The 242,643-nt window shown below is 40.1% G+C and overlaps 4 protein-coding genes and 1 pseudogene across 8 annotated transcripts; 2 read left to right on the top strand and 3 right to left on the bottom strand.

The window, feature by feature from the left end:
• Positions 1-17,409: 17,409 nt before the first annotated feature.
• On the bottom strand, positions 17,410-30,081 carry FBXO43 (F-box protein 43). Its single transcript, XM_061438359.1, has 5 exons — positions 29,958-30,081; positions 25,718-27,200; positions 23,245-23,347; positions 18,164-18,367; positions 17,410-18,058 (listed from the first exon to the last, which is right to left on the bottom strand). The coding sequence occupies exons 2-5, from the start codon at positions 27,181-27,183 to the stop codon at positions 17,810-17,812; spliced, it is 2,022 nt and encodes a 673-aa protein (XP_061294343.1). The 5' UTR covers positions 27,184-27,200; positions 29,958-30,081; the 3' UTR covers positions 17,410-17,809.
• Positions 30,079-43,264, top strand: POLR2K (RNA polymerase II, I and III subunit K). Of its 3 annotated transcripts, none has more exons than XM_061438362.1 (4): positions 40,227-40,332; positions 41,407-41,475; positions 41,824-41,916; positions 42,595-43,264. In XM_061438362.1, exons 2-4 carry the CDS (start codon positions 41,415-41,417, stop codon positions 42,615-42,617), a joined length of 177 nt encoding a protein of 58 aa, XP_061294346.1. In that variant the 5' UTR covers positions 40,227-40,332; positions 41,407-41,414; the 3' UTR covers positions 42,618-43,264. The 3 variants fall into 3 exon arrangements, with proteins under 3 accessions (XP_061294344.1, XP_061294346.1, XP_061294345.1); XM_061438361.1 differs by having other exon boundaries at positions 40,260-40,365; XM_061438360.1 differs by lacking the exons at positions 41,407-41,475; positions 41,824-41,916; positions 42,595-43,264 and adding exons at positions 30,079-30,507; positions 41,278-41,400 and having other exon boundaries at positions 40,203-40,332.
• Positions 43,265-49,343: 6,079 nt separating this feature from the next.
• SPAG1 (sperm associated antigen 1) lies at positions 49,344-140,239 on the top strand. Of its 2 annotated transcripts, XM_061438355.1 has the most exons (19): positions 49,344-49,458; positions 52,764-52,905; positions 59,494-59,653; positions 71,540-71,665; positions 77,774-77,838; positions 78,342-78,448; positions 79,336-79,441; positions 83,535-83,665; positions 87,200-87,306; positions 89,302-89,461; positions 113,194-113,565; positions 113,878-113,977; positions 120,084-120,236; positions 124,691-124,857; positions 128,377-128,509; positions 131,226-131,352; positions 137,469-137,633; positions 138,710-139,081; positions 139,186-140,239. In XM_061438355.1, the coding sequence occupies exons 2-19, from the start codon at positions 52,766-52,768 to the stop codon at positions 139,315-139,317; spliced, it is 2,823 nt and encodes a 940-aa protein (XP_061294339.1). In that variant the 5' UTR covers positions 49,344-49,458; positions 52,764-52,765; the 3' UTR covers positions 139,318-140,239. The 2 variants fall into 2 exon arrangements, with proteins under 2 accessions (XP_061294339.1, XP_061294340.1); XM_061438356.1 differs by lacking the exons at positions 49,344-49,458; positions 52,764-52,905; positions 78,342-78,448 and having other exon boundaries at positions 59,564-59,653.
• LOC133260805 (protein lifeguard 4-like) lies at positions 58,064-59,365 on the bottom strand (annotated as a pseudogene).
• A 20,617-nt stretch (positions 140,240-160,856) lies between the features above and the next one.
• On the bottom strand, positions 160,857-216,208 carry RNF19A (ring finger protein 19A, RBR E3 ubiquitin protein ligase). 2 transcript variants are annotated; one of them, XM_061438357.1, is made up of 10 exons: positions 216,116-216,208; positions 188,101-188,866; positions 176,981-177,189; positions 175,376-175,520; positions 174,408-174,570; positions 171,233-171,347; positions 170,595-170,756; positions 165,193-165,406; positions 163,721-163,864; positions 160,857-163,055 (listed from the first exon to the last, which is right to left on the bottom strand). In XM_061438357.1, exons 2-10 carry the CDS (start codon positions 188,772-188,774, stop codon positions 162,365-162,367), a joined length of 2,517 nt encoding a protein of 838 aa, XP_061294341.1. In that variant the 5' UTR covers positions 188,775-188,866; positions 216,116-216,208; the 3' UTR covers positions 160,857-162,364. The 2 variants fall into 2 exon arrangements, with proteins under 2 accessions (XP_061294341.1, XP_061294342.1); XM_061438358.1 differs by lacking the exon at positions 216,116-216,208 and adding an exon at positions 215,349-215,777.
• Positions 216,209-242,643: the final 26,435 nt, after the last annotated feature.

Below are 242,643 nucleotides of genomic sequence, written 5' to 3'. Positions count from 1 at the left end.
GACATGTGAGGGACAAATCACCAAGGGCTTTCTTAGCCCTCGTAAGAACTCTAGCGTTCATTCTGAGTGAAATTCCAACTATAGGAGTTTTGAATAAAGAAGTACACAATTTTACTTTTATTTGAAAATGATCATTCTGAGTGCCGTGAAGAGAATGCAGATGGGCCAAGCAGTAGCAGGCAAGAGCAGGTGGCTCAGAGCAGGACCACAGCAATAACAGGTTTGAGATGGACTCAGATTCGGCATATATTTTAACAGTAGGGCTAAGAGGATTCCCTGACAAAGTGGATGTGGGAATGAAAGTAGCTGAGAATAACTTGAAGGTTTTTGCCATGAGCAGCCGAGAGGATGGAGCTGCTGTGCGTGGACGACAGGTGGTAGAGAGATTAAGAAGCCTATTAACCATCCAAGAAAGATTTTGAGTTTGCAGTTGATATAGAAGCCTGGAATTTGGGAGATATAAGTTGAAAAGTTGACATACAAACAGGCTTGTCAGGCATTTGCTTGCACTGATTGTTTTGTCACCAGGGAAGTCCTTCTCCTTTATCAGGCTCAATTTTCTCATTCTTTAATACCTTCTTGTGAGTTCCTTTCATTGGCCTCTCCTCTCCTGTATATGTAGTACAGAGTCATGTCTTAAACTCTGAGAAGGCAATGGCAACCCACTCCGGTACTCTTACCTGGAAAATCCCATGGAGGGAGGAGTCTGGTATGCTGTAGTCCATGAGGTCGCTAAGAGTCAGACACGACTGAGCGACTTCACTTTCACTTTTCACTTTCATGCATTGGAGAAGGAAATGGCATCCCACTCCAGTGTTCATGCCTGGAGAATCCCAGGGACAGAGGAGCCTGGTGGGCTGCCATCTATGGGGTCGCACAGCGACTTAGCAGCAGCAGCAGCATGCCTTAAAGGGACACAGGCTACTCTCAGTGCCACTCACCAGACAGTGAACTCCTGGGGATGAAGGCGATTCGTGTCCTTTTAACAACCTCCCCACCCAGCACCCACTACTGAGTGCCGCTGTGCTCGGTACATATTTGTTGAAATAGCTTCTCTTTATTGCAGTTATTCTTCACTGTGCCCTACTCATAGACAAGATTTGTTAATTCCTGTTTTAGACAGCTATACTGATGAGAAGCCAATAATTTGTTTTAATATTAAGTGTGACTAACACAGTGCACACACTGTGAGCCTTTAACAATAACCATAAGAGATTGATATTATCCTCAACAATTTAAGAAACTGGGACTTAGAGAGACATAAAATTTGCTCAAAGACAGAGCTTCAAAGTGTTGAATCCACCAGCTGATCCACGTCTGTCTAATTCAAAGCCTCTACCAGATTTTGCAGCCTCTCTAAAAATAATCGTCAGAGATTTTAAAAACAGCATAAGAATCATAAAAATAGTAACTTGAACCCAAATGCTTAGGTTATAAGCTATTTTAACATTCTGATGATTTTTTTCTGATAACAATTTTGAGATGTAATTCACAAATAATATTCACCTATTAAACTGTATGATTCAGTGGGTTTTAGGACATTTAGTTGTGCAACTGAAGAGGGAATTCATAGGGCCTGGACTCCATCTTAGGCCTGTCCATGCTGAACATGCTTGGCCACCTCTCCAATGGACTCTGAACTCTGTGTTTAGTGCCTATGGAAACAACAACAGAAGGATAAGACCCCCTCTAGACAGGCCATAAATTTTTCTGTACCTATTGGAGTATAACCTCAGGCTTATTGATTATTGGCCAATTGTTTAACTGTTTGAGCATATAACACGTGAATGATGGGGTTATCGGGATTGTATTTACCCTTCCTTGGTTTATGTAAGTCTCAAGGAATTTGGGGTGGTGGGTTCAGACACGTACACATGGGGTATAAAAGATTCTCACAAATGCTGGTCGGGGTCCTTGGCTAAGAGGAGACTCTGCCTTGGGCCCGCCAGTGTAATAAACTGCACTTCACTATCTGCGTTGTCCTTCTGAGTGAGTTTCCCGGAAAGCGTGGCTACAACACAACCATCACCACAATCAATTTTAGAACATTTTCATCACCTCATATCCTTTACCTCATACCCCTATTATCCCATCCCCACCCAAACCCTATGTACCCACTACCTTCTGTCTCTATGTATTAATAATTGTATCTTCTGGACATTTCATATAAATGGAATCACAGAACACACCACATGCTGGTCTTTTATGACTGGTTTCTTTCACTTAGCATAATCATGTTTCTAAGATACATCGATGTTGTGGCATGAACCAGTTCATTCCTTTGTGTTGCTGAATAATATTCAGTTGTATGGATATACTGCAATTTGTCCATTCCATCAGTTGATAGACATTTGGACTGTTTGCTTTTTAGCTATTATAAATAATGCTGCTATGCGCATTTGTGTACAAGTTTTTGTGTGGACATATGTCTTCATTTTTCTTGGATATATACCTAGGAGTGGAATTGCTGGTAATGTGGTAATTCTGTTTATTTGGCAACTCTAATTTTTAAGGAACTACAAGTCTTCCAAACTTACTGTACCATCTTATATTACCACCAGCAGTGGAGACTTCTGATTTACCACATCTTAGCACTAACATTGTTATCATCTGTCTTTTTGAGTCTAGCCATCCTACTGGGTGGGCTTCCCTGGTGGCTCAGTAGTAAAGAATCTGCCTGCCAATGCAGGAGACATAGGCTCGATCCCTGGATCAGGAAGATCTCCTGGAGAAGGAAATGCCATTCTTAGGCTACAATCCATGGGGTCCCGAGAGAATCAGACACAGTTTGGCAACTAAATAACAATCCTACTGGGTTTGAAGTGGTATCTCATTGTGGTTTTGATTTGTATTTCTCTGATTATTATATTTTACCTACTCTTAACACATTTTATTATGTTTCTGCCCTCCCCCCTCAACTAGCTAGATTTTCCAAAAAGGGCTTTTTCAATGACTGCTGCTGCTGCTAAGTCGATTCAGTCGTGTCCGACTCTGTGCGACCCCAAAGACGGCAGCCCACCAGGCTCCTCTGTCCCTGGGATTCTCCAGGCAAGAACACTGGAGTGGGTTGCCATTTCATTCTCCAATGCATGAAAGTGAAAAGTGAAAGTGAAGTCGCTCAGTTGTGTCCAACTCTTAGCGACCTCACGGACTGCAGCCTACCAGGCTCCTCCATCCACGGGATTTTCCAGGCAAGAGTACTGGAGTGGGGTGCCATTGCCGTCTATATGATTGTTGAAATCCAAGGCAGTTCAAAATCACAAGTTTATAATAAGAACTGTATCTACATAAATGGATTGTTTTTATTCTCTTCTGATTCTGAACATATACTAAGAGAATTAGAAGGGTGCGTTTGAGATAAATTTACTAAAACAGACTCTGTAGTACACCTAAAGGCAGTTTGGGGAAACCTCGGAGAGCATCTCAGATAGTCTCCCTGCAAAACAGCTAAAACTGTGATTCAACTGTGGAACAGGACAGAAGTGATATCATGTTAAAGTGCTGTAGACCAAAAAAAGTAAAAATGATGAGCTTTCCAAATATGAAGCCCAAACCAAATGTCATGAGGGCTGATCTGAACTGCAAGGATTCATTTGCTCAGAGTGAGAAATGACAGGGATTTACCCAGTGATTCTCACATGTACTGCTGGAGATCCTGAGTATATGTGTGTGTGTACACATCTCCTTGACAACCAACAGCAGATTTTTCAGGTATCCTACCTGTTTGGTGCCTGTTTACATGTATTGATCCTACCTTGGGTTTGGTGTGGTAGAGTCAAACTTAAGCCTAGTTCCAGATCTTTCTAAATGTGAACAGGAATAGCATCAAAGAATGAAATTCATATTATTATTGTGATTTTAATTTTTGATAGTAATGGAATATTTCATAGAGAGTCTGAATGTACAAATGGACCACGGCCAGATCATATATGACAACAGAACTCTTAAAACCTCTGAAGTAACCAGCCTGGGAAGCAAAGCTGCAACTTCTGCAGTAGTAGGTCCCACATGGTCAGGACTTCATGGGTAATGGCCAATTTCTCTTATTTTTACCCCCCACTTCCAACTCAGAACCAACCAGGGAAAACCAAATATGCTTCCCTAACTAGTAACATCGTGTGCCTGCTGGATCCTAGATAGCCCGATTCCAGCTCCCCCTGCCAACAAGCTCCAATCAGAGCGTACCTGAAGTCTCCCCTTCTCTCACTCTGCTGCTTTCCTGCTCCCTTGCCTGCCTTTGAGCCACTGCCATGTGCAAGTGATGGTGGCTGACTCCTTGGCTGCAACAAGCTCTGAATGAACAGCCTTTGTTTGTTCTCATTTGGGTTGTTTTCATGTATTTCCACATAGTGAAACTATATCCTTAATTTTTACATGAATCATTTTTATTCCTAAATAAATGAATCAGAATGACAGGATAATGCAAGTAGAATTGTTTTTCCTAGGAGCTGGATGGCAACTCAACACCCAATGATATGTGACACCAGCTCCAATCCCGGAAGTAACTGCGGTTGTGGCAAAGAGATCAGAAACACAGGTTATAAAATTTACACAGTCTCTTTCCATTCTCTTTTTGATAATCACTGATTCTTTCCCTTTTGTGAAATTACATATCTTGTCTGTATTGGATAACAACCCACTCCATATCACATTTAACTAGAAAACAGCACTCTTTTTTTCTATTTCTTCACATAACAGGTCATAATTTTTTGAAGAAGGAACATATTTAGTTTAATACAGTCATTAGGCAATTTCTTAACTTATCCAAGATAACTACCATCTGGACCTGCTGGTTTAGATTTATTCTAATTGTCAATATATTCCATTACATGACTTTGTTTCTTTCACAAACTGATGAGATAATTCAATTTTTTAACCCTCTCCTAAAGTTTGAAAACTCTAATATTGCTCTAGGATTTTGTAATTTTTACAGATAAAGAATACATTACTTTTACTTTTTCTCCTCCTTTTTTTCTCCCCTACTCTACTTTTCTTTAAAAATGAATTTGTTTAAGCTCCAAGGGATTTTTCGACCTCTGTGAGCCTCTCCTGTAGGCCCAGAACCTAGAACAAAGCCTGCCATGATACAGTAAATGCTCAATAAATATGTGTTAGATTAGCAAATTACATTTAATGAAGAAGTAAGGATTACATTATTGGAAGTTATAAAAAATGAGATACCACCACATCTCATCAAAAGGTCAAAATCCAAACACAGACAACACCAAATGCTGGAGAGGATGTGGAGCAACAGGAACTAACCACAAAATTGCTGGTGAGGTAGCAAAATGTTATAGCCACTTTGGGAGACTGTTTGGTGGTTTCTTATAACACTAAACATACTCTTACCATATGACCCAACAACTGTGCTCCCTGGTATTACCCAAAGGAGGTGAAAACTTGTATCCACACAAAAACCTTCACATGGATGTTTATAGCAGCATTATTCATAACTGGAAAAACTTGGAACCAACTAAGATGCCCTTCAGTAGCTAAACAGATGAATTCTGGTGCATCCAGACAGTGGATTATTATTGAGTGTTAAAAAGAAATGCAAATTGCAAAAAACTGCAAAGAATCAGACACAACTGAGCGACTAACACTACTACTAAAAAGAAATGAGCTATCAATAAAGCCACAAAGACATGTTACTAAGTAAAAAGCCAATCTGAAAAAGGTTACAGACTGTATGATTGCAATCATAGGATGTTCTAGAAAAGTCAAAACTATGTAGACAGTAAAAAGATCAGTGGCTGCTAGAGATCAGTGGCAAGAGAGATGAATAGGCAGAGCACAGAGGACCTTTAGGGCAGTGACAATACTCTGCATGATATAATGGTGGATACAAGTCATTATGGAGAAGGCAATGGCACCCCACTCCAGCACTCTTGCCTGGAAAATCCCATGGACGGAGGAGCCTGTTGGGCTGCAGTCCATGGGGTCGCTAAGAGTCAGACACGACTGAGCAACTTCACTTTCACTTTTCACTTTCATGCATTGGAGAAGGAAATGGCAACCCACTCCAGTATTCTTGCCTGGAGAATCCCAGGGACAGAAAAGCCTAGTGGGCTGCCATCTATGGGGTCGCACAGAGTCGGACACAACTTAAACGACTTAGCAGCAGCAGCACAAGTCATTATACATTTGTCCAAATGCACAGAATATACAATACCAACAGAGAACCCTAAGATACACTATCAACTTTGGGTGATCATAAAGTGTATGTAGGTTCATCAGTTACAACAAATGAACCACGCTGGTGGGGATATGGATAAATGGGGTGGCTATGAAGGTGTAGGGACAGGGAGTCTATGGGAAATCTCTGTACTTCCTCTTAATTTTGCTGTAAACCTAAAACTGCTCTTAAAAAAAGTTTGTTAAAAACAGTTGTAAAGAACTTTGGTCAAAATAAAAGATCTCTTCATTTTTCTTTAATTGAAGTATACTTAATTGACAATATCAATACTATACTTGGCTTCCTGGGTGGCTCAGATGGTAAAGAATCCTCCTGCAATGTGGGAGACCTGGGTTCTATGCCTGGGTCGAGAAAATCCCCTGGAGGGCATGGCAACCCACTCCAGTATTCTTGCCTGGAGAATCCCCATGGACAGAGGAGCCTGGCAGGCTACAGTCCATGCGGTCACAAAGAGTTGGACACGACTGAGCAACTAAGCACAAGCACAGTTAATTTACAATATCATATAAGTTTCAGGTACACAGCAAAGTGATTCAGTCATACATATATACGTGTATGTGCACAGCTGCTGCAAATGGCATTATTGCCTTCTTTTTTATGGCTGCGTAATATTCCATTTGGAGAAGGCAATGGCAACCCACTCCAGTATTCTTGCCAAGAGAATCCCATGGACAGAGGAGTCTGGCAGACTACAGTCCATAAGGTTGCAGGAGTTGGACATGACTTAGTGATTAAACCACCAATATTTCATTATACAGTGTGTGTGTGTGTGTGTGTGTGTGTGTGTGTACATATATTACTTCATACTGCCGACAAAGGTCCATCTAGTCAAATGGATGGTTTTTCCAGTAGTCGTGTATGGATGTGAGAGTTGGACCATAAAAAAAACTGAGCACTGAAGAATTGATGCTTTTGAACTGTGGTGTTAGAGAAGACTCTTGAGAGTCCCTTAGACTTCAAGGAGATCCAACCAGTCCATCCTAAAGGAAATCAACCCGAATATGCATTGGAAGGACTGATGCTGAAGCTGAACTTCCAATACTTCGGCCACTTGATGAGAAGAGCCGACTCATTAGAAAAGACCCTGATGCTGGGAAAGATTGAAGACAGGAGGAGAAGGGGACAACAGAGGACAAGATGGTTGGCTGGCATCACTGACTCAATGACATGAGTCTGACCAAACTCTGGGAGATAGTGAAGGACAGGGAAGCCTGGGGTGCTGCAGTCCATGGGGTCGCAGAGTGGAGACAACTGAGCGACAACAACTATAAACGCGCGCACATGCCACACCTTTCCACATTCTTCTCTCGATGATGCCTTGGCTTCCATAATGATGTTTGCTTCCATGCCTTGGCTATTGTAAATAGTGCCACTATGAACACCGGGGTGCCTTATTTTTCAAGTTAGAGCTTCCATCTTTTTAGGATATGTGCTCAGGAGTGGGATTACTGGCAGATCTTAATTTTTAATCTGCCAATCAGGTATTGGGCTTCCCTGGTGGCTCAGTGGTAAAGAATCGCCTTCCAATGCAGGAGACCCGTTTTCAATCCCTGGGTCAGGAAGACCCCTGGGGAAGGAAATGGCAAACCACTCCAGTATTCTTGCCTGGGAAATTCCATGAACAGAGGAGCCTGGTGGGCTGCAGTCCATGGGGTCGTGAAAGAGTTGACACACTTGGTGACTAAATAACAAAACAATCAGTGATCAGGGAAAATAAAAAGTCCATTAGCTTGAATTTCATATCTCCTTACCTTAAGCAAAAACCAACAGCAAGAGATTCTCTAATAATCAGGGAGCAGGAGAACCAAAGTTTTGCTGCCATGGGAGAGAGCTACTATTCAGGTTAGTATGAGCAGGCAGAAAGCCTGCAGTCAAACAGCCACCATTTTAGCTTCAGCCCTAAATTCACTAGTGGGGATGAACACAATTTTAAACTCCTCTAAGCCTTAGCTGAAAGAGGGGGGAAAAGAGAAAGTGTAATCGTACCACTCTCATAGCTTTGCTCTTAATATAATGAGATAATGTCCGTAAGATACATGGTTCACTTCCTGGCCAAATTAAAAATTAGCCACCAACAATAAAGATCTATAAATATTTTAAATTGAGGTCACTGTCTCAGGAGTCCAGAGCCCATTTAGTCAACATTTACTGTGTCTCTGATTATACTAGAAGACACTAGAGCACTAGAGAGCACTAAGAAAGAACAGCCCCTGCCCTTGGGATATTTACCCTCCTCAGGAAACAATTCAAAAGCACTTACAAAGTAACTTGAAAATGAGTGCAGATTATCCTCTGTATCAGCACAGAAAGAGAGAGGCAGCAGTGAACATTTTCCTGGCAGCTGAGAATAAGGGAAAGGAGGCCTCTCATGAGGGCAGCCTTGACAGCGCCTTATTTTCAACAGTGACATGGAATGCCCTCTCTCTGCGCCCCAGGGCAGCCCGTGTATATACCTAACACAGGGTGGGCACGGGAGAGGTGGAGGGAAGCCTTCTGGCAAACAGTGATCTTCTATTCAGTGCTTCGGTACTAGACTGAGTACTGGGGTCTCAGACACGGGTCAGAGGACTTCACTGTCTAACAAGGAAAGCATAGACCTTCTGATAAATGCTGTGAGAACACAAATGGTCTCTGGAGACTGACATAACCAGCCTGGGGGTCGGGGAAGGTGATCAGCTCTGGTGTCCACTGACCAGAGGTTTAAAAAGCAAATAGGAGTAAGGTGGAGGGGAAGGGAGAGAACAACAATTGGAAGGAGAAAGCAATGCAGGCAAACTCTCAGTGATGGGAGGGTCGGAGCAAAGGGAGCATTCATCCTCCATTCGGGCAGTGACTCGATTTTAGCTCTTTCAAAAGCAAACAACTATATTTGAAGTTCCCTAGGATATCAGCTGAAAAATAAAGAAAACTGAGTTGGACAACATTTATCTCATATTATGAATTGCTCAATTATTAATTCAGCAATTAAGATTTTAAACAAATGAAAGACTGAGATTTCTACTTCAATAAGATCAGATTTCTACTCAAACCAGATTATAACTGTTTTGTTCTTAACCCATGACTGTATTATTATGAGTTATTTTAAATATTTAAGGTTATTCAGCTTTTTTCAGGTGACACCCAAACTTATTCAAGTCATTAATATTTACCAAAATGCATGAAAACATCCAAGAGATAAAATAACATTCAGTTATCAGCTTAACCAGTTCTGGGGTTTTAATGTACAGCATGGTGATTGTAGCTAATCATACTGTATTATGTACTTGAAGATGCTAAGAGAGTAAATCAAATGTTCCCACCATACACACAAGAAGAAACAGTAATTAGGTGATGGGATGGAAATTGTAGCTAATACGAGAATGGAAATCATGTTGCAATAATATATGTGCATCAAGTCAACATGTACACAGTAAACTTACACAGTCTTTTATCAGTTCTACCTCAGTAAAGCTAGGGGAAAAATGAAATACTTTTCCTTTAATACAAGTACTAAGTTTTGAACACGTATTTCCCTCTTTTGAATACCAACACACAAAAAAATTAAGTACCTTTGCCACCCTAGCACATAAAAATTTGAATGTTGTTTACTTTCTGCATGTAGTTCTATGCCACTTAAAGTGATGCATATTTCACCTCTAAAGGCCAAAATCCTCTGCCCTGAAACTCCTAACATATATGTATGTATATACACATGCTGCTACTGCTGCTAAGTCACTTCAGTCGTGTCCGACTCTGTGTGACCCCACGGATGGCAGCCCACCAGGCTCCCCTGTCCCTGGGATTCTCCAGGCAAGAACACTGGAGTATGCATATCTTAATTTTCATTCAAAACAGTATGTTTTATATCATATTATTATATCATATGATAATCATTATTTATTCAGCAATTAATACTTGCTGCACCATCTATCATGCACAAGACGTCCTGCTCTAAGAGAGAGGTGGATAAAACAATTCTGCTCTTAAGGAACTTGCTAACAGCAGAAGAATTTGTATTGATACAAATAAGACATGCCAGAATTACCACAAGAAAGGTATAAATGAACAGCAGATTCAAAGAGGTGAGAATTTCATCTCGTTGGAGAGATCTGAAAATGATTCATAGAAGGAAACTAAGGGTTAGCTGGATTTGATGGGATTTAGTGTGGCAAGGGAGAGAGGAAGTGGGAGAAAGCACTGGGGAAGTTTAGAAAACAGTGAGGAGTCTGGTTTGGCTGGAACAAAGTGTGCAGAGTGGAATGGTGGGAGAGATTGCTAGAAAGTTAGGACCATTAGGAGATCCTAAATTCTGCTACATCTTTAATAGGAAGCAACAAATTGGAGCCACATTTTAGTACAAATAACCTGGCAATGGACACTGAGGACGGAGTCAGATGGGGAGAAAGTAGAAGCAGAGAGACCCGTGAGGAGGCACTGAGTAGAATCTAGGCAGGATGGGATTAGGGCCTGAACCAGCACCTCCTTTCTGCAGAAATGAGAATTCCAAAAGGAAAAAATCGGCAGCACGCCACCACCATTCATAATTAGCACTCACCTCCGTGTTTCTACTGCTCCTTCCATTCTCCTGGCCCCACAGTCTGTGATGAGGGAGCCAGGATGGCAAGCCACTGGGCAAGGGGGAGAAAGATGGCCCAGCTACAGACCCAACTGCCAACAAGGTATTCTGTTGAAAGTCATTCCGGAAAAGAGTACACTCTTGCAAGCCAGCTAAAATATTTTAATTATCAACTCTTAGTAATAACCACTACCAACATTTATTCTATATACATTTTAAAAGTTAAGTCAAGGAATATTTCCCATATCTGGCAATGTCACATCACATCGATTTCAAGTATATAAAAGCTAAATTTACTTTCTTGAAGCAACACCAAAATCACTATAAGTGAGTCTTTGGCGCCCTCTTTTGGAATGTTTAGTGTGAACTTTGAAGTATTTACTCTCCCCCACAGCACAGGGCTTCCCTTATGGTTCAGCTGGTAAAGAATCCACCCGCAATGCCGGGGAAACCTGAGTTTGATCCCTGGGTTGGGAAGATCCCCTGAAGGCGGCAACGGCTACTCACTCCAGTATTCTGGCCTGGAGAATTCCATGGATTGTATAGTCCATGGGGTCACAAAGAGTAGGACATGACTGAGTGACTTTGACTTCCACAGCACAACATACATAGAAACAATAATGGGTATTTCCATCTTTAATATATTACATTATTTTTAAGAGATGCAATTTAAAATAAATCCACATGAATAACTTAATGCAAACCAGGAACATAAGAGATCAGATGTAAAAAATGTTCAGTAAATTTTTGCGTCGTAAGTTTATGATGGTTTTGCTTTGTGTCATAAATTAAGCAAAGATAAGAAGTCAAAAAACTTAGCTTTGTATGGTGCTACGTACATATAAAAAAATGTTCTCAATAATACTTCTACCCTTAAATTATTACTAAGAATTCTTTAAGACTTTATTCAGTCTTTAAATAGCTGGAATAAATTTTAACATATATTATTTTGCTCATAGAAATGCCAGAATAAAATGATCAGATAGCTCTTAATTGTCACTTTCCTTTATATGACTTATGGCAAGTTTATCACCATTTTTTCCAAATTAGAGTGTCAGGAAATCTCTATCCTTCCTGGAATCAAGTTGAGGTCAAATAGAATATTACTGCCCATTAGCGAGCAATGCTCGCTAGGAGGGGCACACCTTAGGGGGAAGAGAGAGATTGCTATCCTAAATCAGTAGAAGGTAAAATATTTACTGGTTGTTCCCAGAATTAATACTAATTTTTTTCCTAATGTCTTCATTAAGAAGTGAAACAAAATAGAAGAATATACAGTGCCAAATTTAATCACCCCTCAATAAATGATTGGTGAGCTTTTTTCTTTCTCCCACCTAGTAGTCAGGACCTGTAAGAATGTAGTCATTACTAGAATGTGGTAATACTTATTTTTGTCTTCATGCAAAGAAGATGCAAAGACCTTGGGTTGGAAGCAGTGGCCTTTCTTTGGAACTGAACTCTCAAGATCATTGTATTCATGCAATTCATTTAGCTTGTCAAATGAGATAATTGTTTAAGCCACTGATGCACTAAGGAGCTACTCTATTCAGGCAAAATTATTCTAAATTAGAAATTTTTTTCCTGGTATACCAATAGGTTTTTCTTAAATGGCAAAACAATCTTCCATTTAAGACATGGTAATCATATGCATCTTGAATTTATCAGCAAGAGTTGTGCAAACAGTTTTGTCATATACAAGCGGCTGACTACCTCTGCTAGACCCCACACTTGCTATCTGTGCAATCTTAGATTATTTAACCTGATTCCTGGTTTCCTGATATAAAACAGGAATGATAATAACTGCATTAAAGAGTCACTTAGAGTCCCTCTGAGTCATGTAAAGGACTAAGGACAGTGCCTGTACATAGCAAATGCTCAATTAACGCTTTGCTGAAAAATTTTTTCAGCCAGACATTTTTCACAAGCAGGCTAGAGGTTGACTTCACAGTTTAATTCAGCATAGTGCTAATAATATCAAGATCATATGCTGTATAGCCATAACTGTTGTTTCATTTTATTGTATTCATATATACCCAAATGTGTAGTTACACTGATTGGTATCATAAATTAAGAGTAATTTCACAATACATCATTTCATTTAATTTCCCTTATTTAAAGAAACATACTTGGAATCAGTAAGTGACTTGTGCAAGGGCACAGTTAGTAAAGTTCAGGATACCAACCCTGGCTTTTTGATTTGTGGCCTAGTGTTCCTTCCAGAAAACCAAGATCATGGCATCTGGTCCCATCACTTCATGGCAAATAGTGGAAACAGTGACAGACTATTTTTTTGGGCTCCAAAATCACTGCAGATGGTGACTGCAGCCATGAAATTAAAACATGCTTATTCCTAGGAAGAAAAGTTATGACCAACCTAGACAGCATATTAAAAAGCAGACACATTGCTTTGCCAACAAAGGTCCATCTACTGAAAGCTTTGGTTTATGTATGGCTGTGAGAGTTGGACTATAAAGAAAGCTGAGTGCTGAAGAATTGATACTTTTGAACTGTGGTGTTGGAGAATTGAGAGTCCCTTGGACTGCAAGGAGATGAAACCAATCCATCCTAAAGAAAGTCAGTCCTGAATATTCATTGGAAGGACTGATGCTGAAGCTGAAACTCTAATACTTTGGCCACCTGTTGCAATGAACTGACTCATTTGAAAAGACTCTGATGCTGGGAAAGATTGAAGGCAGGAGGAGAAGGGGATGATGGAGGATGAGATGGTTGGATGGCATCACCAACTCAATGGACACGAATTTAAGTAAACTCTGGGAGTTGGTGATGGACAGGGAGGCCTGGAATGCTTCAGTCCATGAGGTCACAAAGAGTCATACACGACTGAGCAACTCAACTGAACTGAACTGTTTCTTCCATTACACCCTAACTAGTTATAAGAAAATCAGCTAAGAGAATGAGTAGGCCAAAAAGTTTATTGATTACATATTTTAAGGCAGTTTAAGAAATCGTTTATTATTAAGAAATTATTCTTATTATTACTATTTATTAAGAGACTATTTTAAAGCAATTTAAGAAATTTAAGAAATCTGACTGCAGCTCAGATCATGAACTCCTTATTGCAAAATTCAGACTTAAATTGAAGAAAGTAGGGGAAACCACTAGACCATTCAGGTATGACCTAAATCAAATCCTTTATGATTATAGAGTGGAAATCACAAATAGATTCAAGGGATTAGATCTGACAGATAGAGTGCCTAAAGAACTTTGGCGGAGGTTCGTAACATTGTACAGGAGGCGGTGATCAAAACCATCCATAAGAAGAAGTGCCAAAAGGCAAAATGGTTGACTGAGGAGGCCTTACAAATAGCTAAGAAAAGAAGAGAAGCAAATGGCAAAGGAGAAAAGGAAAGATATACCCCCTTTGAATTCAGAATTCCAAAGAATAGCAAGGAGAGATTATTAATAAAGTCTTCCTAAGTGAACAATGCAAAGAAATAGAGGAAAACAATAGAATGGGAAAGACTAGAGATCTCTTTAAGAAAATTAGAAATTCCAAGGGAACATTTCAGGCAAAAATGGGCACAAAAAAGGACAGAAATGGTATGGATCTAGCAGAAGCAGAGGATATTAAGAAGAGGTGGCAAGAATACACTGAAGAACTATACAAAAAAAATCTTAATGACCCAGATAACCATGATAGTGTGATCACTCACCTAGAGCCAGACATGATGGAGTGCAAAATCAAGCAGGCCTTTGGAAGCATCACTACGAACAAAGCTAGTGGAGGTGATGGAATTCCAGCTGAGCTATTTCAAATTCTAAAACATGATGCTGTGAAAGTGCTGCACTCAGTATGTCAGCAAATTTGAAAAACTCAACAGTGACCACAGGACTGGGAAACGTCAGTTTTCATTCCAATCCCAAAGAAAGGCAACGCCAAAGAATGCTCAAACTACTGCACAATTGCACTCATCTCACACGCTAGCAAAGTAATGCTCAAAATTCTCTAAGCTAGGCTTCAACAATATGTGAACCGTGAACTTCCAGATGTTCAAGCTGGATTTAGAAAAGGCAGAGGAACCAGAGATCAAATTGCCAACATCTGCTGGATCAAAGAAAAAGCAAGGGAATTCCAGAAAAACATCTACTTCTGCTTCACTGACTACACTCAAGCCTTTTGACTGTGTGGATAACAACAAACTGTGGAAAATTCTTAATGAGATGGGAATACCAGACTACCTTACCTGCCTCCTGAGAAATCTGTATGCAGGTCAAGAAGCAACAGTTAGAACTGGACATGGAACAACAGACTGGTCCCAATAATGGGAAAGGAGTGCGTCAAGGCTGTATATTGTCACCCTGCTTATTTAACTTCTATGCAGAGTACATCATGCAAAACGCTGGGCTGGAAGAAGCACAAGCTGGAATCAAGATTTCTGGGAGAAATATCAATAACCTCAGACATGCAGATGACACCACCCTTATGGCAGAAAGTGAAGAAGAACTAAAGAGCCTCTTGATGAAAGTGAAAGAGGAGAGTGAAAAAGCCAGCTGAAAACTCAACATTCAAAAAATGAAGATCATGGCATCTGGTCCCATCACCTTATGGCAAATAGGTGGAGAAACAATGGAAACAGTGACAAACTTTATCTTCTTGGGCTCCAAAATCACTGCAGATGATGACTGCAGCCATGAAATTAAAAGACACTTACTCCTTGGAAGAAAAGCTATGACCAACCTAGAGAGCATATTAAAAAGCAGAGATGTTACTTTACCGACAAAGGTCCATCTAGTCAAAGCTATGCTTTTTCCAGTAGTCATGTATGGTTGTGAGAGTTGGACTATAAAGAAAGCTGAGCACTGATGAATTGATGCTTTTGAACTGTGGTGTTGGAGAAGATTCTTGAGAATCCCTTGGACTGCAAGGAGATCTAATCAGTCCATCCTAAAGGAAATCAGTCCTGAATATTCATTGGAAGGACTGATGCTGAAGCTGAATCTCCAATACTTTGGTCACCTGATGCAAAGAACTAACTCACTGAAAAAGACCATGATGCTGGGCAAGATAGAAGGCAAGAGGAGAAAGGGGATGACAGAGGATGAGATGGTTGGATGGCATCACCGACTCAATGAACGTGAGTTTGAGTAAGCTCCGGGAATTAGTGATGGACAGGGAAGCCTGGTGTGCTGCAGTCCAAGCGGGTCACAGAGTCGGACACAACTGAACAACTGAACTGAACTGAAGAAATCATTTAGATTCTACATTTTTGTATAATCAAGCATTAAAAATTAACAAATTATTAGGACGGCATTATAATGGTTTACCTGGATATAAAGTAACACTGGTAGCACTAAAAACAAATCTACTCATCCAATGAGTATTTACTGAGCCTCTGCTACTTGCCTGGCACCAGGCTAGGTACTCAGATACAATGGTATTTAAATCAAATATGACAGAGTCCAGGCCTTCACAGAACTTAGTCTCACGGTGAGAGAAAATTAAAGACATAAATAAAAGCACAGGATGCTGCTGGAGCTGTTGCCAGCCAGTTGCAATAATACATCAATAATTTATAATAATTAGGATAATGATTATTTTCTGGATATCTGGAGACTTTGTTTAATAAAGTTATTCATGAGTACCACGTGATCCTCTTCCAGTTAACCTACCAACGCCTTGACCTCACTGTAACTGTAAAACCTACCAATAATAAGCTTGGAATTAGCTTCATTCATTAACTTTTGAATTCCTACTCTGATCTTTTGTCTTCACAAAGTTTTATTTTTATTATAAATTCATTTAAATGCATAGCATTAAGCCCTTACACTCTTTCACTCATATCAACTTAAATACTCATCCCAATTTAAAGCCAGAAATTTTTTTTTTAATTAAACTTCCATTGTTTAACAGTTCCTTAAGTAGAGAATAACACATGGAGATTATTTATCTCTAAAACTAAACGTGGTAAAATCTATTTTTTCACCACCAGAGTGAAATAAAATATTATATTCTAGTGAACTGAGTAACCACAAAATGCCAAATGTGACATACTGAGAGGGCAGTGTGATTGCGGAACATGGAACAATAAGAAAGTGCCTCTGCATGGATTAGAGGGAGGATTCCAGGTTCCTACGCTGCAGTGCTGACCATTTCATATGTAACTAGGTAAAAGACGGAGGAGGCGATGGCACCCACTCCCGCACTCTCGCCTGGAAAAGCCCACGGCAGAGGAGCCTGGTGGGCTGCAGTCCACGGGGTCGCAAAGAGTCGGACATGACTGAGTGACTTCCCTTTCACTTTTCACTTTCCTGCATTGGAGAAGGAAATGGCAACCCACTCCAGTGTTCTTGCCTGGAGAATCCCAGGGACAGGGGAGCCTGGTGGGCTGCCGTCTCTTGGGCCGCACAGTCGGACACGACCGAAGTGACTTAGCAACTTAGCAAAGGTAAAAGAAACTTGTGTGTGACTTATGGGGATTTATTAACTCACTAAGACTCTCACTGGAATAACCACATATATCTAATAATTTACTTTTTACATCTTCTTAGTTATCAATATTAAGTAAATTTTATTTAACCAGAAGTCTGCCCAAATATGACACTTGCTAAATTAAGAGAAAGATTGAGATTATAGAGTAAACTCAACAGAATTTCTGAAAACATTTTATTTCATTTTCAGTCAAATATTCAAAGATTTTGAAATCTATAAGGCCATCTGTCTCAAGTTCAAAAATTTTAATATTATCTGGAAAACTATTTTTGAAAAGTGATTAGTGAAGAACATTTCAACACATAGTGATGAAATGCAGTTTTTAAATTTTACATGAAACAGTTAAATACATATAACACTGAAAATTCTTTATTTAAAAACACTAAGTTATTAAAATGAGTAAAAACGACATAGTAAAATTAGATTTTTCCAAAACTCACTACTTCAAAGAAAACATACAATGACATGGATCATAATATATACAAAACAGGAAATAAATCATCATCTGTCATTGATGGGGAGATGTGCATGCTTTCAAAATACTCATAATTTTAAGTCACACAAAATGTTGCTCAGAGGGAATGCTTCTTTTATATTTAAAGTCTCTTTAGAGGCGTTTTAAATTCCGCTTACTCTGGGCACTTCCTGGAAGAACATCTTTTCTATTTCTTGGCTTTGCTGCTCCTCTACTACATTCTTCAGACCCATGATAAGCACACAAACACAGCACACAAAAGTCAAAGCCACAGGCTGTGCGGCTGCACAGCCCCCTTTTCTTATAAGGCTGGTACTTAGCAGGGGACTGGCACCTTGGGCAAGGTTTTAACGCTTCATCAATAAAAAGTGTTTTGGCAACCTGCAGTAAAAGCACACACACTAAATCTTCCATTTTCGCATAGAGGACAGCTTTATTTCAAACTCTGTAAATATTTACTCCTAATAACTTATGATAAATACTCACCTTGACATATTCTTCCTGTTTACTACTTAAGTGAGTAACAGAAGAGCTTGCTATAGGTGTCAAAACTTCTCCCCAAGGAGAAAATGTTGAAGCTTGTTCTTTCTGAAAACCTGGTGTCCTAGCCTGTGCTTGCACAGACCTTAAAGCTGATCGGTTTAACAGATGGAGCCGAGTGGCAGCATCCTCAACATTTAATATAGCCCCCTGCGGTAAAAGACAAGAGGGGTCAACACTGTCATATCAAAAGTTCCAGGACAGCTTTCAGATGCACATGTAACATGTTTGGAAGTGGTTTCTGCACCATTGGAATTTTCTCCCTAAACCATTCCTTTTTAGAGAAAAAAAAAAATTCTCTTATCTAGCATTTAAAAGTCAAAGAAAAATACAAAAGTTGAAACAATAAATGCTAGCTTTAAGTCTGCATCATTGGTTATTTTTCTGTTTAAGGCATCAGTTTGCAAATTTTTCCTGGAAAGGACCAGATAGTTGCAAGCTAGTCAACTGTCATTTTAGCAAACACAGCTACAGAGATATGTAAATGATGGGGCAGGGCTGTTCCAATAAAACTTATTATAAAAACACAGGTGATAGACAGGATTTGCCCACAAATCAGAGTTTATCAAGTCCCCTTTTAAGCCAAGGTGAAAGAGGAGGTAAATTTTTTCAAAATTTGCTATGGGATATCATGGAATTCTGTGAAGATTTCTTACTTCAGCCACATGTCAGAAAATTAATGGGCCTGGTTAGACCATGAAACCCAATTTGTTTGGCTGGCTTTTACAAATACCAAATACTCGTAAAACTTGATTCATTTTTACACTTGAGTTTAAACAGCTTTGATATTTTTAAAGGAGAAAAAAATATCTCTTATTTGAACTGGATTTCCACATCACTCAAATAGTTGCTGCTAAGTTGCGTCAGTCACGTCCAACTCTGTGCGACCCCATAGACGGCAGCCACCAGGCTCCCCCGTCCCTGGGATTCTCCAGGCAAGAACACTGGAGTGGATTGCCATTTCCTTCTCCAACTCAAATAGTTAGCCAAGAAATATTTTCAGTGAATAATCCTTATAGCCTTCTATTTTGTTAAGGTCGGAAATGAGAAAAAACATTGTAGGTTTTTTTTTAAACAAACTGGCATCCTTAACTAATTATTAAAATGAAATGTACTATAGGTGAATTTCCTGAGTGTCCAACTATTATTGTGTTTTCTCTCCCTTGACAGCCTCTCTTTGCAGAATTGTTTCCTAAAGGGGGAAGAGGTAGAACACGAGAAATGGTAGAAGGATAAGGATAGGAATGAAGCTAGCTGGCCATGAAAAATTATGCAGTTGACAGCTTAACAACATAGGCATATGTGTAATCGATGACTACTGGTTTTTAGAAATTAGGATGAATACAGTTGAACTTACTCAAGGATTCAATATGTTACATTCTATAAATGATTTGCCGCCTAGGCTAGAAGCATATGACACAAGAGTACTCTAAAAGAAAACACCCATTGGATTTCCATGCAGTTGGCAAACACAGTGATGATGCATGCACCAAAAAATGAATAGAGATATATTGTTAAAGCGAATTTAAGCCATAGAAGAACATTCACTCATTTAACAAAGATTTCACCTAATAGGTGCCAAGTGAATAAAACAGTCTAACCCCTATCCTCCCAGAGCTTAAAATGTGGGCTACTATCTCTGAACAGTGTAAGGTCTAGTAGTCAACGAAGGCAAATATTCGTTGAGTATCAACATTTTTCAAAATACAGGCACTATCACCATACCAGAATTTATTTAAATGTGAGAGGGGAGGCTCTTATTGTTGTTCATTTCCATGATTATAAGTAAAGACTACAGTAAATTAAGACATTTGATGGAAATAGTGTAATATTCCAATTTTATGGTCATTCTCACTGCTGCAAGGCAAACAGATAAAATGAGATCCTATTACACGTAACTGGTGCGTGTGCCTTTTATTTTTCACACGTAAGGATCTTTCAGTGACACTATACACATGTGAAGAAAACCATCAAACAACTTTGTTTATAATTTTTCTGTTTTGGTTAATGATATACATTAGGATAGTGCAGGTAGAAAGCAGCCAGTTCATTCAGGAACAAGAGGGCAAAGGGCATCTGGAATGATGTCTCTGAAGAAAAGAAGGAACAGGTAGAATACCTGGTTTATTCAGACTTACACAGAGGAGAATTCCAGTTCTGGTGGATGGTGAGTCAGGCATCTGTATAGAGAAACACTAAAAAGAAAGAAGAGTAAGAGAGAGAAAAGGAGAAGGAGAGAGAAAGGGAAAGAGAGGAAAAAGAAAGAAACTGGGCAATTATTAACTTATTAACTGTGAGGGGAAAAGTTATATAAGAAAAAAGGTGTACTAGGTATAATCATACTGTACTATACATTACGGCTGTCAAAAAGCCATAATAATCTCAACGCAGTCTTAATAATGTCAGCACCTAATCCTGATTCACTAATGATGATGTAATTACATTCATAAACTAGGAGAAAAGACTTCAGAGGAAGAGCTGGGTAGACAGGTAGTAGTGAGAGGTTAGAGAACTAACCTAGTTCCTCTACAGAAAAAACTAAACAAGCAATAGCAGTGAAGACACGCCACTCAGAAATATGCAGGTGAATATCAAAAGGAAAGGAACAACTAGAGAGCTGAAACTGATTGCCTTGATGAGGCAAGAATCAAGAGCAGGAAGGGCAGGAAAACACGTGTTTTGTTATAAGCTTCAAAGTCCAATTTGATGTTTTAAACCACGTACTTGTTTTTAGTTTTTAAAAAATTTAAAGTAAATCAAAATAAGGGGGAAAACTCAAGTAAGGAAAAAAATAGAGTTCTTTAGGAAACCAAGTCTTTTTAAAAAGTAGGATATAAGGTAGAATACTTTATCTAGAATTACCCAAAGGCTTGCCAATGTTTCTTTTACATAGGATGTAAGGAATGCATGGAGCTAAAAGCTTAATATGAACAGGTACTTGCTTAAAAATTTGTTTTTTGGTCTGTCCTTAGCAGTAGGGTGCCACTCTAAAAAGATATGTTAAGAAGGCAATTAATATCTTCAATATTATAAGCTCCCAGAGCCAGCAGCTGCAGCAGTAAGCAGCTTGTGAAGGATTATCATAGGTGAGAAGATAAAACTCGTTTTCAAGTAAAATAAAAGTCAATACTTTAGTTAACAGCAGTCCCTAATATTTCCTTGGAATGAGAAAACCCTCAATCTGTATCTGGGTGTTCATATTTGTTTATACTATGATTCATTTCCCTGGAGGCTCAGGTGGTAAAGAATCCGCCTGCACTGTGGGAGACCTGGGTTCCCTCCCTGGGTTCAGAAGATCCCCTGGAGGAGGGCATGGCAACCCACTCCAGTATTCTTGCCTGAAGAATCCCCATGGACAGAGGAGCCTGGCAGGCTACAGTCTGTGGGGTCGCAAAGAGTCAGACACGACTGAGCGACTAAGCACAACACAACATGCTTCATTTCAATTATATTTAGCCAAATTATAAGTTTACTTGTGTTATTATATACTTTTTACTAGAATAAGAATAAGGAAGTTGATTCTGAGTTTCTCTTGGCATTTATGCCTAAGTAAGGTCTAAAAGTTGAATACATAGTAAATATGGGTACTAGAGTCATCAGATATCTATTACACAAAATAGTGTCCCCATGAAGAATTAATCGGCTTCTATAAAAATTTGCTTATAACTTCAGGGCTGGACCTCAAATCTTTAAGAAAGTGCAGGTTCATGATGCTTTACAAGTACTAAGCTGCCATGCTCACTCACCTCCAGGCCTTCATGTATGCTATTCCCTCTGCTGAAACAACTTTCCTGTCTAACTCATTATTCAAGTCTCAGCTGAGATGCATTTTTTCCTTCTCTTGATCCCCAAGTATCAAACACTTCTTTTAAATGTCCTAATAGAGATAACTCTGAGCTTCCTCTAACACACCTGTATTGTAATCACTTGTTTATATTAGGTGTACGAGCTCCAAGAGAGCAGGGATCATGTCAAAAATGTTCACCACTGTAATGTGAGCAACTGGCATATACTATCTACTCAAGATTCTCCTTGAGTAGAGTATACTACATCAAGACTGGATGATTTAGTCACTAAGTCATGTCCAACTCTTGCAACCCCATAGACTGGAGCCCTCCAGGCTCCTCTGTCCCTGGGATTTCCCAGGCAAGGATACTCAAGTGGGTTGCCATTTCCATCTCCAGGGGAGCTTCCCAATCCTGGGGTCAAACAGGCGTCTCCTGCGTTGGCAAGCGGTCTTCTGCATTGCAAGCAGATTCTTTACGGCTGAGCCACTAGGGAAGCACATAAAAGACTGAATAGACAATGCTATGCTGCTGCTGCTGCTGCTAAGTCACTTCAGTTGTGTCCGACTCTGTGCGACCCAATGGACAGCAGCCCACCAGGCTCCCCCGTCCCTGGGATTCTCCAGGCAAGAACACTGGAGTGGGGTGCCATTTCCTTCTCCAATGCATGAAAGTGAAAACTGAAAGTGAAGTCACTCAGTCGTATCCGACTCTTCTCGACCCCATGGACTGCAGCCTACCAGGCTCCTCTGTCCATGGGATTTTCCAGGCAAGAGTACTGGAGTGGGGTGCCATTGCCTTCTCCAGATAATGCTATAACAATATCTAATTATGATCAGGATTTGGCATATCCTATTAAAATGGTATCAAATACTGATAACAGCATATATACTTAAACAACAAAACCCAGCAAGATGTTCTTCATTTCAGTTAGTCCACTCCATTTACGGGCTTGGTAGAGATGGAGTTTGGGGGCAGGCGGGAATGAGTTTATGAATGTGGGAGTTCCCTGGCGGCCTAGTAGTTAGGATTTTGGGCTTTCACTGCCATTCAATCCCTGGTGGGGGAACTGAGATTCTGCAAGAGTGTGGTGTGGCCAAAGGATTAAAAAAGGACTTACGAGTGAATGTTGATAAAGAGAAAGATTAAAGAATAGCAGGAAAACCAAATTAGGTTGTCCAGACATATGTGATTATCAGATACTCATACAAATATGTTTTAGAATAGCATTATATACATTACCTCAGAATTTGTTTTCAGTTGTGTGATATGTAATTTCCTCCTTCGATTTGCTTTTTTATCTTGAACAATAATTTCGCGCCAATTTCTGCTCACTTTCCAAACACTGTAACAAAAAGATCAGTCCTTATATTGCATATATGCCACAGAATTAGCTTTTTTTACATATGGCAATAAGAGAAACCTGTTTTTAAAGATTTTGGATAGCTAATTTAAAGCTAAAATTTCACATTAAAAATATGACTTGATTTGCATAGCTGTGAAAGAAGACCTATTAAAATACGTCAGCATCATATTGATAGGTTACTATCTTATAAATGGTTAAGGAAATAAAACAAAGTTTCATATAAACCCAAGTGAGTCCACTGGGAGACTGATTAAGAGGATTTAACTTACATGTAACACTAATATTAAAACTTGGAACATGACATGCCACAAATGATCATCAGCTACAGTGCAACAGATTATATAAATTTCTCCTATTATTGTATTTAACAAATATCTGTCATTAAAACAATCAATCCTGTATTGGAACTACTAAATGCCAGATACAGCTGAGCCCTGAACAACATCAGTATTCTTGCATGGAAAATCCCATGGACAGAGGAGTGTGTGGGCTACAGTTCATTGCGTTGCAAAGAGTCAGACATGACTGAGTGACTAAGCACATACCTGAACAACATGGCTTTGAACTCTGTGGGTCCACTTACATGTGGATTTTTTCCCACGGTAAATACTACACAGCCCCTGGTCAGTTGAATCCAGGGATGCCGAACCATGGATGTGGAGAGCTGACTATAAGTTATACAAAGATTTTAGGCTGCACACCAGAGGGTCAGCACCCCTATTTTCTGGTTGTCTAAGGGTCAGCTATAATAAATATTATTATGAGCAGCACTACAAAGTTTTTATTTTGTAAACCAAAGTTTATGAGAACAAAGCAGCTAAAGAAAAAAACATAATTTATGTCCAGTGAGTGCTTATTTATCAATAAAAGTGAATGAGGCTAGGAGAAGGTTATGGAGGGCCCCAGGTTACACCTGACTTGTCAACACTACTCTCCTTCCAGCTACCTCAGTTGCCATTGCCTCTCGCAAAGAGTTGGACACGACTGAGCAACTGAACTGAACTGAACCAAAGCTGACACAGGTGCCTTGAATCAGATGGAGAGGAACTGGCAGAAAGTCACTCATTAATGGAGAAGAAATGAGCCATCAATACATAGTTGGGTGTTTGCCTCAGCTATTTCAACTGAGTCCAGTCTCTCACATTTCCAAGAATAAGCACTGACAAGTTACACATGCACTCTGCAGTGCAAATACTAGAAATTTTGAGGGATGAGCAGGGAAGGCAATTATTGCAATGTGAACTTTCACTTACATTGCAATATGACTGAATACCATTTGTCCCACAAGCAAGCACCTAAAAGGGTCAGCCAAGTTTTAACTAGTCTGTATCCAAATATTCCATCGTGTAAAAACAAAACCCCTATATCATAGCCATATCCCTGATTTTTAAAAAAAAATAATTTATCTCATTTGAACATTTTTTAAGGCATAGACATATAGGTCATTAATCTTTCTTATTATCCTATTTGAGTTACACCAAAGACACTCCTGATCAAATTCTATTTCACTATTCTGAAAGGACCGAAACCTTAACAAGAGTTTGTGGGGAAATACGCGCTTAGAAATCAGAGGGCTCAGTTATAGATCTGCATCCATTCCTATCTCCTTGAGTGACTGTTGGCAGGTCGCTTAACTTCTCTAGAGCTCAGTTTTCTCATCTGCAAATACGTGATAGGACTAGACATTTCAGAAGACTTCTAGCAATGAAATTCTACAATTCTGTACAATAACCGACACTTAGTTTATGATGGCGGAGCCTGGTGGGCTGCCGTGTATGGGGTCGCACAGAGTCGGACACGACTGAAGCAACTTAGCAGCAGCAGCAGTTTATGGGGGAAAGGTGAAGAAGGGTTTCAATAGAAGTAGGAGTCAGAAAAGAATAAGGATTCGATGAAACAAACTCTTGACATATACCTATGGAAAAAGAGACTGACTAACTCTCTCACTTGTCCTGCCTCAACCATGACCTTGCAGAAATCCTGTTCCACATGGCTTCTCTCCTTCCTGGTCCTGGTATACCAATGGGGCTTGTCTTCTGATAGTCCTGCACTTTGCAAAACTGCCAGTATAAACAAAGTCTCAATTTAGTCTTGTAACTAGTTCCTATCCTCAATACTTCTATATATGTGACTCAGTTTCTGTTTCCTTATGAAGCAGCATTCAAGATACTGAAATTTCTGACACTGAAGAATTTCACTTAACCATTTTGATAAAATATAAAGTAACCAAGGCAGAGATAATAAAACAAAATTTTAAAAAGCTATTCAACTAACAGAAAAGTTTTCCACCTTAAAAAAAAGAAAGTGATAAAAAGGCAGTTTTATTTCAGGGGGAAAAAAAAATCTTACCTACACAGGCTTTCCGCAGTCAAGGAATCTAAAACGATAGCAAGAACATGCTTTAGATTTCTGTACTTTAATTCTGTTAAGATGTCCAGTTTTTCTATACCCATTTTCTTGCCAATCAGTCCTGCAAGTACACGCTGTAGTACAGCTATTTTCCCCCCATCCCTTTCTTCTAACAATTCATGTGCACCGTTTTGCTGGAATCTTTTCCTTTTGCTTTTCATAAAAAGCTCATGAACTAATTGCAAGGCTGGGGTCTTTGATAAATTCTTAAAGCTTAAATCCTCACTCTTATTGTCACTGCTCGGCTGGCTCTCCGAAACGTCTGAAGTGGTCGCTGGTGTTGATTCAGAGCTAGAGAGGTAGGTCTGGTTTTCTTCTTCTGTCTCAGATTGTGAGCCTTGCTCCCGAAGGGTGGACAGTCTTCTCAATCTTCCAAGACGCCTTGACTTTTTTATGGTGTCCCTGACTTTGAGAGTTCCCTTATGTTTCTGAAGTAGTTCTTGGAAAGAGCCCTCTTGCTCAGATAGGGAATCTTCTGATTTATCCAAGCAAAGTGAGTTGAAACCGCTGTCTTCAGGGGTCGAAATATTGCGTCTCACTCCAGCTGAAGGAGAGAATCTTCGACTTGCGTTAAATTTAACACTTGGTACGAGATTACTGATTGGAGTCACAAATATGTCCTCATCTGTTCTACAGCTTGTTCCACCAACAGAAGAGCCCAGAAGTTCAGGATATGTATTCTCATTATTAATACATAGACTGCTGTCACTAAAGTCATGTGTGATAGAGTCTTTAAAATTACTGCCCTGAATCGGAGATATACATTCAACTTCAAATAGGCCACAGTCATCTTTGGAATCATCCACTGTGGAAGTCTTCTGTTGAGAAAAATCAAGTCTCAATTTTTGACTGCTGGAAGTTACTTCTCCTGTTCTCAAAGTGCTAGTAACTGAAGAACTAAAATTACCTTGCCTTGGAAAACCTGAAGCACTGCTTGGAATATTTTTTTCTAAATTGGGAACTTGGCTTGTACAACTTTCTAGGGAACTGCTGTGTGATTCAACGTCCCTGTCTAGAAGAGAGAAAGATATGTCCAATCTTCTGCGCAGCAAATGTTTTTTTCTACTGACTTTAGGAGTTTCGCAAAGTTCTGGGGTTTTATCATTTTCCTTCCTGAGGAAGACAAATCTCTTTCTTTGAATGGGAGACTCTAAACTATAGGTTAAGGCCAAACTTGAAGTTTCAGGATATTCGTGGATCAATGTTGAGCCTCTTTCTTTCTTTCCAAATAATTCTTTATCTGTATTATCAAAGCTGCACGATTTTAACAGCTCACTATAGCCACTATCTTGAAAAGAAGATGTGGAACAAAGGTCTCCAAAGCTGGAGGACTTGACTCTGACAATAGGAGAGTCCACCTCATTTCCTGCTCCAGTGCCGGCTTCACCTGAATGCCTTTCTGACATCTTCAAAATCTCTGTTTCTACAAAGTGAAAACAAATTTTATTCTTCCTTTGAAATTAATAGCCTGGCAGCTAATACCAAAATACTTGTTATGAGCACAGATGATTATGGAAAATTGTACGGCAATAAAAAAAGTTACTTTAAAAAAACAAATCTCCTCTGCAATATACTCATGTATATCTTACCTACGACAGTGTTTCAACATCATAAAGACCAAAATTTCCGGGATATAAATATTCACAGATTACCTGACTAAGCATAGTCTAGGCACTGTGCACAGATATTTTCATTAACTACACTTGAGGAAAAAAACCTCAGGGCATAATTTTTAGATGATTGTATTACCTTATAATTTTTACAGCGCTAAAGTACATTATTGTAGTTCTAACATTCTAGCTTATTTGTGCTGGCCTATATTTAGTCAAGTGGATATTTCCTTCCAGATTTCTGCAATGTAAATAAAGATGCTTAAAAAAAACGATATGCTGATTTTGACCACTGGTCAAGTGAGTCAGCCACTAGGATAAACAGCAATTCAGTAAAGCAACTCTAGGATAATGTTACTCATACTTGTAACATGGGCTTGTCTCAGAAACCTGGTCTTTCTGACCATTCACAAGGTCTGAATTCCAAGGCTTTCACCTTTGCAAAGGCTCTTTGGCTCACTGATAAATTAGTAACATATTCTTGAGCTAACCAAAATGAACCAAAGCCCCACAGGCCATCTCAAACCTGGAAGGTTATACTCATTCGTGTTTCATCTGGTAAATATTTTCTACACGGGAACCCACTCTTTATAATATTCTTAAATTGAACATAAAGAATTTAAGTACATTACTTAGAGAAGAAATGTGATTCAGTATTATATTTGCAAGGAAGGACACTAGGAAACATTTCACTTTTTTTAAGGAAATACTTGACTCTTTAACCTTTTCAACCATATCACTGCGTTCCTTTTTAGGAACTTGAATTAAATCTTAAACTTTTTAGAAACTTGAATTAAATCTTAAAGTATAAGAAAGTTATTTCTCCAGATTATTCAAAGGACACTAAGAAAACTGTCATTCTTTTAAAGTTTTCTCCAGACCGAAAACATGATTCTTCTCTAAAAGATCCTGGGAAGATATATTGTTAGTTGAGTATACTGGGAAAGTTATTTATGCCTAAGTTCTATCAGTTAAACATGTAAGTGAATATGTTTTTTTAAAAATTGCTATTCTAACCAAAAAACCAAATTGTTTATTTGTGGTGCAATGATCGTTATTACTGGGCAAAGTAAGTGTTTTTCAACTTTTAAAACCTATATTCTATTTTGGTAAATCTCACACATGTTCTCTTCTGATTTAGATTCCCTCAGATTGTGACAATCACTGATCTCTTCTGTACCTGCTTACCAGCCAAGATGATCAAATTTTGCTTTCTGTATTTCATATTTTAAAACAATTTTTGTTTTCAATTTACACCTCCACACACGAATGTTTCCTACTCTCCGAAAATCACTGTATTAAGTAATAGTTTTCTCTCATGTCATTTGGTAAAGTTAGGTCCGAGCCTTTTTAAAACGTTTCAAAATTAAAACAAATGTAACTATTCTTCTACTTCACCACTAGGTGTCTCACCATGCTCGAATTTGGGAACCTGAGAGGCAAATTGATGGAAACAAAAGCAGGGATGCAAATCAAATCCTCTCCCCGCTACAAACCACAGACCACTTGCTTTAAACATACAAAAAACTTCCGATTTTCCTTTTGTTCATCTACCCATTTGAAATTGCTTCCACCGTGCTTTCTCTGGTGTCATCATTTTTTTTTTCATCTTTCATCATTTTCAACCCAAGACACTGGTCTCAAAATGTGGTTTTTCAAACTTCAAAAGTATTTATGCAAAATCGTGGAATGCCGGTTGACTTGCTCAGTTTCACTGATCCAACAGTTCACTGACGAAACAAACAAGCCTCTTCAATATTCATTTTTTTAAAATCAAGCTCCTGATAAGGATTAAGAACACACATCTCTATAGTGCTCTTTGAAAAAGAAAAACAAAACAAACACTGGTTAACTCAATGAAGTACTTAGTTATTAAAACCGAATTTCCTTCATTTGTTAAAGTACAACATCTTACCATCAGTAAATCTCGAGTTCTTAGACGCCAACGTTACGTAGGCTTCCGATAAAGGAAATTTCTCACTTTGCCTTTAAAATTCACGCCAAAGTAATACCACTTAAAGAGACAACTAAATAATTTTAAACAATTAATGGAAACGTGCAGTAGCAGCACGATGCCGGCTAAGATTTGAAGGATACCTCAAGTACGTGCTATCGGGATTATTTTCTAACGCTTTAAAAGACCTAAATCACTTTGAATTCCCCCCAGCTTTCCAGACAACAAAAATTGTCATATCTCTGTGTGCTCCAGCTAGTCTCGGGACGGAGGAAAACGGCCCCAATTCGGCTCTCTGACCACGCAGGGTCAGCTGCTGCGCGGTCGTCTCCTGCACGAGGTGCCGTCGGCGGGTGGCTGGTTAACGGTCTCCCCGGGGGCGTCAACCAGGCCGCTCGTCGGTCCGCGGACCCTCCCCAGGCCGGGCTGGCTGAGGGAGGCCGGGCCGGCCCCAGGACACCAGGAAGCCGCCGACGGGCCGAGGACGGGCGGGCGTCGCCTGGAACCAGAGCGAGAGGAAGGCGAACCGTGTCGGGGCGCCTCTCTCGTCGCGGGCCCTGGGAAGCTGAGCGGGCGCCGGGCTGGGGACGCCCAGAGGCCGGCCGCCCTCACGCACCTGGCGTCCCCGCTCCCGCCCACCTGGGGGCCCCGGGGCGGCCGCGCCCACCGCGCCGACGTGCCGGGCGGGGATGTGTGGGCGGCAGCCGCCGAGGAGCCGCGGCCTCGTCCCCAGGGATGCTCGGCTATGGCAACCTCCACGCCGGGTCCGCGTGGGGCCGCCGCCTTTTCCCTCCTTCGGTTTGAACTGCCCGCCCTGAGTAACCGCCCCGCCCCGCGCCGCGCCGCGCCGCCCCTTCCTCCCGCCTGCCGCGGCCCCGCGACCCCGCAGACCCCCGGCCCCGCCTGCGCCCGGGAGCTCCGTCTCTGCTTTCCCGGCGCCCTCACCGCACCGAGGCACCCGCGTGCGTGCTCAACCGCTTCAGTTGTGTCAGACTCACTGTGACCCCGCGGACTGTAGCCCGCCAGGCTCCTCCGTACATGGGATTCTCCAGACGAGAACACTGGAGTGGTTTCCCATTTCCTCCTCCAGGGGATCTTCCCGACCCAGGGATCGAACCTGCGTCTCCTAAGTCTCCTACATTGGCAGGCGGGTTCTTTACCACTGAGTGAGTGAGTCCGACTCTTTGCAACCCCATGGACTTTACATACCATGGAATTCTCCAGGCCAGAATACTGGAATGGGTAGCCTTTCCCTCTCCAGGGGATCTTCCCAAGCCAGGGATCGAAGCCAGGGATCGAACCCAGGTCTCCCGCATTGCAGGCGGATTCTTTACCACCTGAGCCACAAGGGAAGCCCTCTTTTCCACTAGCTCCACCTGGAAAGCCCCTCTGAGGCACCTAAGGGCTTTCCAATTTGATAGGCTCTTTCTCACGCCCCCCAACTTCCCGCCCCTCATCCCATCCACCCCATCTCCGCCCCCCACCCCGCACCACCCCCACCACCCCCATCTCCGTTTTAACTTCGGGCAACACTGTATAGAAAGGTCCTATACAGGTCCTAGGCGCCATGCGTGCTAGGTTGCTTTAGTTGTGCCCGACTCTTTGCGACCCTACGGACTGACTAGCCCGCCGGGCTCCTCTGTCCATGGGGATTCCCCACCCAGGGATCGAACTGGCATCTCATGTCTCCTGCACTGGCAGGCGGATTCTTTACCGCTAGCGCCGTCTGGGAAATCCAATAGGTCCTACTGTGGGATGCTATTAAAAATAATGTAGGAGAACGTTCACTTAAAGATGTTTCCGGAGATGAAGCGTGAAAAGCAGGTTACAAACCGAATGCCATCCTTTAGAAGTACAGCTATACACAGGATAAGATCTGAAAGATATGACTAACTTGGTTACAGCATCTGTAAACTAGATTATGCTTGTTTTTTTTTTTTTTTTCAAGACATCTAAAAAGGGATATTTTATGTGCCAGGCTCCATCCTCTGCTCTTGGCAGTTTCTTCCTAATCTCTCTCTCTCTTTTCTGTCTTCTTTTCCTCTGTTTATTCCCTAAATGGGGCGTCCTACACAACATTTTTCTTACTTTACCATTCTGTGCTTACGTAATTCGGATTAGGAGTTAAAACCATTACTTTAAAGTCAGTTACAGCCACTGCTACCACTCTCCAGATGGACAGAACTTCTCCACCTGGATGCCCCTTAGATATTCTAAATGCCATATATCAAAAAATCAGACTCACTAACAATTATTAAGCTTTGACTATGTGCCAAATGAGGAGAAGGCAATGGCACCCCACTCCAGTACTCTTGCCTGAAAAATCCCATGGACGGAGGAGCCTGGTAGGCTACAGTCCATGGGTCGCTGAGTCAGACATGACTGAGCGACTTCACTTTCACTTTTCACTTTCATGCATTGGAGAAGGAAATGGCAACCGACTCCAGTGTTCTTGCCTGGAGAATCCCAGGGACAGAGGAGCCTATTGGGCTGCCGTCTATGGGGTCGCACAGAGTCAGACACAACTAAAGCGACTTAGCAGCAGCAGCAGCAGCATGTGCCAAATGAGGGCTTCCCTCACAGCTCAGTTGGTAAAGAATCCGTCTGCAATGCAGGAGACCCCAGTTCAATTCCTGGGTTGGGAAGATCCGCTGGAGAAGGGATAGGCTACCCACTCCAGTATTCTTGAGCTTCCCTCCTGGCTCAGCTGGTAAATAATCCGCCTGCAATGTGGGAGATCAATGTGGGAGATCTGGGTTCAATCCCTGGGCTGGGAAGATCCCCTGGAGAAGGGAAAGGCTACCTACTCCAGTATTCTGGCCTGGAGAATTCTATGGACTGTTTAGTCCACGGGTTCATAAAGAGTCAGACACGACTGAGTGACTTTGACTTTCACTTTCTTTCAATGTGCCAATTACTGGGCTGCTGCTGCTGCTGCTAAGTCGCTTCAGTCATGTCCGACTCTCTGCAACCCCATAGGTGGCAGCCCACCAGGCTCCTCTGTCCCTGGGATTCTCCAGGCAAGAATACTGGAGTGGGTTGCCATTTCCTTCTCCAAATTACTGACCTAGGTACTGGGAAAACAAAGATGGAAAGACACAGTTACTGCTAGCTGGTATAAGTGCTATAGTAGAGGAATGGCACTAACACAAAAAGAGATCAACTAATGCTATAGAAGAAGAGCGGGCAGAGCTAACTATACAAAGACTGTGATATGCTTTTATGTATTTATCTTTTGGCTTCACCCGCTCAGCATGGGGGATCTTATTTCTGAAACCAGAGATCAAACCCGTGCCCTTTGAAATGGAAGCACAGAGTCTTAAACACTCTGATAGATGAGGTGGAATTTGAAGGACGAGTGACATCTTTAAAGACAGCAGATGATTCTAAACTCAAAACAAAATGTGCAAGAGCAGGAGAATTGAAACAGTAGGGCACATTACAGAAACTGTAAATAACTTGTTATAGCTGAAAACTGACTCGTTCCAGGAAAGGGCAAAGAAAATTCTTGACAAGGGGAAGAAGCCAAGCCATGGAGAGTTTTGGATGCATGTTGAGTCTGAAGTTTATCCTCTCAGCAATGCAGAGCATTTTAGAAGGACCACTCTGGTGGCAGAGTGGAGGACAGAAAGAAGAGAGGCGAGAGTGGCATAGGAAGCGACTGTATTACTCTGGAACATAGTAGGGGTGGAGAAGAACCTAGACCCGATTCAGTCAGCAGAACCAGCTTCCTGGAGCAGGGGAATGAGGAGCAGAGTACAAGTTTGGGAGAAAATAAGATGAATTTAGTTCAAGGTTGTTAAGTTTGAGGTACCAGTAGGACTTACGGTAAGGAACTGGTAAATTACAGTGGCTTAAATCTGGGCTATATGAGTAAAGCTAGAAGGTGCCATTTTCAAGATGGCACCTTCCTGAAGCATCAGTCACACATTCAGGTAGAGGGAGTAGTGTCCTTTCTAGGTCCTCAAACAAGTCTCTTACAATCCAGTCTCTATTTTGCCACTCCCCGCCCAGCACTTGCTATCCTTCTCTGCTGAATTTTCTCCATATCATGTGTCACCTCCTATAATACCATATTATTGGAACTTCCCTGGGATGGTCCCATGGTTAAGAATCTACCTGTCAATGCAGGGGACCCAGGTTTGATCCCTGGTCCAAGAAGATCCCAAATGCCACAGGGCAACTAAGCTCAGGCACCACAACTACTGAGCATGCATGCAGCAACTACTGAAGGCTGTGTACCCTAGAGCCTGTGCTCCACAAGAGAAACCACCGCACGAGAAACCCACATGCCCCAAAAGAGTAGCCCCACTTGCTACAACTAGGAAAAGCCCTCGCAAAGCAATGAAGACCCAGAGCAGTCAAAAAGAAAGAAATACCTTATTCGTTACCTATTTTAAGGTCTGCGTCCCCCTCCACTGTAATGTAAACAGGGAAGGGAATTTGTTCTATGGTTAAAATCCACACACCCCCAAACACCATTTAAACATTGCCCTTTTCTCTTTCTGTAGTTAATTTTTCTTTTGTTCCAACTGAAGAATAAAAGAGTACACCATAACTCCTTTAGATACTCAAGGACTATTTTTTATACCACTTCTCACCCAAAAAGGGGGGGGCAAAAGACACCTGGTTACATGTTAGCTTGCCCTGCTAATGCTATGCTAAGTCACTTCAGTCGTGTCCGACTCTGTGCAACCCCATAGACGGCAGCCCGCCAGGCTCCCCGTCCCTGGGATTCTCCAGGCAAGAACACTGGAGTGGGCTGCCATTTCCTTCTCCAATGCATGAAAGTGAAAAGCCCTAGCTTTACTCATATAGCCCAAATTTAAGCCACTGAGCTATATTTTCCTATTATTTACCCATCACGGTCTTTGGTCTCTTCCCTTCCCTTTCTGGATTGGGTGTAATCTCATTACTAACCTCAGAACTCTAAAACCCAAATGTTTTCCACTGATCTAATGCTTCTTTTGGGAACTATCCAGGAATACATAATGAAAGGTTTTCCATCACCATGATATTCAAGCTATGCAGTATACTTAAATGAATATGATCAAGGAAAAGGAAAACAGATATTCAGGGGAGAAAAATAGCAACAAGCATCTCCATAACCGCACTATAAAGATTTAAAAGCACTAGTATTCAAGATCACAAGACAAATATGTTCATTCAGTTCAGTTCAGTTGCTCAGTCGTGTCCGACTCTTTGCAACATCATGAACTGCAGCACGCCAGGTCTCCCTGTCCATCACCAACTCCCGGAGTTTCCCCAAACTCACGTCCATTGAGTCGGTGATGCTGTCTAACTGGCTCATCCTCTGTTGTCCCCTTCTCCTCCTGCCTTCAATCTTTCCCAACATCAGGGTTTTTTCAAATGAGTCAGCTCTTCGCATCAGGTGGCCAAAATACTGGAGTTTCAGCTTTAACATCAGTCCTTCCAATGAACACCCAGGACCGATTTCCCTTTTGATGGACTGTCTGGATCTTCTTGCAGTCCAAGGGACTCTCAAGAGTCTTCTCCAACACCATAGTTCAAAAGCATCAATTCTGTGCTCAGCCCTCTTTATAGTCCAACTCTCACATCATACATGACCACTGGAAAAACCATAGCCTTGACTAGACAGACCTTTGTTAACAAAGTAACGTCTCTGCTTTTTAATATGTTGTCTAGGTTGGTCATAACTTTCCTTCCAAGGAGTAAGGATCTTTTACTTTCATGGCTGCATTCACCATCTGCAGTGATTTCGGAGCCCAGAAAAATAAAGTCAGCCACTGTTTGCACTGTTTCCCCATCTATTTGCCATGAAGTGATGGGACCGGATGCCATGATCTTAGTTTTCTGAATGTCGAGCTTTAAGCCAACTTTTTCACTCTCCTCTTTCCCTTTCATCAAGAGGCTCTTTAGTTCTTCTTCACTTTCTGCCATAAGGGTGGTATCATCTGCATATCTGAGGTTATTGATATTTCTCCCAGCAATCTGATTCCAGCTTGTGCTTCTTCCAGTCCAGCGTTTCTCATGATGTACTCTGCACATAAGTTAAATAAGCAGGGTGACAATATACAGCCTTGACATACTCCTTTTCCTATTTGGAACCAGTTTGTTGTTCCATGTCCAGCTCTAACTGTTGCTTCCTGACCTGCATACAGGTTTCTCAAGAGGCAGGTCAGGTGGTCTGGTATTCCCATCTCTTTCATAATTTTCTACAGTTTATTGTGATCCACACAGTCAAAGGCTTTGGCATAGTCAATAAAGCAGAAATAGATGTTTTCCTGGAACTCTCTTGCTTTTTTTGACTATCCAGTGGATGTTGGAAATTTGATCTCTGATTCCTCTGTCCTTTCTAAAACCAGCTTGAACATCTGGAAGTTCATGATTCACATACTGCTGAAGCCTGGCTTGGAGAATTTTGAGCATTACTTTACTAGCATGTGAGATGAGTGCAATTGTGCGGTAGTTTGAGCATTCTTTGGCATTGCCTTTCTCTGGGATTGAAATGAAAACTGACCTTTTCCAGTCCTGTGGCCACTGCTGAGTTTTCCAAATTTGCTGACATATTGAGTGCAGCACTTTCACTAATATGTTCATTAGGATAGGGCAATGCAGTGATGTCTGGCACACAGTAAAGGCTCAAGGAAAGTTAGCTGTAACAGCATCTACTGACCATGGTTCAGAATGATCCTAAAATTACTGATTCTTGCAGATAGGAAAGATAATGTTGGTCTGGAAACTAGCCTTGACACGAATTATTTATCCTACCCCTCTGTAGGGTCCCAGGAATCATTTCTATTCTGCATGTGTTGATCCATTTTTGAGGCTCCATTATCTTAATACCTCAAGCTGCAGAATCAGAATCCAAGTCAGTTTGCAATGATTAAAATTACACTTTTCCAGGCAGTCCAGTTATTAAGAATTGGTGCTTCTAATGCAGCAGACACATTTTGGATCCCTGGTTAGGGAACTAAGATCCTACATGCTGTGTGATGTGGGCCATGCCTCTCAAAAAACAAACAAAAAAAAAAGGCACAAAGATACACTTTCTGGATCACTCCATAACCTTTCTCTTACGATGACAATAGTTTTACCTAATATTTCTTCAGTCAGTTCAGTCGATGAGTCATGTCTGACTCTTTGCTACCCCATAGACTCCAGCATGCCAGGCTTCCCTGTCCATCACCAACTCCCGGAGCTTGCTCAAACTCGTGTCCATAGCATTGGTGACACCATACAACCATCTCATCCTCTGTCATCCTCTTCTCCTCCCACCTACAATCTTTCCCAGCATCAGGGTCTTTTCAAACGAGTCAATTCTTTGCATCAGGTGGTGAAAGTATTGGAGCTTCAACTTCAGCATCAGTCCTTCCAATGAACATTCAGGACTGATTTCCTTTAGGATGGACTGGTTGGATCTCCTTGCTGTCCAAGGGACTCTCAAGAGTCCTCTCCAACCCCACAGTTCAAAAGCATCAATTCTTCAGCACTCTATTGAGTCACCTCTTCCCTTTGGCTAAGAGGGGAGGTACTTTGTGAGACAGCTGCTGATAAAAAATATTTATGTTCTATCTTAGCCTGTCTGTGGAGGAAGAAACTGTATAGTTTCATCTTGCCTATTTACCTTATATGTAGAGTACATCAGGTGAAATGCTGATGCACAAGCTGGAATCAAGACTGCAGGGAGAAGTATCAATAACCCCAGCTATGCAAATGATTCCACCTTTATGGCAGAAAGCAAAGAGGAACTGAAGAGTCTCTTGATGAAAGTGAAAAAGGAGAGTGAAAAAACTGGCTTAAAACTCAACATTCAAGAAACTAAGATTATGGCATCTGGTCCTGTCACTTCATGGCAAATAGATGGGGAAACAATGGAAACAGTGACAAACTTTTATTTCTTGGGCTCCAAAATCACTGCAGATGGTGAATGCAGCCATGAAATTAAGACACTTGCCCCTTGGAAGAAAAGCTGTGACTAACCTGGACAGTGTATTAAAAAGCAGAGACATTACTTTGCCAACAAAGGTTTGTCTAGTCAAGGCTATGGCTTTTCCAGTGGTCATGTATGGATGTGAGAGTTGGACTATAAAGAAAGCTGAGCACCGAAGAATTGATGCTTTTGAACTGTGGTGTCGGAGACGCCTCTTGAGAATCCTTTGGACTGAAAGGAGATCAAACCAGTCCATCCTAAAGGAAATCAGTCTGAATATTCATTGGAGGACTGATACCCTGATGCTGGGAAACACTGAAGGCAGGAGGAGAAGGGGATGACAGAGGATGAGATGGTTGGATGGTATTACCAACTCAATAACATGACTTTGAGCAAGCTCTAGGAGTTGGTGAAGGCCAGGGAAGCCTGGTGTACTGCAGTTCATGGGGTCGCCAAGAGTTGAACATGACTGAGCGACTGAACTGAACAATGAAGAAGCAGGATACTCCACTGTGTTTCCTGGATATTTAAAAATTGGCTTCTAGGAAAATCCAGAAAGTCAAGTCCCAAGTTGGTCTGTGGAGGTGCAACCAATTAACTCCTTCTGGAAATGAAAGGTCAGGCTCAATGTTCCCAGGTTGCTGGATGGGAGAGAAAAAAGCAATAGAGCCTGCTTAATAAGAAACCAATAAAGGCTTCCCCTCATAGCTCAGTTGGTAAAGAATCCGCCTGCAATGCAGGAGACCCTGGTTCATTTCCTGGGTCGGGAAGATCCGCTGGAGAAGGGATAGGGTACCCACTCCAGTATTCTTGGGCTTCCCCTGTGGCTCAGCTGGTAATATGGGAGACTTGGGTTCGATCCTTGGGTTGGGAAGATCCTCTGGAGAAGGGAAACACTACCCACTACAGTATTCTGGCCTGGAGAATTCCATGGACTGTATAGTACAGTCCTTCGCGTTGTAGAGTCAGACACGACTGAGTGACTTTCACTTTCAGTAAGAAACCAAAGTAGTAGATGTTGGGGAGAAAGAAATCTGCTTTTCAGATTAATTACAATAGTTATTAACAACTGTTTATTTTCTAAATTTTAATAACTTCATTTTCTTCTTCCCCTTTCTGATATACTTGCTGTTGAGAGCGCTAATTCTTAGGTAGGTTGATTCAGGAGGAGGAGGAGGGGGAGGAGGAGAGGGGGAAGGAGGAGAGGGAAGAAAAAGGGGTCTGGGGCTGTCAAGGAAGAGAAAAGGACAAACGTTTCTTTCCTACATTCCTTCAACATAGTCACATAAAATGTTTTTTTCTTTAAGCCCAGAGCTAATAATTACACAACTAATGACTCATCTTGCTCAAGGTATGTTTTTCCTTAAACTCTTTACCATGATTATAAAACAACAATGTATCCTGTTGGAGGACATGTTCCTCCTTAAGAACCTTCTGACTATCCTGTCATCTTAAAATGTATGTTGTTGGAGTGGGTCTGGTAAGATCTTTCTAGTGAAAGTGAAAGTTGCTCAGTCCTGTCAGGACTCTTTGCTACCCCATGGCCTGAATTCTCCAGGCCAGAATACTGGAATGTGTAGCTTTCCCTTCTCCAGGGGATCTTTCCAACACAGGGATCAAACTCAGGTCTCCCACATTGCAGGAGGATTCTTTACTGTCTGAGCCACAAAGGAAGCCCATTATTTTAAAAATGTTATTTTTAAATGTTATCCCATTTTAAAATTTAAGTTGTGGGAATGGATCTGGTAAGACCTTTACAGCCTTGAGACATTCTTTTGATTCACTGTAACAACCAACTGAAAAAGTATATAGCTCCCTTGCTAAGACTAGCGAGGGGGGCACTCTCCATCCCCTCTTCTGATATCTACGTTAGAAGCTTTCTGTCCTTTTTCACTGTAATGAAACTTCTGCCACACAAAGTTCTGAATGTCCGAAGCCTGGTTCCTGATGCCCATGCTAAATCTTCTTCGGAGACCACAAATCCGACATGGTTCACCGTAAGCTATTACTGTGAAAGAAGCTATTACTGTGAACCCAACTGTTCAATTTCATTAAATTTTTGACCTTTGAAAGAACACGGCCTCACTGGTCAAGTCTTCTTGTTCTTCTAAGGAGGAATGAATACAGGGGACAAAAGGAGGGTCAGTGGACAGCTGCTGCTGCTGCTGCTAAGTCGCTTCAGTCGTGTCCGACTCTGTGCGACCCCATAGACGGAAGCCCACTAGGCTCCCCCGTCCCTGGGATTCTCCAGGCAAGAACACTAGAGTGGGTTGCCATTTCCTTCTCCAATGCGCGAAAGTGAAAAGTGAAAGTGAAGTCGCTCAGTCGTGTCCGACTCTTAGCGACCCCATGGACTGCAGCCTACCGGGCTCCTCCGTCCATGGGATTTTCCAGGCAAGAGTACTGGAGTGGGGTGCCATTGCCTTCTCCGACTGGAGTGACTACCACTACCTAAATCCCTTAGCTTTAAGTGGGAGTAACTGACGTAGCTGCCCACAAGTAAAATGTGTGAGTCAGAGAGAGAACGAGCGCCTAGGAGAGAATGGGTCGAAAAGCAAAAACGAAATTATATGAAAGATAGCGACCGAGGGGGTGCTCCACTGCCCCGGCACAAATAGCAAACTATTCGAAACACGTAGTCTGTAAAGGGCTTTTGCACGTGGATATCCGCGGTGGAGCCGATTCTTCTACGTTCTTCGGAGTAACGGTCAGCCTAGTATTCCACGAGCACTTCACTGGGGTTTCTCTTCTAACCCTCTGCCCGCCTAGAAAAATGTTCCTTTCTGCAGACTTCATTTGCCAGAAAAACAAACCTCCTAGGACATGAAAGGCTGCTAAAGTGCTTTGCTTCCCTGACAAGCGAAAACAGCTAGGAGCGAAACAAGCACTTTCGACTAGACTCGAAAACACCAAAAGACCCGTTTCCTCCGCCTCTACTCAATCCAGGTTCCTCAGCCACACCCGGAACGGAAGGGGCGGAGACTCCGACACGTCAGAAGCGAGCGCCGGAAGTTGCCCGCGGCTCAGAGGCGAGTCGAAATCTGTTTGGAGAGGCCTAGAGATTACTCCGTGTTGCGTGAGTAGGGAATTGGAGGTTTGGGATTTGAAGGTAGGAATTTGGGCCCAAACTGAAAACACAATAAGGTCTAAAGAGGTCTAGTTTAAGGGTTCGAGTCAGGAGAGGCTGGGGATAGAGTCGATACTTTTAGTCCTTTGCCGGTTTAGCTTTTGGGTTGTTTCCCTGTTTAACTGTTGACTAGCTTTGGGGAGTTATTCTTCTCTTATCTTCGGTTCTCGTGTTCTACTGTTGAGAGAAGTTTTGTGTGTGTGTGTGTTTTTTTTTTTTTTCTTTTACCATCTCCTGCTAAAGTTTGGAAAAATATAACGTGTTAAATGAAGACGCGGGCTTTGCAATCAGATCTAAATCTCTCTGACTCTGCAGCTGAGTGTGTTAGTCGCTCAGTCGTGTCCCACTCTTCGCGACCCCATGGACTGTAGCCTGCCAGACTCCTCTGTCCATGGAATTCTCCAGGCAAGAATACTGGAGTGGGTTGCCATTCTCTACTCCAGGGGATCTTCCCTACCCAGTGATCGAACCTGGGCCTCCTGCATTGCTGCTGAGTAATCCTGCCCAAATGAACTTCCCTAAACCTGGGTTGGAGAAGGCAGTGGCACTCCACTCCAGTACTCTTGCCTGGAAAATCCCATGGATGGAGGAGCCTGGTAGGCTGCAGTCCATGGGGTCGCTAAGAGTCGGACACGACTGAGCGACTTCACTTTCACTTTTCACTTTCATGCATTGGAGAGGGAAATGGCAACCCACTCCAGTGTTCTTGCCTGGAGAATCCCAGGGACAGGGGAGCCTGGTGGGCTGCTGTCCATTGGGTCGCACAGAGTCGGACACGACTGAAGCGACTTAGCAGCAGCAGCAGCAAACCTGAGTTCCTTCATCTGTAAAATAAGAGTCCAATTTGGGGGTAAATGCGCAACACGTTTTTTGTTTGTTTGTTTCGTCCTTTAGACCCAGCCATGAAACAAAGTACTGACTAGGAATTGAGACCTTTTTAGTTTTCCCTCGGAAAAATGATTCCTGATTGGATTTGTGAGGGCCCCGCTTTGAGATATTAAATATTTGAGTCTCCGATTTCAGGGACAACAATGGACACCCAGAAGGACGTTCAACCCCCAAAGCAGCAGCCAATGATATATATCTGTGGAGGTAAGAGTAACACAAAGTAAGAGTATTTAAACTCGGTTAAAAAAAAAGAATTGTGCATTTGTCTTTGACTTGTGAGTCGTTCATCTTTAAAGTTAGAAAGCGGAACAGCTTTAGCAGTCTTTAAAAAAAAATCCTCTCATTAACTTTTCATTTCCTATTCTAGGAAGAGTGCCTTGCCCACCACTCTTTTTTTCTCTCTCCTTTAGCTTACTGGTAATAGCAACACATCCTTGAGATTGAGTATTTGTATTTTAGTGTGTTGGATGAAAAATATGGTCAAGATAATTTGCTTGTCTGTAATAATTTCTCTTTTAGGCATTGAATAAATGAATGTGTTTTCATTTCTAGAATGTCACACAGAAAATGAAATAAAATCAAGGGATCCCATCCGATGCAGAGAATGTGGATACAGAATAATGTACAAGAAAAGGACTAAAAGATGTATCCTTTTAACTGTGCTTCTTAGGTATGAGATGGGAGCAAGTGAAGAATAACACCTGGTTTGATAGTCAAAGACTAATTACTTGTGAAAATGGTAATAACTTGGATTACTTACCAAAAAAAAAAAAATGTTTATCATTTTCTTTTTTAATCACAGTACTTTGGTGTGTAGACGTATACCAAGTAATCTAAATACTAGCTGATTTTGGCTTTCATAAGTGTATTTTTCAGCAATTCTATATAAGTACTCATTCCTGAGCTTCAGTTTATGAACAAACTAAATTATACAAGGGGAACTACAAATAGTGAGTTTTTATGCTACCTTATGGAAAAAGTGAGACTTAGGAATTAGCTGAAAGTCAGAGTAAATTGTTATGTAATAACTGACAGTATTTTTTAGAACAGTAAATTATCGCTTTTAACACTGCTTTAGTTTCTTGGTGCATTGGTCTCTATCATGGAAAGAGGGCTAATAATTAGTTTATTTTTTAGTTCACTTCTCCTCATAGTAAATAGTGAATTTTATTCTTTTGTGCATTTTAGATTAACTTAAATAAATCTAAAATAACTAACATTTTAGATTAAATAAATAGATTATTGCAAAGAGAAAGTGACTTGAAAGTACTAAAATTTTAATTTTAATGTACCTTTTTATGTCCTTAACTTGGTATATTACAGTGGTGGTTTTTGATGCTCGGTGAAACATGAAATTCAGAGGAATATCTTCATTTTTATTTGGATTTGTTGTTAATGTTGTATAGATTTTGAATAGTGTACTTTATGAATACAGTTATATACACATTTCATTTTAAAAAACCATATTGTATTTAGATATCTATTAATAGCTTATATAAAGATACTATTTTTCATTTAGTACATGGTTTGTATTTTAATTTTATTGTATATGTAATCTGACACTCAGTGGAGGTTAAAAATGTTTCCCAAACTACACTTTAAGCAAAACCTGGAATCATCTGGGACCCTTGTTAAAAATGAAGTTTTCTAGGGCTTTTTAAAGGTCTACTTAAGTAAGTTCTTAGGAAACCTCTGTTTTACATCACCAGTTGTTTGTAAACTCTCCAGCTTTTGTATGGAGTATACCAATGCACTTACTGTCAATGTGCATACCTCATTTTGAGTTACAGTTTTCATTTGTTAACTTGGCATAGGCCTTCCTGTATTTATATGTAATGGTTGACTTTTTAAAATCTTGGGCAAGGGAAAAGAAACTTTGATGGTTGCTTTCTGTAAGACAAAATCAATCCCAAGTAAAGTGGATGAAGCAGACTGTTAAGGCAGGTGTGGTTTCCCAGTTGTAATTATTCATTAAAGTAAACAAAAAATTCTGCTTTCAGCATATTTAAAAAAAAAGTTGGTTTACACTTAATTATTGGATGAATGTTTAAAGCTTTTGCTTTGATAACTAGGAATATGGATACTCAGATACTCCATCTGTTCCAGGATTCGATTGCATAAACTTCATTGATAGCTTTGTGTGTCTCTGACATTCAGAGAATTATCTGTGCCATTTAAAAGAAGCACCTGTTATTTCTACTGCCATCCTTAAATACTAAGTTCTATAAATTCATTATGTGCTATATAGCACTACCATACTCAAGATTTTTAAAGGGTGCTTCCTTGGTCCAGTTTTTCCTAGACCGTGGCTTTCATAATTCTGTGATTCTGCCATATTCCTTCTTGAGCTTGTCCTTTCTGTATGGAAGAGTCCCGATAAATGACAGCTGCCTAAACCCCAACTACTGATAATGTTGCTCTTAACTATTCTAATTTCATCATAGGTCATTTGTGCATTAGTAGTTTGAGTATTGTTATTTAGTTAACTAGACTGTGGTTTAATGGGTAAAGTATTACTCCTGGAATTCATTTCAATTACCTCCTTGTGTCCCTTTCATCTATAAAATGGAAGTAATTTTACTTCTTGCCTACCTGGACAGTTATAGAAAAGGTAAAATAGATATAAAATAGCTTAATGGGGAACACATGTATACCTGTGGCGGATTCATTTTGATATTTGGCAAAACTAATACAATTATGTAAAGTTTAAAAATAAAATAAAATTAAAAAAAAAAATCCTTTTGAATAGTGCCTATAAATATAAAAATCAGTAAATCTGAGCTTGAAGCTAACACATAACTTGTTCCCTACTTAAACTGCTTACCAGACACAAAGGTTCATCAAAAATACATGGAAATTGGTTCAAATCCAGCACTTCTCATTTACTGGCCAGTTTATTTAACTTCAGCTTAATTGTTGAAGTCAAGAAATTAATACACCTACACCTACATACACCTGCAGAGTCCCTTGTTAGATGGCAGTGACTTCACCAGGATTCAGTTTCCTTATTTGTAAGATGAGCATGAAAAACTACACTGTAGCACATTCCCCAAACATTTGCTGCAAGATAAAATGAAATACTCCATAAAAACTCTTAAAGTAATAAATGTTAGCTATTCACACCATTACAGTTTCTGCACAGATGATTGTATTCAGTTCAGTTCAGTACAGTCGCTATGTTGTGTCTGACTCTGCAACCCCATGAACTGCAGCACGCCAGGCCTCCCTCTCCATCACCAACTCCTAGAGTTTACTCAAACTCATGTCCATTGAGTCAGTGATGGCATCCAACCATCTCATCCTGTCATCCCCTTCTCCTGCTCTCAATCTTTCCCAGCATCAGGGTCTTTTCAAATGAGTCAGCTCTTCGCATCAGGTGGCCAAAGTATTGGAGTTTCAGCATCAGTCCTTCCAATGAATAGTCAGGACTGATTTCCTTTAGGATAGACTGGTTGGATCTCCTCGCAGTTCAAGGGACTCTCAAGAGTCTTCTCCAACACCACAGTTCAAAAGCATCAATTTTTCTACGCTCAGCTTTCTTTATAGCCCCACTCTCACATCCATACATGACTACTGGAAAAACCATAGCCTTGACTAGATGGACCTTTGTTGACAAAGTAATGTCTCTGCTTTCTAATATGCTGTCTAAGATGGTCATAACTTTCCTGCCAAGGAGTAAGCATCTTTTACTTTCATGGCTGCAGTCACCATCTGCAGTGATTTTGGAGCCCAAAAAAAGTCAGGCACCATTTCCACTGTTTCCCCATCTATTTGCCATGAAGTGATGGGACCGGATGCCATGATCTTAGTTTTCTGAATGTTGAGCTTTAAGCCAACTTTTTCACTCTCTTTCACTTTCATCAAGAGGCTCTTTAGTTCTTCTTCACTTTCTGCCATAAGCGTGGTGTCATCTGCATATCTGAGGTTACTGATATTTCATCTGGCAATCTTGATTCCAGCTTGTGCTGCTTCCAGCTCATGTTTCTCATGATGTACTCTGCATGTAAGTTGAATAAGCAGGATGACAATATACAGCCTTGACGTACTCCTTTTCCTATTTGGAACCAGTCTGTAGTTCCATGTCCAGTTCTAACTGTTGCTTCCTGACCTGAATACAAGTTTTTCCTATATAGCAAGTCAGGTGGTCTGGTATTCCCATCTCTTTCAGAATTTTCCACAGTTTATTGTGATGCACACAAAGGCTTTGGCATAGTCAATAAAGCAGAAATAGATGTTCTTCTGGAACTCTCTTGCTTTTTCCATGATCCAGCAGATGTTGGCAATTTGATCTCTGGTTCCAATGCCTTTTCTAAAAGCAGCTTGAACATCTCAAAGTTCATGGTTCACGTATTGCTGAAGCCTGGCTTGGAGAATTTTGAACATTACTTTACTAATGTAAAGTGTGTGAGATGAGTGCAATTGTGCAGTAGTTTGAGCATTCTTTGGCATTGCCTTTGTTTGGGATTGGAATGAAAACTGACCTTTTCCAGTCCTGTGGCCACTGCTGAGTTTTCCAAATTTGCTGACATATTGAGTGCAGCACTTTCACAGGATCATCTTTTTGGATTTGAAATAGCTCCACTTGAATTCCATCACCTCCACTAGCTTTGTTCATGGTGATGCTTTCTAAGGCCCAGTTGACTTCACATTCCAGGATGTCTGGCTCTAGGTGAGTGATCACACCATCGTGATTATCTTGGTTGTGAAGATCTTCTTTGTACCATTCTTCTGTCTTGTATCAGCCTTGGGATTAGTCTCAGCTACTGGTCTCGCTGTTTTCCATACTCTTTAGCTTGCTCATTGTAGAGTCCCAACCCCTGGACCACAGTGGAATTCCCATCCCAACTTGGATCATTGTAAAATAGAAATTTCACGGCTCTGTCTTGCTGAAAATCTTCAGTAGCCTCCCATTTTGATAAAGTAAAAAACTGTTGGGAATAGTAGAAGCAGAGTCCTCTCCCTCCTCTGTAACCACTTCAACCCACCTCTTAATCTTTGGTTCTGAGGAGATGTTTGTAGTTCTTCAAGCTGATAATGGACCTCCTTGCCTGTGCCTTTTCTCATGTTTCTCTCTGCCTAAAATGACCTTTCTTGTGTTATTGCAAACATCAGAATTTTGAAATGTTTTGTTGTGTTCTAGTTATCTGTATTATTGTGGGAAAGTACAAAACCGTTCTTCCTTATCCTTTGTGACCTACTTTCTCTCTAGAAATTTGAATGTTCTTTGCTGTGTCCTGAAATTTTGCAGTATGTGCCTTGGTATGAATCTGTTTTCTTTGCTTGTTTTGGTTGTTGGGTGTATACTCTCAGTGTGGAAATTCAAGCTCTTCAGTTCCGGGAAATTTTCTTGAATTAATCACTTCCTATCCTCAGTCAACAAAAACAAGACCAGGAGCTGACTGTGGCTCAGACCATGAACTCCTTATTGCCAAATTCAGACTTAAATTGAAGAAAATGGGGAAAACCACTAGACCATTCAGGTATAACCTAAATCAAATCCCTTATGATTATACAGTGGAAGTGAGAAATAGATTTAAGGGACTAGATCTGATAGAGTCCCTGATGAACTATGGACAGAGGTTTGTGACATTGTACAGGAGACAGGGATCAAGACCATCCCCAAGAAAAAGAAATGCAAAAAAGCAAAATGGCTGTCTGAGGAGGCCTTACAAATAGCTGTGAAAAGAAGAGAAGTGAAAAGCAAAGGAGAAAAGGAAAGATATACCCATTTGAATGCCAAGTTCCAGAGAATAGCAAGGAGAGAGAAAAAAGCCTTCCTCAGTGATCAGTGCAAAGAAATAGAGGAAAACAATGGACAGGAAAGACTAGAGATCTCTTCAAGAAAATCAGAGATACCAAGGGAACATTTCATGCAAAGGGGCTCAATAAAGGACAGAAATGGTATGGACCCAACAGAAGCAGAAAATATTAAGAAAAGGTGGCAAGAATACACAGAAGAACTATATAAAAAAGATCTTCACGACCAAGATAATCAATGATGCTGTGATCATTCACCTAGAGCCAGACATCCTGGAATGTGAAGTCAAGTGGGCCCTAGGAAGCATCACTATGAACAAAGCTAGTGGAAGTGATGGAATTCCAGTTGAGCTATTTCAAATCCAAAAAGATGATGCTGTGAAAGTGCTGCACTCAATATGTCAGCAAATTTGGAAAACTCAGCAGTGGCTACAGGCCTGGAAAAGGTCAGTTTTCATTCCAATCCCAAAGAAAGGCAATGCCAAAGAATGCTCAAACTACCACACAATTGCACTTATCTCACACACTAGTAAAGTGATGCTCAAAATTCTCCAAGCCAGGCTTTAGCAATACGTGAACTGTGAACTTTGAGATGTTCAAGCTGGTTTTAGAAAAGGCAGAGGAACCAGAGATCAAATTGCCAACATTCGCTGGATCATCGGAAAAGCAAGAGAGTTCCAGAAAAACATCTATTTCTGCTTTATTGACTATGCCAAACCCTTTGACTGTGTGGATCACAACAAACTGTGGAAAATTCTGAAAGATAGGAATACCAGACCACCTGACCTGCCTCTTGAGAAACCTGTATTCAGGTCAGGAAGCAATAGTTAGAACTGGACATGGAACAACAGACTGGTTCCAAATAGGAAAAGGAGTACCTCAAGGCTGTATATCATCACCCTGCTTATTTAACATATGCAGAGTACATCATGAGAAACCCTGGGCTGAGTGAAGCACAAGCTGAAATCAAGATTGCTGGGAGAAATATCAGTAACCTCAGATATGCAGATGACACCACGCTTATGGCAGAAAGTGAAGAAGAACTAAAGAGCCTCTTGATGAAAGTGAAAGAGGAGAGTGGAAAAAGTTGGCTTAAAGCTCAACATTCAGAAAGCTAAGATCATGGCATTCGGTCCCATCACTTCATGGCAAATAGATGGGGAAACAGTGGAAATGGTAGCTGAATTTTTTTTGGGCTCCAAAATCACTGCAGATGGTGACTGCAGCCATGAAAGTAAAAGACGCTTACTCCTTGGAAGGAAAGTTATGACCATCCTAGACAGCATATTAGAAAGCAGAGACATTACTTTGTCAACAAAGGTCTGTCTAGTCAAGGCTATGGTTTTTCCAGTAGTCATGTATGGATGTGAGAGTTGGAGTATAAAGAAAGATGAGCACGGAAGAATAGATGTTTTTGAACTGTGGTGTTGGAGAAGACTCTTGAGAGTCCCTTGGACTGCAAGGAGATTCAACCAGTCCATCCTATGGGAAATCAGTCCAGGGTGTTCATTGGAAGGACTGATGTTAAAGCTGAAACTCCAGTATTTTGGCCACCTGATGCAAAGAGCTGACTCATTTGAAAAGACCCTGATGGGATTCATTTTGATATTTGGCAAAACTAATACAATTATGTAAAGTTTAAAAATAAAATAAAATTAAAAAGAAAAGACCCTGATGTTGGGAAAGATTGAGGGCAGGATGAGAAGGGGACGACGGAGGATGAGATGGTTGGATTTCATCACCGACTCAATGGACAACGGGAGTTGGTGATTGACAGGGAGGCCTTGAGTGCTGCAGTGCATGGGGTCGCAAAGAGTCGGACGCAACTGAGCGGCTGAACTGAAATGATCTCTGTATTCTCTCTCTAGATCTTTTAAATCTAGTTTAAACTCATTGTCCTAACTTTTTCATCCTTTTTTTCTCTCTCTTTTTCTTTATCTGTTCTGTGAAAGATTTCACATTTACTTCTAATCCATCTATATATTCTTGGATGGAATGTCTTTATGAAGATGATAATGATGTTTTTAATTTGCCAACAGTCTATTTACTTTCGAGTTAGTGTTTATCCTGCTTGTTTATTCAGCTTGATTGTTTCTGTACACAATTATGACCAGAAAAGAACCATAAAGTGTGCGTGAAAAGAAAATTCCAGAGCACGTGAAATTGCAACTCACTTCTCTTTAATAATTCTGTGTCTGAGTGAAGCTGGGACTGCAAGACCAATCAGCGGATGCAAACCGGAGACTAGCCAGTCGTCACGCAGAGGCCCTAAACCCCGCCCGCGGCGATCCGCCTCAAGCTCTCGGTCTGGGGAGGGGCAGTGTGGGCAGGGGCGGGGCGGGGCGGAGCGGCGCGCCCCTCCCCGGGTGCCTTAGCGAGGCTGGTACGGTGTGTGGCTGGGTCCTCTGCACGGCTTGGGGTCTGAACCAGGTGAGTATGTGCCGGCCAGGAGTAAACTACATCTCCCCATCGCAATCCCTCCCTCCGGAGGGCGGGGTGAAAGATAGACTCGGAGGTGGGGAGGGAGTGCGGGATGAACCGCCTTCTTAGTTGGGAAAAGAAACTGGGGCCCTTTGTTTCTCGGGGCTGAAGGTGGCGGGTGTTGGGGCAAGGTCTCTGGTAGCAGCCACTAGTTCTTGTGAACAACGCCGGGGACTAGAGAGAAATTGTTCATAAGAGTCCTGAAGTGCCCCCTGACCGTTGGGGTTGGCTGTAGAAGCTCCGGGATCGCGGTCAGGCCCTGAGCCCGCTGTCCTCTCCGGTCGCGCTGTACATAGAAACCGTTGCTACGGGCTGGAGGATGCCGTTTCCTTTCCGTCTCCGGCTGCAGGTGGCGCCCAGCCTTGTGGATGCTGGGAAGAACGTGCGAAGGTGGAAGTCAAAACAGTTTTTCCCGTTACTAGCGCATTGCAGTTTGCGCTGGAGATATTACTGACAAACTGATGAGTAAATGTGGGAAATGGATGTGAGTTAGGATGGTGGAGAAGTTAACCCCAACTAGGACCACAATTTTCCTAATCAGAGACAAGTTGCAAGCAGATGTGGAAGAATTCTAACGAGCAAATAAAGTATAACTTGTGTTTTGGAGTTTGAGAGTTAACATTTATTGATCTTGAGAATGTGTATCCTCCCCACCGCAGTCCTCCAAAAAAGTTCTCAAAAAAGATTCTCAGAAACTTTAAAACAGGGTTTACGTTGAAATTCTCTTAATTAGGTAAGAGATGTCTTTATCATTTCTAACGTTTTTCACTATGTTTTATTCAAATCATAAAACCTCAGGGGTTTCAAGATTCCTTTAATTGAAGGTAATCTATTTTAATCCCGTTAGATGCTTAAATCCTCCCATCAAATATCCTCCAGCTCTTGGGAAAAAATTCTCCTACAGACAACTCATTCTATTCTGGGCAGCATCAATAATTTTAAAGTTCTTCACTTGGTTTCATGTAACTTCCACCATTAAGGCTACCCTTGTGATAGGAGGCCATCCTACTGGGCCCTGCTAGTATGGTAGGCCATATTCTCACTTCTTCGCTGGACCTCATTCAAAAGCTGACAAACTGTCATCTATATTCTGTACCCAAGTCAAAGCCAGCAGGAATATGGAGACGCTGACAGTGCATCCTTTTTCTGCAGACGTATGATGTATGACCAGACTCAGAGGGCAGGCATGCTGAAGGGAATATTCCTTATGGATTAGACTTATTGCTACTTGTTTTAAAATTTATCACCCAGTGTGTTTTAGTGCAGTGTTTAAAAAAAAAAAAAACTTTGACAATATAACTCATAATGTATACATTTTACTTTGCAACATTTATATACACATTTGTGTGTGCATTTATATATACCTGTATTTATCATTTGTTTATATAGGCATGAAATAAAAGTTTCTGTAAAACAGTATGTAATGGTTTGTGTCAGGTAGTCTGATTTTACTCCTGTTCTACCTCATAAAAGAATGCTGATTGCAGCTGACTAAGTTGATTTCATGAGTTGTATGACAGTTAAGTATGTGGGCTCTGTAGTGGCCTGAGGTTCAACTCTTCAGTTCACTACTTATTAGTTATATGACCATATGCAATTTATATACTTGAAATATCACCTTCCTCATCTGTAAAAAGGAAGTAATATGTTTCATGAAAGTGGTCTTGAGGACTGAGATAATTCATGACATATAGAAATTTAGCTTCATAAATGTTAACTTATTACTGCTCTCTGTTTAAGACATACTTGATACAGTAGTTGAAGGATTAAACAAAATAATAATATATGCAAAGCTCATTAAGAATTATGTATTTGTTGCTGTTATTGACACTATCATTAGCAGTATATCAGTAGAGTGAAACTGTCCAAGGCCATCATATTCCTAATTCAGTTGTGTTTAGCAGGTATTTCTTAAGGGATATAAGACACTACTTACTATGTTAGTTCTGAAGCTCTGAGATGAATTAGGTAAGATCTCTCACGATCTAGAAGAGAGACAAAGAAATAGAATTTGGATATTTGGATATGTGCTATACATACGAGAGAGGTATGTACAGAGTGCCTTTAGAACATATTAGGCCTGGCAGCTGTTCATTGATGGGAGTGGGCAACTGAGAATGTAAGGAGTCAGGGAATGTGGAAGAAGACGATGCAGATTTACAGAAAGGATATTATTTATGTTTGTACTGAATCAAGGATGATTAGGATGTTAACACAACAGCTAAAGTAGGAGATACCAAAATCAATGTTAAAAGATACCTTAAAAAAGCAGCTTGAGCACTAAAGAGGATCAGAATATGCACACTACACCCAAGTTGGCCACTTTGGCATAAAGATTATTTTGAGCAGAAGGCAAATAAGAGCAGACACAGAAAAAACTCTTTCTGCCTTTCCCTTTTCTGCCTAAAAGCAGGACATAAATTTCCCTTTATGAAGGTGTTCCCTCCTCTCCTCTCATACCAAGGTGAGGAGTACAATCCTTATCACAGCAGATAGACAGTCAGCACTGAGGTGAGTCTGCAGAAACAAACCTCATTAAAATAACTCTTATCTTCCATTAGTTTTTCCATATATTTACTTTCTAGAAGCCAAAACCCTTTTTCCTTTGTCTAATCATTTCTACACAATTTATCACACTTTGTTAAAATGATACATTAATTCCCAAAACTAGCTGTTTGAGTTTTCACTTTTCTGTGAAGCCCCCAGAATAAACCTTTTCTCCTGTTAATATCTTTTGTCAGTGTGATTTATAGGCCTCAGGTACTGAACCCAAATTGGTAGAGGGAAAAGATTTTTCCTCTACATCCCAAATCCTGCTTTGTCATTACATTTCAATTTTGCTTAAGTGAAGATTAAGGAAGCTAATCCATGTGTGGTAGAGAGTAATTTAGCCCCATGAATGCTAACTGTTCTTATCAGACAGAGTTTACAATGAGCATCCTCCTTAGAAGAAATACTCCAGGGACTTCCTGGTGATCCAATAGTTAAGACTTTGCAAGGGGTGCCAGTTTGATTCCTGATCAGGGAGCTAGGATCCCAGATGTCTTAAAACCAAAGAACCAAAACAGAAGCAATGTTGTAACAAATTAAATGAAAAGCTTTTAAAATGGTTCACATTAAGAAAAGGAAATACTCCATCTCCTTTTCTGTAGAAATGAAAAATAAACATTGCATAAGTACCTAGGTGGTTACTACTATCCAAATTGAGTTTTACTATATAAGATGTGTAACTGTTTTCCTACACTACATTTCAGCTATGGCCACCAAAGATTATCCATCATTATGGGGCTTCGGGACAACAAAAACATTTAAAATTCCTGTCGAACATTTGGATTTCAAGTATATTGAAAAATGTTCAGATGTTAAACACTTGGAAAAAATTCTTTGTGTGCTCAGGTAAGCGATAAAAAATCTTGTTTCAGTCTGCCAATTTTAATTATATCGTTGACTTCTGAAAGTCAAAGCCTCATTAGAAATTTTGGAGCAAATTTTCAAATACTGAGATTGTTGTTTTTGTCCATGTTAGGTTCCAAAACAGTGGTTTTAATTCTGTGGTTAGTTTGGAGGGTTCTAGCCCAATTTAATTCCAGCAAGAAAATGCAGGAGACACAGGTTCAGTCGCTGGGTTGGGAAGATCCCCTGGAGAAGGAAATGGCAATCCACTCCAGTATTCTTGCCTGGAGAATCCTATAGACAGAGAAGCCTGGCAGGCTACAGTTCATGGGATCACAGAGTCAAACATGATTTAGTGACTGAACCACATTTTCCAGCACCAGACTTAGGTTAATCGGTATCCCAGAAGGAGAGCATTTTTCTTGCTTCCTCCCATTTTCTAGGAAAAGGTAAAGCAGCTGTTAGGAGGCATCTGCTTCTGCTGATAAAGCGCTTTGGCACTGTCTCACTTCACACTGCTGCTGCTGCTGCTGCTAAGTCGCTTCAGTCATGTCTGACTCTGTACGACCACATAGACGGCAGCCCACCAGGCTCCCCCGTCCCTGGGATTCTCCAGGCAAGAACACTGGAGTGGGTTGCCATTTCCTTCTCCAATGCATGAAAGTGAAAAGTGAAAGTGAAGTCGCTCAGTTGTGTCCGACTCTTCTCGACCCCATGGACTGCAGCCCACCAGGCTCCTCCGTCCATGGGATTTTCCAGGCAAGAGTACTGGAGTGGGGTGCCATCGCCTTCTCTGCACTTCACACTACCTGCCAACAAAGGTGGGTGACTCACTGGGAGCTGTCACATGGACCGTGGGGTGGGAGCAGGAAGTAGGAACAAAAGTCAGGGAATTAAGGCCTTTTCTGGGTAAGAGCCCTGTGGCCGTGATTGTCAAACTTTCATATTCACCAAATATGGTGGTTAAAAAATTGCTAATTTGAGAGTCCCATTCCTAGAGATTCTGCTTCAGGGAATTGGGATCGGGGCCCAGGAACATGTGTTTTTAACAACACCCTGGAAGATGGACAGGCAGGTGGTCAAGGGAACTCTGCAACAAACACTGACCTGGGACTTCCCAGTGGTCCAGTGGTGTGCCTTTCAATACAGGGGACGCAAGTTTGATCCCTGATCAGGGAACTGGGATCTCACAGCCCTTGGAGCAACTAAGCCCTGGTGCTGCAACTAGAGAGAGTCTGTATATGACAATGAACGATCCCACATGCAACAAAGATCCCAAGATGCCGTAACTGAGACCTGATGCAGCCAAATAAACAAATGTGCTCAGTCGCTCAGTCGTGTTCGACCCTTTGAGATGCCATGAACTCTAGCCCACCAGGCTCCTCTGTCCGTGGAATTTTCGACGCAGGTTGCCTGAAGCAGGTTGCCATTTCCTTCTCCAGGGGATCTTCCCAACCCAAGGATCAAACCCGAGTCTCTTGCATTGACAGGCAGATTCTTTACCTGTCAATGAGGTAACCTGTCACTGAGTCACCTGGGAAGCCCAAGTAAGTAAACAAATATTTTTTTAAAAAGGGAAACACTGACCTGCTGCATACCAACCTGTGCCACCTGTGTGGTGTTTCTTGAGGGATTTTCGTTTGGAGGGTAGCCTCATATTGCAGAAGCACTTGTGAGCATGAACTTGCCCTTTCCAGGACATCAATAGTATTCCTTTTACTCAGCAGTGATTCTTTTCTTTCCTCTGATGCCCTTCTTTATCTCTATATCCTTTCCTTTTTCTTTCACCTTTAGCCTCCTGCCCATCCTAAGCAGTCCTGCTTGTCCCCAGCCAGAGTTGAGGTAATAGCCTCATCATATCATTGTTTTCTCTCTTGTTTTTCTCAACATATGAGAACATTTTCAATTGTATTTGATCAATGACTAGTAAAGAAAATGAGAGTTTATGGGATGAAAGGATTTGAAAGATTTCTTTTTATGAATAGCCTTTTTAAGTGGTATGGACTTGGAATTATATTTTATTTTATTTTATTTTATTTTATTTATTTATTTATTTTTTTAACGCCTTTTATTGCCATACCTCATTTTACTGTGCTTTGCTTTAGTGAACTTTATAGATACATGTTTTTTTTTTTTCCTTGTTAATTTTCTGTTTAGTTGATCTATCCATAAATGTGAGTGGGGTATTAAAGTCTCCCACTATTATTGTGTTATTGTTAATTTCTCCTTTCATACTTGTTAGGATTTGTCTTACATACTGCGGTGCTCCCATGTTGGGTGGATATATATTTATAATTGTTATATCTTCTTCTTGGATTGATCCTTTGATCATTATGTAGTGACCTTCTTTGTCTCTTTTCACAGCCTTTGTTTTAAAGTCTAATTTATCTGATACGAGTATTGTGACTCCTACTTTCTTTTGGTCCCAATTTGCATGGAAAATCTTTTTCCAGCCCTTCACTTTCAGTCTGTATGTGTCCCCTGTTTTGAGGTGGGTCTCTTGTAGACAACATATGTAGGGGTCTTGTTTTTGTATCCATTCAGCCAGTCTTTGTCTTTTGGTTGGGGCATTCAACCCATTTACGTTTAAGGTAATTACTAATAAGTATGATCCCGTTGCCATTTACTTTATTGTTTTGGGTTCGAGTTTATACACCATTTTTGTGTTTCCTGTCTAGAGAATATCCTTTAGTATTTGTTGGAGAGCTGGTTTGGTGGTGCAGAATTCTCTCAGCTTTTGCTTGTCTGAAAAGCTTTTGATTTCTCCTTCATACTTGAATGAGATCCTTGCTGGGTACAATAATCTGGGCTGTAGGTTATTTTCTTTCATCATTTTAAGTATGTCTTGCCATTCCCTCCTGGCTTGAAGAGTTTCTATTGAAAGATCAGCTGTTATCCTTATGGGAATTCCCTTATGTGTTATTTGTTGTTTTTCCCTTGCTGCTTTTAATATTTGTTCTTTGTGTTTGATCTTTGTTAATTTGATTAATATGTGTCTTGGGGTGTTTCTCCTTGGGTTTATCCTGTTTGGGACTCTCTGGGTTTCTTGGACTTGGGTGATTATTTCCTTCCCCATTTTAGGGAAGTTTTCAACTATTATCTCCTCAAGTATTTTCTCATGGTCTTTCTTTTTGTCTTCTTCTTCTGGAACCCCTATGATTCGAATGTTGTAGCGTTTAATATTGTCCTGGAGGTCTCTGAGATTGTCCTCATTTCTTTTAATTCGTTTTTCTTTTATCTTCTCTGATTCATTTATTTCTACCATTCTATCTTCTAATTCACTAATCCTATCTTCTGCCTCTGTTATTCTACTATTTGTTGGCTCCAGAGTGTTTTTAATTTCATTTATTGCATTATTCATTATATATTGACTCTTTTTTATTTCTTCTAGGTCCTTGTTAAACCTTTCTTGCATCTTCTCAATCCTTGTCTCCAGGCTATTTATCTGTGATTCCATTTTAATTTCAAGATTTTGGATCAATTTCACTATCATTATTTGGAATTCTTTATCAGGTAGATTCCCTATCTCTTCCTCTTTTGTTTGGTTTGGTGGGCATTTATCCTGTTCCTTTATCTGCTGGGTATTCCTCTGTCTCTTCATCTTGTTTAAATTGCTGAGTTTGGGAGTCCTTTCTGTATTCTGGCAGTTTGTGGAGTTCTCTTTATTGTGGCGTTTCCTCGCTGTGTGTGGGTATGTAGAGGTGGCTTGTCAAGGTTTCCTGGTTAGGGAAGCTTGTGTCGGTGTTCTGGTGGGTGGAGCTGTATTTCTTCTCTTTGTTCAGTCGCACTATGGGGAGGGAGGGAGGGATGCTGCAAACAAATGACACTGGCGTGCGCTCGCAGTGCCTCAGCCACACTGGGTCTGCCCCCGCTCACGGCGCGTGTAGCCTCCCTGCCCACACTGCTCAGGCTCTAGGTTGTTCCGCCGGGAACAATCCGAGGCTGGCCCTGGGTTGCATGCACCTCCCAGGTCCAAGCCGCTCTGGTTCAGGCACTCAGGTAGTCCTCAGAGGCGCAGACTCAGTTGGGGCTGCGTTTTGGGCTCTTCCCAGGTCCGAGCAGCTCAGGTGATGAGGTGTTTGGCGAGCGCCAATGCTGCGATTTATCGCCTCCCCGCCACTTGGTTATCTGGGTGTAAAACCGGCGCACCTTCTCAGGCAGATGTTGACCGTCCAGACCCCCAAGAAGTTTTAGTTAGCAAAGAAGCCAGTTTTATAGATAATGTCTCTCTGGGGCTGCGATTGCCCCCTTCCGGCTCTGGCTGCCTGTCACCGGAGGGGGAAGGTTTGCAGCCGGCTACCTCTGTTTAGTCCTTTGTCCCGTGTGCGGGCTGGCGGTGTCTTAGGTTAGGGCTGGCTTTTCGCATGGTAGATATCCCACAGTCTGGTTTGCTAGCCCAAATTATTTCGCTCAGATAGTGCTCAGGGTATTCAGGCCAGATTCTTACTCTCAGCGATGCAGCCCGCGCCGCGCCTCCCTGCCCAGCCCCCGCTTGCTAATGGCGGATGCAGGCGTCTGCGCTGCTTCTCCGCTGGAGGAGTTACCGTAGGGCTCGCAATCTGCGAGTTTTAATTGTTTATTTATTTTTTCTCCCTGTTATGTTGTCCTCTGTGCTTCCAAAGCCCGGCACGGATTCGGCAGTGAGAAGGTTTCCTGGTGTTTGGAAACTTCTCTCTTTTTAAGACTCCCTTCCCGGGACGGAACTCCGTCCCTCCCTCTTTTGTCTCTTTTATTGTCTTTAATATTTTTTCCTACCTCCTTTCGAGGAGTTGGGTTGCTTTTCTGGGTGCCTGATGTCCTCTGCCGGCATTCAGAAGTTGTTTTGTGGAATTTACTCGACGTTTAAATGCTCTTTTGATGAATTTGTGGGGGAGAAAGTGTTTTCCCCGTCCTACTCCTCCGCCATCTTGGCGCCTTCCCTCACACTTTTAATTTTTAATGCATCATACTGTAATGAAATGTCATTAACATTTTAATATAATTTTATTGTAATACTGAATAATTCCCTGTAATTTATCTTTCATACTTTTTCCTTTCTAAATAAGATTAAAATCTAGTCAAAGGAGATTTATACTTTATAATACACAGCATACAAATAAGATCTTAAAAGTATTTAACAATTATATCTCAAACTTTATTACTTAAGGAATCGGTTTCTATATACTGCTTTCAATCACTTTTTATTAGCTGCTTCCAAAACCCGTAACAGGTGCAAGAAGAGATTGATGATATCCAAGTAGAGGTTGATGGCAGCTAATACATACTCTTCAGGTGACAGCCTGTGCATCAGTGAGTGTGTGTCATAGATGATGAATCCGCAGAAAAGAAGGGCTCCCCCAGCAGCCAAGACCAACTCCACTGTCTCACTGTAAAAAAACAACCTCAAGATTCCTGACAAACACAAAATCCACAAACCAGCAAACAGTCCTGCTCCAAATTTGCTGAAATCTCTCTTAGACTGTAAAGTATATACAGTCAAACCAAGAAATACTGCACAAGTCAGTTAAGGTTAAGGGGATGCTTATGTCTGTTTACAGTCAAGGCTAAAATCAAACCCAAGGATCCAAGGGCCAACACCAAAATTAAGGCAGGACTTTCATGTACAAATGTCCGTATAGAATCAAAGTATAAAAAAAATGCCAATGTCACTGTAGTTAAGAGAACTTGGAGAGAAAGGATGCTGTAGACTTTTCTTAGAAAGGTTTCACGGAAAAAAATAACCCAAGTTTCTCTTAACTGAAAGATGCCAAATTCAAGCTAGTGAGGTTTTCAACCCCTTTTCCACCGAAGATGATAGGATGGACTCAGTTTCAGGTCTCTGGGCGTACAGCTGGGGAGCCACCTCACCTCTCCCTCTCAGCCCCTGCGGAGGGAGAAAGCCCTTCTTCCCAGCCAGGGGACCGGAAGGAGGAGGGAAGCGAATTATATTTTAAAATTTAATTTGAAAATGGGATTTATTTTTATTTCTCTAAAATTTTAAAAGTAAGCAGATTCACAAGAAACAGGGAAAAGATTGATTTTCCTTAAAAAAATAAACAAGCAAAAAGGAACAGATGTCTCCGTCTGACTCTGTGAGGAAGGAATTCTGTTCCTTGAGTGGCTGAATTTAGAGGTGTGTTGTTCTAAACTCTTCTCTGCCATTATCTTCCTATCCCCTTGCAGGAAAAAATTGAGCTAGGATAGAAATTCCTCATTGGAAAGTAATTCCGAAGTCTTACTCTCTGCCTGTCTCTAATAATGAATTTCCATTTATAAGTTTAAAATTACCTTATGTACAAAATGAACATGTGAGTGTTGAAGAGGAGAGAAAATGTTATGCATTCAACTTTTAAAGTGTGTGATGGAAATTGGTGTCTTTGGAGCTCCTGTTTCTCCCGTTCATTGTGACACTCCATAGACCAGATGAAAGTAGAGGCTGCTGAAATTGAGGAAGTTTCGGGGAAAGCAGCAGCCCAGCCTTCATCCTTGTAGAGAGGCGGGTCATGACATGTCCTTGGAACCCCTGGGCTCCGTGGAACCCAGCTTACAAACCACAGGTTTACGTGCTCTCTAAATAAAGTGGTAACTCTAAAATTCTGAATTTTTTAAAAGGTCTGGTGAGGAAGGATACTATCCTGAACTTACTGAATTTTGTGAAAAGCACCTTTCAGGCTTGGCTCCTGGAAGTAGAGCTTTGAGGAAAGATAAACCTGCGGCAACAGCATCCAGTTTTACAGCAGAAGAATGGGAAAAAATTGACGGTGACATAAAGGTATAGAGTAACATCACTTTTTTGGTGACATGGTCATGGGATATATATCTACTTGTCTGAAATCAGAAAAGGGAATTTTGTGGTAATTACTTACATGGTATTGGTTGCTTCTTACATCCAGGAGACTATTGTGACTGTGTTTTGTAGATTTGTATATTTATGGAGGTGGGAAGCATGCTCACGTACGTGTATGTATTTTAAATGACTAAGTAATATCCCATCCTACAAAAGAACCATAATTCAGTCAGCATGTATAAATAGTGCTATCCAAACGTGTTTGTTCATAATTTTTTGTACATCTTGGTTATTTCCTAGGAATAAGTTATTAGAATTCAAGTGCCTTGATCTGAAAGGATCTGAATGTATTTCTGTTAAAACACGTTTCTTTGTGTCTCAGAAAGTTGTACCTTTGTACTCTCCCAACAGTAGAATGTAGGAATGGCTACTTCAGGTTACTCTTCCTTGGACACTCTAATCATTTTTTACACTTTAAAATCAAGTAAATGCTTTGAAAATGACAGTACATAATGTATTATTTGTTTACCATAACGTTAAAGTTTTAGAAGTCTGTCACTTGAATTTTTTATTTCATTAATGACCTGCTTGTGTCTTTACTGATTTCTTTTAATCAGCATTATTGTTACAGTTTACATTCAATAAAACTTAGCCATTTTATAAAACAAATGAATGTATACAACAAAACAGAAACAGGCTCACAGATATAGAGAACAAACTAGTGGTTACCAGTGGGGAGAGAAGAGGAAAGAGAGGCAGGATAGGAGTAAGGGATTAAGAGATACAAACTACTATGTATAAAATAAATAAACAGCAAGGATGAAATAGAGAAATAGAGCCATTACTTTATAACTTTAAATGGAATATAATCTACAAAAATATTTAACCACTATGTTATACACCTAAAACTAACATTATATTGTAAATCAACTGTATTTCTATTTTTAAAAAATTAGCTGTAGTATGGTTATTTCACTGAGCTTTAACAAATCATATGTACTATAGAATATTTCCATTACTCCTACAAGTTTCATTATGCCCCTTTGCAGTCAGTGCTGACCATATACCCTGGTTCCTGGCAGCCACTGAACTGCTTTCTATCGTTACAGATTTGCCTTTTCTAGCCTTTCATATAAATATAATTATATAGCATATCTTCTTTCATATCTGTCTTCTTCCGCTTAGCATGATGCTTCTGAGATTCATCTGTGTTGTTGCATGTGTCTGTAGTTCATTCCTTTTAATTGCTGAATAGTAGTACTCTTGTCTGGAAAATCCCATAGACGGAGGAGCCTGGTAGGCTGCAGTCCATGGGGTCGCAAAGAGTCGGACACGACTGAGCGACCTCACTTTCACTTTCCACTTTCATGCATTGGAGAAGGAAATGGCAACCCACTCCAGTGTTCTTGCCTGGAGAATCCCAGGGATGGGGGAGCCTGGTGGGCTGCTGTCTATGGGGTTGCACAGAGTCGGACATGACTGAAGCGACTTAGAAGCAGCAGCAGCAGCAGCAGTGATTTGTATGGCTATCTTACAGTTTGTTTAACCATTTACTACTTGATGAACAAATGCCAAAATTTTTTTTCCTTTCTTTTTATTTGGCTGTGTCGCATCTTCAGTCTTCATTGTGGTGTGTGGAATCTAGTTCCATGACCAGGGATCGAATCTGGGCTCCCTGCATTGGGAACTACAAGTCTTAGCCACTGAACCACCAGGGAAGTCCCCCAGAATATTTTCTAAAGTGGCAATCAATCCTGCCAATAATGGATAAAAGTTCCAGTTGCTCTACATCATGGTCCATAATTAGGATTGTCAGTTTGGTTAATTTTAGCTCTTCTGTTGGGTATATAATGGTATCTCATTGTGCTTTTTATTTGCATTTCTCTAATTACTAATGATGTTGAATGTCTTTTCATTTGCTTGTCATCCATATATCTTCTTTTGTCTTTAAATCCTTTGCCCATTAAAAAAATTAGATTGTTTATGTTCTTATTGAACTGTAAAATACATATCTTCTGTGTATTTTACACATGAAGATGTATCTTTGCAAATATTTGCTGATGTTGTATGGCTTGCCTTTTCATTTTTTTTTTTAAATAGCATCTTTGGAAGAGCAAAAATTTTTACTTTTGATAAAACCAATTTTTCTTTCCTTTTTTTTAATTTATTTTTTTACTTTACAATATTGTATTGGTTTTGCCATACATCAACATGCATCCGCCACGGGTGTACATGTGTTCCCCATCCTGAACCCCCCTCCCACCTCCCTCCTCATACCATCCCTCTGGGTCATCCCAGTGCACCAGCCCCGAGCTTCCTATATCCTGCATCGAACCTGGACTGGCGATTCATTTATTATATGATATTATATATGTTTTAATGCCATTCTCCCAAATCATCCCCCACCCTCTCCCACAGAGTCCAAAAGACTGTTCTATACATCTGTGTCTCTTTTGCTGTCTCGCATACAGGGTTGTCATTACCATCTTTCTAAATTCCGTATATATGCGTTAGTATACTGTATTGGTGTTTTTCTTTCTGGCTTACTTCACTCTGTATAATAGGCTCCAGTGTCATCCACCTCATTGGAACTGATTCAAATGTATTCTTTTTAATGGCTGAGTCAATTTTTCTTATAGTTTGTGCTTTTGTGTCTTATTTAAGAAACCTTTCTCTAATTTAAGATCCCTAAATTTTCTCCTATGATTTGTCTAGGAAGTTTATCGTTTTAACTCTCAAATGTAGGTGTAGATCAGTTTTATTTTTTGGACACACACACAAATTTATACACATACAGTGCATATATTTGTATATACCAATATGGATATCCAAATATTCAAGCATCTAATGAATTATTATCTTTTCTTCATTGAACTTCTTGGTGCGAATGTCAAAAATAGGTTGACTTTGTATGTGTAGCTCTGTTTCTGTATTCTGTTCATTAATCTAAATATCTATCTTTACACGAGTATTCCATTGTCTTGATAACAATAAGTCTTTTTAAACATTTTTAATTTTATATTGGAGTATACTCACATGCTAGCAAGATTATGCTCAAAATCCTTCAAGCTAGGCTTCAGCAGTACATGAACCAGGAACTTCTAGATGTATAAGCTGGGTTTCGAAGAGGCAGAGGAACCAGAGGCCAAATTGCCAACATTTGTTGGATCATGGAGAAAACAAGGGAATTCCAGAAAAACATCTACTTCTGCTTCATTGACTATGCTAACACCTTTGACTGTGTGGATCATAACAAACTGTGGAAAATTCTTAAAGAGATGGGAGTACCAGACCACCTTACCTGTCTCCTGAAAAACCTGTATTTGGGTCAAGAAGCAACAGTTAGAACCGGACATGGAATTGACTGATTCAAAATTGAGAGAGGAGTACGACAAGACTGTATATTGTTACCCTGCTTCACATCATGTGAAATGCTGGGCTGGGTGAATCACAAACTCGAATCAAGATTTCCAGGAGAAATATCAACAGCCTCAGATATGCAGATGACACCACTCTAATGGCAGAAAGTGAAGAGGAACTAAAAAGCTTCTTGATGAAGATGAAAGAGGAGAGTGAAAAACCTGACTTGAAACACAACATTAAAAAAACTAAGATCATGGCATCCAGTCCCATCACTTCATGGCATATAGAAGGGGAAAAAGTGGAAGAAGCAATGACAGATTTTATATTCTTAGACTCCAAAATCCCTGTTAATGGTGACTACAGCCATGAAATTAAAAGATGCTTGCTCCTTGGAAGAAAAGCTATGACAAACCTAGACACATATTAAAAAGCAGAGACATCATGTTGCTGACAAAGGTCTGTAAAGTCAAAGCTATGTTTTTTCCAGTAGTCATGTAGGGATGTGAGTCAGATAAAGAAGGTTGAGCGCCAAAGAATTAATGCTTCCGAATTGTTGTGCTAGAGAAGACTCTTGTGAGTCCCTTGGAGTGCAAGGAGATCGAATTAGTCAATCCTAAAGGAAATCAACCCTGAATATTCATTGGAAGGACTGGTGCTGAAGCTCCAATAGCTTGGTCATCTGATGCAAAGAACCAACTCAGTGGAAAAGGCTCTGATGCTAGAAAAGATTAAAGGCAAAAGGAGAAGAGAGAGGCAGAGGATGGTTAGATAGCATCACCAACTCAATGGACATGAATTTGAGCAAACTCTGGGAGATAGCAGAGGACAGAGGAGCCTGACATGCTACAGTCCATGGGGTCACAAACAGTCAGATATGACTTAGTGACTGAACAGCAACAAAGCAGTTGATTTACAATAGTTGTGTTGTGTTGTGTTCATTTCACATGCACAGCAAGGTGATTCAGTTATGCGTTTACACATATCTATTCTTTTTCAGATTCCTTTCTCATATCAGGTAGTTCAAGTCCTCCAACTTCGTTCTTTGTTTTCAAAGTTGTTTTGGCTGTTCCAGGTCCTTTGCTTGCCAAGTTCTATAAAATAGAAATTGTATTTGTGTTGGGATTGTTTTGAATTTGTTGATCAGTTTTGGAAGAATTGATATCTTGATAATACTGAGATTTCTGATCGATGAACATGTATTCTTCTGTTCATATAAGCTTTATTTAATTTTTTGAAACAGTGTTTGTAGTTTTCAGTGTATATATTCTTCTTATACATTTTTAATGAAATTTATTCCTAAGTATTTATTTTATACTATTATAAAAGTTGATGTTTTTAATTTAATTTGCTCATTCCAAGTCACTTCAATTATGAAATTTTATTTCTTTATTTTTATTGTGATAAAACACACATCATATAGTTTATCACCTTTATCATTTTCAAGTATACAATTCATTAGTGTTAAGTATATTCATATTATTATGCAAGAAATCTCAAGGACTTTTTCATCTTCCAAAACTGAAACTCCATACCATTTAACAATAACTCTCCAATCCTACCCCCACCACCAGCCCCTGGCAACCATCATTCTATCTTTTTTTTATTTTTCTGATCTGTTTACATTTTTTATTTATTTTTATTGCAGATGATTTACAGTGTTGTGTTACTTTCAGGTGTACAGCATAGTGATTCAGTTATGCATACATATATGTTAGTGTCTTATTTTTTTCATATTCTTTTCCCATATAGGTTATTGTGAACTACTGAGTATAGTTTATTCACTTTGATTTATCTCTAGGTCCATCCATGTTACTACAAATGGCATTATTCCATTCTTTTTTATGACTGAGTAACATTTCATTGAATAAATATACCACATCCTCTTTATCCATTCATCTGTTGATAAACATTTAGGTTTCTTCCATGTCTTGCCTATTGTAAGTAGTGTTGCAGTGAATATTGGGGTGCATGTATATTTTCTTTTCTCTGAATATATGCCCAGCAGTGGGATTGCAGGATCATATGTTAACTCTATTTTTAGTTTGTTAAGGAACCTCCATACCATTCTCCATAGTGGCTGCTCCAGTTTGCATTTCCACTAATAGTATAGAAGAGTTCATTTTTCTACACACACTCTCCAGCATTTATTGTTTGTAGACTTTTTGATGATGGCCATTCTAACAGTATGAGGTGATACCTCATTGGGGTATTGATTTGCATTTCTCTAGTAATGAGTGACGTTGAGCATCTTTTCATGTGCCTGTGGATCACAATAAACTGTGGAAAATTCTGAAAGAGATGGGAATACCAGACCACCTGATCTGCCTCTTGAGAAATTTGTATGCAGGTCAGGAAGCAACAGTTAGAACTGGACATGGAACAACAGACTGGTTCCAAATAGGAAAAGGAGTACATCAAGGCTGTATATTGTCACCGTGTTTATTTAAATTATATGCAGAGTACATCATGAGAAATGCTGGACTGGAAGAAACACAAGCTGGAATCAAGATTGCTGGGAGAAATATCAATAACCTCAGATGTGCAGATGACACCACCCTTATGGCAGAAAGTGAAGAGGAACTCAAAAGCCTCTTGATGAAAGTGAAAGTGGAGAGTGAAAAAGTTGGCTTAAAGCTCAACATTCAGAAAACTAAGATCATGGCATCTGGTCCCATCACTTCATGGGAAATAGATGGGGAAACAGTGGAAACAGTGTCAGACTTTATTTTTTGGGCTCCAAAATCACTACAGATGGTGACTGCAGCCATGAAATTAAAAGACGCTTACTCCTTGGAAGGAAAGTTAGGACCAACCTAGATAGCATATTCAAAAGCAGAGACATTACTTTGCCAACAAAGGTCTGTCTAGTCAAGGCTATGGTTTTTCCTGTGGTCATGTATGGATGTGAGAGTTGGACTGTGAAGAAGGCTGAGCACCGAAGAATTGATGCTTTTGAACTGTGGTGTTGGAGAAGACTCTTGAGAGTCCCTTGGACTGCAAGGAGATCCAACCAGTCCATTCTGAAGGAGATTAGCCCTGGGATTTCTTTGGAAGGAATGATGCTGAAGCTGAAACTCCAGTACTTTGGCCACCTCACGCGAAGAGTTGACTCATTGGAAAAGACTCTGATGCTGGGAGGGATTGGGGGCAAGAGGAGAAGGGGACGACAGAGGATGAGATGGCTGGATAGCATCACTGGCTCGATGGACGTGAGTCTGACTGAACTCTGGTGATGGACAGGGAGGCCTCGCGTGCTGCGATTCATGGGGTCGCAAAGAGTCGGACACGACTGAGTGACTGAACTGAACTGAACTGATATCTTCTTTGGAGAAATGTCTATTTAGATCTTCTGCCTGTTTTTTTGATTGGGTTCTTTGGAGTTTTTTAATACTGAGTTATATGAACTGTTTGTATATTTTGGAGTTTAATCCCTTGTCAGCTGCACCATTTGCAAATATTTTCTCCCATTCTGTAGACTGTTTTTTCATTTTCTTTGTGGTTTCCTTTGCTATAGAAAAGCTTTTATGTTTAATTAGGTCCCATTTATTTTCGCTTTTATTTCCATGACTCTAAGAGATGGGTCAGGAAAGGTATTGCTGCAATTTATGTCAAAGAATGTTCTGCCGGTGTTTTCCTCTAGCAGTGTTTTGGTATCCAGTCTTACATGTAAGTCTTTAATCCATTTTGAGTTTATTTTTGTGCATGGTGTTAGAGAATATTCTAATTTTCTTTTTTACATGTAGCTGTCCAGTTTTCCAGCACTATTTATTGGAGAAACTGTCTTTTTGCCCTTGTATGTTCTTGCCTCCTTTGTTGTAGATTAATTGACCACAGGCCTGTGGATAATTTTGAGGCTCTTTATCCAGTTCCATTGATCTGTATTTATGGGTTTTGTGCCAGTACCATACTATTTTGATTATTGTAGCTTTGTAGTATAGTCTGATGGAGAAGGAAATGGCAACCCACTCCAGTGTTCTTGCCTGGAGAATCCCAGGGATGGGGGAGCCTGGTGGCTGCCGTCTATGGGGTCGCACAGAGTCGGACACGACTGAAGCGACTTAGCAGCAGCAGCAGTATAGTCTGAAGTCAGGAAGCCTGAATCCTTAGCTTTATTTTTCTTTCTCAAGCTTGCTTTAGCACTTCAGGGTCCTTTGTGTTTCCAAAAATTTTTAAATTTTTGTTCTAGTTTTGTGAAAAATGCTATTGGTAATTTGATAGAGATTGCATTGTGTCTGTAAATTGCCTTGGGCAGGGAATTTGTTTATTTTATCTAAATTGCAAAGTTATTGGTATAAATTTGTCTAAAATATCTTTTTTTTAAAATATCTGTAGGATTGTTAGAGATGTGCTTCTTTTATGCCTGCTAATTTGTATTTTTTCCTTTCACTTTTTTTTTCCTTTCACTTTCTTTTGCCTAGTCTTGTTATGTTTGTCAATTGTTTATTTCCAAAAAAAACAATATTTGGATGTTGATTTTATTTTTCTATTTTGTGTTTTATGGATTTCTACTCTTATTTTTTAATTATTTTTATTTCCTCCTCCTCACTTTGGCTTTAATGTGTTTTCTATTAGTTTTTTAAGGTAGAAGCTTAACTATTAATAATTGATCTTGAACCTTTCTTCTTGTTTAAAGTTGTAAAATTTCCTCTAATACTTTATCTGCATGGTATAAATTATTATATGTCATGTTTTCATTATCTCTTATTTCAAATTATTTTCCATCTGATTTCCTTTTTAACTCATGAACTCCTTATAAGTGAATTCAAATTCCAATTTCTTGGGGATGGTCTAAATACTTATTGTTACTGAATTCTAGTTTAGGTCTGTTGTGGTCAGATTCCATACTTTGTATAATTTCAACCCTATGAGATTTATTGAGACTTTTTTGGCCTATGCTCCATGTGCTCTTGAAAATAACATAGAAATCTATATTGATTAGGCCAAGTTTGTTCAGATCAGATCAGATCAGTCGCTCAGTGGTGTCAGACTCTTTGCAACCCCATGAATCGCAGCACGCCAGGCCTCCCTGTCCATCACCAACTCCCGGAGTGCACTGAGACTCACGTCCATCGAGTCAGTGATGCCATCCAGCCATCTCATCCTCTGTCGTCCCCTCCCCTCCTGCCCCCAATCCCTTCCAGCATCAGAGTCTTTTCCAATGAGTCAACTCTTCGCATGAGGTGGCCAAAGTACTGGAGTTTCAGCTTTAGCATCATTCCTTCCAAAGAAATCCCAGGGCTGATCTCCTTCAGAATGGACTGGTTGGATCTCCTTGCAGTCCAAGGGACTCTCAAGAGTCTTCTCCAACACCACGGTTCAAAAGCATCAATTCTTCGGTGCTCAGCCTTCTTCACAGTCCAACTCTCACATCCATACATGACCACAGGAAAAACCATAGCCTTGACTAGACGGACCTTTGTTGGCAAAGTAATGTCTCTGCTTTTGAATATGCTATCTAGGTTGGTCCTAACTTTCCTTCCAAGGAGTAAGCGTCTTTTAATTTCATGGCTGCAGTCACCATCTGTAGTGATTTTGGAGCCCAAAAAATAAAGTCTGACACTGTTTCCACTGTTTCCCCATCTATTTCCCATGAAGTGGTGGGACTGGATGCCATGATCTTCGTTAATGTTGCTCAAATCTACTCTAATGTTACTGATTTTTTGTCCACTATTTTCCTGTGTCCATACTCTTAATCAAATAGATTCATTTTGGATACTGAGTATTTTATTTTTGGAATTTCCATTAATTCTTTTTTAAAGTTTTCATTCTTCTCCTGAATTTCTCAATTGTTCCTGCATGTTGTTCACTCTTCCTATATATTTATTGCAGCTGTTTTTAAGTCTCTGTTTGTTGTTTCCAACATTCATTCACTCTCTGTGTCTGCTTCTGTTGGCTATGGGTAGCATTTTGCTGATTCTTTGTCTTTATTGTCATTTTTTATATTTTATGCTGTCCATTGTATATAAAGGACTTCCTTGGTGGCTCAGATAGTAAAGAATCTGCCTGCAATGCAGGATACCCGGGTTTGATCCCTAGGTCACAAAGATTCCCTGGAGAAGGGAATGACTACCCTCTCCAGTGTTCTTGCCTGGAGAATCCCATGGAGAGAGGAGCCTGTCGGGCTACAGTTGCAATCCATGGGGTTGCAAAGAGTCGGACACAACTGAGCAACTAAACACAGCACAACACATTGTGTATAAGAAAATCAGAAGTAATTAATATTTACCGATAGAAAGGAGCATGTCCTTTCTGTCAAACTGCTAAAGTTGGAAAATGTGGTCAATCTAATCTGTATGTTAATTTGCACCTGATTTGCTTGGGTGTTTGAGATAGGTCGGAGAAGGCAATGGCACCTCACTCCAGTGCTCTAGCCTGGAAAATCCCATGGACGGAGGAGCCTGGTGGGTTGCAGTCCATGGGGTCGCAAAGAGTCGGACATGACTGAGCAACTTCACTTTCACTTTTCACTTTCATGCATTGGAGAAGGAAATGGCACCCCACTCCAGTACTCCTGCCTGGAAAATCCCATGGATGGAGGAGCATGGTGGGCTGCAGTACATGGGATCGCAAAGAGTCTGACACGACTGAGCGACTTCACTTTCACTTTGAGATAGGTTCTACTGTCAAGGAACTTACAGTGTGGTAAGAGAGACAAACAATAAATAGAGGATTTTAAATATTCATGCTAAATGCTTTTGTCCCAACCAGGAAGTTCAGAGAAGGCTCACTGGAAGGGAGATGAATATGATCTTGCAAGATAAAGTAGAAAGGGCAGAAATGAATATACTGACCAATACTGAACTGTACACTTAAGAATAGTTAAGACGATACATTTTATGTTATTGTGTCAGATCAGATCAGATCAGATCAGTCGCTCAGTTGTGTCTGACTCTTTGCGACCCCATGAATCCCAGCACCCCAGGCCTCCCTGTCCATCACCAGAGTTCACTCAGACTCACGTCCATCGAGTCAGTGATGCCATCCAGCCATCTCATCCTCTGTCGTCCCCTTCTCCTCTTGCCCCCAATCCCTCCCAGCATCAGAGTCTTTTCCAATGAGTCAACTCTTCGCATGAGGTGGCCAAAGTACTGGAGTTTCAGCTTTAGCATCATTCCTTCCAAAGAAATCCCAGGGCTGATCTCCTTCAGAATGGACTGGTTGGATCTCCTTGCAGTCCAAGGGACTCTCAAGAGTCTTCTCCAACACCGCAGTTCAAAAGCATCAATTCTTCGGTGCTCAGCCTTCTTCACAGTCCAACTCTCACATCCATACATGACCACAGGAAAAACCATAGCCTTGACTAGACGAACCTTTGTTGGCAAAGTAATGTCTCTGCTTTTGAATATGCTATCTAGGTTGGTCCTAACTTTCCTTCCAAGGAGTAAGTGTCTTTTAATTTCATGGCTGCAATCACCATCTGCAGTGATTTTGGAGCCCAAAAAATAAAGTCTGACACTGTTTCCACTGTTTCCCCATCTATTTCCCATGAAGTGATGGGACCAGATGCCATGATCTTAGTTTTCTGAATGTTGAGCTTTAAGCCAACTTTTCACTCTCCACTTTCACGTTCATCAAGAGGCTTTTGAGTTCTTCTTCACTTTTTGCCATAAGGGTGGTGTCATCTGCACATCTGAGGTTATTGATATTTCTCCCAGCAATCTTGATTCCAGCTTGTGTTTCTTCCAGTCCAGCGTTTCTCATGATGTACTCTGCATATAAGTTAAATAAACAGGGTGATAATATACAGCCTTGACGTACTCCTTTTCCTATTTGGAACCAGTCTGTTGTTCCATGTCCAGTTCTAACTGTTGCTTCCTGACCTGCATACAAATTTCTCAAGAGGCAGATCAGGTGGTCTGGTATTCCCATCTCTTTCAGAATTTTCCACAGTTTATTGTGATCCACACAGTCAAAGGCTTTGGCATAGTCAATAAAGCAGAAATAGATGCTTTTCTGGAACTCTCTTGCTTTTTCCATGATCCAGCAGATGTTGGCAATTTGATCTCTGGTTCCTCTGCCTTTTCTAAAACCAGCTTGAACATCAGGAAGTTCACGGTTCACATATTGCTGAAGCCTGGCTTGGAGAATTTTGAGAATTACTTTACTAGCGTGTGAGATGAGTGCAATCGTGCGGTCGTTTGAGAATTCTTTGGCATTGCCTTTGTTTGGGATTGGAATGAAAACTGACCTTTTCCAGTCCTGTGGCCACTGCTGAGTTTTCCAAATTTGCTGGCATATTGAGTGCAGCACTTTCACAGCATCATCTTTCAGGATTTGGAATAGCTCAACTGGAATTCCATCACCTCCACTAGCTTTGTTATGGTGTATTTCCCTACAATTGCAAAACACAGAGTAAGAAGGGCATTTCAGGTAGAGAGAATGTCATGATCAAATTGTCACCTAAAAATTGACCCATAGTATGATGATATATATATATAGTCTTTTCTAATGTCTGATTAATTATTTAAAATTGTATATTTACCTTCTTTTTTTCTCTCTTCTTCTCAGAGTTGGGTATCAGAAATTAAAAAAGAAGATGATAAAATACACTTCCATGAAACTGAAACATTTCCAGCAGTGGAAGATAATTTGCCTCCAGTTCGTGGTTCAAACAGCCATCTTCATGTTGCCAAGGTATACCTTTTTGGTGTGGGGGGTAGGTGGTAAGGGAGAAAATTGTTGTTTATTAAGAACATTAGCTTGGTTTAATCATTGTAGCCAAAGTGTGGTGTCCTCTGGGCAGCTGGAGATTTTTTTCATTATGATCCTGTGTTTTCACCTTGTTGAGTAAGCCTCCCCTGGAGATCAAAATGAAACAGTATTTTCCTTTGAAGAACTTGCATCTTGGGTTTACTGCTTCCCTTATTTTTATTTTTTGACTGTTCTGTCTCTTCTACTCTGACAAGTTTTGATGAGTACTTAAGATCCAGTTGAGTATGTAAATGTTTCAGGGGATAATTTTATGTATCCAGTAGAGGTACAGTGGGAATTGTTTGTATAATTAAATATGGATTTAAAGCATTAAACAGATGGATTAATCTGTTTAATTAATCCATTAAATCCATGGATTTCAAGCAGTTATATATGGCATTTCTCTGTTTAGCGCATCCCCCTCCCCCATCCCCAGCCCCTCATGGTTATTTCTGTGAGACTGGTCCCTATTTTGCCATGCAGGGCTCTCCTTTCTAATGCATGGTTTCCATAGAGAAGGGGCCTGTTGGGGTTCCAGGTTCACTTAACTTCCAGTTAAAACTGAGCTTCTTGGTGTCTACCTGACCCTGATATTACAGATCCCAGCCCTTATCTCCAGGGGATTTTGGCTTGAATCATACATTCCATTGCCTCTGCCCTCCTTTTTTCCCTGCTTTTTTTCCCTTTTATTCTTATCATCTCTAAGAGGATGGTTACCTAATTGTCTTCATTTTGGGTTGAGTCATTTTTGTTTTTCTCATTTCTTCTTTGACCTCTCAGTTTTATTTGAAAAATATCCATAGCCCTTCATCACTCTGCTCTTTGGTAATTTACCTTCCTGGATCTTTCTACTCCTCATTAGGAATTACTCAGGTAACTGAGGTACACAGTAAATAAGTATAGTAAGGATAACACTATCTGTAATCAATGAATTCGTATTTATTGAACCCTCATTGTGTGCCTAGACTGTATCCTGAAACTATAACAATGAATAATATTTCCTCCGTGTCCTTACTGTAGTCCAGTAGGAGTAGACAGACTAATGTGGTTCTCAAAGTATGGTCCAAGGATGCTGGTTATCCCTGAGATCCTTCTAGGGGATCCATAAAGTCAATGTTATTTTTAAAACTCTTTTATAAAATAATGCTTTGTCTCTTTCACTTCATTGACTTTTGCCCTAAGGGTAAAAGTTTAGTCATTAAGTCATGTCCAGCTCTTTGTGACGTCATGGACTGTAGCCACCAGGCTCCCGTGTCCACGGGATTTCCCAGACAAAAATAATGGAGTGGGTTTCCATTTCCTTCTCCAGGGGATCTTCCTGACCCAGGGATCAAACCCACTTCTCCTGCTTTGGCAGGCAGATTCTTTACCCCTGAACCACGAGGGATGCCCAAAACGTGAATTAAGGCGGTGGCACTGATTAAACTAGTGGTCATTGTTCGCTCCACTGCTACTATGCACTCATAGTAAGAAATTCCTATTTAACTTAAAAATGTCTTTGATGAAACAACAAAAAATGTATTCTTTTTGTTATATATGATACCTTGAAGACATATCTTTTTAATATTCTGTGTGACAAAATGCAGACTTCACAGAAAGCACTTCACTGTGAAATGAAATATGATGATCATCATAAGAAAACCCTCTTGTGTGACTGACTGTCAGCCGAATTAGCAACTTTTTCCTGGAACAACTTTTACTTGAAGAGATGACTGACAGACCAGCTATGGTTATTCAGAGTTCAGTTTTTGGCAGACATTTTCTTATAAATGAATGAAATGGTCTGTCACTTCAAGGAAAACAATGAATGGTATTAGTTGCCAGTGGTAAAATCTGAGCTTTCAGGTGAAATTCACAGTACTTCATATTCTTAGGGGGCTCTCAGATAGATGCTTATGACAAAAAAAAATTTCCCCTTAGGGTAGACACTTAATGACTTTTATGATGAGCTCTGTGAGTAGTTTTAATTTTTTTTTAATTGAGATATAGTTGGTGTATGGTATTATACAAGTTATAGGTCTTATAGTAATTCACAATTTTTAAAGGTTTACTCCATTTATAGTTAATATAATATATTGGCTGTATTCCCTGTATTTTACAGTATATCCTTGTACCTTATTTATTTTGTACATAATAGTTTGTACCCCCTAATCCCCACTTTCACCTTCTCTCTCCCTACTGGTAACCACCAGTTTTCTATATCTGTGAGTCTGTTTCCTGTTTGTTATGTTTATTAGTTTGTTTTATATTTTGTATTCCACATACAAGTGGTATCATATAATATTTGTCTTTCTCTGCCTGACTTATTTCACTTAGCATAGTAGCCTTCAAGTTCACGAATGTTGTTCCATGTGGCAAAATTTCATTCTTTTTTATGGCTTAGTAGTATTCCATTGTATGTATATGCTACTTCTTGATTCATTCATCTGTTGACAGACACTTAGGTTGCTTCCAGATCTTGGTAATTGTAAATAATGCTGCTGTGAACACTGGGGTGCATTTATCTTTTCAAATTAGTGTTTTCATTTTATTAGGTTGGTGCAAAGGTAATTGCAGTTTTGCATTGTTGAACTTTGCTGTTTGATATTGGAATACAGTCTTAAATGTGGTTATATTATACACCATTTTAATTTGAATTTCTTGCTTTATGTTTTTTTGCTAGTGACTTATTTTTGTTGTTTGAGACCCCATGGACTGCAACATGCCAGGCTCCTTGTCCTTCACCATCTCCCAGAATTTGCCCAAGTTCATGTCTGTTGAGTCAGTGATCCTATCCAACCATCTCATCCTCTGTCACCCTCTTCTTCTGCCTTCAGTCTTTCCCAGCATCAGAGTATTTCCAGTGAGTCTGCCCTTTGCATCAGGTGGCTAACATATTGGAACTTCAGCTTCAGTATCAGTCCTTCCAATGAGTATTCAGGGTTGATTTCCTTTAAGATTGACTGGTTTGATCTCCTTGCTGTCCAAGAGACTCTGAAGAGTCTTCTCTAGCACCACAGTTCAAAAGCATCAGTTCTTCAGTGTTCTGCCTTCTTCATGATCCATCTCTCATATCCATACATGACTAATGGAAAGACCATAGCCTTGACTATATGGACCTTTGTTGGCAAAGTGATGTCTTTGCTTTTTAATACAATATCTAGGTTTGTCATAGCTTTCCTGCCAAGAAGCAATCATTTTCTAATTTCATGGTTGCAGTTATTTGCTGTTTATTTTACTTAGTTGGTAAAGAATCCACCTGCAATGCAGGAGACCCTGGTTCAAATCGGGTATCCACTCCAATATTCTTGGGCTTCCTTGTGGCTCAACTGGTAAAGAATAAGCCTGCAATGTGGGAGACCTGGGTTCTAGCCCTTTGTTGGGAAGATCCTCTGGAGAAGGAAACGGCTACCCATTCCAGTATTCTGGCCTGGAGAATTCCATGGACTGTGTAGTCCATAGGGTTGCAAAGAGTCGGACACAACTGAGCAACTTTCACTTTTTCATAGAAATGATGTTAGACAAAGAGCAAATTCAAGTGACTTTTTCATTCAAGTTCAAAATGGTTGTTAAGCAGTGGAGACATCTGGCAACATCAGCAATGCACCTGGCCCAGGAACTGCTAATGACTGTACAATGCAATGGTAGTTCAAGAATTTTTGCAAAGGAAAGGAGAGCCTTAAAGATGAGGAGCATAGTGGCCAGCCATTGGAAGTTGATGATGACCAATCGAGAGAAATCTTTGAAACCGATCCTCTTAAAAACTACATGAAGAACTCAATGTCAACCATTCTACCGTCATTTGGCATTTGAAGCAAATTGGAAAGGTGAAAAAGCTCAATAAAGTAGGTGCCTCATGAGCTGACCATAAATCAAAAAAATTGTTCTTTTGAAGTGTTGTCTTTGCTTATTCTACACAAACCACAACGAGCCATTTCTTGATCAAATTGAGGTGTGCAATGAAAACTGGATTTTATATGACAACTGGAGATGACCAGCTCAATGGCTGGACTGAGAAGAAGCTCCAAAGCACTACCCAAAGTCAAACTTCCACCAAAAATAGGTCATGGTCATGGTGGTCTGCTGCCTATCTGATCCACTACAGCTTTCTGAATCCCAGCAAAATCATTACATGTGAGAAGTATATGTTCAGCCTATCTATGAGATGCACCAAAAACTACAATACTTGCAGCTGGCATTGGTTAACAGCAAGGGCCCAATTCTTCTCCATGACAACCGATGCTTCAGAAGTTGAATGAAGTGTCCGCAATATTCACCTGACCTCTTGCCAACTGACTACCACTCCTTCAAGCATCTAGACAACTTTTTGCAGGGAAACACTTCCACTACCAGCAGGGTGCAGAAAGTGCTTTCCAAGAGTTTATCAAACCCTGAAGCACAGATTTTTATGCTGCAAGAATAAACAAACTTATTTCTCATTGGCAAAAAAAATGTGTTGATTGTAACACTTCCTATTTTGATTAATAAAGATGTGTTTGAACCTAGTTATAATGATTTAAAATTCACAATTCAAAACCACAATTACTTTTGTACCAACCTAATATTTGGTAGGAGAAGGCAATGGCACCCCACTCCAGTACTCTTGCCTGGAAAATCCCACGGATGGAGGAGCCGTCGAAGACTCGGACATGACTGAACAACTTCGCTTTCACTTTTCACTTTCATGCGTTGGAGAAGGAAATGGCAACCCACTCCAGTGTTCTTGCCTGGAGAATCCCAGGGAGGGGGAGCCTGGTGGGCTGCCGTCTATGGGGTCGCACAGAGTCGGACACGACTGAAGCGACTTAGCAGCAGCAGCAATATTTGGTATATACCCTGGAGTGGAACTGCTGGATCATATGGTAGTTCTATTTTTAGTTTTTTGAGAAACCGTCATACCGTTTCCCACAGTGGGTGCACCAATTTATGTTCTTATCAACAGTGTACAAGAGTTGTCTTCTCTCCACATCTTTTCCAATGTTTGTTGTTTCTGGTCTTTTTGATGATAGCCATTCTGACAGGTGTGAGGTGATACCTCATGGTTTTAATTTGCATTTCCCTGATGATTAGTGACATTGAATATCTTTTCATGTGCCTGTTGGTGATCACCATGAAAATTTTAACAGATATGATTTTTAATTGTATAATGAAATATAGGAATATTTGGAAGACCTGTGTTAACCCCTAATGACCAGTGTATAATATTACAGAATTGTGCTTGTGTATCCATTCAGATGATTTCAAATGATGATTTTTAAGAAACTATTTTTAGCTGTTGTTTGCTTTCCTCTCATTCCCTTCTGGTGCTTGCAGTGGGCATGTGCCCTGGGTTGAGCCACTTAATGACACAAAGCTAGGGATTGGTCAGTGATGACCCATAATGCAAACTAGCTAATCAGAGTCCTTCCCTGGGATTTCTCTAACTAAAGATGGGGAGAAGAGTCAGTCTCCTTTTCCCTTCTGATTGGGAAGCCGGTGAGGTTATAATCCCAGACTGAGTGTAGCCACATTTCCTACTGCATAGAGAAAGCAAGCAATCAGGCAGAGAGAAGCAGAGAATTCTAGGGAAGAGAAGACAGGTGGAGAGAGGAAGAGCTATAGAGAGAGGGTATATGAATCCTTTATCCAGCAATATCCCAACCCTTTCATCCATTTGGTTACATAAGCCAGTAAATTATTCTTTTTAAACAAAATTAGTCCAACTTGGGTATCTGTCATTGTAAGCAAAACAGCTCTAATACAGCAAACTAGCTATTTCTTCAATGCCTAGGTTTTAAAAGAATGAATGATAATTTCATATTTTTTCATTATAAGAAAATCAATAATAATCACATTTCATACATGTAAGTTTTAAAGTTTTACATATGTACCTAAAGTCCTATTCATCACTTTCATAATTAATCTGCTGTGTATTATTATGTTAATAATTATAATACTGAAACTGTCCTATTTTCAAGGGTAACTTATTCTTATCCATTCAATTCATGTATCTTAAGCCAATACTTCACCTTTATATGAAAATATGCTAATCTTATATTAAATATCTCATAAAACATAATTTTATTCTTTTAGGAAAAGAATTCTAAAAGTAGACCAGCTAAAAAGAAAATTCCGAGAGATTATGCGGAGTGGGATAAGTATGTTTTATATTTCTTTATATAAAATTGTCCGTAAAAATTCACTGTCATAAAATACTGTAATAACTCCTTAATTATTTTAAACCTGAACATATCAAATGTAAGTTATGTCAGTAGAGTACTAAGAGTATTTGGATTAAGCACTCTTGATTTTGTTTCTTCATTAAATAAAAAACTATGGCATCCTTTTATTTATGAGTAACCAAAAATAACTAATGCAATATTTACCCATCCAAAATAACAAATTTTTAAATTAAGATAAATTAGTCACTACTGTAATAACAAAGTTCTGCACAATTTAGGGCTGATTAAAATTTAAGTCCTCGCTAAATTCTGTGTTTTTTAGGAAAAAATACAGGTGACATCTAATACAAACCTACCATATATTTTTGGAATATTATTTCTAAAGGCACAGTGATACAGATACAAGAGTATCAATAATAAGTTTTATTCTCTTGTTTGTATTGAGCTTTTTCCTAGTTTTTTATTATTTTTCATTTAAGATTTGACGTGGAAAAAGAATGTGCAAAACTTGATGAAGATAAAGAAAGAACTGTAATAAACAACAAATCACATTTGTCTAAAATTGAGACAAGACTAGATACAGCAGGTAATGGGGGGGAAATAGGAATGATTTAGTAGTCTTTACTGGAGAAGGCAATGGAACCCCACTCCAGTACTCTTGCCTGGAAAATCCCATGGATGGGGGAGCCTGGTAGGCTGCAGACCATGGGGTCGCTAAGGGTCGGACATGACTGAGTGACTTCACTTTCACTTTTCACTTTCATGCATTGGAGGAGGAAATGGCAACCCACTCCAGTGTTCTTGCCATGAGAGTCCCAGGGACGGGGGAGCCTGGTGGGCTGCCATCTACGGAGTCACACAGAGTCGGACACGACTGAAGCGACTTAGCAGCAGCAGCAGCAGCAGTAATCTTTACCTTTTTTGAATGATAATAAAAGCTGTTGACCCAAAGACATTCTCTTTAAGAGCTGTATATTTCCATAAAAAGTTTATGAATTTTCTCCTAGGGCTGATCACCTCTAACAAATTCCATTCTATCCTTAAACTTCTTAATTTTATGAATAATAATAGTTATGATACTTAAGTGTAATAAGACTTAAAAACATATGAATATGTAAACCTATTTTGTTTTTACCATGATTCAGTTTTCATTCCCTTTTTCAAATCTTTTTTGTCCAAATCCTTCAAATTTCTTTTCCTCAAAACAAAAAGATGGAGCACTTTCTGTTCACTTGAAGTCCACAGGTACATAGTACCTTTAAAGTAAAGCAAAACAATTATTGAGAAATCTAAACCTTCAAAAATTCTGAATGATTAAAAAGAATAGAAATATCATAAACTTAGGAAACCTTTTATTTGCTTTATTTGTTTTTATAGTTTTCTGCTTCTGTTAAAATAAGCATTTTTGGATTTAAATTTGGAAAATTCTATCAAGTTATATTCTTACTTACAGCAGATAACATTTATTTATAGGTCTAACTGAAAAGGAAAAGGTTTTTCTGGCTACGCGTGAAAAGGAAAAAGGAAATGAAGCTTTTAAGTCAGGAGATTATGAAGAAGCTGTAAAGTACTATACTCGGTGAGCAGATTTTTGATGTGGTTTAATCTTGTCATTTAAAAAATGATAGTGTTTGATTGTTGAAATGATATAAATAAGCTAAATAATGTGTCATAATCACTCAATATATGGTACTTGCAATTTATCATATATTCACTTGTGTTTAGCTCAGACAGTAAAGAGTCTGCCTGCGGTGCAGGAGACCAGGGTTCGATCCCTGGGTCAGGAAGATCCCCTGGAGAAGGAAATGGCAATCCACTCCAGTATTCTTGCCTGGAAAATCCCACGGGTGGAGGAGTTTGCAGGCCACAGTCCATGGGGTCACAAAGAGTCAGACACGACTGAGTGACTTCACTTTCATTTTCACTTGTGTTTGCCTTGTTTTCTCGATACTTTTCTTAAAACTCCAAGCTCCCACTCCACTCCCATGTTTGACAGAGTTTCTAACTTTACTATTTTACAGAGGAAATAGAAGCTGTCTGGATGGAACTCAACAGAAAGTTCATTCAGGATAGAGGTTAAAAACTCAGGTTCTGTAGTAGACTGCCCGGCTCTAGTATTTTATGGTACTACCTCCCACCACAGGGCCTTTGCATATATTGAGCCTCTGTCTAGAATACTCTTTCCTCTACTTGTTATTTAGTTAATTCTAACTTATTATCCAGATCTCAGCCCATGCCTTACTTCTTTTGTGAAATTTTCCTTTACTTCTCAGACCAGGTTAAACCTCCACCCAACTCAATTACCGCTCCAATGCCCCCCACCCCCGCCACTGCCAAATTTGCAAACCCATATAGTAATTTTACCTCTTTGTAATATCTGTTGGAGGTATGATTCAAATTTGTGTGATCTGGCACTAACTGGACTATAAAGTCTGTAAGATTGAGCCCACTTGTCATTTTTAAAAATACCACTGGACCCCTAATGCCCAGCCAACACCTGGTTCACAGTACATGTTCATTGTATGCTTGTACGAACGTATGAAGCTCTTATAGTCTGTGAAAAATAAACTAATTTCTTAAAATACTGTTATAGACAAACTGTGCTTATAGAACCACGAATGCTATCTTATTAATAGAACTAAATGCTGTAAAATTGTGCTTCCACCTTTGGAAGAAGTTTTTGGTTTTTTTTTTTTAACATTTGTGTCTCTAAACTGTTGAAGTGAACATACAAAGTAAAGAGAATATTGAGGTATCATTCATTCAGTTCAACCTCCGCTGTTTGGGCAGGTGGATGTCAGCTCTGGTATTATTTTCTCTCTTCTTATAGATTTCCACCAGTGGAGAATCTCCTGCCTATTACAGGGAACAAACTTTTTCTTGTCTTCCTCTTTGAAGAAATCATAGAGGTGAAGAATTAAAGCAGCATATTGCAATGGTTAAGGGAACTCACACTGCCACTTTTCAGACCTTGGGTAGATTCTTCACCTCTTTTGTCTCAGACATCTCAGTGTGATGAGACTATAATAGTGCCAACCTCAGAGCAGCTGTGAGGATTAAATAAAACAAGTTGCTGAAAGGCAGGGTAACATGCTGGTAAAGAGAACAGGTGCTAGAGTAAACCACTGAGGTCTGAACCTTAACTCTACCATTTTCAAGCCTGTGGCCTTGGGCATGTTACTTAACCTTCCTGCCCCATCTGTTTTCTCATCTGTAAGATTGGGAAAGCAGTAATTCCTCCTCTGTGCGTTATAATGAGGACTGAGTGAGTTTAATGTTTAGTGTCTGGCAGGTGGGAGGTACTCAGTGTCAGGCTCTTGTGTTATTTATTCTTACATGTATTTTCTGTTTGATTGCTACCCAACCATGTGATTTATTTATATTCATCTTAAATGATCTTGTGGGGCTTCCCAGGTGACTCAGCAATAGAGTATTTGCTTGCCAATGCAGGAGATGTGGGTTCGATCCCTGGGTTGGGAAGATCCCTTGGAGAAGGAAATGACAACCCACTCCAGTATTTTTGCCTGGGAAATCTCCACTAATGATCTTAACAAATAGACACTCTGTGAGTTTTCTGTTTTTATCTTATATTGTAATTCTGGATTTAGAAGATTCAGTGTACCAATACCCTTATCATTCCTATATTTAGGAATACATTATTTTAAAACTATATAGAGAGTATTTATTTATTTGACTGCACTAGGTCTGGAAAATCCCATGGACGGAGGAGCCTGGTGGGCTGCAGTCCATAGCGTTGCTGAAGGTCGGACACGACTGAGCGACTTCACTTTCTCTTTTCACTTTCACGCATTGGAGAAGGAGGTGGCAGCCCACTCCAGTGTTCTTGCCTGGAGAATCCCAGGGACAGGGGAGCCTGGTGGGCTGCCGTCTATGGGGTCGCACAGAGTCGGACATGACTGAAGCGACTTAGCAGCAGCAGCACTAGGTCTTGGTCGCAGCAGGCAGCGTCTTAGGTCTCCACTGTGCCGTGTGGAATCTTTGAGTTGCAGTATGTAGGCTCTTATTTGCAGCATGCAGGATCTAGTTCCCCGACCAGGGATTGAACTCCCTGGCCCACTGGATTGGGAGCATAGAGTTTTAGCCACTGGACCACCTGGGAAGTCCCTAGCAAATTATTCTACAACATTTCAAATCAATTTTATAAGCAATAGCCAGGTAGGTTTAAAATTATTCGTTTCGTTAATTATATTGCATTCATACCCTTAGTGTAGCAAAACTTACTCTCTTAAGGTCTGTATTCCTCAATTACTACTGCTCTTTTCTGTTTCCTTCAATTAAAATCCTTTGGTAAAATTATGATTATTTCCTAAGAGTTAAATCTACTTTTAGATAACAGACTGTGTCTGTTAACACGATAATAATTTAACAAAGGGTATTAGTTGTGGTTGATCACTATTTGCTTGTGTTTTTTTTTTTTTTTTAACTAGGAAATTGTCCCCAAAGAGTAAAAAAAAGAAAAAAAAAATTGATGTTAACTAAACTGGCTTGTTTTGAGGAGATCTGTGTGGGTATTTAAGGGTGGCTCAGATGGTAAAGAATCCACCTGCAATGAGGAAGATTTGGGTTTGATCCCTGGGTTGGGAAGATCCCCTGGAGAAGGGAATGGCTACCCATTCCAGTATTCTTACCTGGAGAATCCCATGGACAGAAGAGCCTGGTGGGCTACGGTCCATGGGGTTGCAAACAGTTGGACACAACTAAAGCGACTTAGCAGCAACAATACGGGTATTTAAATGATCATATCACTTCTAAAGCCAGAATAAATTTTAAACCTTTTCACTAGAAACTTAAGCATCTGTCTAAACACTGATTTAGTAGTTTGTAGAATTTTATGGTATTACTTTTGACAGCCCATGCTGCGTTAATTTGCTGGGGCTGCCCTGCAAACTCGGAGAAGGCAATGGCACCCCACTCTAGTACTCTTGCCTGGCAAATCCCATGGATGGAAGAGCCTGGTAGTGGGGTCGCTCAGAGTCTGACACGACTGAGTGACTTCACTTTCACTTTTCACTTTCACGCATTGGAGAAGGAGGTGGCAGCCCACTCCAGTGTTCTTGCCTGGAGAATCCCAGGGACGGGGGAGCCTGGTGGGCTGCCGTCTATGGGGTCGCACAGAGTCGGACACAACTGAAGCGACTTAGCAGCAGCAGCAGCAGCAGCCCTGCAAACTGCCACAAACTGATTGACTTAAACAACAGAAATGTATTCTCACAGCTCTGGAGGCTAGAAGTCTGACATCAAGGAGTCTGCAGGGTTGGTTTCTTCTAAGGCCTCTCTCCTTGGCTTGTCTGTAGCCATCTTCCCTCTGTGTCCTCAAGTGATCTTTCCTCTGGGTGTGTCTTCTTATAAGGATACTAGTCATATTGGATTAGGAAACACCCTCATGACCTCACTTTAACTTAATCATCTCTTTCAAGACTATCTCCAAGTGTAGTGATATCCTGAGGTGCTGGGGGGTGGGACTTCAACCTACCAATTTGAGGGGACGCAATTCTACCCACAACATGAGCTGTGATTGTTTTAGCTTCTAACTTTAGCTGAGTTTCTCCATTTTATGTTTTCCTGTCATTCGCTTGTTGACATTAATGTCTCTTTCATACATTTTACCACAATAAAATATTAAAAACTTTTTAAAAGTGTCTCTTTTACAGGAGCTTATCCGTGCTTCCCACCGTAGCAGCTTACAACAATCGTGCTCAAGCAGAACTCAAACTGCAGAACTGGAACAGTGCTTTTCAGGACTGTGAAAAGGTCTTGGAGTTAGAACCTGGGAACTTAAAGGGTAAAAAGTATTCATAGAATACCTTTAAATTTGCTGCACCATCTGTTGAAGGTCATCTGTAGATACTCATTGTGTTTACACTGCTGCTAAGTCACTTCAGTCGTGTCCAACTCTGTGTGACCCCACAGACAGCAGCCCACCAGGCTCCCCGTCCCTGGGACTCTCAAGGCAAGAACACTGGAGTGGGTTGCCACTTCCTTCTCCAATGCATGAAAGTGGAAAGTGAAAGTGAAGTCGCTCAGTTGTGTCCAACCCTCAGCGACCCCATGGACTGCAGCCTACCAGGCTCCTCCATCCATGGGATTTTCCAGGCAAGAGTACTGGAGTGGGGTGCCATTGCCTTCTCCAATGTTTACACTAAAAAAAATTCAAATAAACTCAAATTTCTATATGTGAATCATTACCTTCCTCAAGTTACTTTGCATTTCAAGTTTAACTTCGGATTTAACTTTTTAATTACTTGCACTGATGTAGCTAGTAATCCCAGATGATTGAGCAAAGTGTACATGTTTTTGTTTTTACTTCTTTTTGGCTGCACTGGGTCTTCATGGCTGCCCGCAGGCTTTCTCTAGCCGTGGCGAGTGGGGGCCACTCTTCATTGTGATGCGCAGTCTTCTCACTGCGGCGGCTTCTCTTGTTGTGGAGCAGGGGCTCTAGAGCACGTGGGCTTCAGTACTTGTGGTGCATGGGTTTAGTTCCCCTCAGCCTGTTGGATCTTATTTCCCCAACCTGGGATCAAACCCACGTTCCCTGCATTGGCAGCTGGATTCTTAACCACTAGACTACCAGGGAAGTCCTACATGCATTTTTAGAGAAATATCTCACGCTTGCATTTGAGCTGTAGTTTGTGGGGTTTTTGTTCCCTTTCAATTTTTAAAAAATTGTGGTAAAATTGACACAGCACAAACTTTTACCATCTTAGTCATTTTTAAGTACAGAGTTCGGTGGTCTTAAGTACATTCATATTGTTGTGCAGTCAGCTCTACTGTCCACCTGCAGAACTTTTTAAATCTTGAAAATGTACCCATGAAACAGCAACTCTTTATCCTCTCTACCCACCCCAGCCTCTGGCAACTACCAGTCTACTCTCTGTCTCTGTGATTTTATTATCCTGGGTACCTCATACAAATTAAATCATACAGTATTTATCTTTTTCTGACTGGCTTATTGAACTGTATCTTTTTATCTAAAAAATAAATTTAAATATGATTTTTAAATATTTATTAATAAGCTCACACCAGAACTCTAGAACGTTCCACCAGCTGCTTTTTGGGTTTTCCACCTAGATGTCCATAGGCCATTTTAAATTAAGTGTGTCCAAAGCTGACTGCACCTCCCCACCAACACCCGCCCTCCATTCTGCTTTCCTACTGTACCTTCTTATGGTCCAAGCCTGAAGTATGCAAGTCAGACTCTGCTCTCCTTTTCTGTTACCAAGGAGTCATTCCGAAAGGGAGAGGCATAAATTATAATAGATTCATTCTATTTCTAAATACTATGGGTTCAGATAAATACAACCACTTACTTTTTTTCCCACATGCCTACAAACACGGGTGGGCAGAAACCATGGTGTGCTGAGGACGGATCCTGGTGCATCAGCCCGACTGTCATCGGCATGCATGCCCTCCCTTCCCCAGTAAAGTTCTTCTTTGCTTGTATGTTGTCTCTATCACAGCATATGGGTGGGGTCCTAGCTTTAGGCAGGTGCCCGGTCTCCACACGACCACTGTGCCAGGCCCTGTGCCATGCAGTACATATATTAACTCCATTACTTTTCACAACAGCTCAGTAACGGTGCAGGGACTGTTTTTAGTGGACTTGCCAGGTGGCTTAGTGATAAAGAACCCACATGCCAATGCAGGAGATACGAGTTTGATCCCTGGGTTGGGAAGATCCCCAGGAGAAGGAAATGGCAACCCACTCCAGTATTCTTGCCTGGGAAATCCCAAGGACAGAGGAGACTGGCGGACTGCACAGCCCATGGGTTCGAAAAAGAGTTAGACATGATTTAGCAACTAAACAACAACAGCTGTTACTAGCACACTCATTTTACAAAAGGACATGGACATACTGAGGGACTGAACAACTCACCTAAGATCACCCAGCTGGTAAGTGACAGAGCCAGGACTTGACACTGGATGACACTCCAGAGTCCACATTCAACCACTGTGCTACTCTTCTGCACTAGAATGGTCTTCTGTTTTCATTTTTCCCCATTTGAATAATTTCTTAAGCACCAGAATCTTCACTATATAAAAAAACAAGTTTGACAGAGCCAAATCTAGTAATCAGTATGGCCATAAAACATTAAGAATTCTTAGATTTTCTTAAGTGGATAAATATCATCCTCTTTGAAACTTTATTTTTAACTCAAAAATTAATTGTTCTAAATGCAGCATAGTATATGGTTATAACCTGAAGCAGAAAATGGACATTAGTGGAAAAATTGGTGAAATCCACATAAAGTCTAATGTTTAGTTAACAACATTTCTTAGTTTTGGCAAATATATCATAGTTATGTAAGATGTTAGCCTTAAAGCTGGGTTGGTGTATATGAGAACTGTCTGTATTAGCTTTGCAACTTTCTGTAAATCTGAAATTATTTCCAAAAATAAAGAGTTTTTTTAAAATGGTAATTGTTATATCATGAATATTTCTTTATGGACAGTTCCTTCTGAAATCTGAATAGGAACAGTAATAGCTCAATTTGTACTTATGCTATAATTTTGTTTATATTAATGATGAAATGATTTATCCTCTAGATTTTCCTGGCTCATTCTAAGACTAAAATCAAACTAGCCAAATTTATGTTTTAAAATAGTGTTATTAAAATAAATCAGATATAAATTACAGAATCAGATATAAATTCCAGAATTACAAAGCCTGATTCTTTTCAAAATCATGGCTTACTACACAAAGTTCTCTTATGACATAATTAATCATGATTCATTTTAGTATTAAAAATTATCAAATTAGATGCTGTAACCTTCAAAAATTCTCTGATACAATTTACCAAAGTGTGCAATTTCTGAACTTAGCTGGACTTAAACACCAAGATTCTCTGTGTTCCTATTCATTTTAGATTGCTATAAAGACTTCACTAAGGACCCATATTCTGAGTTAGGTGCTTGGTTATTAATATAAATACCACATTTAAATGAAAGGCTTTTTAAGTTTTCAGAAAGTAGAAATAATAGTCATGATGATTATAAGGAGGAACATATTATTATTTAGTGAAGAGCTTCCCAATATTGTAGCACAGCATGGTGCCTTCAAAGGGTTAAGATGTGGAGTCTCTCAGCCTTGGGGGAACTGGCAGAGCCTGGAGCTGTCAGAGGGCCAGGCTGTTGGAAGGGACAGTTTTTTATTGCAGCCTCTTCTGTTTGACCTCAGGATCATTTTCTATATTTGTAAGAATCTTAAAATGGGTCTAGTTTGCACAATTGCATTCTAAATTCTTCCCCTTGAAGAATGTGTCATAATCAGAATGCCACATGTTAAAAAAATATAACTTTTATTTTGGTAAATTTTCAGCTCTTCTGCGCCGTGCCACCACATATAAGCATCAAAACAAGCTCCAGGAAGCTATAGAAGACTTGAATAAAGTACTGGCTGTCGAACCTGATAATGAGTTGGCCAAAGTAAGTACAGAAAGCAATCCCTCACCTAATTCTATAGTTTGCTTTTTCTGGGTTTATGTTAAGATACCAGCCTTGCTGGATAAATGATATTGAGGAATGAATAGGACACAACTTTAAATAGTAGATACATCTCAGACACCCCCCGGTGTTAACATGTATTTGAAGTGAAAGAAAGCAGACTCTTAAATTGTCCAAAATCATTAACCTACTCCTAAAGGATAAATAATTTTCTCTTTCCTACAGCATTGTAGGCAATCCTTTTCTCTGAGCCAATTTCAGTTTATTATGCAGGGTGGTGTAGAAGTTCCTAGTAGGATTAGGCATGAGCTTAATGGCCATAAAAGAGTGTTTCTTCCTTTAACTTGTATGGTAAGCATAGCATCATTGACAGTAAACTGACTCAGATATGTACTTAGGGGATCTGTGTTCAGACCTAGAGAGTGGAGGTAAGTGTCAAAAACTATGAAGGGTCTGAGACTTTACCCTATTTAAAACTTACAGGACTCCTGGGTCAGGCACAGAAGACTGTTACTCATGGCACGGCAAGCCAATGAGCCAAGGCTTCCCTGTTCATCACCAACTCCCGGAGCTTGCTCAAACTCATGTCCCAACATCCATATTTTATAATGTTGTTGTTGTTCAGTCGCCCAGTCATGTCCAACTCTTTGCGACAGTTTGGCTCCTGGAGTTTGCTCAAACTCATGTCCATTGAGTTGATGCCATCCAGCCATCTCAGCCTTTGTTTCCCCCTTCACCTCCTGCCCTCAGTCTTTCCCAGCATCTGGGTCTTTTCCAGTGAGCTGGCTTTTCATATGTGAAGGCTGAGATAGTTGGATGGCATCAGCTCAATGGACATGAGTTTGAGCAAACTCCAGGAGATAGTGAAGGACAGGGAAGCCTGGAGTGCTGTAGTCCATGGGGTCACAAAGAGTTGGACATGACTGGGCGACTGAACAACAACAACATTATAAAATATGGGTGTTGAGTTTTCTAAATGTGAGACCCCTCAGCTGTGACACAAACCCACTGAGTGTGTAGTACCTATCTGGGCCTTCTGCTGCCCCCATGGAACTTGGTGGTCAGGGTACCTGACATAAGCTTGAAGCTCATGTCTATCGAGTCAGTGATGCCATCCAACCATCTCATCCTCTATCATACCCTTCTCCTCCCACCTTCAGTCTTTCCCAGCATCAGGATCTTTTCAAATGAGTCAGTTCTTTGCATCAGGTGGACAAAGTATTAGAGCTTCAGCTTCAGCATCAGTCCTCCCAGTGAATATTCAGGGTTGATTTCCTTTACGATGGGATACAAGTAAATCTGCCAAACCTTTAAATATTACTCTTTAAAAGCATGTGTAGTATGGTTTCGGAGAAGGCAATGGCACCCCACTCCAGTACTCTTGCCTGGAAAATCCCATGGACGGAAGAGCCTGGTAGGCTACAGTCCATGGGGTCGCTAAGAGTCGGACATGACTGAACGACTTCACTTTCACTTTTCACTTTCATGCATTAGAAAAGGAAATGGCAACCCACTCCAGTGTTCTTGCCTGGAGAATCCCAGGGATGGGGGAGGCTGGTGGGCTGCCGTCTATGGGGTCACAGAGCAGACACGACTGAAGCGACTTAGCAGCAGCAGCAGCAGTATGGTTTGATTTTTATAAAACTTTTTGGACATGTCTGCAAGTTTATATGCATACAAACATATATAGGAAGATGATCATCAGAATATCAGTAGTTTATCTGAGAGGCGAGATTGCAGATAGTTTTTTTTCCTTTTTTATGCTTGTTATACTTTAATTTTTTTATAATAGAAATATATAATTATAATCAGAGAAATCAATGAAGTTGTTTGAAAAGAAAAATAAAGACCACCATAAAAAGCTTCATCTTAGTTATCTTTATTCACTTTTCAATATCTTCATATTATTACCTGCAAGAATAGTTGTATTTTTTACTAAAGAAAAAATTTTTCTTTAACATGGTGATTATGTTGTAGAAAACCTTGTCAGAGGTTGAAAGAGATCTGAAAAATTCTGAACCTGCATCTAAGACTCAAACCAAGGGGAAAAGGATGGTTATTCAGGAAGTAGAAAACTCAGAAGATGAAGATGAAAAGGACAGTGGAATAAAACATGAAGATGGCAGTGGAGATAAGAGTAAGACATCTTTTCTCTTTCATTTATGCAAAAGAGCTATCTTGTTATATGATTAGCTGGTTCAAATTTTCTATTCGTACAGAAATTCTTAGTCTACCAAACTTTTTATAGCCTTTACCTTGTAAATCCACAAGCAAGTTTTTTCTCCTTTTTCTCAATACAGCTCATCTTTTTTTCTTTTATTATTGAAGTATAATTGACTTATAATATTATGTTGGTTTTGGGTGTACAACATGTTTCAATAATTTTATATATCATGAAATGATCAGCATGTAAGTCTAGTTAAAATCTTTTCCTTAATACAATCTCTCAAACCTATTTTTCTTCATAGTCTGAGATCTTTTCTAATACTCAGTTTAATTCCTGATTATCACCTTTACATACAAATGGCTGCTTGTTTGTCACCAACCATTTGTAAGTTAACCTTCAATCAATCTCTGAGATGATTGTTTTATGGGTAGCTGCTTAGTTTCAAACAAATATGTTGACTTCAGAGGGGTTATATACCTAAAAATGAATGCACTATTGCTGTACATGCCTCTCTCCAAAGAAATTTTTTAAAAATACGCAATTTCACTTTTGATGTAATTTTTTTTTTAAAAAAGAATCTAGACTATATAAATTTTCATCTTCATAATGTAAGACAATGAAAGTTATATCAACTTTAAGTGAAAAAATCTGCCTTTTCACCTGACCAGAGCAAGAGGAAGTTTTTGTTTCTTCTTGAGAACTCCTGAGCAACTAAGGGGGAAATGTCAGTGTTGAAAATCATTCACAGGTAAAAATCAACTTTAAGTAATTTGACAGAATATTTTAATTTTGAGGGAGAAATATAAAATGTTCAAGTCATTCAACTAAAAACAAACAAAAAAAAACACAAGGAGTATAAGTTTTTGGTTGTTTTTTTTTTAAGTGGCAAAAAATATAATGTAAAATACATACCTCAGGTTAATATATGACCGGTTAAGCTAGGATGAAGACAAAAGCACAGAAAAGGAGGAGGTGAGAGAAGCGGAGACAGAGCAGAGCAACTGAGAGAGGATAGGAAAGAAAGTGAGGGCACCAAAGGGAAGAAAGGAGACTTTAAAGTAGGCAGCTCTTCAAGGACTGAGGTGCACCTTTTTAAGTAAGTTCTGGCAACAAATGTTTTTCTTAGGGTTTATATGTAACAAGATAATTAGCCAGCATTTTGCATTAAAAAGAGTTAAAGTCTTATCTGAAACAATATCAGGTCAGATCAGTCGCTCAGTCGTGTCCAACTCTTTGCGACCCCATGAATCGCAGAACGCCAGGCCTCCCTGTCCATCACCAACTCCCGGAGTTCACTCAGACTCACATCCATCGAGTCAGTGATGCCATCCAGCCATCTCATCCTCTGTCGTCCCCTTCTCCTCTTGCCCCCAATCCCTCCCAGCATCAGAGTCTTTTCCAATGAGTCAACTCTTCGCGTGAGGTGGCCAAAGTACTGGAGTTTCAGCTTTAGCATCATTCCTTCCAAAGAAATCCCAGGGCTGATCTCCTTCAGAATGGACTGGTTGGATCTCCTTACAGTCCAAGGGACTCTCAAGAGTCTTCTCCAACACCACAGTTCAAAAGCATCAATTCTTCGGTGCTCAGCCTTCTTCACAGTCCAACTCTCACATCCATACATGACCACAGGAAAAACCATAGCCTTGACTAGATGAACCTTTGTTGGCAAAGTAATGTCTCTGCTTTTGAATATGTTATCTAGGTTGGTCATAACTTTCCTTCCAAGGAGTAAGCGTCTTTTGCTATTATTTTACAATTATTTTTAAAATTTACATATAGTAAAAGTGGGCTTCCCTGGTGGCTCAGTGGCAAAGAATCCGCTTGCCAATCAGGAGAACAAGTTCAATCTCTGGGTCGGGAAGATCACCCAGAGAAGGGAATGGCTACCCACTCCAGTATTCTCGTCTGGAGAATTGCATGGACAGAGGAGCTACAGTCCATGAGGTCACAAAAGAGTTGGACACTACTTAGCAACTAAACAACAAAAACTACAATAGTAAAAATGGACTTTTTTGGTGTGCAGTTCTAACATGTGTATAATTTCGTATAACCATCACTGCAGTCAGGATACAGAACAATTTCATCACAAATTGTTGACCAAAAGAAAGTATTCTTTCTTTTTTGCTTCCCTTTTAGCCAAACCCTCCCCTCACCCCAAGCCTTGGGTAGCCATTGATCTATTATCTGTTCTTACAGTTTAACTTTTCCCGGAAAGTGACATCAATGGAAACAGAGAATATGTAACCTTCTGCAACTAGCTTCCTTCACTCAGCATAATGTCACTGAGATTCATTCATGTAGCTGCATGTATCTTTGATTCATTCTTTTTTTATTACTGAGTAGTACACCTTTACATGGGTATATCGCTGCTTGTTTATCCCTTCATTTGTTCAAGGGCATTTGGGTTTTTTTTTCCCAGTATTTGGTATTTATGAATAGATAAATACTAAGATTTAAGATTTATCTATTCATAAAATATGCTACTAAGATTCATGCACAGATTTTTGGGTGAACATATGTTTTCATTTCTCTAGGGTAAATACCAGGAGTGAACTGTGAGTCACAGGGCAAGTGTATGTTTAACTTTACTAAAATCTTCCAACTGCTTTTCCAGAATGGCAGTACCATTTTTCATTCCCATGAGCAGCATTTTCATTTTATTCCCATAAGCAGCATTTTTCATTCCCATGAGAAGCATTCCCATGAGAAGTATATGGCTTCAACAGTACATGAACTGTGAACTTCCAGATGTTCAAGCTGGATTTAGAAAAGGCAGAGGAACAGAGATCAAATTGCCAACATTCTCTGGATCATGAAAAAAACAAGAGAGTTCCAGAAAAACATCTACTTCTGCTTTATTGACTATGCTAAAGCCTTTGACTGTGTGAATCACAATAAACTGTGGAAAATTCTGAAAGAGATGGGAATACCAGACCACTTGACCTGCCTCTTGAGAAATCTGTATGAACAACAGATTCATAACAGCAACAGTTAGAACTGGACATGGAACAACAGACTGGTTCCAAATAGGAAAAGGAGTATGTCAATGCTGTATATTGTCACCCTGCTTATTTAACTTACATGCAGAGTGCATCATGAGAAACGCTGGGTTGGATGAAGCACAAGCTGGAATCAAGATTGCTGGGAGAAATATCAATAACCTCAGATATGCAGATGATACCACCCTTATGGCAGAAAGCTAAGAACTAAAGAGCCTCTTGATGAAAGTGAAAAAAGTTGGCTTAAAGCTCAACATTCAGAAAACTAAGATCATGGCATCTGGTCCCATCACTTCATGGCAAATAGATGGGGAAACAATGAAAACAGTGACAGACTTTGCTTTTGGGGCTCCAAAATCACTGCAGATGGTGACTGCAGCCATGAAATTAAAAGATGCTTGCTCCTTGGAAGAAAAGTTATGACCAACCTAGACAGCATATTAAAAAGCAGAGGCATTACTTTGCCAACAAAGGTCTGTCTAGTCAAAGCTATGGTTTTCCCAGTAGTCATGTATGGATGTGAGAGTTGGACTATAAAGAAAGCTGAGTGCCAAAGATCTGATGCTTTTGATCTGTGGTGTTGGAGAAGACTCTTGAGAGTCCCTTGGACTGCAAGGAGATTCAACCAGTCCATCCTACAGGAAATAAGTCCTGAATATTCATTGGAAGGACTGATGCTGAAGCTGAAACTCCAATACTTTGGCCACCTGATTTGAAGAAGTGACTCATTGGAAAAGACCCTGATGCTGGGAAAGATTGAAGGTGAGAGGAGAAGGGGATGACAGAGGATGAGATGGTTCAATGGCATCACTGACTTGATGGACATGAGTTTGAGTAAGCTCCAGGAGTTGGTGATGGACAGGGAAGCCTGGTGTGCTGCAGTCCATGGGGTCGCAAAGAGTCGGACGTGAATGAGTGACTGAACTGAACTGAACTAAGAAGCATATGAGAGTTCTAGCTGCTTCACATTCTTGCCAGCATTTGGCATTTTATGTTTAAAAATATTTTTAGCCATTTGCTTAGGTGTATGGTGGTTTCTCATTGTGGTTCTAATTTGCATTTTGTTGTGGTTGTTGTTTAGTTACTAAGTCGTGTCTGACTCTTTTGCAACTCCATGGGCTCCTCTGTCCGTGGGACTTCCCAGGCAAGAATACTGGAGTGGGTTGCCATTTCCTTCTCCAGGGGATCTTCCCTACCCAGGGACTGAATCCACGTCTCCTGCATTGGCAGGTGGCTTCTTTGCCACGGAGCCACCAGGGAAGCCCTACCCAGGGTTTGGTATTACTTAATTGCCTTTTCCCTTGCTAAATGTTAATATTTTCTTTCTTCCTCACTTGTAAGGAATTTTGTACTGTATATTAGCAATTCTTAATATTATTATATGTGATTTTCAGTTTTGTTCAACTCTGATGTGGAACTTTTAAAATCTGGTTAGTTTTGGGTAACAGTTTTCCTACCTAATTCTGTGAACTATGGTTCTATTGTCAATTTATTTTCAAAACTTTTGCAGTGTTATCTGAATCTGTCCCACTTGTGTACCACCCCATGACCACCTGGGGTCTGGGCAATGGTTTCCCCTGTAAAATCACTTCTCAAAAATTTTGGTAGAATGTTTGAAGTTAGATTTATGCATATGGATCCCCTGGCAGGCAAGCTCATTTCAGATACAATTATAAAATTGTTTTTTTAAGTTCCCTCCTCTCTGTGATTCTTCCCTACTCTTTGTGGCTCTCAGAGGTTTTTCTTCCTCTTCCTCTGGCTAGAAAACAACAATTTAATTCTACTGTACACATCCCATGACTATGCGCCTCTAGGACTGAGCAGCAAGAGGAAAGAAAAAGAATGGGGATATCCTAGGGACCAGTTTCTCTGACCAGCATAAGAGTTCCTCTCCCCCAAGGTTTTAAGTATCTACTTGACTGCCGCTGCCTCTGCACTTGCTAATGCACTGTTTGGGCACTGGGACTGGAGAGAAAGGAAAAACAAAACAAATGGAATAGGGAATTTCCCCATAGGGGCTAAATATCTTTTTTGTTGTTGTTGTTTTAAAAGATAAATAATAGAGGGCATCTCCTAAAGCTATTTCCTTCCATACCCAGCAGACTGTTCTGGGTTTTAAACTGCCATTGAGCCAGGATAGGAAATATCAAAGAAAAGAAAATGGAGAAACTGACTGCTGTTTGGGGGGTATTTCCAATTCTAGTTCCACCCCTCATCAGCCTGCTACCGTTTTATTTTCAGTGTCCTCATATAACTGCTCCATGAATTCTGTCCAAGGTTGTTAGTTGTATTCAGTGTGAGACACAGGGTGGAGTTTATTTACTCCATATTGACAGGAATCACACTTCTCATTACTTTTTTTGACCAATTAGCACCCATGAAGAACTATGAAAGTGCTTTACATATAGTTTTTCACTTAATCCTCAAGGAAGCGATTAATTATCCATACTTAAAGTATTTGCCTGTAATGCAGGAGACACGGGTTTGATCCCTGGGTCGGGAAGATCCCCTGGAGAAGGAAGTGGCAACCCACCCCAGTGTTCCTGCCTGGAGAATCCCATGGACAGAGGAGCCTGGTGGGCTACAGTCCATGGGGTTGCAAAGAGTTGGACATGACTGAGCGACTAACACACACATAGAGATTAGGAAATGGAAGCTTAGAAAGGTTGTTTGCCACATTTGCACAGATTGTAAGTCACGTGGATAGAATATGGCTTCAAATGTGTGAGATTCCAAAGTCTGTCTCTTCAAGATGGTTGTTAGATGCCAACTAAGGCCCAGGGACTCCAGCAGTGCCTTTGGGCGGTGTGCTGACTGACGCCTAGTGCCTGGTGAAGGTTTGTGTGCTCCGTGAGAACCAATGGTGGGAGAACTAGGGCACCCGGCATGTCACCTGGCCACGTGGAGCAGCTGAAGGGCATGTCCCTGCTACTTAGGGCCTGACAAAACGTGGTTCACTGGAGAAGGGAATGGCAAACCACTTCAGTATTCTTGCCTCGAGAACCCCATGAACACAATGAAAAGGCAAAAAGATATGACACTGGAAGATGAGCCCTCCAGGTGGTTAGGTGTCCAATACACTACTGGGGAGAAACAGCTCCAGAAAGAATGGAGAGGCTGGGATTAAGCGAAAATATCACTCAGTTGTGGATGTGTCTGGTGGTGAAAGTAAAGTCCAGTACTGTAAAGAATGTTGTGTAGGAACCTGGAACGTGAGATCCATGAATCAAGGTAAATTGGATGTCGTCAAGCAGGAGATAGCAAGAGTGAACATTGACATTTTAGGTATCAGTGAACTAAAATGGATGGGAATGGGCAAATTTAATTCAGATGACCACTGTATCTACTACCATGGGCAAGAATCCCTTAGAAGAAATGGCGTAGCCCTCAAAGTCAACTAAAGAGTCTGAAATACAGTACTAGGATGCAGTCTCAGAAATGACAGAATGATCTCTGTTCACCTCTAAGGCAAACCATTCAACATTACAATAATCCAAATCTATGTCCCAATCACTGATGCCAAAGAAGCTGAAGTTGACTGGTTATATGAAGACCTATAAGACCTTCCAGAACACCAAAAAAAAAAAAAAAAGATGTCCTTTTCATCATAGGGGGCTGGAATGCAAAAGTAGAAAGTCAGGTGATACCTGGAGTAACAGGCAAGTTTAGCCTTGGAGTACAAAATGAGGCAGGGCAAAGGCTAACAGAGTTTTGCCAACAGAATGCACTGGTCATAGCAGACACCCTCTTCCAGCCACAAAAGAGACAACTCTACACATGGACATCACCAAATGGTCAATACTGAAATCAGATTGATTATATTCTTTGTACCTGAAGATGGGAAAGCTCTATACAGTCAGCAAAAACAAGACCTGGAACTGACTGTGGCTCAGATCATGAACTCTTTGCCAAATTCAGACTTAAAGAAAGTAGGGAAAACCACTGGACCATTCAGGTATGCCCTTAATCAAATCCCTTTTGATTATGTGGTGGAAGTGATGGATAGACTCAAGGGATTAGTGCCTGAAGAACTATCAATGGAGGTTTGTAACACTGTACAGGAGGTAGTGACCAAAACCATCCCCAAGAAAAAGAAATGCAGGAAGGCTAAGTGGTTGTCTGAGGAGGCCTTCCAAGTAATTGAGAAAAGAAGAGAAGTGCAAGGCAAAGGAGAAAGGGAAAGATATACCCAACTGAATGCTGAGGTCCAGAAAATAGCAAGGAAAGATAAGAAAGCTTTCTTAAGCGAACAATGCAAAGAAATAGAGGGAAACAATAGAATAGGAAAAACTAAAGATCTCTTCAAGAAGATTGGAGATACCAAGGGAACATTTCATGTAAAGATGGGCACAATAAAGGACAGAAACAGCAAGGCCCTAAGAGAAGGAGACGAGATTAAGAAGAGGTGGCAAGAATACACAGAACTAGACAAAAAAGGTCTTAATGACCCAGATAACCATGATGGTGTGGTCACCCACCTAGAGCCAGACATCCTAGAGTGTAAAGTCAAGTGGGCCTTAGGAAGCATTACTACGAACAAAGCTAGTGCAGGTGATGGAATTCCAGCTGAGCTATTTCAAATCCTAAAAGATGATTCTGTGAAAGTGCTGCACTCAATATGCCAGCAAATTTGGAAAACTCAACAATGTTCTAGGACTGGAAAAGGTCAGTTTTCATTCCAATCCCAAATAAAGGCAATGCCAAAGAATATTCAAATTACCAATAATTGCACTCATTTCACATGCTAGCAAGATTATGCTTAAAATCCTTCCAGCTAGGCTTCAGCAGTACGTGAACTGAGAACTTTCAGATGTTCAAGCTGGATTTAGAAAAGGCAGAGGAACCAGAGATCAAATTGCCAACATATATTGGATTATAGAAAAAGCAAGGGAATTCCAGAAAAACATCTGCTTCGTTGACTACACAAAAGCCTTTGACTGTGTGGATCACAGCAAACTGGAAAATTCTGAAAGAGATGGGAATACCAGACCACTTTACCTGTCTCCTGAGAAACCTGTATGCAGGACAAGAAGCAACAGTTAGTAGCCGACATGGAACAACGGACTGGTTCAAAATTGGGAAAGGAGTACGTCAAGGCTATATATTGTCATCCTGCTTATTTAACTTATATGCAGAGTACAACAGCAAAATGCCAGGCTGGATGACTCAAAGCTGGAACCAAGATTGCTGGGAGAAATATCAACAACCTCAGATATTCAAATGATACCACTCTAATGGCAGAAAACTTAGAGGAACTAAAAAGCCTCTTGATGAAGGTGAAAGAAGAGAGTGAAAAAGCTGGGTTAAAACTCAACATTCAGAAAACAAAGATCATGGCATCCATTCCTATCACTTGGCAAATAGATGGGGAAAAAGTAGAAACAGTGACAGATTTTGGTGTTTTTTTTGGCTCCAAAATCACTGCAGAGGGTAACTGTAGCCACAAAATTAAAAGATGCTTGCTCCTTGGAAGAAAAGCTTGTCACAAACCCAGAGAGCATATTAAAAACCAGAGACATTACTTTGCTGATGAAAGTCCATATAGTCAAAGGTATAGTTTTTCCAATAGTCATGTACAGATGTGAGAATTGGACCATAAGAAGGCTGAATGCCAAAGAGTTGATGCTTTCAAATTGTGGTGCTGGAGAAGACTCTTGAGCGTTCCTTGGACAGCATGGAGATCAAACCAGTCAGTCCTAAAGGAAATCAGTCCTGTATGTTCATTGGAAGGACTGATGCTGAAGCTGAAGCTGCAATACTTTGGCTACCTGATCCAAGGAGCCGACTCATTAGAAAAAGACCTTGATGCTGGGAAAGATTGAGGGCCGATGAAGAAGGGGGAGAAAGAAGATGAGATGATTGGAGGGCATCACCAACTCAATGGACATGAGTTTGAGCAAACTCTGGGAGACAGTGAAGTACAGGGAAGCCTGGCCTGCTGCAGTTCACGGGGTTGCAAAGAGTCAGACATGACTTAGCGAATGAACAACAACAGCAAGAAAGTATAGGTTCCATAAAACCCAGGCTGAACATCACCGGGCTGTCCTGTGAAAGAAACAGGTAGGATTTGGTGTTTATCCACTCTTGTGCTGATGCTGTACCAAGAACTCTTATCAGAGTTTGAACATATGTTGAGAAACAAGTGAGTTAAGGACTAATATTGATTTTGATTTAAAAAATGGGCAGAGGAACTGAATAGACATTTTCCCAAAGAAGACTTTCATTTGGCCAACAAGTACATGAAAAGGTGCTCAGTATCATTAATCATCAGGGAAATGGAAAGCCAAACCACAATGAAAACCTCACTCTGTGTGAATGGCCATCATCAAGAAGACAAGAGATCACAAGTGTCAGCAAGGATATGGAGAAAAGGGAACTCGTGTACACTGTTGGAATATAACCACTATGGAAAAGAGTATGGTGGTTCCTCAAAATATTAAAAATAGAACTATTTTCAAATTTTTAAGTAAAAAAATTAAAAATTACATTTTAACTAAAAAAATTTAAATATGATTCAGCCATCTCACTTCTGGGTATATGTCCAAAAGAAATGAAATCACTGTCTTGAAGAGATATCCATTGTTTATTGCAGTATTATTCCCAATAGCCAAGACATGGAAACAATCTTAGTATCTACCAACAGATGAATAAGTACAGAAAGTGTGTGAAACAGACACAGACACAGATACACACACACACTCAAAAGGAATATTATCCTGCCATAATATAAAGGAAAATCCTGCCATTTTTAACAACGTGGGTGGAACTTGAGGATACTATGCTAAGTGAGGCAAGTCAGAGAAAGATAAATATTGTATGATCTCACTTATGTGTGGAATCTTAAAAAAGCCAAATTCATAATAATAGAGACTAGAATGGTGGTTGCCAGGTGCTGAGGGTTGGAGGTATTGGGAGAAGTTAGTCAAAGGGTATAAACTTCCAGTTATAAGATGAGTAAGTTCTGGGGATTCAGTATACAGCATGATGTCTATAGTTAACAATACCTTATTATATACTTGAAAGTTGCTAAGAAAGTAGATCGTAAATATTCTTACTACAAAAAATATAGTAGTTTTGCAAGGTGAAGGATGTGTTAAGTAACCCTATTGTGGTAATCATTTTGCAATATATATATGTGTATCATGGAGAAGGCAATGGCACCCCACTCCAGTACTCTTGCCTGGAAAATCCATGGACAGAGGAGCCTGGTAGGCTGCGGTCCATGGAGTCGCTAAAAGTCGGACACAACTGAGCAACTTCACTTTCACTTTTTACTTTCATGCATTGGAGAAGGAAATGGCAACCCATTCCAGTGTTCTTGCCTGGAGAATCCCAGGGATGGGGAAGCCTGGTGGGCTGCCATCTATGGGGTCACACAGAGTCAGACACACTGAAGCGACTTAGCAGCAGCAGCAGCAGCATATATGTATCAAATCACACTGTACAACTTAAACTTATACAATGTTTTGTGTCAATTGCATCTCAAAATACTAAAATGCCTTCTTCACAATTAGAGATAAACAAGAGAGGGCTAATCAAAAAATCTGTAATACACATGGTGGTGGTTTAGTTGCTGAGTCATGTCTGACTCTCGCTACTCCATGGACAGTAGCCAGCCAGGCTCCTCTGTCCATGGGATTCGCCAGGCAAGAGTACTGGAGTGGGTAGCCGTTCCCTTCTCCAGGGGATCTTCCCCACCCAGGAAACGAAACTGGGTCTCCTGTATTGCCGGCAGATTCTTTACCAACTGAAGTACACGGGAAGCCCGTAACACACATGGTTCCATGATTAAAAATCTGAGTCAGGATCGTTGTAGTGTAATATCGCTTATCAGATTGATATGTTTCTGTCTGAGTTAGGTGGTTATCCCTAAGGCAAGTCCCATAGAGTAGCAGTATTCAGATCTCCAAGCAATCAGAGCTTTAAGAGGACCATTTCTGATCCTGGCATTCCTGGCCCTCCATAATCATTTGTAGATTAGGGAATGCATACAAATACACAAGATTCAGAGAACAAAAATGTCTTATAGGAAGGATAGAAAATTTTAAATTCCCCTTTCTCAGGAAAGCAAATCAGGATTAGGTAGATTAACCTTAATTCACAGCTCAAAGAAACGACTGCAGTTTTTTGCTGGATTCCTCCCCCACTACCCCCATTCTCCTTATGCATGTGTCTATATGAATTTTTTTTACTGTTAAGATTTAAGTGTGTATAAAATTTTAATGTATGTTTTCCTGTCAAGTCCTATATTTTTGGGTTTTTCTATATTCATAAAAAATCCCAAGATATATTAAAAAAAAAAAGATTAAGTAGATTAAATGGCTGGAAGCCCAGTAGCGTTGCTTTGAAGATGAAATAAGAACAATGGAACTATCTTATATTCATTTTTACCAAGTTCCATTGTTAGATAACATGGACAGAGAGGTCCTGAAGGCTTGGACAAGACAGGAGAAATCCAAGTTACTTTTAGGAAAATAATGTGAAAGCCCAGAGAGAGGTTATCAAGTTGGAATCTTTGCTGGTGGTTCCCCTCCCACCACATTCCAAGAAAGAACCCTCAGTCATTATGGGGTATGATGCAAGGAGCCCTAAATACCATGGGAAAATGCAGCAATTAGTGTGTTCTAACCTCAGGTGATAATGCTGCTCCCCTGCGGGCTCCACCTGGGTTGGCCAGGCCCAATTCATCCAGACTGAGGTACAACGTAACCAATGGGTTTAATTTAACAGCGGACAGCTACTGAGCACCTACTCTGTGTCAGGTACTGAGATAAGACAATTGATAGGCTTTCTTCACCTGTCCTTCTAAGGACTCCCAAAGCTGATTGGTTCTGGGATTTGAATTCCTGGGCTTTCTCGGAAGCTTCCCTATTTTCATTTTCTTTCTCTAGTAGAGGGGGTGTCCCAGTGGTAAAGAATCTGCCTGCCAATGCAGGAGACGCATGTTTGATCCTTGAGGTGGGAAGATCCCTGGGAGAAGAAAATGGTGACCCACTCCAGCATTTTTGCCTGGAGAATCCCATGGACAGAGGAGCCTGGAGAGCTACAATCCATGGGGCCGCAGAATCAGACATGACTGAGCACGCACACAAGTCCCTAGGAGAGAGCATTTAGAAGTGGCCATCAGAGGAAAGTAGCATCTAGACTCCCTGGTAGTGTTGTCGCTTGTTCCCTGCTTAAAAATGAAATATAAGAAAATTAAAGTCATTAACAAACAGAAGAATAAAATATAAATAGTTTTCTTGTCCTAGACTTGTTGGAATCAGGAGGGTGTCAAGGTGGAGATTTCAAAGAGTTAAAAGGCACAAAATCATAAAGAAAAAGAATGATTTTGATTATGTAAAAATTAAAAATTATATGATAGATACCATAAAAATATTAAAAGGCAAATGACAAAATAAGAGAAGCGCAAGGGGTTAATGACATTAAATATGAAGAACTTTTACAAAGCAATAAAACCAAGTTAAAGAGCCTAGAACCAAAATGAACAAAGCATGTGTGTGTGTGTGTGTGTGTGTGTGTGTGTGTGTGTGCGCGCGCGCGCGCTCAGTCGCTCAGTCATGTCCAACTGTTTGTGACCCCATGGACTGCAGCCCGCCAGGCTCCTCTGTCCACAAAGCATATAAGTAGATAAATCACTATTCAAGAAATTAAATGATCAATACATTTTGTATTGCTAATAAAAAGATGAAAATTAGATTCTTTTTTCCTCTCCCATCCAATTAACCAGGATAGAAAAAAAAGTATTCTTTGTTGTCAAGGGTAAGATAAAATTATTTTATCTTACCCTTAAAACAAGGGTAAGATAAAATTTATATCTCAATTTTTTTAAAAAAATTGAGATGTAATTCCTGTATCATAAAATTCACCCTTTACAAATTCACTGGATTTTAGTGTACTCACAAGGTTGTACACAGAGAAGGCAATGGCACCCCACTCCAGTACTCTTGCCTGGAAAATCCTATGGACGGGGGAGCCTGGTAGGCTGCAGTCCACGGGGTCGCTAAGAGTCAGACATGACTGAGTGACTTCACTTTCACTTTTCACTTTCATGCATTGGAGAAGGAAATGGCAACCCATTCCAGTGTTCTTGCCTGGAGAATCCCAGGGACAGGGGAGCCTGGTGGGCTGCCGTCTATGGGGTCGCACAGAGTCGGACACAACTGAAGCTACTTAGCAGCAGCAGCAGCAGCAAGGTTGTACAACCATCCCGATTGTCTAATTTTAAAACATTTTATCATCACAAAAAGAAATCCCATACCCATTAGCAATGAGTCCTGTCTCCCTTTCCCCCTGGCAACTACTAATCAACTTTCTGTCTCTATGGATTTGTCTGTCCTGAATATCTCACGTAATGGGATCATGCAATATGTGGCCTTTTGTGTCTGGCTTCTCTCACGATAGCATGATGTTTTCAGGGTTCATCCATGTTGCAATATGTATCAGTACTTCATGCTTTGTTTTTCCCCTTTCAGTTTTATTGAGATATAATTGACATCAGCACTGTATCAAGTTTAAGGTGTACAGCATAATGATTTGACACATAAACCATGAAATGATTAGTACAATAAGCTTAGAAAGCATCCATCATCATATGGTAATGAAATTTTTTAAATAGAAAATCTTATTCCTTATGATGAGAACTCTTAGAACTGTTGTTCTCTTAACAGCTTTCATATAAAACTGTTAATTATGTTTATCATGTTGCACATTACATCCCTAGTACTTATCTCATAACTGGACGTCTGACTGCCTTCATCCAGGTCCCCCTCCCCACGTTCCCCACCTCTGGTAACCACAGATCTGATCTTTTTTCTATTTAATGTGCATTTGTTTGTTTGGTTTTGAAGTATAGTTGACCAACAACATGTTATACAACTTAGTGAGTTCATCAGTCAGTTCAGTTCAGTTGCTCAGTCGTGTCCCACTCTTTGCGAGTTCATATCTCTATACATTTCAAAATGATCCCCACAGTAAGTCTAGCTATGATCTGTCACCATGTAAAGGTATTACATAATTGTTGACTATATTCCCCGTACTATACATTTCATAACTGTGACTCATTTATTTTTGCAACTGGAGTCTGCGTCTCTTAATCTTCCTCAGAAAACCTCCTCCCTTCAGCCCTTTTGCCTCCAGCAACCACCTGTATCTTGACTGTTTTGTTATGTTTGTTCATTTGCTTTGTTTTTATATTCCACATGTAAGTGAAATCATACATTATTTGTTTTTCTCTGACTCATTTCACCTAGCATAATACCCTGTACATTTATCTATGTTGTTACAAATGGCAAAATTTCATTTTTTATGACCAATATAATATTTCATTATAAATATAAATATATATATATATACACACACACATGCTAAGTGTGTGCCAAGTTGCTTCAGTTTGTCCGACTCTTTGTGACCCTATGGACCATAGCCTGCCGGGCTCCTCTGTCCATGGGATTCTCCTGGCAAGAATACTGGAGTGTGTGTTTATATACAAATAAATTACATCTTCTTTATCCGTTCATCTATTACTGGGCACTTAGGTTGCTTCCATATCTTGGCTGTTGTAAATAACGCTGAGAGGTGTATTTATCTTTTCTGATTAGTGCTTTTGTTTTCTTCAGACAAATACCCAGGAGTGGAATTGTTAGTATGATAGTTCTATTTTTAATTTTTTGAGGAACTTCCATACTGTTCTCCATACTTGCTATACCAATTCACATTTCTACCAAGAGTGCACAAGGATTACACTTTCTCCACATCTTTGCTAACACTTAATTGTTGTCGTTTTGATAATAGCCATTCTGACAGGTGTGAGCTGATAGATCATTGTTGTTTTAATCTCTGATGATCAGTAGTGTTGAGCATCTTTTCATGTACCTATTGGCCATCTGTATGTTTTTTTTAGGAAAAATGTTTATTCATATCCTATGTCCATTTTTAAACCAAGCTGTTTGTTTTTTTGCTATTGAGTTATATGAGTTGTTTATATATTTTGGATACTAACTCCTTATCAGATATATTGTTTACAAATATCTTCTTCCATTCAATAGGTGGCCTTTTCAGTTCTTCATAGTTTGCTGTGCAAAAGTTCTTTAGCTTGATGTAGTCCCATTTGTTTGTTTTTACTTTTATTTCCCTTGTCTGAGTAGACATATCCAAAAAAATATTACTAAGACCAATGTTTTAGTACTTCACTCCTTTTTATGGACAAATATTCCATTGCATGGATAATATCACATTTTCTTTTTTCATTAATCAGTTGATGGACATTTGGGTTTTTCTACTTTGTGGCTATTATAAATAATGCTTCTATAAACATTCATGTACAGGAATTTTTGGTTTGTGTCTGTGCATGTACATATGTTTATAATTTGGGGAGGTATAAACTTAAGAGTCAGAGAAGGCAATGGCACCCCACTCCAGTAGACTTGTCTGGAGAATCCCATGGATGGAGGAGCCTGGTGGGCTACAGTCCATGGGGTCTCGAAGAGTCGGACACGACTGAGCGACTTCACTTTCAGTTTTCACTTTCATGCATTGGAGAAGGAAATGGCAACCCAGTCCAGTGTTCTTGCCTGGAGAATCCCAGGGATGGGGGAGCCTGGTGGGCTGCCATCTATGGGGTCGCACAGAGTCGGACACAACTGAAGTGACTTAGCAGCAGCAGCAGCAGCAGCAAACTTAAGAGTAGAATACTGGTTTATATGGAAACTGTATGTTTACCTTCTAAAGGAACTGCAAGACTGTTTTCCAAAGCGGCTACACCATTTTATATTCTCACTAGCAATATATAAAGATTCCAATTCCTCCACATTCTTTCAAACACCTGTTATAGTTCACCACTTTCAGTATAACCATCCCAAGGGGTGTAAAGTGTTAATTCCTTATGGTTTTGATTTGGATTTCCCTCAAAAAAGCTAAGATCATGACATTATCCCATCACTTCATGGCAAATAGATGGGGAAAAAGTGGAAACAGTGACAGGTACTATTTTGGGGGGGCTCCAGAATCACTGTGGACAGTGACTGCAGCCATGAAATTAAAAGACACCTGCTCCTTGGAAGAAAAGCTATGACAAACCTAGACAGGGTATTAAAAAGCAGAGATATCACTTTGCCGTCCATGGTCTGTATACTTAAAGCCACAGTTTTTCCAGTAGTCATGTACAGATGTGAGAGTTGGACCTTTATGCTTTCCAACTGTGGTGCTGGAGAAAACTTTTGACATGGACATGCTCTTGGACAGCGTGGAGATCAAACCAGTCAATTCGAAAGAAAATCAACCCTGAATATTCATTGGAAAGACTGATGCTGAAGCTGAAGCTCCAAAACTTTGGCCACCTGATGGGAAGAGCCAACTCATTGGAAAAGACCTTGATGCTGGAAAAGATTGAGGGCAGGAGGAGAAGGGGACGACAGAGGACGAGATGGTCGGATGGCATCATCGACTTAGTGGACATGAGTTTGAGCAAACTCTAGGAGATAGTGAAAGACAGGGAAGCCTGGCACGCTGTGGTCCAAGGAGCCAAAAAGAGTCGGACATGACTTAGCGACTGAACAACAACAATGACTTATTATGTTGATCATTTTCCATGTGTTTATTAGCCATTTGTGTGTCTTCTTTGGAGAAATGTTTATTCAAGTCATTTGCCCATTTTGAAGGTTGTCTTTTTATTGTTTCACTTTAAGTGTTATTTATATATTCTGAATACTAGACCCTTATCAGATACTTGATTAGCATATTTCTTCCATTCCACAGGTTTTAAAACTTTCTTGATAATACCAGTTGAGGCACAAAAGTTTGGTGTCATATACAAAAATCGACTGTTAAATCCAAGGTCATGTAGATTTACTCCTATGTTTTCTTCTAAGAGTTCTAGGGTTTTAGCTCTTATTTTTAGGTCATTGATTTATTTTGATTAATTCATATAAGAAGGAGTCCAACTTAGCTTTGGTTTTGGGGGGTTTTTGTTATTGTTTGACATGTAGAAATCTAGTTATCATAACATCATTTGTTAAAAAAAAAAAAAAAAAAAAAACTATTCTTTCCTTATTGAATGGACTTGGCATCTTTGTCAGAAGTTAGTTGGCCATACCCACACACTTATGGTCAATTAAGCTACAATAAAGAAAGCAAGAATATATAATGGAGAAAAAACAGTCTCTCCAATAAGTGGTACTGGGAAGACTAAACAGTTCCAAGTAAAAGAATGAAATTAGAACATTTTCTACCACCGTATACAAAAGTAAACTCAAAATGGATTAAAGACCTAAATCTAGGACCAGAAACCATTAAACTCCTAAAGAAAACTTAGGAAAAACATTCTTTGACATAAGTTGTATTTTGGGGGGGGGGGTGGAATCTGTCTCCTAAGTCAAAGAAAACAAAAGCAAAAATAAAGAAATGGGACCTAATCGAACTAAAAAGTATAGCAAAGGAAATCACCAACAAAACAAAAAGACAATCTACTGAATGAGAGAATATATTTGCAAATGATATGATCAATAGAGATTAATATCCCACATATATAAACAGTGCTAACTTGCTCTGTCAAAACAAACCACTCAATTAGAAAATGGGCAGAACATCTGAATAGACATCTTTCCAAAGAAGATATATAAATAGCCAACAGGCACAGGAAAAGATGCTCAACATCATTAATCATCAGAGAAATACAAATCAAAACCACAGTGAGATATCACCTCACATCTGTCAGAGTGGCTAGCATCAAAAAGACCACAAATAACAAATGTTGGCAAGGATGTGGAGAAATTGTAACCCTTGTGCACTGTTGGTGGGAACACAGATTGGTGCAGGCAGCCTGGAAAACAGCATGGCAGTTTCTCAATAAACTAAAGTATAACTACCATATGATCCAGCAGCTCTACTCCAGGGTATATATTCAAATAAAACAAAAGCGCTAATTCGAAAAGATGCATGCACCCCAATGTTCATAGCAGCGTTATTTACAATAGCCAAGATATGCAAGCAGCCTGTGTCCATCGGCAGATGAATGGCTAAAGAAAATATGATATTCACACACACACTGGAATACTACTCCATCTTAAAAAAGAGTGAAATTTTGTCATTTGCAGCATCATGTGGATGAAGGGGATTACGCTTAGTGAAATAAGCCAGAGAAAGACAAATACTGTATGATAAAACTTATATGTGGAATCTAAAAAATAAAATAAGCTAGTGGATACAACAAAAAAGAAACAGACTCACAAAGAACAAACTAGTGGTTACCAGAAGGGAAAGGGAGGGGGAGGGGCATGCTAGGGGGTGCAAATTAAGTGGTACAACTATTCTGTATAAAACAAATAAGCTACAAGGATTTATTATACAGCACAGGGAATATAGTCAATGTTTTATAATAACTATAAATAGAGTCTAACCTTTAAAAACTGCAAATCACTATTTTGTATACCTAAAACTTATATAATACTGTAAATCAAATATGCCACACAAAAAAAACAAAAAAAAAACCCAAAAAAACCCCACCTGATTGATGGACTGACTGATGTGGTCAAAGCCGTGGTTTTCAGAGGTTTCACTGTACTATCACATTGATTTCCATTTGATAAAAATTAAAACATATGTTGGAGAAGGCAATGGCACCCCACTCCAGTACTCTTGCCTGGAAAATCCCATGGACGGAAGAGCCTGGTAGGCTGCAGACCATGGGGTCTCGAAGAGTTGGACACGACTGAGCGACTTCACTTTCACTTTTCCCTTTGATGCATTGGAGAAGGAAATGGCAACCCACTCCAGTGTTCTTGCCTGGAGAATCCCAGGGACATGGGACCCTGGTGGGCCACTGTCTATGGGGTTGCACAGAGTCAGACACGACTGAAGCGACTTAGCAGCAGCAAAACATATGTTACCCTAAAAAAAATCACTTGGCCATAGATATGTGAGCTTATTTCTGAGCTCTCTATTTCATTGATCTACATGTATATCGTTATATCAGTATCATACTGTTTTGATTACTGTAGCTTTCCATAAGTTTTTAAATCTGAAGTGTAAGTCGTTTGATTCTGTTCTTTTTCAAGATTGTTTTGGCTATTCTAGGCCTCTTGAAATTCCATACAAAGTGAAGGATCAGCTTTTCCATTTCTGCCAAAAAAGTTATGGATTTTTGATAGGGATTATGTTGAATCTGTAGACTGCTTTGTATAGTATGGATATTTTAACAAAAGAAAGTATTCCTATCCATGATGAAGAGATATTTTTCCATTTAATGTCTTTCAGCAATATTTATCCCACAAGTCCCATTGCCTTGGTTAAAATTGCCTTAATATTTTAGTTCTTTGAATACTATTGTAAATGGAATTGTTTTTGTAATTTCTTTTCAGAAGTTTTCATTGCTAGTTTATAAAAATAACAGATTTTTATACGTTGATCCAAGGAGAGATAAGAAAGCCTTCTTAAGTGAACAAGGCAAAGAAATAGAGGAAAACAGTAGAATGGGAAAGACTAGAGACCTCTTCAAGAAAATCAGAGATACCAAGGGAACATTTCTTGCAAAGATGGGCACCAAAAAGGACAGAAACAGTATGGACCTAACAGAAGCAGAGAATATTAAGAAGAGGTGGCAAGAATACACAGAAGAACTGTACAAGAAAAGATTCTAATGACCTGGACAACCACGATGGTGTGATCACACACCCAGAGCCAGACGTCCTGGAGTGTGAAGTCAAGTGGGCCTTAGGAAGCATTGTTATGAATAAAGCTAGTGGAGGTGACAGAATTACAGTTGAGCTTTTCCAAATCCTAAAAGATGATGCTGTGAATGTGCGGCACTCAAGTGCCAGCAAGTTTGGAAAACTCAGCAGTGGCAACAGGATTGGAAAAGGTCAGTTTTCATTCCAATCCCAAAGAAAGGCAATGCCAAAGAATGTTGAAATTACTGTACAGTTGCATTCATTTCACATACTAGCAAGATTATGCTCAAAATCCTTCAAGCTTGGCATTAGTAGTATGCAAACCAAGAATTTCCAGATGTTCAAGCTGGATTTAGAAAAGGCAGAGGAACCAGAGATCAAATTGCCAAGATCCGTTGGATCATGGAAAAAGTAAGGGAACTCCAAAATATCTACTTCTGCTTCATTGACTATGCTAAAGCCTTTGACTATGTGGATCACAACAAAATGTGGAAAATTCTAAAACAGATGGGAATACCTGTCTCCTGAGAAACCTGTATACAGGTCAAGAAGCAATAGTTCGAACCGGACATGGAACAATGGATTTGTTTCAGAATTGGGAAAGGAGTACTATAAGGCTGTATATTGTCACCCTACTTATTTAATTTATATGCCGAGTACATCATGCAAAATGCTGGGCTGGATGAAGCTCAAGGTGGAATCAAGACTGCCTGGAGAAATAATAGTAACTTCAGATATGCAGATGACACCACCCTTATGGCAGAAAGTGAAGAGGAACTAAAGAGCCTCTTGATGAAGGTGAAAGAGGAGAGTGAAAAAGCTGGCTTGAAACTCAGCATTCAAAAAACGATTCTGGTTCATTTCAGAAAACTATCAGAAAACTCAACATTCAGAAAACTCCAGGGGATAGAGGACAGGGAAGCCTGGTGTGTTGTAGTCCATGGGGTGAAAAAGAGTCAAACACTACTGAGTGACTGAACAACAACTTGTACCCTGAAATTGCTGAATTTTCTTATTAACTCTGGTGGTTTGTGTGTGTGCGTGTATTATGTAAATATAATCCTAAAGAATCTATCTGAAGATAATCATGTTATCTTTGAATAGAGATAGTTTTACTTTTTCCTTTCCAGTATGGACGTCTTTTCTTTCTTCTTTCTTGTCTCAACTGACCAGGTTACAACTTCCAGTATAATGTTGAGTAGCTACAGTGAAAACTATCTTCAGGGGAAAGCTTTTAGGGTTTCACTATTGAGTATGATCTTAGCTGTGAGTTTTTCATAAATGTACTTAATATACTTAATCATGTTGGAAGTTTTACTTCTTCATTTTTTGTTTTTTTTTTTTTAAATCATGAAAGAGTATTGGATTTTGTCAAGTTCCTTTTCAGTGTCAGCTATGGTTATATGGTTTTTCCCCCATGTTCTATTAATGGCAGGTATTGAATAGATTGATTTTTCTACTGTTGAAATACTCTTCCATTCCTGAGATAAATCCCATTGGTCAAGATGTATAATGCTTTTAATATGCTATTGGATTCAGTTTGCTAGTATTTCATTGAGAATTTTTGTATCTACCAGCTACCCTAAACCACCACACCACCCAAGGCTACTGAAGTCTTTGTGGTTTTTAGATCTGATGGTTTCCTTCAGTCTTTATGCGGTGAGAACTGTTGGTCATTCCTTCCTTTGACAGTTGTTAATCATTGACTCCCTTGTCCCTGAAATGCTCTTTCCTCTTGGTTTCTGAAGCAGTACACCTTCCCGTTTTTTTCCCTCTCATTTCTAGGTGATACTCCACTTCCACTGGCAATTCTGATCATCTTTTTAAGTGTTTTATTTCTCAGGAATCCTTTGGAAGATCTCAGTGACTCCCTCCACATCCACCAAACTTCAATGATTGTTTTTATGCTCGAAATTCCCAAGTCAGTGTCTTCCAGATAAGGCCTCCTCTGATCTATGTTTGGAGCCATCTTCTGAACGACTCCTCTGGAATGTGTTCCAGGGAGCTAAATAGCCCCCAGGACTCACAGGTCTTTCGTGTTTGGGCCTCTGCTTACCTGTGCAGGAAAATTTCAGGGGCATTTCAATCTTAAGGAAAGAGGTACAGCGATCATTTCATTTCCTCTGAATCCTGAGTCCCAGTTACGTTGTTTCCAGATCTTCATGCTTGATCGAATTCCTTAGTCTTTTCCTTGTGTCTCTCTTTCTTCATTTGTAATGTGGGGATGATACTTGGTATGAAGACTAATGATAATGAAGAATGATTATGTAAGTAAAGGTCCTGACTCATAGTAAGTTTTAAATAAATAGCAGCAATTTAGTAACAGTATTGGTCAGACATGATGACACACAAGGGAACCGAAAACAACACTAGCTGCTCATCATTTCTGCTGACACTGATTTATGCTTCCGTCCATTTTTATTCTGGGTGGAACCTGAGCAGCAAATACCAGATGAAGAGTACTAGAGCTTTGCTGTAATAATTCTACTGGGTTCAATCTAGGGGTTTATCACTATTACAAGATCATCTTTTGTTTTAATAATTAAGCCTCTTTTGGTCAGTGATCCAAAATTGAATGTCATTCTGCTGTACAGAAAACTCTATTAACTAGTGTGCTTTTTATACACTCATTTTGCCTTTTCATACTGTTCATGGGGTTCTCAAGGCAAGAATACTGAAGTGGTTTGCCATTCCCTTCTCCAATGGACCACATTCTGTCAGCCCTCTCCACCATGACCCGTCTGTCCTGGGTGGCCCCACACGGCATGGCTTAGTTTCATTGAATTAGACAGGCTGTGGTCCATGTGATCAGATAGGCTAGCTTTCTGTGATTATGGTTTCAGTGTGTCTGCCCTCTGATGCCCTCTCACAAGGCAAAATGATAGGCTACTGAAAGAGGAACTCCCCAGGTCGGTAGGTGCCCAATATGCTATGAGATGGCTGGATGGCATCACCAACTCGATGGACATGAGTTTGAGTAGACTCCGGGAGTTGGTGATGGACAGGGAGGCCTGGTGTGCTGCGATTCGTGGGGTGGCAAAGAGTCGGACGCGCGACTGAACTGAACTGATAAACTCACTGCTTGCCTTAAGGTGACCATCACCTACCCACTGATTTTCATTTATGTACTTGTGGCTTTCTATTTCATCTGTGTTTCAGATTCTGGCTTTAACATTCATGAAACAGAATGGGAAATACATTCATTAAAAATTACATGAGAATTTATTACAAGAGAAAGTTGGGAAGTCTCTGCAGTTAGTGCTTTGAAATGATGAATTGCTTTGTTTTAAATATTTAGACACCCATCAATGAAATATTTGTTATTTTCATAGTTAAAAATCAGTTCAATAATCAATTATTAAAGCTCTGATAAATACTTGAAATCGTTCAATCAAGATCAGAGGAATTTTTAACTTGGAGTAAGGTATTGTAATGGAAATTTTACTGACTTTTTAAGGTTCCTTTTAAAAACTAGGTGTCTGTTTTATGTGAGTTCTTTGCTAAAATCATTTTTAAATGCCTTAAAAATCACTTGGACTTGATAATTTGAAAAAAAATTGATAATTTTTTGATTATTTGAAATAGATAATTTGAAAAAATTATCTTCTCCCAGTTCTTTAACAGAAGGAAAGGGTACCCTAACTTGGGAGTGCAGTTGTATTCAAGTCTTAGTAACTTCATTCATTCATTTGTAAATTGTTAGGCGGAAAAAAAGTACAAATTTTGTAAGGTCTACCTCGACACGTACGCTGTGATGAAGGGAATGATGTTTGAAATGCCGGTTTTCACATCCCAAGCTCTTCGGCGTTCGAAGAGTTAAATCCGGGCTTGACTTGAGTCCTCAGCCCGGGAAACCCCCGGGGTCCACAGGAGCGCTGCCTCTCCCAGGGGCGCCGGAACTGCCTGGCTCCCGGCGAGGGGCGGGCCGGCTCCTCCCGGCTTCGCCCGGGACCCCGCCCCCGCGCCGGCACTGCCGCGGCCTCGGCGGTAGCTGCTCCGGATGATGCAAACAGTCACTTCCCGCATCCACTCCCCACAGAGGCCGCGGAGTCGGCGGGAGCCGGGAGCGCCGCCGAGCCGCGCGCCATGGGCAACATCCAGAAGAAGCTGACGCGCAGGAGCGAGGGCGGCAAGCGGCCGGAGAGGGGCGCGCCGCGTTGGGGCCGGACGCCAGGGGCCGGCGCGGACAAGCGCGACCGACCGCGGGCCCCGGCCCCGGCGGGCGGCGGGCGGGGCGCCGGGGAGCCCGCGGCCGGCGCGTCCCCGGGACCCGCCGCGCCCCCGCCGGGGTCCGCCGCCCCGATGGGTCCCGCCGCCCTGAAGAGCCAGGGCAACGAGCTCTTTCAAAATGGGCAGTTCTCCGAGGCGGCGCTCAAGTACTCGGCGGCGATTGCGCAGCTGGAGTCCGCAGGTGAGTGGGCTGCGCCCGGCGGTCTCCCCGGCCCCTTGCGAATGACAGGCGCCCACTGCGTCCGTTCCCTTCCCGCGAACCGCGGGCAGGGCGGATGCGGCCGAACCTCCGGGCGCGCCGCGTGTGCCCGGGGCGGGGCGCGTGGGCAGCTGCCGGTCACGGGCTTGGCCTCCGGCCAGCGCGTACACCGGCAGCTGCTCGCAGCCGCGTTAGCCGCGGGTGTAGGACCGCGGTGCCGCCGGAGACCTCAATCTTCTGCTGAACTGTGATTAGCCAATGGATTGTAACCATTTAATTAAATGTGATTTTTAGGAAGTGGAAGTGCAGCCGATCTAAGTATCTTATATTCAAATAGAGCAGCATGTTACCTCAAAGACGGAAACTGCAGTGGCTGTATTCAGGATTGTAACAGGTAAACTGCCCGTTTTTCAGCTTTGTCAACAGATTATCATTTCAGTGGGATGAATGCAGTATTTAATACCCTTCTAACGTTTCTGCGTAAATCTGATTTTTTATGACATTGAAGGTGCGTTAATTGGTTAAAACATAAAGCTCATACATCCTTTTACATATATGAAGACAATTATAGAAGATGTTTGTGCAAACTTCTTTCATTTCTTAGCTACCACCTTAATCATACTCTTTCCACATGGATCCCAGAGTTTTGGAGAAGCCTTCTGACCGGTGTCTCTGCCTCCTCCAATCCACCGTGGCATCAGGATAACTTTTCCTGAAGCATTATTTTGTGCAGACTGTTTCAGCCTGTGTTCAGTTGCCCAGTATGCTGTTGCAGATCATTATAATCTCTGCTTCCCTGGTGGCTCAGGTGGTGAAGAATCTGCCGGCAATGCAGGAGGCCTGGGTTGGATCCCTGAGTCGGGAAGATCCCCTGGAGAAGGGAAAGCCACCCACTCCAGTATTCTTGCCTGAAGAATTCCAGGGACAGAGGATCCTGGCGGGCTCCAGTCCATGGGTTCGCAAAGAGTCGGACACTACTGAGTGACTAACACTTTGTCACCACACTGCACCCCGCGCCCCTTCCCCTCCCCCCAACAAGCTTTCTGCTCTCCTTTGGTCTGTATGTGTAATGCCCTCTGCAAACTTTGCTTCAGGAATCTTTCCTCAGCTTGCCCCTCCTCTCCACTTTCCTTGTCACCTCAGACTTCATGGTCTTCTGCATGGCTGGAACACTTACTGCCACTCTCACACCTGTAGGCCCTTACGTCACCCTCTGCAGAGGAATTTCAACTCTCTGAGGTCAGGGATTGCGTGTGCATCCCTCAAGCACAGTAGTCACCCATCGTACTCAACAAGTTACATACTGAGGTGGATGAATATATTTACATAAATAAAAAGTAGCTTTTTACATTTTTTTTAACCATTAAATATTAAGCCTGCTTGAGGAGCCCTTTGGGAAGAAGTTACTGTTTATTGTTGTTCGGTCACTAAGTCATATCCAACTCTTTGAGACCCCATGAACTGCAGCACACCAGGCTTTCCTGTCCTTCACTATCTCCCAGAGTCTGCTCAAACTCATGTCCATTGAGTCGATGATGTCATCCAATCATTTCATCTTCTGTTGCCCCCTTCTCCTCTTGCCCTCAGTCTTTTCCCAGCATCAGGATCTTTTCCAGGAGTTGGCTCTTTGCATCAGGTGGCTAAAGTATTAGAGCTTCAGCACCAGTCCTTCCAGTGAATATCCAGGGTTGATTTCCTTTAGGATTGACTGGTTTGATGTCTGTACTGTCCAAGGGCCTCTCAAGAGTCTTCTCTAGCACCACAGTTTGAAAGCATCAATTCTTCAGCACTCAGCCTTCTTTATGGTCCAGCTGTCACATCCGTACATGACTACTGGAAAAACCATAGCTTTGACTATATGGACCTTTGTGGGAAAAGTGATGTCCATGCTTTTTAATACGTTGTCTAGGTTTGTCGTAGTGTTTCTTCCAAGGAGCAAGCATCTTTTAATTTCATGGCAACAGTCACTATCCGCAGTGATTTTGGAGCCCAAGAAAATGAGATCTGTCACTGTTCCCATTTTTTCTCCATCTGTTTGCCATGAAGTGATGGAGCCAGATGCCATGATCTTACTTTTTTTGAATGTTGAGTTTTAAGCCAGCTTTTTCACTCTCTTCTTCCACCTTCATCAAAAAGCTCTTTAGTTCCTCTTCGCTTTCTGCCATTAATGTGTTACTGTTAGTGCATCTAAAAAATAAGAAGCTGCAGGTACTGGTGTAACCTTCACAGTCTCGATTTACCACCGTTGTGTGGTATAATTATTAGAATTACTCCCTTTCACTCTTAGAAGCCCTAGTTTGCACAGGGACATACATGGACACCTTGATTATAAGGTGAACAATATTTTTTTCATCGACAGTATCAGTTTACATATGTGGGTAAAAACTTGCTGGTATCTATGCCTGCAGTTTAAAAAGAAAGCTGCGAGCTGCTTGTATTTTTTGCCAATTTTACATATTCAAATTTAAAATAAATAATATTTATGTTCACTTTGGTCTGTCTCGACATCATCAACAGTTGTGCTAGCTCACAACGTGTTCAGGATTTGGGGAGTTGGTTGAAGTCAAGTTGGTAGTTGAAATCTGACATGACTGGAGTACTACTAATACTATGAAAATTGGCAAATGCCACAAATCTGGGTCTTTTTCTCAGGAGAGCCAGCTGTTAAACGTTTGCCACTGCCCATAACTAACAACAAGACCAAGTAGATTTGCATAGTATCAGGCACCTTGCGATTTGCAGCTGAGAGCCTTTCAGTTCAAGTGTCTATTGCCTAATACATTACCCTTCAGATGCGTCTCAGGTCTTCCTTCAGTGAGTTCAGTACTCCGGTTAAAAAACAGTGGACTTAAGTGAGATGGTGTAAGTGAGATATGGTGTAAGACATTTTCTTGCTAAAATGTGTTGTGTTTCAGTGGAGACCCAGGAGGAAGTCACAGAGGACACTGTTGAGTCTGGAGTGGAGTTTTGTCTTGAAGGAGGACAGGAGGATTGCCTGCCGGGGAGGGAGGAGGCAGAGGGGAAGGTTTAGGTGAGGGGTCCTTAGTGAAAGGCTGTGTTTTCGGCCAAGGAATCTGGCTCTGCTGGTCAGTACCGACCTTTCTAGAAACCAACCTACTTAGATGTTTTCTTTGATACCTGACATATGAGTCTCAGCATAAGGTGACTGGGTGATTGGGGTGATTTTACTCAAAAGCAATGATTCTCAAACTCATTTTAATGCCAGGGAAACCATGATTTGCCTTTGGGGACATGTTGAAGTATGGCCGTATTGAAAACCAGTTATTAGCAGGAATATATCTCTTTTCTCTTCACCTCAAAAGGTTACATACCTTTTAGAGAAAGCCTGTGTTTTAGTTTTTCAGTTAATTATCTTTGCTCCTTGGAGAGTTGTTTGCACAGACTTTTATTACAAGTGGTAGCAGGTTTCAAACAGTGAAAAAGAAAAATTCCCTGGGAGCAAAATTTAAAATAAGGGGGAACCTATGAAATAACTTTCATAGATTTACTTGTGAAATAACTTTTTATGCATTTTGGGGGGGAAAAAGAGAGAGAGAACACTAGCACATCTTGACTGAACTTAGGCAAACATTAAGCAGATATTGCAAAAGAAGCATTCAGCATAGTTACTAGACATACAGTAATTGTTCCAGAAATGTTAAAGCTTTGAGGATGACAGTGGTGACATGCCAGCCCCTGTCTGCACCAAGTACATGCACAGGAAAGCAAACAGAACTTCATCCTTTCAGGTTACAGAGGTTAACATGAATATTTTCCCCTACGATTACTATGTTGTGCCCTATTTTTTCCCTAAATGACAAGATTAACTTGTTTTTCAGGAATTAAGCAAATTAAATATCAGTTAATTTGGCTTATTTTTAAAATAATAATTGAAGGAGCACTACAAGTATTTAGTTTGCTCAAATTCACATCCTCTGCTATCCCCTTCTCCTCCTACCTTCAGTGTTCCCCAACATCAGGGTCTTTTCCAATGAGTCACCTCTTCACATCTGGTAGCCAAAGTATTGCAGCTTCAGCATCAGTCCTTGCAGTGAATATTCGGGGTTGGTTTCCTTTAGGATGGACTGATTTGATCTCCTTGCGGTCCAAAGGACTCTCAAGAGTCTCTCAGCACCACAATTCAAAAGCATCACTTCTTCAAAACTCAGCCTTCTTTATGGTCCAACTTTCGTGTTGGTACATGACTTCTGGAAAACCATAAAACAGTTCTCGTAATTGTTTATCAGAAGATGTTAAAAAACATCTTCACTGCTCCCAATCTGTCAGAGAACCTTTTTGAGTTATCTAAATACATCAAAACTCTTTCCCGGACTTTTCATGGAGAGTATTTCGACAGACTCAAATGAATGCTGTCTAGTAATTCTGTTTCTGCTCATCTTTGCTTCTCTCTGATGGACTTGAAATTAGAAGGCTCTTTTAGATTCTTAACTGTGTTAACTTGAATAGTTAAGCTCTTGTAAACTCTGATTTAAAAGTTCTCTGTGTGTTTATGAATAGATGTGCTTTTCTTTTTTTCCTTTAGTGGAATTCCCATTCATAAGCTCACATTCATTTTCAGGATTGTGGTTAAAAAGAAAAATTTGCATTTACTCAGCTGGGAAGTGCTATAAATTAAATGCATCATCTCATTCAGCTTTAGATTCCACGCCTACCTCAGGTCCATCTTGTGGATAAATAGCTCCTTGGGCATTGGAAGTCTTTGGTGAAACGGGGGTAGTCTTGTGTCTGTGACCTATATGTATAATGAGTGTTCATGTAGTTACTATCTCCTAAGCATTAAACTAAGGTGGATTTAAGACAGGGGTACAGGTGATAGATCCTGATACCCAAAAACCTGTTTTCTAGTGTTTGAGTGTTTTTAATAGACTTTTAAAAAAACTTTTACTGGTTACAAGAGTAACACATACCTATTACGGAAAAAAAAGAATTTTAAATCCAGTACAATGCAAAAGAGATTGTTAAAATCATCCCCAATCCTAGTACCTAGGCAGAGCAAAAATGATTCTTTTTCAAAGAAATGATGCTAATTAGGTTTAATGACATTTCTGGAACAGAGTGAGTGGTATACAGCCCGGGAGCACACCCACACGTGCAGTCAAGTATCCGTACAATGTGAAGAATTACCAAGGGCTCTGGGTGGCAGGTGACTGAGCCTTTCTTAATCTGCGGTGCTTTCATCTGTGCTTGTGGTGGCAAGAGTGTGGGTCCTGAAGGTTCACTTGGGAGGGCTTTGCTGAGCCCCTCCAGTGGCCCTCTGTGATCTAGGTGCTGGGATATAGTAATGATCGAGACCAGCAATGCCCTTGGTCTCCCGTGGCTTAAGTTCAGAAGATCAGGCATGTGGGCAGATTGCTCCCTCATCTGTCCTGAACATATGAATATTTACCTTCCAGGCCTGTTGTGACATTAGATGTCATCTGCAGTGACTCACACCTGCAGGTGTTGTCAGGACTTCCTCCTTCCAGATCACTGTAGACAGGGATAAACAGATCTACTGGGGAAGAAATCATGCTTTTCCTGAAGCAGGTCAAGTGTCTGATATATGGAAACTGCTTGTGCGTAAAGAATCACCAGCAAACCTTTATCCCCACTGTGGACAGTCTGGCGCAGATTCTTGTTAGTGGATCAGAGAGGAAGTAGGCTCTTCATGGGATCTCTGCGTGGAATATTAATAAATGTTGGTATCGACCCATAATACTCTTTTACAGTTTCAACTGATTTTGTTAAAACTAAGAGTACAATAGTTTTCACTCAAATACCATCTTTTGATTGTATTCTTTATTTCAGAGTATAGTGAAGTGCATTAAGTTAGTGACCTAGCCTTAAGCAGTTATTTCAAACAAAACCAAGGAACATAACCTTGAAATACATCTCTAGTGATCCTGGAAGTACTTCACAGAATAAAAAGTATGCTAGAAAATTCATGACTTACAGAAATCATTGTATACTAACTTCCTCGATTTCCTCCGGTCTATTTTTGACCAGCAGCAACTAAATCATAATCAACTGTGTTAAGCTTTAAAGGTCTGATATTCAAAAGGTATTGTAGGTTTTTGTGGTCCTGTGCTAAGGGCCTTAGTAAGTAGATAGGTGCAAATAAAATTTTCCCTTGGATCTGTCAGTAACAAGAACCTGGTGCAAAGCCTACTCTGAGCCGGTGCCATGCGGGCTCTGTTAGCCCATGGGGGTGAGGGGGCGACCCTGGGAGGGGGGCTTGAAGGGGTAGGCAGTGCCTGTTGCCTGGGAGCTCAGTCTCACTTGGGGAAGAGCAAGTGCCAAAGGGGACTGGTTTAAAAGAAAGGAAGTAACCACAGATTGATTGCTCTGGGTTTGCCTTTCTGGTATGTTGCCAGATCCCCAAGGTGAAATATCAGATATGCATGTATGTGAGAGTTCAGTCCTAACAGATATGCCAGGTTAGTGTAAGTTAGGGAGTGATCTTCATAACAAATGACATGTAATATTTCTGTCTCCTTTAGGGCCCTGGAGCTTCATCCATTCTCTATCAAGCCTCTTCTTCGACGAGCAATGGCCTATGAAACTGTAGAGCAGTATCAGAAAGCTTACGTGGATTATAAAACAGTGTTGCAAATAGACTGTGGAATCCAGTTAGCAAATGACAGTATTAACAGGTAACCTAATCGAGGCCGCTGCCCGAGGGCGAGTTGTTTTCTAATGGAATGAGGTTTCGTTTCTTTCCCTCTTTCAGAACCAGGTCAAGGTGTGGACATGTCCTTCCTTATTGGCATTACATGGATGCGTGCCTTTTTTCACCCCTTCCAAACCAAATGGTTCTCACTCTCTAACTTTCTAACTGTCCCGTGATATGTTTTGAGTTGTCCTCTGACGCCCAATGTTATATATGATATACACTTAATTTTAAAAACAGCACAGGGTATGGCTCTTCTGTGCAACTCAAGATGTACAGAATTTGATTTTAGTATTTGTTAACATCTGTGGGGTTAGAAGGGTGTTTTCAGTGATGTCATACGTCAGTACTGATTATAGGACGAGATCCAAAAATGCAGCGAAGCCTGCCTGCCATGTTGAGTCGTCTTCTGCAGGATCTGCAGGTATTCATTGGCACCACATCTGTCAGTGGAAACATATTTTATTTTCTCCTCAGGAGAGTGGATGTTTCATGAGCCTACTAGATGTTTGTGTTCTATGCCCTTTAGATAGACACTCATCTAGGATGGTGATGGCTTCCCTTGTGGCTCAATCAGTGAAGAACCCGCCTGCAAAGTGGGAGACCTGGGTTCGATCCCTGGGTGGGGAAGATCCCTGGAAGAGGGCATGGCCATCCACTCCAGTATTCTTGCCTGGAGAATCCCTATGGACAGAGGAGCCTGGCCAGCTACAGTTCATGGGGTCACAAAGAGTCAGACATGACTGAGCGACTAAGCACAGCACAGGATGGTTAAATAGCACAGAATTTGGATTTAATTTATATTATGACCTATTTACTCCCTAGGTGAGAACGGGAAAGTAAGAGCTTCCAGATTTCATAAACTGCTTTCACGTGAACTTTGAAAAGTTACTACTTGGCTAACATTTCCAGTTATATATGATATTTTCTGATTCCATTTGTCCAAAGTATAATCTCTTTCAAGGATTTTTGTGTGTCACACTGTGCCTTGTGTTGATGTAGTGTACCATGTCCCACACACCCCACAGAAAGAGAGGAAGGGGGAAAATGACACAGTCTCTGTCTTTAAGCAAAGTAGAATGTAGCTAGGGGGGAACAACTTAACATAAGATACGTTATCCCCAAGCAGGAACGTTAGTTGATGAGTGAGGGGATCACAGAGGGGTCAGGCTGCCCTGGTCTGTGGGCTGCAGCTTTGGAGAATGAGCACTGGAGGTGGTCAGTGAAGGGCATTGACTGACCACGGAGGGGACCCTGAACAAAGCTGAAGAAGATGAGAACTCGTGACTTATAGTCCTGCCTTACCTCCCCACCTGGTCCTACTGCACTTTGGAGAAAACTGTTGGAAAGATCTGTGTTGAGTGGGCAGCTTTTCTCTGGTGCTTCTTCTCCGTGGTCGCTAGGGACCCACCTGTTGGGAAGAAAAGAAAAGATACTGGTTATTGGATCTAGAGTGGAACCCGATGGAACCGTGGGCATTCAGGGCATGGTCTCCATCCTGTAAAATCAGGTGTGTCCCTGGGAGCCCTCCAAGCCTTTTCTCCTGCTGCACAGCCGCCTGGTTGCACATCACTTGCTGCCTCCACATGGGCTCCTGAAGGCTCTTCTTCCCTGCTTTTGTCCGGCTAAGTCCCTTCTTACCTTTAGGAGAGAACGTCCCATGATCCACCCATCTCCCCCAGCACACGTGCCCCTCAGGCTCCTCTCCCTCCAAGCTGTGCCTTCTTTCCATATTATCTCTTTTCATAAAGTTCTTTTAGATTCATTCCACTAAGAGTTCTGGGAAGTCAGGGTTGTGTTTTATCCAGCTGTGCTGTTGCGGTACCTTGTACAGCAGGCATCCTCAGTAAAATTGTGTGGAGTGAATGCATTCTCCAGCAGACCCTGTGCTGTGGGTTTCTGCTGTTAATTCGCCCATCCTCTGCCTGGGAGTCTCTGAGATGGTTGGGAAAGTAGGATCTTCTCCCCGGGTTAGAAGTTCTTGTGAAAAAAAGTGGGCAGACACCTGAAGTGTCTGCCAGAGACAAGGGGCCTGTGAAGAGGTGTTTTAGGAACTCTGGTTCATAGTGATAGACTGAATGGGTCTGAAGGGAGAAATTTACGTCCAAGAGACTGGGATCATTCATATTTCTGAACCTTCTACATTTTTTACACTTAAAAAAAAATTGAAGTACAATTCACATAACAACTGAATTTACTATTTTTAGGTGTACAATTTAGTGGCCTTTAGTACACTCACAGTATTGGACAGCCACCACCTCTAATAGTTCCAAAATACTTCATTCCCTTCCCCCGCAAAGGGAAACCCCCATTAAGCCCCTGATTTGCTTTCTGTCTCTGTGGATTTACTTATTCTGGAGAGTTCATATAAATAGAAACATGCAGTGTGTAGCTTTTGTGCCTGACTCACATAGCTTATGTTTTCAAGGTTGGTCCATGGTGTGGCATGTGTGATGATGTCATTTCTTTTTATGACTGAGCAATATTCCACTGTGTGGATGTGTCGCACCCATCCATCTGTTGAAGGACATTTCGGCTGTTCCCACCATTTGGCTATTGTGAATAGCACTGCTGTGAACATCATGTGCAAGGTTTTGTTTGCATACCTGTTTTCAGTTCCTTTTGGGGTATTCCCAGGCATGGAATTGGTGGATCATACGGTAATTCTGTTTAGTTTTTTGAGAATTGTATTGTAATTTTTAGTTGTACTCAAGAAGGTGCTTTTACACAGATTGACTTTTAAGACTCATTCATTTTTTTAATGGAATGGTAATTGCTTATGTATCATTTTATGAGAAGGTGAGGAGGCTTTGTCTGGTTTTGGCATATATATTTTCTGTAAAATAGTCATTAAAAAATTTCACTATTCCTTTTCATGAACCCTGTATTTATGCTTGCTTTTCCATCTAAGCAGCTTTTTTTTTTTGGAAAAAAAAATTTAAACATATATGCTTATTTTGTTTCTTCCATTAACCATATTCCTCTTTTCCTCTCCAGGAATCTCATATGTTACATTTCCCTGCATATACTTATTTACTCCCTGGCAACACATCATCTCTTTTAAGCTGCTTCTTCCTTCCTTTCTGCTGGTAATACAAGTTTTGCTTGAAAATTCTTTTTTCTAAAGCGTCCTTTTCTTCTGCTGTGGTGGGTGGTTATGCATTATTTTTCAAAAAAATATTTTTGCACTAAAATATGAAATGTGGCTATCATAACCAAAGATCACTGTTGAAATTTAAGTTTATGAAACTGTAGGGAGAATGTATGTATTATATTTGGCTGTATATAAATATAATTTTTTCACATAAAAAGTACTACTGAGTTAACTAATTTGAATGCATTCTACTAATTACCAGTGACTTTCTCAGTCTTGGGGAGCACCTTTTTTTTAAAACCAGATTTATCCCAGACATAATTTAGTTTTGTCTTAAAATCTAAGTATGATACTTTGTGTGTTTAAAATGATGCAAAAGTGATAATCAGGGGTGGTAATCTGAATATTATTTATAGCCATTAGCAAATGTCATTAATACAAGGGTCCTTGTAGTAGACTCCATTATCAAATTCTTTCATCTTTATGCATATGAAAAACACAATGAGTGGATCGTTTTAGAGATGAAACAATGTAGGTAAGAGTATCAACCGTACGTTAATGTTTCAAGAAGAAGCACTATTTCATTTGACAGCCACTCCTCATCAGTTTTGGGCTTCCCAGGTGGCTGCGTGGTAAAGAATCCTGCCAGTGCAGGAGACACAGGTTCGATTCCTGGGTTGGGAAGATCCCCTGGAGAGGGGAATGGCAACCCACTCTTGCCTGGGAAATCTCATGGACAGAGGAGCCTGGTGGGCTACAGTCCGTGGCGTTGCAAAGAGTCAGACATGACTGAGCAACTAAGCACACACGTACACGCCCTCATCAGTTTCAGCAGCCAGTCCTGTGTGCCTATTTTTAGTATACAGTTTGGGCATAGCCATTCTAAAGTACTTCTGTTAAGTCTCAAGAGTGATAATCACTTTAGCAATTATATGAAATGTTATGTGGGGCACATTTCTTCTAGGCTTCCTAAATTTTAGTTTTATACTTTACTTTTTTAAAAAATTAAAATTTTATTGCATATACATTTAAAAATTTCTTAAACCAATTAGAAGTGTCTTCATTTTTTCTTTTGATACAAAAAAGATCTAAAGTTATATAGTTTGGAGCAACTTTTAAAAGTCCTTTCAAAGACAGTTTATGTGGACAGCATATAGCTCAAGTTGCTGTGTTTTCTACAGGGAAGTATACAAATGCATGTTGTTGTTCAGTCGCCAAGTCGTGTCCAACTCTCTGTGACCCCGTGAGCTGTGTAGCATTTGTAAGTTTTACCTTGATGTACCCTTCAGTAATATAAAAAAGCAAACTGCATGATCGACAGAGAAAACTGATTTTATTTTTAGGATAACAAAGATTTTGATCGCTCTGGATGGCCCAAACTGGCGGGAGAAGCTGCCGCCCATTCCTGCTGTGCCCACCTCCACACAAGTGCGGGCTTGGCGGCCTGCAGCAGAGACGCCCCCAGACCAAGTGGGAGATTCCTGTTGCCATTCCCAGCCGGGCATGCCAGGTAGGGGAAGCCTGCACTCATTTCTTCTGAGGGTTATTGTCAGCTGTGCATGTTATTTTCTCAGTAGAGCGGGAGGGTAAGTGCGTGATATCAGGCGTCAGACCTGGGTTTAAGTTCAAGACCCTGCTCTCCCTCTGTCTAACTGCAGAGTCTTAAGGAGTTGCTGCCCACCTCCAGTGTCTTCATGTATGTGAAAGGGGGAGATGTGAGTAACTGTCTCGCGGAGTTATGCTCAGGAATAAGTGGAGATATGCATATGGTATTCTCAGTACAACGTGCTGCCTGTGTAAGCGTACAGTAACCTCTTCATAGAGTTGGACTGTAAAGAAAGCTGAGCACTGAAGAACTGATGTTTTTGAACTGTGGTGTTAGAGAAGACTCTTGAGAGTCCCTTGGACTGCAAGGAGATCCAACCAGTCCATCCTAAAGGAAATCAGTCCTGAATGTTCATTGGAAGGACTGATGTTGAAGCTGAAACTCCAATACTTTGGCCACCTGATGCAAAGAAGTGACCCATTTGAAAAGACCCTGATGCTGGGAAAGATTGAAGGTGGGAGGAGAAGGGGACAATGGAGGATGAGATGGTTGGATGGCATCACCAACTCAATGGACATGAGTTTGAGTCAGCTCTGGAAGTTGGTGATGGACAGGGAGGCCTGGCGTGCTGCAGTCCATGGGGTCACAAAGAGTTGGACACGACTGAGTGACTGAACTGAACTGACTGAACCTCTTCATAAAGGTTGTTATTGTTTAATCGCTCAGTAGTGTCCGACTCTTTGCAACCCCATGGACTATAGCTCCGGCTCCTCTGTCCATGGGATTTCCCAGGTAAGAATACTGGAGTGGCTTGCCAGTTCTTCCTCCAGGGGATCTTCCTGATCTGAGCATTGAAACTGTATCTCCCTCATTGCAGGTGAATTCTTTACCACTGAGCCACCAGGGAAGCTCCTAATAAAGTTTGAGTCAGCATTATTATTAATAATAAGAAAAAGAATTAAGTAGCCATGTGGTTCTCATCATACCATGAATGTGGTGGCAAGGCTAGTGTAATGAAATTGATGTTTTTGAAAGAGTAAAGCCTTATAACATGTATCTTAGCGGGACCTCCTTCTCCCTTACATCATAGTCGTTCAGGTCCACAAGTGCATCCCCACAGTGCCCACCTCAGCACTTTGTGTAGAGTGTGTAGTCAGTGTGACTTCACACTGGCCTTCTGCCTGAAAGCCAGCTGAGGCTCCGTTTCTACTGCCTGCTTAGGGACCCATGTGTGTCTTTGTTGGGCTTCGTCTTGCAAAGCCCCTGAGGTTCCTGAACTGGCATGTCCCGAAGGCTGGTGTTAGACCCTCACCCTTTTCTTTGCCTAGAAAGAAGATCTGCCAAGGCTTTTAAATGGGCAGCAGTCCCGGGGAAGCTGTGGAGATCTCTAGTTTCTAGAGTCTGTAATCAGTGGGGACTGGCACAAAGTATTTGGTCAGTAAAGGGTAGCTCTTCATTATTAATAACATGCAAAAACTAACCATGCTGCAGATATGTGCTAGCAAGTCATGAGCACAAGAATAATCAGTTCTTTCTGTTCATATTTATTAGTGAGACTGGATTCCACATTCCTAAAAACAGTGTGGGAAGAAAAGCTTGAGGAAAAATTTTCAGCAAATTAGAGGGAAAAAATCCTCTGTAATAATCTGTTTTAGAGCTTATATAGACGCCAAGATTCATGGCGAGTGTCATTTGGCTGCATAGTGTGAGATTTTTTGAAACATGAAACATTAGGCAGAAATATTCTGTGATTTGAAATAAGGGATGAAAAATTAATATTCTTGCCATTTGTGCAGAGGGACAAATAAGGTTATCATTTATATTCCAAGTTTATACTATAAATTCAGTGCATCTATCAGGATCTTTAGAGCACAGAATTTAAAAATATATTTTAAAATTTAAGTTATGGATTTTCATTTTATATCTACTCTATAAAGTTAATACATAGATTTAAAAGTTTAAATTTTAATATTTTATGTATGGTAGACAACCTTGGTTGCAAGTCACAGAAAATCTGTTGACTTATAACTGTAAGGAGATAGTTTTGGCTCAAAGTAACTGAAAGGGCCTGGGCAGGCTCCAAAATCAGGCATGATTTGTCAGCGCTCAGGGTATGGCCAGAAATACAGAACTGTAACAGTTTTAGACTTAATGACTGCACAGATCAGTGTCCAAAGAGAGAGAGAGACACCACTGCTTTTGGTGGTATTAATTTAAGGATTAGGAAATACATTGCCCTAAAGATCTAGCTTTTTTTAGCCTGTTGTTCTGTAGGCTAAACTGTCTTGGTATTTATTCTAATGAGTCATATGCTCTTTCCTGAGCCACTCCCTCAGTGATGAAAAAAATGCCCTGATTGACTTAGACCCAAGTTCTGATTGGTGGGGTCAGTTTCCCCTGGACACGTGGGCTGAGTAGGAGAGGAGTGAGAGCTGCGTGAATATCGTGGTACCCTTAGGAAGAAGGGAATGGATCCTGAGTGGAGGGTCATGCTCACGGCAAGATAATAGGCAACAGTAATAGTTAGGACTCTCTGATTGCCAGTAACAGAAAACCCAACAATGAATGTCTTAAGCAGAAAAGGTTGTTCATTGGCTCCCCCCTTGTGGAAAAGTCCACAGGTAGGATAGCTGCCCGAACAGCTAGATTCAGGGCTCAGAGGTTATTCTTGAGCTCTCTGTCTTGGCATCTCTCTTGCTCTGTTGACCCCATTCTCAGACAGATTCTCCCCTTGTATTGCACAATGACAAAATAGCCTTTTATCCTCATGTTCCACAGGGAAAAGCAAGAATTACCTTAGCAGAAGCTGCCACAAAAATCTTATTGTCACTTATTGGCTCTCATAGGTCCTTCCCTGACCAATTAGCTGACTGTGGCCAAGGGAGTATAATGTGCTGGTTAGTAAAGCACTGCTGCTGCTGCTGCTGCTAAGTCGCTTCAGTCGTGTCCGACTCTCTGCGACCCCATAGACGGCAGCCCATCAGGCTCCCCCGTCCCTGGGATTCTCCAGGCAAGAACACTGGAGTGGGTTGCCATTTCCTTCTCCATAGTAAAGCACAGATTACCCCAAAAGGTAGGGCTGGGGTGAGGTTTGCTTTGCTGAAACCACAGGAGCAGAGAGGGGAGGAGGTGTGGTTTTTCCAAGGAAACTTGGACTGTTGGAAGAAGTCTAATTAAGGCTTTAATGGGTTTGTTCATTCATTTTTCACGACATAGTTACCGTCTCCAGCAGAGAGAAGGCATACCAATATGGATAAAATGATACAATCGCTTGTATTTTATTTTCTAATTTGAAAAAACTGTGTCGTCATTGTGTAATCAAACTTTTACTTGTAGCCAATTTATCTTTTTAATTCATATACAACATTTTGTTCCATTTAGACTTTAGCTCTGTATGGTTTGTGGTCACTTAGTTTACAGTATACTTAAAGTTTTGTAGAGGTGCTTGTATGAATAATTCCACTTTTTGTGTGTGTTCCATAGATGAAAACGTATTTAAAACCCTTAAAGAAGAAGGAAATCAATGTGTAAAAGACAAAAACTATAAAGATGCCCTTAGTAAATACAGTGAATGCTTGAAGATTAACAACAAGGAATGTGCCATTTATACAAACAGGCAAGTTCTCTGCCACTTGCTGTATTTCTTATGTTGGTATTTTTGATGAAAAACTTATAGACTGATTAATTGCCAAAATTTTTTCCCATGACTCTGAGAATTTGGTATATATAGTAAATTGTTCTAAGTGAGTTTTTTTTTTTTTTTTTTTAAGAAGTAAGGCCATAGGAGAGATTGAAAGCCTGAGGTGTCTTGGTATCTTGTTGCTGGGAGGGCTGACACGGGCTGTGTTAGGGTTCCTGCTCAGCCATGGCTGGCTTGGCTGGTGCTGCCCCTCTCTCCCTGGTGTGAGGCCTCCCTGCCCCCCCCCTCCCTGGTGTGAGGCCTCCCTGCCCCCCTCCCTCCCTGGTGTGAGGCCTCCCTGCCCCTCCCTCCCTGGTGTGAGGCCTCCCTGCCCCTCCCTCCCTGGTGTGAGGCCTCCCTGCCCCCCTCCCTGGTGTGAGGCCTCCCTGCCCCCCTCCCTCCCTGGTGTGAGGCCTCCCTGCCCCTCCCTCCCTGGTGTGAGGCCTCCCTGCCCCCCTCCCTCCCTGGTGTGAGGCCTCCCTGCCCCCCTCCCTCCCTGGTGTGAGACCTCCCTGCCCCGCTCCCTCCCTGGTGTGAGGCCTCCCGGCCCCCCTCCCTCCCTGGTGTGAGGCCTCCCGGCCCCCCTCCCTCCCTGGAGTGAGGCCTCCCTGCCCCTCCCTCCCTGGTGAGAGGCCTCCCTGCCCCCCTCCCTCTCTGGTGTGAGGCCTCCCTGCCCCTCCCTCCCTGGTGTGAGGCCTCCCTGCCCCCCTCCCTCTCTGGTGTGAGGCCTCAACCTCCAGAGTGGGACCGGGAATCAGCTGTCTTGCATGCTAGTGTCTCCAGTGCCCCTTTCCTCTTGAAGTACTGAGGGCAGGGTCCGTGTCTTCTCGAGTGTAGTCGGGATGAGCCGAGTGTTCCAGAACGCTGCTCACGTTATGGTGAAAAAGGTAGTTACCTGGAATACAGTGATTGGGGATTTTTTAGGTAGTAGAGAGTCTTCAGTGACAAGGACGAGTAAGGTATGGTTTCTAAAGAATAGTGACTCGGCGTGGGGTTTTGTAGCTGTTTCAGAAAATGTTTTAAACTTGTCACTGTTTTGTTTTGGCCATGTTTTCCTCTTTTTGGCGACCTTCTTTTGTGAAAAGTTCTCGTTCTAAACCAGCAGGTATTTTTCTGCCCATCTCCTGTTCGGCCTTTGTGGTCTTGGGCGTCAGTGGCCTCTTAATTTTCCCCAGAGACTGCCTCCCCTCTCCTGCTCGCATGCCTGGCACTCCTCTGCTCCCTCTCTAAGGTTTTCTTTTCTTTTTTTTAAGCCTTTTCTTTCCCTGCTGTTCTTGGGTTTCTAAAGGTGTAGATCTCTTTTTCGCTTGAATATCCTCTGGCCCATTTCATATTCTCCCCAGCTCCATTTACCACCTTCCAGTTCTGAGCTCCACATCTCTGTGGACATGAGTTTGAGCAAGCTCTGGGAGTTGGTGATGGACAGGGAGGCCTGGCGAGCTGCAGTCCACAGGGTCACAAAGAGTCGGACACGACTGAGCGACTGAACTGACTGATCTCTGTCTCTGAGCCCTGGACCTGAGCGCCGCCGCCCTGCCTTCTGTGCTCATGATGGGTTCTCACCCCTGACCCACGCCTCCCTCGTCAGTCCATGCAGCGCAGGTGTCCTGACTTCTAAACTCTTCTAGGACTTCTAAACTCCTTTCCATCCCCCCTCCCATCAGTCCTGCTCTGGCTGTCACCAACTCCCCCTCACCGTCTGCCGCACCCTCCCGGTGTCCCCGGCCCAGCCTCGTCCCCTCCGATTCTCCACTTGGCAGCTAGAGTGAGACCTTCCCCAAACACAGTGAATGGGTCCACCTCTGTTTAAAAACCCATCGTGCGTACCAAGTCGCTTCAGACTCCATGGACAGTAGCCCGCCAGGCTCCTCTGTCCATGGGATTCTCCGGGCAAGAATACTGGAGTGGGTGGCCATGCTCTCCTGCAGGGGATCTTCCTGACCCAGGGATCGAACCTGTGTCTCTCACGTCTCCTGCATTGGCAGGTGGGTTCTTTACCACTAGCACCACCTGGGAAAACCTTAAAAACCCATCACCAGACTCCATTAAGTGCTGGATAAAGCTCAGCCTCCTGCCAGGCCCTTCCTGTCTGGCCTCCGCTTCCCCAAACCTCCCCTACATCCTGCCATAGGTAGCGCCAGGAGCGCCACGTTCTCTGTCACTGTTGAACTCTGCGGGGCTGTGCGCCCTCCCTCCATCTTAAGTCTCAGCCCGGCGCCTTCCCATTGGATAATACTCGCTGCGCACGTACTCTGGGCTTCAACTTGAATGTCCCTTCTTCTGGGAAGTCTTCCCTGACTATCTTTTCACTTCAGCTTCACCACGTCTGAAGAGATTCTCAGCTCTGTGTTCCCAGAGCATCCTTTACAGATTTCATTGCATTTGCTTCTTTTGATAGACTGTCTCTTCCCCTAGACTGCAGCCTCCTTGAGGGCCTGGACTGTTTTGATTGCAGTGGTATCCCCAGGGTCCCTAATTCCAAGTATTGCCAGAAAATGGCATCGCTGGAGAAAAAAATGTTAGGTTTCAATTGCAGCAGCTGTGGTATAGAAACAGACTTATTTAGTTATTTTCTGATTTCTATTAGCTGCCCCAGTTTATGGATATGTTGTTTTTACCTTTGATAATGCTGAGTTCCATTTCATTACACCAGAGCCCTCTGTTACTTGAAGCTGGGCCAATTTGAAGAGGCAAAGCAGGACTGTGACCAGGCCCTTCAGATGGATCACGGGAATGTGAAAGCTTGCTATAGACGAGCCCTTGCTCACAAAGGGCTCAAGGTGAGGAAACCTTCGTTTTCATATGTCAGGGTCATCTCTGAACAAATCACATGCTTTCGATGAACATAAATTACAGGCTTGAGGAATGGGTGTGGCAGTATCCTGGGGTTTAAGCCTGGTTCCGTACTCACCAATCCTGAAATCTAGGAAGATGCCGCAGATTTCTAAGATTCCTTCCAGCTCAAGAATGAGGATTTATTTCCTGGTTTTCTAAGGAGTGTCGTTAGTTAGAATAGGTGCACTTTAAGGGACAGGAATGTTTGCTGAGTTACTGAAGGCCCCCGGCAGTGCTGCTGGATTCCTCGGGCAGAGGGCTGGGGTTGTCTGTGGCGGGGCGGGGAGGAAGGAATGGAACAGAGGCCGGGAGGTTCATGTGATTTGAGCCTTAAACTGGCAAGTGGTCCCTAGGAGGCCATAGGACCGCATTCTTCTCCAAGAAAACCACACCGTTATTTTCAAAGACAGTTTATATAATTACACTTTTCTTGACGCTGCTGCTTCTGTGTGGAAAACTGAAGTGAACATTCTCATTTGTAGAAAATAACAACACAAGGAAAACTCAGAACATCCTGGGAAATAGCATTTCCTGCAATGGTATTTTTAAAGAATCTGATTAAAGTTTAATACAATGAAGTTCACACATTGTACAGGTCATTGACTTTTCTTTCTTCTTTAAATTTATTTTTTAATCGAGATATAATTGACATTTTATATTAGTATCAGATGTACAGCATAGTGATTTGATCTTTGTATGTATTGTGAAATGATCAGATGATCACAGTATGTTTAGTTCACCATACAGCTGCTGCTGCTGCTAAGTCGCTTCAGTCGTGTCCGACTCTGTGTGACCCCATAGACGGCAGCCCACCAGGCTCCTCCGTCCATGGGATTCTCCAGGCAAGAATGCTGGAGCGGGCTGCCATTTCCTTCTCCAAGTTCACTATACAGTTAACACATTTTTTTCTTGTGATGAGAACTTTCAAGATTTATTCTCTCGGAGACTCTCAAATGTACAGTAGGCTATCATTGCCTCTTGTCATCATGCTGTACATTACATCTCCATGGCTTATTTCGTAACTGAAATTTCATACCTTCTGAACATCTTTGACCATTCTGCCCATCCTCTACTCCCCAACCCCCACCTTTCCTCTGGCAACCGCTAGTTTTGTTCTCTGTTTCTGTGAGTTCAGGTTGTTTCTCAGTGTTGGGTTTACTTTTTTTTTTTTTTTAGCCAGGTCTGGGGACTGGCTCAGAGGGTAAAGCGTCTGTCTGCAAGGTGGAAGACCAGGGTTTGGTCCCTGAGACCTGGGTTCGATACCTGGGTCAGGAAGATCCCCTGGAGAAGGAAATGGCAACCCACTCCAGTACTCTTGCCTGGAAAATCCCATGAACGGAGAAGCCTGCAGGCTACAAGCCCATGGGGTCGCAAAGAGTTGGACACAACTGAGCGACTTCATTTTTTCATTTTTTTCTTTTTTTGGATTCCACATATAAGAGATCATATGATAATTGTCTTTCTCTATATGACCATTTTTACTTAGCATGATGCCTTCAAAGTCCATCATGTTGTCACAAATGGTAAGACTTCCCTTTTTAATGGCTGAATAGTATTCCATTGTGTAGATATACCACATTTTCTTTATCCATTCGTTCATCGATGGACACTTAGGGTGCTGTTGTGAATAATGCTGCAGTGAGCATGGCAATGTCTTTTTGAATTAGAGTTTCTGCTTCCTTCGGATAAATACTGGGGCCGTGTCCCGCATTCTGTCTCGGGTGGCTGTGATGTGATGTGTGCGGTGCAGTGTGATGAGGGAGGGTGTACAGCAGGAGGGAGAGGTTTGAGGGCAGAGTGTTGACCTTACTGAGTTTGAGAGAATTCTTTTAACTCCATAAAAGCTAGGTTTTGTTGAAAGAGGGTGGTCATGTTTTTTGTGTCCTGTATCAGATAAGGATGTGTGCTTGTGTGCTCTGAGCATTCAGGCTTTTCTAGAGCCTAGATCCCCTCAGATTGCAGTGGAGTGACCCCGGTACTGAAGCAGGATGACCCGTCACGACCCCTCAGCCATGCTGCTGCCCTCCCTCCCCTCCCCGGCCCTTCCTTTTGTTATAAAGGATACAGATGAACAGCCAATTGAAGAGGTGCAAAGGGCAAGGTCCAGAAGTGTCCCAAGTGTAGGAGCTTCCACCCTGATGAAAGTGGGCCGTGTTACCCTCCGGGATGTGACTGCCCCATTCGCCGGCCCAGCAGCTCCGCAGCGGCCCTGGATTCCCAGTGCCCAGGCCACCTGACCACCACCACCATGCGCCCCCCAACTCCTCTTTTTTTGTTAACAACATACTCATTTGTAAACTTCGCGTAAAGATTTCCTAGGGGGTGTGTGGCACCATGCGTTAAAAGAGGCTTTTTGAAAGTTTACTCAATTGTTTTTGAACTTAATGGATTGGGTCCATGAGGCAGTCATGATCTGTGTGACTCATGAACTTCTATATCAAGATTCCAAACTCTTAGAACAGGTTTATCCCATACTGGCTGCCTCACTGTTTGAAAGACTGGAATTTTGTACTTCCTTGGAATGAATTCTGGAAATTGCATTACGATGCAGAAAGAGAATCCCAACTTTTAGTAATCCTACCCCGGTAGAGTATGAGACTGGCAGCTTGTTTTTCTGGTTTGATCTCTCATAGTTTTATCTATATCCCCTGTGGTTTGAGTTATGTGCCAAGTGAATTTAATTTGAGTATCTTCAAAGGCTGCTTATAAAATGCATCAGAACTCACACTTGGACTGGCTTCCTCTGTATGACTGCTAAGGAGGTGGCCCACGAGCCCACAGGGAGCAGGGCCTTGCCTGTGCTTCTGAGCTAAACTCTGCTTTCTCAGATATTTTATTTGTTTTCTAGCTGGCTTAAATTTTTTTTTCCTTGTGTGCCAGGTTTGAAAACTACAGAGTTTTCCTTCTTTTTTTTCCTATATAGTTTTATTTTTGGCTGCACTGGGTCTTCATTGCTGTATGCTGGTTTTCTCTAGTTGCAGAAAGCGGGGGCTCCTCTCTAATTGTGGTGCGTTGGCTTCTCACTCCTGTGGCTTCTCTTGTTGCAGAGCACAGGCTTTAGGGCACGTGGGCCTGGTAATTGGAAAATGGGCTCAGTCGCCTCATGACACGTGGGATCTTCCCGGACCAGGGATCAAACCCATGTCCCTTGCATTGGCAGGCGGATTCTTAACCACTGGGCCACCAGGGAAGTCCAGGGTTTTTCTTACTGTTCAGCTGTTCTTCATAGGAAAAGATAACTGAGCATCTTGGGTTTAGTTACAGTTTGTTTACTCTCTCAAGTGCCACGCGTGTGCTGGGCTGTGGGAGCATAGAGGTGGTGAGACATGTAGCCTGCCCTTGGAAATTGACAGCCATCCAGGGACGCCAGCAGGCCCAAAGTATCAAAAACAGTAACATTATCTAAAGTAATTGTTGTTATTGTAGTTTAAGCACATTTATTAATAGTAAATATTGTCACAAACATATGTGATTTATCTTTTTTTTTTAAGGCCTACTAAGGTCTGACATGACTGAGCGACTTCCCTTTCACTTTTCACTTTCATGCATTGGAGAAGGCAATGGCAACCCACTCCAGTGTTCTTGCCTTGAGAATCCCAGGGGCGGGGGAGCCTGGTGGGCTGCCGTCTCTGGGGTCGCACAGAGTTGGACACGACTGAAGCGACTTAGCAGCAGCAGCAGCAAGGTCATTAGCGTCTCTTCCTGTCCTCCTTTTTTGCTGGAGCCACTTTCCTCTGTGTGTGAGCTCTGCCCTTCCCTCCAAGGGCTTGCTTCCCTTCCAGTCTCCTTTGCTCTGACAGGCAGTGTCAAAGGAGACTCCTGCCCCTTGTTAGTATCTATCTCAACCCTTGCTTTTCTTACTTGCGTAAATGATGGTGCCCGCACGCTTACTTTATTTATTCGTCTATTCCCTCGTCTTATTATTGTTTTCCCTCATAAGACATGAGCTTCCATGAGGGCCCAGGCCCCGCTGTCTGCTCCGCCACCGTGTCCCAGCCCACAGCACACGGAGCACCGGTGACCCGTCTGGTCTGACACTGTGTTGACCCGGCGGCCTCCTCTGTACCCCCCACCCCATGGCCGTCCGGCTCTTCCTGCTCTCGGGCCCTCTCTTCACACTGCCTGCCTCTGTTTATCATTTATCAAAGTGTATTTCTTGCTTTCTTAGGTTTTCTTCTAACCAAACAGATTGGTTCTTTAGGCACAAGCTTTCCTTGAACTGATGGAAAAAGAGTCACATCCACGCCTCGGTGGTGACCCTCCATTTCCAAGACTCCATATTCAGGCCTCTCCCTTGAGCTCCACAACTGTCCTCACACACGCCTTCTGCTCATTGCTGCCTTGATCATCTCAAAGATCATCTTTCTGTGCCTCGGTTTCCTCGTCTTTAAATGGGGACAGTAAAAGTTAGTATTTATCCGGCGGTTGTGGGACTAAAACGCGGAGAAGGAAGACTAGTCCCCCTTCCGCCTGCCCCGCCGCCCACCCCCGTGCTTTTCCACATGGTTCCCTCCCTGCTGAACACCCGGGATGGAGACCCAGGGCCACTTGTTTTCTTGCAGCAGGTTCTGACTGTGCTCTGGTGACACACTGCTGTGTGCAGATTGGTTGTCAATAGTACCAATATACTATATAAGTGAAGTCACTCAGTCGTGTCCGACTCTTTGCGATCCCATGGACTGTTGTCTACCAGGCTTCTCTGTCCATGGGATTTTCCAGGCAAGAGTACTGGAGTGGGTTGCCATTTCCTTCTCCAGGGGATCTTCCTGACCCAGGGATCGAACCCAGGTCTCTTGCATTGCAGGCAGACGCTTTACCCTCTGAGCCACCAGGGAAGCCCGATGTACTATACAGTTCGTAAATAATTCACCTTTTTTAAACAATAAGTTAGAGCAGTTTAAGGCTATCCCTTTAAGCACATCGCTCTTGCTCTGGTCTATTGCTGGGTGGAGTGGGAAGGGCTGTGTCCTTACAGCTAGTCCCCCAGGAATGTCACATAACCACTAACTCATTTTACCTGTGCTTCGTGTCCAGTGCATGCTATTATTATATGTCACGAATACTTGGGATTCTTCGCCTCCTCACAGAATTACTTTTGGCTTAATCAGAACATGAGTCTGGTCTATAGTTCTGGAATATGGCCTCTCACCAGCGGGCTGATTTTGTGGTGTCCTCTGTCACCATATTCTGTGCAGTGTTTGGTTAAACACAACACTTTTCATTTCCTTCCACCTCTCCAAGGTATTGCCTGACTCTTTATGGGAGAATAAATATTGACTCTAGCCTGTCTGGACAGTTTACAGCTCCAAGGGTGTTATGGAATAGGATATTATGGTAACAACTAAGGTTTGTCCAGCTCTTTGTAGGTGTAAGCCACTCACGTTTTATTAATTCATTTATTACTTGGCACAGCCCTGTGAAAACTAGAATGAAGAATCTCTTGTTATTCCTATTTTAAAGATGAGAAAACTGAAGCTCAGAAAGGTGATGTGGGGTCTAGCTCAAGTTTTTGCTGCTAGTAGGTACTGATACGAGGCTGTTGCTTCTTTGATTCATTCATTTAGCAGACAATGCCTGTGTGTCAGGGACAGTGAAAGCTATGGTGATACAGAATTTAACTTCTGACTCCAGATTCTGTGCTCACTCTTCGGTGTTACGTGTGTGTGTGCTCAGTTGCTCAGTCATGTCCGACTCTTTGCGACCCTGTGGACTGTAGCCCACCAGGCTCCTCTGTCCATGGGATTCTCCAGGCAAGAAGACTGGAGTGGGTTGCCATGCCCTCCTCCAGGGCATCTTGCCGACCCAGGGATCAAACTTGAGTCTCGTGAATTGGCAGGTGACTTCTTTATCACTGAGCCATCTGGGAAGCCCCTGTTGTGTTACGGATTATAGTATCGTAGCCCAAGACTTAGCTCATAGGCCTGACTTTATTACTGTGGTACTAATGGGAACCTACTGTGCATGCTCTGTGTACTTATCTCACCAGTCTCCCTTTCAGGCTCATCTGTGCCCCTTCTCCTTTTATTTATGAGAATTATTTTCTCTGCCCTCCTGCTTTCAGAATTATCAGAAAAGTTTAAACGATCTCAATAAAGTTCTCCTGCTAGACCCAAGTATTGTTGAGGCAAAAATGGAACTGGAAGAGGTAACCAGAATCCTTAATATTAAGGATAATACAGCATCATTCAACAAAGAAAAGGAGAGAAGGAAAATTGAGATTCAGGAGGTACGTGTATTTGATTATCTCTGAAAGTACTCTTTGGAGATCCTATACTCATGGGATTCTGAGGTCATATTCCTATGAATTTTTAAAATTCTGTGTTTTTATCCTGGTAATCAATGAAGACATTTTAACAGATTATAATGACAAAATTTTTCTTTTGTTGTGGTAAATGGCCATTGCATTTCCACCTTGGATTTAAGAACCTGTTGGGTGTCTGCATTCTTTCTTTCTGTGCTCCCCTCCCTCCATGCCACCTGGCCTGTGGTTTTATTGCTTCCATCCAGGTTGCCCTGTGAGCCTGTGACCACTGAGCTTTGCTTCCTGATTGACCTGAAGAACCCTAGAGGACTGATTCAGTTTCAGCGTCCTGCACACCACACCCAGAGAGGTTCCTGATCAGTTCAGACCTTTTTAGTATTTGTAAACAAGATCAGCCTCATCAGGGGTCCTGGACCACCCTAGAACCAAACCTGCCTTTGTGATTTCAGATAACCCAGTGCCTTGTGTTGTAGCCTTTAGTGAAGAATGTCAGCTCGTGGATCCCTATGTATTCATGAATGCTCATATCAACCTGTCTATCATCTTACATTTCCACTAAGAGTAGGAGGCTAATACCTGAAAGAAGCAAGGGAGTTTTTTCCCCACTAAGGAGGGAAGAAAAAAACTGTTTTTAAGAGAACTGAAAAATGTAAGTTCACGTCCCTATCAAATATAAGGAAATAAGTAAATATAAAATCTGTCATGAAGAAGAGATATAAAGTTGTTATAGGTCTTCTTTTACACAGCAGCTTTTACTCATGGAAAATTATAAAAATTTCATGGTCATATTCTCAATGTCAAAAAAAATTTTAAACCTTAAAAAAAGGATACTTTTATGAATGGATGCTTAGACTTTAAAACTTCTCTTCCTAAAAAATAAGGAGATTTTATGATTTATTGCAAGTTATATGTTTTTCACTTAGAACTTGACTAAAATACAGCCCATGGTGTTTTTCAGTTCCTTCCTGTTTTAATGAAAGTAACCTGGGGGTGTGTGCAGGCACTGCTGTCTGGGTCACGGTGTAATTCTCCTCCTGCAGGTGAGTGAAGGCCATCAGGAAGAGCCTGAGAGGACCTCGAAGGAGGTGCCCATGGATGGCCTTGCTTCTGAGAAGGGGAACACCAGCAACGGGCCACAAGAGCTCTATGAGAAACCGCTGATCTCCAAGCCTAACAATGCCTACGAATTTGGTCAGGTTATAAACGCCATCAGCACGAGAAAAGATCAAGGAGCCTGCGCACACCTGCTAGCCATCACTGAGCCGAAAGATTTGCCAGTGTTGTTAAGTAACAAACTTGAAGGGGACACATTCCTCCTCCTCCTCCAGTCTCTGAAAAGTCATCTTATTGATAAAGATCCCTCCTTGGTGTATCAGCATCTTTTATATCTGAGCAAAGCAGAAAGGTTTAAGGTAAGTGGCAAAAATATCTCATTCGTGGAGATAGATTCTTTTAGGGTTCTTATAACTTTAAAATGTTCATTTATAAGCTGATATAATTTTTTCCCTTATTGCAGATGATGTTGACACTAATTAGCAAAGGCCAAAAGGAGCAGATTAAGCAGCTCTTTGATGACCTCTCAGATGCACCAAACAAACATTTTACTTTAGAAGATGTACAGGCCCTCAAAAGGGACTATGATCTTTAAATCAAGATAACGGTTAGATTTCTTCCATGTATGTATGTGTTCCGGTAATGCCAGTGAGATGGTATTGTAATAGAGCTGCATGGATAAAACCTGGCTTAGAAAAGATCCCTTGGTCTGGACTATAAAATATTTTACTTATTTTTATACACAGAACACATATATTCTACAATCTGCTTTTTATTAGTTGTAAATATTTTCTTATGTACCAGAACTAACATCTTTATATTTAATAATAAGTATATTTGGAACTTGTTAAGATGCATTTTAATTTATATTATACATTTTCTCTTAATGACTTGTTAAAATTTTGAGTTAAATTCTACTTCTTTGGGCTATGAAGCAGTCCTCTTAAGTTTGATAGAAATGTCATTTCTTTATAGTTCATTTTTAAAAGTGAAAATCATTAACAGTGATCATTACATCACCTTTATTTTCTGCTAAGATATATATAAATCCCATTTTATATTACTTGTGGATGACAGGCCTCTAAGATGAAACACAACATTTAAGTCTATAATATGAAATGATTATTAAATAAACTGTGGTTATTTAGAGCTATAAGAGGAACCTATTTTTTTCTGATATGGAAGTATTGCCTACTAATTAAGAGCAGAAATTGCCAAAAATTCTATTACTAGATTTTTAAAGGCTGGTTTCCCTTATGTGTTGTTGATATAAGCAATAACAGAACCAGCACTGTATAAAATCAACCAAGCCTGCGTTTCTATTTGAATTGTCACTCGCACATTTCCCCCAAACATTTTAAATTACTTCTCCATCCTTTGTCTCCTCCTCCTTTAAGCATGATCATATTTATTCCCTTAGTGCAAAAGGGAAAATGAAGAACTCTTTATATTGAGAGCTCACTTGTTACTTGGGTCAAAGTAAAGGTATTTCTTACAATAAAACATTCAGGTCTCTATCAGTGTGCTGTCATTTATTCCTGTAGTCTTTGGTCAGTTCTCTCTTTTCTGGAGCATTTTCTTGTTCTTCAGAAGAGCAGATGAAAGAAGACTATTACATTCATTATTACCATACCCATTATTATTTTATCTAATATTTAATAATTAAAGAATATTTAAAGTGTTGTGGGGAAATGGTTTCAGACTGCCATTTTTCCTTAAAATATTTATTTATTTATTTACGGCTGTGCTGGGTCTTCATTGCTGTGCGGGCTTTTCTCTAGTTGAGGTGCACAGGCTTCAGCTTGTGGGGGCTTCTCTTGTTGTGGAGCAGGGGCTGTAGGGCATGTGGGCTTCAGTAGCTGTGGCTCCCAGGCTCTAGAAAATCGGCTCAGTACTTGTGGCGCATGGGCTTGGTTGCTCCTTGGCACATGGGATCTTCCCAGACCAGGGATCCAATCCACGTCTCGTGCATTGGGTGGGCAGATTCTTTACCACTGAGCCACCAGGGAAGCGCCACCCCCCCCCCCAATTTTTCTTTTAAACTATTCTTTCCTAAGTTCATAAATGAAAATCTACTGTGATGGGTATTTAACTCTAGTCTTCAAGCAAAAAAAAAAAAAAATAGTTTTCTCCTTTTGAATGATAGTTTTTTTGTATAAGCAAATGAGGGAGTGTGTTAGTAACTGTATAGTAGAAAGATAAAAAGGAAACAGGTACATACCGAGTACTGGCTGCAGGGGACAGCCTCCCCCATGGAGGCGTGGGAAGCAGTGGGCCGTCCCAGCTGTTGGGGTCACACCTGGAGACACTTGTTTCTCTGCAGCAGCACCAGCAGTCCAGAGGCGGCACTTCCATGACGGAAGGAAGGAAAGAGGAGGTGAAGGAAGCAGGCAAGAATATCAAGGGCATGAAAGGAGCACAGTTCCTGCAGACTGCTTCAGAACTTCAGCAGGAAGTCTGCCCATGAGTCTCTGGGAGTACCACTCAGGGATCTCTCCGCTGGGTCTGTGGGCATCCCCAAGTGCTAACCCCACACCCCCTCCCATTCTGTGGCATGCCCCTTAGCGTGCAGACAGTGAGAGCAAGCCCAGTAGTTGGAGGATTCGCAGAAGAGTGGACCAGGGTGTGCAGGTAAGAGAGAAATTGCAGTTGGAGCTGTATATAACACTACCTTCTAGAAAACAAAAGAGAGATTTCCAGCAGCCACTCTGGTGAACTCTAGGAACAATAAGAAACATCAGAGTTCCTCCACAAGGCTGAACAAGAAGAGTGGAGGAGGTCCACCCATTCAGAAATCGAGGAAACCCCTCATATAGCAATACCAGCGATCAGTACCAGTACCCCAGTACCGTCTAAAGGCAACCAGTAAAGACTTAAGGAGAGGTCTGCTACTTCAGATACAGAAGCAACAACACAAAGATACAAGGAACATGAAAAAATCAAGAAAATATATCACCCCCAAAAGATACCAATAATTCTGCAACAACTGAGCTCAAAGCCTCAAAATACTCTGATGTAGCTGATAAAAATGTCAAAATAGCTGTTTTGAAGAAAGCTACAGGAAAACTCAAAGATAGCTTAATGATAATAGGAATTAAAATACATGAACAAAATTAACTCTGCCAAGAAATCACAAAAAAAGAATAAAACTCTGGAGCTGAAAATTTCAGTACATGAGATAAAGAGTGCACTGGACAGCCTCTGCAGTAGTGCATTTCTTCCAACAGTAAATGACTTAGGGGATGAGAATTTTTAAATAAATCACAATTTAAAAAGCAAAGAAAGCATGTATGATCTATGGGATTTGAGAGAAGATATATGCTAGGAGAATTGGGAATCCAGACGGGGAAGGGGACATAACATTTACTTAAATATTAGCTGAAAACTTCCCAAACCTGGGGAGACTTGGACACCCAAATTCACAAAGCTAATAGATCACCCTGTTATCTAAATGTGAAAATGCCTTCTTCAAGACACACTGTAATGAAATTACTACAAATCAAAGCATCTTAAAGGCAGCCAGGGGGTTAAAAACGTGTAACCTACAATGGAGAAGGAAATGGTAACCCACTCGAGTATTCTAGCCTGGAAAATCCCATGGACAGAGGAACCTGGCAGGCTACAGTCCATGGGTCACAAAGAGTTGGACACGACTGAGCGACGGAGTATGAGTATAACCTACAAAGGTACATCCATTAGATTAGCAATAGGTTTCTCACCAAAACCTCAGTCTAGGAGACAGCAGAATTACATATTCAAAGTGTTGAAGGGTAAAAAATGCCAACCAAGAATACTCCATATAGCAAAGTTATTCTTCAGATATGAAGGAAAAATACCTTCTCAGACAAACAAAAGCTGAGGGAGTTTATCACCATTAGACCTGCCTTGCAAGAAATGTTAAAAGGAGTTCTTCAAGCTGAAATGAAAAGAGGCTCATCAGTGACATGAAAACACCTTTATACCTGTAAAGATGAAAAATATGTACTCAAATTTAGAAAATTCTATAATAGGATGCTGTATTAGCCACTTTAATTATAGATAATGGTTAAAGGAAAAGTATTAAAAATAACTATAGCTATTATAATTTGTTCACAAATATACAACATAAAAAGATAATTATGACATCAAAAATATAAAAGGGAGGGGAGTGAGGGTGGAAATTTCATGGGGAAATGAAGATGCTATCAGTGTAAAATGGACTGTCATCTATGAGCTGTTTTAGGTAAGCCTTGTGGTCATGTATGGATGTGAGAGTTGGACTGTGAAGAAGGCTGAGCGCCGAAGAATTGATGCTTTTGAACTGTGGTGTTGGAGAAGACTCTTGAGAGTCCCTTGGACTGCAAGGAGATCCAACCAGTCCATTCTGAAGGAAATCAGCCCTGGGATTTCTTTGGAAGGAATGATGCTAAAGCTGAAGCTCCAGTACTTTGGCCACCTCATGCGAAGAGTTGACTCATTGGAAAAGACTCTGATGCTGGGAGGGATTGGGGGCAAGAGGAGAAGGGAACGACAGAGGATGAGATGGCTGGATGGTATCACTGACTCGATGGACGTGAGTCTGAGTGAACTCCGGGAGTTGGTGATGGACAGGGAGGCCTGGCATGCTGCAATTCATGGGGTCACAAAGAGTCGGACACGACTGAGCGACTGATCTGATCTGATCTGTGGTAATCAACAAAGCAAAAATCTAGAGTAGATTCATGAAAGATTTTTAAAAAGGATAATAGCATACCATCATGGAAAACCACTTTACAAAGATGAAAATGAATGAAAAAGAAACAAAAGGAAAAAAAAAAAACAGAAGCAGAGGGAAAAGAAACAATGGAAATGAAAACCACCAGAAAACAGTAAGATAGAAAGTCCTTACATATGTGTTCATCAATTAAAAGGAGTGGCTGGATTGATTAAAAAACAAGATCCATCCCTGCCCCCAACAAAAAACAAAACAAAACAAAAAACAAGACCCAACTATATGCTTCCTTCAAGAGAAGGAAGTTCCTTCACTTCAACTTTAAAGACACACAGACCCAAAATAAAGGGATGGAAGAAGATATTCCAATACAGGTGGAAACCACAAAAACTGGGATAGCAAACTTATATCAGACAAAATAGACCTTAAGCCAAAAACAATAAAAAGCGAAGAGAGTCATTATGTAATAATAAAAGGAGTCAATAAGCAGGAAGATATAACAATCATACAGATGGGGATATGCACTCAACATGGGAGCATCTAAATATATGACTAAGTGGGATTTATCCTTGGGCTACAAGAATGGTTCAACATATGCAAGTTAATAAATGTTATCCACCATATTAATAGAATTTTTAAAAAATCCCACAATCATCTCAATAGGTACAGAAAAAAAGCATATAACAAAATGTAGCATCCCTTCGTGATAAAAACTTGCAACAGATTAAATACAGAAGAAACATACCTCAACATAAAAAAAGCCAAATGTGACAAGCTCACAGCAAACCTACTCAAGAGTAAAAAATTGAAAGTCGTCCTCTGAGATTAGGAACAAGACAATTGTTCTTATTCAATATTAGTATTGGGAATCCTCACTAGAGCAATTAGGCAAGACAATGAAAGAAAAGGCATCCAAATTGGAAAGAAAGGAATAAAATTTAAATTATTTGCAGATAGATGATATGATTTTCTATCCAGTTGGCCCTCGCTATCCATGGATTGACTTCTGGGGTTGACTGGATCTACAGATTCAGAATCCATGAAAGGGCCAACTGTACTACACCCTTTTTTTAAATAAGGGACTTATGCATACATGAATTTTGGTATTGGGGGGGATTCCAGAAATCAGTCCCCCATAGACACCAAGGGATGACAGTTTAGAAAATCCCGGTCTCAACCAATAATATCGTTAGAACTAATCAACAAATTTAGTAAAGTTGTAGGATACAAACTCATCTTATAGAAATCAGTTGCATTTCTATACACTAATAATTAAACACCTGAAAAATAAAACTATCCCACGCACAATGGGCTTCACAGGTGGTGCTAATAGTAACCCACCTGCTAATGCAGGAGACAAGAGAGATGTGGGTTTGATCCCTGGGTGGGGAAGATCCCCTAGAGGAACGCATGGCAACCCACTCCAGTGTTCTTGCCTGGAGGATGCCATGGACAGAGGAGCCTGGCGGGCTACAGACACAACTGAGCATGTACATGCATGCACAATAGCGTCAAAAGCAATAAATTTAATGAAATAAATTTAATGAAATAAATTTAATGAAAGATCTATATAAAACTACAAGACTTTGTTGAAAGAAATCAAAGATGACACAAACAAATGGGAAGATATCCTCCCACTCATGAATTGGAAGAATTAATAGTGTTAAAATGTCCATATTACCCAAAGCCATCTTTCTGGGATTCAGTGCAATCTCTATCAAAATTCAAATGGCATTTTTCACAGAAATAGAAAAAAAAGGCCCCAAATTTGTTTAGAACCACTAAAGGCCCCAACAATTAAAACAATTACAAGAGAAAAGAGAAAGCTGAGGTGCCGCGGGGTCCAGTCCCGGTTGGATCCAGGGATTCCCTCAGGAGGATGGCGTCGGCAAAAGGATAGATAAAAGGAGAAAGAGATAAGGAAAGAATTTTGCAGTTGAGAAAATAGAGGAGAGAAAAGAGGCTGATATTCCTTGGTTTACGCAGAAAGCCAATAAAGCCCCAGCATGGGACTTGCTCTGTTCACGTAGGCCACAGGCTCCCTCTCGAATCACGGAAGGTGCCCCACCCTGGGCACCTTCTCAAGTAGGTCCCAGGCAGGAAAGTGAATGCAGAGGGCCCCTGCGCTCCAGGGAATCAGCCTGAAAAGGAAAAGCAAAGAGAAAGAACGACATGGGGAGACCAAGCTTCAGTGAGCAAGGCCCACACTTTATTTTCCAAAGTAGTTTTTATACCTTAAGTTGTGCATAGAGGATAATGGGCGGGGGGAGGCGGCAGGCAGAGTCATACAAGGTCAGCAGTCCTTGATCCTTATCAAAGCCAGGCTTTTTTTCTACAAACGTATCATATGCAAAAGCTTTAGGTAATTTACATCATCTTCTGGCCAGGAGGCCTGTTAACATTTTATGACCCTTTCTTCAGAAAACTTATTTTTCTCTAAAGGTGATTATTCTAAAGTCAGGTGCCACCCTCCGAAAGCATTAGATAAAGTTGCATTCCTATAGGGCAAAAGTGTGGTGGGCTATAACAAGAAAAGAATTAACTCAAGGGTCCAAGGTTATAAACATTAAAGCTACTACTTACATTTCTATATACCAACTATATTAATCAATACACTCCCAGGGACACAGTAGGTAAGGGATATGGAAACTTGGCAGCAAGCATTAGTTCAACAAAGAAATCCTCTACTACTTCTATTCTAACAATTTTAACTCTGAGAAGCTCTGCATTGTTAGAATATCTTAAGCTTCCCATGCCTCTCGTGGTTGGGAGGCTGTGAACAATCACATGCATAGCTGCAGGAGTCCAAACAAACCTGTCAGGCAAGCTAGAAAGTCATCAAAGGGGCTTGAATTGAAACACACCTATTATGCCCAGGAGACTTATTAACTAGAGTTTTAAGTTGATTTTCTTACAGAGAAGGGTGGTCGGGGATAGCCCCCCGTTAATGTCAGAAGTGTTAGTGAAAGTTGTGAAATAGTAAGACAGATTTTGCTTTGGGGGTAGATGCTCGGGCAGGTCCAGGGGGCCCCTTGAGCCCTGACTCACCTTTGCATATCAGGCCTCTCCGCATGACCTTTGTCATGGGTGGGAACTCCCGTGCTGGCTCCTGGCACTGAGACATTGTATTTTCTGATTTTGAACTATACCATAAACTATAGTAATTAAAACAGCATGGTACTGGCATAAAAATAGACATATAGACCACTGGAATAGAATAGAGACCCTAGAATTAAACCTCTACATATATGCCAACTGATACTAGACAAGGAAACCAAAAACACCCAATGGGGAAAGGGTAGGCTATTCAACAAAGGGTATTGGGAGAATTGAACAAACAAATGAAGAAAAAGGAAATTGGACTTCACTTATTCCACTCAGAAAAATTAACTCAAAATAGATCAAAAGCTTATAAGACCTGATACTCTTAAAGTGCTCATCAACTGATGAATGGATAAAGAAATATGGAATATATATATATATATATATATATACACATACACACACAAAGGAATATTATTCTGCCATTTGTAACAACATGGATGGACCTTAGGGTATTCTAAAATACCAAGTGACATAAGTCAGAGACATACTGTATGATATCACTTATGTGTGGAATCTTAAAGCTGAATTCACAAAAGCAGTGTAGATTGGTGCATATCCGGGGACTAGGGGTGGGGAATAGAAGACATGCTGTTTAGGGTACCAGGTAACAACTAGTAGATAAATAAGTCCTGGATCTAACACAGCATAGTGACTTTAGATAACAATATTATAAACATGAAACTTGCTAAGAGGCTAGAGCTTTATTAGTCCTAACACAAAGGAGAAATGATAATGATGTGATGTGATAAAGGTGTGAACTAGCAGTACAATGGCAATCATATTGTAGTATATAAATGTATCAAGTAACATACTGTATAAATGTATACACTGTTACATGCCAAATATATTTTCAATTAAAAATAATTGCATATATTTATCTTCAGCTTCACTTTTTGGCCAGACACTGTGCCTAGTTTATCACATGTTGTCTAGTTTAATCTGTATAACAACTGTGTTTCAGACTAAACCACGACACAGAAAATTTAAGTTAAATCTTTGTAAATTAACAAGGACTACAAATGTAGCAAACAGTCTAAGATTCAAACCTGGACAGGCTTTCTTTTGAATGCATTTGCACTGTGCTGTGTAATGGAAAGTATTAAATATATGACTAGAATAATGAGTATGGTACCCGGCCTTTATGAGTTACAGCTTAGAGGAGGCAGAGGAATGTAAATTAGCAACTTCGGTACCCAAGTTGAGGTATTTAGGGTGGCTACTCAGAGCAAGTGGAATGCCCAGGCCTGCCTGTGAGAGGGTTAGGAAAGGTTTCAAGGAGTTGATGTTGCAGCTCAAGTTTGCCCATTTGAATGAGAGAAAACGATGTACCAGGCAGAGGAAAGAGGAGACACAAAGGCCTTAAGATGCATGTTGAAGGTGTGTGTTGAATGAAAGGGTGGACTAACTGAGCCTGCTCGGGGAACTGCATCTCATCTTAGTATCAGTGGAGCATAAGCTTTGTGTGATAAGCCTGAAGGAATGACAGCTGGATACAGCAGGAAGCTGCACTTGAAATGGTAGAAATACCAGAGTTTTAACTATACAAATAGTTCCTTCCCTAGTCAGGCATTACCACTCTTAACCAGTACCTGGTTTTCTTCCCCGCTCTGGGCACACACAACACTGTACTTTCCAGCCTCTCTGTAACGGGTTAGAGCCAGGTGACCACTTCTGCCAACAGGGTAGGGGTAGAAGCAGGCCATCACTTCCGGGCCAGAGTATGCAGGAGCGGGCACACAGCCCTCCACGCAGACTTCTCCCTGTACACAGAGGCTGAGAAGGCCTCATGAAGACTTTAGATTCCTCATCTGCAAAAAACGCGGACAGATACCTTCCGACCACTCGGAGCTGTAGGATTACAAAGTTCTTGTAAAATGCCTGGTGTTACTTCACCAGTTCCTGCTCTTACCTTTCATGGTGTAATTTCTTTCTTCCCATAAGTATTATGATCTCACCTATGTTGTTAGAAAAGGATAATAAAGCTCTTTTCAAATATTTACAGACCACATTGTGTTCACTCACTGGGTAAGTCACACACATCAAAACTCAGCCAAAAGAGACAGGATAGCCAGAGGAGCGGTCTGGTGCCGTCTGCTGGAAATCAGTCATGTTACAACAGCCAAGAGATTACTCCACAGGTTGAGGTTAACAACCTATTTGTAATAGCACATGCCTTTTCTAACCTTCACTGTTTTGAGAGTGAGCCAACACTGATAGATAGTCAGAGTCTGGCACAGGCTGGTGGGAGCTTAGCAAATGTTGAATGAATGAACCTAGAGGATGCTGCCCTAAAAGGTGCCCGCAGTTCAGTTCAGTCGCTCAGTTGTGTCCAACTCTTTGCGACCCCATGGACTGCAGCATGCCCGGCCTCCCTGTGTATCACCAACTCCTGGAGTTTACTCCCGGAGTTTTAAGGTGCCCTGGTTTCCAAAATTCAGATTCGAGAAGCTCCTGTTACTGAGAAGTTTATGATGACACTCTAAATATTCCTCAAACAGGAGTTCTTGGAATATTTGCTTCAGAATCTTAGAGTTCAAGGGGTTGGGAATCTAAATTTAAAAGTATTTCTTGTGATTCTCAGGCAAGTTGAAATATTCACCCACTGTCCTAGAAGCCAAGTGTGTTATAACTAGTTAATATGAGATACATAAGCATTGTGAGTGAACTAAACTACTTGTGACCCTCAGAATAAAGTATTGTAGGGGCTACATAAAAATGATAGCTCCTGCTTTTAATGAGATTATAACTAATTTGGAAGAAACGGAAAATAAAACCAAGTTCAAGAGGCTCTGGTAGGGGAAAAAAAAGGCATTGATAAAATGTTCAAGTCACTGTCAAAGTTATTAAATGGGCCAAAGTTAATCAAGAACATTTTCAGTAAGAGGTCAAGTCTAAGCTGTGTTTTCATATTGACTTGGGTTGATGAGAAGAAGAGCTCAGTCTGACTGAATTACTTTACTGTAGAAGTCCCAGCGGCACAGGGCACTGGAAACAGCAACTTGACCACTGCAGGCATGCTTCATGGCATAGTGAGCGGAACCAGACAGGAGACGCACAAACCAAATTGATTTGGTTTGCTATTTTTTCCATTTCATATGTGAACTAACTATATCTCAATTTTAAAAATTGAGGGGGGGGGGGGAGCACAAACCATCCAATTCAGACACTAACTAAGCTCACCCCTTTAAGCATGTCAAGAATTTACCAGCTAACACCATACACAAAAACAAACTCAAAATGGATTAAAGATCTAAATGTAAGACCAGAAACTATAAAACTCCTAGAGGAAAACATAGGCAAAACACTCTCTGACATAAATCATAGCAGGATCCTCTATGACCCAGCTCCCAGAATAATGGAAATAAAAGCAAAAATAAATGGGATCTAATTAAACTTCAAAGCTTTTGCACAGCAAAGGAAACTATAAGCAAGGTGAAAAGACAGCCTTCAGAATAGGAGAAAATAATAGCAAACGAAGCAACTGACAAAGAATTAATCTCAAAAATATAAAAGCAGCTCATGCAGCTCAATTCCAGAAAAATAAACGATCCAATCAAAAAGTGGGCCAAAGAACTAAACAGACATTTATCCAAAGAAGACATACAGATGGCTGACAAACACCTGAAAAGATGCTCAACATCACTCATTATCAGAGAAATGCAAATTAAAACCACAATGAGATACCATCTCAAGCCAGTCAGAATGGCTGCTATCCAAAAGTCTACAAATAATAAATGCTGGAGAAGGTGTGGAGAAAAGGGAACCCTCTTACACTGTTGGTGGGAATGCAAACTAGTACAGCCACTATGGAGAACAGTGTGGAGATTCCTTAAAAAACTGAAAATAGAACTGTCATACGACCCAGCAATCCCACTGCTGGGCATACACACCAAGGAAACCAGAATTTAAAGAGACAGGTGTACCCCAATGTTCATCACAGCACTGTTTACAATAGCCAGGACATGGAAGCAACCTAGATGTCCATCAGCAGATGAATGGATAAGAAAGCTACAGTACATGTACACAATGGAATATTACTCAGCTATTAAAAAGAATGCATTTGAATTAGTTCTAATGAGGTGGATGAAACTGGAGTCTATTAGACAGAGTGAAGTAAGTCAAAAAGAAAAACAGCAATACAGTATATTAATGCATATATATGGAGTTTAGAAAGATGATGATGACCCTATATGCAAGACAGCAAAAGAGACACAGATGTAAAGAAAAGACTTTTGGACTCTGTGGGAGAAGGTGAGGGTGGGATGATTTGAGAGAATAGCATTGAAACATGTCTATTACCATATGTGAAATGGGTCGCCAGTCCAGGTTCGATGAATGAGGCAGGGTGCTCAGGGCTGATGCACTGGGATGACTCTGAGGGATGGGATGGGGAGGGAGGTGGGAGGGAGGCTCAGGATGGGGAACACATGTACACCCATGGCTGGTTCATGTCAGTGTATGGCAAAAACCACTACAATATTGTAAAGTAACTAGCCTCCAATTAAAATTAATAAATTAATTTAAAAAAAAAAAGAATTTACCAGAAGGACTGAAAGCTAAGGATGAGTGAAAGACTTCATATTTCTGTGCTGCAACTGGAAACAATGTAAGGATGTCTACTCCTAACCGTTCCCATTTAATGTTGTATTTGAGGTGGAAGCCAGTGAAATAAGGCAAAAAATAAAAGTTACTAAAGGCTTCCAAATTGGAAAAGAGGCAAGGAAGAAATAAAACTGTCTTTATTTGTAGACATGATTATCTATGTAGAAAAATCCTACAGAATCTGTCAAAAAGTTATTAGAATTAACAAATGACTTACAAATTTGTAGGATTCAAGATTAATCTACAAAAATCTATTGTATTTCTATACAAGCAACTTTGGAGATATTGCAGGTTTTGTTCCAGACCACTTCAATAAAGTGAGTATCACAATAAAGTGAGTTATATGAATTTTGGGTTTCCCAATGCATATGAAAGTTGTTGCTGTCCAGTTTCTCAGTCATGTCCAGCTCTTTGTGACCCCATGAACTGCAGCACATCAGGCTGCCCTGTCCTCACTATATCCCTGAGTTTGCTCAAAAGTTACATTTATAATATACTGTAGTCTAGTAAGTATGCAGTAGAATTATGTTTAAAAAAGTGTACCTATCTTAATTAAAAAATACTTCATCCATATGTAAAATAGATAGCCAATGGGAATTTGCTACATGACTCAGGGAACTCAAACTGGGGCTTGGTAATAACCTAGAGGGGTGGTATGAGGAGGGAGGTGGGGGGAATGTTCAAGTGGGAGGGGACATGTGTATACCTATGGCTGATTCATGTTGATGTCTGGTAGAAACCAGTGCAATACTGTAAAGCAATTATCCTTCAATTAAAAATAAATTAAAAAAATACTTCATTGCAAAAAAAAAAAAATGCTAACCATTATCTGTCGCAAAACTTCAAAGTTGTAAAAACACCATATCTTCAAAGCACAACAGCAAAGTGCAATGAAACAAAGTATGTCTATATATTATTAAAGAATAACTAGAAATTGAGATTTTTAAAAAAAATCACTCTAAAAAGCACTATTTAAAGAAATTTTGAAAACTAAATGGACAGATAAAATGTGCTGTTCATGGGTAAAAACAGTCAATATCAAGATACTAATTTCCCCCTAATTGACCTACAGATTCAATGGAATCACAATAAAAATCCCAGCAGACTTTTTGGTGGAAATCTAGAAATTCCATCATAAAAACAGTATCCAGATCACTAGGAAACAATAGATTATATATTAATAACAGCGATTGAGGCAAATTTTAAAAATTAAATAATCTCACAAGAAATTAGGACTGTAAGAAAGCTGAGCACCAAAGAATTGGTGCTTTTGAACTGTGATGTTGGAGGAGGCTCTTGAGAGTCCCTTGGACTGCAAGGAGATCCAACCAGTCCATCCTAAAGGAAATCAGTCCTGAATATTTTTTGGAAGGACTGATGCTGAAGCTGAAACTCCAATACTTTGGCCACCTGATGTGAAGAACTGACTCATTTGAAAAGACTGATGCTGGGAAAGCTAGAAGGCGGGAGGAGAAGGGGATGACAGAGGATGAGAGGGTTGGATGGCATCAGCGACTCAATGGACATGAGGTTGGCAGTGGACAGGGAGGCCTGGCGTGCTGCAGTCCATGGGGTTGCAAAGAGCGACACGACTGAGCGACCGAACTGAACTGAAGTATCGTTTAGGAGGAGGGGAAGACCTTACCCATGACTAGAGGCCTGAAATATATACTATTAGACATATTTTAAAATAGAGCTATCATATGGCAAATATATATATATATATATATATATATATATATATGAGTAAAGAGTGTATAAGAAGCCTCTGAGTTATCTTTACAACTTTTCTGTAACTTTGAAAATATCCCAGATAAAATTTCAGAAGAAAAATGCACAGCAAGAAAATTTAAAGTCAATAATCAAATACTAGCTTTGGAAAAAAAATGTAATAAAAATATAACTTAATAGCTACAATATGTAATATGTAGCTATTATGATAACTATAATATATGTATCTTTATTGCAATAAAGATATCTTTCAAACTGACAATGAGAAAACAACTCAAAAAAAAAGGCAAAAAACATTAAAGTCAATTTAGATAACCACAAATTTAATACCCGGAGAAGGCAATGGCACCCCAGTCCAGTACTCTTGCCTGGAAAATCCCATGGATGGAGGAGCCTGGAAGGCTGCAGTCCATGGGGTCGCTGAGGATCAGACACGACTGAGTGACTTCACTTTCACTTTTCACTTTGATGCACTGGAGAAGGAAATGGCAACCACTCCAGTGTTCTTGTCTGGAGAATCCCAGGGACGGGGGAGCCTGGTGGGCTGCCGTCTATGGGGTCGCACAGAGTCGGACAGGACTGAAGCGACTTAGCAGCAGCAGCAGCAGCAAATTTAATACCACTATTCCCCTCCCCTAGTAAAAAGAAGGCCACACAAGAAGATGTACAAATTCACTCATAGTCAGGGATATGAAAAACCAAGTAATAGATACTACTTTATACCAAACATCCTTGCAAAACCATGAAGCTCCTAATATCTGTTGTGAAATACAGCAGAAAGGGGAGTCATGTATTGTTAGTGGGATTGGAAACTGTGACAGCCTTCTGGAGAAGGCAGTCTGATAATCCTATTAAAATTAAAAATACATATACCTTTAACATAGCTATTTGATTTCTATGAATCCATCTGCCTATTCCAAAGTACCAGGAGACAAGGGCTTATGGATGAGGCTGATTTCTTGCAGAGAAACAAGAGAGACACACAGTGAATACCCATGAATATGAAGCAGTCAGAAAGGAGGAGCTGGAGCTTTACCCCTTGAGTTGGACTGATTTCTATAAGATACTGAGAAAAATCACAATAATCCATATATATGTACTATATCAGATTATATAAATGTGGAGAAAGCTATGCTATCACACATAACTTGGTCATTGAAGTGGTGATGTGGAAGGTAATGTGGGAAGAGGGGCAGAGAAGAGAAAGAGGGAGAAAGAAAAAAGAGAAAGAAAGGAAAAAGGGAAGAAGGGGAAAGAAAATCTTCTGTGCATATTTTATTTCAACTCTTTGGGACCCCATGTAGCCTGCCAGGCTCCTCTGCCCGTGTAATTTTCCAAACAAGAATACCGGAGTGGGTTACCATTTCCTTCTTCAACGGATCTCTCCAACCCAGGGATTGAACCTGAGGATCTTGCATCTTCAGCATTGGCAGGCAGACTCTTTACCACTAGTGCCACGTGGGAAACCCAAAAACTCTCAATAGCACTTGTCTCTAAAACAGCAGTTCACACCTTACCTCTAAAGCAACACTGGTCTCTTTATTTAGCTCAATGTATTGCATTTTTCTTAAACAGAAAAACAAAAGGCCCCTGAAAATAAAAATGTCTGGGCTATACTGACCCTGGAGGCTCAATTGGTAAAGAGTCTGCCTGCAATACGGGAGACCTGGGTTTGGTCCCTGGGTTGGGAAGAGTCCCGGGAGAAGGGAATGGCAACCCACTCCAGTATTCTTGCCTGGAGAATTCCATGGACAGGGGAGCCTGATGGGCTACAGTTCATGGGGTCACAAAGAGTCGGACACGACTAAGTGACTTTTATACAGTTTATACTGACCCTGAGAAAAGATTTTCTAGATGCCATACATCCTAGAATATTTACGAATTAACCTATTTGGTGGGGGTGGTGGTTGTTCAGTTGCTAAACCGTGTCCAACTCTTTGCGACCCCATGGATTGCAGCACAACAGGCTTCCCTGTCTTTCAAAATCTCTCAGAGCTTGCTCAAACTCACGCCCATTGAGTCGGTGATGCCATCCAACCATCGCATCCTCTGTCACCCCCTTGTCCTCCTGCTCCCAATCTTTCCCAACATCAGGGTCTTTCATAATGAGTCGGCTCTTCTCATCAAGTGGCCAAAGTATTGGAGCTTCAGCTTCAGTATCAGTACTTCCAATGAGTATTTATGGTTGAGTTCCTTTAGCATTGACTGGTTTGATCTCCTTGCAGTCCAAGGGACTCTCAAGAGTGTTCTCCAGCACCACAATTTGAAAGCATCAATTCTTTGGCACTCAGCCTTCTCGATGGCCCAGCTCTCACATCCCTGACAAGACTGCTGGAAAAACCATAGCTTTGACTATACAGACCTTTGTTGCCTTGAGAACCCCATGAACATTTTTGGTTAACCTTGTTAAAAGTGACTGCCACTGTCTTGTTTCAAAATTTACTCTAGTGGTCAACTTCATGAAGTGAGCCACCAGCTCTGAGGTTTCGGTCCACACTCTCAGGCCTTTACTGCTGTTCTGTCCCGTTGTAGCAGCCTCAATGCCCTCTTCATAGATGGAGTACTTACTAAGTACACATAGGAAAAAGTAAAGACAGGATTCTTGCCCTCGAGAGCCTACAGTTTCTTTCTTTTAAAGGTTTCTGTTTCCTTAGTATCCTGAATTCAGAATGTGGAGGCACCTGGTACACATGGGGTTGTGAAATATCTAAGTTTTACCTTCTCCATGCAGGATAAAAGGTAGCAGAAACAGGTGCTCCAATATTATTAAGCAAGAAGTGGGAAGAAAAACAATAAAATCACGACTATGTTGGCACCAGACAACTGCTAATCTCCATGCTCCAAGATTAGTAAACTCTCAAAGAGGAACGAACATGCCATGCCATGCTGCTGCTGCTGCTGCTGCTGCTGCTGCGTCTCTTCAGTCGTGTCTGACTCTGTGCGACACCATAGATGGCAGCCCACCAGGCTCCCCCGCCCCTGGGATTCTCCAGGCAAGAACACTGGAGTGGGTTGCCATTTCCTTCTCCAATGCATGAAAGTGAAAAGTCAAAGTGAAGTCGCTCAGTCGTGCCTAACTCTTCGCTACCCCATGGACTGCAGCCCACCAGGCTCCTCCATCCATGGGATTTTCCAGGCAAGAGTACTAGAATGAGGTGCCATTGCCTTCTCCAAGGAACTGCTTACTAACCCTAAAAACATACCATGGGTCTCCATGGTATTGAAAAACAACTCAGAAATTCCAGCCAGGTTTAATAGTAATTTCTACCAAACATTCACGGAAGACATAATTTCAGTCTTACATACTCTGATATTGAAGTTTATCCCAGGAGGTTAGTTTAATACTTGGAGTCAAATTTACTATGTTAAAAACATTAAAGGAATAAACCACAATTATATGATAAGTGGCTCTCCCCCAAAATAGCAGCCAATAACATATTTCCCAAGGTAAAAACTCTTGGCAACTAAGAATTTAATAAATTTGATAAATGATATCTATAATATCTATAATAGAGATATCTATATATCTATAAAATATATATCTATATATTTACAAATGTAACTGAAACATAAATATCATAATGGTTGAAATATTGAAGGGGTTCCCTTTGAGATGGCCAGAAATATATGATGTGATGATCAAAGAGAAAGATCTGAATCCTTGTTCTGCCACTTACCAGCTATGTAATTCTGGGCAAAGCATTTAATAACTCTGTATCTCAGTTTCCTCATCTGTAAAATGGGGATAATGAGCATCTCCTTCACAGGGTTGTTCCAAAGAGTAAGGAAGAATATTTTAGAAGTACACAGAAACTGTTTGACACTTTAAAGCACTGTAAAGTGTTTTTCAAATAAAAAAATTCCCAGATGATGATTGTGTCTAAAGAAATCTTAAAGACTCTAGAAATAAAAGAAGCAAAATTATTACATAAAAGTTAGCTGTGGTTCTATACGCTACAGAAAGTCAATCCTAAAGGAAATCAGCCCTGGATATCCACTGGAAGGGCTGATGCTGAAGCTGAAACTCCAATACTTTGGCCACCTGATGAGAAGAACCAACTCATTGGAAAAGACCCTGATGCTGGGAAAGATTGAAGGCAGGAGGAGAAGGGGATGACAGAGGCTGAGATGGCTGGATGGCATCACCGACGTGACAGACATGAGTTTGAGTAGGCTCTGGGAGTTGGTGATGGAAAGGGAAGCCTGGTGTGCTGCCGTCTATGGCGTTGCAGAGTTGGACATGACTGAGTGACTGAACTGAAACAAACAGAAAATGGTATCTAAAAAAATTAAGTATCCGGGGATAAGATTTAAGAAAAGATGTGAAAGATCTCTAGAGGGATAATTATAGATTCAGTGCAATCCCAAACAAAACTGGTGGAATGCAACATGCTTATTCTAAAATGTTTACGGAAATGTAAAGTGCTAAAAACAGTCAAGACACTCTCCAAGGAAAACAAGGTGACTAACATATTTCCAGATATCAAACAAATTCCAACACTGATGTCTAAATTGTCCGTTAACTCACCTGAGGAAAGATTTCTTTCTAGAATGCTCATCCAATAGGTCTGTCTTCATAGTCTGTCCCTCACTTTTTAAAAAATCTTTGCACCAGTGTCACCGAAGACTTCTTTCCAATTTGCCCTGTATAAAATGGCATACCCAATACTTCCAGTCACTTCTCCCCAACCTCGTATTTTCATAACATCCATTATCTGACAATATTTTAATGTTATGTGTATATGTTTATTATTTATGCCACTCTCCTGACTATAAGCTTGCTGAAATCAGAGAATCTGGTTATTTGGTATAATGCTGTATCTCCAGATTTACTTTCTTCATTGAATGAATGAGTTGAAGTCACAAACATTCTGACTGGCATAGGAAATGTAGTGACTCAATTTGAACTAAATGTATAAACTGCAAACTCCCCTTCACTATTTATCTGCTAAATGATGGCTACTGAAGTACTATAACTCTCCCCAGATTTAGAATACTATTTTGGGCTTCCAGAAACAACCAATATGTAAATAATGGCTTTATACTTAATTAAGGGAAATAAATGAAACAAGTCCATTAAAAGAGCCATATAAAACGTAACTCTGAGAATCTTAACTGACTCTAAAATTGGCAAAATGATAGAAGTAGTTTAGGTATTTTGCTCATGTTATGTATGAATGAATAGTTCTGATGGTTTTCAACATGTATCTTATCCTTTGGTAATCTAAGTTTTTTAAAAATTTTCTAATTGAAATATAATCTACATACAATATTATGTTTCAGGTGTACTGTATAGTGATTTGACATTACATACACTACAAAATCATCACTATGATGAACCTAGTAACGACCTCTCTCCATAGTTACTGTAATAGTATTGACCATATTCTTTATGATGTATATTACATCTCTGGGGTTTATTTATTTTACAACTGGAAGTTTGTCTCTCTTAACCCTCATCACCTGTTTTGCCCAAAGCACCCTTCTTCCTCCAAATCTGGCAACCACCCATTTGCTCTCTGTATCGGTCTGTTTTCTTAGTTTTCACATACAAATGAGATCGTATTTGTCTTTGACTTATTTCACTTAATACTCTGTATATCAAGTTGTTGCAAATGGCACAATTTCATTTTTATGGCTAATATTCCATACACACACACAGACATCCAAGCACACACACACACACACATATATAGGTATCTATACCCAAATATGCATGGACACATGTCCACATATCACCTCTTCTCTATCCATTTTCCTACTAACGGACACTTAGGTTGCTTCCACATCTTGGCTATTGTAAATAATGCTGCTATGAACACAGGGGTGCATACATCTGAAAAGGGTTTTTGGTTTCTTCAAAAATACCCAGAAGTGGAATTGCTGGATCATCTGGTAATTCCATTTCCAATTTTTTGAGGGGCCTCCATACTGTTTTCCATTGCGGTTCTACCAATTTATATTCTCACCAACAGTACAGGAAGGTTCCCTTTTATCCACATCCTTGCCAATACTTGTTTTCTGATAACAACCATTCTGATAGGTGTGAGGTGGTATCTCCTTCTGTTTTTAATTTGCATTTCCTTAATTATTAGTGACATTGAGCATCTTTTCTTTTTGGCCATCTGTATGTCTTTTCTGGAAAAATGTTCATCCAGGTCCTCTGCCATTCTTTTAAATGGGATTTTTTATATTGGTAAGAAATCTGACTTGGTATTTGACATTCAGTAGGCTGCCTTTTCACATGGTAGATGATTTCGTTCACTGTGCAAAAGCGAGTGGGTTTGACCTGGGCTCCTTTAGAATTTCTCCCTCTGCTCTGGGACTTGGAGCATGTTGAGATTTTGCATGTGCCCTGTAGGAGCACCCCGTCCCACCCCGCCCCCCAGCTCTCAAAGGTAAGCCCAGTTTTTCAGAAAGGTAAGCTCAGTTTTTCAGAAAGGTAAGCTCAGTTTTTTAGCCAGTTTTTAAATCCCTGACCAGATGTCCTGGGCGCTCATCTTTCCAGTGCAGAACTCCCAGACTAGGAGCCCACCATGGGCTCAGACCCCTCTCGTTCCTTGGGGAGACCTCTGCGTGTGTGATATTCTTCCCACTTGGGGTCAAGGACTTGGGGGTGTGAGTCTGGACTATACCAGTCTCTCCCCCTCCTATGCATCTTGTTGTGGCTCCTTCTTTGTATCTTTAGCTGTAGAGACTCTTTTCTGCTAGTCTTTAGGTGGTTGCCATAGGTAGTTACTCTGTAAACAGTTGTAATTGTGGTGTACCTGTGGGAGGAGGTGAGCTCGGAGTCTATCTTCTCCATCACCATGACGAACCTTTCCAAAATTTATATTTAACTAGAGAATATGCTATGGAAAATCTTTCATATTTATAAATTAACCTCATTTCTAGCAAAAGAATGAATTGTGTAAATTTAATATAAAAAGCTAATCTGTACATGTAAGAGAATTCAGGTAAACCGGTAGCACAGACAATGACCAGTAGGGTATATGATAATAATCAGGGTATTCTCTCACTACGATGTGATCTTCCCCAAAGGCTTTGAAGAAAGCGAAGTATAAAGGGTCTTTAAAAGAGTCTAATGAATTAAGTGAAAAACTGAAAGTATTAGTCACTCAATCGTGTCCCACTCTTTATGACCCCATTGACTGTAGCCCACCAGGGTCCTCTATCCATGGAATTCTCCAGGCAAGAATACTGGAGGTGATGAGTTAAGGCCTGTCTTAATTCTGGAGTATTCTCTCATGCTATGGTAGCCCAAGGTTGAGCTCCACAGGAATCTGATTTGGCCCTTAATTAACCCAAGTTTGAAGGAACTTCTGAAGTCAATTGAAAGGTTTAGACCATTTTTAAAGTGAAACTGAGGTGGTACTGGTTGGGTACAACCAGGAGAGGGGACGGGGTGAGCGGCACACACAGGCCTCCTGACGCAGCACCGCTTTTGCCATATTCCTCCTAAGATCATTTAGCTTTCCATTTAATCTTTAGTTTTTTATGAAATGTCAAGAAGGCAGTCAACATATTCATACATATTACTTTCATGACGTATTAACTGTGTAACAGGAAAACAGAGGTTGTAATACAAAGTGTTTTGCTACAATTATTAGCTTGAATTTAACTGACTGTAGTTTCATAACCTAATGTTGCCAGAGTAGGATTTCTTACAAGTTAAGATCTTTTTACTTTTCAGATGAGGATTTATAATGCTTCTCTCTTCATAATTTAGTAACAGACCTATTTACTTTCCAACCAATCTACTTAAAAAAAAAATTAAATTCTGTAGTGAAGAAAGCAGCTTCTTTCTGAAGGAAGGCGGGTCTTTGACATGAAGAAAGGATACTTTCAAACAGTGTTTGTTGAGAACTTCAGCAGATGCCTCTCTCTGGGCTGAGACTAGAATATTGAATCCTCTCAGTAGCTTGCAATATTTATGAACTTACCATACAGCAAATGAATGTTTCTGTTCTTATAAAAACGCCTGTGCACAAACCATACAGCAGCGATACATTAGTATTTACATTTATTTCATGTATGCAGTTTACACACTCACTACTGAACAAAATTGGAATGCAGACAAATATACAAATACCATAATAAGCATGATCAAATAAAATAACTGGCACTAGTGTTATAAGCATATTAATGGGCCTGGTGAGAAAAGTGATGAAAGAAGACTGCAGCCCATGGCATTTTTCCTTTTATCAAAAGAAAACGCTTAGTAGCACCATAATGGTAATACTTAATAGAAACATGTAAGATGGAATATTTTAACTGCTAATCACTGAGGTGAGCCTGTTTTATTTAAGTGAATTATACTGGAAGTTAACAGTATAGGCAATATTTTGGCCAACTTTTGTTTATGTCAGTTGAACATGTTCCATAAACAAAAGCAAAGGAAAATAAAGCCAGCCATACACGGACCCCTCCCTAGTACTTGGTACAAACTCTGCGCCATGCTTTGATTTCATGACTGGAGAAGATATGTGCTAAAAACTGAGGTTATTATGTAAAGTTGTTCACTAAAGCCTGAGTGTGTCTTTGGTAGGCTAATACTTTTTCAGCATTGTTACTGTAATTATACTGATGTTTCTCTATCCTGTATTTTTCTACATAATCCAAGGTGACTAAGGAGGACATTATGGAAAACAATACAGCAAAACTCTCAAAACATGTAGGCCCTTAAAATCCAGTCTATTCCCAAGGCACCAAGGATCAACGGGGTGCAAAGTTCCCCTTTGGGAAAGGTGACTTTTTGTAATACTTATAAACTAATGGAATTTTATTTTGCAGCTTCGTATATCTTATTTGGTGCTGTCAGTATACTTAATTACCTACTTTTACACTTGTCTTCTAAGATGGCAACAATATACAAGCTAAATAGAGTACCAGGTATTTCTATTTCAAAGTTGTGCAAAACTGCCACAATCTTGCTCAAGGTGTCTAAGTATCCACATGGTAGCAAATGGGCTGCATTAAGCTGTATATATCCACACTGCATGTGAAGAAGAAATGAAATTTATGCCCAGTTATGAACAGAAATGTTACAAAGAATATCATATACTGAGAATAACCTGCAAGGTTCTTTAAATAGTATCCCTTAGTGGTTTCAATAAAATGTCACTAACCACTTATCCCTAAGCCTCAAGTTCTCTTCATAAGAATGCTGTAGAACTGCATTAGTACTTTATATTGATTATAAATTAAGCCAAATTTCTATCTAAATACACAAGTATGTGCTTCAAGCACTAATTTGTGGCAAACACACAAAACATAATTCTCTTAAGAATTATTGTCCTTACGATAATGCACTTTTAAAGCTTTCATTTCATAGTTTGGTAATTAAGATCCACATGAAACACAATGCTTTGCTGAACATAGAAAACGTATCTGCATTATGATTATGTAACCCGGCCTTTGCTGGCAACTTGAAACTTAAAAAACAGCCATCTGTAGTTCAACCAGCTCCAAACAAGGTTTTTCAAGTGGTAATTATTTTGCAGCATTTATAGGTCTATATATCAGTCTGAATTGCAACTTTTAATTCCATTGTCTGATGTGAGTGGTTGTTATTTGTTTCTTTTAGTGCACTGCCAAAATATAAATCAACACTGGGTTTTATTCCACTGTTACCATGTTCTTCGGCAATATGGTTCAACTGTGGAACTTCTGAACATGAAGCAGTTTGGGTAAGCACAGAAATGCTACACTGATGGGGGGAATTTTCCAGTCGGTCATTTTCTACCTCAGGAAGAATGTTAACAGTAGCAAAGCGGGCGTGATAATCGGTGGAACCATGACTACAAGAAGTTTTCATGCTTTCTAGGTCAGAACAACTAAACTCAGAAAAGTGACTAGAGTGGGAATCTGCTACGGACGGCATACTGTCACTGAGGGATGGAGCCTCAAATTCACTTGAGTTCGTGCTTTGTTGTTCTAACAACTGTGCATCCATGTCCTCTCGGGTCTCGTTTATCTTCATGTTACTCTTTTTCCTCAATTTACCACTTTTTGATTTCTTTCCTGCTGTTGCTTCTTTGGACCACTTGGTGGCGCTGGATTTACCTTCAGGCAAGCCACCGGACGAGCCCCCAGGATGGCTTCGGGTGGCACTGCCATCCTCCACACTGCTGCTTCCACTGTTGTGCCTGAACTTGGATGGCTTTGATTCAATATCTACCTGAACCTCCATACTGTTGCCTTCTCTGGAACAGAAGTGAAACAAATATAAATTTTTGACTTCCTCTTTTTTTATTTTTTATTAAATACAAATGTATCAAAGGGGGAGAGTTTCTGGGTGAAATGTTAAAAGACGGTATAAAAGCATCAGAACAAATTAATGCAGGATACATTCTACTAATGGAAAAAAGCTGCTTGAAATAAGAGAACTGTCTTTATAACAATGCTTCAAATAGGGGAAAAAAGAAAAAACCAAAAGCAACCATGCTCACTTCTTACACTGTTCCAGGTACTACACTACCTTCTCCATTTTTTTTCCAGAACAGTTGTATTGAGAGAGAATTTGCGTATCATAAATCCACCTGTTTAAAGTACACAATTCAGTGATTTGTAGTATATTCACAGTTGTCCAGTCATCACCATGACCGAACTCAAGAACATTTTCATTGTCCGCCAAAGAAGCCCTGTACCATTAGCAGCCAGTTCCCATTCTCCCCGCCCCTCAACCCCGAGCAACCACTAATCTCCTTTCTGTCTCTATGGATCTGCCTGTTTTGGACATCTCTCACTACTTACATTTTTCAGAGAACCTAACAGAAGAGATAACAATTATTTACCATAATTCTGCTTAATGATAGGGATACAAATTAATCTAAAAATGCTTTTGACTTTACAACAACTTTTTCCTTACTTGTCCAGTGGGATATAGGAATTCAGAATGGATCCTGCCATTGCCTTGGTGCTGGCATTATCACTAACTGTCCCCAAGCTGACTGTGCCGGACTCTCCACTTAGGCTGTACCGTTCTTTCTGTACATCTGCTTGTACTTCCAACCTTAAAGAGAGGGGTATCAGAAAAAGACAAAAATTATACATAGTATCAGCACTACTATGAGAATGCTTATCTTCAAGTAACTGAGTAACAAGAAGCTAATTTAGAGACAACTATAAACATTATTTTTTTCAGCTTCCTTTTATTTGATTATTCAAATTCTACTGCAGTATACTGAAGAGTACCAGTTATCTGAATAAAATGGGAAAATTAGCTGTCTGCCAGGTAAGGTAGTTACAGAGTAACACAAATAGAATAGAAAGGATTTTAGAATGGATGCTTAAACATGCTCCATCATTCTCACTTAGGGTGTGGCACTCTGCTTCCCTGCTGCTGCTGTTGCTAAGTCACTTCAGTCGTGTCCAACTCTGTGCGACCCAAGACAGCAGCCCACCAGGCTCACCCGTCCCTGGGATTCTCCAGGGAAGAACACTGGAGTGGGTTGCCATTTCCTTCTCCAATGCGTTCAAGTGAAAAGTGAAAGTGAAGTCACTCAATTGTGTCCGACTCCTAGCGACCCCACGGACTGCAGCCTACCAGCAAAACACCAAATCTGAATACATTAAAACCCATTCTAAGATCAATGAATCAAAAAATTCTGGGGATCTGTATATTAAAAATGGTTCTAAATTTAACACCTGACTCTTAAAAAAATAATAATATACACCACTGTAACTTAAGAGTTTGTGTTTAAAAGCACACTACCTAAAAATAACTATAACTGATTTATCTTTTAATTCATGTATTTCCCCCTACATTTAAAAAACCCCTAAAGCTAACAAAAGTGAATTAAAGAGGAAATAAGAGAAGATAAAAATGCTTAACTTATCCTACCTATTATCTACATAGCTTTTGGTAAAAGACTTTGTGAGAATTTAAATAACCATTAATACAGAAAAGGGCCCAGGCAGACTCTTGGACTCAGCCTGTGCACTCCCGACATCCTGACACCACCTGTCCCCTCAGGCTTCAGCCAGTGTCTCATTTCCCAACATCCAGCTGTGGCTGCCTCCCAAGAGATGTAAGTACAGGCTTAATCACTGCCTTTACAGTGTTCACCAGAGAAGGTCCAGCACTGACTCATAAAATCTGACAAGTGTAGTGAACAAAAAAATGGCATAATGTTATCCCTAAGATTTGGTTTTTACCTCATCAGATCTCCTCATTCACTGTTCACCACTAAATTTCATTTTCTGAAACCTTAAAACTTACTTGAAACCTTATTGTTTTCAACCCTGACACAGTACGATTATATGTAATCATCGTGCTTTGTGTTCAAAATTCTCATCTAATTAGTTTACAGTTAAAGCAAAACAATGCAGTTTTCTTACCTGTTGAAACAGTTTACCATGGCACTTCCTGACAGACTCCCTGTGATACTGGCTCCGGCGAGCGCCATGGTGCTGGCCGTCTCACTTAGGTTGTCCCGGATGGCTCCTATTCGATCCATGTGGCTCCCGCTTGCACTCAAACTGCCAGTCAAACCACCAACACTTCCCTCCCCTATGCTGGGGTTGTGTCTTGCTTCTGCTACTGAAGTTGTGTCTAAATGCAAATATTTCAAAGAAATTAGTGTGATTATTAATTTCCCTCTCCTTAAGAGTCTGTCGTGATTTTCAGATAGGATGCATTTTCATATAAAGTGTAAAACATACACAGGAATAGAAAAGATGTCTGGAGTCAGGGACATATAACTATGGGATAATAGTAAAGGGAAACACCTCACAGCGAAGCTGGATTAAGGACTGGGCCTCAGTTTTAAATGGTCACTACAGGCATATCTTGGAGGAACTGTGGGTTTGGTTGCAGACCATGGTAATAAAGCAAATATCACAATAAAGTGAATCATGAAGTTTTGGTCCTCCTAGAGCATATACAAGTTATGTTTATACTATACTACAGTCAAGTGTGCAATAGCATTATGTCTAAAAATTGTGTATACCATTGATTTAAAAAATTCTTTATGGCTAAAAATTGCTAACCATCATCTGACAAGTCAGGATTGCCACAAACTTTCTTCAATTTGTAAAAATACGTAATGAGCTACAAAGTGCAATAAAATGAAGTATACCTGCAATTTAGATGAAAATCTAGAAGATTTAAAATTTCTATAAAGAACCTAATTGTTGAAAAATTTAGCTGACTTTGGAGGAAAATTATGTGATGGTTTTCAGTAAGGGTGTCTTGAGGTCAGTAAGAATGGGTCAAAAGTTGACTTCTGAATATATTCCATAGTTCCGATTGTAAGTTATTATGAGGTCTGATACCATTATATTTCAATCTTTCAGTACTTTTTCACATGCTTTATACTGGAGAATTTACTTATTTGCTCTAATATTTGAGCTCCTATTATATAACCCAACTCTGTTTCTAAGTGCTGGGACACAGTGAATCAGAGACAAACATCTTGCCCTCAAAAGACTTATGCTCCAATTGGGGAGAGCAATAAATACAATTACATGGTGACAAATGCTATGAGAAAAAATGAATCAGAATAAAGAGGAGTCAGTAAAAGGCAGAGAGTGATGAGGAGTGCATGCATCTCTGTGTGTGAGCCTGCATGCCTGTTTGCTGTTTTATATAGTGTAATGAGAGAAGCCCTCTCTGAAAAGGAAGTGAAGGAGTGAGCCATGAAATTATCTGGGGGAAGGGTAATCCAGGCAGAGGAAACTTCAAGTTTAAAAGCCTAGCGGTAGAAGTATGTTTGGCATCTCAGGATCAAGGACAGGAGGTATAAAATAGAGTGACAAGGGAAGAGTTCAAAGATGCAGCTCAGGAAAGACCACAGCTGGACTTATGGGCCATGGTAGCGGCTGTGGATTCCATTCCCTCACCCCTGGTACAGTCAGAAGCACTGAGAGAATTCTGAACATAAGTTAGATCTAACTAATGGATCACATAAAACGCTACTACTATAACACAGGCAAGAAGAGAGTAGTTTGTACTAGTGGAACAGAGATGGTGAGAAATGGTTGAATTATGGCTAAACACTGGAGGAACCAGCAGAATCTGCTGATGAAAAGGGGAGAGTAATCTTAAGTAAAGGTTTTAGCACAGCAATAGCAAGAATAAAGAGACTACTTAATGAGGTAAGGATGACTGAGAGGCCAACAAGTTTTAGAGTGAAGAGTTTGGTTATAGAGAAGTCAAGCTTGCAATTCTTGTTAAGACATTCAAGTGCAGATTAAAGAGAAGAGTTACATGTACAAACTGAAGTTCAGAGGACAGTTCTAGCCTAGATATAAATTTAAGAGTCATCTGTCTATATATATTATTTAATAGAGATTACCTAGGGGGTGAGTATAGATAAATCTGAGAATGAGCCCTGGGAAACTCCAAAATTCAGAGGTTAGGAAAGGAAAATGAATCAGCAAAAAAGACTGAGAAGTGGCCACAAGATAAGAGAAGACAAGTAGAGAAAATGTTTTAAGGAGGGCATGCTCTACCATGTCAAGTATACTGTCAGAGTAAGATGGAAATCAAGAACGGGCCACTATATTTGCTTCATGGAGGTACCTGGTGACTCTGCTTTGGTGGAGTGCTAGAGAGGAAATTTTGGACTGATAGGGACCAAAATCTAATTGGAGTGAGTCCAAGAGAAAATGGGAGGTAGGAAATAGAACATTATCTTCACGCACATGCAGATTACAGATAAACCTCAGCTTACTGCACTTCAAAGATATATATATATATATATACACTTACAAGTAAAACAAAGAAAGTGAAGTTGCTCAGTTGTGTCTGACTCTTTGCGACCCCATGGACTGTAGCCTACCAGGTTCCTCCGTCCATGGGATTTTCCAGGCAAGAAAACTGGAGTGGGTTGCCATTTCCTTCTCCAGGGGATCTTCCCAACCCAGGCACTGAACCCTGGTCTCTTGCATTGAAGGCAGACGCTTCACTGTCTGAGCCCAGGGAAGTCAAAAAGTAAAAGGTTTGTGGCAACTCTGCTGTGAGCAAGTTGATCAGCGCCATTTCCCCAACATCATTTGCTCACCTGGTGTCTCTTGTCACATTTCAAACTTTTTCATTATTATTGTATTTGTTATGGTGATCAGTGATCAATGATCTCTGATGTTACTACTGTCATTGTTCTGGGGTGCCATGAACTGTGCCGATACATGACACATATATACTAACAACTGATAAATGTGTGTTCTGATAGCTCCACTGACGATGGGCTGTTCCCCCTTCTCTCTCCCTTCTCCTTGGCCTCCCTATTCCCTAAGACACAACAATATTGAAATTAGGTCAATTAAAAACCCTACAATGGCCCCTAAGTTTTTAAGTGAAAAGAACTGCACATCTTTTACTTTAAATCAAAAGCTAGAAGTGATTAAACTTAGTGAGGAATGTTCTTCGAACGTCAGAGCAGGCTGAAAGGCTAGGCCTCTTGTGCCATTTAGCTAAGCTGTGAACACAAAGGAAACAGTCTTGAAGGAAATTAAAAGTCCTACTCCAGTGAACACATGAATGATAAGAAAGCAAAATAGCCTTATCGCCGACATGGAGGAAGTTGTAGGAGTTCGGATAGAAGATCAAACCAGCCACCACATTCCCTTAAGCCAAAGCCTAACCCAGAGCAAGGCCCTGCCTTTAATTCTACAAAGACTGAGCGAGGTGAGGAAGCTGCAGAAGAAAAGTTTGAAGCTAGCAGTGTTGGTTCACAAGGTTTAAGGAAAGAAGCTGTCTCTGTAACATACAAGTGCAAAGTGAAGCAAAAGTTCTGATGTAGAAGCTGCAACAAGTTATTCAGAAGATTTAGCTAAGATACTTAAGGAAGGTGGCTATACTAAATAATAGATTTTTAATACAGAGGAAACACCTCCTATTGCAAGAAAATGCGATCTAGGACTCTCATAGCTAGAGAGAAGTCAATGCCTGGCTTCAAAGCTTCACAGAACAGGCTGACTCTCTTATTAGGGGCTAATGCAGCTGGTGACTTGAAGCTGAAGCTAGTCAGTGCTCATCTACCATTCTAAAAATCCTAGGGCCCTTAGGAATTAGGCTAAATCTACTCTGCTTGTGCTTTATAAATGAAACAACAAAGCCTAAATGACAGCACATCTATTTACAATATAACTTACTGAATATTTTAAGCCCACTATTGAGTCCTACTGCTCAGAAAAAAAAGGATTCCTTTCAAAATATTACTAGCTCACTGGCAATGCATCTGGTGACCCAAAGCTCTGATGGAGATATATGACAAGATTAATGTTTTCATGCCTGCCAACTCAACATCCATTCTTCAGCTCATGGATCAAGGGTTCATTTCAACTTTTAACACTTCATGATTTAAGAAATACATTCTCTAAGGCTATAGATGCCATTCATCAGAAACAACGATTCCTCTGATGAATCTGAATAAAGTAAATTGAAAACCTTCTGGAAAGGATTCACCATTCTAGATGCCATTAAGAACTTTTACAATCTGTGGCAAGTGATCAAAATATCAACATTAGGTGGAGTTGTAAAGAAATAACAAAAAAGTTGATTCCAACCCTTAGGAGTTAGACTTCAATGGAGAAAGTAACTGCAGATGTGGTGGAAATTGCAAGAGAACTGTAACTGGGGCCTGAAGATGACTGAATTGCTGCAATCTCATGATAAAACTTTCATGAATGAGTAGTTGTTTCCTATGGATAAGCAAAGAAAGTGGTTTCCTGAGATGGAATCTACTTATGGTGAAGGTGCTATGAAAATTGCTGAAATGACAACAAAGGATGTAAATTATTACATAAACTTAGCTGATGAAGCAGTGGCAGGATTTGAGAGGACTGACTCCAATTCTGAAAGAAGTTTTTCTGTGGGTAAAATGCTATCAAACTGCACTGCATGTGAAATCATTTGGGAAGGGAAGAGGAAGAGGCAATCGCTACAAAGTTTATTGTTATCTTATTTTAAGAAATTGCCTCAGCTACCCCAATCTTCAGCAACCACCACCCTGATTAGTCAGCAACCAGCAACATCAAGGCAGGACCCTACACGGGCAAAGAATATGACTTGCTGAAGGCTCCCATGATGACTGAAATTTTTTTAGCAATAAAGTATATTTAAATTAAGATATATACACATTTTTAGACATAATGCTATTGCACATTTAATAGACCAAAGTATAGTCTAAACATAACTTCTATATGCAGTGGGAAACCCCAAAATTCATGTCTTGCTTTAATGTGATGTTTGTTGCAGTGGTCTGGATCAGAACGTGTAACACCTCCAAGGTATGCCTGTACTTCCATGAAACAACTTCTTTAATAAGAACTGTTGGAATTTCTTTAAGAAAAACTTCCACACTTTAAAAAGTGTAACTTATACTCCTACTGGTAGTCTACGATGGCCTTTATATGATCCATTTGTTTAAAAATAATGCCTGTTTCTCTGAATAACATTAGATTGAAGGTATTTTCTACTCATTGGGTATCTGCATTTATTCTTTTATGAACTGCAGTTCTCTTCTATCCTTTTATTACTGATTTATAATGCTTTACACAAAATTAAAGATTAAAAGTCTAGACTTTCTAAGATACTAGATTTCCGTTGGAGGTTACAGGTACCCAGAACCATTCCACCCTCTTTCATCTGTGAATCTCTCCTCAGCAGCTCTTCTCTGATATACTTCTGGGTGAATACTATTAGGACTAGTAAGAGAGCAAAGCATGTTACCTACAGCCTCCCACTTACACTATTACCACTAGTAAGTACATTTTCTTCCTTTGCTGAAAGGACTTACCTACAGCTGTATTTGTTCCACCAACATTTATATCATTTTCATCATCAAACTCAATTCTGACTCCTTTTCCATTGCCTGCTGAGACTCCACAACCTCCACTTCGACAGAGAGAAATTGGAACAACACCATAGACATAAGCTAACATAATAGGAACACCAATACCTAAAAAGGAATTAAATTGGTCATTACAAACTGAAAAATAAATCACAGAAACACACATTTTAGAAAGTTTTCTCAAGAGAAAGTATACAGGAGAAAAGTGTTAGGGTTCTGTAACTCTTGACCAAAGCAGATTCACCCAACTATTAAAGGATGCAAGCAGATTCAAAGCTTCTAGCCCATCAGGTGACACATATGAGGTTATATATATATAATCTTTCATGTGCCAGGGCTCTAAACTTTCTCTTGGTGGGGAACCATTAGTAATTTACCAACTATCCCTACGGCTAGCCTCTTAAGTTTATATTACTTGTAACCAATTTGGTTACTAAATGAGAGGCTTTCTATAGGTTCAGCTTACTGTCCCTAAATAAAAGTAACTCTCTAATCTTTAACAATAAGATGCTCTGGTTTTCAAATTTCTTCCACAAAATTTTAAATAAAATGTGAGGTAATAACTATTTTTAAGTATTTCTTACCTACAGTTACTGCAGCTACAACGGGAGACACGATGACGGACAATGTTACACCACCTGCTATGGCCAAATTCCGTTTGTGCTTTGAAACATCCTTGCCTTCGTATCGATTGTGAATCTTGAATTAAAAATAAAAATGGGGATGATGGATTAAAGAAAAACCATGTTACGTATTTAATTTAAATGAAACAGACCTAGATTTGTTGGAAGTGTAAAGTGATTTATCTTATAACTTCATAGTTAAGTGTCCAAATTCAAGGTAAATATATTATTGTTCTTAAATCATATTATCATTTGCTTTATTAATAATTTGTTTACATAAAATAGTTATTTAATAGGTTTTACTTTGTGTTTATTTTTAAACTGTCTTGAGTAAAAGTAGTCCTTATAATCTTATTCAGGAACAGGATAAATCATGTTTTGAACAAAGACAACATTAAGAACATTATTTTCAACACAGTTAGGAGCTGGATATTTGACCAATAGGATTACTTCTAACAAATGTATCATTCCACAGCCTTCTAAATAAGCATCCCTAAGTAAAAACTGGTTCCTGCAAGAGGTTTACACAGTCTTTGGAAAAAAGACCAAAAAAACCTGACCTTAAAAAGCAGTACTAATAAGTAAATATCACTAAAAAGAATGAATTTTTTCTCAGATTCCTTTTTATGAAGAAAAATATTATCAAATGACTCGAGATCCTGGACTCTTATTTACAGCTCAAAATAAGGGGTCAGATCAGATCAGATCAGTCACTCAGTCGTGTCCTACTCTTTGCGACCCCATGAATTGCAGCACGCCAGGCCTCCCTGTCCATCACCAACTCCCGGAGTTCACAGAGACAAAAAGAACAAATAATCCTGCCAGAGGACAGCAGTCCGATCTATTTGGCATTTCTACAGAGTATAGGTATTACTAAAAAACAGAACTTAATATCACCATGAAAGTTGCTTGTGAGATATAGGAACTTCAGAAAATAGCTCAGTATCTTTGTTCTTGTGATTTCCAAGGGCTAAAACTAATAAAGTACATTCCCCCCTGTTTCAAGACAGATTCAAAACAGCCTCAAAAGTGTACAGGCAGTCTCTAAAGTAAAATACCTGACTTAAAAACAGTTTTACAGATGAAGCAAAACAACATAATCTATCATTATCATGTGGTTATTTTGAAGGCTGTAAAGTACAATGAATCTTGTGGGATGTTTTAAACAGTGAGAAAGCTGGGGTGGGGAGACAGGCAAAGCAGGCATGAACAAGGAACATTTCTATATTCTAGTCAGAATCCTGTTTTCCAGAACGGACTGTATGTTTCAAGGAATGGGCCTCTACACTTCCCGAGCAGTCCATACAAGCAGAGATGGCAGTTTCCCAAGGCACCTTTCATTATTCTCCAGTATTCCTTGCCACTCCCATCCCTAGAAAACTTAGCACTGAAGCAGAAAAAAGCCAAAGCTAAAAACTGATGGAACAGATTTGCAAAAGCAGGCAGCTGAGTCTTCCAGAAAATTCCGCATCCTCAAGCACTAATGTTCAATTACAGTGATCATATCATCCTACTAACTTCTGGCTCAATTTTTTCTGTTTTACTATTTTGTGTCACATTTTCTATTTGTTATTGTAAAAAAAAAAAAAAGCTCACTTTTAAGTACTTTATCAATTTTATAGGTTTTCCTGGGCTGGTTTGTATCCCTAAACACCACAGAGAACATGATTTCAATGGAAAACTAATGCATCAACTTGCAACCATTTGAGGACACATTTGAAAAAAGGGGACTTGTTACTGCACCTAAGACTGAACAATGAGGTAAATAATCTCTCCTCTATAAATTATTTGTAGGTATGTACAGTACAACAGTCTCTCTTCCCCTTCTACTTCAAAGTATCTGAATAGTTTTGTTTTTAGCAAAACCTTGCTTTGGACAACTATAAAAAAATTAAAATCTGTTATTATGTTTGGGACTTTAACAATTAAGTTTAGTTACTTAAAACCTTCTGAAATAAACATTTGGTCTGTAAATATCTCTGTTTGGCCTCAGTTTCAAGCTAATTAAAAAATAACATGTACTATTATTTCTGACTATAAATGTTGAACATTAAAAAAAAAAAAATCTGGTTGTTCTATGAAAGAGGATCAGCCTTGTCTTGAGTTTTGTTCCAAAAGTCAGAACTAGAATCAAATGAAACAATTTAAAGGAAAATGGATTCTGACTCAACGTAAGAATTTTCAGTACAGCTCCCTGACAGCACGATGGGCTGTTGGTGTTTTCCCCACTACTGAGGTGCCCAAATGGCTAGCTTGAAATTTATCAGGGATCTTACATAAAGAATTTGGGCATCTGGGTTTAAATCCTAGGTCTGCTTCTTCCTGTGTAACTTAAGATAAACTACATAAATTTTTCAAAACTTCAATATTCTAACATACATTGAGGTCAAAATGAGTCAAAGTATATAAAACATCTACCACACAGTTAAAACTCAACAAATGTTAGTTCCCTTTTTAAAAATTCCTGTACTTTGTTCTGCTTGGTGCAGGGTTGGGATTAGATAATTTCTGAAGTTAGTTCTCAATTCTGAGATTCTACTAATTTAGGGAGCAGAAGACTTCTTAACCACTTCATACATTATCCTTTTAACCTTGCAATAAAAAATCATTTGCTTAGCTAATGAAGTATAATTCATTACTCAGGACAGTGGCAAATACTGGGCATTCAGACTTTCACAAAATGATTGTAATCTACAAAACTACGTATTTAGTAATAGCAATAAGAAAAAAAACTTTGAAGTTGGAAATAACTCAGGAATGGATTATTCTTTTGCCTTGAAGGCACAGATTATTTATCTATTAACTTCATAGACCTGAGTGTACAAGGACACACAGATGAGAAAAATGTCAGATGAGTAGACTTTAAAATTTTATGTGAAGTTTATAATGCAAATGTGCTGAAGTGTTCAGATTCAGATAATTTTCAAGTAAGTCTACTTTCATGCAGACATACAAGCTTGTCAAACACTGAAAATGTATTATCTTATGAAAAAATAGTAATTATTTGATATTTAAGATGCTAAAAATGACCTTTCAAAACAAACAAAAAACAAAACAAACACAAAGCAAAACCATTAATCTTAAATCTAAAGATTAAAAATGAGATAATGAATTAACAAGGAGTCAAACACTTTACCTTCCGGCCCACATACACAGGAATGCCAATGATCATGGCAGGGATAGCAATGCCAGCTATTAAGGCAATTCCTACTGGAGCACCAACAAGTGTGCCCAGCTGCCACAATATTTTCTTCTTTCGGCTCCAGGGTTTCTTCCCCCAAAAAGTACATCCTGATGGACTAAAGGAAAAAATTACAATGTAAAGTAACTGCTGCAAAACATCACAGTAACAACTGACTACAGTACATTCAGCAATGACTATAAAAATTCTCAAATTTAGGAATGAGGGGTTTTTCCCCTTTTTTTGAATTCTGGGTTTATTAAAAGCTAAAAAATCAAGGTAAGAACCACCATAAATTATATTAAATGGATACTAATAGCTGGGATTCAGGTTAAACATTCATTCCTTGTCTTCCATTGGCCTCAAAACCTTAGGTTTATCTTTGAAGAGTAAATCGATACAAAATATGTTTGTTTTATCCCTGTATTAAGACACAAAATTATCTGAACATATCATAAACTCACTCTGTGACCTAAATGAGGAAATTTATATATGAGAAAATCAAATGGAAATATTTGTGACCTAGCTAATTAGATATTAAATGCTAACTTTCTAGTTTAACAGAAACAAAGCCAGGAATTTCCTGGAGGCCCAATGGTTAGGACTTGGTGAGTTCACTGACCCAGGTTCAATTCCTGGTCGGGGAACTAGATTCCACAGGCTGTGTGGCATGGCCAAAACAAAACAAAACACAAAGCCAAACAAAAAAAAGAAAAAAAGAAATTTCCGTTTCCTATTTTTGACTAGCTATTAATCTCAAATGACTGGCGTAATAATTGGCTTCCTGTTCAATTTAAGTAGCTAGAATAAAATAGATCTCTTTAAGTAATACTAAGGATAATGCTTTTTCAAAAAAAAAAAGTCCTTTTGTCTTATAATATAAAATTATATTTAAATATAAGTAGCCCCTTCTATAAGCTTACCTTAGATAATGTAAATCTGAGATTTCTTTCATACACAACCAACAAAACTCACAACCACAGACAGCACATGTCATGTGATTACAGCTCCCATCATTCATCTTTATTATATAAGCAGCACATCGTGGACATGGTTTTATATCATCAGCTATTAGGAAAACAGACACGTTTAGTATATAAAACGTCTAAAAATAACAATTTCTAGTAGATAACCAACTATAGCATTGCCAAAAAATCTTTGTGTGTATAGTTTGTTAACTGATAGCTTTAGCCTGCTATTTTCAGTATATAAAGCACTTTTTTTCCCCCCTCTCAAGAAAAGGAACACTTTTACATTAAATTTTCAAGTTGTAAACATTTTTCAAACAGCAGGAGAACAATGAGAACAAAGAATAGTAAAATAATAAAAAAAGAAATGAGAACCAAAGGCAGCTCTAGGCAAACTAAAACTCCAGTGGGAATTTCTTGCCTGGGAAATTCCATGGAAAGAGGAGCCTGGCTATGCGGTCACAGAGAGTCAGACATGACTGAGCAACTGAGCACACATGTAAGTAGCTAAAGGCTATAACAGTAAGGCATGCTAGGATAGCTTTAGCTGATTCTACAGAGGACAGTTTAGGTATATTTGGCTCTTCCCGGAACTGCTTCTGAAACAATACCTACAAATTATTATTAATAATACCTTTGGAGTTCTACCCTAAAATCTTCAAGAAAGGAAATAAAACAAGTGAATCAGTGAACAAGCAAGAAAATCCATGTCCATTATATAAAATATCAAGTGTTGAATTTAAAGTTTATTTAATTTTAAATTCAACTTTAAATATTGACCAACACTTCTTTTTCTAGTAGCATAAAGTACATGACTCTTTTAAAATATGCTGCTGGTAGGAATATAAATTATTTTCTTAATAAATTTCTGTATTTTCCAAGTTTTTTCCTTTAATAATCAATGAAAACAGTAAATATTTTTCTAAAAATGACTGAAGTTTCAATAAAAAGTGAAAATTCTATGAATGTACGATGGTCAGACTTTTTCTAATTTTTGAGATTTATGATGTATGTCTGCTCATGTATAGATTTCCAGGCAACTTTAAATTTCTAGCCAAAGACAAAGTTTCTTAGTGTACTCCCCACCAAGGTATGATTTTTGAATCCCTGATCCTGGAATTGGTAATATCGAGAAATAAAAATTGTATTTTGTAATACATGTAAGTGAAAAGGATCCAAAAAATACGATTTAAAATCTGTAACTGTGTGATATTAGTAAAAAAGAAATAATCTCTAAGGAATATTAGTATTTAAAATAATTGCTAAGCTTTGCATAAAACACCTTTATTTTAAACAACAGTTTCGGACCATCTTCAGCTATCAGTCATATAAATCATCCGTGACACTTCTTTTTTCCTTTCTATTTTTGGACAATAAAATGTTTCCAACTCAATACCACTTTCTTCTACAGAAAAAAACGAGTGCTTCTGGGACAGAAATGCTAACACGTAAAACACAATTCAAAAGAGACCAGGGACTGAATATTTATTGCATTTTTGAATTAAAATAACAGGTGTTCTGTATGTGCCAAATATTTTACTAGAAGTTAGCTGTAAATACCTGCTGCTCCAGACTCTTGACTGTAACTAATGGATGAAGAACGTATAGTTCTCAGACGTAAACTCTGAGCCCTCTCCTGTCGAGCAGCGTCACAGGTCTGATTGGGGTGCCAAATCTGCTTACAGTGGTAGCAAAACTCTGTTCCACAGCCTTCTCGCCCACAAGTTAATTTTGGACAGCTAGCACATCCAAACGCGATCACAGCATACCTGTTAAGAATAAGAAAAATGATTCAAAATGTAATGCAAAATAAGAGATGTTCATTAAGTAAAAAAATTATCCAATTTAAATGCTATTCTTGAAGAAGTTTTATATTTATGCATGAGCTAACAGTCATAAACTCATGAAACCTATCTTCCCATCAATATAAAAATGGGAAAAAATACACAGTTCACAAAAGACATAGAAATGGCTAAAAAATATTGCTCAAGTTTAACTTTCAACTTTTAACTAAGACACCAAACTGTATATATAGCCTATTCCTAATTTTATAAAAATTCTATTAAATTAGCATTGTTTGCACATAGAAAAGACTAAAAATACATCAAAAATCTCAACAGTAGCTTCCCTGGTATTAGGGTTTTTTCTTCTTTATATACTTATGAGGCCAATTCATACATTTTGTGCATTATCTTGTATTTACGCATAAATTCTCATATTTTTGTTTTTAAGATGCATGGCAGAAATAGTCTTTGGCACCAATTCCTTTCTCAATTCTCAATCAGGAAATGTGTGTTTCTTTTTTTTGCTGCAGATAAAAGACTGAGAACAGCAGATTTGTGACTAATATCTCTTCTCTGAGTTACAATTTTTGGCACTTTAAGAATTTCTGACTTAAATTCTAGGCACTCTTTAGATATTTATCCCAGAGAAGTGTAAAGTTATATTTATACAAAAGCCTATACACAAATGTTTACAGCAGCTCTGTAAACTCCAAACTGTATAGCTCCAAACTGGAAACAGCCCAGATGTCTTCAACAGATGATGGTTTAACAATCTATGATACATATATATAATGGGATAGTACTCAAAAACAAAAGTGTTGATACACTTAACAACTTGGATCAATCTCTGGGGTATTATGTTGAATCTAAAAAGTCAATCTCAAAAACTTATATACTTATGATTTCATTTATAAAACATTTTTGAAAGGACAAAATTTTAGAAATGGAAAACAGATCTGTGGTGGCCAGAAGTTAGAAATGGGGTGGGGGCAAGGAGTGGGCAAAAGCAAGGTGGATGTATTTAAAAAGCAAGATCTTTCAATATGAGCGATCCTTTTGTGATGGAATTGTTCAATACTTTGACTATGGTGGTGGATACACAAACCTACAGGTGATATAATGATATATAACCAAATACATACACAAAAATGAGTACAAGTAAAACTAAGGAAATCTAGACAAGAAGAGTGTATCAATATTGATATCCTGGTTGTGATGTTGCTTTATAGCTTTGTAAAATTATACCACTGAGGAAAACTGTTCAAAGGATATACAGAATATCTCTGTATTATTTCTTACAACTACACATAAGTACAATCAATTATCTACAGACCTTTCAATTAAAAAGTGTAGAGTTTGTGGTTCTCTTTGAAAGAAAACAAGTCATCTATGCAGAAGAGGCTTTTGTAAATAGCAAACATTTTTGCCTAGAAATTTAGGGGAGTTTTCAGGGCATCTCTTGTTACTGGCAATAAAATTTAAATACTAGCTATAACAGAGATTTTTGTTGAATTTCAAGATAATCTATTAAATTATGCCAAATATTAAGAGTAAGGAAGCTTCTCTAATTTTGGACCTCTTGCCCCCTTAGAATCTCACCTTTAAACTTAAATTTTATATATTAAATTCTAATTTATTTCTGATAGGCCATTTTCTAATTACCATCATCTATCATAAACATGTTCAAACATGAATGAATTAAGGCAGTTTAAATCAGCACAGGGTAATCTAGGAAAATTTTGTTTCCCTGAGCTCTAAGATTTCCCTGAGGACTTATTCATTGCAGTCTCAATAAAAAGAAAACAATTCTTCAAAGACTCTTTATTTTCTCCCAAGTTATAACTTTAATCAGTCTTTCTAACAGTAGTAATTTTGGTGAAAAGAAAATGGTATTCTCTTCTAAATCTCTTCTCTACCCTAATTCTTCTTGAAAAAAGAAGAGAAGAGGAGGGACAGAATGGGGAGACCTGTATGTGTATGGCACAATGGTAAGACCAACTATTTTTTAAAGTCAATCACAATTTACACAAGCAGAACAAAATTTTAGACTATCAGACTCCACTTCTGCCACTTATTACTTGAATTAAGGTTACACATAAACTGCCTACAACTAAGTTTTCCCAAACATCTAATGAAGTGAAATCACTCAGTCGTGTCCGACTCTTTGCGATCCCATGGACTATAGCCTACCAGATTCCTCCGTCCATGGGATTTTCCAGGCAAGAATACTGGAGTGGGTTGCCATTTCCTTCTCCAGGAGATCTTCCCAACCCAGGGATTGAACCCGGGTCTCCTGCATTGTAGGCAGACGTTTTAACGTCTGAGCCACCAGGGAAGTTCTTAAACATCTAGTAGGGATTCACTGAAGTTTGGCCTCCCTGGTGGCTAAATGGTAAAGAATCCGCCTGCAAATGCAGGAGACACCAGTTCGATCCTTGGGTTGGGAAGATTCCTCTAGAGAAGGATATGTCAACCCACACCAGTATTCTGGGAAATTCCCATGGACAGAGGAGCCTGGTGGGCTGTAGGCCATAGGGTCATAAAAGAGTCAGACACGACTTAGTGATTCAACAAACAGACAACAACAAAAGTCTGGCTTAGCCTCAGTATTCAGCCAAAAACAGCTTCAGCTTTGGCCTGACCTTTTAGGAGGCCAAATAAGCAAACGACTGCTTCAGTGACATTTCTAGTACCTCTGCATTTAGAGGATGAGATGGCTGGGGGGCATCACCGACTTGATGGACATAAGTTTGAGCAAGCTTCGGGAACTGGTGATGGACAGGGAAGCCTGGCATGCTGAAGTCCATGGGGTCACAGAGAGTCAGACAGGACTGAGCAACTGAACTGAATGACCACTATCATTTCTACATCAATATAAATAATGTATGTCATTTAAACATTAATATGTGAATATTCATTTTTAAATAAATGCTGAAAGCCTTTCTAAGACAACACAGTAGAAATCTAATTGCTTTAAATGATGAAATTTTACTGGACAACTTAAGTATATAAATGTACACTATGCGGCAAGAAGAAAATGTAAAATATTTAGTGATGATTGTGAAAGCCAAATTTAGATACAAACTTAAGAGCTTTCAAATTATTAAACAGGGAACAGATTTATAGGAAATATGAATGTCAAGACTGCTTTAACTAGATAAATTTAGGAAGAAAATATTCTTTCTGAGCAAACATATAAAACATATGAAGCAGTTTAGCAGAAATTGGGCTAAATCATAATTCTAACCTTTGTAGAGGCCATTCAGTATACCAGTATATCACTAAGCAGAACTTTTAAGAACTGACAATTTCTAACTAGTGATGTAGGCTATCTAGAGATAGCCTTTCAAGAAAAAGCCTTTTTTGGGAATTCTTCACATCATGATGAGGAGAATTAAAAGCAGAATGTCAATTTTGCCATTTCAAAATTTCACAAGTTCCAAAATCTAGCAAAATATCCATAAAAACATGCTATACCAAGGAAAGTGAGGACTCAAAAACATAGTTTCTTCTCAATAATCAAATTTCCAAACAGCTTTATAAATTCCTTTAAGATGAAAATTTCTTATAGTTTTGAGTCTAGAGACTTAAGTTTGTTGAAAATGACTGCTCATAGATAGTGCTTATCTATTTAGAACATTTAAAAATATGCAGTAATTATCAGGAGAAAACTAACAGCTGACATGTTAGAGTAATAATCAGTCCTAGCATTATGATGTCAAACATTTAATATCTGATTGCTAATTTAAAAAAATTATTTCTTAGAATTTTATATTTATTCTTGTATTCCAGAAGTTCATCCCTTTATTACACTTTGACTGAGACGAGCATTGATTAAACATCTGGCCACTTGACTTTTGTGAAAACGCAGGTTTTGATGTATTTCAAAAATTAGGACATAATAACAAGAAAGAGTTACGGTATTTATATAAAACAACGTGTGTGTGGAGGGAGGGAGGGTAAGAAAGAGAGAAGAGAGAGGTGGGGGGGAGGAAAAGAAAGGAATAGTCACAGCACATCATATGTACTCAAATGTTAGAATGAAAGTACATCAAACTTGTTTCATGATACTCTGCAGTATTCTTTTAAATAGAAAAGCTAAGATATTCCTAGTGCATAGCTAAACATTTAAGTCCCATTCAATCTAAACAAATTACAAAGAAAAACGGGATTACCTTTAATAATACTAACCAAATATTTTAATGACTGTGAATTCTGATAACCATAAAAGTTAGGGTATTTTGTCTAGAAAGTTTTTCTTATGCTAATAATTAGTGTTTACTATGTAAGTGTTCCATCTTCATACATATTCAATCCTAATAGTAACTTAAGCACATTTTATCATTTTATTGTATAATATATCAAGGAATTAAATGTACCAAGCATTCACATATTTTGAAAACAGAATGATAGGACTCCTGAAGATGATTTTCATTGTGTGGGAGCCACGCTTTTATTCCACTAGAAAATAACTCTCAAATTATAATGGAAGCAAATGGTAAAGTATTTGCTTTAAAGAAAATTTCCAATGCTCTAGTGCATTAGGTATTATTTGTGAAAATAACACGCTCCACAGTTCATAGAAATAACTGAATAATATTAGTTAACCAACTAAAAGATCTCTAGCTTAAACAGTACCCAAACCATGGTTCAGAAGACAGTTCTATCTCCTTTTATGATTCCTTATTTAACTCAAGTCTTAACTTTCCATCTCTATTTTTCAGCTAAAGGTCTCCAGTTACTTGAAATGCTTAAACCTTTCTACTTGGCAGGGGTGGAGGGATAGGAAGAAAGTGGGGAGGAGGGATAGAAAGAAAGTGGGGAAGAGGGAAAGGAACTGAAACAGAAGAGTTTTTTCAGAAATATTTTCTATTTGTTGGATTACTAAAGGTGATGCATACTAAGAAAGAACTCAGTGGTAAGTTAGGACATATGGCACCCCACTCCAGTACTCTTGCCTGGAAAATCCCATGGACGGAGGAGCCTGGTAGGCTATAGTCCATGGGGTCGCGAAGAGTCGGGACACGACTGAGCAACTTCACTTTCACTTTTCACTTTCATGCATTGGAGAAGGAAATGGCAACCCACTCCAGTGTTCTTGCCTGGAGAATCCCAGGGACGGGGGAGCCTGGTGGGCTGCCAACTATGGGGTCACATAGAGTTGGACACGACTGAAGTGACTTAGCAGCAGCAGCAGCAGCAAGCAAAATTAAAGTCCTTTTTTTTTTTTTTTACTATAGGATTTGCTAAGATAATTTTTTCTTTATTTTTTATTTTAATTTTCACAACGTGTGTTGGATTCTGTCATGCAACAATGGAAATTAGCCATAATGATACATATACACCCTCTTTCTTAAGCCTCCCTACCTTACCTCCACCCCATCCTCTAGGTCATCACAGAGCAACCGACTGGGCTTCCAGTGTTATACAGCAATTTCTCCCCAACTATCCCCTTTACACACCATAGTGTATATGTGTTGATGCTACTAACATACCAATCGTGTACATAAATAGTAAATGTTATTTTGTTAATTTATTTGACCAAGACATCTATTTCCTGGGAGTGTTTGACAATACTAGAGGTTCCATAAAAAAGCACCGAGGAAGCAGGAATACCAACTGGGGTTGTATATTCCACCTAGAGCAAATTCTTTATGAAGGGAACAAGAACAAACTATACCTAACATGAAATGTAATCCTAAGAAAGATATAATAATCTTAATAAATGTTTTAATTAAAAAATGAGGGGAAAGAAATTTTTATCCAGGAGTCCAAGGTAAGCACAAAGCCTTAATTAACAAAATCTTTAAAGAACAAAAAAATATAATGAGAAACACTGAAATCAGTTGGTCCAGTTAAGGAGAAAAGTCAGGTTTTACATTCAAATCAAAAAGCTCATGATTCCACTAGCAAGAAGTTATTATTCCGTGGAAAAGGAATGACTTAATTTATGTATTTGAGAGACAGTCTAGACAAAGCGAGGCTCATTTCCTGGTTCCTCCTTTCAGGATCTGCTTTCCTAGATAGGATGCTTTCTGTTCTGCTTTCCTGTACAAGCTGCAGGGAAGGTCTACAGTTGTCGAGAACTGCCCAGACTATTTGCAGAAGTCTGTCTAATTTCAGGGTGGAGTGTTACCAAGCCATTTAGTACGCTTATCTAAAGCTAACTTCTTTAGCTGACTAATTAGTAAGAGAAAGTTGATATGTCTCCTGTGTCTTATATATCAACTCAGTTCTTGTTTCTAAGGCACATGTATTTGTTTCTTCGGGAGAAAATCAAAGTTGGATCTGTTCTCTGTTATAAAATTTCTAAAAGGTTAGCTTACAAAAGCATTTCCAGCATGTCGAAAGTTGGGCAAGTTACGGCTAAAACCCGAAGAGGATGGGAATGAGAGTCATACAGACAGCATAAAATTCTAAAAATACATATTCTTTAGTTCCTAAGCCTATGGTGCAATTCTTTTTTATCCATCATTAACAGTTTCTTCCACCAGAGTAAGTTAGTATTTAGAGCCATTTAAATGTCAGAAAATCCATTCAAAGCTTCACAAACCTGATTACAGTTGAGCACATTACTTTAAAATGGTTTATTAACTGTTCCTAAGATATACAATTTATATTAATGCATGTAGTCAGATTTGTTCATTCAATAACTCTTTTTATCGATCATAGGGTGAACCTGTGGTTATAAAGAAAAAATACTTTTATTTTTGTATTTGTCTTTCTGCTCACAAATATTAAACCACTTTTTATATTCTAGTATAATAAATGTTCCTGCATATTCAAAGCTTCCCAGTAAAGTCAGAAGCAGTCACAGGAGATGACATGGATAATGTGTGCTAATAGCAGGGTAGATTTAGCCAACTGAAACAAGTGATGACAGACACCAAAATGCCCATTTTTTTGCCATTTACCTAGACAATGTACAGTCTCCTAGGCAGAAGGTAATCGATATTTTTATCCAAGACAGATTTTATGCTTCTCCTCCTACATGTCCCTCACCACAATCCTTTTCCTCAACCATGGCCATGGCCAGATTTTTCTCTGAGCTTGTACAGACTGGCATCTTCAAGAAGCAGTCCAGCTAACTTTACCCTGATTAAATCACCACAGAGGTTTGGCCTCCCAGATCCCTTCTCAACAGAGGTTTTCAGAAATACATACTGTCCTTTAAACAAGCTTAATCTTCTCTGGCCCTCAGAAGAGTAGAAAGAATTTTAAGTCAGAAACCCTCAGAGATCTCAAACAGAAACCAGATCAGGTTTTCTTTTCACTCTGAGCTAAGAATTATTTCTCAGTCTGTTAAATAAATCACAGGGTGAAGTAAAATTGGTGTCAGATACAGAAAATGGTCATTTTGATAAGTATGAAATGCAAGAGAAAAGACAAAATTTTACATCTAGCATTTCTGGAAAGAGTCTTTTAAGTATAATGTATTGAATACAATGAAAGGGATTAAAATACTACATGCCTAAGCATGCCTGTAGTCCTAACATATACTATGGGTTAAGCATTGCTATGAATAACTGCCAACAGCCAGATATTTATCAGTATCCCTTGTGCCAGATTTCAGCTATAAATGTAGTTTAAATAAAAAAATTTCCCTCTGCAAACCCAAAGATTTTAGTAAGTTCCAAGAGGGAAGAGATTTTCACCTTTTGTTCATTATTAAAAATGCCCAGTTCCTGGCACATAGGTACATTAAATAGTTGAATAACGATCTGATTTAAAATAAAAATAAAACTTCAGAAATGGAGATGAAGAATGATAAGTAAGAGTTATAAAAAGCTTACTGTGTGCTCGGGATTACTCTAGCAATAGTATTAAAACCCTTCTCAATTCTTAAAACAATGTGATATGAGATTCAAAATCAAGTCTGTCCACACTCATGCTAAGTACAACTGTAACTTTTAACACTGCACGATCTCATGCAGTATTCCATGTTATCAAAGCATACATATAAATTTTGTCACAAGGTGACATTTTCCACATAACACAACCAGAAAATCTACAACATAATAAAGTATACAAAATATGCTCTCAACAATCTAGTGTATCAGCATAAATCAAAAACAAATGGAAATAATCTCTGTGGCATTTTCTTTGTCTTTTGTGGGTAAGACTGACAACCACCAAAACCAAAAATTAATTTATAGCCAAATTAATCAAGGCTAATTCTTGTTCAACCTGTATAACAAATCAAGTAGCTTTCATAATAAAACAATCTATTAAAGTGTTTCTATTAGTTTATATTAGTTTATATCTGAGTTAACATTCATGTCCTCTTCTCCAAAATACTTAAAATACTAAGCCATTTTACTTTTTACCAATGAAGTCTCAACAAGAAAATGTGCAAAATACTTAAAAGTATAAGATTATGAAAAAAATTTAAATTTATGGAGAAATGTCATACCTATCAAAGGATTTATAAAGAATAATAGAATGAATACCCTCTGCATCTACCACACAAGTTAAGAACAGTATCAAAAGGGTGATCATTTAATTTGCAAACTAACTGGAACACCTGAAAAAGAAAGGTAATGCTATTAAAATGTACACCAGTACCATAATCATGAATTGGAACTACCTTGGGCAAACCAGAATCGATTGTTACCTTACTTAGCTGTGGCTTGAGAAGTTCCTTGATTATCCCTTGAAGTTCATATCCCTTCTTTTTCATCACAAGAGGTAACCATGAAACTAAATGTATTTTATCCACTTTACTGTTAATGAATATTTTTTGTTTGTTTCTTTGCTATTAAAAACATTCTTAAAGATGTCTCCTAAATAGATGTCTCTTGGCACAAAAGTTAAAGAGTTTCCCTATGGTCTTTAACTAGGAATGGATCTTCTAAGTTATAGGGTAAATGTGTCTTCAACTTTATTAATATAATAGTAGGTGAGCTAACCAATCACCCATATTTTCCTATAGTTAATTTTTTTCCTTTTATTTGTATAACTTACCTCTATAATCTGTTTTGACTTTGATTTATTATATGTTGTGACAATCTAATTTCTTCCCCTCAAATAGCTAATTTTCACAATTTTATATAGTGAATATCAATCCTTTCCTGTTGGTTTGGCATGCTTCCCCCCAAATAAGTTCTTACACAAGCAAAAATCTATGTCAGCCCTACTTACTGTGTTCTTTCAGGCTGCTAGTGTTGATTTATTATCTTCTATGATGACATGCTCCATCAACCCAGCACAAGGGAACACACCTATTTAGTGACCAGAAAGCTTACGCTCTTGGATTAATTCTCTCAGTCTCTCCTGGTCACAGGTTGTTACAGATAAGCATCCTTTTAATTTGTTACATCATTTTCTTTTCAAGTATTAAATGCTTAAAGGAACTTGTGAAGCACAACTTATCCTGGGGTTCCATGAAAGACAGTTAGAAAATCACACTTTCTCCAGATGAAATGCAATATACTTCTCCCTATTTGAACTCCTGCTATAGGGATATTTGCTATAATGACTTGGATAAGCCTTTTTTTTAACCTAAAATTTGCAACTGACTTGAAATCTACTCTACTGAATGTGCACACCTGCACAGTGAAAACTATTCTCCAGGGGTCTCCATAGGATCAAGAGTGATATAACCGCACCTAAACTGTTCTCTGCTTGTTCAAATTCTTTAAAGGCACTGTTCATTATCTCTATTTTCTTCCCATCTTTCACTTGAGAATTTAACCCTTCACAGGTCCCAGAGCTTGCTTCTACCATAGACCTGGAAGTACAGCAACTTTGGCCCAGTTTAGATAGTATTTTTAATATATAATTTTGTGATTTATGTTACAGTATGAGCATCCTGCAGAATAGGAGATCATAATACAGATCTGATACTGCATAGTACCTCTGAGTCTTTCACACAGCTAATGAATTCATAAAATGTTAAATAATTAGATAATATTTTTAATGCTTTATGTTACCCAGAAATCCTTGGTGGATAAGTCAAGTGCTAGTGAGACCTGGGAAAACTGGTTGGAATTTGCACAGGCTATAAACATATTATTACTTTCTTATTTAAAATTACAGGATTCATAGACTAGATGCAACATGAAATTTGCTGCTCAGTAAGCTTTATAATGAATTTTATTAGTCAGAGTCCTCAAACTGTCACTTGATAAAGTGATTTGATAAATCACATTCCAGTCTTGTCTCTGATGATACCCAAATAATCTTGCAAGTTCTGGGTTTTCCCAAACTCCTAACTATAATCTCTGGCTTACTAACGGAATGCTAAATCTCACCTAGTCTTCACGGCTTTCATTATTCTTGCAAAGCCTATGACTATTTCTTCCTAGTCCTGACAGCCATACTTGGTAAATGCTATTAACAGGGGCTGCTGTTAACGTAATAACCAAAGATACAAGCAAAATTATTTTAAATATTGGGAAAATATTTGTAGTTCACAAACTTGAGGCAAATGAAATATTATATAACCTCCAGATCTTGAGACTAGTAAGTACTTACATATTCCTACAGGAAGACATCATACTGCAGCACACATTAAGAGGCCTTTCTAAAGGGTCAGTTAAATTTATACGAATAACTCCCCCACCAAAAGCAAACCAACAAAACGTCTGACCATTTATTATACCAAAGTAAAAACTCTCCAAGTGGATGGGGAAAATCAATATGACTAGATCCTGTGCCCTACCATCTTATCCTTTTCTTCTGAAAATAGCCTATGTGAATATATGATGGAAAGACGATATAAAAATGAACATCTAACACTGTACCTGACACACAGTATGTACTCAGTCTATTTTTGCCTATTGAGTGAATTAACTACTTGGCATGTTAAGACTTTTCTTTTAAGTAACAGAAAACTCATATTTTATACACAGTGGAAAAAATTAACTCAAGAAAAATCAAACAAAACCTTCTTACCCACAGTCTGGAGCTGGACACCACCTACAATCAGGATCTGCAACAAGCCACCGTCTAAGCATAAATTCTTCATATTTTTCCATCAAGACATCATCACTTAGTATCAAGCGGATATCATGGGGATTAAACCGTTCAGTACATTCTGGGCAACTGATATTAACTCTACTTTCAGAAATTTCTATCCTTAGATATTGTCGTAAGCAATCCACACAAGATCTATGATGACAAGTCATTATCTCAGGAAATCTGTCTTTAGAATGCCGCAAAAGGCACAAGGGGCACTCTATAAAGTCTCCAACTTGTTTGCTGATGGAAGTTAGCCCATTGTCAGAGGAGGTATTTGTAGAGAAAATGGAGTTCTTATCAGTACACATTTCAGAATGTATACTCTCAATACTTGCAATTCCATCCACCCCGCCATTCAGCTCCCTTGATTTACGTTTGTTATCCTTTTTCCTCCGAAACAGAGAGCCTATTGAAATTCTTCTTTTTTTGGGTGCCTTTTTGACTGAAGGCAAGCTCACAGATGAAGCAGAAGACTGAAGATCTCGATCTGAACCCATCTGCCGATGTAAACTCATGTCTAAAATGCTCATTAGAATTGAGTCAGGGTCTGTGTTTACACACAGCCCTTCATTATATTTAAAGATAAAATCTATTTCTTGTTCTTGCATTCAGATTAAGTCATGATGTTAGAAAATCCTACTTGGTTCCTTCAGAGAATTCTTGAAAGAGTTCAATTTATAGAAGACTTATCACGGATGTTCTGAAAAACAGAAGAAAACAAAACAGCAAGATTATTTAATTGTATTCACCATGTGCATGTCTTTTTAATAAACTTACAAACTCTCTATGAAATGTCAAACAAGTATGTACTTTAATCAACGGTTTTTGGTTTTGATTTTTTTAAATAAGGCCAGTTTATGGTAGTGCTAGTGGTAAAGAATCTGCCTGCCAATGCAGGAGAGATAATGATATGCGTGTTCAAACCCTAGGTCGGGAAGATCCCCTGGAGAGGGCATGGCAACCCATGCCAGTATTTTTGCCTAGAGAATCCTATGGACAGAGGAGCCTGGCGGGCCACAGGCCATAGGGTCGCAAAGAGTCAGACTTAGCACGTAGCACGTTAGCAGTGATCAGTCTACAAGAGATATAAAACCAATGCTGATATAACAAAGATATTATTTAATCTTAAGAATCTAATTTGAGTTGACCTTATTATTAAAATCTTGTATAAAACTTCTGATTTTTATCATACTCAAACCTCAATGATTCCCACTGCCTTTAGGAGTTTTTTAAAAACTGACTATAAAATGTACATGCAAATATGAAGGGCTAAGAAGAGCTGATACAACTTTGAAGAACAGTGTGTATGTGGAGAGGGAGCAGATTCTCTTACACTGGCAGAAATAATGACTCATTATAAAGTTACAGTAATGAAGAAGACAGTGTGGTACAACACAAAGATGGGTATAAAGACCAATGGGGAACAAAACACAGGCCAGGAAAAAAGTCCCACTGATACACATGAATCCCTGACTTACTGTCAAAGGTGACCCTGCTGAGCATTGAGAATGGCCTTGTCAAAAACAAAACAAAAACAACATAGTACTGTTTTACTGGTTACCATCTGAGGAAAGGAACTTAACCTATAGGTAACCCTCTGCATAAAAATCAATTCAGATGGTTAATAGATCTAAATGTGAGAAGTAAAATCATAACACTTCTAGCAGTCGGTAGAAGAGACTATTTCAATGAAAAGATTTCTTAAATGAAACATACTAAAGTACCTGCCATAAAAGACTGTTAATTGCACTACAATAAAATCACAAGATAGTATTAAGGGAGTGGGAGAAGATATTTGCCACATAAAACTAATAAAGGGCCAGTAACCGGAATATATAAAGAATATAGAAATCAAGATAAAGCAGAAAAATAGAAAACGCGCATGAGAGACGCTCACAGGCTCTTCACAAAAGAATGTGAGAAAGTGTTCAACCTCACTTGTTGTAGACATCAAAGCCATAATGAAAGACACTGCACACCTGGCAGGATGGCTAAAATTTCAAAAGACATTTCCAAATGTTAGCAAAGATGTGGACTGCTGATAGGAGTGTAAAACGGCATAACTACTTTGGAAAACTGTTCAACAGTATCTACCAAATTTGGACATACGGAAATTCTACTACTACAATATGTAACAGTATCTATTACATACTGATACTCCTAGATATGAATGCACAAGAGAAATGAATGCATACATGCATCAAAACACTCACATAACACTATTTATGGCAACACTAGTTATAACAAGCCCAAACACTGGACACAACCCATATTTCTATCAACAGTAGAATGGATAAACTGTGGTATATTCATTCCACTCTAGTATACCAGAAAGCAATGAAAATGAACAAAATACTGCTACTCATAAAACAAATATCAATCTCTCATAAAAGGATGTGCGTGTATGTGCTGTGCTTAGTTGCTCAGTTCTGCCAATCCTTTGCAACCCCATGGGCCGTAGCCCACCAGGCTCCTCGGTCCATGGGGACTCTCCAGGCAAGAATACCGGAGTGGGTTACCATGCCCTCCTCCAGGGGATCTTCCTGAACCAGGAATCAAACCGGGGTCTCCTGCATTGCAGGCAGATTCTTTACCAGCTGAGCTACCAAGGAAGCCTGTGTGTTGTATAATTCCATTTAAATAAAGTTCAAAAACAGGTAGAGTTAATCTCTAATACATGTCAGAAGTCAGAACTACAGCTACCTTTTGAGAAATGGCACATGTACAGTGGTTACAAAGATATATTCACTTTGTGATAAATCACTGACCTACACTCATGGTTAATGCGTTTTTCTGGGTGATCTTTATATCAGAATTAAAGGTAAGAAAACCATTTCACTCAGGCAAACTTTATTCATGTCCAACAGTTTATACCTTCCCATCATCTGCTGCATATTTCCTTAATTCTGAGGGAAATACAGTGTAATGGTAGACTCAACTAAAATTTTCTGCGTATTTTCTTCTCTACAGTTATTAATTTCTCTTGCATCTCAAAATGCTTTCTGTACTCCAGGGTTCAATATATGTATCAAAGAACAGACTATCTTGGGGATCCTAAGAATTTATCACTTAAAACATTAAAACCAGTGGTCACCTGGAGAATTTTTCAAACACACTTTTATAAATTTGATACCCACATAATTTATTATCCACGTCAGAACCTAGTAAGAGTGAATGAAGGTGCTATTAAGACGCTTACTCCTTGGAAGGAAAGTTATGACCAACCTAGATAGCATATTCAAAAGCAGAGACATTACTTTGCCAACAAAGGTTCGTCTAGTCAAGGCTATGGTTTTTCCTGTGGTCATGTATGGATGTGAGAGTTGGACTGTGAAGAAGGCTGAGCGCCGAAGAATTGATGCTTTTGAACTGTGGTGTTGGAGAAGACTCTTGAGAGTCCCTTGGACTGCAAGGAGATCCAACCAGTCCATTGTGAAGGAGATCAGCCCTGGGATTTCTTTGGAAGGAATGATGCTAAAGCTGAAACTCCAGTACTTTGGCCACCTCATGAGAAGAGTTGACTCATTGGAAAAGACTCTGATGCTGGGAGGGATTGGGGGCAAGAGGAGAAGGGGACGACAGAGGATGAGATGGCTGCATAGCATCACTGACTCGATGGACGTGAGTCTGAGTGAACTCCGGGAGTTGGTGATGGACAGGGAGGCCTGGCGTGCTGCAATTCATGGGGTCGCAAAGAGTCGGACACGACTGAGCGAGTGATCTGATCTGATCTGATTAATATTTAAAATAGGATGTGTGTGTGTTAAGCTGTGTCCATCTCTTTGGGACCTCACGGACTGTAGCTCGCCAGGCTCTTCTGTCCATGGAATTCTCCAGACAAGAATAGTGGAGTGGGTGGCCATTCCCTTCTCCAGGGGATCTTCCTGATCAAACCCAGGTCTCCTGCATCATGCACAGATTCTTTACCATCTGAGCCACCAGGGAAGCCCTTAAAATAGAATAATGGGGACAAACTAGAACATATGGTGATCCCACTTAGGAAGCCTTTCCAAAACAGTGTGCAAATAAACAAATATGCCTTAAAGGAAAATAAAAAAACTTGAATACTAAAAAATTTAATATTTTTATATGGTAAAAAGTATAATAAAATAGGAAGACACGATAAATTAGTAATATATAACAATATTTTACATATAACAATGAACAACTTTCATGAGTATACAAACAGCTTTTACACATTAGTAAGAAAAAGATGCACAACTCGGTGGTAAAATGAGCAAGGCTATAGGAGGAAGAGTTTGGAGAAAAAAATACAAAAATCAGGAAGACAGGAAACAGTGTTCAACACACTGGAAATGAAAATTCAAACAGCAGACACCATCTCTGTACACAACAGGCTAACAAAGGTCGAAAGGGTGGGTGAGTGTGTACTGAAAGAAGCACCTCACAAACTGTTCAGAGGAGAGCAGGCAGCACAACTCTGGGGAACCAATTTAGCTGACTCATTGGAAAAGACCCTGATGCTGGGAAAGATTAATGGCAGGAGGAAAAGGGGACGACAGAGGATGAGATGGCTGGATGGCATCACCAACTCGATGGACATGAGTTTGGGTGAACTCCGGAGTTGGTGATGGACAGGGAGGCCTGGCGTGCTGCAGCTAATGCGGTCGCAAAGAGTCGGACACGATTGAGCGACTGAACTGAACTGAACTCGAAATGGAACTGTTCTCTGACCAGCAATCCTACGTGTAAAATCTGTCCTTCAGAAATTATAAGGACACAAGTGTGCAAAGAAAGTGTACAAGGAAACTCACTGCAGCCAGGTGACAGAAGGAAATAAAACAAGGCAAACAAACCCCATACAAAACTTGGAAATAAGTGTCCAACAGGGAACTGGTAAAAATAAAAGAATCAACCACAATTTACAGGTAATAATAAGGAATAGATCTCTCTATATAACACTGAATGAGCAATAATAACTGCAAAACAGTAGTATGTATAATATGAAACTATTTGTGGAAAAAAAAATGCACCCACAGAGGTTTACAGGTACCTACAGAATTTGTGGAAAAATATTAAACCATTAATAGCAGCTACGTTGGGGAGAATAATCTTTAGTATTCACTTTCTGCCTTCTGTGTAAATTACAATTGTATCATGAGCATCTACTACTTACAGGTTAAAAAAAAACAACCCTAATTTAATCCCACAAACAACAACAAAAAAACATATTCCACTCTAGAATTAACCAATCAAATTGAGAATGTGGTCCAGAACTTGTATATTTTACAAATGTTCTCAGTAATTTAGTTGTACACACTGATCAAGAACCATTAACACTAAAAAGTCTGCTAAACTCCTGCACTTAAAAACAGAATTCTGTATGCTTGGTCTCCAAAACAAGGCTCCTTGTTTTTCATTACTTTAGGTACTAAAAATAAAAGTTCCATTAAAAAAATAGACAAGAAAAACTTCATGAAGGAACACTTCCAAACCCATTCTACGAGGCCACCATCACCCTGATACCAAAACCAGACAAAGACATCACAAAAAAAGAAAAGTACAGGCCAGTATCACTGATGAACATAGATACAAAAATCCTCAACAAAATTCTTGCCAATAGAACCCAACAACACATTAAAAGGATCATACACCATGACCAAGTGAGGTTTATTCCAGGGATGCAAGGATTCTTCAACATATACAAATCAATCAATGTGATGTAACATATTAACAAATTGAAAGATAAAAATACGATAATCTCAATAGATGCAGAAATGTTGGACAAAGTTCAGCACCCATTTCTGATAAAAACTCTTCAAAAAATGGTCACAGAAGGAACCTACCTCAACATAATAAATAAAGACCATATATGACAAACACATAGCAAACATTTTCAACAATGAAAAACTGAAAACATTTCCTCTAAGATCTAGAACAAGACAAATACCAGATTAATAGTTGCAGGATTAGCTTTTTAAAAATAATATAGTCAGAGTTATTGATAGCTAACTTATTTATCAATAACTTTCAGTAAGTTATTGACAAACTAAACATTCTAAAAACTAAGATCATGGCATCTTGTCCCATCACTTCATGGCAAATAGATGGGGAAACAATGGAAACAGTGACAGATTTTATTTACTTGGGCTCCAAAATCACTGCAGACGGTGACTGCAGCCATGAAATTAAAAGATGCTTGCTCCTTGAATGAAAAGTTATGACAAACCTAGACAGCATATAAAAACCAGAGACATTATTTTACCGACAAAGGTCTGTATAGTTAAAGCTATAGTTTTTGCAGCAGTCATGTATGGATGTGAGAGTCAGATGATAAAGAAAACTGAGCGCCAAAGAATTGATGCTTTTGAATTATGGTACTGAGGAAGACCCTGGAAAGTCCCTTGGACACTAAGATCAAACAAGTCAATCCTAAAGGAAATCAACCCTGAATATTCATTGGAAGGACTGATGCTGAAGCTGAAGCTCCAATACTTTGGCCACCTGATGCGAAGAGCCAACTCGCTGCAAAAGATCCTAATGCAGGGAAAGATTGAAGGCAAAAGGAGAAGGGGGCAACAGAGGATGAGATGGTTAGATAGCATCACTGACTCAATAAACATGCATTTGCGCAAACTCCAGCAAACAGTGGAGTACAAGGGAGCTAGGCGTGCTGCAGTCCATAGAGTCGGACACGACTTGGCAACTGAACACCAATAAGAAATAGGAATGGTCCACAACTGGTATTTCTACCACGTATGCCAAAGCCTTGTGGACCAAAGATGTAGTGTAAGTGCTGATAACTAGGTACTGACACATCAAAAATAATCTAATTTGGCGTAATGCTGTTTTTTATACTTCATAAAAATTATGGAAGTTAAACATTTCAGGTGAAGTATCTAATCAATAATTACAATATTGTTTTAAGTGAAAATGTGTTGCAGATTTTAAATGCTCAACTTATAAACACAGGATAGATAATGAGCAATTAGAAAGTTCAAATCCATACAAAGAGCAGCCTATGTTTGAAAAGCTGTATGTATTATTCAGGATCCTGGCCAAAACTCGAAGCATTTTCAAAGAGGTAAGTGAAGTGCTCATTTGCAAAGGTGTGGGTAGGGTTAAAGGAACCAACAGTGATGGCAAAGTACTCAGAAAGCCACTGCCACCCTTTGGAAAAAAGGGACAGGGAGGGAGCTGTCCAATGGCAGTTGGAAGAATAAACATACAGAGTCTCTCTTCTGGAGATCTCTAATATCCACCAATGCCTCACACTGGCTAAACCCAACGAGAAACCAACCAAGGAAGCCAAGGGAGGCCGTCCTTAGAGTAAGTCAGCTTTCTATGGGGCACAGAGCAAGCAAGGGGAGGATGAGGAGTGGGTCTGGAGCAGCAAATAAAAATATTCAGTCTGGATGTATAAAGAAGAGAATTTGGGAGTCAAGACCTTGTTAGACACTGCTAGTTATAAAAATCTTAGATAATGTCCATTCCTGAGTCTGTGAGCTCCACTAAAAAATCTGTGATCTCCACTTATTTCAAATAGATGTTATGACAAGAAAGTGAAACTGTAACAGGCTAAAATTTGGCCTATCCTAAATGTTAGCTGAAATGAAATATAAGACAAGTTTTATGTTTCTAGTAGTACCTAATACAACTTGTAACTTATAGTAGGTGCCTAAGACACACTGGATAAATCAATCATGATGCACGACACACATACGTGGAAGTAAGGGAACTGAGGATTTGTTCATATCTTTGCTTTTGGCTTGTTACTGCTGTAAGGTTCTTTTTAAGTGATACCACCTTACTACATTCAGCTTTTTAAACTGTAAAAAGAATCTTTACCCCACAAGTGCTACAGGATAGATAAGATCATGTTAAATATCTTGACATTATACAACTTCAAGAACTACAGATTTAAAACATTCAACCAATAAACATCTCCCAACCACCAACGTTTTAGGAGCATCTACTAAGCACCCACATGCCTAAATGATTTAAGACTGATGAAACATTATTTTGCAGAAAGTAGGCTGGGCAAAAAAAAAAAAAAAGGACAATAAAGAAATTATTTCCCAAGAGAAAATCCCACTCAACTCTGGAATATCTGTTTTTGCCTATTATTCAGCCAAAATTGGGTTTCTTCTATTACTTCTCACAAAAGTAAAAAAACAGAGAAAACCCAATAATTTTGTATTGATAAACACTAAAAGTATCCAGTTTCTGATTCTAATTTCTTTTACTGATGTCTGACACCCAGTTCAGCACCGCTGCTGCTGCTGCTAAGTCGCTTCAGTCGTGTCCGACTCTGTGCAACCCCATAGACGGCAGCCCACCAGGCTCCCCCGTCCCTGGGATTCTCCAGGCAAGAACACCGGAGTGGGGTGCCATCGCCTTCTCCATCAGCACCTCTAGAACATGGTAATAAAAATAGCATGCCAGAACACTAGCACTGTTGAAGAAAATAGAAAGAGGACTAAGTATAAAGTAGTTTTTGTTTGTTTGAAGTGAGAAGGGAACAGGTACAGAGATTCCCAGCACAGTTTCTATTGATCATTAATTCTGGTCACTACTGAAGCCCAAGCTATTTCATATTTAAGTGAGAGTCAAGAAAGGAGATAAAGAAGTAAGACCTTCTATTTTAGATTCTATTAAAAAACTATTTTATGTTACAAAAGCATAACAGGCCATTAAACTTCTTCAGCAATATATACTCATGTTGAAAGGTTGAGAGAAGATGATGAATAAAAGAAAAAAATTTAATGAATATTTATCTGATATTAAACATGGTTCTCACATGTTTATAAGTCACATTTCACTTTCTGTGAACTAACCACATGTTCATATTCTGCTGCTGGTATGAGGTTTTTTTTATATAAAGGAACTCTACTATTATGTGTTAAATATATTAAAAAATTTTAAAAAAAACACCTGCATGGCAATTTTCCAATGTAGAAATGAAACTTTCGTGTGTGTGTGTGTGTGTTCAAATTCACATATTTTTCTCTTTATGACTTTTGGATTCTATATTCTTGGAACAATCCTGCTCACTCCAAGATTACATTTTTAAAATGCATTTATATTTCTTTCTGGTACTTTTCTATATTTTGTTTGTTTACTGCTTACATCATGTATCCATTTCAATTTATTTTCATGTTACAACTAAGTAGAGATCAAAGTCTGATTTTTTTCTAAATGGCTAGCCAGTTTTCTCAACACCAGTTACTGAATAATTATCTCCTTTCTACCTACCTCTGACCTAATTTGATAAGCTAGTTCTTAGTGTATAAATTTCTTGCTATCTAAGTGGTAGGGACTTCCAAAATACACTCTTGAAGTAAACAACCAAACTGTTTTGTTCCAATTTTTGCTGCCATCTAGGTGGTAGGGACTTCCAAAATACTTGCTGCTATCTACGTGGTAGCGACTCCAAAATACGCTCTTGAAATAAACAACCAAACTGTTTTGTTCCAATTTTTGCTCCCACCAATTGGAAAGGTGCTTATTTCCCTGGATTCTAATCAACATTCTATATTATTTCAATAGCTTTTTCTAAGTCGTGGGGAAAAAAAGTAAGCTACTTTCATTTCTATTTCTTTGGTTACTAAACAAATCGAACATTTGTTCATACTTACAGCCCTCTTTATTTTTTCAATGAATTATCTGTTCATATGCTTTTGACCATTTTTTACACTGGAATATTAATGGTCCTCTTCAATTTTAAAACTTTCATATTTATTTCCTCTTAATATTTGCCCTTTAATTCTGTGATTTTTAAAGTAAAAAGCTTTAAAATGTTTATTTAATCACATCTACCAGTTCTTCTGTAAATTCTTTCATTACTTTATATGCTTACAAAACATTTTCTGGGGATAAAATCTATTTATTGACACATTTACCATTTTGGTACTTTTTATTCCTTCTTGTGGATCCAAGTTTCATCTGGTGTCTTGATATTATTTCCCTCCAGCCTGAAGAACTTCCTTAAACATTTCGTCATGTTGCAGATTTCCTATCAATGAATTCTCTCAAGTTGTTTATTTGAAAAATGTCCTATTTTACCTTCATTTTCATGAGTATTCTTTTCTGAATATAGAATTTCAGGTTGATAACTTTCTCCTTTCAGAACCTAAAATTGGTCATTCCATTTTCTTCTGATCGCCAATCATTTCTGATTAAGTCACCATTCACTGATATTTTAATTCCTCTGTAGTAACGTGTGTGTTTTCTCCTTTGGCTGTATTAACATTTTCTTTCCATCTCTGATGTTCAGCAAGTTTGATCAAAATACACCTAGATGTTATTTTCTCTGTATTTATCATAGTTGGGGTTCATTGAACTTTTTCAATTTCAAGTTGATTTAATTTTTTGGCAATTATTTCTTTACATATTTTTTTTTACTCTACTGTCTGTCTCTCTCTCTTCCTGCCAAGGCTCTGTTCATTTTTTGTGCTTTTAATCCATTCTTTGGATTTGCAAATTTTTATTGATCCACCTTCGAGTTCATCAACTTTTTTCTCTGCCTTCTCCAGTCTGTTGCTAAACCCATTCAGTAAAATTTTTACTTCAATTGTATTTTTCAGTTCTAGATTGTCCATTCTTCTATAGTTTCTATTTCTCTGTTGAAATTGCCCACCTATATTCAGTCATCATGATCATGCATCTCCCTTTAGGTCACTGAATATATTACAGTTGCTTTCAAGTCTGTTAATTCTGCTAATTTTAGGGCCCACTATCATTCTGGGGTCAATGGTCGTGACGTTACATCCCATTTTCCCAATTCTTCACATGTCTAGCAGTTGTCTATTACAAACTGGGTATTGTGGATATTATGCGGTAGAGAGATCTTCTCCTAAGAGTGAAAATTTTTAGTATACCCGGCAGTTACATCTCTGGCTCATAAAGTCAAACTTGTGGAGGCTTGATTTTATGTTTTAAAATGTGTCTCTGAGCACAAATGTTTTACCAAGCTCTGTTAATTTGGTGGGAATCAAATACCAAATTGTCTCTCCTAACCCGAGTACCAGCTAAAATCTTTAGCCAGCTTTTCCAGTCTAACTGTTATTATTTTCCACTGAGCTCCATGGAATCTCTCTGAATAGTTTAGGGGTCACTAGCATATTTTAGGGGAGTTTTTCATAGATTTAAGGGCTATCCGACTGTAACTCCCTCCTTTCCGGGATTTATCCACTCAATTTCCAGCCATTCTGGCAGTCCCAAACTCTATCCCTTGATACCTCAAGCCAGTAAGACCAGTTTCTGCTTGATTTTCAGCTGTCCTGTGTTGCATTCAGAAAATGAAGATCATGGCATCCGGTCCCATCACTTCATGGGAAATAGATGGGGAAACAGTGGAAACAGTGTCAGACTTTATTTTTCTGGGCTCCAAAATCACTACAGATGGTGACTGCAGCCATGAAATTAAAAGATGCTTACTCCTTGGAAGGAAAGTTATGACCAACCTAGATAGCATATTCAAAAGCAGAGACATTACTTTGCCAACAAAGGTTCGTCTGGTCAAGGCTATGGTTTTTCCTGTGGTCATGTATGGATGTGAGAGTTGGACTGTGAAGAAGGCTGAGCGCCGAAGAATTGATGCTTTTGAACTGTGGTGTTGGAGAAGACTCTTGAGAGTCCCTTGGACTGCAAGGAGATCCAACCAGTCCATTCTGAAGGAGATCAGTCCTGGGATTTCTTTGGAAGGAATGATGCTAAAGCTGAAACTCCAGTACTTTGGCCACCTCATGAGAAGAGTTGACTCACTGGAAAAGACTCTGATGCTGGGAGGAATTGGGGGCAGGAGGAGAAGGGGACGACAGAGGATGAGATGGCTGCATAGCATCACTGACTTGATGGACGTGAGTCTGAGTGAACTCCGGGAGTTGGTGATGGACAGGAAGGCCTGGCGTGCTGCAATTCATGGGGTCGCAAAGAGTCGGACACGACTGAGCGACTGATCTGATCTGATTTGTGTTGCATGATCTTTTCCTCAAGAGGAAAGTTGTATATATTTGAGGCAGGAGAAGCATTTGGCAGTTTTCCAAAGGATACCTTTACCTAAAGATCTAAGATACAATATTCTTGAATCTGTATATGATGCTATTATAGGAAATTTTGGCTCAAGTATACAATTCATTATTCTTTATCAGCATTAATTCATTTATTCTTTCAACAAGTATGTTCAGTGTTTATCTAATGTGCCAAATACTCTTCCGGGTGGTAGACACAGAATAGTGAACAAGAGAGACAAGGCCCCTGTTCTGTGGAACTTTCATTCTAGTGCATCCACACCAAGCACTGAACAAAGACATTTCAGCCTGTGTCTTCCCCAAACAGTAATACTAGACTTTGCAAGGATATAAAGTATAATAAAGTGCTTCCCTTTTTTCATAAGCATGATTTGGAAAGAAAAGATGATTTTATATGAGCATATATGATAGTCCCATAATCTAAACATTTTAGTCCCAAAATCTAAATATTTATCAATATCTATTTAAAGTTTTCTTTCTAAAAGACTGTATATATGTGCTTTTGACAGCATTCTATTTTTCACAATGACAGTAGTTTTTTAGCATCATAAATAGCAGACAATTTAAGTTGTACAAAGAGGGATCATTAGTTATCTGACCAAATTATCTAATACAGAGAAAATTAACTTAGCTAACTGAGCATGACTTCAGAAGCCAATATTGGTGAATAAACAGTGGGGGATATCCTCTATACTTAACTAAATTTTTTGACCCTGCTCTTCCTCTAGAATTAAAAAGTTCCTAAGGCAATGGAAAAAGGAAATATTTATCTTCCATAGCATTTCCTATACAGAGTTGCAAACAATAACATATCAAATTTAACTATGCCCAGGTACAATTTAATGTAGTAGCTAACTATAAAAAACAGAATTAATCATCATAAGCCATCCTTTGATCAGACCACAACTGGAAGTAATGTACTAGTAATGATGTATCTGCATACAAGCTAATTTTGGCCCCAAGTAAATAGAGTTTTTGTACATCTGAACAAGTTCATTAAATTCTTTGGTTTTTCACATATGGTTTTCTCTTTACGGTGATACATCACAGTAAAGTTCATTATAATGAAGTTTCATATTGCTCAAAAAGGTCATTTAAATGTTTAAAGTTATCTTAAGTTATGTCATTCATCTTGCTGGTGTCAAATGTGAAATGTTATATTTTCCTCTAATAAATCTATTCCCCAATATAGCCGGAAATTCAGCCATAGCAGTAATGCAGGCTCTGGGTATCATTCTTGCTGTCCAAATAATATTGAAAAGGCAAACTCTCTTATAAAAACTCTGACTTATTAAACATCTCTTTATACAGTCTGTTAAAGTAAAAATATAATAGGCAGAATAATAATTTCTGGTGAAGGATAAAGATGCTTAAAAACACAGCTTATCCATGGATGGGCTTCATAGAAATCCATGAAATCTCTAAAACTACATACTAAATTATAAATAAAGGTATATTCCACTGACAGAACTCATAGATTTCAACAGATTCTCCAAGGAGTCTAAAGTATAACAAAAGGTTAACCACTACTGCTGAGATAGTGGAGTTTAATTTGCCAGTAAAAGTTAACATCAGATTCTGTAAATTGGGTCTGCTCTCACTAATTTACATTATTAGTACTATATTCATATCTATTCTAATTATTAGCTCAGTTAGAACACACTTCTATTCCTTTAAGATAAGTTGCAGTTCCAAAGAGTTAAGTTTGGGGAAAAGTTTAAAAAAAATAAACAACCTTCATCTATAAGACAAATGTCTCAGATTCATAATGCAAGAATAAATATAAGGTATGTACATGGCCTAGAGTAACCCACATTTAAAAAACAAAATCTAACAAATAAAGGCTGTTGTACATTCAAAGGACTGCTGCTGCTGCTGCTAAGTCGCTTCAGTCTTGTCCGACCCTGTGCCACCCCATACATGGCAACCCATCAGGCTCCCCTGTCCCTGGGATTCTCCAGGCAAGAACACTGGAGTGGGTTGCCATTTCCTTCTCCAATGCATCAAAGTGAAAAGTATAAGTGAAGTTGCTCAGTCGTGTCTGACTCTTTGAGATCCCATAGACTGCAGCCTACCAGGCTCCTCCATCCATGGGATTTTCCAGGCAAGAGAACTGGAGTGGGGTGCCATTGCCTTCTCCATTCAAAAGACAGCTGTGTATAAAGATATTACAGAGCTATTATGTCATCTTCACTTAAAATGCACTGAAAATTTTTTTAAGTTCATCAATCCTCATAAGGTAAGTCAATAACACTACCTCTATCCTAAGAACCCAGATTTCTTATCTGTATATAATATGCTCGTGTTTCTGAGGACACATTCCAGTAATTAAAAGGCTTTTAGGCTGTATTTCTTTCTAGCACCATTGCTGACTGTTTTTCACTGGCCATCAAACATTTTACTTCTTTGTGCTGTTCCATTTTAAATAGAGATAGTGTTTAAGTAGAGATAGTGTTAGCCTGTTTCATTTTCCTTCCGTTTGCAGCTAGATGCAGTCATGTGTCCAGTTCTGGCCAATGTAACGTGAGGATGATGATGCATGCCACTTCCAGAACTAGTCCCTAAATCATCCTTTCAATCATCCTTTGAGCTCTCTCCCTTTCCTCGAAAGCTGGCTGAATGTAGTGATTCCAGTGGTTGACTCCAAACAGGTCTTTGGGGAGGGCTGAGTCACAAGATGGAAGGAATTGGGATACCTGAGTCACCCACATGGTTCTTTGTGTGAGTGAAAAATTAACTTTTATAGAATTCCACCATAAGATTTGGGGTTTTTTTTGTTTCAGACACAACTATCTTACCCAAGATGAGATAAAATGAGGGAATAACTTAAGAGTAGCTTGGAAGGAAAATTCTGAAAACAAATATAGGGTAATAATAGCTTGTTTTTATTCAGAGAGTAGAGCATGGGACTTTGGAGTCACAAAGTTTGGGTTCAGGTTCAGATTCTGACACTAGCTGTGTGACACTGTGTTAAATTACTAAGACAGTTTACTACACTGTAAAATAGGAATAACAAATAACCTACAGTCCACAGAATTATTACTAGGATTAAATAAAATATGTAAAGAATCTAGCACTAGTATGACATATTAATCACCTGACAAATATTAGCCATTATAAATATTTGAGAAGATGATACAAATGTAACTAAGGCACTTACTGGATAAAGCTATTTAAAAAAAGATTATCATGCTTAAGGTTAGAAATAAAATGAAACAAACTGTTGGCTCTGAAATGGCTTATCTAATGTAATCAGAATACTTAGCCACTTGCAAGTTTGGAATACATCATTACAGAACATAAATTTCTCCAAGATGAATATAGTTTTCACCCTTATGTTTATATAGTCGTAAACCTACAATAAGTGATCTAACATTAAAAATGGAATAAGTAAATTCAAATTAACTACTTTTATACATAGGGGAGGTGGAGGAAGCTCAACAGATGATTAACATAGGCACATCGTTTCCAGCAAGTTTTTTGGAAAGTGAATACTTATCAAGACTCAAATACACTACCTTAGGCTCTACCTCTAGATAATGTCTATGATCTCCTAGAAACATAAACTAAAAGTTCAGAATAAACTATTCCCGTATGCCACAAAACCTCCCCAAAAAGACAGTTTAAACTACTGGAGAAAGAAAAGGCATTATTCATTCCATTTTCCAATAAAAAATATTTAAAACATTTTGACTAGCTCCTTCCAGGAACTATTTAGAAGGGCAAACAACACAGCAATAAGGAAAAGGATGGAAAAGCATACCGCAAAATGATGTGTGTGATGGAGTGCCCAGAGACATGAAAAAAACTTTTTTAACAGGTTAAAAAAAGACCAAGCTGTCAAAAAAAAAAATCTTTTTGACTGGTTAAAATACTCACTGCTATACATCAACAGAAGGGAGATATTAACCTAGTTTGAGATATTAGTCAAGTTTGTGTACTTTTGAATTTCAACTTCCTTATTTGAAAGCTAAAGTGATTGGATAAGGTAATGTCTAAGGTCTCTTAGTTCTGAAAGACTGTGATTCTAATACACAAACACATACACAGCTGTAACACACACACATCATGCGTGCGTAGTCGTCCCCAACTCTTTGCAACGCTATGGACTGTAGCCCGCTGAGCCACGCGATTTCCCAGGCAAGAATACTGGAGTGGGTTGTCATTTCCTTCTCCAGGGGATCTTCCCAACCCAGGGATTGAACCCCCATCTCCACATCTCCTGCACTGGCAGGTGAATTGTTTACCACTGAGCCACCTGGGAAGCCCAATACATACATACGCTAGGGTTAAAAATGGACAATTAATAGTTTCTAAGATAATTTTTGTTTCTGTTCTTTTAAAAATATCTCCAAATTCTCTAAAGTGTTGGTATACTCTTTGGTCTTAGTAAATCCAGTGGAATGAACTGCAAACTTAATTTTACCAGTTTTATCATTAATCTAAATAATTCTTAATTTGGACAATTACAAATATTAAGTATTTGGGCTAATTTTGTCCTAACCAATTTTTCTGTAAGTTACTTTAAAAAGTATTGATAACAGCAGTATCCTGCCTCTCCAACTGTGGAAATTGATTTGTCTCTTTCTCCTAAAGAACATGAGGAGTGGGGAAAGCAAAGACCTCTGGTTAGGGTAAATCATTATGTGTGTGTTTGTGTGTGTATTTAATTTTACAACATATGCACATGATGAGGTAGAGCACAGACTGGAAGAGCTATGTGGTAGAAGTCCTAAAAACTATCCTTAAAACTTTCTTCAAATTATAAAGTAATTCTCAGAAGCAATAGTATCTCTTGGAAAAAAAGAGGCACAATAAGCAAAATGTGTCTGTTTTGCTCCAGATACACCACATTTATAGCGCTTCCCTCTAAGTATGTCCCCCCAAAATAAAATCAGAACTGAAATACAAATGAAATATTTATTAATTTTATAGGAGAAGAAAACAACTAAGGGAGTATTTTCAAAGAAAGCAGGAGAACCTAGATAAGAATTAAACAACAGGTAAACAATCATAAAGGTTTATCATTATTATGGCTTTCTCATTAAGAATTCAAAAGAAACAAAGTGGGTTTAACTATAATTATACAACCTAGTATTTAATTAGACATATTAGATATTTTAACTATAAATATTTTGCTATAGGAAACATCAACAAACCCCAATTTAAAAATCAGCAATCAAGAGACAGAGGGAATCTCAAATAAGTCATGGAGATTCAAAAAATGAAAAGGCTACAAACTGGAACTATTCCACAAATACTAGTCATGCACAGGTGAATCTGCTAGATACCCACGTGAGTTCCTCAGAACAACCTCATTTGATTGTGGAACCTATACTTCTAGTGACACTAATGTTCCAATCTAATGTTAAACTTTATAAGTGAGAAAACTGTAGTCTAGAGTTACTCAGTTGAATACATCATCACTAGCCATATGAAGCTATTTAAGTTTAAATTAATTTTAAAAAATATTAAACTCCAGTTCCTCAGTTATACTAGTCACATTTCAAACGCTCTATCGCCATATATGCCCTTCCGAGGTTGTGCTAGTGGTAAAGAACTCGCCTACCAGAGACATAAGAGATGCGGGTTCAGTCCCTGGGTTGCAAAGATCCCCAGAACGCGGGCACGGCAACCCAATCCTGTATACCTTCCTGGAAAATCGCATGGACAGAGGAGCCTGGCCAGCTGCAGTCCATAGGGTCGCAGAGAGTCAGACATGACTGAAGCGACGTAGCATGCTTGCATAGCTGTATATGGCCACTGGCTACCATACTGGACAGTGCAGATCTAGAATATTTCCATCATTGCAGAGAGTTCTATTATACAGTGCTGGTCTAGCGATTACTTGACTTATCCATACAGCTAATGTGCCAGAACAAACTCTTAGCCCTCTTTCTACTATTTTACTTCCTTGACAAGGCCTTCATTAATCACCTGGTTTCTGACTGATCACGTTGGCCTTTTGTTAAGTTCTGCTTACAAACATCCATTTGCTTCCCACAGATAAATGAATTTTAAACTTTGCATGGAATTCAAAGTCTTCCACAATCTTACCTTAGTCTCTTACCATTCTCTGACATAAAAACACACTCTAGCTAACTGGTCTACTTGTTTTTTTTTTTTTTAATTTTATTTTATTTTTAAACTTTACATAATTGTATTAGTTTTGCCAAATATCAAAATGAATCCGCCACAGGTATACATGTGTTCCCCATCCTGAACCCTCCTCCCTCCTCCCTCCCCATACCATCCCTCTGGGTCGTCCCAGTGCACTAGCCCCAAGCATCCAGTATCGTGCATCGAACCTGGACTGGCTGGTCTACTTGTTAAATATGTTAATAAAACATAGTTTCACCTCCATGACACTTCCTATGTCTTTGTCTCTGCCTGAATACACTCCTCCGCCTTCTGTGCTCTGCTTCTCAGGCAGCACAGTGGTAAAGAAGCCCCCTGCCGATGCAAAATATGCAGGTTCAATTCCTGGGTTGGGAAGATCTCCTGGGGTAGGAAATGGCAACCCAAGGGATTTTCTTGCCTGGAAAATTCCATGGGCAAAGGAGCTTGGCGGGCTACAGTCCATGGGGTCAGCAAAGAATAAGACACAACTGAGCACACACACACCCACACCGCACTGCTCTGCCTATTTAAACTCCTACTACTCTTTGAGGCCCAACTCTTATCTTATGTCCACAAATCATTCTAGATCAGTAATTACAGACAAACTACTAAAAATTATTTCATAGTTTTATATAGAAGTTTATAATTTTCTAAATATGTCACCTAAATATTTTACTGTCATTCTTTGTGAGAAATGTGGGGGAAAAATTAAGCAAAGTAAAGGTAATCAAGAGTGTATGTCAGAGGGGTGCTGATCACAATTTAAAAAATTTTTTTACTTTTGGTTGTGCTGAAATTCCGTTGCTGCATTTGGGCTTTCTCTAGTTGCAGTAAGCAGGAGCTACTCTCTAATTGCAGCATACAGGGTTCTCATTGCAGTGGCTTCTCTGGTTGTGAAGTGTGGGCTCAGGAGCTGTGGCACACAGGTTTGCCCTGAGGCACACAGGATCTTCCTGGAGCAGAGATCAAACCTGTGTCCCCTGCACTGGCAGGCAGATTCTTAACCACTGGACCACCTGGGAAGTGCCACATGACAATTTTTTTAAGGGTGATCAGAACTAACTGAGAAGATGACACTTAAATAAAGACTTGAGGGGAGTTAGCCATGAGGATGGAGAAGGCAGTGGCACCCACTCCAGTACCCTTGCCGCAAAATCCAAGGGCAGAGGAGCCTAGTGGGCTGCAGTCCATGGGGTTGCAAAGAGTCGGACTTGACTGGCCGACTTCACTTTCACGCATCGGAGAAGGAAATGGCAACCCACTCCAGTGTTCTTGCCTGGAGAATCCCAGGGACGGGGGAGCCTGGTGGGAGGCCATCTATGGGGTTGCACAGAGTGGGACACAACTGAAGCGACTTAGCAGCAGCAGCCATGAGGAAATCTAGGAAAAGAGCATCCAAGGGAAAGGCAACAGCCACTGCAAAGACTTTAAGGTTGAATGTGCCTGATCTGTTCAAGGAATAGCCCAGAGGCCAGAATGAGGTCTAAGGGAAATGAGCAAGGAATATATGAGACAGGTCAGAATGTTATCAGCTCAGCTTGTGTAGGGCTTCACAGACCACTTTAAGAACTCTAAATTTTATTTCTGAGATGGGAAAACTTAGGAGGCTTAAGGGGCTTCTAAACAAGATAGTTTAGAATCTGGATATTAGTAATTTAAAAGGATAATTCTAGTGTTAAGAATAGAATTCAGTTCAGTTCCTCAGTCAAATCCAACTCTTTGCGACCCCATGGACTGCAGCAAGCCAGGCCTCCCTGTCCATCACCAACTCCCGGAGTTTACTGAAACACATGTCCATTGAGTCGGTGATGCCATCCAACCATCTCATCCTCTGTCGTCCCCTTCTCCACATGCCTTCAATCTTTCCCAGCATCAGGGTCTTTTCAAATGAGTCAGCTCTTTGCATCAGATGGCCAAAGTATTGGAGTTTCAGCTTCAACATCAGTCCTCCCAATGAACATTCAGGACTGATTTCCTTTAGGATAGACTGGTTGGATCTCCTTGCAGTCCAAGGGATTTTCAAGAGTCTTCTCCAACACCAAAGTTCAAAAGCATCAATTCTTTGGCGCTCAGCTTTCTTTATAGTCCAACTCTCACATCCATACATGACTACTGGAAAAACCAAGGCCCTGACTAGATGGACCTTTGTTGGCAAAATAATGTCTCTGCTTTTTAATATGCTGTCTAGGTTGGTCTGCAAGGATATCCAACCAGTCCATCCTAAAGGAGACCAGTCCTGGGTGTTCACTGGACAGACTGATGCTGAGGCTGAAACTCCGATACTTTGGCCACCTCATGCGAAGAGCTGACTCATTGGAAAAGACCCTGATGGTGGGAGGGATTGGGGACAAGAGGAAAAGGGGACGACAGAGGATGAGATGGCTGGATAGCATCACTGACTCGATGCACATAAGTTTGGGTGAATTCTGGGAGTTGGTGATGGACAGGGAGGCCTGGCGTGCTGTGATTCATGGGGTCGCAAAGAGTCGGACATGACTGAGCAACTGAACTGAACTAGGTTGGTCACAACTTTTCTTCCAAGGAGTAAGCGTCTTTTAATTTCATGGCTGCAGTCACCATCTGCAGTGATTTTGGAGCTTCCCAAAATAAAATCTGCCACTGTTTCCACTGTTTCTTCATCTATTTGCCATGAAGTAATGGGACCGGATGCCATGATCTTTGTTTTCTGAATGTTGAGCTTTAAGCCAAGTTTTTCACTCTCCTCTTTCACTTTCATCAAGAAGCTCTTTAGTTCTTCTTCACTTTCTGCCATAAGGGTGGTGTCATCTGCATATCTGAGGTTATTGCTATGCAGCTTGTGCATCCTACAGCCCAGTGTTTCTCATGATGTACTCTGCATATAAGTTAAATAAGCAGGGTGACAATATACAGCCTTGACGTACTCCTTTTCCTATTTGCAACCAGTCTGTTGTTCCATGTCCAGTTCTAACTGTTGCTTCCTGACCTGCATATAGGTTTCTCAAGAGGCAGGTCAAGTGGTCTGGTATTCCCATCTCTTTCAGAATTTTCCACAGTTTATTATGATTCACACAATCAAAGGCTTTGGCATAGTCAATAAAGCAGAAAGAATAGAACAAGAAGAGTTAAAGACAGTAACATGCAGAACAGTTTAAAGGCGGCTGCAATACCCTAGGAGAGAGATGATGATGGGCAAAAGGACATGTCTTGAAAGTAGAACTGATAGAACTGACACGGATTCCAAGTGGATTCTGGCCTGATTAACCAGAAGGCTGAAACTGCTGTCCACTGAAATGGAGAAGGCTGTGAAAAGAATAAGTTTTAGGGAGAAGCTAAGAGCAGGGGTTCCCTTTAAATCTTAGGGGAGAATGTGCATCCAAATACCCAAATGACAAGCACAGAATTCAGGAAAAAGTATGGCCTAGAGATAAAATTTTGAGAAAAGTTGTTACCTGGATGGTGTGTAAAATCACAAGTAGGGATGAACTCGCCAAAGCAGTAAATAAAGAAGGGTAAGGACTGAGCCCTGTGGCAGTCCATTCTTAAGCTACAGGGTTTACAGGAGGATCCAGTAAAGGAGACAGGGAAGGTAGAAGGAATCACACCTTCATAAGACAAAACCTGTTGGCCTATTCCATCAGTACTATGTTTTCACCCTTCCACTAAATATAAACTATATCTTAAAAAGTCAAGAGCAAGCCAACAGGGGCAAATCGGCAGGAGGAGTGAAGAATGACATGAGAGACAATAACAATGTATCTTATAGACTATAAACTATTTATTAGGCTTGTTCAGACTTGAGGGTATTAAAACACTTCCTCTGATATTTCTAAGAATGGACTAGCACTCCAAAGGAAGGGCTGTGTAATCTCTGATAGTCACAATAAATGATACAAAATAAAGATAAGCACAGATCTTTTTATTTTTGACTGTTTATCAGTTTCCTGTGACAAATTACCACAAAGCGGGTGACGTAAGACAACAGAAATTTATGTTCTCACAGTTCTGGAGGCTAAAAGCCTCAAATCCAGCAGGGTTATAATCCCTTTTGGGGTGGCACAGGAGAATTTGTTCTTCACCTCTTACAGCATCTGGTGATCACAAGTATCCCTTGACTTGGGGCCACATCACTCCAATTTCTCCCTCCACGGTCAAACTATCTCCCTCTCTTTTGTCTTGTCTGTAATTTCCCTCTGCTTTTCCCTTCTAAGGGCAACTTGTCATTGAATTTTGGACCCGTTGGATAGCTTGGACGATCTCCTCATCTCAAGATCCTTAATTACATCTGCAAAGACTTTTTTCAAATAAGGTGTCATTCATGGGTTTGAGAGGTTAGCATGTGAACCTATCTTTTTGAGGGCTACCACATAATCTACTGCATGATTCCAGAAATTATCAGTAAAGTGTGCTATGTTTATGCAAAAACTTAAGGGATGTTCATCTATAATTTTAATAAATCATTATTTTTAATGAAAGCATATGGCTATCAGGAGATATCTATTCAGTTTGGCTATGTATTTGATTTAGCTATATTTGGCTATGCATAATTGCTTACCAGGTAACCACTGCAACCGCTAGTTTAGATAAAAGAATGAGTCATTGTGCAACACTGTACATATCCTGTGATGACAGAGTCATTTTCCCCATTTATATGCACGTAATCAGTCCCCACCCTCTACCTCCAAAGGACTTATTTCATGATTTTAAGGATGCCTATATAAGAAGTGTTGGTTATTCATATAAACAAAAACTGAAGGATAAACTAGTTCAGGCAATATTTAAATAGATAAGAGGTTTAACATTTTGTTCTGGAGTAGACCTAGTCACCTCTCTTGACTCAATGTAAGAGCATTTTGTATCGATTTATCCACTGTAACTTACTCCAGTGTGGGAGGCACCAGGACCTCCACATATAGTAGCCTCATGGGTACTTCTTCCTTCTGTGTTTACACTGAGATCTGCTATGACAAGTTACTAGTAATGAAAAAGTCTCTTTTGTAACAATCTTGTCTGAGTAGTTACATGTTTCCGAGACATGGTGTGTGTGTGTGTGTGCATGCAGGCACATGCTCAGCTGCCCAGTCACATCAGGCTCTTTGCAACCCCATGGCCTGTAGCCCGCCAGGCTCCTCTGTCCATGGGATTTTGGAGTAGGTAGCCATTACCTTCTCCAGGGTATCTTCCCAATCCAGGGACTGAACTCACATCTCTTTCATTGGCAGGAGGATTCCTTACTAATTAGCTACCAGGGAACCTTCAAAGACATAATTTATACTAATAAAATCAAACATGATAGCATATTCTCCCTCATTTTATAAACAAGGAAAGTGAGGCAGAGTCACTTTGATAAAGTTGTACGAACGAAAGAAGTCAGGTATTCTGACTTTTCAGTTCAACTCAGTAATTTCAATTCAATGATACATGTGCTTCTGTATTTGGATTCAAAAGACATGTTAGAAAAAGACTATCAAAAAGACTAAGGAATTTCTGTGGAAAGAAACATTTCAAACAAAATATTCCTAGAGCTATGCTGTCTAGTGTAACCACAGAGTGGAGCAAAGACTTAGTATGAATAAAACAATGTAAAGTCATTCATTAATACATGCTGAGATGGTATTTTGTATATGTTGTTTAAAATAATACATATTATGAAAATTAATTTCATCTGTTTCCTTTTACTTTTTTAATGTGACTAAAAGAAAATCTTTATGACTCATTATATTTCCATTAGATAGCCCTACTATAGGTATGATATAATTACATTATACATACTTTATTCAGTTAGCAAATACTTAATCCAACATCTATCACTGTCAGGCCTTATGCTAAGTGCTGAGACTTGAAGAATAAACAAAGATAATGGTCTCTACCATCAGAGTTTACATTATCTCTTACCTTCCACTACACACGTCATATGTATTATCTCACTTATGGTAATGCATAAGAATAACAGAACACCATTTGAGAAGCAAATGCCAATACCTGACTTAGAAATCACAAAATATGAATCATCTTACATTTATAGTACTGGTCATCTATTTTTGTGATATATTACTTACATTATTATGTAAGTATTCAGGGGTCTCCAGAGAGGACAGAGGTTGAAAATGTTAAGTGTACATAATTTTAAGAGGCTGAGTTCAGATTTTTGGACCGAAGACCAAGTTTTAAAGTTTTCTTTCAGCTTCAACAAATCAGGCTGATTTCTGAGGATTTTGTGTCAAAATTCAATGCACAAATTTATTTGAGGACTTAAACAACTCTTTATTGGTTTTGTCCTACTAAAACTTTCACATAAAAAACTATCATATAGAAATTTTTAAAAAATTAACAAGTAGCATTTCTTGAGTACATGACTTTTAAAACAAAATATTAGGTAACATCAACAGGACAAAAATGTATAATGTTTTCTAGGCTAATAACTTTCAAGAAAATGTCACTAATAAACAAAATAATTGTTCAGGTTTTATTGACAGCTACAAAGAGCAAGCAAAAACTACTTTATCAAAAAGTGTTAATTTTTATTAATACTGAAAGTATTACAGATATATGATAGCTATTGAGAAACAGAGTTTCCAAGTTTGAAACACCCAAAATGATTTCACTGATGTTTTTGGTTGAGATCAACCATCACCTGAAACACAGATGTGTTTAGAAAAGGAATGCTATCCCTCGGTTTTTAGCTGTGCAGGTGTGGTTATATATAGCTGCTTCAAGGTGATACAAAGCTACATATACAAACTGATACCTCATAACTTAAAAACTAAAAGGCCAAATAAAAATAATAATTACTCTGGACTGGAGAAAAAAAAATTACCTAAGGAAAATTTAGCTGATCTCCATAAGTAAAATAACATTTTGCTTTTAAAAAAGATCAAATCCAAACCTTTAAGCTAAAGTACTTCACACATGATCGTGAGTCCTTTCAGACCATCATTAAACTACTAGTGCTGGTTTGCCACGTACAATGCAAATACAATCAAATATAAAGTCAGCAATGCAACTTTTTTTTTTTGGTCTTCAGTACAAAATGGCCTAATTTTTATATGGGCCTTAAATAATACAAGATCATAAAGCTTAGTAAGCAGGAAACCAGCCTGAGTTTGACAATCAATTGTCACTTGTCAGAAACATCAGAAAAACAAATAAGAATTCTCTAAGATTTCCTTTATAACCTGAGTAGAGAAGAAACGGAAGAAGGCAATTCAGATATAAATGCGACAAAATTTATCCCTAGCTTACTTTCTGCCTAGCACCTGACTAAGGATTTTTACATGTTATCACAATATTTGTTCCTTCTTCTCCTTGGAAAATTCAGGAAACTACATTTTCAATCCTCAGTGCCCTCCAAACTGAGGAGGGGTGGGGGAGGGGTGGGCAGGGATGATGAGAAACCAAAGAATTCCTGTGATAAGTGTTAAGTGCTTTAAAATCAGAGCCTGCCATAATATACAAGAGATTCTTTCAAATGTTGTTTGTCTCAAATTACCTATATTTAATTCCATCTAACAACGCCATGCAAATATCTTTCAATCTGATCCCACTAAAGAGAGGCGACCTCACGTGTCTTAATCAACAACTACAAAAATATTACCTTACAACTTCCTCTATTTCAAATTTGTGATGTGCATTTATTTTCCACTAAAATGCTGAAGTAGCTTTATAAATAGACACTTAGCATCTTCACATATTAAGTAGGAGAAAAACATTGTTTCATTTAATCTAGTAAAAAGGCACCCAAAATTCTATAAATACCATTAAAATTGTAAAAATTCCAATACTGGTCTAAAGACAGTAAAATTGGGCTGTTCTTTATATAAACTCTAATGATCAGGTGAAGCACCATCCAAAAGAAACACCAATATTTCAAATAGCTACTATCTGAAGACTAAAAATTGAGTTGTGTTTCAACTCCTAAGATAATCTTACAGTTTTAAAATATAACCTTACTGGAATCCTCCTGGAAGTCACAGATACTGAAAAACTACTAACCCACTCCCGTATTCTTGCCTGGAGAATCCCCATGGACAGAGGTGCCTGGTGGGCTACAGTCCATGGGGTCACAAAGAGTCCAACAGGACTGAGCGACTAAGCACACACACTAACATTAGCTGGCCAAATGTAATTTTTCCTCAGAAAGACCCTTTGTTAAGATATTAAAACAGTTCCTGAGGATATATGAAATATAAATTTGTTACATTGTATACAATAATAAAAAGAGAAATAAAGCTAACAAAAAGGGGTTTTGTTGTTGTTGTTATTGCTGTTGCATAATTTGGTTTATTTATTAAGTCCCAAGACTCTAAATCTTTACTATGGAATTGTAAGTAGCAGGCAACGAACGTCTGAAAAGAAATGTTAACAATAGATCATCGCCATTTTCTAAATAGAAATATTTACATTTTGATTCAGTTCTGACAGCTGGGTGTTAAGGAAGCATAAACTGGCAAATACGGTAAAAATGGCTTGATTTATAAACCGAAGTGGAAAGATGCTTATTAAGATGGTTAATGGCAAAACTGAAAATGAAACTTGGGCATACCATCAGACTTCACATAACAAAATGGGTCAAGGAATTCAGTTAAAATAAAAAATACATATGTATAAATAAAAACACAGTCATGTTCTTACCCCACTCCACCCCCCCAAAAAAGGAATGGAAAGGGAAAAATCAGGAACATTTTAAGGCAACCGATCAGAGGAAAGAACTGCTTTATTCCTCCACTGTTTACTAACATTTAACACGAGCATTTGCAGCCAACACCTGGGTTTGAAAACTGCAGCAGCATTTAAACGCTGTCCTTTCTAACGTCCACCCAACAGGACTTTCAGCAACGTTTTGAATAGTAAATATTAACCAGAATAAAGCATCGTTCGTATATTTCTATCTTCAAGAGCTAATGGGGAAAAAAAAAAGATCTTTTTTTCTCCCATATATAGCCATTCTTTTCACTCTTTTATTTACTGCCCTTGTCGCGAGGTTAATGAACCCTAAACTTATTTTCCTCCCTATTAATGAAAGGGGGTGGGGAACGACAGAGGGGAATTCAAATGATAGGAAAAACTGGAAATTAAAAACAGTGGCATTACTTGCTGGATGAAGACGGAGAAGTCTCTCAAGGTTTAGCATGAAGGAGACAATCCTGGAAGACCCCCTCGTAAGACATACTTTACCCCAAGGCCACACCAGTTTTCGTCGGTTTAATTTCTGCTTTTGCAGGGGGTGGCCGTCCCCCGGATGAACGTTCCCCTGGGCATGCCTCTCTCTTTTCCCCGGGGGGGCCTCCAGCTGCACCGGCTGTGGGGGGTGGGGTGGGGGGCGTTGGCCCCGGCTCCGAATTTTGCAGCGAGGCCCGGAAATCGGTCCCGTTAAGAGCCGATTTCACCCATCAGGAATGCGCTCCGCCCCCGCCTCCCCGCCGCTGCCGCCCTCCGCGTCGCCTGCTCCGGGGGGCCGGGGAAGTGCCTGAGGGGAGCGCCGCCTCCGGCCCGTCACAACACCGCCGGGTCGGCCGCCGTCGCCCCAGACTGCCCGGGCCAGGAGGACAGGGCTCGCGGGGCGGATCCCAAGCCTCGCCTCCCGCCCGCGCGGCCGCCAGCGCCGGGGCCGAGCCAGGGGGACGCGCGGATCCAACGCGAGGCCTGAGCCCCCACTAGCCCGTCACCCTCCCCCGGCGCCGCCTGGGCTCCGCCGCGCAGAGTGCGAGAAGGGGCGCCTCTCCCGTGGGATTTCCGAGTCCATTTCCGTCCCGGGGAGCGGCCGGAGAGCCCCGCGTCGGAAACGGGAACCGCGCCCCTGCCCTCCGGCTCCCGGGTGCAGCCTTCCCCCATTCACCCCACCCCAGACTCGCCCGTACCTTCAACTCCTCGATAGGGCGCAGGGCTGCGGGCGAGCAGGCCCATCTCCCGGCGGCGGCGGCGGCCAGAGGAAACACGGAGGAGGGTTCCTCAGAGCCGCCCAGGCGCCTCTCAGCTGGGGCGGGGGGAACGCAGAGGAGGGGTCCCGACGGCCGCTTTCCCGAACTCCTCCTCCGCAGTTCTGTCTTGACGGCGGTTCCCGGGAATCAGCGCCGCAACTGCCATTCTCTCCCCCGGGCCCCGCTTCCCTCAGCCCCCGCTGTCTCCGCCCCCTCCTCCCACTCCTTCCTCCCGCCCCCTCCCCGCCCAGCCGCGCCTCGCCCCTCCCCGGAGCGCCGCCCGCGTGCCTTGCGTCATGGCGTCACGCCCACCCCGGCCCGTCGCTGGACGCGCGGGGACGCGGGCGTTCGCTGTCCCCGTTCGCCCGGTTAATCTCACGGGAGCGTCCCGCCTGCGGCTCGGGTGGCCGGGAGTGTGGCGCCCCCGCCACCTCCTGCTTGACCTCCGCCCGAGAGCGTCAGCGGCCCTTCCTGCCCCTCAGCCTGTAGGACTTCTCCCGGGCTGTGGGGCAGGTGTCTCAGGACGGGGGGGTGGGAGGTGCCTAGAAGCCGCTCTCGAGGTGTAGGGAGGTGATGGGCTTGGAGACCTCCCGGTTTTCGGGGTTCCGCACGTCGTTATTCAGTCCTTCTGTTTTCTCGCGGTTCACCTGCTAGAGTGGCAAATCCCAGGGAGAGCAGGGAGGGGGTGCTGCAGCGAGCTGCTTCGCTCTGCTGGAGGAAACGTCCTCTCAGAGTTCCCCCACCTCACCTTCTTTTAATAGAGCGCAGGCACTGCTAAAAGCAGCGCTTTTTAGCCACAACTTAACACCCTGTGCGAGAGTTCGGAGAATATATACCACTTGCCTCTTTTTTTTTTTTTTCCCCCCACCTCTTTGTAATCACGAAGTAGCTTAAGTATTCAGAATCCATATTTCAGTGCTGTTTGATACCTTCTAAGTGACTTTAATCCACTTTTTCTATCCATCCCGTCCTAAGAGCCAGTCATACCCTCTTTGAATTTTTTAACCTCCACATGACTGGTTATCAGTTCTTCTTAGTTGAATAAACATTCAGGCCTTTCCTTCCTAGCTGATTTCAAGATTCAGTCACTCTTTGGAATACTGAGAAATAGGGATGTGGTTCATGCTGGACAGTGTGTCTTTTTGCCATCTGTTACTTAACTAAATATATCACCCTATCAATCTTTGTTTCAGTGTGCCTAATTAGACACAAAGGAGCAGTCGTCTTTCAGAGCGTACTTGGTATCTTTGGTAACCCAGTAAATGTTTACCAATTACAAAACTAAGCAATCTAAGCAGTTTAGGTCTAAGTATCTTTGACCACAGATCTTGAAGTAATCATGGGTATGTTCGTTTTCATCTATCCGATGTTTTAAAGCTGTTATATATTCCTTTCAGTGCTATTTGAAGGCTGCCAGCAATTTATTAAGTGGAATACTTTAAGCCTATAGGTAGTACAAGAAAAGTAAGTTAAATGGATTTATAGAATTGAAACCGTGGTGTCTCAGGGTCTCCGAAGGGCTCTGGTGCTATATAGTTCTTTATGTCTCAGCGCAGAAAAGAGTTGAGAGGCAAAGTGATAGACAAGTGATTTATTAGAATAGAAAACCAATGAGGTTTAGAAGTGGCAGATGAGAAATGCTGTGCCCTGAGAACTTACTGGGCTACTTTTCATAATCAAAGGAAAACTGGGGAGGAGGAGAAGAGCTTCTTTGTCTTTCTTGAGTAGATGCTGTGCTTCCATCATCATCAACTCCTTGTTATTCAGGAGAGTTTTCTTATCCCTACATGATCAAGCTAGGTCCACAATTACTGTTTTTATGTGTATAGAGAACATGTCCTGGGAATCGTTAACTTACTGTGCTCACTGGGCAGTATGTGGGTCTCATGCCACCATTGTTTGGTTGTTTGGACGCCTGTCTAGTGTTTCTGCTGCATGGTTTTGTTGCTAAGCAAGACTGCTTGGTTTTGTGGTTCAGCAAACCTGCTTTCTTGAGTAATCATTAACTTACAAGGGTTTCCCATATTTTTTCTACTTATAGTCCCCTAAGTGGGATTAACCATTTAATCACCTACTTTGTCCTTTTACTCTATCCCTGTCAGAATGGTACCCACACATTATATAATTCTTCTTGTAATCATGTCAACATATTGAACAACATTTCAGAACAGATGGGGCATTGGCTTGGAAGGGAGTTTTGAGTATAGAGGCTCTGCAGAGTGGAAATGGTCTTGTGTTCTAATTGTCATAGTTTCCGGAGATGCCTTTTCCTACGTTTCTTGTTGTTTAGTTGCTCAGTCTCCAACTTTTACGATCTCATGGACTGTAGCCTGCCAGGCTCCTCTGTCCATGGGATTTGCTGGGCAAGATTATTAGAGTGGGTTGCCATTTCTTCCTCTAGGGGATCTTCCCAACCCAGGGAGCAAACCCATGTCTCCTGCATCTTCTGCATTGCAGGTGGATTCTTTATTGCTGAGCCACCAGGGAAGCCCTGTTCTTCACTAGGAAAGTGTAAATCTATTAAACAATCTATTGAAAAGCTCCACTCAAATCCCCCGAAGCAGTTCAAATTTAGCCTGTCCAAGACATAATTTGTTATCTTTTTCTCAAAACTTGCCTCTATCTTTTACCCAGGACCATGCCAGAAATCTAGGATTCTTCTAGGCACCATCTTTTTGATCAGTTGCAATTCATAATTAACCACCAAGTCCTGCTTATTGTGTGTTCTAAACAGCCCTGCATTCACACTCTCTTCTATATCCCCTTTCTGCATTTGGAGCAGTGGTTTCAACTTTGGCTGCATGTTAGAATCTCCTGCAGACTTTTTAAAAATCCTGATGTCCAGGATGCATCTACCAATTAAATCAGGAGTACTGAGGATGTCAGTAGTTTTTAAAACTCTCCAGGTGATTCCAATGCAGAATCAAGACTGAAATCCAGTGCTAGGGCTTCATAATTTCTCACTGGATTACTAAAGAAGTGTAATAATTAATTTTTGGCACTCTCCCTTCTTTACCTACTCTCTTCCAATTCATTCAGTATTAATTCAGTAAATACTTTCTGGGTGCCTAGTATATCATGCAGAGGGTTTTGCTATTATAGAAAGTAGGACTATAGCAATGAAAAAGGTCTTGTATCTGTTCTCATGGAACACATATTCTGGGGGCAGATTTGGGGAAGGTAGAATAAATAACAAAAAAGACATAAAAGGAAATAAATTTACCAGCGTAATGTAGAAACCAGGGAGCTTGTTACTTAAGTTTGGGATATCAAACTAAAGTCCACTCCTCCGACATTTGAGCTGGTTTCTACAAGATAAGGAGGAAAACAAGGGGTGGGGAAGGCAGAACAGCAGATGCAAAGCTTCTAGCAAGACAAACTTGCCAAGTTCAAGGCAACTAGAGGCTTAAGCAAGCTTCCCTGGTGACTCAGACAATATAGAATCCTCCCCCAATGCAGGAGATGTGGGTTCGATCCCTGGGTCAGGAAGATCCCCTACAGAAGGGAATGACTGGCTACCAACTCCAGTATTCTTACCTGGAGAATCCCATGGGCAGAGGAGCCTGGCGGGCTATGGACCATGGCGTCGCAAAGAGTCGGACACAACTAAGAGACTAACACACCCACACACAGAGGCTAAAGTGTAGTGAGAGGGAATAGGATGTAGGTTTAGAGAAGCAAGAACGAGTCAGATTATTAAGACCTTTTAAGGTCATGATAAGAATTCTAAATAGTTGGGGCAGTGTATGATGAAAAACAATAGATTAAGTGGAGTGACCCCCAATTTACCTTTGGAAAAGATCACTGTCCTTGTTTTTGTGGATTAGATTATAACAGAGCTAGAGTGGAAACAGGGAGAGCTCTTAGGAAGCTACTACTAGAATTCAGGAAAGAAGTCATAGTTCTTTGGACCAAGGTGGAGACAAAAAAGGATGGTTTTGGTATTTGTTTTAGAGGAAGAATTGGTAAGACTTGCTTGGAATGGAGTAAAAGTAGGGAATGAGAGAGAGCAGTGAGATAACAATAATAACTACTCTATATTGAATACATATTACATGACAGGCACTGTTTTAAGTGTTTTATAAGTATTAGGCCATTTAATTACAAGAGTCCCAAAAGGTAGGTGCTATTAATATACCATTAACAAATGAGGATTTAAGTCATTAGCCCAAAGTTACATAGCTGATAAATGGCAGAGCTGAAATTTGGACCGTGCAGGCTGTCCAGCTCCAGAGCTCCTAACCTTCCCCCACCTCTACGCCAGCCCCCTCCATTGGTGACACAAAGTGAAAATTTCTTTAGCCACACAAAGCTGCTCGCACAAAACCTTTTTCCTTTCTCCCTCGGCTCCTTCTCTGTCTCTCTGACACTTGAGCGTCTACTTTTCTCTGCACTTGCTATCTATTCTGCCTAGAACACCCCCTCCCTTCTCTCCATCTGGCACAATATATCAACCATCACTGGTCCTTACAGGCTAAGCTGAGCACATCTTCTCTGGCTCCACAGCAACCCTTACATCTATAACTTTCTGTGTAAAGCACTCATTATTATTTGTAGGTCTTTTCCACTAAACTCTGAAGTCAGGTCTTTTCCACTGAACTCTGAAGTCAGAAAGTAGCTTATTTCCTGACACATGAGGAAGAGAGGAAGGAAGCAATCAAGGATGCCTAGCCATGCACACATGGCATGCCTTCCCTGGGCAGTGGGAGATACAAACACGGTTAAAGCATTGTCCCTGCTTTCGGGAAGCTTGTAAACTTGGCAAGGAAACAGACACATAGAAAATCGCTCTTAATACAAGGACCCAAAGAGTGATAAAAGCATGTAGGAGCACTGGACAGGACATTGGAGGGAAGAAGCTCAGCTTTAGCATCGTTTTACTGGGGAAAAAATGCAACCAGGAAGGGGATCCTGGGCGCTTTGTTCTCCATCATCATTTAATATGGCTTGGGGAGGCAGTCTTGGGACCTCACCCAGGAAGACTTGGAGATTCTTAGTTGACACAGTTGATTCACTGGAATATGCCACTTCCTGCCTCCTCACTCTCACCTGTCCTTTTGTGAATACATATATTGATTCCCAAGTTGGTTCAGTTTCTTCCTGGTAGGGTCACAGAAATGTCTTCTTAGACAGTTCCCTTCTTTTATTCATCAATGAGATTTTAGAGCCTTGGTTCTAGCTGCTTACCGAACGTCTATGACCCACCATGTGGGGCCCAGTGTGTGAGGCTGTTAAGAGAGTGCCAGGAACATAGACCACACTGTGCACACTGCCCTGTAGATGTGCTTCACAGTGGCCCTGCTAACGTACCCACCATCAAACAGTGAAAATAGTACCTACCCCACTGTGTTGTTCTCTAAGAGTCCCTTGGACTGCAAGGAGATCCAGCCAGTCCATCCTAAAGGAAATCAGTCCTGAATATTCATTGGAAGGACTCATGCTGAAGCTGAAACTCCAATACTTTGGCCACCTGATGTGAAGAACTGACTCCTTGGAAAGCACCCTGATGCTGGGAAAGATTGAAGGCGGGAGGAGAAGGGGACAACAGAGGATGAGATGGTTGGATGGCGTCACCAACTTGATGGACATGAGTTTGAGAAAACTCCGGGAGTTGGTGATGGACAGGGAGGCCTGGCATGCTGCAGTCCATGGGATCACAAAGAGTCAGACATGACTGAGTGACTGAACCGAACTGAACTGAACTGAACCCCACTGTGTTGTTCTCAGGATTAAATGAGTAAATGCAGATACAGTACTTGGGCTTGGCACACAGTAAATCATCAGTAAGTGTTAGCTCCTATTACCAGGTAAGGGGAAACTCACTAGAGTGGGAGATATTCCAGTTACGATTTTAAAACTGAGGTCATCTGTGTCCCAGGTTGGGTGGTTCTCTTAATTGTTAGGACCATATAGAGAATCCAGAAAGAGAGGGCCTTTTCTCTTCCAAGCTGAGAACCTAGGCCTCTCACTGGGAAAGTCCTTCAGGTGGCTGAAGGCTGAGTGGTTGTGATCCACCTGTCCCACTGCTCTGCCTCTTACGCCTGACCTTGCACAGGGGAACTGGCACTGTATTGTCCCCAGATCCCACCCAAGATACCCTTCCTTGTGGGAAGGCTAGACTCCCCAAAGGACTGTTCAATGTTTTTGTGGTGGTATTTCTCAAAGTCTCTGATGGTCAGAACCATCATTGCTAGAATCATCTGGGATGCTTACTAAGCTAGATTCCTGGGGGGTCCTGGAATCTACTTCTTAACAAGCTCCCCAGATAGTTCATATCACATGTTTGAGAACTATAGCTTACATGCTTCAGCCATCATGACAACATTCCAACTTCAAGCAGTTTTCTTCTGGTAGATCTCTTGTTGGGCCCTTCAGAAAGGACTGTATCTCTTTCCTTTTCGTGGTATCTATTCAGTTACCTGAAACCTGATTCATTCTCCCTTCTACGCATTATCCAAATATGCCATTTCCTTTAACCTTTACTTGTTGGAGACTGAATTCTCAGGTCACCATCATCCATTGCTTACTTCAGTCTTTCTTGATTATCTTCCCCGTTTGGCTGACTCTTAAGCAAGCTGACTGCGTGCTGGTGACCTGGACCATAATCCCTGAGTCCTCTATGACTCAAGCTGGTTAGACTCCATGTTGGACAGAATTAGTTTGGCTGACTAGGTCCATAGTGGTGGGCTGCAGTGGGAGCAGGATGTCAGTGGATGATAGACGAGGACTTAGTGTAATTGTATATCCCAGTTGGCTCAGGACACTCCTGGCTGCTACCTGTGTGTGAGCTTAATTAATAGTACCACCTTTCACTCTTGAAGGGTTCTGGGTTAGGCAATGAATTATACGATCATCTTGGTGATAAGCCTCATGTCAAGACCATCGGTTGCATTGCTATAGCCCCTGAATTGTGCCTAGACTACCAGCTTCCTACCTTCCCATCCTCCAGTCCCATGCCATAGTTCCTTTTCTTCCCTCCAATTACTTAATGAACTTACTTTGGTATCATGCTTTGGGCCTATATTAAGGGATTTATAAGAAAGCACCATGAAATTTGTTGCTATGTTTACACTTACTGACAATCTCTGGAAAATGTTTTTCTTCAGTTTTAGCACCTGGAATAGTCATGTTTCCCTTGTTTATTATACCCATTTGTTATGTCTTCTGGATATCCAGTTGTGGGAACTGAAAGTATTTTGCTTGGCCCTGAGGAAGCTTGGAGCCATGTATGTGGCATCCTTCCAGTCTGTGTTTGAACAGGATACACTTTACATACTTAACTCACTTCTGATTTAAATCCTCTGTTTCCACTTCTTCACTGAATTTGGATCTAATTTTTCTGGTGTTATGTGTACCTGTAACCCAGCTTTTATCCTTTTTGAAACAAGGCAGGTATAAAAAGAAAAAATGTGTATGAACATATGCCCACAAACTGGTACTGATTGCTAGTTATATAACTGGAAGGAATTATTTGCAAATGTACACAAAGAATGTTTTTCTCACTTACAAAATATAATGTTAACAAGTGAATGGCACTTTAAGTAATGTTGAGTATAGCATTCTTCAACTACATTATTATCTAGAAAGTGAAAAGATACCAAACAAAAGCAAACAAGAGACTAGATTAGTTTTCAAGCTGAAATATTTTTAGCTATGACCCAGAACCTTATACCAAATAATGTAATGAAGAACGCTCACTGAGGAAACCATGTGGCCTAATTAGACAGCGATCAGGAGTGTTTTCCTTCACAGTGAAACCCTGCGCTCTGAGAGATGAAGAAAGGGAGAGGAGGAGGGGAGCTCAGGAAATCAGATTTGGGGATGTACAGTCCAGGTAATAATGACGACCGTAAGGAGGAGTCTGTGATCAGAAGCATGTGGCTTATAACAGTCCCCAGACAACTGTTCTTTTTGTTGGCCTTGATAATATTGCAGGGGTCTTGGGGCCTGGATCTTTGTGGTTTGCAGCTAATATAAAACCACATAAAGAAATTCACCTTAATGAAATGACTGAAGAATATGTTTTATAACTAGTTTAGTTTAGAGGTTGCGCTGAATTGATATGACTCAAAGCTAGCTGTTCTATGGATGGTATACTGAGTCACTTTTGAATAAACTGGGCATCTAGTTAAATCTGCTTCTGAAAAATGTGTTACAGAGGTAATGTTCTATATGGTGATCCCTGCCTTTTTCCAGCATGAATATACCTATTTATGTTTTTTTTAAGATGAAATTTTTGAATTTTTAAAAATTGGAGTATAATTGCTTTACAGGGTTGTGTTAGTTTCCGCTGTACAACAACAGCTATATGTATACATATATCCCCTCCGTCTTGAGTGTTCCTCCTGCCCCTAACCTACCCATCTAGGTAATGACAGAGCACTGAGCTGAGCTCCCTGTGTCATACAGCAGCATCACACTAGCTATCTATCTGCTGGAATTATTTTTAAAATACAAAGAATTTTCAGAAAATAAGGTAACAAACTCATGTAGCTCCTGATAGAACAAATGTTACCATTTCCTCACATTTGTATCATTTTCTAAAGCAAAAGGAATGAGACACTATAGAGTTGAACTCTACTTTGTACCAACCCCTCACCCAAGGTAACTGTTATCCTGAAAGTTCTACTTTTCTGGTTCACATTCTTTATCCTTTTACTACAAAAATGCTTACTTCCAAATAACATATTTTGTTTTTTTCTTCCAAATGTAAGTTTTACTAAACAGATTTTTAACATAAATGGTATGTAAATTCATATCATTCTATAGCCTTTCTTTTCCTAAACAACATTGTTTTTAAGATCTATCCATGTTAATACATGAAAATCTGGTTTATTCATTTTAACTGCTATATAAATGAGCATTCTCATACATATCTCTTTTTGCATGTGTGCAAGAGTTTCTCTGGGGTATATTAAGTATAAGCAGAATTACTGAAGATGCTTTTTTAAAAGTTTGAAAGTACTGTAACTCATCTTGTGGCCCCTGCCTCCATTTTGATTATATTTGTAGGTATTAATGGGTGAAAAAATACACATGTGCACTTGGATTCTCAGAGTCCTTCCAGCAAAAGGTCTAAAATTACTAGTACAGGCAGATAAATGCTCATGATCAAGGTTCCATTATATCTGTTTCTTCATTTCATAAACAGGGCAATGAATATCTCCTTAGAATTTCTGGGAGCATTAAATGAAATAAAGCACTGTGCCTGGCACTTACTAATAGCTCAGTAAATATTCAGTTCAGTTCAGTCACTCAGTCATGTCCGACTCTTTGCTATCCCATGGACTGCAGCACACCAGGCCTCCCTGTCCATCACCAACTCCCGGAGCTTACTCAAACTCATGTCCATAGAGTCGGTGATGCCATCCAACCATCCCATCGTCTGTCGTCCCCTTCTCCTCCCACCTTCAATCTTTCCCAGCATCAGGGTTTTTTCCAGTGAGTCAGTTCTTCGCATCAGGTGGCCAAAGTATTGGAGTTTCAGCTTCAGCATGAGTCCTTCCAATGAATATTCAGGACTGATTTCCTTAAGGATGGACTGGTTAGATTTCCTTGTAGTCCAAGGGTCTTCTTCAACACTACAGTTCAAAAGCATCAATTCTTTGGCGCTCAGCTTTCTTTATAGTCTTATTTATAGTCTTTATAGTATTATTAATTATTTTAAGATGAGTGGATATTGGATTCAGTGGCTTTTATTTGAAGATAGTCTTTGTCACAGTCAAGTAGATTTGTAAGGAAGAAAGAAAATTTTATTACACCCTGTAACACCATTTGGGGAAGTTTTAAGTTTTTCTTTTCCTTTCAAATTGGGCTTAGTATTTTTGGCAGAAAGTAAGAAGATACCAAACATTTACGCAGGGAGAAAGCACTGGGGAGAGGAAACCAAGGCTGAACTCAGCCTCGCTGGGAGTAGACAGCTGTTTTGCAGGTGCCTTCTCTCACCCTTTTCTGCCATCCATGCTGCTCAATGGAATTGTCACCGCAGCTCCACGTATGCTCGCCAGGAAACTCGTCAGCAATTACCAAAAACAATTCTGTTTCTGGTATGGTCCAATTTTAAAAATCCCATCCACCTTTGCCAGGGGAATCCCATCAGAAATATGTTAGCAGAGGACACATTTAGACAGTTATTTCCTAGCAAATGTGGCTAGACTCCAAAATGGCTAATTGAAAATCTATGGGATGTAAAAAGATGGAAAAGAGATGACATGTCATACCTTGAATGCATCAGCTGATATTTAGGGCTAAAGGGGAGAATTAAACTTTGTTAACTTGCTGAAATTCATACTTGGGAGTTTGCAAAAAAATAAAATAATAATGACAAGTTTGGAGCTAAAGAGACTGTGCCAAGCCGGCATTCCTGTCAATGATCAAAGAGAATAAGATTTTAAACTAGTTGGATAACTAAGCAAGGGAGAAAAATATCTGTAGTCTCAGGGCCAGAGATCTGTATTCAATTTCAAACTGTTTCTAAGGGGTTTTATATCCTGTGATAAAAGCAAAAATTTTAAACAATATATCTCAAGGACGTGAAGGGAAAACAATTGCTACAGTGCTGTGATTTTGAGATGGCTTTGTTCAAATAAAAATTGCCACACACTAAAGTTGTATTATAATTTGCTTTTTACCAAGAACATGAGGGAGCCCAATACAGATTTTGTACAATGTTGGTTCCACACTTCACACAAGCTCTTTTAAATGATCTTCTCTGTGATTCAGCGTTGACTAGAAGAGAAATAATTTCATAGCAAGCACTTTGGAATTTAGAAAGAATACTTGAGACATACTATTTTTGGAAGTATAAATTTGCAGTACCATCAAATTTAAGGACTTGTATGACTAAAGTAGATGATCAATTGCAAAGAGGTATTTATTTTGTCTCCATCTTAATATTTACTGATTTATAGACCCAACAGAAAAACAAGTGTAGAGTTTTTGTTTTCCTTTTAAATGAACAATGGATTCCCTTGAAACACTACATTTTTAAGATTTAGGAAATCTGGAGGAGAATGGAAGTTCCTTTCATTCTCTTCTCCCACCTCACTCCTATCTAACAATGAGTCATTGTTTCTTTTAATTAGGCTTCTAATGTACCTTTGCATTGATATTCCATAAGTGAAGAATTTCCAACCTGAGATTCCTAAGTATATGAGTATATATATTTGCAAAACCAAAAAGAGAGAGACATGAACAAAATTGAAAACAAACAAAATTAAAAGAAACATAATATTTCAAGGAAGAGACGATAAAATTAATTCCAAAGATTCATCTTTTAAATAGAAAGTCCTAGAAAGGAAAATATGTTTGATACTGAAGGCAGAGAAATTAAACAACTGATGGGTTTGAGCAAAGGGTTTGATTCTGGGGCCTTCCAAAGAGGCAAATACACAGTAATTTTGGATTTTTACTTTCTATATGGTACCTGCCAATTTGTCCCTCTGATCAGTCTTTGATCCTGGTGAAATGGTATCATTTCTAGGCCTTTTCCTTTAGTAAGTGGGCTCTGAACAAGATGCCTATACCTAGAAGTTTTGTTCTGGTACTCTGCCCTCAGTAGCTTCACACATCCAGCCTGTCCCTTGGGTCTTCAACTTCAGTATCTACTTGCTCTTGGTCCCATCCTACCACACAGAAGATAGAACAGAACTCAGTGAACTGACAGATTTTCCAATTACAGCTGTCAACCACAATATTGCAGAAAATATCTCAGAAGGTTTATGATGGAATGTTTATATGTGGAACCATTCACCTCAGAGTGGGACTTGAACCCACGTGCCAGACTCAAATCCAGTCAAAACCCACAGCCTTCTAACTGAGATCACACACCTCATTTCAGGACTTAATGAAGCTCAGGTTCTTGATGTCTTGTCGCAGAAAGAATTCAGTGAGAGACAAAGTGACAGGTAAGAAGCGGATTTATTTAGAGAGAAACACACTCCACCGACAGGATGTAGACCATCTCAGAAGATGAGAGTGGCCTCGAAATGTGATGTAGTTAGCTTTTATGGGCTGGGTAACTTCATAGGCTGATGACGGAGAGAATTATTTCAACTATTTTGGGGAAGGGGTGGAGATGTCCAGGAATTGGGCCACCGCCCACTTTTTTGTCTTGATGGTTAGCCCTGGAACTGTCATGGTGCCTGTGGGTGTGTCGTTTAGCTTGCTGATGTGTTACTGAGGCTCAAGGTCTGGTAGAAGTCTGCCATCTTGGACTCATTTGATCCTAAATCAGTTTATGTCATGTCCTCCAGCTATGTCATTCTTTCAAAGGTGTCCTGCCCCCTTCCCTACTGTTTGTATTATTTGTATTATTAAATACAATATTCTATAAAATATTGTTTAATATTTGTATTATTAAACACACATCCAAATTTTATATACATTGATAGACACATGAAATATGAATAGCTCATAATTTTAATAGACATAATAGATGCCAATGATGTCCTCCTTTCTCTCCTCCCTTTTTTATTCATTTACTTTAACAAACTGGGCTACAAGAATTTGGGCTATATGACACAATTCTTGTCTGAATATTCACAGGATTTAAAGTAAAAATTTGAGTTGGACCCTTAGCCTGTTACAAAGCTATATGTTATGAAGAGTCTCTTTGCCTAAAGAATGCAGAAGTATTTGTAATCTCATGACCTTGGCAATCTATTGCTGCTTTCAGTCTCTCTGTCGGCCTTTGACCCCATTTCCAGCCTGGCCTTCAGAGCCTTCACACACACACTGGGTCCTCTTATCCTCTCTCCATTTCACTCTCTTGGTCACACTAGTTCCTGTCTGCTTTTCTGTTCTTGCTTCTGAACTTCAGAGAAATGCAGATTCGATTCAAATGCATACCACCCAACCTCAGATTAGCAACCCCTTTATTCATTTTTGGTTGATTCCTAACATAACTTTTTCCAGCATGCCCCACTCTTCTAACTGCCTAATGCCCACACTCTTTTATTCATTTCATTCAATGAAAGCTAACTGAGACTCAGTAATGTGCCACTCACTGTGCTAAGCGGCAGGCAATACAGGAGGGAGCAGAGCAGATTTTAGTCTAGGGAGGGGAAAAGGTAGCTTCCCGCCCTCCTTGCTCTACTGCAAACATCCAGGCCTTGAGTGAACCATTAACCCTCTCACCTTCCCTTTCTCTGTGCTCTCTCTCTGCCTCTTAGTCAAGTCTTTTTTACCTTCCCTCCTCTCTCAGGAAAAGAGCCAGTCTACATCCTTTCCCAGGAATTCTTGATTTTATTCCCTTCTTCCCTCATCCAAGACCTTACTCTCTGTCATTCTCAATTGTTTTTACTCTGAAATAAACGATATTTCTCTTAAATCCTTTAAACAGTCTGTATTAAACAAAAATGCTGACTACTTTTGCTAATATCTTCAAACTCAGGGTTGGCAGAGTTTCTCTGAATGCTATCTCGTGTTTTACTTTTTTCTTTTGAAACTTGTGTTCTGTCCCAAGATAATCAGCATAGGAGCCAGGGGACTGACATTCTTGGATCTGGTCGAAAGTTTCTGGTGAATAGTTCCTCAGCAGATATGTCAGCGCTTCTTCTTGTTAAATGGTTCTGTTTGGATTCTCTTCCAGGTACTTTCTATTTCATCCTGAAAAAGTCCCACACATCAAAGCTTGGTTTTTCAGTTTTTAATCTTAGACTGGCTAGCAAATCTAAAGAAAAAATATTCTAATTTTGTGATCTACTAATTTTGGATTGGTAAGGAAGATTGTTTCAGTATCTAGGAATTAGAAATTTTCCTGTTAGCTTTAGTAATTACTTCTTATACACTATTTACTGCACTGATTCATGAAAACCTCTCTCCTATAGATGATGTCATCCATTAGTACTTTATTGTGGTCATAACCTGGAAAATCCTGAGTGTATGGTCCCTCAATTCCAGGGCCTTATTTTTCAGAAAGGTGTTAAAAACTTCCCCTTAGGAAAACATCTGGTTCCCCTTTTAAAAATAAGACGAAAAAGGCATCACACAAAACAAGTTTAGAAAGGTGATGAGAGCATCACTGATGGTTTTGCTTTACCATTGCTCTTCAAGCCAGCATTTCTTCTTCAGGGACACAGAATATGTGAGCCAGAAGCACAAATATATCTTCTCTTTATTGCTGTTGATACAATCTGACAATGAGCTATTATAGAGACCTGTGGGAAAACGGAAATAAATCCCAGCAAACAGGTAGGCCCTTCAAATGTCTGAAGTGTGGGTCCTACACTGTAGTGAGAGTTTGAGACTTCAGACCTTCTTCTTTAAGGGTGACTGCGTTGGGTCTTGAATGCATGCATTACAAGAGACAGGATGAAAGGGCAGCTGGTATCTAGTCCTGACACAAGGTACCCACCTTCTCTTCTTTGGGTCAGAGAAGAAACTCCATTTTGTGACCACACCCTCAGTGTCACATTTTTTTTGGTTATCATACTTGGCACTTTCCCAGAGGCTCAAGTACTTAACATTTCCTGGTGCAGAAGCAGGCTCAAGCTGTTAGAAGGGCAGAATTGGGGCTAAGAGAGCGGTGAAGTGTGAAAGGCGCTCAGTAGTGTCTGACTCCTTGCAATCCCATGAACGATATATGGATACAGTCCATGGAATTCTCCAGGCAAGAATACTGGGAGTGGGTAGCCTTTCCCTTCTCCAGGGGATCTTCCCGACCCAGGAATTGAACCCAGGTCTCTCACATTGCAAGTGGATTCTTTACCAGCTGAATGAGAAAGCGGTGGAGGTGAATTAAAGCAGATGAGCTAGCCTCCATCCGGGAGAGGTCAGCGGTCAAAATCTTCATGTCTTAGGGACAAGGTGAATGTTAGATCACTTTGGAGTGTCTGTATGCAAAGGGTCTATACCAGGGCACCTGGGGTGATGTATAGGAGAAAGTTTCTAGATATTAGCATCTTAAGACAATAAGTCGCGTGCAAATATTAGATCAAGGAGGCCTTTCCAAATTCTGGAGCAGATGTATTTCTCCTTGAAAAGAGTCTTTTATGAACCAGATAAGGGATTCAAAAGGGAATCAGGAAGGCTTTAGTTCCAGTAAGGATTGGGGTGAGGCCAGGGGGCATCTAGGAATCAGGAATCAAAGGCTCCTTAGACAGTTTGGCTCTGGGGTAATGGTTAGTTAGGGCTCTGAGAATTCTGCTTTAAAGCACAGGCCAGATGTGAATAATTATAAATCCTTCTGGAGCTGACCTAGATGCTACTGTTTCATTGGCCATGTGGGACAGAGGGTCAGCTTACTGGGATCAGTGTCTGCTCATCTAGAACAGCTGGCACAAAGCTGACGGTGACTGATCTGAAACACAGGTCAAAGCTCATCATCTGATGCACACACACACACAAGCTATGAGTTAGAAAGACTGCCCACTTATTAATGATGTAACATATGACCAAAGCATCAGCAAAGAATAAAAGCCAGATTATTTAGGAATCAAGTATGAGAGCTGACCCGTGAGTAAGCCAAAAGACCAGTTGGGTGAACCGAATGCCAGAGGGTTCTTCTATTGCAGCAAGATCTATAGGCCTCATACCATCTGGTTATAAAGTATCGCATTTTGGCAGGGAAATAACAGGATGGAGTCTAAAGAAACAAGAGATTGAAAAGAAAAAATTAGGAAGCTCCATTCTTCTGGCTAAAAAAAAAAAATACTGCTTGCATAGTTATAAAAGGCCTGACTTGGCAACCATTCATGAGAAAAAAGACCTGGGGATTTCATTTGTAACAAGCTCAAAATGGGTGAGTTTGAACAGTGTTGCGAAAAAAAAAAGCCAATGAAATCTTAGGTTGTATTAACAAAGTATAGTGTCCAGATAAAGAGAGGCAATAAAGATAAAGAGAGACACATATAAATCATCATGAATCCAGTGAAAGACAATTAGGCTGTAGAAAAAGCTGGAAACCATGTTGCCTGATATGTGGTCAAAAGAACTAGCTGTGCTTGGCTGAAAGAGAAAAGACTGGGGTAGGAATGTGTCTCCCAATGATTAAAGGACTGTCCAGTGAAAAGAGTAGACTTGAGGTTCATTAATCAGAGGGCAAACTGAAAACTAAATTTTAGCTCAAAGAAAAGCAGACACTTTAAAGAATCAAATCTGATGAAAACAAAATTGAATCCTTTCCACAATCATGAACCATCCATTATGAGTATGTTCAAGTAGAGTTCAAATGGTCTTGTAAGGAAGGGATCCTAATTTATGTGTAGAAGCTCCCAGAAGAGAAGTAAGGGAGCTGCCTTGGGCAGCCTCCATGATCCTTCCCAGCCCTTGGAATCCATAATTAGTTACCTACCATGAATACTTCCATCTGAACACTATCCCTTCCCATTTCTTCCAGAGTTTTCTCCCATAATTTCCCCCACCACATCTAGGATCTTGACTTTTCCCTCTCTCCAAAGATTTTTTCCAATTTTTATTTCTAAAGAATGGAACAATATTCATTTGATTTTTTGTTTTTGCCTAGAGTGGAATGGCCACCTGATGTGAAGAACTGACTCCTTGGAAAAGATCCTGATGCTGGGAAAAATTAAAGGCAGGAGGAGAAGGGGACAACAGAGGATGAGTTGGTTGGATGGCATCACCCATGTGATGGACGTGAGTTTGAGCAAGCTCCAGGAGTTGGTGAAGGACAGGGAAGCCTGGAATGCTGCAATCCATGGGATCATAGAGTCGGACATGACTGAGCAACTGAACTGAACTGAAGAATGGAGTGCTATTATTGATTTTACTTATTTAACATCTTTGTATTTGGAAACAGCATCCTGATTTCTTTGGAGGAGTTACCCCTCCCTCACTCTTAGTTCATAACATTAGAGCAGTGTTAACCCTTTAGTTCAGTTCAGTCACTCAGTCATGTCCAACTCTTTGCAACCCCACGGACTGCAGCACGCCAGGCTTCCCTGTCCATCACCAACTCCCGGAGCTTACTCAAACTCGTGTCCATCGAGTTGGTGATGCCATCCAACCACCTCATCCTCTGTCGTCCCCTTCTTCTCCTGCCTTCAATCTTTCCCAGCATCAGGGTCTTCTCCAATGAGTCAGTTCTTTGCGTCAGGTGGCCAAAGTATTGGAGCTTCAGCTTCAGCATCAGTCCTTCCAATGAACATTCAGGACTGATTTCCTTTAGGACTGACTGGTTTGATCTCCTTAGGGGTGATCATATGACACTTGCCTGGTCTACTAGTATTTTGAACAGGATTATTTCAGGGATGGGTGAGTGATTCAAGCTGTCCAATAAATATCATTTTTAAGATTTTTAGTAGAATTCTTAGAAACTACTAGGACCACTTACTTGTTAATTGTAAAATTGGAGCTGTCAGAAGCCAGCATGTGTCAAGAGTCTACAAGAGAATGAAGCCAGCACAGAAATGTGGGGGTGGGGTTGGGGGGGGTGGAGTAGAGAACGAGAAAGAATATCCTGATGATATTGTCAAATCTCTGGACTTTCCAGTTACACAAGCCAATAAATTTCTGCTTTGGTTTAGATCTCTGTTTCTTGAAGCCAAAGTAGTCTGAACAACATGTCTGGGCTTTCAGTTTCTTTCTGACTTCTCTCATTCATTCTTTTCCCTCCACTGCGCAGTGTCTAGGACCCATGGCAATCTGGCCCCACCCACACCTCCAGCTTCCTCTCCATAGCTTTGACCCTGCTATAGACAAGAGCACTGGTATGGAAGGGGCGGGCTGGCTTTGGGCCACTCCTTCTGAAGTCTGATTCCCTTGCAACATTTTTGCAAGTTACCTTCTTTACACTCATAAATGCTTTTGTCTCTGAGTCTTTTTTTACATGGATCTCTCTGATTCTGTCTATGGCTGCTTCAGTTTTCTATTCTTTAGAATCTTTTAGTCATCTAAGACACGTTTACAAAGCACCTACCATCTGGGCTAGATGGTGGTGATTCAACAGGGAAGTCAACATTGACAGCCACTATGAACTTGGGCTTACCATCCAGGGAGACTAACAGTACAGCTTTATTCAGATCACAACCTGGAGAGAATCCAAGCAGCTGCCCTTTTGAACCTTGATTTTACAAAATGTACAAAACCCATCATCGTCCTCTTAACAGTCACATTTTCCCATTGTGGATATAGAACATACAGTTCAAAAGGAACGAAAGGATAAAGGGAAAATTCTCGGCCTCTGTCAGTTCCCTCATTTGCATATACAAGCAAATGAACACCTATGCTCCTCACCCCTTTTACAGAGTGGTAGTCTTTGTATCTTACTTTTTTTAAACAGTATATCCTGGAGAAATGCTATATCAGTACCCACAAAGGCACATTGTTCTTTTTAATGGATGCATAATATTCAACTGTACAAATACATCATGCACATCATGTATTACCTCTTGATGAAAGTGAAAGTGGAGAGTGAAAAAGTTGGCTTAAAGCTCAACATTCAGAAAACTAAGATCATTGCATCTGGTCCCATCACTTCATGGGAAATAGATGGGGAAACAGTGGATACAGTGTCAGACTTTATTTTGGGGGGCTCCAAAATCACTGCAGATGGTGACTGTAGCCATGAAATTAAAAGACGCTTACTCCTTGGAAGGAAAGTCATGACCAACCTAGATAGCATATTCAAAAGCAGAGACATTACTTTGCCAACAAAGGTCTGTCTAGTCAAGGCTATGGTTTTTCCAGTAGTCATGTATGGATGTGAGAGTTGGACTGTGAAGAAAGCTGAGCGCTGAAGAATTGATGCTTTTGAACTGTGGTGTTGGAGAAGACTCTTGAGAGTCCCTTGGACTGCAAGGAGATCCAACCAGTCCATTCTGAAGATCAGCCCTGGGTGTTCTTTGGAAGGAATGATGCTAAAGCTGAAACTCCAGTACTTTGGCCACCTCATGCAAAGAGTTGACTCATTGGAAAAGACTCTGATGCTGGGAGGGATTGGGGGCAGGAGGAGAAGGGGACGACAGAGGATGAGATGGCTGGATGGCATCACTGACTCGATGGATGTGAGTTTGAGTGAACTCTGGGAGTTGGAGATGGACAGGGAGGCCTGGCGTGCTGCAATTCATGGGGTTACAAAGGGTCAGACACGACTGAGCGACTGAACTGAACTGAACACATCTTAGGTTCTTCCAATATTATACTCCTACAACCAAATTTGCAATGATGATTTGGGTTTTATATTATTTCATGCATATTGTGAATCATCTGTAGGATAAATTCCAAAAGTGGAATTGTTGGGTCAAAGGACATGTCTCTTTTCCACATTGAAATCTATTGTCCAATTATCCCCCAAAGTGATCACATAAATTAGCAGTATATTAACAGTGGAAGAGTGCCTGTTGTCTAATATCCTCCATGACAAAGTCTGTTTATTAAACATTTTGGCCTTTGCAAATCTAAGTGAAAATGCAATCTCATTTTCATTCTAACTTGCATATTTTATTGTTAGGAAAGCTGGGTATCAGTTTGTGTTTAAAATCCACTTGTATTTCCTTTTCTAGAGCCATTTGTCATGTCCTTGCCCATTCTTCTGTTAGACTGTTGACCTATTGATTGGTATAAGCTCTTTGTATTTTTTGAAAGCAGACTGTTTTCTGCCATGTGTTGGATTTCTTTTTCTAGTTTGTTATCTAATCTTTCATCTTGTTTATTTATTTATTTGCTTTCTCTTATTTATATTTGACCAAGAACATTGAAACTTCACTCTTTTTCATCCTTAGGTATTTTGCTAATTCTAAAATTTGTTCCTTCTTACTGTTTCTAGATGGGAAAAGAGAAGGGACAAGCCATTCATATAAGCAGTTAATAGGCACATAAAAAGTTCAACTTCACAAATTAAAAATACAAGTTAGATTTCATTTTTTTTACTCTAGCAAATTAGGAAAGATAATTAGAGTAAAAAATAGCATTGCTCTATCTGTTGGCAGGAGTGCAAATTAGTTCAATACTTGGAAAAGCAAATTCTCAGCAAGTAAAAAAAATTTATTTTATTTTATTCATTAATGTCTTCTAGGAATTTGTCTTATGGATCTAACCACCAGGATGGACAGAATAATACATAGAGATATACTTCTACATAGCATTTTTTTTTTTTTTTTGGCTGCATAGCACTTTTTTAACAGGGGAAGAATTGAAAAAAAAAAAAACTGAAATCTATTGCCCTACAGATAAATCACAGTACATCCATATTAATAGAGGCAACACAGCTACAATAATAAAAGTTTAAAGCTATTAATGATATAGAAAATTCTCACACATATTATATTAAAGATGGGATACAAAATTGCTTAGACAGTGAGATCACAACCACATAAAAGTATGTGAAAAACTGGAAAGAAATGCCAGAGAAGTTGTTACTTGTGTTTAGAGAGATTATGCATTTTTTCTCTTTACTTTTCTGTGATTTCTCAAATTATATAATGTGCACGTATTATATAATCTGACAAAGGTCAAAATAAGCACACACTGTAAAGCTATTATTAGGATTTACTCTTCATCAGTTTCTGTTATGGCCAATAGGCCTTCTGTTTTTGTTTTTTTATTTTTAATTTCCCACATTAGGATTACTGTAACCATCAATATTACTTAGTCTTGCTATCTCTGGTCTCCTCCAATATTCTGTCTGATTACTCAAAAACATTGCCTATCATTACTGAAGACCCCATTCCTGTTGGGACTGCATTCCTATTGCATAACATTTAAATTACTCAGCCTAGTACACCAGCCCTCCATAATTTGGCCTCACTCAGCTTGAGTCATCCGAGTGTATTTCCTACTACTCCCCAGGATATCCTGCACCTTCAATACAGTGGTCTCGTCACTGTTTGTGTTACCTCATGCCCTTTCTTTGACTTATTCCTTCTGTTCTCTGTTCTGGTAACTGCCTTCCCCAGGCTCCCTTTATGCCAAGGTCTTATTCATTCTCATGAGGTTTTTTTCTCCTCCATGTTGACCTTCCCCTCAACCTTGGCTGAACTCTCAGAGCATGTCCCTTCAATCACAGCCACAAAGTATTTAATGCCTTGCAGTTCTGTGACTCTTTCTTTCTTTCACTGGCTGCACAGGGTCTCAGTTGTGGCACACGAATCTTCGATCTTCGTTGTGGCATGAGAGATCTTTAAGTGTGAACTCTTAGTTGCAGCATGTGGGATCCAATTCCCCAATCAGGGATCAAACCCATGCCCCCTGAATCGGAAGCATGGAGTCTTAACCACTGAACTAACAGGGAAGTCCCTCGACCATTTCTTGAGTGCTAATAAAGACCTCCCAGCTGTGTCGAAAGCTCTGAGAAGGCAGTCAGTGCTAATCACAATCTTCTTGCCTCCTTTCCCTTTGTTTCCACACAGTGCTCAGCGGAGGGTTAAGGCCCGGCCAACTCCTGAGGAGGCTGCAATAATGAGCAGGTCCCTGGGCAATGTTTTTCCTCCTTTCCTCTGTTCTTGCCCAGAAGGCTGTCTTCTGAGGAGGGCTTACCCAATGGCAGAAGCCAGTCAGAAGAAGTCCTAGAGGTAAGATGGTTGGATGGCATCACTGACTTGATGGACATGAGTTTGAGTCAGCTCTGGGAGTTGGTGATGGACAGGGAAGACTGGCGTGCTGCAGTCCATGGGGTCGCAAAGAGTCAGACATGACTGAGTGACTGAACTGAACTGAACTGGTGGGGTTCCAACCCTAGCTACACTTTAGAAAGATTTGAGGAGCTGTAAAAATATGGCTGAGTAGGGCTTCCTGGTGGTACAGTGGATAAGAGTCCCCCTGGCAATGCAGGGGACATGGGTTCAATCCCTGGTCTGGAAAGATTCTGCAAGCTGTGGAACAACTAAGCCCTGCACCGCAACTGCTGAACTCTGAGTGCTCTAGGGTGCATGTTCTGCAACAAAAGACGCCACTGCAATGAGGAACCCATGCCCCACAAAGAACAGTAGCTTCCACTCGCTGCAACTAGAGAAAGCCTGCACAGAGCAAGGAATAAATAAATTCCAGTGCAGCCAAAAGTAAATAAGTAAAAAACCAAATATGGCTGCTTTCCCTCTTCCATCCCCTCCCCCAGCCCTGAGGATTAGAATTTAATTGGTCTAAGGTGGGACTAGCATTGATTTCTTTTCTAAAGCTCTCATGGTTGTGTTGAGTTCTACTTCTTTCAGGCCTCAGTCCTTTTGGCGTGCACCAATTCAGTACTTTCCTGTCTTATTTCCAGGCAGGAAGTCATCCTAGAACTGGCCAGAGACTCCAAAGAGACTGACTTTGGATAAATCCTTTGGCATCAGCGCTAGCCTTTGTTGTTTTTCAAAGGTGTTTACTTTCAAATTGACAGCTGTCTGACTGGAGCCTGCTCTTAAGGGTGCCTTGCCTGGGTTGCCTTTCCGTCTAGGCACCAAGATAAGCTAATAGTGCTAGTCTGGATAGCAGACCAGCAATAGGGTTAAAATAAGCTCAGAACCACCCACCTTCCAAAAAAAAAAAAAACACTGTTGTTATAGAGTATAGCAAGTCAATTGAAGCAGTTTGTTTCGTGTGGAAATACAATACATAATTCGTGTGACAGAGCTAGAACGAAATGCCAAATAGAATACATATGTACAAAGAGAAAAATCTCAACCATTGTAAAAATCCTACTAATGTATCAATATATACTTCCTTTATTTATGTGATAGTAACAAGATAACAGCAGCAGTAATTAATTAATTTTGAACACCAACTATCCACCAGGTACACACACTAAAGGTTTTATTTGGATTATTTTGTTTAATCTCACAATTCTACAAGACAGATACTTTTATTACCCTCATTTTAGAGATGAGGCAATTGAGGAACTGAATTACTAAAGAATTTGCTAGCTGGGAAATGGCAGAGCCAGGATTAGAAAACTTTCCGAAGCTTTTGTTTTTAACTTTGTGGGACTAATTCTTATTTCAATGAAAAATGAGGTGTTTTTTTTTTTTCTCTTTTTTAAACCATCCAAGGTTTCTCAAATATCTGAATACACATTAAATACCTTCCGTTATTTTTACTTTCATGATTTTCCATGGAAATGCTTCCAAAATGTACTATACACATCACTTGATTCCTTAGCTAGAGGACACTGAACGCAATTTAACCTTTTCTTAAAGACTCCAAGCTACAGGACTTCCTTGTAGCTCAGATGGTAAAGAATTTACCTGCAATGCAGGAGACCTGGGTTCAGTTCCTGGGTCAGGAAGATCCTCTGGAGAAGGAAATGGCAACTCACTCCAGTATTCTTGCCTGGAGAATCCCATGGACACAGGAACCCGGCAGCCTACAGTCTGCAGGGTCGCAGAGAGTCAGACATGACTGAGCGACTAATACTACTACTAAAGACTCCATGTGAGGGTCATAGACTCTGTCTAAGGAAGCTAGATGGAACCCTATTTCTCTCAGGCTTTTTAAGGTTTCCAGAGTTAGGTCACTCATACCCACTGGGCCGGACAATTACTGCAGCCACTTTTCCCTCAGCCCCAATACAGGTATCTGCTCATGGACCCTGCTGAGGTGTCAGCCCCAGACAGCTGTGCTCTGTTCTCTGCAGGCCTTGCAACTCTTCAGTCACTGCTGATGAAAGGGACACAACTTCCGTCCTAAAGCAGCCATGCTCTAGGCTGGCGAGCATCTACAAAATGAACCGATGGGAAAAGTTTACCGAAAACTGGAGATTGTGGTTCAGGTTTCTACCTCTGGGGGATTTGAGCTGGGAATTACTGGGTAGTAGTGGGAGCTAAAAAGATGTACAGAGGGAGCCGATGGGGTAGAATAAGCCAAAGTTCCGAAGAAGCAAATGTGATGCTAAGCTGTGAGATAGAAAAGAGGAAGAGAACAGAAGTCACCCACTCCGACACCTTCAGCAGGAGGGGGACGGGCTATGCAAATGAGGGGAGAGGGCGTGGCGAAGGTAGCCGGGCTTGACAAAGATCTGGGTGACTGCCTAGTTCATGCCCCACCCTAGGACCTTTGAATTCTAAACGTGAAGCCTCCACGCCGGCCAAACAGAATGAGTCTGCAGGTCGCCAAAGGTCAAGAGCTGGCAGTGTACAAATTCCAAAGAGGGGTTGAGAAAGTGGACTGGAGGGAAGCAGAGAAGCTGCGAGCCACTGCCAAGCGCAGCCAGAGGGGAGAACTGAGGCCGTAGATAATTGATCACAGAGGTGACGATGTGCGAACTCCGATGCGAAGTCCTGGGGTAACCTTGGATTCTCCACGGAGTCTTGGTTCCAGTCTTCCTGAGGTCTGGCTTCGCTGCAGCGCCTGTTCTTCCAAAGGCTTGGTGATTTGGCCTTTGGTAGTTCCCACGAGGCCTGTGGGGTTGAGATTCTTGTTTTCTTCATTCCTTACAACTCCTTCCCCTAATATTAGATGTAACTTGAGCTGTTCCTCGGAACTAGAAGGGCCTGACGAAAACACGCTACACGCCCCAGATTGCTTTTTTAATTTTTTTTTCTTCTTTGGAATTATTGTTCTCCTATTTATAGTTTTTCTATTTCCTCCTTTGCTGCCGTCAACTGTCACTTTTTATTGCCCTAGTGTGCTTGCTTTTACTGGCCATTCTCTCTTGGTTATTAAGGCTACTGGTAGACTTGGAGGTGAGATTTGGATTGGTGGGATTAAAAGAAATTTAAAGTAAACATACAATTAAAGAAGGGTGAGTGTTATAGTAAGTGAATTATCTTAATAAAGCTGCTATAAGAAATTAAATAAGCTATCAAAGACTCTTAGGGTCTTGTGAGCTTTAGTCCATAGTATTTTAGAAATGTAATTTGACTGTTCAAGTGCCTTTCTTGTTTATCTTTTGACTTTGGGCTCTAGTCCAATCAGTGAAGGCTTAGTAAAGTGTCCCTTGATTCTCAGAAACCAAAACACACTGGAGACAGCACAAGAAAGGAAACGAGATTTATTTTAAGACATTATTCAGAACCCAGCTGAAGGAAGCATGGTCAGAGATCGCTCTCTCTCTCATTCTCCCCTCCTTCTAGCTAGTTGGTTCCCTAACGTCCCTTCATCATTGTTTCACAGCTGTTCCATCTTCCTCTCTGCAGCTGAATTATTCTGCTTCTCTGTGAAGTTTTTAGTTTCTTTTCCTTCATAACACTGGCTTTGGGCTGCCATGCTGTCGATTTTGGCAACAGTTCTTCATGACCTCGAGTCTTCAGTGCCAGCACCCTCCAATTCAGCCTTTCCATCTCTGAAAATATGATTGACTCACTTTGGGCCAAGAATCTGTCCCTGGCCAAATTAAGTGGTCAGAGAGCAGGGCAGGATGGCTCCTCTTCACAGAAGACTCTTCTAATCTGCAGGCAACAGGGGAAAGTGACTGGCATTTTAGCCTGAGCACAATTTATATATTTCAAAACTCTGATAGGTGATGTGTTATTACATATTTACATTCCTCCTTTGTTATTCTCCATTCAGTGCTTAGAGTCCTGTGAATAATAAACAAATTATTTATTAATGATGATATTACCTATCAGAATGTCCCTGTAGCTCAAACGGTAAAGAACCTGCTTGTGATGCAGGAGACCAGGGTTCAATCCCTGGGTTGGGAAGTTCCTCTGAAGAAGGGAATGGCAATCCACTCCAGTATTCTTGCCTGGAGAATTCCATGGACAGAGAAGCCTGGCGGGCTACAGACTGTGGGGTCGCAAAGAATCGGACACAGCTGAGTGACTTAACACACAACACACATATTACCTATCACCATCTGGAGTTGGATGATCTAGCCTAGTCAAGAGTTACTATCTTAGTTTTCCTGCATGTATAAACACAAAATACATTAAAGGCAATTCTTTCCTTCAGTGCTTTCCTGTCATCTATTATGATCCTAGTACTCTTTGTAAAACTTTAGTTCATGCTAAACCAAACATAATGAAAACTTAACTTTTAACAACATAGCTAAAATTATTATTGTTGATGTTTCAGTGAAAAACCACTTTAAACTCCACACTGCATCCACATGGAGATGTTTTCCTGACCCAAAAGTAGGGATGATTTGATAGTTTGACTAAAATCACTACTTTTGAAACCATGTTTCCTTCTTTTCACAAAAGTATGAAGTGATTGCGAGTCAGTCATGTGTGGAAGAGTTTATTATTAGTTTTTCAAAAGATGCCAAGTGTTGCAGGAAATTTTTCTCTTAGACCAAGATGAGAACAATTTCATTTTAAAAACAATCAAATGCAAATTAAACGTTCCTCCAGTTTTAGTCTAGCATTTGAAATGCTACTAAATAGGTTTCAAACATTTTCTTATGCATGACTGAACTTAACACTCAAAATAACATTCTGAGGTTGGTAGTATCATTTTGCAACTGGAAAACAGGCTCAGGGAGGTTAGAGGACTTGTCCAAAATCACAGTACATTGTGCTCCAGATACCAACTGGTCATTTTACTCCAAATCTTGTGGGTTTTGAATGGCACTTTGCTCTTCCTTTATTTTCTCCCTAAGAATTTGGGGGGAGGGAGTTGGCATCAGTTAAGTGCTATTTCTGGGTTTCCCT

This window comes from Bos javanicus, chromosome 14 (genome assembly GCF_032452875.1).
Source record: "Bos javanicus breed banteng chromosome 14, ARS-OSU_banteng_1.0, whole genome shotgun sequence".
Lineage (NCBI taxonomy): Eukaryota > Metazoa > Chordata > Mammalia > Artiodactyla > Bovidae > Bos > Bos javanicus.
Note: the sequence above shows the minus strand (reverse complement) of the source record. Positions and strands in the feature narration are given on the sequence as shown.

Excerpts from the sequence above, each read along its gene's own strand:
- SPAG1 (XM_061438355.1), top strand. The coding sequence starts at position 52,766 with ATGGCCACCAAAGATTATCCATCATTATGGGGCTTCGGGACAACAAAA. Across the intron at positions 83,666-87,199 it reads AGAACCTGGGAACTTAAAGG|CTCTTCTGCGCCGTGCCACC; the intron begins GTAAAAAGTATT and ends GTAAATTTTCAG. Across the intron at positions 87,307-89,301 it reads CTGATAATGAGTTGGCCAAA|AAAACCTTGTCAGAGGTTGA; the intron begins GTAAGTACAGAA and ends ATTATGTTGTAG.
- RNF19A (XM_061438357.1), bottom strand. The coding sequence starts at position 188,774 with ATGCAAGAACAAGAAATAGATTTTATCTTTAAATATAATGAAGGGCTG. Across the intron at positions 170,757-171,232 it reads TGTAGCTGCAGTAACTGTAG|GTATTGGTGTTCCTATTATG; the intron begins GTAAGAAATACT and ends ATTCCTTTTTAG. Across the intron at positions 163,865-165,192 it reads ATGGTAAACTGTTTCAACAG|GTTGGAAGTACAAGCAGATG; the intron begins GTAAGAAAACTG and ends CCTCTCTTTAAG.
- POLR2K (XM_061438360.1), top strand. The coding sequence starts at position 30,380 with ATGGGATTCTCCAGACGAGAACACTGGAGTGGTTTCCCATTTCCTCCT. Across the intron at positions 30,508-40,202 it reads GGCGGGTTCTTTACCACTGA|GTTCCTCAGCCACACCCGGA; the intron begins GTGAGTGAGTCC and ends TACTCAATCCAG.
- FBXO43 (XM_061438359.1), bottom strand. The coding sequence starts at position 27,183 with ATGTCAGAAAGGCATTCAGGTGAAGCCGGCACTGGAGCAGGAAATGAG. Across the intron at positions 23,348-25,717 it reads ACTGCGGAAAGCCTGTGTAG|TGTTTGGAAAGTGAGCAGAA; the intron begins GTAAGATTTTTT and ends TTTTTGTTACAG. Across the intron at positions 18,368-23,244 it reads AACTGAAAACAAATTCTGAG|GGGGCTATATTAAATGTTGA; the intron begins GTAATGTATATA and ends CTTTTACCGCAG.